General features: G+C 44.1%; 6 protein-coding genes, 2 long non-coding RNA genes and 1 pseudogene across 26 annotated transcripts; 4 read left to right on the top strand and 5 right to left on the bottom strand.

Annotated features, from left to right (window-relative positions):
• The first annotated feature begins 1,703 nt into the window (after positions 1-1,703).
• Positions 1,704-50,795, top strand: Lmo1 (LIM domain only 1). Of its 10 annotated transcripts, none has more exons than XM_074041040.1 (6): positions 11,774-11,948; positions 15,681-15,898; positions 16,296-16,555; positions 45,904-46,117; positions 48,817-48,942; positions 50,393-50,795. In XM_074041040.1, exons 3-6 carry the CDS (start codon positions 16,531-16,533, stop codon positions 50,496-50,498), a joined length of 471 nt encoding a protein of 156 aa, XP_073897141.1. In that variant the 5' UTR covers positions 11,774-11,948; positions 15,681-15,898; positions 16,296-16,530; the 3' UTR covers positions 50,499-50,795. The 10 variants fall into 10 exon arrangements, with proteins under 10 accessions (XP_073897146.1, XP_073897144.1, XP_020007128.1 ...); XM_074041041.1 differs by lacking the exon at positions 11,774-11,948 and adding an exon at positions 12,132-13,810; XM_074041043.1 differs by lacking the exons at positions 11,774-11,948; positions 15,681-15,898 and adding an exon at positions 1,708-1,824.
• A 36,498-nt stretch (positions 50,796-87,293) lies between these two features.
• On the bottom strand, positions 87,294-91,711 carry LOC141410536 (uncharacterized). 3 transcript variants are annotated; one of them, XR_012435394.1, is made up of 3 exons: positions 91,631-91,711; positions 89,904-90,029; positions 87,294-89,266 (listed from the first exon to the last, which is right to left on the bottom strand). It is a non-coding gene; the product is annotated as an uncharacterized lncRNA (long non-coding RNA). The 3 variants fall into 3 exon arrangements; XR_012435390.1 differs by having other exon boundaries at positions 89,904-89,986; XR_012435398.1 differs by having other exon boundaries at positions 91,573-91,679.
• A 46-nt stretch (positions 91,712-91,757) lies between these two features.
• Positions 91,758-135,430, top strand: Ric3 (RIC3 acetylcholine receptor chaperone). 3 transcript variants are annotated; one of them, XM_020184748.2, is made up of 6 exons: positions 91,758-91,897; positions 117,694-117,920; positions 118,910-118,982; positions 120,981-121,074; positions 130,016-130,161; positions 133,338-135,430. In XM_020184748.2, the coding sequence occupies exons 1-6, from the start codon at positions 91,774-91,776 to the stop codon at positions 133,775-133,777; spliced, it is 1,104 nt and encodes a 367-aa protein (XP_020040337.1). In that variant the 5' UTR covers positions 91,758-91,773; the 3' UTR covers positions 133,778-135,430. The 3 variants fall into 3 exon arrangements, with proteins under 3 accessions (XP_020040337.1, XP_073897137.1, XP_073897138.1); XM_074041036.1 differs by lacking the exon at positions 91,758-91,897 and adding an exon at positions 116,219-116,309; XM_074041037.1 differs by lacking the exon at positions 91,758-91,897 and having other exon boundaries at positions 117,802-117,920; positions 118,848-118,982.
• A 962-nt stretch (positions 135,431-136,392) lies between these two features.
• On the bottom strand, positions 136,393-216,039 carry Tub (TUB bipartite transcription factor). Of its 5 annotated transcripts, none has more exons than XM_074084894.1 (12): positions 215,876-216,039; positions 152,282-152,333; positions 151,670-151,832; positions 148,948-149,091; positions 147,629-147,796; positions 146,545-146,666; positions 145,946-146,143; positions 145,540-145,652; positions 144,612-144,729; positions 143,010-143,108; positions 142,616-142,787; positions 136,393-142,165 (listed from the first exon to the last, which is right to left on the bottom strand). In XM_074084894.1, exons 1-12 carry the CDS (start codon positions 216,037-216,039, stop codon positions 142,032-142,034), a joined length of 1,647 nt encoding a protein of 548 aa, XP_073940995.1. In that variant the 3' UTR covers positions 136,393-142,031. The 5 variants fall into 5 exon arrangements, with proteins under 5 accessions (XP_073940995.1, XP_073940997.1, XP_073940999.1 ...); XM_074084896.1 differs by lacking the exon at positions 215,876-216,039 and adding an exon at positions 160,151-160,320; XM_074084898.1 differs by lacking the exon at positions 147,629-147,796.
• Positions 199,972-207,381, bottom strand: LOC141410557 (uncharacterized). 2 transcript variants are annotated; one of them, XR_012435413.1, is made up of 4 exons: positions 203,829-207,381; positions 202,957-203,008; positions 201,385-201,469; positions 199,972-200,797 (listed from the first exon to the last, which is right to left on the bottom strand). It is a non-coding gene; the product is annotated as an uncharacterized lncRNA (long non-coding RNA). The 2 variants fall into 2 exon arrangements; XR_012435407.1 differs by having other exon boundaries at positions 199,972-203,008.
• A 16,117-nt stretch (positions 216,040-232,156) lies between the features above and the next one.
• On the bottom strand, positions 232,157-241,833 carry Eif3f (eukaryotic translation initiation factor 3 subunit F). Its single transcript, XM_020187326.2, has 8 exons — positions 241,440-241,833; positions 237,651-237,721; positions 237,330-237,409; positions 236,883-237,020; positions 235,577-235,668; positions 235,043-235,179; positions 234,794-234,907; positions 232,157-234,303 (listed from the first exon to the last, which is right to left on the bottom strand). Exons 1-8 carry the CDS (start codon positions 241,813-241,815, stop codon positions 234,226-234,228), a joined length of 1,086 nt encoding a protein of 361 aa, XP_020042915.1. The 5' UTR covers positions 241,816-241,833; the 3' UTR covers positions 232,157-234,225.
• Positions 241,834-248,985: 7,152 nt separating this feature from the next.
• On the top strand, positions 248,986-252,259 carry LOC109701886 (NACHT, LRR and PYD domains-containing protein 10). Its single transcript, XM_074067149.1, is given in 6 exon segments — positions 248,986-249,025; positions 249,028-249,099; positions 250,323-251,009; positions 251,012-251,541; positions 251,543-252,060; positions 252,062-252,259. Coding segments are annotated over 6 exon segments (1,902 nt in total). The 5' UTR covers positions 248,986-249,000; the 3' UTR covers positions 252,132-252,259.
• A 3,666-nt stretch (positions 252,260-255,925) lies between these two features.
• On the bottom strand, positions 255,926-256,431 carry LOC141410905 (centrin-2 pseudogene; annotated as a pseudogene).
• A 23,944-nt stretch (positions 256,432-280,375) lies between these two features.
• On the top strand, positions 280,376-281,320 carry LOC109701880 (olfactory receptor 10A3). The gene has a single exon (XM_020187327.2). The coding sequence runs from the start codon at positions 280,376-280,378 to the stop codon at positions 281,318-281,320; it is 945 nt and encodes a 314-aa protein (XP_020042916.2).
• The last annotated feature ends 7,038 nt before the right edge of the window (positions 281,321-288,358 follow it).

The raw sequence follows: 288,358 nt of genomic DNA, 5'->3' as shown, positions 1-288,358 counted from the left end.
CACCTTCGATTTGGGAGAGTCTGGTCTACAATAGCAAAAAGGGAAGGAAGGGGCCTTGCCAGAGATCCTACAGTTGGAACAGGTAGGCTACAATGGCCAGTGGTAGGGTCAGGATAAATGTCTGACTGTGCTGTCAGGGGAGGTCCTGAAATGGGAGGCAGCCTGTTCCCTTGTTCTTCCCTCAGCTGACAAGAAAGGACCTTTGATGCTTCTGCATGCCAGCCTCTATCTCTTCAAGGGTCAGGCTCTCACGTGAGTATTGGAGAGCTTCTTGAGGTAAGAAAGGAGCAGGGGGTACACAAAGGTTCAGCCTTGGCTCCAGGCCAAGCCAAGTTCTCATTGTGGGAAGCTTTTGAGAAACCTTGACAAAGCAGAATCTAGGACTGGAAGCCTGGAACTTGAAGAAAATATCTAGACTATTTTACTGATAAGGACTTGGAAACTCAGTGTATTAGTTAAGAAAAGTCTAAGCTGCTGTGATAAATAGATTCCAAACTACAGAGGCTTGAATGAAACTGAACTTTATTTTTCTGTGTCTAAACAGATTTAAAAGTCTAAATTGAGAGCCAGGCATGATGGTACATGCCTATAATCCAGCACTCAGGAGGCAGAGGCAGTAGGATTGAGAGTTTGAGGTCAGCCTGGATTAAATAGTGAGACCCTATCCACCCCTCCCCCCCCAAAAAATTCTAAGTTGGCAGGGCTATTCCACAAAGTCACTCAAGAACCCAGCATCCTTCTGTTTTATTTCTCTGCATTCCTTAGGGTGTTGTTCTTATCTGCGCAGAACACCCAGACTCTAGCTGTGGGTAAAATGGGAAGACGGCAAGCTCTGGACAAGCAAGTTCCTTGTAAGCAGAGAGACAAAGTAGCTTCTATCTCTTCTGCCTACCAAAGAGAGCCATTAACTTGTCTACACCTATTGCAAAGGGAATTCAGAATTATGGTTTCCATCTGCAGGGGGAAGGAGAAGACATATGTTGGGGACACAACTAGTAGTCTGCCACACTCAGCTAGGGGCAGGTGCCTGAGATCTGCAAGAAGTAGAATCAGAATCAGGATCTACACCTTCACTGTCGCCACCAAGTCGGAGACCCCAGGGCTACTCCTGCCGGCTCTGAGGTTTGAATTAGCAACCTGTCCCCAGGCTGTAGGTGGCTCAACTTGCTCAATTTAGCCTAGCGCAAGCTGACTGTGACTTCCAATGCTGATAGGATTCAGTTGTTCCAATGACTCACCACAAGAGGTGGCCTGAGCACAGGGGCTCAAAACCTGATGTGGAGGAGCCCGGGCAAGTCCTGGGTAGCCACAGCCATGGAGAAATATGCGCTTCCAGGGGGATGGGTTTTTTTCCCCAAATTTATTCATTTGGGAGCAGTGAGGGGCTCTCAGACAGCTTGGATGTTGGAGGAGGAGGAACCCCTTTGGCCTCCTGGATCATGGAACATGGGTGGGACAGGAAGATCCTATTAGAGACTAGGAGAGGAGAGCCAGGAGGGGGACCAGGAGCACTCCTGCCCTGGCTCCCACATACCGCAGCCCCTGCCTGCAGCATCCAGGGGACTGTTTCTGAGATGTGTGTGCTGTTGGGACATGTGGCTGTAGCTCCAAGGGGACCACCTGCATGTGGGTGTGTTCACTCTGGTGAGCTTGTCGGGAAACAGTCTGTTCCCTGAGAGTGAGTCACAGTGCTCAACCCCACGAACCAGTCGGTAGGAGCCCATGAAGTTTGTGGACCAGCACCAGCCTTGGGAGCACTTGGCAACACCTGGCCTCACAGACCCAGCACAGGATCTTTTGAAGTCTCCAGTCCTCAGTGGACAGGTGATGAGGGGACGGGAGAGGGAATGGGTAATCCCTAATTGTGCAAAATGGGCTCTCAGATAGAGATTCTGAAGCTGCAGTTCATGCTGGGACTTGGTTGCTGTATATTTGTAGCCTCAGAGGTGACCATGGGGGTTCCAGTGACCCTTGGTGAGGGTCTCTAAAGGATAGAAAGTGCAAAATGAAGCCATTTGGAGATTGGGGAGGGTCCCCCACCACCTCACTCTAGCTGGCTAAGGAAACCCACCAGCTTCCCAGCAACTCAATTATCAGAACAAACTAGTTGACTAGATAAATAAAAGAGTTGAGAGAAATATGTGATCCAGGAAAATTCTCCCAGCTGGGACTAGGGTGGCCAATACATGGAGGACAAGGACAAGTTCAGAATGTCTGAGCTGAGTTGCACCGCAGACCTTGTCCGACCCATTTTTCTCCCAAGGCATCTGGCTGGAGGAGAAGATGGAAACACTTCTAGCTTAATAGTTTTTCTTTTATCCTTGTCACACAAATAATTATACAAATAACTGTGTAATTAACTAGATCATTGTGATAAGTGCTATGGAGGAAAAGCACAGAGTGCTGTGCCAGACTGTAACAAGGAGGTCTAGCCTTGTCTTGTGAGGAGAGGCCACCCTGGCATTAAGTCCCAGACCTCAGGGATGAACAAGAGGTGGTCCAAATGAAGGGGGAGGAAGGACATTCCAGGCAGAAGAAATAGCACGTCTGCAAGCCTGGAATTGGGTGGTGCTTCAGACAAGGACAAGGGTAATATGCCGGATGGAGAAAAGAGGGGTGGTTATAGCGACGAGAGCCTGCTCAGGCAGAGCCCATTGGGACTGTAGAACATGGGGAACTTGCTCTGAAGAGCAATGGAAAGCTATTACAAGTTTGAAGTTGGATGATGAAATGTAATTCATACTTTTAAAATATCTTCTGGCTGCATGGACCTAAACTGCTGGGGCTCAGGTCATGTGGGAAGGCTAATAAGCTCTTAGAGCAGTGTCTAAGAGATCACAGTCACTTGGACTAGACAGTAACAGTGACCGGGATTGGAAGGAGTGTTAAAATGACTCCCTGATTTGATTCAAATTTCTTAAAATTTTAAATTCCTTAGTTTTTATAAATAATGAAAAGATCTTGAAAAGCATAAACTTGCTTCTTCTCCTCCACCTTCCATTCCCACCTGCTGAGGTCACCAATCTTGACAGACTGAGCAGAGGCACCTTTCACATATCTCCGTGCTCCTCTCAACAAGGGAAGGCTTCTTTTCAATGGGATAATTCTACTTGCTACTCTGCAAGCTGCTTTTCTCACTACATTACATCACAGATGTGATTGGCAAATTAGTAGCTATTTAATAGTTCTAATATACTATTCTACAGCAGGTCAGTAGAACAATGTATCCAATCATTGATTGACATTGATATTCAAATGCTTTCTTGTTTTCTGCCACCTGTACACACACTGCTGAAATTATAAAGTATTCTTATAGATAGGTGACTTTCTCCTATGAGATAGACTCCCAAAAGGAAGAATTTAGGGTCAAATAGTGTACACATTTTTTAATTTTAATAGACATTGCCAGGTTACCTACCCCCAAGTTTGTAATAATGCAAGTAACTTACTCAGGAACAAATGAGAATATCTATTTTCTCAAATCTTTAGTACACCTGAACATCTTAATCTTTTTTCATTTTTTACAAATATTATGCATTTTAAATGATGAAGCGTTATTTTGCTTTAATTTGCATTTTTCTACCTAATAATAGGATAAGTATTTTATTAGCTTTTTAAAACTCTCCTCATCTGAATGACCTGTTCATACCACTTTTCTTCTTTTGGGTTTTGTCTTTTCTTTAAAATTTGTAGAATCTCTTTGTATATACAGTATATTTTTCTTTTTCCTCTCACAAATTTTGCAAGTATTTTCTCAGTATATTATTTTTATTTTTCCTTTGTTTATATCTTTTTAAAGATACTCATATGTACTATATCTTTCTTTTCCTTTGTTACTCCCACAAATTTATGTTATTAACCAAATCTATTAAATTTTTCTTATTTTTTTCTAGTATTTTCATTGTTCCATTTTTATATTTAAATATTGAATTCACTTGGAGCGTAATTTTTCTACTTAGGGGAGGTAGGGATCCATTTGTGAGGCAGCGTGATATTTAAAGGACTTTATTGAGATATAATCCACATACCATTCCCATTTAAAGTGTACAGTTCATTTCAGTAGAGTTGCATTTCAGTTGACTCACCAGAGTAGATTTTAGGACATTTCTATCATTTTCATTTCAAAACGAAACCCCATGACCTTTAGCTATCACCCACTGCCCCCAGTCCGTGGCACCTCCTCATCCACCTTCCATATCTGTAGACTCTGGAAATTTCATATTAGTGGAATTATACATATGTAGGGGCTTATAAGCTGCTTTCTTGCACTTAGCATAAGGTCTTCATGGTTCATTCATCTTATGACATGTGTCAGTATTTCATTCCTTTTTTTTTTTTTTGTGGTATTCAGGGCCTACACCTTGAGCCACTCCACCTGCCCTTTTTTGTGATAGGTTTTTTTTGTTTTTTTTTTTTTTTTCTGAGATAGGTTCTCCCAAACTATTTGCCCAGGCTGGCTTCAAAACTCTATCCTCCAGATCTCTACCTCCTGAGTAGCTAGGATTATAGGCATGAGCCAATGGCACCCGGCTCATTCCTTTTTTATGACCAAATAATACCCAATTTTGGTTGACGGACATTTGATTTTTCCCTGTATTTTGGCTATTTGAATAATGTTGCCATAAACATTAATGAGCAAATTTTTATGTGGACATGTTTTCGGTCCTTCCGGCTATATACATTGGAGTGAAAACTGCTGTTCATGTAGTGACTCTATGTTGAACACTTTGAGGAACTGTCAGGCTGTTTTCCAAAGAGGCTTCACCATTGGACATTCCCACCAGCACTGTGTGAAGGTCCTGATTTCTTCATATCCTCACCAACATTTGTTACTATCTGAATTTTTAAATCTCGCTTCCTAGCAAATGTGAAGTGGCATATCGTTGTGGTTTTCATGTGCATTTCCGTGATGACCAATGATGTCAAGCTTTTTGTCAGTTGCTTATTGGTTTATTTTGTATATCTTCCTTGGAGAGGGCAATGCCATTTACTAAATATTTTCTCTGATGAGTTGAAAGTTTTCTGTAATTGATTCTATTAACTGGCTCTCTATTATCTCAAGTCAATTTGCTTATACCATACTGCTAAATTACGGTAGCTTTGCAGGAAGTTTTATTATCTGATAATGCAAGTTCTTTTCTTTACATATTTTTAAGTCTCTTTTATTTATTTATTTATTTATTTATTTAGGACAGCACTGGGATTTTGAACTCAGGGCCTCATGCTTGCTAGGCAGGCACTCTACCCCTTGAGCCACTATGCCAGCCTTTTTTTGTGTTGGATATTTTTGAGATAGCGTTTTACCAGCTATTTGCCTGGACTGGCTTAAAACTACAATCCTCCTGGTCTCTGCCTCCTGAGTAGCTAGAATTACAGGTGTTAGCCACCAGCGCCTGGCTTACGTATATTTTCTTAACTATCCTCAGATATTTGCCTTTCATTTTAAGTTCTAAAGTTTTAAAATTTGGGATTCTAATAAAGATGCATTAAATCTATTTGTAAAGATAGACGTTTTTATACAGCCTGTTTCTGAAACATTCTGCCTTTCTATATGTTCAGATATTATTGTATGTCCTTTGATATAATTTTGTAACTTTCTTCAGAGAAGAACTGATTGTTCTGATTGTTACTGTTTTAAATTATTTATGGATGTCTTATAGCTTCACAAATGATCTATTTGTTCATCTCCATTTCTAATATACAGTTGCATTTAGGAAAAAACTACAGCTTTCTATTTGTCTTGTATTTGGCTTCTTTCTCAATTATCCAATTAATTCTAGAAGCCTTTAAACTAATTTCATTGGACTTTCTTGATATATAATAACATTTCTAAGCAAATATATTTTGTCCTTTTATAAAAGAGCTATTTATTCTGGTTAGGCCATTTTCTTATCTTATTGAATTAAGTCTCCAAAAATTGTAAAATAGTAGTGCTGGTAATAGGGCTGGGGATGTAGCTAAGTGGAAATGTGCTTGCCTGGCATGTGTGAGGCCCTGGGTTTGATCCTCAGCTTTGAAAAAAAATGAATGAATTTAAAAAATAGCATGGATAATAGGCAGCCTGTCTTGTTCTCAATTTATGGAACAGGTTCAGAATGTCATTGTTTATGAATTTTCTATTGGGTTTTGGTAATTAGTCCTCACACAGTGAGGTAGTTTTCTTCTGTTTCTGTTTTGCTTAATATTTTATTAGCAATATGTACTGAATTTTATCAAATGATTTTTGACATCTGTTACTCTTATCATACATGTTCCCTTAATTTGTTGACATAGTGATTTATACAGGTAGATTTCCTGGTGCTAAATCATTTTTGTAATGTTAAAGTCACCTTTGTCATAGTCCATTGTCATTTTAATACTTTTCCCATATCCAGTTAGTTAATATCTTATTTCAGATTTTATACTTATATTCAAACTATTCTGTGATTGTTTTCTTTCTTTTAAAATTCAATCTTTATAAGGTTTGAGAATTAAGAAAATGTTAGCTCTAAGATAAATCAGGAAGCTTTCCAACTTTTTCTCTTGTCTGGAATAGTTTAAATAACATTAAATAATGTTTTTAAAAGTTATATAAACTTGTCTTAATATAATATATGCCTTGTGATTTTTAAATTTTAATCGTGATGAAATACATATAACATAAAATTCACCATGCCAATCATTTTCAAGTGTACAGTTCAGTAGTATTAAGTACATTGACAATATTTGCAACCAATCTTTTTCATCTTGAAAAATGGAAATGTCTCATTACACAACTTCACATTTTTCCTTCCTCCCACCCCCTGGCAACTACCACTCTATTTCCTATGACTCCAAAGTGGAATCATATATTATTTGTATTTTCTCAACTGGCTTATTTCACTTAGTATCACATCCTCAAGGTCATTAATGTCATAGACTGTTCCTTCCTTTTTAAAGTTGAATAATATTCCATTATATGGATATACCATATTTTGTTTACCCATTCAGCTATTGGTGGACTTTTGGGTTGCTTCCACATATTGGCTATGGTGAATAATGCTGCTGTGAATATCACTGTATAAAGATCTTTTTAAGAACTTGTTTCCAATTCTTTGGGATATGTATCCAGAAGTGGAATTGCTGAAGCATATGTTGCCTTGTGATATTTTAATGGCAGAGTGTAAACTTCTTTTAAATTTCTTCCACATATCAGCCTAATCAGGATTTCAATTGCTATGCTGAGTTTTGATAATTGTCTTCTTTGCTCAAAGTCATCCATTTCCTCTAGGTTTTCACATTTATTTTCAAAGGCTTATACATAATACTGTTATCTCTTTTATCTTTTCTGTATCTGAGATATTTCTCCTTTTTTGTACCTAATACTATGTGTTTTTGCTTTGTTTATTTTCTTAGCCAGATTTGCCTAGAAGGATTTTTCTATTTTGTGGGTCTTTTCAAAGAACTATATTTTGGTTCTAATTTTTTTCTTTTAATTATTTTTTATATATTTGTTTATTGTCTATTTCCTTCTTTTTTGGCCTTTTTATCCTTTTTTCTAATTTCTTAGATTGCATATATAGTTCGTTTCCTTTCAGTCTTTTTTAAACATTAAAAGCCTTTAAGGCTATATTTTTTTCCTCTGAATACAGCTGTGTCCCATAATTTTTTTATGGTATTGTGTCCTCTTTTTTCATTACTGGATGATTTTAAATTTCAGTTTTGACTTTATTTTTGATTGGGAAGTAATTCAAGAACGCATTTTAGTTTTCAAGCAGTTTGTGCTTTTAGCCTTGAAGTGAGCTTTGTTTGACGTTAATGTTCCTCTCTGCTTGCATTCGCTTGATATATTTTTTGTTCATTGCTTTATTTTCAGTCTTTTTTGTCACCTTGTTTTGGGAGTATTTCTTGTAAACAGCATTTGGCTATATTTTGGCTATATTTTATTTTTTTAATTTACTCAGACAATCTGTTTTGTGATAGGGAAATCCACCTTCTTTGCATTTTTTGGAGCATACTGATATACTGAGTGTCATTGTCACCAGGGAAGCCAGTTGCAGTGAGGCTGCGCCTGTTGCTGTTCTGTTCCAGTCTTGCTCACACGCCTTTCCCATCATGCCTGTCATACAACTAAAGCAGGCTGGAACATAAAGGCTATACAAATGCCAAGCACCAGATATCACACATTTACAATAATTAGCCCCAAATGTGGTGCTCCAGTTTTCTTTTCCAGGATCCTCCTCTCCAAAATGTCATGAGGCCTTTTAGGGATGCTAGCTAACATGGATAACGTGAAGTCTCCTAAGGACAACACCAGATTTTGAGTTCTAGAGAGTCATTTTCTATGACCATTGAAAGGTGGGACCTGATGGATCAGGGAAGATCCTTCACATGTAGTTAGAACAGGTGCATGATGCTCTTGTCATCTTGCTTGAGCTCCTGCCAATGCTACCAAGTTGCGGATCCTACTGACTTTTTTCCTATTTGACCCAGCAAGGTGACACCTTAGCTCCTAGTGACCAGCACTTTCAGAGGTGGCGTCCAGAACACAGCTGTAGGGATTCTAGTGACCCAGCTCCTTTTACACCACTATTCTCTTCTTGAGTGCTGGTCAGCAGTGAGTCAGGCCTAGTCTTGCACTGTCCCTGGAACCAAACTCCAGGCATGGCTGCCAAGTCTGGTCCTCAAGAGAACCTCATTGTCTTTCCTAGCATGTTCCCTTGATGCTACATGCTATGGGAACCTCAGACCGTGTCTCAGTCCCAGTTATGAACTGAGTTCAGTGTCTTCACCAGGAATTGGGACCCAACAGATGGGGCTAGACATCTGTTGCAAGACCTGACCACTCTATGATGGTTGAGCTTTCTGAACTAACAAACTCTCTCTCTCTCTCTCTCTGTTTTCTCTCTCTCCATCTTTCTCAAAACCAGGAGGCTGGTCACCAGGAAGAGCTCACACAGGCCCTTGTCAGAAGTCGGGGGGGGGGCAGGGAGGCTAGGTACTCATGCCTCAGGCTGACTTTTCTGAGCGTGAACTCTGGCCAAGCAGAGATACCCAGTTTCAGAGTCATGCTAGTCCATATGGTGCTTTTGTGCAAATTAGCAAAAGGTGCCCTCCCCAGGTGGATGCAGCCTATGCCAGGCATATATGGCTCAGAGAGTGGAGAGAAGGAAGAATTTCATATTCAACTTGCCCTCTTGACTGGATTCCTTGGTACCAGGACCAGACAGCACCAGTCCAGCAGTGGCCTTGCCTGACTACACAAAGAGCTAAACAGAGCCTCGGACTCCAAATACTGGACCTGCAGAGGAAGCTGGCTGCTGAGTTCTGCTCCCAAGCTGTTCATCTGAAGTCCTGGAGGGAAAGCGGTGCTCAGTGTTATCTCCTTCTGAGCCTCCATTCTTAAAACTACAGCTGAGAAAAGCAGAGCTCCCTCCTCAGCTGCTCCTCAGCTCCCATTTTCTTCACGGAGCCAGAGGAGACTTTTGATATCTCATTTGTCCTCCCCTTCCAGGAGAGAGTCAAAACACTGCTCTCAGGACTAACCTTAACCCCAGGCCTCAATGGAATAATGCAGGCATCACTCAGCACCCTCAGCATTCCTGCAGACCAGACCGCCACTTGGAGGAACACAGAGGAGTTGTTCCTTTAGAGAACTGTGAAAGACAGGAAGGGGCCCTCTATGGAGAGAGATGTGTGAGAAGAATCATTGGGGGCAGGAAGCAGCAGGTGTGTTCAGTACTGTACAGTAGTCCAGGGGGCAGGAGTGCAAGTGGATGGAACTCAGTACATATTAGCTGAGCCAAAGCCAGGGGTAGTGGTAAGTAACTGAGGCATCGCAGATTATGAAGAGCCTGAATTGACAGGATAAGCGCTTCTGATTCTATCTTATGGACAATGGGGAACCACCAAGGATTATTTGAGCAGGAGAGGAGCAAAGTCAGATCTTGGCACCAGGAAGATGACTCAAGCAGCTTGGCAGAATGGTGAGGAGGAGGATTTGCAAACCCAGGAGGGGCGTGACTACGCTCAGTGTTAGTGGACAACTGAGAGCAGCTAATCTGGGAGGTCATTCTGAAGAACCCCCCGAATACCCCCTTTTCTTCACTCAATTGAATATAATTCGTGCAATCATTTCACTAACTTTCCCAGACACTCTGTAGGTCTATGTGCAGGATGGAGGAGGGCGGGAGAATCACCACAAGCAGCCCCCACCCCTGCCTTTTATCCATCCTTCAAACAGAATGTGTTTTTGATAAGTGGGGGCTTGGAGACAGCATAAGGGTGACTAAATTGTGCCTCCCCCACCAATTAAATTTTTTAAAAAGCCACTATGGAAGGAGCGAATATTAGTTTCCTGATTTATAAAGCCAAATGGATTAAGCTCATTCATTGCCCGAGGAAACAAAAAGGAAATCTTCAATACCTCTGTGCACATTGAGAACAGGAACAATACTGGTCTTTAGAAAGCAGAAACCTAATTTGGGGGAATCAATTACCCTCTGTGTCCCTGCCTCTGTGGGCTCTCTCCCTGGCTCTCTCAATAGCGATTTCCTGGGAGGTAAAATGTGGAGAAGTTGGTCAACCATAGGCGCACCCTCTGTACAGTCTCCAGACAGGAGGACAGAAATAGGCTAGGCTTGGGGTGGGTGGAGTCGGGGGGGGGATATGCCTGGGTGTCAAGCTTATGGAAATGTGGTGGGGGCTTTGAGGTAAAAGTGGAGATTGAGAGCAGTACTGGGAGGGGCAGTGAGAGGGAGGGCAAAGGAAGGGGGTGTGGAAACCTGGAGTATAGAACTGGACAGTGGGAAAGGGGGGCTTTGTGGGGGAGCAGAGCTCAGATAGTGTGCCAGCAGGTGACTGGGAGGGGGTGGATACCCATGGCCCAGCCTGGCTCCAGCCTCACCCACCCCATCCCAATCCTCTCTACTTTCTCTTTTATGGTCTGTACTTGTGAGTCTCAGTAAGCAGCAATAATGAAAAAAAGAAAGGTGGTGGAGTGCCTGCCACAGTAGCCAGGGCATCACATTCACAAAGTTACACACTTAGCACTCTCACAACCTCAGACACATTCCTGTGCTGGGTCTTCAACCTTGGTTCTTAGCCCCAGCCTCAGAGCCACACCCAGCCGGTTACACTCACACAGCACCTCACATACAAAATCGCACAGTCCCACGCTCACCACAGATCGGTCACAGGCCGAAAACTGCCCGCTCCCACCCGCGATCGCAAACATGCCATCCTCCCCTCTCATCTTAAGCTCACACAGTGGCCCACCACCCTACGCAGCCCTCACTCTGGCATGCGGACACACACACACAAACACACACACACTAACACACAGAATCCCTCACACGCACACACTGGCTGTGCTTTTGTGTTTTGTCAGAATTAATGAGAAAAGTTCCCGTGCCCTGCGGGTAATTAGTGTCCTTGGAGTTAAATAAGCTAATGGCGGGCACCTCTGGCCCAAGCAATTATGTTTGTGTATTGAATAATTGATTCAAAGGGGGGAAGGGCCGCTAATCAGATCTGAGCATAATGAATTGATTTAATTAACAGGGGAATCTGAGGGGCCCTGGGAAACGCAGGCTGCACTCTGCTGAAGCAAGCGCGGCCGGCTCGGAGAAAGAACCCGCGCGCGGCTGCAGCGGCTGCGGCTGCGGCTCCGGCTCCGGCCCGGCCCGGGCAGCGGCTGCTCGTGCGGCTCCCGCGTCCCAGCCCGGCCGGCTGCGCCTCCCCCTCCCGGCGCCCGCCCCCGCCTCCGAGCCGCGCCGCGCCCTCGCTCTCTCTTCTCGCGCTCCCTGCCCGGGGGGCTGCGAGCCGGGCGCCGATCGGTCTGCCCCGGTCAGCGGCAGCAGCTCGCGGGGCGCGGAGCCCACGCGGGGCCGGCGGGCGGCGGCAAGAGTCTGAGCCGCGCGCCCCTCTCGGTCCTCGGCCCGCGCCCGGCTGGAGCCGCCGTGGAAACATGGTGTTGGAGCAGGAGGACGGTAGGTGCCCGGTGCGCGGTGCCTGTGCGCGGGGGCTTGGGGACGCGGGGCGGAGGCGGCGGTGCGAGCTTCGCTGAGACCACCTCGCTCCCCGCGGCAGCGCCCCCGGCGCCCGTCCCGCCGCTTCCCGGAAGCTCCGTGGCTGGATGTGTGCGCGGGTGTGTGTGTTGGCGGTGCCAGGCTCAGCTCCCGGCGTCCCTCATCGGGATTAGGAAGTCTCACCCGCCTTTTGGAGCCCGCCAGCCCCACACGCTCGGGCCGGGAACTTTCTCACTGGCTCTTGTCGCCTTGCAGGCATCCGGAGCTCCCCATGCGACCCGCGCCGCGGGCTTCCCGGTAGTACCCTCTGCCAGCCATTCTCTGGGCCTCCCCTGCTACTTGCATGTCCCCTTCTTGCACCCTAATGCGGAAAGGGCCCTCAAGGGGATGCCCAGAGAACTTGAGGGCGGGGGGACGAGAATTCAGTCAAACCGCATGGTCCTGGGGTGCCTCAGGTCTAAGCACGCCATAGCCGCAGGACGGGTGATATTGCCTCCGCCCCTGCGGGGCTAGGGAAGATGTTTGTCATTAGTTCACTCAGCCTGTGTTGGGAGGTGTCTCGAAGGCTAGATGGGGCACCAGAAAGCTCAAAATACTAGATTCAACCAGAGACAAATTTCCCTTGAAGCTAACGAAGTTAGGCGTCCTTAAGGTCAATTCGTTGCCAGATCTCTGGTAGTAAATTTGTATTAGTAGTCTCATATTCCTTTTCTCAAAGAGCCTCCACCCCAAACTGCAGTAAGCTGCAGGCCTCACAAAATCTGGATCCACACCTGGGTCCAACTGGGAGGAACTCAGCTCTAGCTGGCAGGTGGACCATCCCAAGGGGCTGGGACAGTCTCTTAGTGCCAGGAGTGTGAAGTGACTGGGCAGGAGGCTGGAAACACGGGGTTATGAGGCAGCTGTGGGTCAATAGGGAAAGGGTCTAGCTGCTAGGCCTTCTTCTCTAACCCCATTAATTCCTGGTCCCTACCCTACCACCTCCCTGTGGTGATCAACTAACCTGGTTTACCCAGGGCTGTCTGGTTTTAGCACTGAAAGCCCTTTAACATAGGAAACTCCTCAGCCCCAGGACAAAGTTGGATAGTGGGTCAGCCTATACTCTGGACTGTCTCAGGGTTCAAGGGCAGGAGCAGGGTAAACTTGCTTTCTGAGGTGCAGATTTGACTTAGGCCTCCACCAGACCTAACAGTTGTGACTGCAGTTTCTGAGAAGCCTGTCTGGTCTCTCTAGAAACCAAAAGAGGGAGTTTGCCGACTGTGCACTTCTCCGCTTTAGCTGGTTGCTAATTCCTGTGCATTCTCTGCTTTTGTGTACTGCTTTTGTGTGCCGAGGGGGCAGGGAAGAACATCTGAACTTGGACAGCAGGTATCCTGATTGCACTGCAGAGACTGTATATTCACTTTCTCTATAAACTGTAGGGGCCACAGGGAGGGAGCCCTTGTCAGCCTGAATACCTCTCCAAGTGTCATCTGCAAGGACAGTCTGTAATCCCATTTTGGAGATCGTTTCACTGTGCTGAGAGTATGGCCCTCAGGCTGAGGCATATCTGACAGCCTCTGCTCAAGAGTTCTGGAGTATCGAGTCAGCCAGGGCCCTCAGGCCTGAAGTCCTATTATCCTCCATCCCCAATGCAGAGAACCCTTTCCAGGACCTTTCTGCCAAATACAAGGACAAACTGCTGGGGATCTGCCCAAAAATTTGTAAGGCAGCTAATAGCACTCCCTTCTCTTTGAAGTAGCCTTGGGGATGATCAACTGGTGTCACTCTGCTGTCTCCAGAGGCATTTCAAGGGCATTTTGGAGCACTCTTAGCATGTTGAGGTGAGAGTACACGCTCATCACCTGTGGAATGTGTTGGGTAAAAAACTGCCTCTTCCAGCCCCAGGGGATGTGAGAATTCCACTCCAGGGTGGTAGGTGTGTTGCTGGGCCTCACCTGGGTGAGCACAGGGTGGGACTCAAGCTATGAGCTGGAAGGAGGTTGCCCAATAAGTGAGGTTCCTGTCAGCAGGCCCCTTCCTAGCCAGGCACTACCCTCTGAGATTTGCTGGGCAGCTCTGTAAGCCAGCTATGGAGACCCCTCTCCAGATAATGTTGGGAGCGCCATGCTCACAGCTGGGATACAGAGAGAGCCACCTGTGGGTACAGTGGCCCTCACACACAGCACCAATCTACTGCTAATGTGTCCTACCTGCTCTGCAACCTATTACTCAACACCTCAGGCTTGGGGCAGAGGGCTCATAACTCCCCAAAGTCATGTGGCTGCTCACTGGGTATCTTGGGGGCTGGGGTGAGTTGGTGTGGGGGGAAAAAGGCCCAGATACAACTGCTGGGCATGAGAGTGGTAAAGTGGCCCTTGCTAATCGAATCCTGATTTGTGGGTCCCAAAAGTGAGGAAAGGTGGTCCTTGGAGGTCAGGAGCCAGGCAGTAGCCCATATGGAGTGAATACTTCAGGTAGCACAGAGGTTTGTGAAGCAAGAAGCTGCCCTTGCCAGGTCCAGTGCTTGCCACACTGACTGGCCCCCAGCCCAGGCCAAGGTAGGAGGGTGGCACCAAATGTGCAGGTGGTAATGGTGTTAAAGCCTCCCTCAGACCTTCAGGGCACAGCTCTGGCTGCAGTGTCAGGGGAGAGATCAAGCTTGCAGTCCTAAGGGATGGGGAGTCTGAGCAAAATGATAGATTTAACATCAAATATACTCAAGGACTATTAGGATTAAGTATTCAAGACGAAGGGGAAAGTGAAACCCTCTGAGCCTTGGATGAGGCCTCTCACTAGAAGCAACCTTACTCCTGATTCCTCAAAGACTGACTTCCTCGCCTAGGAGGGAGGAATATGGGCTCCAGCCCCACCCCCATTCTTAACCCCTGTCAAGAACTGGGGCCTCCCAAGATATGAGGGGCAAGACCTAACCTCCAGGTCTCCTTTACCAGATTACCCCTTCCACACACATGCACATACACATTGTTCAGAGCACCACAGAGCCTTTCTCTCATCTGATCCCCATAGCAACCTTAGAGACAATGGAAAGAGTGGGTCTCCTACTTCACAAATAGGGAAACTGAGGCCCAGAGAGAGAAAGTGACTTGCAGATCCCGCCATTCGTTAATTGGCAGGGAAAAGATAGAGATCCATCTGGTGGCCATCCAGGGACTTCAGCTCCTTCTCTACTTGCCTGGGTCTCCTCCTCAGAAGCAACTACCAGGACCACACTTCCCACATATCTGTTTGAAGCCCTCCTTTGGCTGGAGAAAAACATTTCCTCACCATCCTGGAGCTCTGTACTGTCTGGGGTGGGAGGAAACTCTTGGGACTTAAAGTAGGTGGCCTTCCTGGAGTAGGCACCGTGGGCACCAAGTCCCAGGGCTTTGGAAAGAGGCAGGGTTCAGGAGGAGAGGAAATGGACACTGTCTCCCTTTCTGCCTTATGAATTACAGAGCAGGAAATGTCAGCTCCATAACAGTATCTTTGTTTTGTTCTCTGCTGTATCTCCAGTGCCTTAGAAGAGTGCTTGGCACATAGTACATGCTCAATAAATATTTGTAAGAGAAAAGCCTTCAAAGCCATGCTGTGTTTGCTCAAAGAGAAAACCAGACAGGTTCCCCTCTGTGTCTAATCAGGATGCTCTTAGGGGCCTCTGGGGTCAGGGGTAGTAGTGCAGGACTCACAGTAGGAGGGTTTTTTTCTCTGCAGAGGGCTAACTTTGAGTGAACAATCGGGAATCATCCAGAAACCCCAAGCAGATCTAGTAGAAAGAGGCGGTATCAGAGAAATATCGCTCCTGTGAGGAAGCAGAAATCAAGATCAAGAGCCTGGGAGTAACAGACCGGGGTCTTCCACCAGTCATCAAACACCAAGACCCAAGGACCCAAGCGGAGCTACGCGCGGAGCTGGGGCCGAGAAGACTCCAGGTGGCGCTGCGGAGCCGGGCAGCCGCGCGTCTCCACTCCCCATTAACCCGGGAGGGAGGGGGGCCTCGGGAAATGTGTGCATTTATTCAGTAGCAGGAGTGCAAACCTCATACATTGAGGGAGAAAGACAGCGGGAGACGGCCGCCGAGATTCCCCCATCTCTTTGAATATAATTTTAGATTGAGATTCAGATTAAATCCGAGGGGAAAACACTTTATGAGGCTGAAAGCTGTGTCGTTGCCAGAGCCAGGGTTATGAGCTATCAAATGCAATTACATTAAGACAGATTATACTGGGCAAATTGAGCCATTTAGAAGGTGAGAATCAAAGAAACGGCTCTGATCCTCTCTTCCCCCTTCTCTCTCTCCCTCTCCCTCTCTCTCTCTCTAAATTGCAGTTCGTAGTTCCTTGCAATTCTGAGGCACAAAAGTAGGTGAGACTGCTTTTGTATCTGCGAAGTGCTTCACTCCTGAATGTAATTCTAGCTGAGTGCAATCTAGGTTAAGAGCCGGACAAGCGGGTAATTAGAGCCCGCTCGCTGCCCGAGGACCGGCCGCCCTGCCGAAGCGCGCCCAGAGTCGGCGCCTTTTTCCCGGCTGAGCCGAGCTGCGGCTGGACACGGAGCGCCCGAGATGATGGTGCTGGACAAGGAGGACGGTAGGTGGCGGGCTGGGGTCCCGACGCTCTCCACCCCCTCGCCCCCCGCCGCGGCGCGCGGGAACACACACAGCGCACACACGCAGGGCTGTGCGGGATTGCCTAGCCCGCGGCGTGCAACGGGTTGGGGCCGGGTGTCAGAACAGGGTTGGGATGATCGAACCCGGGTCCGCGCGCCCCGGGGGCCCGGAGCTGGTGAGATGTGAGCGGGCAGTGTGATGCGCCGCGGGGCCGCGTGGAGGCTCCGGCTGCCCTGCGATCTCCGCACCGTGGCGCCTTGCGTTGAGCATTTGGTCTCTGCGGCTGCTCCTCACACCGCAGCCGTCACCTTCGTGCCCGCCGCGTAACCCCAGAGGCGCTGAGCTCCGAGCAAATCAGCGGCTTGGGGGGAATCCTACTCCAGAGCTTGGGGCGAGCCGCAAGCGCGGGGAGGACTGGCGCGAAAGCCAGGATGCCCGGCACGTGAGGGGAAGGCCAGCTGGGTCCTCCGGGGGACTGCTGCCCATCAGCGTGACTGGGTGAGAACAAGAAATGCCTCCTGTGCTGGCCCACTACCTCCCTTACTCCCTGGGCATTGGGGCGGGAATTTGGCCAGAAGAAGAAAGTGGCCTACCACCCAGCCAGTGGCCCTAGAGCAGGAGTGGTCTTTGAGAGTGAGAGTGACTGGACCTTCCGTGCTCAAGAGCCGGGTCCACCCAGAAGACCGCAGGGCTGAGAGGTCAGAACACAGGAGCCCATGGCTGCTGGAACCAGTAGCAGGTGGCCCCATAGACCCCAAAGTCTTCCTGGGTGCTAGTGCTTTGTAGCAAGTGTCTATACCAGCCCCCTCTCCCCCTTGAGGGTAAAATGCACTGTGACCTAAGATAGGCCCCAGGGTTTGAGAGTGATGGTTTCGCAGCAGTCTCAGGCCTTTGGGCCCTGTAGGTGAGCCTTGTGAGATTTGTGGGTGCTGTAGGGAGAGTCGGACCTGATTGCTGGCCTCTGTCGCTGATTCGGATGTGAAAGGTGGGCTCTGTGGGACTCAGCAGTCAACCCCAGGTGTGACTGTGGTAGCCACCCTCTGCTCAAGGGGGGCATTGATGATATTGGTGTGGTCATTGGTGAATATTCAAAGTTAAGTGACTTGCTCAAGGTCACACAAGATGTTCACTTCTGCTTCTGCATGTGGGTGCTCCTGCCTACTTATTCTTTCCTTCTGAGGCAACTGCAGGAAGGGGCAACTTTAAAGGGTCTGGCCTGGGGGTTAGCATGCAGCGGAGACCTGGGACTGGTAGCCTACAAAGGCCAACTCTTGCCACACATGTAGGAAGAGGAAAGAGGGGAAGTAAATCCTTCTGTGCTGGCTGGAATGTGACATCTTTGTTCAGTACACTCTTCTTTATTCAAGGACCCTCCCTTAGAACCCCAAGAAGACCTGGGACTGGGCTTGTGAAGTTTTATATAGAATGAAAAGAACGAGTCTGGCCACACAGGGAGGAAGGAGGACTTGAATTGGTTCCATTCATCACTAACCCCATGTGTTATTTCCGATCAGTCATCACCATAGACTTCTCAGTGCCTCTCAGTAAAAATGGAGAGCAACAGTCACCTGCCTTGGTATCTGGGGTGGGGGAACTCTCACTATGGGGAACATGTAGAAATCAGGGTGCATCTTTTGCTAAGGTTATTTGTCATGCTTGACTCTCCAGGCTTAGACCAGGAATCCAGAAGACCTGAGTTCTGTAAGTAGGAGGCATCAAGCCAGGAATATTGGTCTCTTGCGAGCAAGATGGCACCCCTACCTCCACTGAGGATCTGGAGTTAGATCTCTGTCTAGGTACCCCAGAGTACCTCTTACTCTGTGCTAATGCTAAGAGTTTCACATGAGCCCTAAGTGTAAACAGGTGTCTAGAACCTCCAGACTGCAGTGCACCTCAACCATCCTGGGCATGTGTCCCCACCAGAGCTGCAAAGGAGAGTTCAAGAGACAGGTGTCCTCCACCCATCTAGTCTAAACAATATGATGCCCACCACCATTGACACTACTGGGCTCTGGAGTTCATTACAACATAAGAAGGGCAGTGGCTGGGATCCTAGGCAGTCACCAAATTCTTGTCCTGTCCAGTCTAGAGCTATTCTTCAAAAGCAACCTTTCTGCTCAGAAATCCATGCTCTGCTTCCTGTTAGAGTCAGGCTTCCCGCAGTTCCTGGAAACCTTGAAGGTGGCACCTTCATTGGAAGATGTAGAAAGACTCTGGATTCACTTGATCCTCCACACCCACTGCTGACTTCCTGTATATGTGCCCTCCCAGCAGGTGGCCATCTGAGCTGGGTGGCAGCCTTGAATCCCGAGGTCCTAAGCGGTGTGTCCCTCAGGGTTGCACACAGCACCCTTTGTCTGGTTGCGACAGTGACAGGGCTCCTATTAACCACCCCCAGTGCCCTTTCTCCACCCAACAGGGTCTCCTCAGGAAAGACTGGGGGCTCCTCTGGTTGAAGTCAGGTCTGCCAGCTGCCGAGGACCAAAGCTCTTGCTCTGCTGAGCTGCAGGGCTTTCATGTTGCACTTCTGAAAGATAATAAAATATCAATCGTTTTGCGGTAGCCACAGATTTAAGAGACTTTCTGAAGAATTGAATGGTCCGAATTTTTTTTTTCTTTTTTGCTTTTAAGCACAGTGCATTATTAATAAAGTAATCCATTAGGTTGAGCAGTGAAGGGTCACCACAGAGACAGAAAGATCTGTTTTGCAAACGGTTAAACTTTGGGTTTTAAGATTAATCGCTTTCATTTGGACTCTTGCACTTGGCCTGATCATCTCCACTTTACTGGAACTTAGGGTCTGGGCTTTCTAAACGCTGCTGGGTCTGCCTGTCCATGAAAGGGAGCCGAGAGCTTCAACTTTCCCAGAGAAACAGCCCTTCTACTCCTGGCACCTGCAGCTTGGGCTGGCACCAGGCTGTGGCTTGCTGGTGGACACTTGAAGTCCCAGGGGAGCAAAGGAAGCTATTGCTCTGGACCCTATGAGTTAAATTAGGATTCAGCTGTTGGAGAAGAGGCTTTGAGCAGGGACAGGAAGAACAGTGAGAGTGTGGGGTGTGGGGGCTCTGGGCGGGAGAGGATGGGGTTTGTGGCATGTTCCCAGGTGTACGCTGAAACAGAGCTGATCTGGATATAACTGCCTCTGTAAAGGTCCAGTAGGATGGCTGCATTAACCACAGGAAGAAGCAGACAGAGTATGGAACTAAACACCAGACACAATTCCTAGGGCATTTTTGATAAGTAAAATACGCTTGAGGAAAGTGGAGCTGGGCCGAGGAGGACCAGACAGTGGAGTCTTCAATTGTTAATGACCATTAGGAGCAGAACCTCCGCAGCTGACTGGGTTCATCTGAGAGAGAGAGGCACTTGGCTATGCTCGGGCACTAAACTGGCCCTTGCTAGGTCACCAGCAAGCCCTCTGGGCTATCCCATCATGCTCTAGACTAGAGAGTCAATCCTGGCGCCTCTCCAGCCCTGGAGATGGAGGCAAGGAATGAACCCTGCTGCTGTTCCATGCCAGAGACCCCAGCCTATTGGCAGGAAGGCAGAGCCCAGTGGGCACTGCTGCTAGCTAAGGGCTAGTAAAGGCCTTGTAAGGCTGGCAGGGTGGTGACCAAACCTGGTCCTGCTTGGCACTCACCAAGTGCCTAGAAGAGGGGTTGTCTCCATCTGTACCTGCTATATTCAGCCCCAGCAGCAGCACCTCCTCACTGCTGGGAATGAGGATCACAAATCTTAAGCAGATGTACAGCCACTTCTTCATCCTGCCCAAACTCAGCCAGGCAGAGTCTGTAAAAATGGAGCTCCCCCACCCCTCCCAGAGCTTTGGGTAAAGGGGCAGGTGCTTTTCTCAGTTCCCTGCTCTTCCATTCATTTGCCTACACAGAGCTCTAAGGCAGAGGGTGGGGTGGGGGGGGTGGAACAGGGAAACAACATAAATTGGTCTGTCGTCCAGAATCCATGTCTCGCTAATGTACCCAGATTAACTCAACTGTAAATTGTCTCCTTGGATGGCGGTGTCTTGCTAAAAGTTTCCCATATGATTCATGATTTGGATTGCTTTTAACGGCTATTGGCTAAGCAAGCCGGTGACTGTACAAGGTGATGCAATTGGCATTAGCGAGGGGGAGGCACGGGAGCGTGTAATGCAGTCAATACTGCATTAACTACTGATGCCCAATTACAGGGAGCAGGAGAGAGCCTTTCAGGAGCATTAGGACTGGGGGAAGCTGAGATCACTGGCCGCTGCTCTCGCCTAAAAGCTTCACCCTTTGTGTGCCGGGGCTCAGTGCTAGTGTGGCCATTCACTTGGCCTCTGTGGCTATGGGAGCTGCCTTTTTCTTTTGCTGTCTCACTTTGAATGTGTCCCACAAAGATGCTTTTATCACATGGAAATTTGCCTTTTCCTAAAGCTGGGCCTGCCTCTCATCCCTCCTGAGCATGGATTCCTTACTCTCACCCCTCCCCACCCCATCCCAAAGTCAGGCCAGGTGACAGTTGGTCACTTGGCTTCCACATAAGGAGCCTCTTAGCAGGCCCTATTTGTGAGCAGGACCTGGAGAGATTTTATTTTGGTCTCTTATTCTTGGAACAGATTGCCAGTGAGCATTGGCAGCTGACCCTCTGTGGTCATGGGTGAAGGAGACATGAGGTTCAGCCGCAGCCAATTGGGCTGCAGCTCCAGGCTGCCCGAGTTGGGAGATGGCTGTGGTTGGATGGGCCATCTTTGAATAGAAGATGTAGCTGTGGTGGTACAGCTAGAGGAAGCTGAGCTCCTGAGTGACCTGAGCTATGTTGAGGTCCTGAGTAGATATCGGCCCAGAGAGTTAGGGGGCTCCTTTCCAGAGCTGTGCCCCACATAGGGCAGAGCTGCTTCCATGTAACAGTGAGGCCTAGGCTGTTATTTGTATCCATCTCCAAGAGTCAGATGCCTCCCAGAAAGTCCTGATCAGGAGCGTTACGATTGGAAGGGTCTGGGAGTGTTGACACATACCTAATAATCCCAACCACTCTGGAGGCAGAGACAGGAGGATCACTGTTCCAGGCCAGCCCAGCCAAAAAGTTGGTGAGACACCATCACAAACAAGCAAGACCATGGTAGCACACACCTGCACTCCCTGTTTTGAAAAACTAAAAAAAAAAGATTGGGAGGAGTTATACCATCTCATCTCTACATTGAGAACAGCTACATCTAACTAGAGTGTTGGAGATAAAATGAGATACTGTTCATGTACACACTTGATCAACAGGAAGCCTCGTAGCTGAGTGAAGCAACATTGCCCTCTGCTCAGTTTCTGCATGATCTGAAATAGTCCTGGGCCAGTCCAGTGCCTGGTTCACTGATGAGCACTGGTCCCTCACCCTCCCTCTTCCAGTTCATTCTTCATGGCCTTGATCATTGTTGGCAGGCACACTGGCTTCACTTCTCACCATTTCAGAGGTGAGTTATCATTATGGGAAAGGGCTTCAAGGTCACTCTTTGCAAGTCCCTCTATTTATGGTGAAAGGTTAGGGCTCAGAGAGGACAAGGGTTTTGTGGAGAGTTAGATCTCAGAGCTTCAATATCTTTCTGTGTTTGCTGCTCAGCTGACCCCTGTGTTCTGGCCTCAAGGCACGATGAAGCTGGGCGCTAGAAAACTGGTGAGAGGACACCAGCTGGACTGGGACATGGTGCCTGGGTGTCCCAGTCATGGCCCTAGCCAGCTTACTGACAGCCCAAGGGAGGTGGTTCTGTCCTCAGATGTAGATTCTCCTGGAAGATGCTAATGGGAACTCATCTGTCCTGGGCCTTTTGGACTGGAGGAACCCCATATGTGCACATGGCATGTAGCCTATCCTGCCTGCCATGCAAGAGTCCTGCCACCCTCAGGCTTAGCAACTCATGATGGTGCTAGAGGGAGGCTCCTGGCAGGTCCATACTAAGGATAGGACTGTGCCATGGTGTCAACTTGTACTGCTTGCAAAGCTGCTTTTGTGCATCTCTTCCCAATTCTGAGTTCAGTGACATCACATTGGCAGCCTGGAATCAGCCATGGTGAGAATATTTATACCCAGGAAACTGGCACATGCTACAAATCAGAGCTTTTCCCTGGAACTCTGCTAGTTAAGCATTTTGTAGCTCACCACTGGATTGCTTTCAGCTGGGACTCTGAACTTACCCCTTTCTTTTCTGCAACCACCATCTTTCCATCCCACCTACCATCTGGCTCCTGGTACTCATTACAGACTGAGCCAACTTCTGCCACCCGGCTATTCATTCTGCCTAAGACCCCAACCAGCACACTAAGCTCTGCGGTTCTAATCTACACTGACTGACTGTGTTCCCTGCATTCCCAGTATTTGCCTCTGTATCCTTGCTCCTGTTGTCCCCTTGCCTGGTACACCATTTTTCCTTTCATTGGCCACACTCAGAGACACATCCACCTAGCAACAAGCTATTCCCACATTGGTGGCTTCTGTTTATTTTATATTCTAAGGTGGGAGCCTAGAGTGGGGACAGATTGAAAAGCAGGTAGTGTGAGAGGAGTGACCGGGCTGGACCAGGTTTCAGAGGCAGATGCCTAGCATGAGGGTCTATTAGGTGTTGCCACTAGCTCCTTTCTCCTGATCCTTACCCTGGAGGACCCTGATGTCTTCAGGTGCATTCTGCTGGCATGATTCAAGAGACCTGAGTTCCATTCCCAGTTGAATACTGGCACCTAGGAAGCCTCACGCCTGAGTGAGTTGACATTGCTCCCTGCTCAGTTACAGTGTCATCTCTTTGGCTTCAGCCTCCCTGTTCTTTGTGTGTGTGGGGTGGGGGTTCATAAAAACACAGTAGCTTTCATTTTACTGAACTCTAAATGGAAGGCATTGTGCTATGCATATGTATCAGTTATTGCTGTATCACCAACCACTCCAAAATTCAGAGACTCAAACCAATAAGCATTTATTTAGCTTGCGAGTTGGTGGATGGGTGATTTGAGCTGGGTTTGACCAGGCTGTTTTTCTGACCTCAGCTGGGCTTACACCTTGAGGATGGAGTATGGCTGGGGTGACAGGACTGCATGTCCCTCTTCATCCAGCAGGCCCATCCAGTTTACACACCATCAGCCAAAATAAATCACAAGGCCAACCCAAGTTTAAGGGATTGGGAAACAGATTGCATTCTTGATGGAGGAAGGTAAAAGAACTCTTATCACAAAGGGTGTGAATACCAGGAAGTATGGAGTTTGGGGCCATATAGTGGTTTTACCAAGCCTCTTCTTGTACAATCTCATTTAATACTCAAAACAACCTTAGGAAGAAGCTACTGTGAGACTCTTCATTTTACAGATGAGAAAACTATAGTACAAAGAGCTTGAGGAATTAGTCTCCACCCTCACAGCCCTGTTGTGCCAGAGCTGCCTATAAACCCAGGATGAGTCCTGTGCTCATTCTTTGAGCGTTGCTGGCTCCCTTTTCCAGCTGTCCTACTTGGGCTGAGAGGGACACTGGTGGGTGGGTGAAGCCTTCAAGAAGATGACCTAGGGTGGGAGAGAGTGTGCTGTGTGGGTAAGCTGGGGAAGGGGGTGCTTTTGGAACACTGTCTCATTTTTTAAGGGCAAGCTTAGAAATGCACCATAAAGACCCATGTCCTCTGCTTCTTTCAGCCTTTCCTTTCTGTCCTGCTAAGCCACTGGACAGTCTGAAAGGGGGTGAAGCTCCATGGTCATCAGAGCTGACTTAAAAAGGACATGTATGCAGATGCAGCCAGGAGGGAATCAATTCATTGGTTGGCCTCTTGCCTCAAAACAGGGCAGTAAGTGGGCTGGTGAGAGGCCTATGTACATTCATAAACCAGCTGATTGAAAAGCAATATTTCAGATAAATACAAGCCAGCGATCTATCAGTGGTTGTAATAAAACCCAGGCTTCAGGCTGTGATTTTATTTTGAAATAATAAGAATTGCTTGATTCTTTTTACTTGAGTTACCATGGTAATTCCGGCATGGAGCAGTGTTATATTGATTTAGAAAGTGGACAGTAATATTTCTTTTGTGTTATTCTGTTTCTAGGCCTTGATTTCTAATTTCCACTTGGAGATTACTTTTATAAATTTCTTAAGTCCTTCCACTTTTTTTCCCTCTCACAGTATAATTTTCCTCTCATACGCCGCTATGTTCTGAGCTTATTGGTTTGCTCTTATTTTAAATTAAACTTGCTGGTTTCAAATATTGAAATGACATCTTTGTCTGTGTCTGTACTTTGGTTTAGCAAAATATTACAGTCTGACGCTTTCTGCTTAATAATTTAAGGGAGGCATTCTGTCGGCCCTCACTGGGTGCTGATAACTTATGACTCAACCAATGCAGGCCTTAAACTCCTGACATTTTAATATCGTGTGGTGGGAGCAGCTGCCCCTCTGCTCTGAGTCTCAGTGGAGAGAAATCCACATGGTACCCCAGAAAGGGAGTTTTAATAATTCAACTTTGCTGGTTGGCACAATGACTTACTAGAGAGGGGAGGGAGACCCATACTTTCCAGACAAGTGGGAGCACACTGACCTGGACTCCTGTGACCCTTAGCTGGTGTGCTGCTCCATCCCAACACCCCTGTCTCCTAGATTTTTAAGAGCCCCCATCCCTGGTGACAGATTGTCCAGGACCTGTTGGGTGGTGCTGCCTGTGAGTGCCATAAGAATGTTCAAACTCTTTGACTCTCAGTTTTCCCATTTGCAAAACAAGTAGAGCTAGCATGGGCTTTGAGTCAGATAGACTGGGTTCAAATCCCCCCACTGCTGCTTAGTAATTCCACTCAGCAAATTGTAATGGCAATGATAATTAGTAAAGTGGCTATGATCACAACTAGGTCCGTAGAGACTGTACCAGGAAGAGCTGTGATGGTGCTATGGATGGTTGGCACAATTCCCTAACCTTCCTAGAGTTTTGATGAGGGCCAGGGAGGAAAGTGGAAGTGGATGTTCTTTGGAAGGCTTATTCTGCTTCTGCTGGGGCTCTTTAGAAGGACCCAGGGCTATAGCTCCCTGAGGAGGTAGGTCAGCTCCACCCACTTTCCTGGCCTGCCCAGCAGAGTGCAGGGGCCTGGGTAGGGCAGGCTGAAACAGGGTCTGTCCCCTGGGGTTCTGTTTTCACATCACTCCTCAGCAAGGTCTGTGGAGGATGCTCACAACATTGTTGTGAGGCAGGGATCTGTATGCAGGGCTTCCCTCAGTGGCCTGAAGAAAGGTCCCTTCTGTCCCATGTGGTAGTGTGTTAGTTATTGCTGCCTGACAAATTCCTTCAAAATTTAGCAGCTTAACACAACACTCATCTATTTTCTCATTTCTGTGGGACAGGAAGCCGGCAGCAGCTCAACTGGGTCCTCAGAGTTGCTCAGAGACTATAATCAAGGTGTCGCCAGGGCTGCAGTCTCCTCTCACAATTCATCTGGAGAAAGAGCCGCTTTCCAGCTCCCTCATTTGGCTGCTGTCAGGATTCAGTTCCTCACGGGCTGTTGGACTGGGGGCTCAATTCCTGGCTGGCTTCTGACTGCAGGCTGCCCGCAGTTCTGTGCCACGTGGGTTTCTCCAACATGGCAGCTTGCTTCCTTAAAGCCATCAGGAGAGCGTATCTGCTCACAAGAAGGAGTCACGGTTTTATAACCTAGTCACAGATGTGACATTCCATCACTGTTGCTGTGTTTCCTTCCTTGGGAAGGAAGTCTCTAGGTCCTGCTTACATTCAAGAAAGTGGGGCAGATCTCATAAGGGCACAAGTACCAGGAGATGGGATTGTTGGAGAATATCTTAGCAACTGGCCTGCTGTGAGAGGTCAGTCTCTGCTGTAGCACTTTAGGCTCCAGGAGTCCAGAAAGAGAGGATCAATCTCTAGCTCCATCCCTATTTCCAGAAGAGTCACTGCCACCCGCCAGGGAAGACCACAGATGTTTCAAAGTCTTTTGTTTTATCTTCATGGCACCCTGGGAGGCTGGAAGGAAAGCTACTTGCCCTGCTTTTTAGAGGAGTGAGTTGCACTCAGAGAGGGGAAGACATTTGCCTGGGATACCCCAGCAAGTTGGCAAGTATCAGAGTTCAGAGTGACAAGGCCCTGGCTACCCTAAGCAGGGGGAGATTGTGATAAGGATACGGCTAGGTCCTCCCTGGACTTAGTGGTGAGAGGAGATGGCATGGACTGTGTGTGCTCACACACACACACATCCAGGTGTAGCTGGGGGCTTCTGGATTCTTTTTTTCATAGATGGTAAGTGTACCAAGGCGAGTAGGGGCTTGCAGAGCACTGCCCAGTGGGACCTACTCTTACAGGGCCTTTCCTTTCCCTCAGCAGTGACCAGACCCTAGGAGGAGATGGGTGTGGACCCTTCTTGAACCAGCTTGTTGGTGTGAGCCTCCATTCCCCCTGACTTGCTAAGCATACCAGGTGAGGTGGAGACAGGCCTGGAAGGCAGCCTGGGCAGAAGTGGCTTTGTAGTCCCTCAGGAGGGAGCCTGGCTCCTGTGGGCTCGAGTGTTCCCATAAGCTGTCCAGGAGCACAGGACTGAGGGCCAGCACTCCCGTTTCTGTATCTTGGCTCTGCCACTGCTTTGGAGTGTGTCCTTGGGCAGGTCCTCTCCCCTTGCTGGGTCTTGTTTTCCCTGAGTATATTGCTGGGGTGGCTGGCAGCTTGAGGTCTGGTCTTGCTGCATTAGGAGCCATGAGAGTCAGGCAATAAGGCCAGTGGAAAGGGATCTCATGGATGTGTCTTTCTCTTTCCTTGGTCTCCTGGGGTCAGGAGACATGGAGTTCCCAGGTGAGAGCATTCATGGACCCTAGCCCTCTGCTCTTGACCTTGCCACCTTTGAATCCAGGTGGAAGGCCCCTGTCTCCTGCTGTTCCCAGATAGAGTCTCACCGAGGAGGTAGAGCAGTCTCCTGGAGCAGGCCCAGAGGTTCGAGGCCAGGGTAGAAGCTGCAGCCTCAGGCTAAGAGCACAGTGGTTATGTCCCCCTTCTTAGGGCAGGCAAGCTGAGGCACGCAGAACATGTGAGTATCTCAGATGCTTTCTGAGTAGAGAAGCCTGGGCCCAGCAGAAGTTGTATGCAGCCAGCCTGGGGGCTCAGGGCTGCACCCCATCTCTTTACCTATCAGTTGGAGGCCATCTCTTCCAGGCAGCTGTATTCCCCCAGCCAGAAGCCATTTTCCCATCTGTGAGGCCTCTTCTTGGCAGGGGCCAGAGCTCTGGAGAGCAGTGGGCAGTGGGCAGGGCTCCCTGGGCCACCTGGTTCTAACCTGGCAATCTGCCCAAGTGCAGAGTGCAATGTTTTCACCTGCCTTTTTGCCCCAAGGATGCTTTCACACTACTCTTTGATCCTCAGACTGCTTTATCAGATCAGCGTAAAACTGTGCATTATAGATGAGAGTGATATTTATTTAGTATTATTGAGAATGCAAAAAAAAATCCAGGAAAAAATTGAAATTGGTTGAAATAATTAACACAAAGTAAAACTGGTAACAGCTAAGACTGCACCTGGTAAAATATGTTATTGACTAAAAATTGACAGAAGAATCAAATCTTCTTGACAAATTTAGATCTTCAAGAGTTGGCCCCAAAATACTTAGCATGAAAGAAATTTCAACAGTGGCAAAAGCTGTCATTTGTAAGATTTGGTATGAACCCCAAACCGATCATGAACCAAATTGTCATTTACAAATTTAAAAATAATTGATCCCAATGAAAATAACCCCAACATTAAAAATGGGGGTAGTGGGAGAAATGGTTTCACACTATTGAATAGAAAATTGATCAAGGAATTAAATCAGCTTAATGAAGCTTATTAAGAACTTTCTTGTAATCCCAGCTACTCAGGAGGCAGAAACAGGATTGAGGTTTGAGGCTAGCCCTGGGGGAAAAAGTCAGGGAGACATGTCTCAAAACAGGCTGGAGATTGAAGGTGTGGCTCAAGGGGTAGAGTGCCGGCTTCACAAGTGTAAAGCCCTGAGTTCAAACCCCAGTCCCACCCAAAACAAAACAAAACAAAACAAAAACCCCCCACCAGGCTGGGTATGGTGGTGCATACCCGTCACCCCAGCTATGGGAGAGCTGTAGGTAGGATTGAGGTGCTAGTCCATCCTGGGCAAAAAGTGTAAGACCCTATCTGAAAGATACTAAAGCAAAAAGAGCTGGGGGTGTGGCTCAAGTGGAAGAGGCTTGCCTAGCAAATTCAGGGTTCTGAGTTCAAGCCCCACTACTGAAAGCAAACAACAAAAAAACTTTCTTGATGAAATGAAAGTGTCAGGTACTAGCCCCTAGCAGTACATGCTTAGTGAATATTTGTTGAATGAATAATGAGGTTAACAGAGGTGGGCAAGGAAGAGAATTGAAAGGATTCCTTTGTCCCTGAGAGAGGAACCTGAGTTAGTGGTCAGAGAAGTCGGTGGCTGGAGCTCAGAGCATCATCATTTGTCTACAGCCATGGTCAGCGTTGGCAGGGCCCCGCTGTGCAGAGCTGTGCAGGCCCTGGTTAGGAGTGGAGATTTTGTGCTAAGGTCAATGGGAAGTCTTTGAAGGGCTTTAGTCAGAATCAAGACTCATGGTCAGATTGACATTTTATTAAGATCATTTGGGCTACTGTGGAGAATAAATTGGAAGGACTAAAACTAGAAGCAGAGAGAGTGCATGAAGTGGAAGGGAGGGGTCCTCCCTTTTTTCAGCCTTTAAGGTGACGACTTCCCACCTCCTCCAGTCTAGACTGCCCCAGGCTCCTGCCTGCCTTCCTCTAGTTTCCTTCTGAGCTTGCTATCTGGATCTCTGGGGGAGGGGCTGGAGAGGAGCCTGGGGTGGTCAGAGAGGAGGCTATTGAAGTCTCCTTCAAGGGGAGAGAATCCCCAAGGTCACCAGCCCAGACACATGCAGATTTGAAATCTTTAGAATTCTTGAAAAGAAACAGTAGCTCCATGAGGGTATGACTAATTATTGCAGAGGTGGCTTGCTTTTGGTTTGGGAAGTAATATGCATGGATTTTGTTCTAGTCCTGCTCTGCCATCTTCTGATGGTGATATCTCAGGCAAGCGGTGTTTTTCTACTCATTGCTGTGTGACCCTGGTCACGAACTTCTCAACTTCTCTGAGCCTCAGTTTCTGCATACAAAATTAGTGCCCAGAGCACCCTCCCTGTCTCTTTACAGAACTCAAATAAGTGACAGTGTTTTAACCTGTTGCGTCAGCTGGTTGACACTGCAACAACCATTTCTGCCACCACTTACCCCTAGGTTTCATCTCAGGCCTAGACTTCCTTGAATTTTGGAAGAGACGTTTGGAGAAGTTAGTGGGTAGGGTCCCTGTAGGGCAGTTTTCCTGAGACAGCACCCCATGATGAGTCCATAGAGGCTCTAGAAAATGGGCATGTGCCTCTAAGGTGACCAGAGTCATCCTGTCCCCTCAGTGGGGCTCTTGTCATATGTGAGAGACTTGGAGGCTGGCCTGTCTCTGCTGCTATGAGACATAGAAGCCTAACCACTCTCAGCCTAACCCTGATCACTCCCCAGTTGCTGCTGGGCAGATGGACCCGCCCTGCCACAGTGTTTTCTTGCCCTCCCCTCCAGCCAGGATGCTTCATCAATTTGCGTCATCTTCTCAGATTGACCACAGCATTGTGCTGTCTCCCTCCAAAGACATCCTTGCTGTCTTTCTTCCTGACCTTGTGCCCCAGATTGGAGCTTTCATGCCATGCCTCCGGCTGGGCTCACAGGCCCTAAGAGAGGGTGGCATTTCTCCCAGCCTCTGCTGTGGCCCATTCATTGTGCACATGTCGTTATGCATCTGTGGTGCTCCATATAGGACAGACTCAAGGTCCTTAGAAAGGGACCCTGTCCACACGGGCATGCCCACTTTGCAAATAGGGCATGGTCCTTGAAGGATGCAGAAATTTCAATGAAGAGATCGGGAAGGCAAAACGTGAATGTGGTGATGGAAGTCCGTGGATCTGAGAGCAATGGGTCTATTAGGGAGCAGGGCTGGATGGAGGGTGTGGATACAGGGAAGGGAAGAGAGGGGGTGCTCTGGAGCCCTTTCCTGTCTATGGAACAGCCAGGAGGAGATGAGGTGACTAGAGCCTGGCCTCCCGGTAAGGCTAGACTTAATTTTTTATAAACCATTTTCTCCTGTTCTCAAAGGAATATTTATTGTATCATTGTTTTGTTACCTAACCTCTTTATTGAGGTATAATTTGTATACCACAAAATTAACTTTTTAGAAATGTACAATCTAGTGGCTTTTAGTATATTCATAGAGTTGTACAATCATCACATCTAATTCAACAACATTCTCATCGCTTCAGAAAGAAACCATGTACCATTAGCAGTCTCTCTCCAATCCTCTCTTGCTGGCAACCACTAATCTACTTTCTGTGTCTATGGATTTTCCCATTCTGGACATTTCCTATAAATGGAATCATATAATATTTGTTTTTTGTATCTGGCATCTTTCCTGGAATAATGTTTTCAAGATGTATCCATGTTGTAGCAAATGCCAGAACTTTATTCCTTTTTATGGTCAAATAATATTCCATTGTGTGTACATATTATATTTTAGTTATCCATTTGTCAATAGATGGGCATTTGGATTATTTCTCCTTTTTGCTTTTGTGAATAGTGCTGCCATAAACCTTTGTGTACAAGTTTTTATGTAGATCTATGTTTTCATTTCCCTTGGGCATATATCTAGGAGTAGAATTGCTGGACTGATCATACGAAAACTCCATGTTTAGGAATATTTGTTTTGAAATCCAAATGAATGTTTCAAGAGTATTTAAGAGAGAAACCATTCTGAATGTCCAAACTTCTGGAACGGAGTTACCTGCAGCCTGGTCCCTGCTGGGCTCCTGGAGGTCAGTGGAACCTGGGTAAATCCTTTTTCTTGCTGGCTTCAGTTTTCTGATCTCTGAAATGGAGTTAGTACTAATATCTACTCACTCCAAGGGCTTTTTAAAGCATTTACTATTTCACAGCTTGTCAAAGATGGTGACGTACTCTGCTTGATTTAGCTGCTTTTGTTAACCCTGAAAGTTGGATACTATTGTTCCAGTTTTGCTGGAGGAAGCTCAGAGAGGCTAAAGACCTAACCAAGTTTACCTTGTTGGTCAGTGGCAGAGGATAAACTTGAATATAGACACATCAGACTCCAAGTCCTTAACCAAAATCCTGCTATTGCTTTGACTATGTCTCAGGGCAAGACCAGGCCCTGTCTGAGCAGCACCAAGTTCTCTGCCTGATTCTGAGCACCGGGAAATCAGGGTTCAGATACAGCCAGGTGTGGGCTCTGAGGAGGCATGTGCTAGAGGAGAGGGAACAAGGACATTGTAAAAGTCTACTCGTTGCTGTGAGCCTTTGAGTAAGTTGCTCTACCTCTCTGAGCCTCCACTTCCTCATGTATAAAATTGAAACAGTAATTAAAAACTTACAGTCCTGGAATAAGCAACTGGGTAAGATGTTGACATGAAGCCATGTCACACAGAAGGCAGTACACAGAAGATCGTAGAGCTGGCAAGGAGTGATGAAGAGGCACTGGGCATTGTGTGACCATCACAGAGAAGTAGCAGGCTTCTGTTCTGGTCAGAACAAACCCAAAGTTAGATATCACGTAGACTAGCCAGGAAGGTGGGGAGGACCCTCTGGGTAGTGTCCCTGTTTGTCACCCGGAGCTGCCAGAAACCAGGAAGGATTTGCAGGGATCAGGAGAGATCTCAGTCTTAAGGGGAGTTTGTGCACCGCCCCTGCAAGTTCCCCCTGCACTCACCCCACCCCTCCTGTAGATGCTAAGGCCGGGGCTTGCCTGACTGCCTCAGTTAGCCCGAGCAGTAATAAAACACTTAAAATTTATTGTGACATTTGGATTTAATTAAAAAGTACACACTTAGGGAAGTAAAACATAATGGGGAGAGAGGCAGGGTGGCTTTTCCCCTCCTTTCTTCCCCAAACTAATTAGCGTTGTATTTTAAATTGTTTATGTGCCGCTAATCATGGTAATAAATCATTTATACTGAAAAAGACACACTCGGCTGTGCCCGCCGCGCAGGTTCCGCTCGCCGGGCTCTATCGTGAACAAATTGATCTGGAAGTGAATTTATTAACCACTGGGGAAGAAATCATTAGTGCTTTCTCTAAACATTCCCCAGGTACACTTTATTGCCGCAGTTTATGCTGTAACTAAAAGGAGCGTTACACAGCCCATGTTGTCATTTCCTTGCAAAGCCACAGCCCACTCCCACACTAGAGGCTCCCTGCCTCCCCTCCCCTAGGTGGTCTGGGGCTCAGCCTCCTTTCCCAGTGACCCTGCTTCCAGACCAGACTCCCAGGAGACTGCTGTAGGCTCAAGGCCTTGGTGACAGTCTGCTGCCCCTCACCTGCAGAGTGCTTCCTGGTCACTTGCATTTAAATCTCAAGAGTGCCACTTAAAATTGGGAGGTGGCCTGGGGTTTGGAGAATTGGGGAACTGAGGGGACATTGGGATTAGAGAAGCTTGTTATAGACCAGCTTCTGCACCCAGACGCTTGGGAAGGAGTCAGCTATGGGCCAGCTGTAGGCTAAGAGGCACAAACATGGTTTTTCAGGGGTCTCAGCAGGAGTGAGGGTGAGGGGGGCACAGCTGTGCTGCCCCAAGCACCCTCCATGGGCTCCAGCCTCTGAGCCTTCTTCCTGCAGGCCCTGCAGCCTTCTTCAGGGTTTGGCTGGAGTAGTCTGTTCTCAGGTTCCCAGTGAGATCCATTGCCCTTTGCATCCCTGCGGCCTCACCAGTCAGAGCCCAGACAGTTCTCAGTACCCCAGACATGACCTGACAGATGACAGACAGTGTGATCCTTGGCTCTCTGGCTGCAGACACCACACAGTGGGTAACACAACCTGTGGCCACACCAGCAGCCAGGCTTTCTCCCCGCAGCTTTCCAAGAGGGAAATTCACATTTGAGCAAGGATCTTCTTCCTGGGAGCCCACGGCTGGGCAAGGATACAAATCCCTAGCAGTATGATTCCAAAGCCCATATTCTATGGCTTCATCCATGGGTGCCCCACAAGCCTTCTTACCAGTTCGGGGCCCACATGGGCCTTGCCTTTAGCTCTTCTCATCCAAGTCTACAAAGGAAGGGTCAGCAGCCCCCAGGGCCTCAGCAGGGAGCCCTAGGGACCTTGTTCCCTACTGTCCTGCGGCAGGGTGTAGAGTCCCCCTCCACCTTCCAGCACAGTGGCTAGCAAATGCGCTCTGGCTGCTTCCACAAGGAAGCAGGATCCAGCAGCCAGCTAGGCCAAGCCGGTCTGGAGGGCCCCCTCTTTGCGATTGGAGGACACATTTAAAAGTTTGAATTCAAAATTGATTTTGAAGGGCCCTAATCTCCGATCCCCTGACACTCGCGGTGTGTCTGCAGTGCCTGCCAGACTCTCGTTTTCTGGTTCAGCGCATTGGTGCTCACGTCCCTGATGCTGTGAAATTGAGACTCTGAGAGTCTGTGTCCTCCTCCTCTGTGGAGATTGCAGGCCCTTTGGGGATCCTCTTTCATTAGATGGGTGATGCAGGCTTTGTGGGTGCCCAGGGAGCAGCTGAGTTGCTGCCTGGGGAAGGCAGCTTCCAGACACCTCCTTTGCAGTCTCCACAGCTGTGTGGCTCCAAGCAGCATCCTGCTAACAGCTCCAGGAGCCCATGATGGGATGTGGATGGGATCGTGGCTAGGTGAGCTCCAGACAGAGAAAGGCTTGGGCCTGGGATCTTCTGTAGCAAACTTCAGGGGCCATTTTCTCCCCCTGGCTCCCAGAGGCTCAGCCTGGCTGGGAAGAAGAGTGATTGTATTTATAAGCAAAAAAGACCTTCAGGTAGGAGTGAGGGAGGCTGGGTCTGTGCTGAGGAGGAGCCTTACACAGATGCCTGAGCTCTGCAACTCTGTGGGGATGGAGCAGGGGCCTCCTTCCTTATGGGTCTCCAAGCTAAAGGAGGGGATTTTGCATCCCCTTTATTACATGGATGAAGGGTTTGCATTTGTTTGGGCACTGTCATTGTTTAGCTGGATCCCTGGGCTACATCTCAGTTGTGGCAGCCTGGACCTAGGTACTATGGCAGCTCGATCTGCAGTTTTTGTTAGAGCCACAGATTCCTTGGGGTGTGTGACACAGGGGCAGCCAGGAGTCCGATTAAGGGCCCCATCTCCCGGGAGCCTGCCCATCTTAATCTGCCCGCTCTGGCCAGTAGGCTTGTGCTGGTCACGTCTAGATAGAATCCACTCAGTCTCTTCATTGATTGAACTGATGTTTTAAAAGTGACTTCAGTGGGGCTCAATGCTGGGGACACGATGGTGGACAACACAGAGCCCTGAGAACAGACCTTCCTGGGGCTTCTGTTGTAGGAGAGAAATCAATAATTTTTCCAGTAAACTCACTGAAGAAAATCAAAACAATTACAAATAGTGATTAAAAACTCAGAAAGAAATGACTGGGGTGGGAAGCAGGTCATTTAAGAAAAGAAATGAGGGGGTGAAAAAGATCTTGCTGAGATAACATGTAAACTGAAGTTGAGAATGAAAAGGTGCCAACCACTAAAGAGACAGGGAAGGTATCTGTATGTGCAAAGGCCTTGAGGCAGGAAGGAGATGTGAGGTAAGGCTGGAGCTCAGTGACGGAGGACCAGATCATGTAATAATATCCCAGGTTAGATGAAGAGTAGGAATGTTAGACTCAGCCCACTGGAAGCTATGGGAAGATTCTAAGCTGACAGCAAGCTGCCCTGAGCTATTGGAAAGACTTTTCCCAGTGCAGAGGGAAGAATGGGTTATAGGCTAGTGGGGAATATGCTGGTAGTGTGGTGGAAGGTGGCAGGAGTGGAAAGAAGCAGGTAGAATGAAGAGCAGGAAGTGGCAGGGGGAAGGACAAAGTGACACTGAGTCTCTGTAGGAGCATCTAGGTGGGCAATGGTGTGGGTACCATGAGGGAAAGGTAGGGAGAAGGGCACAGGGGCCAGGTTTGGGGGAGGACATCAGGATTCCTGTTTTGCACATGTTGCTTTTGAGGTATATCTGAGACTATAGGGACACCGAAAGAATTGGAAGAAGATGCCTACTCCCCTCCTGGAGAGGGGAACATGTTGCAGATGACTCCAAGTGATGAACTCCAGCGGGCACAGGTTGCTTTCCCTGTGTCTAGGTCCTAAGTCATCGCAGAAAACCGTGTGAGGCTGCCAGAGTGCATCCATACGGACCTGCCCAAGCCTAGCAAGTCCTCTGGGCTTTCCTGTGTGTTCTTAGTGGATCCCCACTACAGTCTGAATGTTTATGTTCCCTCAGAGTCCTTATGCAGAAGCCTAACCTCCAAGTGAAGCCAGGAGGAGATGGGGCCCTCAGGAGTTGGTTAGGTTTTGAGGGTAGAGCCTCATTAATAGGATTAGTGACCTCATGAGTGGAACCCCTCATAAAAGCTCCCTATCTATGCATCAGGAAGCAGACCTTTACCAGACACTGAATCTGCCGTTGCCTTGATCTTGGCCTTCCCAGCCTCCAGACTGTGAGAAATAAGTTGGCCAGTCTGTAGTATTCTGACATAGTCCTCTAGGCTGTTGCGCCACTTTAGGCTGTGCTGGGCTCAGCTTCCCTTCACAATGGAGGCCTGTATAGGAATGCCTCAACCCTTCTCTGAATACTTTACCCAGGTCACTGCAGTTTCAGGCCTTAGGGGCAAGATCCCTAAGGGCAGGTTTGCCTGTACCAAAACCTTGAGCTTTCTGCTCTTGTGCAGGAAGTGACTCCCCACCTAGGCCAGTGCCTGGGACCCAGCAGTGCACCCTGTCCTGAGGTATCCCCGCAGGGGTGATCTAGAGCCCTCTTCTTTTGGCAGGGTCCAGCTGGGTCCAAGTGAAGCTCACTTTCCTTATTGCCTAGGAAAAAGGGGACGTGATGCTGCCCCTGGCTGTGGATAGACAGGGTGTGGCTGCTTCCTGGCCAGAAGCATAGGTCTGTGACCTGCCCGGCCACTCCCAGGCTTGCTCTTGGGCAAGTTGCATGACCTCAGGGTCATGATGAACGTGAGTTCCCAAGTGTAAAGCTCACACTAGTAGCACTCAGTAAGGAGTAATGTGGTCTATTACCATCCAATAGTGACCACAGTGACCACAGGTACTGGGGACACCACTGGGCAGTCCTTTCCTGCAGCCTCCCCCTGCAAAGGACTGCAGTGACAAGAAGGAACTTCTTGCACCAGGCCCCCTCCGCAACTCTCTTTGCTCCTCATCCCCTCATTGACACACAAGCTTCTGGCTGTTGGTTGAGACCCCCCCACCCCCACCCCACTACTGTGGCCCTGGGTCCAGAGCCCCCAGCTCTCCCTACCTGACAGCTCGGCCTTTTCCCGAGGAAATGGGCTGTCTCAAGGCTACAAAGCCAGCGTCCTGGCTCTACTTGCACACAGCCCTCCTGCCCTTTCCCAATCCCATCTTTGCATTTAGTTTCTGCCCCATGTCCCTTGGAGGCCCTGCCCAGGGCCCTTTTAAGATATTGCAGCAGCCTTGCTTTTGAAGAACCTCCAGGTGGGCAGGCCCAGATTGTGCCACCAGAGCACAGAGTCAGTGCCCTGCATGCAGAGCTGCTCCTTCTCCATCCCCAGCCTGCTCCATACCTACCCCTACCCCCAGCTGCACAGGAGACCCAGACCTGCCCCGTGCCTCACACAGGCAGTGCAAGGAGACCCTGAGGCATGTGTGGTTGAGAATTTTGGAGTCTAAGGGCCAGGATCCTAATCTTTGCCCTGCAGCCTTTGCCCTGTGTGACCTTGGATAAGAGTGTCAGTCTTCCTGGGTCTTTGTTTTCTCATCTGTGAAATGGAGGTGATCATTTAGTGCCTCAGAGTTGATAAGAGGATTCAGAGATAACAGTGTGACAGCTGACACTGACTGCTGAGTCAATGGTGGGTTTTATCTTCATATAGAATTCTGACTCAGGGGGGTTCATTGTCTTAGCTTTTTTTTTTTTGGCAGTACTAGGATTTGAACTCAGGGCCATGTGCTTGCTAGGCAAGTGCTCTACCACTTGAGCCATGGCCCCAGTCATTTTTGGCTCAGTGTGTTTTTAGGGTTTTGTGCTTTTGTCCAACCAGCCTTGGACCAAGATTCTCCTACCTCCACCTCCAGAGTAACGGGGATTACAGCTATGTACCACCACACTAGCTTATTGGTTGAGATGGAGTCTCATCACCTTTTTTGCCTGGCTGGCCTCAAATCTCAATCCTTTTATATCCTCCTCTCAAGTAGATGAGATTATAGGCATGTGCCATGATGCCTAGCTCTTTGTCTTTTTTCTAGCTAAAGTATGTGCAGCAAAATGCACAGATCTCAAATGTTCTATTCAGTGAATTTTTATACATGTTCACAACCACTTAAACATTCAGAACAAGATATCAGACAACCTTAGTACCTCAGCAGGCTTCCTTATGCCTCATCTCAGTGCATCCTCCCTCCAAGGAAGCATCATTCTGACGGGGTATTAGTCTTGCCTGCTTAGGAGCTACATGTAAATGGGATTACATAGAATGTTCCTTTTGCATCTGGCTTCTTTCATTCAAGATTATGCTGTCTGATTCTGTCAGAGACTATGTAACAGTAATCCATTCATTGCTGCATACTCTTCCATCACATGAATATACCATAATTTGTTATCTGTTTTATTGTTAATGGACATTTGTATTATTTTCAGTTTGGAGCTGTGATAAAGAAAACTGTGGACATTCTTGTGCACCTGTTTTGGTGGGCGTAAGCTCTCACTTCTGTGAGCCTAAGTTTTATTAGCTAATTGTTTCAAGCTATTGTTTCAAACATTCTTGTAAGTGCTTTGTGTCTATTATCTAAATTAATCCTCAAAAGTAGGCTGCCTATCCTTACTTAGTAGGTAAATTGAGGCAGAGCTTGGAAGTGGGGTCCACAGTCTTCAAATGTGTTATCACCAACCTCTTCTCTCAGACTCCCTTGAGAGGCAGCATCAGAGTCACAGGTGCTAGTCCCTTCACTGGGCTGATCACCGCCCATGAGCCAAGCCCACTCCCCACTCCCCCCAGCCTTCCTCTGCTTGCCCCAGTAAGGAGCTGAAGGCCATGGGAGCCCTGCTTTCCTTCCTCACCTGGCCCAGTGAGCACCCTCCTACGAATGGGGGGCCTGGAAGGGGGCTAACGAGCGAGCTAGGCGACTGTGGCCACACGGCTCACCACTTGTTCTCGTTGGCTTTTGATTCCAAATGAGTAGGAAATGCTATTAGTTCAGGCCTCGCCTGCCGTGTGGCAAGGCCCTGGGATAGGAGTGCAGTGAGACGAGAAATTGTGGAGATAAAACTGGTGTGAAATGGAGGCCTTCTCACAAGGCTGGATGTGTCCGTGTGAAATGAAGTTACTTCTGAGAAAACGAGATTTAGAGAGATTCCGCAGAATTAGATTACACTTTCAAATTTCCTTATTAGAGGGGATTGATGCCTAGGAGGGGCCGCTGGCACGCTCTATTGGGATCGTGCTGTGCAGGTCCAGAGCTGGGTATGGGCCCAGGTTGGCAAAGGACCTCGCAGGTAGCAGGGACCCAGACCCCTGGAGTCCATTGCTCCTGACCCCCAGAAGCTGAGGCAAGTATGAGAACTGTGGTACTGGATTCTGGTCGGTATCTAATGCTCTTGGTAAAGCCACATGGGTAAACCCTAGGGGTCACGGTCATCCATTTGATGACCACAAGGTCCACACTTGTGGGTTTTTGTTCATATCAGAACCTGATGTTGAACTATGAAGCTCTTTGGATACTGTAGTCTTTTTGCAGCACTGGTGCTTGAATTCAGGGCCTCACACTTGCTAGGCAGGACTCTACCACTTGAGTGACTCCATCAGCCTTTTTTGTGTTGGTTATTTTCAAGGTAGGGTCATGAACTATTTGCTCAGGCTAGTTTTGAACCGCGATCCTCCTGATCTCTGCCTCCAAGTAGCTAGGATTATAGATATGAGCCACTGGTGCCCAGCAATACTGTTGTCTTTTAAAAGACAGCAAACCTGTCTGACAGCCCATGCACCTGTGTGCACCTGGGCCTGGGCACACCAGCCACATGCATGTACACACCCATGCATATGCCTGCTTGGATGCATGGGATGTGTTTTCATGTGACTTACTGAGCACCTAAAGTACTCTAGCTTCGAGCTGGGCACTGGAATAAAATGGTTGTGTGGAAAGCAAAACAGACACAGTCCATCCTTGCCTGACCCTGGTATACCTGTGTGATCACATTTGTGTGCTCTTGCCATGTCCTACAGCTGTGTGGCCAGCAACTGCACACCCTCCAGTGTCTCCTAATTTCTGCAAAGTCCCCTGGGTCTCAGCACCTCAGCATGTAGCCCTGCCATGTAGCAGATAAACCAAGTGCTTGGGCCCCAGAGACAGATTGCCAGGGTCCAAATCCCTGTTCTGTCTCATCCTGTGACAAGTTAAGAACCTTCCTTGTGCCTCAGTGTCCCATTGTTAGAATGGAAATAATACTGGTACCTTCCTCTTAAGACTGTGTGCATAAAATTCTTAGCTGCTGAGCACTGGTAGTACCAGGTCAGCATTATCAACCTACAGATTGCCCACCCAGGCTCCCTGCCTGCTTCAGGGTTGGGGGCAATGCTCAGGGGGAAGAAGAGGACCCCCAACACTGCACTGGGGAACTGTGTTGTGTCTTTTGGGCTCTGGGCAGGGCCTGTAGCTGAGTCTCCTGAGCCCAGGCCAAGAAAGGCCTAGACACAGGTATGGAATCAGGCTGGAGGCACATTAAGGGATTATGAGACCCTATGTTCCCAGGGCTTTCCCCAGAGCACCATGGCTACCTGCTCTTAACTACCACAGCCAGCCCTTCCTACTGGTCTGGCCACTGGAGCAGCCTGTTGGACAGATGGGGCCTTGCGATGCAAGTACCACTAGACTGGCCTCTGGGTTTTGCTGGCTGGGATCAGTGCCTGTGTGACTTTAGCCACAGTGGCATGTTTTGTTTACTGCTCTGCAAAGTAAGTGTCCCTTGCTGTTTTAGGGCCCTGAGCTGGAGCTGTCACTGAGACTGTCCTTTCCTGTGTGCTAAGTAGGGTGACACTGATCAGAACTAACTTTTGACTGCCAGGCTGTTAGTTCTGAAGGCATGACATTATTAACTGTTTTCTAATTCTTGGCAACTTTGTGAGATGAGTATTGTTTTCAAACCCATTTTATGAAAAAGAACACTGAGACACAGGGTTAATTAAGGCCATATAGACAAAAGTGTCTAGCAAACCTAAATTGAGGAATATTTCATGAAATAACTGGCCTGTATATGCTTCAAAAATGCCAGTGTCTTCAAACACAAAGAAAGGCTTAGGGATTCTTCCAGGTTTAAGTAGATGACTGAACGCAGTGTGTGACCCATGATTTTTCATAAAAGATATTGAGAAAATTGGTGAAATCTGAATGAGGGCTGTAGATTAGATAAGAATAATACATCAGTGATCATTTCCTGCTTTTGGTAATTGTATTGTAGCTGTGTAAGAGAACGTCCTTGTTTTTAGCAAAGTGGTCACGCACCACAAGTGTCCATGGGTGTTGAGACTTTGTTTGAAACCAACTCTCAGATAATTCAGGAAAAAAATTATAGCAAGGTGGAAAGAAAGCTAGAAGAAGATAAAGCAAATGTGCTAAGTGGTTCATATTTAGGGAATCTGGACAAAAGTTACAACAGGAATTCCTTCTATTATTCTTGCAAATTTTTTGAAAGTGTGAAATTATGTCAAAATAAAAAAGCTAAACAGAAAACAACTGTCCTAGCAGGGATGGCATCCTGGGGTAAGTGTTCATTGTTCTTCACCCTAGTGCCAGGCTTTGTGCTGTGGCCTCAGGTTTGCAACTCCTCCTGGCCTTTCTGCAGCCTGTGTGGTGAGAGACCATATGCCTCATTTCACAGATGCAAGTCAGAGAGATGAAGGATCTGCTTCAGGCCCTAGCTCCCTCAAGGTCTGGGCTCTTAGTCTCGGGCCCATTGTTGCCTCTGACCTTTGGGAGACAGTGGGCACAGGCAGGGCAAAGGCGTTTCTTCCCAGAGCAGTGATGAGCACAGGCCCTGGGACAGAAACAAATAAGGTCCACTGGTAGGATGGAAAGGATAGTATTCCAGGACTTTGCTGGTAGCAGGGCCAGCAGTGCCAAGCAGGCCACACTGGCATATAGGAGAGCCTCTGGGTGCCTGGTATAGCCATCAGTACTGGCCACAGTGGTCCCTAGTAGGAAAGCCCTGGGGCACAGCCTGGAATGGCCTGGGTGACTCTGTGGTGGACGACTAGGCTTGGAGGAGCTCATAGGGGTGGTTGGAATACTGTACAGCAGCTCAGGCCACTGTCCAAGCTGGATGTACTTCTAGGTCTGGGAACCCACAGGCTCAGTGTTTGGAAAAGTCCATGTGCAAGACTGAAGGGCAGCCTGGCTTGAGCTAGGTGGACAGGAGTTGCCAAGGCTTTGGGGCTGGCCTAGCGGACAGTCTGGAGGTATGTAAGACAGCTTCACTCCAGGCTGAAGGGAGAGGTGGGAGGAGCAGGACGACCTCTGGCAGTCCCTTCCCATCACCGGACTGTCTGGCTTTGCCCCAGATTGTAGAACTGAGGGTGAGTGTTGGGCTGCCGATGAGTCAGACCCAGAGGCCTCCCCCGCAGCTTGGCTGCCTCCCTCCATCAGCCTGGTAGAGAGGGCTTGGAGTTTGGCCTGTCTCCCCTCAAATGTTGCTCCCCACTATACCCTGAGATTTGGGGGTAGCACATGGGTTAAGGGAACTGGCTATGTTGCTGGACCTGGTGTGTTGGGTGCGTGTTCAGGCACAGACGACCTCCATTGTAAAATATGGATGTTTTCATGGGTGAGTAGTAATTACTGGGTAATGCTTTAAAACCTTTCCTGAAGAAGCGCAAAGCTGTTTTTTCTGAAGTCAGGAGTACATTAAAAGGATTACCATGTAGATTTGATTTTTAGATAACACTAAAATGGGTCCCAAATGGACTTCAGCAAAGGGATGCTATCTCCCTAATGGAAAGTGCATGGCCTGAGGCTGGCTCCCAGAGCCAGGCAGGGGGAGGGAGGGAACAGGGTCTACTGGGGGTGGGCTGGGGAGGCAGGGCAGGGAAGTGAGGGCTTGGGCCTTGTGGGAAGCATTTCTTTCCATTTGGGGAGCAGGAGGCTGTAGATGCTCCCCTTAAAGTTCCTCCACCCTTCTAGGAGTGTTGTCAAGTCTCCCGGCCTAGCCCAGCAGGGTCAGCATGGCGTGGTAGGTGTGGCACTGGGTATGGAACTTGGTAAGGTAGAAGGAAGACTTCTTTGTCCTGTCTGACCCCCAGAGTTCTACCGCCCTCCATTGAGAAACAAGGGATGGTGTCTGTTTTCCTTGCTGGGCAGTGAGGGAATGAGACCCAGGCTCTGCTCCCAGCCACCTGGGAATAGGCTGCAGATCTGGAGTCCAAGACCAAGCTGCTGTGGGGCAGCTTCTCCCAGGACCTCAGCTTTTCCAAATGGAGAAATCTCATGGGTCCCTATTTGTGTAGGTATTGCATGACTCAATGGACATGGGACTTTTGGTAGAAGTTGTGCAGCTTCTATAGGAGTTCTGCAGAGCCCAGGAATCAGAATTTGGCACCTTGCATTGAGAAGGGGTGCCCAGTCCTTATGGACAGGCCTAGCCTGGGCACAGGTAGGATGCCCTGGGAGGGGAGTCAGGGGTAGCATGTAACATCACCCCTCATGGCTTTCACAGTGTTCTCAAGGTACTAGTCCCTACCAGTAGTGGGAGGCTGGCTAGCCCTTCAGGCTCCATGGCCAGGCACGCTGGGCCTCAATTTGGAAGGCCAGCAGCCTATCCATATAGAGGAGGTAGTAAGAAAGATGCTTTTAGTGCTGGTGTCTCCACTGTTCCCTTCATTTTAGGGTATAGCTTAATGGGATAGGGGTGTCTCCTGTGTGTGGATACAGCTCCTTACTCCCCTCCCCCATGGTAATCACATAGCCAGAGCCCAGGTTGGGACATGAGGTGGCAGGGAAGGAGCCAGGCCTGCTGCATGCCCAGGTGAACAAGAGAGACATCAGCCTTGCAGGGGCTGTAGCAGGCTTGGCTTGAAATCCAAATTAGTATTTAAATTCATAGCTATCCTGGTTGGGTACTCACTCCACAGGACCCAGGGACAATGTTCCCACTCGGAGCCCCAGGCCACCCCAGATCCAGTTATTTTAACTTCCCCCCTATTTTCCTATACCTTGTTCCTCCCTGCAGGCCAGGTCTTGGAAGGAGCCTTCCAGGCCCCTCACACTTAGGGACTTGCTTCAGGGACTCTTCCAGAGCTCTGTGACTGGTCTAGGCCCTGTCAGAGGAGACAAAAGCAGGATTGAGGACAGAGTCATCTTGAGTCCCATTGCTCTGTCAGACCAATTAACCTTTAGAGCTGCATTAAGGAAATTAGGCAGCAAACTTCCCAGCTAACAGACAGGGGCCCTGTGGGGACTGGAGGAGGGACAGAGGAGAGCGCTGGCTGACCTTACCCCACTGCAGCCTGCAGTGTCTCCTCCCTGACCTCACCTGTCCCCTCTGGTCCTAGGCTTGATGCAGGCCTAGCTCTGGCTGCCTCATAAAGAGGGCTCCCCTGGCTTCCTGGGCCACCTCTTTCTCTACCAAGGAGGCAGCTGGGCTGAGAAAGAGCACAGGAGAGGAGAGTGCTGATTGGTGGCTTGCATTAGTCCATCTGGCTAATTTTCAGATCAGATCTCAATTTTCCCAACTGTAGAGCAAGACTGAGGACCCTTCTGACCCAACATGTATGGATTCTGAGATGGAAGCTCCTTGGTGACTGATTCTCCCCTGAAGCTTGAGGAATGGCCACCACTAGAGGGGGAAAGAAAGGAAGGGACAGGGCCCAGTAGCTCAGCTTCTGGGAGGAGGCAGAGAAGCAGCTGGGGATAGGGAAGAAAACAGGAGGTAGAAGCTGGACTCAAGTCCTGCATAGCAGGGGTCTTTTGAGAGGAGGGGGCTGGTAGATGGACGGACTCCAGGCCTCATTGGAAAACTGTGGAGGTAGGAAATGATGGGCTCCATCTGCCCTTCCACTCAACTGCACCTTGGTCAAGGAAGGAATCTGTTCTCAGCTCACCTCTTGCTTGTACAAGGGGTTGATGCTCAGATATCCCTCCCTGCAAAGTCACACGTCAGGCTTTTGAGACCCTTTGTGCTTCCTTCCCAACCTGGTCAAGCCTCATGGCTCCTTGTGGATATCCAGGCCCCTGGAGAACATTTGTCCCCATCTCCTTCTCAGCTGCCTCTCCTGATGGCCCTAGGGGAAGGAACTAGGCACAGTTCATTCACGGGACCCATGCCTATTGTACTTATGTCTATGGGTATGCATGAGTGCTCACCTGCTGGGGTACTCTGACACAAGGTGACTGCCCATATCGAGAGTCCTGCCCTTTGTACTTGGTGCTTTCCTGTGCTTTGGGAAGCTCATGGGGGTTTTTAGGGGGGCTGGTGCCTCAGAGTTTCCTATCTTGGTAGAATGAACCAGGCTGCAAAGACTCTGAACCAGCCCCTCTCAGAGGCCAGGGCAGTGGAAGTTTGACTCTGGCTGAAGTGTTCCCAAGGGGAACTCCAAACAGGTCAGCCAGCTGTCTCCCTGCAAATGCCAGGAGCTCTCTCATCCAAGTACTAGCCAGGCCCCACCCTGCCTAGCTTCTGCGATCAGATGAGATGGGTACATTTAGGGAGGTATGGCCATAGACAATGGCAGGGACTCTGAGCTGCCCATTCCGTCCTGGGAGTATCCCAAGAACCACTTACTCTTTTCCTGACACTTCTGCAGTTCTGCACAAAAGAGGCTTAGCCTGACCAGGTTGCAATGCTCAAGTGTACATCGACTGTTTCGCTGTGAGGAAGATTTGAGTTGACAAGAAAGGTCTGGAAGTTTTAATGGACTTCATTCTTAGGCCCATTGTTGATGATTCATGGGATGGTGGCTGTGTGAGGAGGGCTTTGGGCCTACCTGGATCAGATTGCGCAAGGGACAGTGGCTATAAAGGGGAGAAACTGCTCAGAGAAGCCAGGCCTGGGGCTGTGTGTGTGCCCTGGAGCAGAGCAGACTCAGGGCTCCCTGTGGAGAGAACAGGCCATGCTGTAATTCCCAAAGAGCAGGCCCTGGGACCAGAGTAAGAAGTTACTGGGAAGAAAATAGAAAATCAGGGTTCCCGAGAACCTCAAACCTAGAAGAGGCAGCAGAAAGAAGTGGTGAACTTCCCATCCCCAGAAAAGGAGTGTGCCCTGAGGCCCAGAGCCATAGGCCAGATCTGTGTCCATCTGTTTGCTATCCATCCACAGGTGTGCCGATGCTCTCCGTCCAGCCCAAAGGGAAGCAGAAGGGCTGTGCGGGCTGTAACCGCAAGATCAAGGACCGCTACCTACTGAAGGCACTGGACAAGTACTGGCACGAAGATTGCCTCAAGTGTGCCTGCTGTGATTGCCGCCTGGGCGAGGTGGGCTCCACCCTCTACACCAAGGCCAACCTCATCTTGTGCCGCCGTGACTACTTGAGGTGAGCCCAGCTGCCAGCCTTGCTGCCCTGGCCTGCAGGCAAAGCTCTCTCTCTCTCTGTCCTTCCAGGCATGTGGGATTCTGCCCTGACTCTAGACTTAGCACACTGTGTGCATGGCCCACACAGGGTGCACTATCTCACCCTGCGCTACAACCCCCAGATGACCGAGGAGACACCTAGGGGTAGACCCATCTCTTCATCTTCTTGGACTTGGGGCCAGGCATACTACAGTCAGGCATTTGTAGCTGTTGGGCACTGGAGATAAGCTTCACGTGGGCACCAGCCTGGCTTCTGCCCTTGCCAGGTGTTTCTGATCTACCTCTTCCTGGAATCTGGGAGGGGACACCTCAGAGGGGCTTGGAGGAGAGAGTGAGGAAGCTCAGACTTGCCTGGGCCTTCCTCGCTAATGCAGTCTCCTGCCCACCTCTCTCCCAGAGCCCAGTTTCCTCCTTGTGCAGGTGGTCCTTGGGATTACACTTCCACTTGCCCTGGAGGCTTGGTAAGGAGGCATTCATTAGGACGCTATGATGCTTTCAAAGACCTGGGTTTGCACCAGCTCTGAGTCTTTGGCTTCCAACCGTCTCTGGATCTCAGTTTACTTCCCTGTGAAGTGGTGAAAAGAATCATGCTTCCTTGCCTTGCATCCTCAGAGCTCCCCCATAACCTGGATCCCATCCCCTGAGGCTGCCTCCCCCAATTAACCCTCCCTTAGGCCATTTATGACATCAGCAAGGCTGGAAGGAGGCCACAAAGCAGGGGCCTTGGCTGAGAACCAGAGCCTGCATTTGGCTCTGTCGCAGGCAGCTGGATGGTGGCTGGGACTTCTGAGCAAGAAAGGCCCATTGCATTAATTAACAGGTCAGGGCAAGGGCTCATGAGGCTCCCTCTGCTCATCAGGGCAAGGTAGAGGGGGCCAGGGTTATCAGTAGACGTGCCCCTATTTCCCCGAAGAGCTTGAGATTTACCTGCTTATACCTTTTCTTTTAACTTCTGCCTTTTGCAGGAGTATTACAATTGATCCATTAAAACAGAATCTGTGGCTCACTTGGTTCTCCCAGAGCTATAAGGGAGAGGCCAAGGTCAGGAAAGAGGTTAGGGATGCCCCTGGGAATTCACCTCTTGAGGACTTGACAAAGGTCTTTAAGTCTGAAGGTTTAGGGCCTCTACGAGGGCAGCTGAACCTACCAGGCTAGGGAGAGGTGGCAGACCATAGACCCTTAGGGATGGTCCACAGGACTTGGAGAAGGAGGGCTACAGTGCAGGACAGGTTGGCTAGTCAGGAGAGCCACAGCACCTATAGCAGTGTAGACCCTGCCAGCTACTAGAGACTAAAGATTTGTTGTTGTTTTATATATAACTTTTTGGGCCTGGTAGGCCAGTGGATCACATTGGAGAAGTGGCTATCCAGAGCACGCCTCTCTGCAGCTACTGCTCATGGCAGACTAGGCCCCTGTTGGCAGGCAGATTCTGTGGCCCAGCCTTTGTCTGCCTTTATCTGAGCCACCAGGCAGCTCAGGCTGATGAATAATGGAGCCAAGTGTCTGCAGGCGCCTGAGCTGGACAGATCAGGGATTAGAGGGGCCTCCCACCCACTTCTCAGCCCCCTTGCCTCACTTGGGGCTAGCTTGGCCAATATGTAGGAAAGAAGCAAGAAAGAGCATGGTTGGCTCAGACCACTGGAGTGCCCAGCCAAGGGCTGGCCTGCATGAGGAGGAAATGAATTCTCTGTCCCTAGAGCTTTGTGGTCAGCAGATGACAGGAGAGGTACCTGCCTCAAAGGAGCTGTTGTGCCAGATGCTCTTGGAACTTCCTTTGGATATCAGTTCTGTGTGAGAAGTATCTTTGGACAGGATCATCAGTATCCCAATTTTTCAGAAGTATAAACTGAGGTTCAGGGGAAGGAAAAGGGGACCTAGGCAAGCCACACAGTGAGTTAATAGCAGAAAAAGGATTTAATAAAGCACTGCAATTTAAAGATGAGGAAGCTGCATTGAGCAGTGATATGGAACACCTCCCCACACCTGCCCTGGATGAGCGAGGCCCATGTACCCTTGGCAAGTTGCTTACCTCTCTGTGACTCATTCTTCTTACCTTGAAAATTGGGGATAATGTAAGTGTCAACCCCACAGGGTTGCATTGGGATCAGATGAAGTGATCTTTGTAAGCCCCTAGAACAGTGCCTGACCTTCAGAGACTCCACCTAGGGGTTTGCCAAATGTGTTGTGAAGGTTTACAGCTGTTTTTACTATAACTGCTATGGTGAATTTTGGTATTTGACAGTTGAGGTAAACAGGGCTCAGTGAGGCAAAGAGTGACTCAGTGACTTATCTAAGGACACATAGCCCATGATGGGCAGACTGTCTCTGAAACTTAGGCTTGTGTGGGTCTGGAGCCCTTGCTCAGGACCCAGGCCAGTGCTCTTCTGGCAGCCAGGTGTTTGAGAGACCCCAGTAGGAGCTGGGAGGGTTTGGGGATGGGCAGTGTTAGCTACCCCTGGCCCCTTACACAGCCTCCCAGGGGTGGGATGACAATTTTCCTAAGGCCTGGTATGTTGGCAGAATCTAGATGATGCAGTTAGGTCTTTTACCCCCTAGCCCAGGCCCACCTACCATGCCCACAGGGCGACCAGGGAATGGGCAGAGCCCTGGGAGGCAATGCCCTGGCAGGCCCCTGAGCCCTCTGTGCCCTTCCCCTGGCAGGCTCTTCGGCACCACAGGAAACTGTGCTGCTTGCAGCAAGCTGATCCCAGCCTTCGAGATGGTGATGAGGGCCCGGGACAATGTGTATCACCTTGACTGCTTTGCCTGCCAGCTCTGCAACCAGAGGTGGGTGCTGGACCCAAGGTGACTGAACACTTTCCCCAGATGACAGCCTGAGGCCTGCTTGTCAGGCCAGGAGTGCTGTGGAGGCATGTGTGCAAGCATGCATTCTGTGTGTTTGGGGATGAGTGTGTGCACGTGGTCATGAGCAAGTATGCATGTGATGTTTTGTGTGTGCATCTCAACCCTGTAATCAAATGTGTGTCCTCCTACAGTGGGTATGCATATTTGTGTGGCACGTTTCTGTGTGGAAGTAATGATGGGGTATGCATGAGTTTTCTGTGTATACACAGTGTAAGTACACATGTGTGTATTTTAAAATGTCTCTGTACAAGTAAGTACATTTACATGGAATCAACATGCACATGTGTTTTTGGTTGTCTGTGTACAAGTAGGTGCATCCTGTGTATACTGATGAGGTGAGTGTGCACGTTCAAGAGGTAATGTGTGTGTGCTCTGTAAACCTGTAGCCATGAACACATGCATGTGATGTGCGTACAGTCTTGTTGAGAGGGGCTTCTCAGGCCTACAGTGTGAGATCCCTTCAGGGAATATCACCCACTCCTGTGAATCTGGTTCTTTTGTAATCTTTTGGGCTCTGTGGTGTCCTAGTTCTGCTGGAAGCCCTGGGGGAGTTCAAATAGGAACTCATACAAATGTTCCATGGTGTGTGTGCCAGGGGGTTGGAGGGGTTGGAGGCCCAGAGGGATCTGCAGGGAATACTGGTCTGGTTGGGGGCTCTGGCAAGACCTGCTGCTGGGAGGGCTTGGTGAAGTTACAGCACCACCTGGTGGTTGAACTTGGATCTGTAGGGATTGAACCAATGACCCTGGGGGTTAGTAAGGGTTTTAGCCACCCTGGGGACTTCTTTGAGGAAATGATTGGAATCCTCCAGTACTGTGGCAGACTTTGGGGCCAGAGCATGGTCTTTATTGGGTAGGAGAAGAAATGGAACAGGGCTACCTTCCAGGAGGATGCTGCAGGTAACCCACAGATTCTGTTTGGAGGAAGCATGCCCTTAATGAGTTGTCCTCTGCAGTTGGGGAGGAGGACAGAGGGATTGGAGAATCAACCGTTTCATCCCTCTCTCTTTCCCCATCTCTCTTCTCCATCTCTGTCCTCATTCTGTCCTTTTCTGTCTCATGGTTCTCTTTGTTGCCTCTGCTCTGGGACTGGGATAGGTTATTCCTGTGCCTGCCTGCTGAATGCTCCCTCACTTCCTTGGGAAATATGATGGTGGGAGGCCTGTGGCCCTGGCTTGACTGTCTGTCCCACCACCCCGGGTTTCAGGCCCTGGCTGAAGGTAACTTCCCAGGCTTTCTGCGGACTTCCTCAACCCTCTCTGGAAAGCTCAAGGGGTAAATTTCCCCTATGACCTCCACCCCTATGCTAGGGTGGGTCCTGCTGCCTACTGGGACCCTCCCCATGGATTCGTTCTCTTGCTTGGATTTTCTAGGTTTTGTGTGGGAGACAAATTCTTCCTGAAGAACAACATGATCTTGTGTCAGATGGACTATGAGGAGGGGCAGCTCAATGGCACCTTCGAATCCCAGGTTCAGTAACACCCGGCACCTGGCCTCCAGGCCCATCTGTCTGTCTCCCTGCCTGCCCACCTGCCTCGCAGGCCAGCCAGCCACTCTGCCAACGTGGGCTGGCCAGCCACTGTCTTCTCCATCCTCAATGAGAGGGCAACCCTTCCTCCACCGCCACTGCCCGTCTGTTTGTGACCCCTCCTGGGGCCAGGCTGGGCCTGTACAGTCTGTCTTCTGTATATAAATGGGAACATTTATTTTATGAGAAATGTAACGCGATTTTATTACTGGCGTGGATTAAACTTATGAATGTTTCCGGGGATGTTACTCTGCGTTGTTCACATGACTGACACAGATCTGGGGCCCTCTCACCTCTGTCCCTCAGGGTTAGGACATGGAACAGAGGGTAGGGCTTCTAGCATGTGCTGTTGCCCAACAGGAGGTGCCAGATTGTCTATGGGGAAAAGAAGGTGGAACAACTCAGAGTTACCCAGCCACAGGTAGAACTAGGGTATCACCCCTTCCCTGGGCAGAGCATACAGCTTGCCCTTGAGCAAGTCTCTAATAAGAGAAGCAAAAGAAAGCCCTGTGTACCCTTATGGTACTACACACAGATGGGGACCCAGCTCTCACCTGTTCCATAGTAGGACTCCACAACCTGAGCCCCCTATCATAGGTATTACCCACCCCCCCAAAAAACTCCCCTTCCCTTTCAAGGTGACAAATGAGCCTGGGACTGACCTGAGGTCTAGCTTCCTGCTCTTGTGGGTAAAGGAAGACAATCCTATTTCTCTTTGACTCAGTCCATGCAGGTTGGAGGCATCCAGTCAGTAACTCAGTCAGTAAGCAAACCTCAGTCTATTACAAGTTTTTACCCCATGCTGCAAACAGGGCTGACCCATAGCAAATAAGACACAGGTTGAATAACAGATGATACATAGTCCCTGCTCTTGAGGAGTTTGTCATGGGCCCAGAAAGCAAAAGTCAGGCAAATAAGTAAAAGCACATTGTGGTGAGGACCTGGGATGGACCAGTTCCCTCCAGCAGACTCAGGCCACTTGCAGTGATTCTGGAAAGTCAGACATAGACACTTGTGCCAGGTGGTAGGAGAGACAGACAGGCAGGCCAGCAGGCACTCAGCCCAGGCCAGAGACAGTCAGACCAGCAGCATTCCAGGGTGTTTTCCACCTACCTGGTTGGGCTGGGTTTATGCAGGTCTACAGGGATGCTACCATGGTGCTGAGCACAGAGCCTGGAGCTGAGAAGGGAGTGGATCACTGGACAGGGAAGATTGTGTGGATAGGCTCCCCACCACTGGCCCAGTTGCTTCTCTTCCCCAAAGGATATTTTCACCATGGCCACAGCCCAAAGCCTAGGGCTGGTGGAATCAGACTATTGCTTTCAACTCTGCCTGCCCCTTGCCAGGGAACCAGCTGGCCTAGGCCCTCACACCATATTCCCAGGCCTGCTCCTTCTCTCATAAGTACAAGGACAGCTGAACTCTTATAGGTGTCTGGAGGAGACTGCCTCTTCAAATCATGGTTTTGTGGTCACTGGCCCAGTCCATGGGAAAGGATGGATAGAGCTAGTGGCTTTGGGGCAGGAGTTTTCAACTTTGGGGCCAACCACCTTCTGTTAAGGAGCTGTACTTATACATAGGAGAGAAGAGACGCATAGGCCCAGTCAGTATGGCCACAGTAGGTGTTTTTGTGTGATATGATCTGTAGCACTGTGGAACTGGCTATATTTGATGACATGAGGTTGGAAATGAGTTTGGGTGCAGAGAGAAAGAGAGAGAGAGGCCTTCAGCCACTCAACTTGAAAAACCAGATTATTTTCCTTGAATATAGCAGAGCTCCCAGTGCTGGACTCTCCCTGTGACCTTAGGATTAGAATGGCTGTGTCTACCCCAAGAACCCCAACTCCTAACTTTGGAGTTTTCTGCAGATAAAGTTGTAACACAAGTTAATTACATGGTTATGGAGAGATAACAGAGCCACTCGAATGCAGTTTCTGGGCAATTACAATTGTTTCCAACAGAGTTACCATATTGCAGCCATGAAATAACATGTCATTTTGCAGTAATTATGTAATTAACTTGTCTCACCACTCTAGGTTGCACAACAATTAATTTATTCACAATGAGATAGACTCAAAATCAGGCAGGGAGGGTTGAAAGCCCCTAGAAGCAGAGGTGGCCTTCTAAGAAGACTCCAGCCCCACTCTGTCCACCCCAGATCTCATCTGGGGGCTTCCCCTGCTCAACAGGGCAAGAGACGTGCCACACCCAGCATCATGGTCCAATTACTGTGCAGGAAATGGGGATGTCTGATTCCCAGATCAGTCCATGAGGCTCAAAGCCACACTGTTAAGTGCTGTGCTGACATGAACTGGGACCCCCAACCTGGGCATCATGAGGGTGGAAACACCTCACTAGAAAGTTCTATATGCTTTGAAGAAGAGGCCAGGCAGGCCTTACCTCAACAGGTGTGAAACCAGTAGCAGAGCAGGGGACGGGCAGCAGAGACTGAGCTCTGTCTGTAGCATGGGCAACCAAGGCAGGGCTGGAGTGTCTTCTGGAGTCTGGAGATTATGCACCCAGAGAGGATTTGCATCTGCCGAAGGCAACCCAGGAAAAGCCTGACACTCCCCCCAGCTGCTACTAGGAGAAACTTGGGTATGCACTGTCCTGGCCTGGTTCTGCTTGGGGCTGCAGCCCCAGATGGTTGGGGGAGGTGGCAGGAGGCCAGAGAGAGCTGAGAAGGAACCATTGGAGACCACAGCAGCTTATGTTTGGGGCACGTGGGTACAGGTGTTGTACTATAGCCAATCTACAACCAGCCCCTGGGATCCTGTCTCACTTCCTTACCTTCCTTGGTGGCCTGGTGTCTGAGATATCATGACAAGGTTCCTGGGCCCTGTGGAATATGGTACCTGCTTCTGTCACCAGTCCCTGGGAAGCCAAAACACAGAGTATGCAAAAAAGTGTGATTCCAGTCTTGATTCTGCTGCAACACTTATTACAAAATCTCTCGTGGGTCCTGTCTCTTCCTGGACCAAGTCCTGAAATCTTGTTTCACATCCCACATCCCACATAGGAGCTACCAGTAGAAATCCGTGTGACATTTCTGCCTGGGAGATCTCATGACTATGAAGAGGTGATTGCTCTCTACCTTAATGCTATCAGAGACCATTCATGGGCAGACTAACTAAATCTGACACAGACTGAGCCCCAGGACCACCCATCTGGGTACCAAAAGAGGGCAGGCTCAGGAAAGATACTTCATAGCTGCAACTGCACATCACCCTTGGAGAAAATGCCACTGAAAGAATGCTGTCAGTCTGTGAGTAAATATTTAGTTATCAGTTACCTCTAAAACTAGAATTTCCTGACAATGAATGAATAAAGATGAGCTAATATGAAGATGGGTTGGTTCAGAAAACTACTTGGTCAAACCTGGTTTATCATGAGAAAATAATTAGATGAAACACAGAAGGGAGGGGGTAGGGAGAAACACCCAGAAAAGAGCTAGTTAATCAGAAGCTCAGGAAGAAACCTCGTCTCTGCACTTGTCCTCTTGGCTCTCTTGATACCAGAGTAGTTTGCTTGTTTGCTTGTTTGTTTAGCAGTACTGGGAGTTGAACTCAGGGCCTCATGCTTGCTAGGCAAGTGCTATACCACTTGAGTCACATCCCAAGTCCTTTTGCCTTTGGTTTCTTTATTCAGATAGGGTCTCATGCTTTTGCCCAGGCTGGCTTCAGACTGAAATCTTCCTATCCCCATCTCCTGAATGGTTGGGATTACAGGCATGTGCCACCATGCCAGGCCAGAGTACATTACTCTTTAGCTTCTTCCTTGGTGTCATTTTTGTCACCCAGCAAGAGCCAGCCCATCCGACCAGTGGGTCTGTTCCCAACTTAGTTGAATCTGTTGGTTGCTTCTACCATGTTTAGCTTCCTTAAGGTCCCCATATCACCAACATAGACAAAACCTCCATTGGGTGAATCCAGTGCTCAACTAATAAGTTTTCTGTCAAGCTTTTTTCCACTCTTTTGCCACCTGTATCCCCTTCTTGGAGTAAGCATGGGACTTTCCTTGATGGAGCTCCTTTTACCTTCATGACCCTCCCTCCAGGGCTTAGGGGCAGACCCAGGAAGAGGGACAGCAGCTGTTGCTCAGAGCAGACATCAGGATGCCTGGGAAGAGGCAAAAGGAAGGGCTGGACCATGGCCCAGGCAGGCAAAGGAAGAAGGGAACCCTGCCGCCCGGGAGGGAGAAATGAGCCTGTTTCTAAAGAAGTGGGATGGGGGACAGACTTGGATTTAAGTGATTTGTACTTCCCTCAGTGGTGTTCATTCTGAGCACCACCCTTATCCTTCATGAGATCTGTGGAAAGCCTCCTTCTGCTGTGTTTCCCCAAAAAGCCAGTTTCTCCCCATCCAGACCCCAGGCTGCTTACCTATCCGTGGGTGCTGCCCAGACCCTGATTCTCTGAGCTCATGTGCTCTGGGCTCAGGACAAACAACTAAGTCCCCAACTATCCCCCTGGCCCTGGACTTTGTAGAGCTTGTGGCCGTTTTAGGGCAAACCGGGGTCCCTCAGGGATTCAGGAGCCCTTTGGTTCCTTGAGGCACTGGGGTTGGGAGTGACATTGCCTCCATCTCCATCTCTTGTCTGGGACACAACTAGATTCCAGAGAGCAACTTGGTCCACAGGGTCCTTTATGGTTGTTAGTTATAGCCTCCTGAGTCTGCTTTGTGAGCTGGGTGGGGGGCCATGTTAAGGGGCCGGGATTTCCTACAGTTTGGTCAAGTTCAGTTTGTCTCCTAGAACCTGAAGATGCTGGGGGAACCGAGGCAGTCCCATGCCATGCCTCTTGTTCTACTGGTTTCCTTGCTGCACTTGGGGAATATTGGGGCTTTCCCCACAGGGAGTAGAGGACTCCTCAGAATCTGAAGTCCCCTCTTCTGTCCTAGCCTTGCTGTCTATCTTCCAGCACCCATACTGGCATCAGGGATTGAAGGCAGAACAGAGATGGAGAGGTTCAGAGGGAGAGCTAAGAAAGAATATGGAGTGGGGGAGAAAGAAACAGGGAAATGGAGAGAGAGAAAGGAGAGAAGAGAGGAAAGGGAGAGAGAGGTAGACACAGAGAAGAGAGAGATGAGAGAATGGGAGAAGGGTTTGGGAAGAGGCTTCTGACTGAAAGGATGGGAAGGTGTGAGGCAGCAACAATGGGAAGGGTAGTGTTGCTTGGTGGTTAAGTGCAGGCCCAGGGGCCAGATTATGTAGGTTTGGATCATAGCTCCCCCACTTGGCAGCTGGGCAGCCTGAACCGTTACTTGGCTCTCATTTTATAGAGGAGTGTCCTCATTTTTAAAGGGGGGTGGTGGGCTTGGAGGCATGGCTGAAGCAGTAGAGGGCCTGCCTAGCAAGCACAAAGCTAAGTTCAAACCCCAGTACAGTTAAATAAATAAATAAATAAATAGAGATGAAGACAGCGCCTGCTTCCCTGGGGCTGCCCCGAGCATTTGCTCAGCACACAGACAGCACACACAGCCATGCTGGCTCACAATGAGCCCCAGCACACACAGCCATGCTGGCTCACGATGAGCCCCAGACATGTGCTTGCTGCAGGGAGCATCCACATTACATAAGCAGCACGAGGTCCATTAGTCTGAGGCCTGGTCCCACTTCCAGGGCAGCTCCTGGGCCCTTCTGCCAGAGGCCTGGCTCACCACAGCAGTCGCTCACCTCACCACGGCAGGGTGTTCCTGGCATCTGAGTGCTATCTGGAGAAGGGACCTATGCCCCAGACCAGTGAGGAAAGTTCAGCCCAGATAGCAAAGTGGAATTTCATAAATACACACATGCCTGATCTATTTAAGCCTTTCTTCAACTCTGTCCTCATTTTATAGTTGAATCAACCCCATTTTACAGTTGAAGAAACTGTAAGAGCTATTCTAGTCATAGAATCTGGATTTGAACTCAGGTCTGGTTTGACCCCACAGTTCATGTAGTAGCTCTCTGTGAAACTGTCCTCTGTGGCAGACTAGGCAGTGGAAGGACCTGGGAGTCCAGAGTAGATTTTGCTCCTGACAAAGCCCCAGATTCTCCACCCCACCCCTATTTTATTTTACAACCCACCCTCAGCTGAGGTTTGGTCCTTCTGTGGGACCACACAGAAAGGAAGGCATTTCTATCCTTCATTGCATGTCACCAAGCCTGGCCTGTGCTGAATCCTAAGTAGGAGAAGCAGGGCAGGCAGCTCGTCTAATCCCTAGGATGGACATTTGTCAGTGAAGTAGGCCCCAATGCAGCATCATTCGTTCAGCTAGGAAGCCAGTCCACCAGTCAGTCAACAAGCAGGAATCAAGTGCTTGCCACCTGCCAGGCATGGAGCTGTGTTCTGAGGAATGGAAACACCAGTAAGCACGGCAGACAGGACCCTTGGTGCTTTATAGTCCAGTGGGAGATACAGACAATAAACACATAAATAGATAATAGAAAGCTAAAGTTGAAACATGGCAGGCAGTAGCTGGAGGAAAGTTTATTTAGATTGAGTGGGTAGGGATGGCTTCTGCTTGTCCACCCTTAAAGACCATATTATCCAATAGGATCACATTGGAGGGAAATTGAGGCCCAGAGAAGCAGTGATGATCAGGACCACACTGGAGCCATCCAGGTTGGGGACCTGGTCTCCTAGCCCAGAGCTCTGCCTCCTACACCTGTGATTTGCATTCCAGCCTGGGATCCTGCTTGTGTGCACAGTGGTTGGGGGAGAGGAAGCCCCACAGAACTGACACCTACTTCTCCTTGCCTGTCTTCCTTTGTTTTCCAGGTTAATAAGAAATCTTATTCCTTAAAATGCCAAAAAATCAGGTTTGGGTTTTTGGCTGTCATCGCCAGTCTTTCTGCCCCACAATGCCACCAACTGGGAACACATTGGCTGGATCTCTGGTTTCTGGGGATTCTAGTGTGGTTGTTCCAAACACTTGGAATTACTGTCTTGCACAAGAGATGCATCCAGAAAGCAGGTTTCTCTGATGATTCTTCATGACTAGTTTTCTAGGGAAAAAGACAATTTGCTATAAAAGCAAGAAATTGCAATGGCCAGAGGGCCACAGGACATTGGAAAATGGCAGGACCAGCCCTCCTTTTCTTTTCTCCAGCCCAAGCCCCTGTCGGCCTGACTGGTTTGCTCTGATGGGGGAGGAGCGCTTAGTTGAGGCACAGACAGAGGTGGGAACTTAGCTATGCCTCACAGGCTGGAGTGTGGTGGGCTCCTGTTTGCTGTCAAATGACAAGGCCCATCTGGTGCCCCCTGGAGGAAGGGTGTGTTGTCTGGTTCCTGTGGACATGCTCCATGTTTCACCTGGGCTTTCATACAGGGCTGTTGATTTCCAAAATCCAGCAAAGGTGACAATAAACCCTCATTCCTAGTCTGGAGACATCAGGCCACACCACTCCTAAGCTGTCTCTGAGTGAAGAAACAAGGCTGACTTTACAGAAAGCGAGGTTGGGGTGATCACTAGTTCATGGAACTGAAGAGAAATTAGACCCCTTTTCAAAGTTCCCATGGGTTGGCTGCCCCTCTCTTGGGGGTCAGTTGGCCAAGTCTGTCCTTCACCCTCTCTACTGCACCTGCCTTCTTATTTAGGGCCTACTTGGAAGCTAATCCCCATTTTCATTAGGTGATCCCCTCCTGCTGCCCCTCTGCTTTCATTAGAGACAAGGGAGTTAATTACCAGCCCATCAGAGGCCACACTACAGGCCATTTAGAGCTAATGCAGACCTTGAAATGATTTAAAAATCTCATTTCCTTTCAATGAAATGGGCCACCCTTCCCTCCTCATTAATGCTAACTACTAACACCATCCAGGAAGGGCGCTACTCTTGCCCTCTACCCAGCCCCAAGTCAGGCAGCAGCTCCCCATAGAACCTTCCCAGACAGCAACAGAGGTTTCTCCCCTTCCAGGCAAAGAGCAGACATCCCAGTGAGGTCAAGAAGGCTGAGTCTGGAGGGGACAGGCAGGATGGGCTCAGAATAGTGGAATCGAATGAAGAGGTGTTGAGTAGGGTGGGAAAGAGCTGAATGGTGGCTTGGCACCCCATTCAGACTTCTGAGGCCTTCATGCTGCCACACCCTGACAACCCATGTAGCCCAAGTACAAGAGCTGAACATGCTGTGTGCCAGGGGAAGCCAGTCACAGCTGCAGGGCTCCTTGGTGCTCTCCATGGTCCTGTTGTTTCCAAGACAGAGCACTTTTGGCTCCTGAGCAAATGCAGAGTAGAAGAGATGGTAGAAAGCACATTCTAGAATGATGATATGCCCTTCCTCTTGAAAAGAGGCAGCTCAGTTCTACAAAGGCAGGCCCCTGCCCATGTGTCTCTACCTCCAGAAAATAATGTTGATACGATCTCTTATTGTGACCCTTGTTTTCTTTCTCTCTGTCCCCTTCCTGGAACCAGAAGAATGGGAAAAAACAAATGTAAAAAGTCAGACTGTACATTCTTAATTTCAATCTGTATGTAATTTTGTTTCATTACATTTTTTTCTTTATCTTAGGGACTTTAATTTAGGCTCTGGACTCCATCTGGTTCTGTTCTCCCTGTATTCCCAGGACTGGGACACATGGTCTTTAATGTCCTCTCCCCCATCTCATTCAGGAAGCCAGTTAGTCCACTTGAATGGAACCAGTGGTGTGAGCTGTCCTTGAATGCCTTCTTCCCAGTCTCCCCAGAAAGAATATGCAAACCGATGTTTACTCATAACTGAGCCCTGCTGAAGAAGGAATATTAGGAAAAGAGAGGCATGCTCTGTCTGTTGGAGACTTCAACTCTCCTCTCCCCCCCCCCCCGCCCCCGAGTATAAGCTCTGGGCTAAGCAGGGATTGGACTCTACCTTCAACCACTAGTTTTGTCTCTGGTGACCTTCAACACCAGCAGCACTTTGAAGAGTAAAGTACTGTATTCTAACTCCTCTCCCTACACTCTGCCAGTCCTGCATACCTCCAAGCTCTGCCTTCTGATATTTCCAAGGAACTGTCTGGGCAAGGATAAAAACTCCATGCACTTATTCCAATGTCCCAAAATAGATGTACATTCTAGGCTCCTGACCCCATCTGGGTAATGTCCAGATCTCCATTACTCTTGTCCCCCACTGTGACTCTACACACATTCCATTTCCAGATGTCCCCTCTTCTGTTTCAACCAGTTAAGATTATAGAACTCTCCCTGACCTAGAAGGGCTCCCCTCATATCTGTAGCTATTTCTTCTGTAAGAAGCAGCTTAGTACCTACCTCTTCTCAGGTATTTTCTGACATAAGGGCTATCCCTCTTTAGAATTCTCACAATACAATTCCCATCCTATCACTCTCACTAGGTACCGCTTATATTAATGGTTACACTAGGGTGCCACAGAGCAGTTCCCCTGTCCTAAGAAGCCAGAGAGCTGACTTCGCTCCTGGGTGCTGCCTACCTACATTATAGTGTATTTTATTTCTCCACTATAAAGTAGAAATGCAGCCCCTAAAGCAGTCTAGTGACTGAGTTATAAAAAAGTGAGGTTGATCTAATTTACCCACCCATCTACCCATCCATCCATCCATCTATTCATTCATCCCTCCTTCCATTCTTCTTTCTAACTAGCCAATGTATGTTGAGTGTCTAATGTAGTATAAGCAAGGGAGATACAAAAGACAAATGAAGCAAAGATCCTGCCCTCCAGAAATATCGCAGAGAAGAGGGCAGTCAGAAGCCATCCCATTAAAAAAAACAAACGTAAGTCAGTGTGTTCTGTGTCAGTTACAGAAAAGAAGGGATAGAAGGGGACTAACAGCCTGGGAGAAGGGAAAGTTTCTGGGGAAAGGATACTCAAACCATCACACACAGGAAGACAAGCACATCAGGGATGACAGAGAGGGAGGCTTGGTTGGAGGGTGGCCCAGGGCTCAGTGTGCTGCCACACAGAACAGAGGCCTTGGAGAGAGCAGCAAGGCTCTTGTGCCAGGCTAGGGAGATGGGCCTTTATCATTGATGAACAGCTTTGTGGGTCAAAGCTGTGAGAATGGAACAGGGATGTGATCAGGTCTGCAATTTTGAGAGATCACTGTGTATATTGGGAGCATAGTGAATCAGAGGGAGCAAATGCCAGGGGTGGGAATAGGTCAGATAGCAGGGGTGAGGACACATGTCACTTCTATTGCCAAGATGAAGAATGAGTTTTGCATGACTTGCTCTTCAAGACCACCTCCCCACTGGACTTTTGTTTTTATATCCATTAAAAAGTATATACTAGAACCCTCTTGGGAGTATGGAGGTCAAATGCTCCCATCCAACCAGAGATTTCTAGGTCTGAGTTTCCATTTTCAGAAAACCTAGCCTCCCAGATCTCTCCCAGGGACTTTTACCCTTTCTCTGCTCTGATGGCACCTTCAATCACAGAGAATAAAATGGCTTAAAGGAAAGGTGTTCACATTGGGCAAGTAATTTCTTAACAGATAAAATGAGCCTTTTCAGCCCTTTACCACCAGGGCATTGGGGACTCATTGAGAAATGAATTGAGAATGATGCCGGTATCCCAAAGTAGCTCAGATGGAGATATTTTTTGTGAATGGAGAGCCCAACTGCAATAAAAATGGATCAGAAATGAAGCTAAATGGGGCATGGAGGTGAACATCTATAATCCCAGTACTTGGGAGGTGGAGGCAGGAGGATCATAAGTTCAAGGCCAGCCTGGGCTACTTAGCAAGACCTGTCAGAAAACAAGGAAGGGAGAGATAGCTGAGGCAAACAGTACAGTAATTCCAGGTGGTAATTATTGGAGACGAATAAAAATCAGGTAACTTGGAGGAATATGAATTCTTCTGTTGATAATTAACTTTGCAACAGTTGTGAATTTCTGTTAGGTAAATCCAGGAGGATCAAGCATCCATGTCTGGTTGAGAGGTTTAACCAGAGCTGAAGCTTGGTCTTCTCACTCACAGAATAGGGGAGCATCTACCAGAGACGCCCTCTGGTGGACATTTGGGTAACTCCAGACCTCTATCCTGTATGTGATCAGTCTGTCCCAAGAATCTACTATTGGTGCAGGGTGAGAAGGTTTCCAAGTTGTCCTGACCAGAGTAAGGACTAATATTCTATGACTAGAGGAGAGATGTTCTGCCTCCTTTTCTATGTATTAATAAGGAAGCAGTAGCTCTGTTTGCCACTGGCAGCCATCTATGACCACAAAGGAATCCAGTCTTAGAATAAAGAAGACAGAATGGAGGATGGAAAAACCTGTCCTTGGTGGCTGCTGATAGCACATACTTAGAACCTTCCCTACCTCCAGATGCCATGATTTATAGATCTATTTGAACCAGAGGTTACCCATTACCTAAAGCATCTTTACCAGTATACCCTACAAAGGACTCCAAAGGTGGAGTCTTATATTTTTAAAGTTGTAGTATAACTTTCTGGATGCATAACATCTCACTCCTTGGTCTTTTCAACTTCTGGATGATTCAGGGTGCTCAGTATAAGAAATGCTTACATCCCCATTCACTAGAGTTGAGCATGCATTAGACCTGGGGAAAATAGATATGTGGCACTCAAAGGAAGGGGCAGGATCTCTTCTTCTTCAGGTGAGGCTCTGGTCTTACCCTTGAACATCACTACCCAGAACAGATATCAGACCATGGACAGCTCCCTAGAATGCAGATTCCCAGGGCCTTATTTCATCTCAAGAGAATAATATTACTAAATTACGCACTCTCATTATCTGAGAGACATAATGGAGGGTCATACACTGTAGGTAAATAGTGGTTGTTCTCTCCTTCTCCAGCACTGTATTCATTTCCTTCCACTCTGACAAGCATTCTCCACCTCCTCCCTGGGCCTTCCCACACACCTCAACCCTATTGCTTCAGGAGTCAGACACATTCAGGATGTAACTGTGCCCAGCTGAGGCCCCAACACAGTGCCAACTGACAGGCAGGTAAAATCCAGAACCACCTTTTTGTAGGGGTGAGGCATCAGCCAGGAAATGCTGTTAAAGCAGGCACTGGAAGTAGCGTGTGCATTTCAGCCTGCCCTAGCTCCAAGGCATGGCATGGCCAGGACTATAGGAACCATCACATCTAGTCTCCCTTCCTTCCCCTTCTTTAGACCCATGGAGAGACTTTGATGTCCCATGCTGGCCTCTTTGATATCCAGGCTTGTCCACTGAAAAGCACTTTCCTTGGCAATGCTCTCAGTTTCTCCCTGAGACTCCTTACCTCTCTCTCCTTCTCCCCACTTTGATCCTCTCTCTCCTCTCTTTATATCTTTTCCTGCTTCCCAGGCTCTTTGGAGCTAAGATTTTTTTTCCTCAGTAAAATTGGAGTCATGTGTAAGATGGTTGGACTCCATGGAGAGCAAGCCACAGGACTTTTTGGCCGAGGCCTGAAATTGTGCATCCCATACTCTCCTTTCTTAGAAAAGACATGCGCTTTCCATGGTCATCCTGCTACAGAAGAAATGAGAACTCCAGAATTGTCCCCAACCCATATGCCCAGAGCCCCAAATTCTACCATTGTTAGTCCAGCCATTGGGAGACCCCATCCCCAAGTGCTGGTTCCTATTTATTTGAGCCTCACAATTTCCTCTGATGGGCCCCAATTAGAAGATGTATAAAGGAGCCTTGGAGGAATATGGTCTGTTGTAGACACAATACTTGTGTGTGTGTGTGTGTGCTGCTGCAGTTTGAACTCGGGGCCTTCACTTGCTAGGCAAATGCTCTACTACTTGAGCCATGGCCCCAGCCTTTTTAGTTTTAGTTTATTTTTCATATAGAGGGCCAGCCTTGGATTGTGATCCTCCTACCTCTGCCTTCTAAATATCTAGGACTGCAAGCAACTTGGAGTGGGGACAAGCATTCATGTTATTACCACTTCACAGTTAAGGAACAAACTTCAGAGAGATGTGGCTTGCCCAAGGCCCCTGAGCCTATGCATGGTGAATCATGGATTTGAGACTCCCACCAAGACCCCTGAAGCTCTTCAGTGGTGGCTCCCAGAGGGGCAGAGATTTGCTTGCTTGAGCCCAGGTTGCCATCTGATGAAAGGATTCCTATTGAGAATATTTGACTTGGGGAGTGCAGGAGAGAAGGGTTGGGTTTAAGTAATGCTGACACTAAGCACTTGGCCAAGAAAATGAAGATGGGACTCCAGGAAGCTTGACTGGGGTGGCCAGTGGGCATCTTTTTCCAGACAACCAGGCTCCCAACTTAGTCCTCTGAGCCAAGTGTGACCATCAGCTTACCAGATCCAATGTCTAAACACTCCCCTGGCCCTTTTCCCTGGGGAGTGGGGCAGCGAGTAGACATGGTCTGCTCCCTTACTGTGGCTTGGTGAGTTCGGGAAGAACTCGTTCCCTTTCTGAGCACCCACTCCTCTGCAAAATAGGAGACTGGAAGCGATGTCCTTAAAAGATCCAAGGTGTGGCTTTTGGCGCCCAAGGAGACCAGCAGGAGGCGCTCTGCCAGATCCCGAGAGCATGGGGTGGGTCACAAAAGCAGAAAAGAAGGCTGTCTTTGCAGGCTCCTAGGCTCTTGGCTGGAGGCCTCTTTCTCTTCCTAATCTCGGAGGAGGGCACTAGTTGTTAGCAATCTGGGATCAGAGAAGAGTTCCCTGGGCAGATTCTGGGGAGGTAAGAAAACCTATACCTTTGGAGCATTAGAGAGGATCAGGATTCTTCTAAAATTGAGATTAGGGAAGTGATCCTTTCAACTTCTTTTCAAAACAGCATGTCTGAACCTTGCAGGGTGCAGGCACAGTACAGGAGAGCAGGATCCCTGAATGAAAACCTGATTGCCAAGCCAGGCCGCACTAACAGAGTATGGAGTCTAAACAGGGTGGTGACAGCCTTGCTCTGTTCTCTTCTGGGGCTTTGGACTTCATTGAGGAGGAAAGCTCATCTAGGACAGCACAGATGTCACACGAGACACATCTAAAGTAGCTGAGCCTGTTTCCCTGCAGGAAACCATGGCCTTTGGGCTGTGGTTTTCCACACCGTAAAGCAGACTGGTCAAAATCAGGGGCTCTGGCTTCTGGCAAAGCTGGTTTAGTGTCCGGTGCTGTTCCCTTCCTCAATGCCTTCACATCAGTTACATCACACATCTGTGCCTCAGAATCCTTCCTACCTCACAGGGACTGAGGGAAGGCTAAATGAGGTGATGCACGAAAGGCACTGTGCAGTGCATGGTAATTGCTAAGTTAACATTAGGTGTTACTGTGATTATTATGATTACTAGCTAATGATATCATGGGGAGAGAGAAGCTGTGGGAGTTAAGGGGAAGGAACATGCGGACTTACAGAAACCACATCCTTATCAAGAAGGATAACCCTTCTCAATATTCAAGCTGCCTTGTGAGAAGTGAGTTTCCATTCATCGATGTGTTCACACAGAGACTGAATGACCCTACTCCCCAACTCTCAGGGCCACTGCCAGTTCTTAGCTAGACTTTTGCAGTCCCTTCTACAACTGTTTTTTTAATTGACAAGTGAAATTATATGTATTTGCTGTGCATAACTGATGTTTTGAAGTACACATACACTGTGGAAGAGTGAGATCTAGCTCATTAACATATGAATTACCTCACCTTGATCTGTCCACATCTTCTGCACCAGGAGGGGATGCCCATGATAGCCTGTTGGTCTGTCTGCTGGACTTTATTCCAGCTCAGAGGAAAGGATTAAATAGGGTGGTCCCAACCAGTGTCTGCAGAGAACTCAAGAACTTCCTGACTCATCTCCCTGCTCAGAAAAGCACTCAGATTTCTTCTTTCTGATCACAAACAGCAGGATGGGGTGGGGGGCAGGAAGAGGTGGCTTAATAAAAAAATCCCAATAAAGCTTTGCAGCCCCTGGTGGCCAGGGGCAGAGTCTGGGTACAAGGTTTTCTTAGACCCGCCCATCAGGGGGCCCTGACTAATATTCCTGGAGCCTCCGCCTGCCCCTGGCTTCATTATCCATGCGGAAGGGGCTGAGAGGTCCAACAGGGCTCCCCAATGTTGCTTGACAATATTGCCAAGCCGCCCACGCCAGCCCCACCCCAGCACACGCACCTTCCTACTCCAGACCCTTTGCAGAGGAATGGACTTGATTCAATCATTTGCCTGTGGAACTGTCTGGGTCAACTTATGGCAGATGCCAGCTCCAGGGAGTCAGGCAACCCTGGTGTGGAATTTGGAGCAAAGACTTATTAAAGAGCAGCTGAGAGGTGCTGAGATGGAGGTTCTGTTTCTCCACAGTAGACAGAACCAAATAGGGTCCAGTAGGAAGGGTGGCGTAGAGCCAGGCACCCAGGCAGAGCTCATGTTCCCCAGCTATCAGCTCTCCTCTGGCAATTCAGGGCTGGCTCTAGTCCTTGAGAGTTCAGGCCCTATTCCTTCTATCTACCTCCTAATAGAAAACACGATGCTTTGAGGAGTTGGCGTTGAGCAAAGCTAAGTCTGGCCAGTTTGAAGACGGCCAGACAAAGGGCTGGTACAGGACCGCCCGGAGTGCTCAGTCCTCAGCTGCCTACAAAAGACAGGAAAAAGGAGTACGGGGACATTGCAGTTGAGCTTAAAAAACAAACCTGTGAAACAGAGACAGCCCTTTGCTTCCCCTCCTCCAGCATTAGCAGGAGGGGCTGAAAACATTTGTTCAGAGGGAGGGTGGGGGGGAGAGAGCCCTAAGTGCTTCTGCTTCCTTTTTTTTGCCAAATCATGCAGAAGATGCTGGCAGCTGCAAAGATTCAATTATGCACAATGCGAAAAATCATTTACAAAAATAATGGCACTTGAAAAAAATGGCCTCTCCAGAAATGGCGTGGAACAATAAATCCGTTAATTAGCTAATTAATATTCAATTGGGGTCAGTGGGCTTAATAGAACCTTTCTTGGAGACCCAAGAAATTCTAAACTGCTGCGAGGCGCCTGCCCACCTCCATTATCTCGGGCGAGCAGGCCCTTATCGGGATGCCAGCTGTCCCTGAACAATACGGGTCCTTATCAGCCGGGGCAGCAGCCCTGGACGCTCACTCAGGCTGCCTCCGCCCACAGGAGCACGCAGCCTCTTGGTAATTGATATATGGCTCAGCTTTGTCTGAGGCTGTTTGCTCTGCTGGTATTTAAGGCAGCGTGGGCCCCCTGATTGATTGCCATTGGCCAAGTTTCTGCCGTCAACGACAACCTGTCAATGAGGGATCAGCCAATGGCAGTGGCTAACACTCTTCATGCCCCAGTCATCTGGGCTAAGCTTAGAAGCTCGACAAGTGGCAACATGGCCCATAGGGTTTGGCCTGACTTTTGTTGCCCTCCTAAAGTGGGCATCTAAGCTCTCATAGATTTGGGCATTTGGGTGGACAGCCAGCATCTCTTGACTTGCTTTGCTCTCAGCTCAGTCTTCCTCTCAGGAAAATGAGGTCAGATCAGACCCTTGCTACTCTAAGTGAAGTCCATGAACTTGCAGCCTCCATTGTCTGGAAGCTTCATAGAAACACTTCAAACCTCTTGAATCTGAGCCTGTGGGGATGGGGCCCAGCGGTCTACATTTTATTGAGCTATCTGGAAGATTTGCATGCTGAAGTCTGAGAAGAAGTTGACATCAGAGGTCCCACCCCTGGCTGTGTCTTAGGATCACGTGGAGGTGGTGGAGATTATATATACACATTCCTGGGTCCTGAGAAGTACAGTCATTTTTCCTCAGCCATGGAGTGTGTAGTCTGAACACTAGTGAGCACAAGGCACCCTGGGAGGATGGCCAGCAAGAGGCAGGGAAGAGGCTGCTATGGTCATGCCCAAGGGAGTCCTGTCTAGTGTGGAATGAGGCTGCACAAGTCCAAGAGTAGAAAGCTCTGGCTATATGGGGCTCCACCTCCAGAAATTCAATGGGAGCCAGAATGCATTTACCATAGAAATTATGTTCCCAAGAGGAACATGTGTCCAGCTACTGTGAGACCCAAGGTATATCTGAGTCTCAGCTCTTCCTTCATGAGAGGGGTCTGGGATCAGGAAAAGACAAGGAAGTAGAAAAAGGTGGAAAAGAAGGTGAAGGGGACTTCCTATTCATTTACCTACAGGCCCAAAGCACAGAGTCAGGCTTCAGCTACTAATGAATGGGCGAAGTTTCTTTAGTGGCTTACATTTCCATTTCTCCCTTCACCCTGCTGGTACATTCTCTGTCACCGTACCCTCCCAGGCCTGCCCTCTCTGTGAGGGCTCAAGTGCCACAGCTCTGCCCTCTCCTTGCCTTCCTCCAACCCTGACCCACACATCCAGAGCTGCAGGTACTAGGAGGCTAGCTTGGTCATGTCTCCTCGTGTGAATGAGAGAGGCAGAGGGCAGTAGGGGAGTCTGGACTTGGAAGTAGCCTAAGATGAGGTAGGAATGGACAGCCCATACTGATCCCACCCTACCTTCTTTCAGCTGCTGTGGAGGCTAGTCAAGCAAGAGGAACAAGAGGGCCTTGATGTATGGGGCAAAAACCAAGCACAACCAATTCACCCTCCGTGCACCCAATCCAATACCATTCAGGATGAACTCTACAGATCATAGAGTTTGATAAGAGAAATTCAAGGCCATGTTCCTCCTAGAGCCAGGGCTAGGTGCAAGGTGGCCTCGGTATCAACAGTGACAAGACCCAGACACAGGGGTAATAGGAGGTTGGTGGGGCAAAGCTGGTCTAAGCAAAGGTCAGCTCTAAGCTTAGAAAGATGGCATCCTGGACATGTGACCTGGTAGAGCCTTGAACCCCAAAACAAAGTTATTGGTCCTTAAGCCCACGAGGTGGGACAATGAGTGAGATCAGAATGAGGGGCTTGGTTGAAGTTCTTTTCCATCTCCAGAGCGCATCCCAAATCTGATCGATCCTTTCATCTCTAATGTCAAGCAGAAGCACAGGCTCAGTGGGCTGTTCTTCCTCAGTCCTCTGTAGGACCAGGGCCTTCATTGCCTCGGCCCAGCATAAGAAGATTAACAGGCACTTCTGGAGCTGCCCTAGGCCTCAGGGGAGGCTCAGCCACATGCTCAGATGGATGTGGGCTATCAGTTACCAGCAATCAGCTTGGGGAGGAGCATACCTGATGCTGGGGCGGGGTGAGGGGATGGAGGGAGGAGGTGGGCAACCAAATGATCCTTTCATGTGTGCCATCCCTGGGGCTATCAGCATATCAGAGGCTGATGAAGAATATCAAAGGCATTGCTCTGCTAGATTCAATAAATTCCATTTGGATATGTTAAATTCTAATGAGAAATATGGCCTGTAAACCAGTAATTTGAACAAAGTAATTAGCTTTGAATCTGCCCAGACACCAAAAACATTCCCTTCTTTTCCCCACATGCATTCACACATGTGACTTTAGTCCATATGGTGTTAATCTCAGTGCTGGGATTATAGGTGGGATTGCACCACCATGCTCAGCTTTCCACCCATTTTATAGATAAGGAACCTGAGGCTCAGTATGCAATGCTGCTAAGTACATACTATACACATTGGGTCAGGAGTTGAGCTACAACAAATCCAGGGACAGCCCCCCACACCCCCTTCAACCTTCTACTGCTCCCCCTCAATCTGTCTATATTGCTGGGGCATCCAGGCCCAACTACCAGGTGATAGAAAGTTTCTGCTAACCTGAAAAGAAGCCATAGGAGCAGGAGGCCCTGAGTGCGCCTGCGGAGTTTGGAGCTCCTTCAACTTCACGACTAATTGCAGAGAGGCGGTGGGCGGGCTCTTGGCAAGCGATTAGCTGTCCCACTGCATGAATAATTTGCATAGAAAATGCTTTATTTTGGCAATCTATTAAAGGGCCCACAGTGTTGTGGCTTATCTCAGTCTCACAGCAAGGAGAAGGCTTGGCTATCTCGTTAAGTTCTGTTGATGCATAACAATTTGAAATGGGCACAAGCTAGTATGACATTTAAAGATGCCTTCACTTAATTATATTACACAAACATGGGGTTGTTTATCCTTGGGAATAAAGTCTTTTTGAAGTCAAAGTTGGCATGTGCATAAAAGAGGGCATTTTAACTGATTTTTCAAGAGGGGGCCTCCTCACTTCAAACTTGGGGGGGTTGCATTTCCTTAGGGCCTCATAACACAGAGGGTTCTATGGCTCAGATGCAGACTTTGAGATTGGTTCTTTAGTTCTTCTTCTTTGGGGGTGGCCTAGAGTTTGGCACTTAATACATTATTGTGGATAGAAAAGCTTATTAGAGCAAGGAAAAGAGACTTGCTGTGTGACCTTGGGTGAGCTCCTCCCCTTCTCTGAGCCTTACTGCCTTATGTGCGACACGTGGGCTGGGGCTTTCTTGTTCTAAGGCAATAACTGGCAAATCACAGTGTACTTTTGCTTTCTTTTTTCACTCTGCACATGGGCTCATAAATAAAAATACAGCCTCTTCGTTAAGAACCAGAGTGATTCAGGGGCCATCACATTCTTTGTAAGGACTGAACCCACACTGGAGGAGGGAGGTGAGGAACAATAGGTAGGGGCTTGTAGCTTCAGCAAGCGTTGGAACATTTTTGCTCTGCTAAGTCAGAAGGCCCTAGAGACTGCAGAGCTAGCAGCCTTGTCTCACTTCCTTTAAAACTAAGAATTAGGTTCTGACTGGAGGAAAAGCAAGCAGAGTCTTAGGGGCATTGAGAAAACCCACGAGGCCCCGAGAAGCCTGCCTTGCTCACAAGGTGCTCATGGAAAAGCTGACCATTGCTAACAAGCTCTTCATTTCTGGCCACTGGAGCAGACACCAGTACTGCCATGGGAGTTCTGGACATGGGGTCCAGGGGGCCAGTTTCCAGCAGGGTAGAGCATTTGATAAAGTTTCCAGTGGAAGTACTCCTGTGTGAACCATTCCACAGAAGGCAGAGCAAGAAGGAAGGCTTTGTCAAGCTTCCAGCTTCAAGGCTCTGAGTTCTCCTGAATTCAAGCTTTCTGGAAAACAGACTCTTATCCTGCCACCCGGTCCCTTCCTGTCCTTCGAGGGCTGAGGATTTCACTCTCCTCAGCTCAAAGGCAACACGCTCCTGCTTCTACCTCTTCATGGAACTTATTAAATGTACGTATGTGTGTGTGTGTGTGTGTGTGTGTGTGTGATTAATACATTGTAAAGAACAGACAATTTCTGGGGCTGGAGGTGTGGCTTAAGCACAGTAAAGCCCTGAGTTCAAACCCCAGTACCACCAAAAAAAAAAAAAAAGAATACAGACAACTTCCATTCCAATTATGATTTCCTATAAATAAAACTCTCTGTTAAAATAATTAAAAGAAGGTATGTGGGTAAGGATCAATGGAAGAGCACCTCAAGAAAAAAGAATATGGGTTAACATTAGTAGTTCACTTTATATTTAAATGATATGAATAAGACCACTTTGTGATAAGGACTAGGCAGGAAGTTAGGAAACCTGGTGGCTGAGAACCATGGTTTGGATGTTGGTAAGCTGTCACATCCTGGACTGCTGCTTTTAACAAAATGGTTTTGACATACAGTAGGGTGTTGCTGTCCTGCAGCCTCTGGAACACACACACACACAAAAAGAACAGCCCCAGTGTGACCATTCAAGGCCCCAAACTCCTCCTGCCCAACATCTGGGAGGAGTCCATGACACATAGCCCAGTCTCTGAGATTTATTGGCACGAAACCCAGTTTCCAGGGCCGGCCACCTCCATCTCTACAGACCCCAGTAAAAGCTTGAGGTCTTGGGAGCTCCAGTGCAGTGCTCCTTCTTGAGTCTGCCCACCCTCCCACTAGATGTACTTTTGTTCTGCTTTCCACAAATAAACCTGCCTGAAACTTCATATCAGCACAGTAGCAGCACTCCCTACGCTCAGCTGCACGCTGCTTCTCTGTGTCCTAATAAACTTCTTGCTTCTCCTACTTGCTTGTCTTGGCAAATTCTTTTACCAATCTGGGGCACCAAAAATCCCCAACACTTTGGCTAAGTCCTAAAGAAATGCCAATTCCTATGCACAATTAGGTAGTGCTTTGGCTAGTCTTCAGCTGTTATCAATCATTCCCATGATTGTTGATTGTTCCTCCTCCCCCCTTCCAATCTTGACAAACAGTAATCCACTGGGTATGTTAACCTTGAGTCAAAACCTTCCTGGTGGTTCTAGAAAGAGTTTCCTATCCAAATGTTAGCACTAGACAGTCAAGTTGAAAGAACTAAAAATTAGGCTTGTGCCATCTAAATAATAATAAGGTACCAACTACTAAGCAGTTTGTTTCATACAAATTCCTATGCTAAGGACTTTGTAAGGTTAAACCATCTGAAATTAATGTTTTTGTGGTTCAAAAAATGACTGAATAGTGGCAATTTCATACGATTAAATCTAATATTATACCATAACATTACCATTATTACTCTCCATATTACAAAAATAGAAAAATGAGATATTTTACACAAATTATAGAGCAAGTGAGGGGATTCAGGTGCCATCTTTTGAAGACCAAGAATTCCAACTCCATGGGTTCGGCCCCCACACTTTACCTTTTACAAAAATATTCCCATAGGCATTTCATCTGTTTCAGTGAACATGGCTAAACTGAATTGATGCATGGTGTGTGCTCAATTAATGTAAAAAAATAAGTAAATGGATGAATACAGGATTTATTACAGGGGTGCCTGGGGCTCCAATATCAGAATGGTGTACAGGAACAGCTTGACTGGACAACTCTAAGCCATAGAACACATGGCCTGTGGCTCCTTACATTCTTCTCTCAATCTGATCCCTTAGACAAGGCTTATCCCCAGAGTCATATATGGGACTAGATATGACTGGGGAGGAGAGAGTCCAGGGGTTACATGGCTGTCAGAGCACAGCACCACGGTGGATGTCAGGTGGAGAAGAGGAAGACCAAGACCGTCAAAGCCATGAGCCACCATAGTTAGGCTGGGAGAGGAAGAGTCTTTCTGGATCTGGATTTCCACCCCACTCCCTTTCTGTTTTAGCTAAAAACAGGCTGTAAATTATCCACTAGTATCAGAGGATTCTCATGACACATCTGTCACTTCCTGAGCCTTGGAATCTTTTTCTCTCTGAGTCTCAATCTACCCTCTTTCGGCCACCTAAACCCACAGACTCTGCTCTTCCCTTCACTTGCCCTGTAACAGTGCCCAGAGAACTGAGGTTGGGCATCCTTGGTGGCCAGCTATGGAGGTGGGGAATTGTCATGGTCCCATTCATAATGTGAATCAATAAGTTGGAGTATAATTTATGCCTTTATCAATTTTTGGTCAAATGTAACTCAGACATTTAAAACTATAAAACACCACATATATTCATAATAATTACAGCTGTCCTACTGAACAAATTCTAATAACAAGAAGTGTATGTAATTAGCATAATTGTTGCTTTCAGTCTTGCATTAAGTAGTGTTTCTAAAAGGAAGTGATTGATTAGCAGATGCTGACACTATGCATCTGCCTCCCTTTGGTGGCCAGCCACACCACACATGGTCCTAATAGTGGTCCACAGTGACAGGAGTACAGAGGAGGTATTCAGTAAATTTGGGAACTTCAGAATCCAGGGTTTTCTTGAGGCTCAGAGGGATGGGTAGATTGAATAAAAGGAAGAGCAGTTGGTCCCTAGGGAATAGCAGGTGAAGAAGAGCTGTGTACCTTCTTTGGGTTTAAAACCTCAGATCCGGGTCACTACTAAGGACCTTCCAAAAGTTAGTTCCTTTCAATGACTTAACATCTATGTACTGCCCATAGTGGACCCTGTGGGGCTATAGAGAAGAACCATCCATGTGCTCTGCCCTTAAAAGTGTTACATAGTTTGCCTACTGAAGGCCTTACCTTATCTTGAATGCCACACCTGTCATTACCATCATAGTTTTACACATGTGTCATGATCTGCAAAGCACTTTCTATTCATTAGCTCAGTTAATCTTGCAATAACCCTATAAGAGCAAAGATAATTATTGCTATAGTTTTTATGTTGAATGTCCTCCAAAGGTCCATGTGTAAAAGCTTGGTTTTCCAAGCAGTATTAGGAGGTATGGTAGACCTTTAGAGAGGTCCTTGGGTCACCAGTGATTGTGGGAATTGTGAAATCCTTGCCCCTTCCTCTTCCTTTCTCCTTTTCTCTTGGATCATGATGTAAGTATTTTTGTCTGCCTTAAGCTCCCCATCATTGCCCATCTGCACCCCTCCCAGAGGCCCCCCAAAATGGAGCCATCTAGTAATGGACTGGAACCTCCAAAACTGAGAGCTAAATAAACCTTTTCTTCTACAAGTCAATAATCTTGGATAATTCATTATAGCAACATAAAGCTGACTAGTACAGTTATCCCTAGAGGAAATTGAAGCTCCAAGGGCAGGTAACATCCCCAAGTTCACACAGTAAGTCAGTATTATGCAGGGACCAGGACACAAGTGTGTAAATCCTAGTCTAGAATTCCTCCCATAAAAGTACACCATCTCCTGGGATGATGTGGAGGGAAAGGAGAATTCTGATGCTGCCATGATTGATCTAATGTGGTAACAAAGAGGTAGAACTCATCTGGCCTTTAGAATCTTCTTAGAGAGCACACACTCCAAAACAGCCTCATCTGGATGGAAGAAAGCAACAAACGGATAAATTATCTTCCAGACAATCCTAGGGTGTCCTGAGTCATTTACCATTCAAATTTATTGACTGAAATCCTACTGAATGCCAAAACTTATTCTTTAGGACATCCTGGATGTGGCAGATCCTTCACAACCTCCAGGGTCTGTCCTTTTTTCTCCCTCCCACCCTCAGTATGCTGTCACAACTCAGAAAGGGAATGTAGAACTTTGGTGCCATGGAAAGCTCACTGCAGGTGTCAAGGAATGGGATGGACCAAGAAGGAAGACCTCACCCACCTCCTCTCTTCTCAAGAGTGCCCTCATTTCCTCTGGGAGAATCCAGAGAAAATCTGAGCTCACCCAATCCATGAAGTTGGTGGTCACCATCTCCTGCATATTTAATTCAATCTGTAGCCATAACCATTTTGCATAGGACACTCAAAAGCCAAGCAATATTTGGATATTCCAAGGCTGCTTAGAGAAATCATCTAGATCTTCCTTGTTCCTTCCTCTTCTTCTTTTACTGTGATACCATCTCCTGTGACTCAACTTTTATCCCACAACCCAAACTCGATCCTTCCTCTATCCTTTTGGACTTCAAGTTTGTTCTGGGTGTTTCTAGTGCATGCACTTTGATTTTTCCCCAAACAGGGTCTAATTACCTTGACTTCATCTTGCCTTGGATAAGAGCCCCTACATGGCACCAAGAGCTCCCTATCAGCCATGTATCTATTTCCTCCTCCTCGCTAACCCTAAACAGACAATTGGTGTGAGCATAACTTTGAAGCAGTTCACCCAGGAGAAGAAGGAAAAGCTGCAGTTTGGGGACCATTTAGAGTTAGAGCCAACAGTCAAGGAGAGATATTATTGATGGATGTTATTGACAGAGAAGGGCATCAAAGGAGTTTCCATATGAAGGTTTCTATTGCTTAGCCTTTAAAAATAGTAATGTGACAGGTGATGCAGCAGGAGGTTAGAGGAGAGGGAATAAATTCTAAAATAGTTTCTGTGAAAAACAGAAGCCAGAGATGCTGGGGACCAACAGAGGTATGTGTGGACAGTATTGAGGGTCTGGCTGAAAGGGCACCATAGTTTTTTGGATTCTGGATTTTGTGTTGGGGCAATTTTCCCTTATAGTACCCAGCTCCCTGTATGCAGGGGCAGAAAAGATGGATGCTTGGATTAATCTAGGATTGGGAGTTTACTAACAGTGGTAAGGGGAAAACAGAGGTCAATGGAGTTGAGGAGTTGACAAGATAGTGGTAAATGCAGTGGATCAGTACAAGGAAGAAAGGAACTAACTTCAGGAGAAGACTGAAAGACTCCTAGAAAAAAGAGAACTTGGGGAGCTGCCAAGTACAACTAGGACAAAAGCAGTAGAATCAGGGGCAAGGATATGTGAGGCTTTGATCATGAGAAACAGTAGAAAGTAAGGCTTCATAGGTAATACAATTTGGGTAAGGACAAGGTCAAGACTGTCTGTAGGCAAGGGCTGCTAGTGGTATGAGGATAAGAAATGGAGTCATGTGCACATGGAGGAAAGAGGTTGAGAATGTGGGAGGTCAGGGTATTGAGTGGGTCCTCCCCATAGATATCAGAGCATCCTGCTCTTCCCCCCATGCTAGTTAAGAGTATGCTCTAAGAAACATAAGTTTCAGGGAGGAATCAGAACTATGAGGATTTATATTATGTAAATTGTGAGAGCAAAAACGGGCATTTCCCCTACTTCTTACTCAGTTGAGCCCACATCTCAGAATATTAAATCTATATACAAAGCTTAGGGGCAACTCCATGTGTTTATGCTTTCAAGAACTCCCTTGAACCATGCTTAAGTCCCTCTCTAGTCACCTCTTCCCTGTCTGCAATGGAATATTGTGGATAAGTTGGTGATATGCGATGGATTATAAACATGGCTGCAAGTTGTTTTTCTTTAATTTTTCCCTTTGTGGTGTGACTTGGAACATATCCCACCGAGTCTTTTTCCTATCCCTTTAATCTGGGTTGGTTTTGCAACTTGTCCAAAAGAATATGGCAGAAAAGACATTGTGCAAATTCTGAGCTGGACCAAAAAGAGGCCTTGCATGCTTCCACTTGCTTTCTTTGGACCTTAAGATGTTAAGTGCACAAGTCCAGGTTAGCTTGCTAATTAATGAGAGACCTGTAGCCCAGATGCCTCTGTACCCTCTGCTGACATCCAGCCAATTTCCAGAAGCAGAACTGTCAGTCATTGAATGATGCTACCCTAGATCATCCTTCCCCCGGCTGTGTCTCCATGAAGAATCTTAGCCTAGACAAACTAAACCAGACTCAAATCAGCAGGATCACCCATTCAATGGGCATATGGAAAATAATAAATGGTTATTATTAAAAGGCACAAATTTAGGGAAGAGTTGGCTTGTCATGCAGCAAAAGCTAGCAGATACAGGATGGGATAGAGAAGAAGCTAAAGATGCATTGTCCTAAGTTATAAAAGGATTATGTGCTGGTCAGTGGCTAACACATCTCAGGGCCATTTCTCTTCTGCAAAAGGCATCCCTCTCTCCCTTCCTCTAAGTTGACCTAGTCCCACAGGAAGGGGCATGACTTGCCAAGGAATTCAAATGGAACACAGGCCCCACTTGTCCCTTTAATCAGACTCCCTGTGCAGGCCCAAATGGCCCAACTGTAAGCAGCCTCCTTGCCTGCCATCAGGGAGCCTGATATTATCCTCTGCAGGCAGCAAGTGTTACACATGCTGTCCCCTGACATAGCTAATTGGATAAGTAAGAATTTGGTATCTGACAAGGACATGGCAAATCATATCCTTGTTTTTGGAAATCTGAATTATAAATTGTGGATAAAATAAGTTATATCAAGAGTTGAAGATTAAAAGATGCATCTGGAAAGGTCTTAAAGTAGAGTATGAGGTCATGAGTGCTGAAGGTCACAGAGGGTGACGACAAGCTGAAATTGAGAAGACATGAGTACAAAGAGCTGGAAACACAGAATAGGTACAGAATGCTGTGAGAACAATAGTAGTGGCTGGTAGAGAAAAAGCAGATGCACTGGGCATGGCCTCATTGGGCTAATGACAGAGCACTGATACAAGGAGTGTGAGCACCTGCCACTGAAGCCCTTCAGTCTATGGGATCTGAAATCAGCCTTCAGCTAGACTCATGGGACTCTGCCTTCCTAGGGTCCTGTACTTAGGTGTCCGAAAGCTCAGATTCCCTGCTTATTCGCTTCTCTTACTTAGGTTGACTCCAGTGATGCTCTGTCCCTTGCATAGTAAAGACCCCTGAGTAAAATAGAAGCTGATCTCCCAAGACCTGAGGCTTCACAGATCCAGAGGCAGACAACCCCCAACCCTGCCTGTCCATTAGCCTTCTTCTGTATGTTCACCACCTCTTCCCAGGTCTTGGTAGGACAGACCTAGGAGAAATAGCTGCCAGGCTCATCAGACTGAAGAGCTTCAGGACAAAGAGAAATGTGCCATCGGGAAGTAGATACAGTGCCAACATTCAGACCCCACAGTCACTCTTGCTCCTGCATGTGCTACCTCTCACACTCCCACCAGCCCTGGAAAAATATGCTTCCAACAAAACAGAAGCTTATCTCCCAAGATCCGAGGCCTTACAGATTCAGAGGCAGACAAACTCCAATCCAACTCTGCCCATCCAGGAACCTTCATCAGTATGTTCACCACCTCTTCCCAGGTTTTGGAAGGATAGATCTAGGAGAAATGGCTGGCAGGGTCATCAGGTTGGTGTATATTCACATTTGTTATAGCCACTACCACCCCTACAGGCTTCTCTCCCACCCCAGGAAGGATTCTCTAGTCTCTCAGCTTTTGCTAATCTCTCCCTTTAGAACCCAGTGATCTTAAAGACCACTGGAAGCGCTGTAGGTCACTCTGTCTCATTTGTAAATGAGAAAACAGAGGCTCAGAAAGGACAGTACTTCAAGTCACAGAGAGTAACCAAAGTAGGAGCAGGAGGTGTGAGAACTGAACCTGTATCTCCTGCCTCCGTCCTATTTGAGAAGGTTTCAATCAGCAGAGAGGGTCTATTAGGAGACTGCAGTCAATGAAATGCAGTATTCATTCACTCATCCATTATTTTTTGATCATTCATCATGTGCCAAGTCCTGTACTTAACAAGCCTTAACTCAACAATAATTCAAATAAAAATACACTCTTCAATATTCTCTCTGGATCAACCAAGCACAGAGCCTGGAGTTCAGAGCTCAATTCAGAGCCAATGACAGAGCAAAGAGCCTAGATACTATAAGATGCCAGTGTCCTCAGAGACAACCAAAGTAGGACACCTGCCACGGCCAGTTTTCTGCTTTCCATGCTAGCAGTGTAGGTGGGAGGCTGTCCTTGTTCCTCAGATGCAGTCCCAGAGTCTTGGCCTCAGCAGTCCTGAGACCTGCTCTGGAATAAGAGGTCTGAGCCCAGCCAAGCCTTGAGTCCAGTCCCCTAGAGTGTATTCTCTTTTCGTCTTCCATCACCAGACAGTCCTTACCATAATGTCCACCAAGAACAGAGTTGCTTCCATCTGACAGATCTCATCAAATGTCCTTGCCATTTTATGAGGTGGGTACTTCTAAAACTGTCATTTTGCAGAAGAGGAAACTGGGGCTCACAGAAGAAACCATTTGCTTCAATCAAATAGACTGTAACTGATGAAACGAGAACTAGAAGCTGTGTCTGACTCCACAACCCCAGCTGTTTCTATAATATTGCTGAAGGAGGAAGCTTCCAGTTTCCATCTGCAGGTTATAAAGGAGCAGTTCCTGATGGCAATGCTGAGGACAAGAAGATGCTAGAATACTTCTCTTCAGTTCAGGCTAGCAGCAGGTCTGGTGTCCTACCTTTTGCTTTTCTCTAGGTTAAACAGTGCCTGTGGTTCAGTCTGAACTGTGCATACTGAATCTCAGAGTTGGAAGACTCCAGTCTGCATCTGTGGGAGATCATGGTTCAGACTGGGGAGCCATTCCAGGGCTCAGGAGGTGAGACGACAAGAGCTGCTGCTCTGGACCCTGTTTTTCAGGGAATTGTGGTGGGCCTAGGGAGTTTTTCCTTGGGAAAGGGACCAGATCAGTAAGACTAAGCTGTAGGGACTGCTGAGAATAAGCTTGGAGCCCACACAACCAACCTTTGCTACAGGGCCAGAGCATGCAGTGAAAGCAGCTTCAACATGAGAATTGGGTACAAGTTGCAGCTACAGAACTGGCTCTGCAGGGGTGGGCTTCCTTGGTATGGGGGAGCTTTGAGAGTGTAGGGCCTATTTTGACTCCCACCTGGACCCACGTGGAATGTAAGCACTGGCCAGAGCAGGGTGGACTAGACCACCTAGAAAGAGAGAAGGGACTTGCCATCATTGGCTCACAAGAGTGGTGGGTGATTCTTTAGCAGAATAAATGACCCCTTAGGTGATTGTAAGCTCTTTGAAAAGAAGAACAGTGGTTCCATCCTGCTCTCTAGCATGCAAAATTCTTGGCTGGTAATCCTATGAACTATAACTTGTGTTCCCATACACACACTGCCATCTGCTGGGAGGAGGGAGGAGTGATGCAGAGGCTACACTGAGTTTGGGCCTAAGCCAGAAGTCATAGCCCTTGGAAAGGTGCTCTCTCCTGCCAATCCCTTTCTGCTTGCCTGAGTACTTCCTCTGGCCTTTCAAATCCTCTCACCTCTCCAGGGTACTACTCTCCCCAACTTTCTGCCTTGGATAGTTACTCCTAAGGGTGGATTCAGTTCCAAGCACAGAAGTGCAGGTACAGAACAGGAGCTCACCACAGAGTTATTGAAGGCTGTAGTAGGGGGAGGGGGTGCTTTGGGGCATGTGAGCCCTTGGGCCAGGAGGTGATGCTTGTACCACCTGTCATGCATGGACCAGTGGAGGTAACCACAGGGCCCAGCCTGTTGGAGGTCTGGAGGAGAGGCTACACGGGTGTGCTGCTTCCAGTCTGTCCAAGAGAGGACTGTACAGAAGCTAGGAGGGGTGGGGAGTGGGGCAGTGTGCACCTGCTTGCAAACTCTGGGAACAAGTCAGGGGAATAAGAGCCACACAGAAGAGAATTAGAGGAGGAAGAGCTCTGTGAGACCACCCATCAGAATTTCCCATTTTATGGATGAGGAAACTGAGGCTTAGAAATATGATTCTTCACAATGACCCTCCTGATAAGAAAGATCATGAAAGCACATTCCTTGAGGATATTGTCTAACCCCTTGATTTATAGATGGGGAAACCAAGGTTTGGAGGCTAACAGGAGTGGGGGAAGCTGACCTGCTGGAGGTTGCAACACCAGTGAGTATCTGTCCTGACCTGCCCCAGTATGAAGAAGTCAGCTCCTAACATAGAATCTCCTGGAGACAGGGAACCCTGGGAGTGGGAAGTGGTGGTGGGCAGGAAGGCTGCCCAGGTTTCTGGTGAGGAAGAACACTGAGGCAGCAGTCACCAGCTGCCCCCTCCTGCTGTGATGCTTCTACCATTTCCCTAGCTGCTCAGAGCAGGACCTAAGTAGGAGGCTTATTTATTTCTGTGCTTTTATTTACTCATCTTTTATTCATTCACATCCTGTCACTGTAGATTGTTTACATTATAAGTCATATGTATTCCCACACTCCCTCTTAAGGAAAAAGCCTAAGAATACAGACTGTTCTGAAGCATGAAAACATTGGTGACAGCAGCAGCACTGTCTCCATCCTCCCTTGGGCCTCCCAACAGGCTGCAGAAAGCCCTCATTGTGTCAATCTGAGTGCTGAAACCTTCTAGATCCCTCAGTACCCATTCAGTGCAGCACATGCATCTGACCTTCAAGAGAGAGGGCATGAGAAGAAAGAGGAATGGGGGGCTCTTCAGGGAAACCTGAGGATGGCATTTCCCCATACCTTTTTCCTGAACTGGCCAAGTAGAGCTGGCCTGAAGCACCAGTTACTTCAAGCTATCTGAGCTGAATCCAAGCTAATTTATAGGATGAGGAACAAGAGAGATGGAATGCAGATGTCAAGACCATAGGAGAAGCAGATTTGTGAAAGAGAGATGGAGCAAAGGATTGGTAACTCAGTGGGGTATGACATTTGAACAAAGACAAGCCAGGAACAAATGAAGCAGGTACTGGAGGGACCATGCAGACACTCACAGTTTGCATTTATAGATTTGCATTTAAGTAGGGTTGGAAGACCTGGAGTTTTGACCAGATTGGGATTTTAAGACCTGGGCTAAGCAGCTGTGTTCTTCAACTGTGAGAATGAACAAAGGGGAACTGGTACATATGTGTCTGAGGAGGGAAACAGCCCCAAACATTATTTTAATTATATATCAAAGCCTTTGGACATATCTAAAGCTATACTCAGAGGAAGAGTCATAGTCTCAAACACAATGTTAGAAAAGATAAGTAACTAATAGTTAGCACCACAGCAGATTCCCAGATCACAGTGGCTTAACACAATAAAGGTTAATTCTTGTTCATGTCCCATGCCTGTAAGGAAGATATAATGATGAAGGATCTTCTTCCTGGTACCTGTCCCATCTGAACACATGGTCTACAGGCTAACAGGATGGAGGGAAGGTGATCTGTCTGAGGTTATACCACCAGTGAGTATGTGTCCTGTGCTTTTCTCTGTACCAGATTGCAACAGTGTGAAGAGGTCAGCTCCTAACATAGAATCTGATGAAAACATGGGGCTCTGTCTTCAGGGTAAGGGAGAGGGGGAAAGGGAAAGGAAGAGGAGGGAGAAAACATACTGACTCTTGACTGTCTCAGTACAGACAAATCATACATCACTTCTGCTCACAGTACATTGACTAGAACAAGTCACATGGCTGAAACCAAACTCTAAGGGATATTGTGATATTAGGAAAGCAGCACATATGTTCCAGTGAGCACTGTCACTGCTGTGCAGTAAACATTAGACAAGAAACAATTAAAATAAGTGACTTGTAAGAAGCTAGAAAAATTTATAATGAAATCACTCTAAGAACATCAATAAGAAGAAAGTAATAGTAAAAACAGAAATTAATTCATTAAGTACAATTTATTAATTGCCCAATCGATGAAAAGACTTAAGTAAAATAAATTACTGGTTAATCTGATTTAAAGAAGAGGAAAATTAAAAACTACCTACATATCTTCCTTTCACATAGCTGCATCAGTTTCAAAAGAGAAACAAACAACAAAAACTAAAACAAGACCACCAAAAGTATAACACATTCTAAATAATTACCATTTCAAAAAATATTGTGGCCAGGCACAATGACTGAAGTCTACAATCTTAGCTACTCAGGAGGCACAGAGTGAGAGGATTGCAGTTCAAGATCATGCAAAAAGTTCACAAGATCCCCACCTCAACCAATGGCTGGGTGCAGTGGCACACGCCAGTTATCATAGCTATGTCAGGAAGCAGAAATAGGAGGCTCAAGGTCCAGGCTGGCCTGAACATAAAGTGAGGCCCTATCTCAAAAAACAACCAGCACGAAAAGGGCTGGTAGAGTGACTCATGTGCTTGCTTAGCAAGCATGAGGCCATAAATTCAATCCCCAGTACTGCAAAAAAAAAAAATTAAAAAAAAATGAAAGCAAGGCTACCAAAGAGAGTTTCTGCTACTTATTAGTTTGGCATCCAACAACTTATCTCTGCTTTTTGGCACATAGTATTTGAAAAACAGTACCCAGAGAAATGCAGTGAAAATGGCAAAGTATTTTAAATTCATCTTGCAAATCTCAAGATAATTTCCAATTAACCTGTTTCAGAAACTTCAAACAGAACAGTAGAAAACTGTTTTGTTTTCCAATAGAACATCATTAAAATTACTTGCTTGCATTTCTTATCACAAATAAAGTGTCACAAATGTGAAACAAACACCAAAATTACAATAACCTTTTATGGACACATTTATAAGAAATCCAAATAAATTCATAGAAATGGAGAATAACCCCAAATCTGTTTTTAAAATGTGAGTGAACCTGACAGCAAGAGTTAACACATCAGGAGTTGCCAATACATTCAAATGTAATACACCCTGCTTTTCACCAGGTATTTTATTCTCAAAATATTTAAAAATATCCTTGAAATAAAATTAAGAACAAACATTGAAGGAATGCTTGCAGTATCTAAGTTTCTATAAAACACCATTTAAAAACCACCTAGCTGCATACAACTTGATAAATACCATCTAAGCCAGACTCAAGACTATGGGTGATCAATCATTCAATGCAAACCTGTTCCCACTTCATTTACCCAATTGTGGTTTTCAGTTGCTATGTAATATACATATAAACTTATTTTCAGTCAGTATGGAGCTTTTTCAAAACACTTTATCTGTAGAATCTAGACACTGTCATCTTTACTCATTTATTTAACAATTTTTTTTGAAGCCTACCATGTACCAGGAACTGTTCTGTGCACAGGGGATGCAGGTGTAAACAAAAGGGACAAAACTCCCTGGCCTCATGCAGCTTATATTCCAGAGAGGACAGACAGGTAGTCAATGAAGTTAATAAGCTTAGGAAGGTGGTGAGCGTGATGGAGGAAGATAAGGCTGAAGAAGAGTGGTGGCTCACGCCTGTAATCCTATCTACTCAGGAGGCAGAGATCAGGAGGATCATGGTTTGAAGCTAGTCCAGGCAAATAGTTCACGAGACCCTATCTCGAAAATACCCAAAAAGGTGGGGCCAGGGGGAGGCTGGTGGAGTGGCTTGAGATATAGGCCCTGAGTTCAAGCCCTAGTATCATAAGAAAAAAAAAAAGGAGAGAGAGAGAGAGAGAGAGAGAGAGAGAGAGAGAGAGAGAGAGAGAGTGTGTGTGTGTGTGTTGTATTTTTAACCTGCTGGTCAGAGAAGGACTCACCAAGACAGGTGATATTTGAAGGAGGTGAAGGATTGAGTTGTGTAGATGTTTGAGGTCAGAGCATTCCAGGCAGAGGGTGTAGATGTGCAGGCTCAGGTGAGGGCTTCCTAAGCATGTTTTGAGTGAAAAAAAGGAGGCCAATGTGGCTGGAGCTGGAAGCAAAGAGACTACAAAAGTTGCTGAGTTGGGAATGGCAAGGCTGTTTATGAACTTCAGCTGCTCAGGGACATCTAACCACATCAAAACTGAATCTAATCCCTCTCCCTGCCTCTTTCCAGTCAAGGACCACTGTCTTCAACTATATTGGGGACAAACAGCCTTTTTGTCAAGCACATTTTTGATGGGGACATTCTTCAGCCTGCCTCTCTGCTTGCATCTGCAGCACCTCAGTCCTCCACTTGCAGTTTCTAGTTACCTAAGATTAGCCATCCTGCTGCCCTAGCCTCCTTCTAAGAAGGGGAGCAGGGAACAGTTCTTTCCTTTAGTTCTCAGACCACTGAGAACTATACTGTGTGGTATGTTCACAGGCTTTTCTAAAGGTGTGAGGAAACCATAAGAGGAAAACTTGCAGCAGGAGAGCCTGGGTCTCCCCTTGCTAAAACCTAGCCCATCAGCCATCTCCCCATACAGGGATCTCTTTCCTAGCTAACTGCTGGGCCCTACTCTGCCAAAAACCACAGATCTTCAAAGTTGTCCTCCCTTCTCCAGTCCTCAGGCTGTCAAATTCCTATCTCTGGGCCACCAGAGAGAAAGTCCCAAATTTTAAAACATAACAACCTCTCACTGAAAGAAAACAAAATTATTCTGAAAGGCCCCTCTGCCCTCATTATCTCAATTCCTACTCAGTCTGGATGTGCCTCTGTGCCTGCTCTATGTAAAGCCAGAATACTCATGGAAGCACTTCCCCTCTGCCAGGATAAGTCTCTCATAATCCCCATACACAGAAGCATCTGTTGGCAACTTAAAAAAAAGTGTAACATTTTACTCCTATGATGCTTGATTCAATTAAAAAGTATGATGTGTTATGGAAAACATGAACCAGGGGTCACTTTACTTCTCTACTGCACACTTGACCTCCTGGAGAGGAGGTCCATGATCATGTGGTAGGTGTTACATTCAGCCAGGCAGGCCTATTTTAATCATCAGGCACAATGATCCCAAAAGCATTCTCATTTCTTTTAAAATCAAAAGGAGAAAAGTGAAGTTTTAGGTTGAAGAATGTATCTTAACATAAAATATTGACATACTTGTCTTTATACTAATGCAGGCATAAATATAATTTAAAGTATTTTTTTATGGATGATGGAGCCCATGAAGGCAAAAATGCCTAAGTGTCAAAGCCAGCAGTGGTACCATGCCTGTGTGAGTCGGCATCTGGCCTTGTAAGAAAGCTTCAAGGAGCTGAGGCAAAGGCCTCAGGACCAGACTGTGCCTGTGTGAGTTGGTATCTAGCCTTGTGAGAAAGCCAGACGTCCAGAAAAACAGTATTCAAGGTTCCCAGATGGCTTCGTGTCCTTCAGATGTAAATAAGAAAGTTATGCTGACTGTGTGGTTCTCCTGCTTCTGTTCCCATTTTAACAGAGACATAACAAAGAGTTAATTTTAACTGTGCTTCCCTGTGCTAATGTTACCTTGACATGTAATACTTGGCATGCTTTTTCTGACCAAATGCTCTTTGTGTAAAAGGAGTTTATAAAAAGCAATGTATACTTCATTAAAGGGGCTATTGAGCAGGACTCAGTAGTCCCCTCATCTTTTTATGGCTTCGGTCACCCAGGTTCCGCTGGTAAACTACCAGGGTAGTCCTAATGGGCCCTGAAGCCTGTCGGAATCTGCCATAACTTAAACTTGATGGGGTTGTTCATGCTGGGTGGTTTGTTTCTCAGCTCTTGGTGATAAAATTATAATAAAACCAATGTGACCCTTATACAAATTAGAATAATATTTGATTGCCTGTTGTTAGTGAAGTTAAGCAACAAGTGATAAGAAGATTGTACAGCTAGAGTTATTGCATACATATCTCTAAGTGGAAGGGTAGGTCGACATCAACCAAATCAAGTTATGAAAAAGATAAAAGGGCAGAGTTAGGTAGAATTAAACTGACTTTTTGTGTGGCTTTTTTCTAGGCTGTAGGTCCTTGATTCCTAATCCCTTCTGGAAACAAGTCAGTTATTAAGAAATAATGACAATATTCACTTAGTAGTAGTTGTTTTTGTTTTAGTAGTATTTAAATGAAGTTAGACTACTCAAAATGCTTTGCATGCAAACTCAATCTTTGCAAGAGTCCTGATACTTTCAGGGGCAAAAGATTAAAAAGCTTAAAACCAAAAATTTCAAAACAAGGAAACCAAAACAGGCTTGGCTGGAAAGGGCTCAGGGCAGCTTAGATAAGCAGAATGAGCAGGAGCAAGGAGAATGTTGGAGGTGGAACCAGCACCACTGTGCTCACTTCATCTACCTCATTTCTGCTGTCCATGCTGGCTTCACTCTCCCCTCTTCAGTGAGGCCTATTCTACCTGGTGGAGAAAACAGTTGCCTGGAAAACCCATCTTTGCATCTGTTTGAATTTGGACTTCTCCCAAAACAGACTACAAGGCAAGAGTTCAGTGCACTACTTTACTTGGAAGGTGACCCTAAGAAGCAGGATGAGGGAGCAGGAGGAAGTGAGCTGACAAATGGGAGGAAGCTCAAAAACGGGTGTGTCAGTGAGTGGGTTGGAGCAACTAAATCTCAATCCTACTGGGATGCCTTGGAAAGAATGTGAGGAGCACCCCTCACGTTTGTCCTCCTGAAGAGCAGGAAGCTGGGGTGTTTATATGCCAACTCCTCTCCTTTGTTGTTTGAGAGTTGGCCTGAGGGTGATAACCTACCTTGCTTCCTAGCCAGAGAATGGCCTTATATTGAGAGACCCAGGTACCCCCAGCTGTGTGTAGGAGCTGTATGCAGGTGACTTCAAGGATGGGCCAATGGAATGTGGTAGAGCACCCTCACACCCACCATGACTACCTTTTCTTCTATGGTTATATACTTCCCAAAACACCATGGTGCTGCTTCTCCAGCCCCAGCCCTAGCAAGCCCAACAAGGGGCCTGCATCTATCAGACTTAGGTCACATGCCTACCGTAGACCAATCACAGGTCCAGAGAAGCAGAAGGCTACTTCATGGGAAGGGGGGGTAGCTTTGTCTGTTAGGATAGAAAAGGTTCCCTTAGTCCTTTCCTCCATCCTTTCCAGTAACAAAAACCTACATTTGCCCCTTAAGTACCAAGTTACAAGAAAGAAAAAGACTGGCCTTGCTTTGCCCAGCAACCAGGGCACTGGCAGACACACACCTGTCTGGTTCTCCAGTTTATACCAACTTGTTCCCCCTGCAGAAAGAAAACAGTCATTATCAAAAAGCCAATTGTCATTATGCCTCTTTAGAAAAATTTCCATTAAAGATAAAGCAAATTTTAATTAGATTAAGTATCCAATTACTGTAATTACATTTTTTAAAAAACCACATCATGAAGATGACCCTTTTTAAAAGGGTTACAGGAATAATTAGTGTATTCATATTAACCAAAATGTATTGGATAATATTTATACCCAGAAGACAAAGTACATTACACACATTTCACCTTTGGGGAAAGCTTGCAAATGTTTTGGCAGTGGCATGAATATTTATAGGCAAGAGTGTGCTTTAGTAAGATTATGTGAGAAAGCATTTAAATGTTCACCAATTTTTACCCAGGGGTAAAGTATACAGAAAATGTAGTGTGGAGATTATGGATATGCAAAGTGTGACCTAAGCGGTGAATTTCTATCAGTTTATTTAATTAATTGGCACCAGAGACTATTTCTTCTTATTCAAGGTAGAAAGGCCCAAGGTATCCAACTGTGACTTTTCTCTGCTCTATACTCTCCAGGGGCAGAAACCAGCTAGGATAGTTGGCAGGAAAGGAGTAAGGTCATTCTCACCTTGTCCACTAAACACTAGGAAGCCCGTCTCCCCACTCCTAACCTTGGCTTACCCTGCCCCATTTGGGAAGAGCTTTAAGGTGAGGAATCTGGGCCTTCTTGAAGCTTCCTCCCAAAGGCTATTCTCTGAAACTGTGTTCTATTTTCTGATTCCTGTTTTCTTCCTTCAGACCTGGAGCTGAAATGATCACTGCTGTTTCTGTCTCACACGCAGCTGCCTCCCCAGCTCCATAGCATGTGCAAACTCAGCGGGAGGGAGGTGGCACAGTTTCCATTTCACAGATGAGAACGCTGGGACTCCAGAGCTTGGACCAAATCCCAGAACCACACCACAAAACTGGCCTCCTAGGAAGTTCCACTGGCATGGATCCCAGACCTGCCTGGCCTCTTCTTTGCCTGTCAGGAAGCTGCAGTGTGGCCACCACCAAGCCAAGGGACAGCCTACCTCTGCTGCTATTAACACTCATCAGAATAGGTAGACTGGCTTGGCTGTTTCCTCTCATAGATAACTTCTGAACCAAAGTCAGGCATGGTTGTGTCTGAGCAGGGAATAGTTATATATCTGCATTCTAGTGGCAGGACTCTGAGGAATGTTTTTGTGTGTGTGGTATTGGGGGTTGCACTTGCTAGGCAGCTGCTCTACCACTTGAGTCATACCTTCAGCCCTGAAATGAGACTCTGGGTAACTCTTCGAGGAAACTCATATAGTTGATTCCTACAGAGATATCCAGCTTCTCAAAGCAGGAACAGAATCAGTGTGCATTTGTGAAGACAGCAGCCTTATGCTTCAACAGATGCCTAAGTGAACCAGTTCTGTGCTCAGCTCAGCCCCTATGCTTCTGGGGCTTCCATTTTGGTGAAAAGGCCCAATGAAGCCAAGAGAAAGAGTGCCCACAGGAATCCAGCAGAAGGAAGTGTCAGCATGAGTTGGGAGTCCAGGAGAGCTTCCTGGAAGAGGTTCATAAGATTGGCTGTGAAAGTGGAGGAGAGAAAGAAATTGGGAAAATGAGCATCTGGGGAGAGGAATAAATGGAGCTCACTCTGGTCCCAAGAGAAAAAGATGATTTGGGCAAAGAGGATGAATTATGTAGGCGCCTGAAAGGGAGGCCAATGAGCTGGTATTAAATATGGCATCCAAGGGAGTCACAGAAGACTGTGGAGCAGAGGAGGGGCCAGAGCTCTGACTCCAGTCTTCTCTAGCAGATGCAGCATACTAGTAGGACCTGGGACCCTGTGACAGGGAGATTATTTGAAGGTTACTGTTTTGTATCTGTTTTCTTCTTTCTTGGACTCTTCCTTCTTTCCTCTTTTTTCTTCTCCTCCTTTTCTTTTCTTCTTTTTATTCCTCAGTTTGAAATTCCTCCTTTTGCCAACATATTGTGTGAGTTGTCCTTTGTCCTCTCACATCTTCTATCTTCACTACCTCATGCACCTGTCTTGAGGAGATCTTGTATTTAGGAAACAAAGAAACATGTCAATTTAATTCAAGAAATGTATTCCATAATTATAAGTAAACACCCTAGAGTTATATTTCCCTAAGCCTCTCCTCATAAGAATTCAACACATGCCCGATGTTAAAGGTTAAAGAAGTTTTAGGTTACAAAGATAAACATTCTGACCATTTCCCTACAGGCATTCAGATAGAAAGGGACACAGGGAAGCAACCGATGAACAGATTTCTTTCTTTTTTTCTTTTGAGACAAGGTCTTATGGTATAGTTCAAGCTGGTCTCAAACTTGCAGTTCTCTTATCTCAGCTTCCCAAGTGCTGGTATTACAGGTGTATACTATCATGCCTGCAGCAATGGATTTCTTAAACTCAGCAAATGAAGGGGCCAGCTGTTACTATCAAAGTCTGTTTCCTCATTATTTTCCAAAGAACTGGCAGACATATGAGAACAATGTGAGATGATGGAGAGTGTTCTGGTCTGAGAGTTGGAAGAACTAGATTTCAATCCTGGTTTAGCCACCAAGGATCAGGGTGATCCATAGCAAATCCCTTCCCCTTTGTAGTCCTCAGCTTTCTCCTTGGTCTAATAACATCAAAACTGAGGTAACTCAGCCTCAAGGACCTGTCAAACTCACCTCTCTTCTACCTATCTTCAGTCTTCTAGAATGTGTCTCTTGGAGGCTGCCAGTCTCAAGGGATGATTTGCGGGTGCCAGGTCCTGCTCAGAATATGCTGGTTAGAAGATTTCTATTGGCCTCCAACTACAGAACAAATATTCCCTGGTTGTTTTCAAGCTCCAAAGAAAGTCCCTTTGCTAAGCTAAGTTCTGAATAACTCTGCTCATTTCCAAACTTTCAGCACACTCAAAAAGTACTTTCCCACCCTGTTCTTTCTCAAATAATGGCCTGATTATACCTTTATCAAGAAGACAGAAGCAATGAGAATGAACTTCCTTGATCTGCTGCCTCTATGCTACGCTCTTAATGTGTGCTTGAACTCACTCCTGTCTCCTTTCTTTTAAGCTGATCCCTACTTCTGGGTTCTCAATGTCTGCTCCAGATCTGGACTTTGCTCCAAACCTGGTCTCTCTTGCTCCTATATTTTTCCATCTCCTTTTCTGATGTTTTTCCTCTAAATGCATAAACATGTTCATCTCTTCCCCTGGAACAGAACAACTCTCTCTCAACCTTCAGATACCCTTGAGTTATCACTGTAGCTTTAATCATTTCTTTTCATGGAAGCTCCATACAGAGTGGATCATACTTGCCATCTTTACTTCTTTGTCATTTGCTCATTCTTTAGCCTCTACTTATCAGAAGTCTGATCTTAGTTGTCCAATATTTTATTTGAGAAACTAAGCCCTCACTTTTCAAGTGGTCTTAAATCACAGTGCACTCCCAACTCCAAGATATCACCAGCCACCAAAGAGAGCAGCCACTCAGGCTCCACCGAAGCAGCCCCATTGGAAGCTATGATTTGAACAAAGCTGCTTACTCTAGAAGTACCAGTTTTATGCTCTGGACTCATGGAAACAGGTGCAGCGTAGGGAGGAGATTGCAGATGGGATGAGGCCATTAAGAGTACAGAGGAATGTGGAATGGCTCCCCCAAAGTTTGGCTTGTGTGAATGAGTAGACATTGATTCTGTGTAACAGATTCTGAGAACAGAAGAATCAGGTTTGACATAGTGAAAAACTAGAAAGAATTTGTTAAATGAATGAATAAAGACATTAAAAGAAGCAAGGTTTTGTAGTGGAGGAAGTGGCTGGCTGACTGAAAGTTTCATAAGGGTAGCTGTCTTACGCTGTTTCTTCAGAGAAGTTTTTGTCAGACGGAAATGATAGAACGAATTTTCCAGGCAGAGGACAAAAGATGAAGAAAGGTCCTCTGGAAACCAGAAATATGTTAAGGCAAATAGCAAATCCTGCAGTTTGGATGGAGCGTTGACAAGACCAGATTATGCAGGACCTTGAGGCGACAGAAAGGAGTTTGATGTTGTTCTGGAGATAATGGGGCGTCATTAAAAAGGTTTTAAGCTGTGAAGAGAGATAATTAGTCTTGGGTTTTAGTAGTATCACTTTTGGCTGCAGATGGAGAATGGATGGGATGGGCTTGAGTGGAAGCTGGAAAACAGCGAGTTCAGTGCGGAAAGGAGGAAATCGATGGTATGGTTTCGGGAGTGGGTGGGAAGCGCATGGAGAGAAGGGCAAAAGTGCCAGAAATTTAGGCGGAAGAACGCACAGTGATTGGGCACTAAGCAGAGGGAGGAGTCTGAAAGTATAAATGGGATCGCCAGGGCACCTACGCCGGGACAGCAGGTCAGCTCCCGCCCGTGGAGGTGGAGGCCTGCGCGCCTCGCTCACCTTGTCCCTCGCGCGACGCCGTCCGCGCAGCCCCTGGGTCGGTGGCGTGCGGCAGCTCGCGCCGCGGTTGCGGTTCCGGTTCCGGTTCCGGTTCCAGGTCCACTTGCGGGTGGAGTCTGCACCTGCAGCCGCAGTGAGCAGCCATGGCGTACTCCACAGTGCAGAGGGTGGCCCTGGCTTCGGGACTCGTCCTGGCTGTGTCTCTGCTGCTGCCCAAGGCGTTCCTGTCACGCGGAAAGCGGCAGGAGCCGCCGCCGGACCCCGAAAGTAAGCGCGCTGGCTGCCGGGAGCCACCGGGGGTCCCCTGGCGGGGCGGCGGGGTGGCGTTTGGGCGGTTCCCGGGCCCTCAGCCGCCGCTGCACCTGCGCCGGGTCCCCCGCGGGAATGGCCAGGGTGGCTAGCGCGCCCGGCCACCTCCGCTGTGCCATGCGCGCATCGTTTGCTCGCTCGCTCAGTTTATCTTGTCACCATCTCTCTGTTCTCCTGCTTTGGTTAGTACGGGTTTCCCTTTTTGGGTCCTGTGTGCTTCCTCCCCGCCCTCATCCCGTCCTGGGCTTTGTATTCTGGGCCTACACCTTGAGCCACTCCACTAGCCATTTTTTTGTGTGGTGGATTTTTTCGAGATAGGGTCTCGCGGACTATTTGCGTGGTCTGGCTTTGAACCGCGATCCTCCTGATCTCTGCCTCCTAAGTAGCTAGGATTTCAGGAGTAAACCACTGGCACCCGGCTACCTGCGTGTTTTTGCATGAAAGTCAGTTGGAATGATTTGTGGCTAACCTTAATGAATTGTGTAGTTCCAGCTTTGTGTTGGGCGCTCACTGCCTCAGGCTCTTGGACCTTTTAAAAGATAACGTGAAGATTTTCATAACTTAAATTTCAGTTCCAGAAGCGGAGATAACAAAATGCTACACTCCCCTTGCTTAAGCATGCATCTATTAGTCATTCGTTGGCATGAATGAGGTATTAAAAAAAAAATCAGTCCTTTTGACTGCAGTCGGGAGCTTTTACAGAATCCGTAAAGGTACGGAATCTGTAATGGCTGGGGAAAGGAACCAGAACAATTCACGGTAGGTCCTGCTCTGTAACTTTCTCCCGTAGATTACCGCTGTGATATCCTTGAGACATGTTTGACATTCTTGTTTAGAGACTGTAACTCTGATGTTCAACCCGTTGGTTGCTGGACAGCTCCTTTTGAGCCGTACTCTCCTTCCCTCTAATTTGTGTATGGCTCTTGTTCCACCTTCTTGCACATCATAGGTTATAAATACTACAAAAGCATAGCCCCAATCCCTAGGCATAGAGGGCGGGTTGAACGCACTCTTCTGCCCACAGAATTTGTTTGATAATCTTTATGTTTGTAAGACCATTCACGTAGAAGAAACTTCTAAAACGTCTTTCCATATTTGGTCTTCTCCTTCCTTTCTGTCTTACTGCAAAATCCGAAAGGCTTTCCTGTCTTTAATAATTTTGGCTGCTTTGAAGAAAAGGGAATTAATGATGATCCTGAGCAGTGAAGATTCTTCTAAAACAATTTTTTAAAGTAAAAGTCAAATTCCTGTTACAGTGAATTATGTTGAACAAGTACTGTTGAATGTGAGTGGGAGATACTCTTCTGAATGTTATTGTAGAGAGCATGAAGTGGAAATTAGAAATGGCTCCTTCCCCTGAGAATGGTAGTGCTGGTCTTCAGTGTTCACATCTTAGGGTCTTTGCTCTTTCTGTTCTCTTTATTTCTGAAGTGCTCTTCTCTCAGCTTCCTTCTCATATTCAAATTTCTGCTCAGATGTAACCTCCTTAGACTTTGCCTGATGAGCGCAGTTAAAATAAATCTTTTTCCCTATTGTCCCCTATTCCATCATGTTTTATTTTCTCCATTACGATTATCATATGTGAGATGAAATTTTATTTGTCTACTTGTTTGCTTTTTGCCTATAACTTCTATAGTGTGAACGCCACAAGGGCAGGGCCTTTGTCTTACTTTTTTGCTGCTAGCACCTAGCAAATAATGGGCAGTCAATAAGTACTTTGAAATGAGTAAATTTAAGATGATGAATCTACTTGTGTTATAAATTCTCTTTTTTGTATTATGAGTTACTGAAGGTTTATAGTCTAGGCAAAAAGCTTCCTCGATTGACATTCCAGTAACTGATATTTGCTGACTAAAATCCCTGCCCTGGTACATTGACATTTTTAAAGCAGTGGATCTTAACCATTTTTGGATTACATAGAATCTAATGAGAAAGCTATGTATTTTCTCTCTAGAAAAATGTGAATACCATTTGTGAATACTCAAAATTTGAGTATCAATTCAGAGAATTCACAAAACCCAGAAATCCGTCCTTTGAAGAAAGAGACAGCCCCAATTAGTTGGAAATTCTTAAAATTTATGTCATTGTACTTCCATTTTTGCCCACGGGGGTGTGTAAAACAAGCCCAGTTCCCTTCCCACATGAAAGCATTTAAGATCGTGTTAAATATTTATGATATATCCTATCACATAGTATACGCACAGTGTACAAACACTGCATCCCAAGGGATCCATGAATCTGAGAGGACTCCATAGTTTAATAGAGGAAAACAGATATGTTAACAGTTAAGTGCAAAAGAGTGTCAGTTGCAGGTACTCAGGTCTGCATGGGAACAGTGGAGACACATATATGCAGTGATCAGTTTTACTGGGGCTAACAAAGGTCTCAGAGAGGAGGAAAGTTTGTGTATATGTAGCAGTTTTTTTTTCTTTTCTTTTTTTTTTTTTTTTTTTGTGATACTGGTGTTTGAATTCAGGGGACTCTACCGTTTGAGCCATGCCTCCAGCCCTTTTTGCTCTGGTTATTTTGGAGATAAGGTCTTAATTTTTGCCTAGGCTGGCCTGGACTGTGGTCTTCTTTTTCTTTAAAATTTTATTTTTATTAGCATATTATTGAGACATGTACAAAAATGCTTACAATATATCTTAGATTCATCCCCTCTATCATTCTTTTTTATCTGTCCCACCTTCTTAGAATAGTTTCAACAGGTCTTGTGATTCTCCTATTTTATGCTTCCCACTGTAGCTGGAATGACACGTGTGCACCAACACAACCAGGTATTGGTTGAGTTGGAGGTCTCACTAACTTTTTTACCTGGGGTAAAAAAGAGATCCAAGCATCTCAGCCTTCCAAGTAGCTAGTATTACAGGCATGAACCATTGGCGCCGGGCTGTGTGTGACAATTTTCTTGACATCTAATTCACACATAATGCAATCTGCCTGTTTAAGGCCTGTGGTTCAGTGGTTTTCTTTTATGTTCACAGTTTTGCAGTCAGTTTTGGAATATTTCATCATCCCCAACCATATTCTATACCTTTTAGTCATCACTCCCCTGCCAGGCCTAGGCAACCACTATCTACTTTCTGTCTTTGTAGATTTGCCTATGATCTTTTGTGACCAGCTCCTTTAACCTAGCATAATCTTTTCAAGGTTCATCCACCTCATAGCATGTATCAGTAACACTTCATTCCTTTGTATGGCTGAGTAATATTCCATTGTGTGGATATAGCACATTTTATTTATTCATCGGTTGATGGACATTTATGTTGTTTATTTTTCAGCCATTATGAGTAATGCTGCTTTTACTGTTTGTATGACTGAAATTAAGAGTGGAATTTCTGGGTCATATAGCTATATTTTACCTTTTGAGGAACTGCCAGACTGTGTTCCAAAGGAGCCTTACCATTTTAAATTCCCACCAGCAATATATGAAAGTTCCAATTTCTCTGAATCTTGTCAATTGAAGGGACCCAGGTTGAACTGACTGTAGCCATCTTGAGTCATAACCACCATGATTGCTCCTGAGTAACCTTGGTCAGTTTTCCCCACATAGTTTTCTGAAGATAACCAAAATCTTTACTGTGGCATGAAGAACCTTATGACCAGAGCTCTGGTGCCCATCAGGTCTTTGCTTGAAATCTTTGATATTAGCTCAAGATAAACCAGGTACATTTAGCTTGGATGAAATCACTTTTATCCCGACCACTATATAACCCCCTCTTCTGACCCAAATCATAGGGATGCACTAGTCTTGCTGCTGCCTTTGGCCACACTTCTGACAGTTAGTCCCAAATAAATGGCACTCTGTGTAGTCCGGGGTCTTTGCCTCTTTGATCTTGTGGCACCCTGCAGCTGGTTTTCATAAACTAAGGCCAGGTTTTTCCAGAACATTTGTTATCTGTGTTTTTGATTATAGCTTTCCTAATAAGTATGAAGTGGTGTCTCATTGTGGTTTTATTTATATGTCTCTAATGACAGATGACTTAAGCATCTTTTTCTGTGTTTATTTGGTTTATGCAAATCCTTGGAGAAACATCTATTCAAGTCCTTTATCTGTTTTTAAATTTGGCTTACCTGTTATTTTGTCGTATGAGTTTATACTTTCTGGGTACTAGTCCATTGTTAGATTTTATTTGTAAATATTTTCTCCCACTTAGTGGGTTGTTTTTACTTTCTTTTTTCTTTTTTGTGGTACTTGCATTTGAACTCAGGACCTCACACTTGCAAGGCAGGTGCTGTACTGCTTGACCCACTCCACCAGCCCTAAATTATTTTTCTTTTTGGTGGTACTGGGGTTTGAACTCAGGGCCTCATGCTTGCTAGACTGGCACTCTACCACTTGGGCTACTCTGCCAGCATCTTTACTTTCTTGATGGTGTCCTTTGAAGAAGAAAGTTTTAAATTTTGATGAACTTTAAGTACTTTTTTGTTACCTTTTCTCTTAGTGTCATATCTAAGACAAATAAATCATTGTCAGACCTGAGTTCATAAAGGATTTATGCCTGTTTTTGAGTTTTATAGTTTTTGCTCTTATGTTTAAGTCTTTGGAACTTTAAAATTAATTTTTTACATACGTGAGGTAGGAGTCCAACTTCATGTGAGTGTATGGTGTTGCAGTGTCATTCTGTTGAAAAATTCTTCATTTCCTATTGAATTGTTTTGGTACCCTTGTTGAAATCAGTTGACTGTGAATGTGAGAGTTTGTATTTGGACTCTCAATTCTGTTCCATTAATCTATAGACCTGTCCTTACATCTGTACTATACTATCTTGATTACTGTTGCTTTGTAATGAGTTTTGAAATCATGATTTCTGAGTCATCCATCTTTGTTCTTTGTGCAGTCCTGTGACCCAGCATTTCAGTGCTAATTTTAAGATCACTTTGTTGATTTATGAAAAGCAAAAAAAAAAAAGCCAACTGGGATTTTGATAGATTGTGTTGAATCAATCTGGGAAGTATTGTCATCTTACCAGTATTTTCAGTCTATGAACACTGGATATTTGTTTATTTAAATCTTTAATTTTTCTTTCAAAGTCGTTTTAGTTTTCAGTGTTTAAGTCTTATTTTAATATATTCCTAAGTATTTTATTCTTTTTGATGCTGCTATAAATTGAATTGTTTTCTTAATTTTGTTTTCAGATTATTCTTTGCTGGTGTATAGAAACATAATTAATTTTTGTATATTGGCATTGTTTTCTTCCATCTTGCTGAACTTATTAGCTGTGTGATGTTGTCTACGATTCGAGATATTCTAATCTAATACCTTTTTGTTTCTTTTTCTTGTTTGACCTCCCTCGTTGGCACCTCCAGTATACTGTTCAATAGGAGTAGTGAGAGCCAACATCCTATCTTGTTTCTGATCTTAAGAGGAAAGCTTTTATACCATTAAGTATGATATATGGGATTATAGCTGTCCTTTATCATGTTGAGGAAGCTTTTTCTATTTATAGTTTGTTGAATGTTTTTAGTCATGTATGAATGTTGAATTTTGCCAAATGCTTTTTCTTTATTGAGATGATCAAATGGTTTTGTCCTTAATTCTATTGATATGATAAATTACATTAATTGGTTTTTAGATATTAAGCCAACCTTGCATTCCTTGACTAAATTGAGTAGGCAACTCAGAAGTTTTTGTTTTTTTGTTTTTTTTAAATCATGTAGATGAAGAAGGGAATTCCAGGCAGAAGAAATAGAACAAAAAACCACAGAGCTTTGACATAGACTTAGAATTGTGAGAGCTGAGACCAGAGAAGTTGACAGGGGCCAAATCATGAAGGTTGTGATAGTCAAGGGGTTTGAATTCTAGTCTGAAGGCAGAAGAGGCCATAATAAATTATAAGGGGAGGGAAACATTAAATCTGATTTTAGAAAGGATAGTCTGGTAGCAGTGTGGAGGCTGCATGGTGAGAGTTCTTCAGAGAGATTGTTGTTGCAGTCCAGGTGCGACATCATGCACATCACTAGGTCAGTGTTGGTGAACATCGATCAGCTTGAGTTGTCTTGAGACAGAAGGGTGATTTGTTATCTTGTGCAAATGAAAAATCAACACTAGAACTGGATTCCAGTGTGGTTTGATCCAGAGATTCATAGTCTCATCAGGGCTCGGCTGTATTTTCTGTGTCATTTTCACTTCTGGGTTCCTTGTCAAGTTGGCTCCTGCCTCTGGCTGCTCTTAGGGCAGTGACAATGGTTGCAACAGTACTAGACCTTCTCTCCTTACATTCCACTGTCCATAGAATGAGAGAGAGGACTTCTTTTTCTTTTAACTCCTCCATTTGCACCCTACTCAACCCCCTAGATTTTTCTAGCAAACATACCCATTTTTTTTTCTTTTTGGTGGGACTGGGGTTTGAACTCAGGATTTCACACTTGGAAAGCAGGTACTCTGCCTCTTGAACCACACTCCAGCCCCATTCGTTCATCTTAATGACTTGAATACAGTCATTTGCAGTGCTGTGGGTGGAAAGGCTATGCTGATTAAATTACTCTGGAATTGAGAGTAGTTTCCAAAGGCAAACATGGGTGGTGGAGCAAGTAGTTTGTAAACACTGTCAACATTGAGTTGAAGGGAAGAAAACAATCTTAAGAGACATTTTAAAACTGAAATGAAAGGTGAGGGTGAGGGAAGAATCGTGAATTATTTTCAGGCTTAGGTAAATGAGTAAATGGTAATATCTTTAAACAAAATAGGAATTGAAGAAAAGTATGTTACAGAGGAATGCCCATGAGTTCAGGAATTTTAATACTAATACTATGTCTCCTTCAGTCTTTTTTCCTGTTAACATCCCTGGTTCCTTTATCCATTCTTCATAAGATGCATTTGCAAGTGACTGAATCCAGCACACTTAGAAGGGGCTTCTAGCAAACATAAGTCAATTAGTTCATGAAATAGCAGTCTGTTGTCTCCCTTCACTCTCCTTTTTTAAAAAAATTCTGTACTAAATGTTTCCAAGGGACTGCTTTAGATTTTTGGCATTTTATTTGCTGACTTTGCTACAGTATATTAGAATTCTAAGCCTTTTATTTTCCTTTTAATAGGAGCTGCTCATCTAGTTTTTGTCCACTTTGTACTGTTCGCTTGATATTTTGGAACAAAATACAGGTCTTTATACTTTTCTCTGTTGCATTGTATCTGTTTAAATTTGGCCCAGAATTCTAGCCTCTAGGAATTTTGTCAGAGTGTTCATTGTTTCATTCAGTGTTTTTGTTTTTCATCTCTTAGCTATATACCATTCTAGTTTTTTAAAAGAACTTTTTGTTAAAGACATTGTGAAACATAAGCAAAAGTAGGGAGAGTAGTAAAATGAATCCATATCACCCTGCTTTACCCTTGATTATGATCACTGTGTCTTCTTTGTTTTGTTTGTTTTGAGACAGGGTCCTGCTGTGTAGCCCAGGCTGACTTCCAATTTGTAATCCTCAGCCTCTTGAGTGCTGGAATTACAGTACAGGTGTGTGTCACCACTCCTGGTAACCCATGTCCTCTTGAGAGATCACTCAGATTATTTTTTAAAAATGTTTCAGTTATTTGAAATTGCTTTTAGGGTCATACCAGTGTATTCATTGAAACCTTTATGTGTAGAGTCATTGAGCCAGATGTCATTGGATTGCTCTGTTCCATCTTACTCTGCCTCTGTGATTTACCTGTTTGCTTCTTTCCCTCTTCAATTTCTTCTCAGTACAGCAATCATAATGATCCTGTTCAAACATAAGTCACATGGTTTTCCCTTCCTGAAAACCTTCCAGCAGCTTCTTGGCTCACTCAGATAAAAGGGCAAAGTCTTATATGACCTAAAAGGCCTTTACTTAATCCTCCATTTTCTTCTATTTTTCCCTCTTTCTCTTTGCTTTGGCCACATTGGCTACTTCCTTGCTGTTTCTTGAACATGCTAGACATGCTTCTTCCTTGGGGCCTTTGCCTTTGCTGTTTCCTCTGCCTGAAATGCTCTTCTTTTGGCTATTCACATGCCTTTTCCTTCATCTTCTTCATATCTACCCTCAAATGGCATCTCCTGACATTTTCTTTGGCTGTTCAAGCTAAAATCTTAATTTCCTCCCAATGCTCTATACTCTATCCCTGCTTGATTTTTTTTCTTTAGTATTACTGTCTCTTGTCTGTTTTCCATCTTAGAAAGAAGTCTCCATGAAGGCAGGGGTTTATGTTTATTTTGTTCATGGATGTGTGTCCAACTTTAGACCAGGCCTGCATATTGTAAACAAAAAACATTTATTGTACATATAAAAGAATGAATTTATGCATGTTGGCTTCTCAGGGATCATATCTTTCACAATTAGCATTTGTAAGCCATTGCCTTATTATTACATTCATTATTGTTACATTAATCATCATGTATCCTTGTGATAGATCGCTATGAATGTTGTAAATTATATTCATGGAGAATTTTTATTTTTGGTAGTACTGAGGTTTGAACTCAGGAGATTGCGCTTGCAAGGCAAGTGCTCTACTGCTTGATGCATACCTCTAAACCTTTTTACTCTGGTTATTTTATAGATAGGGTCTTGCTTATTGCCTAGGCTGTCCTGGACTGAGATCCTTCTATTTTTAAGCTTTCCCTTGTGGCTAGGATGGTAGGTGTGCACCACTGTACCCAGCTCTTCTTCCATTTAGAAGAAGTCTTGCAAACTTTTTTGCCTGGGTTGCCTGGAACTGCAATCCTCCTGATCTTAGCCTCCCAAGTAGCTGGGATTACAAGTGTGAGCCACCAGCACCTACCTTCTTGAAGAGTTTTAAGTGACAGGGGAACATAGTATGATACAAGTGAAAAGTAAAGCTACCTATTCACTAGAAACGTGTCAACATTTTAACAATGGTTATTTCTGGATCATGGAATTATGGGCAGTTGTTATTCATTACATGTTTCTGCACTTTTTAAGATTTTTCATAAGTGTGCTTTTCTTTTATAATCAGAAAAATACACTGTTTCTTCCCTCCTACATCAACTCTCTCTCTTAAATAGAATATTCCTTTTTAGAATCCAGCAAAGAGCTACAATATGCCCATTTCTCTATAGTTTGCAGAGCCCACCATCTACCTCTTATTTTTTGCAAACTGGAATGATAATTAACTCCATTCTTTCAAGACTTATTTTTGTACTAACATAGTTCTTAAAATTCTCTTTAGTTCAGTGACCTTATTTGTAAGTTTTCTTCCTTTTCTTGGCAAAAATTATTTAGTGAATAGGTTTGAACTTATCTTCCTCTGGTATTTAATTTTTTTCCCATAGAATTGTTAATTGTTTTTTTACCTCCAAATTCTACCCTCTGATAACAGAATATACCACCAAAATAAAGGCTAAGAAATTCAGCATTCTCAACGTTACATTTTATCATCAGGCAAATTGACTTTTTGCCCTAGACATCATTAAAAAATACTCCTTTTGTTTTTGCTGGCCTTTTTGTAGAATTTAATTTATTTTGGACCTTGGCCTCCTTGTGTAGCTTTCATGTCTTGTACTGCTTCATGGTGATTGCTTATGTGTTTTTCTGTCATCTTTCCTGTCCCTTTACAAGATCTATCTGTATATCTATCTTTTCCCCTTGAGAATTTTTGAAATACCCAATCAGAAATGCATTTTAAGAGCGTTCCTCTTAAGAGTCTCATGCTACGGAATTGTGTATTTCTGCTTTTAATTCTTCTTCACTCTGTGGAGTCCATACCACACAACTCCCACTTTGTTACTTGGCATGGTGTCATTCTCCTAAAATACTTCCATTTTACCCATCCAGTTTCTTCTTCGGTCAGAGAAGCAGTTCCTCTACTCAACCTTATGTATTTGTGGTGGAAGATAAAAACATTGCACTAGGTCTAGAACTTGTCACTTATTCTACTGTTAACTGAATGAGACTTTGAATAAGTGTCAGGGTAGTTGAGTTCTTCATGGTGAGAGTATGCTACTTTTACAGTGTAGTTGACTTCAAGAGAGTCTTGTCATTCACTGCACTGACTAGGAACCTTTGGTACCCCCTCAATCATGCATCTGGGCATGCTTGCCCGTGTTTTCCAATGAGCACCTCACTATGAATGCCTATAAATGGCGTTCCTAACGACCCCTCCCCAGTGGCCTTGTTTCCCTGGAATAGCTGAGACTCTTCTGTCACCATGTTCTCTTCAAGTGATTCCAATCTTTATCTTTCTGAGCTGTGAAAATGCAGACACACATATGTATATGCATATATACATATATGACACATGCATACATTCTCTTAAATTAGCTCCTTATGTGTTGGTATATAAGCGCCTAAAGATAATTATACTATTTTGGTGCCTTAACATTTCTTTTCTCCTAGTGAAGCATGAGATACCTTCTCTGAAGGAGTGATCAAAGGAGAGAATTAGGAAATTATTTTAATTTCACAGGGTTATTTTCCTATTTATATATTACAGAAATGAACAGAAATTCATTGAGAGATTATAAATGTATGCAAATTAGGCATTTTTCAGGTTTAGAAACTTACAGGTGGGTGGGTGGCTATGGAACACTTTGATCAGTCATCTTTACTTCCATTTTCTGTTCTAGAAACAGCAAAATTGAAAATTGGCAGGATAATGAAATAAAAGCAACTGTTTTTAGCCTTGGAAGTGACTGAGCTGGATCTTGAAATTCCAGTAAAGCCAGCAGACACAGTATTTATTAAGCCAAACCAGTTCAGCAAAGAATATAGCATGCAAGACCAAGAGCATGATCAGTTGGGAGCCCAAACGTAATTAAAATACTAGACCTTTTTTTAAGAGGCTCGCAGTTGTTTTGTCCTCTAGCCAGAGACCATCAGAACACCTGTAGTTGAACATGGTGGAGTTATTACTTGTTACAGTAAGACAGAATGCATACCTCTGGGAATTGGGAGGAATCTCAGTAAGATTGCATTAGAAAAAGCTTTATAGGATTTGGGCTTGTTAGGTGATTTTTAAGGAAGGTTGGGGTTTTTCTCCAAACTGAATACAGTCAAGTAGTGGGCCAAATTTTATAGCCAGGAGTAGAGTTCGTCTGGAGGAGTGCAGGTTGTAGAAAAGCTTAATCTGTAATTGATGAAGATAGCAGTCACTCGTACTATCCAGCACTCCAGGATATTTGGTATTTTGTGGTTTGGACAGTGCTGATGCTTTGTTTAGACATATTATAGAGTAGTGTTATATTTGTCTTGACCCATCTGAGTCATAGGGTAGCCTTGTCTGATGTTGATGTTCTGAAGTTGCTTGTATGTATGTAACAGAACACCAACACCTAGCTGTGAGTGCAAAACTACCTCATAGCAATACCAACATCTATTTGATTGTAGGCCAGCTTTTGGATGTCAGAGGTTGCTTTTCTTAAGATATGATTTACAGGTTTTAGTCAGCACCACATAAAAATGGGTAGAAATGGTACTTAGTGAAAGATTTTACTCATTTCTATTTCCCAGTTTATTCCAGTAGAGGCTATAAGACATATAAATACAAGTCTTGAATAGGCCAAGTGGGGAAGTGCAATTAAACAGGTTCAAGCAGTGCATGTGGGAGTGGCATGGAAAAAGCTTTGGGTGGTGAGGGCAATATTTGTCCCTGAAGAATGGATTGGGTTTATTTATTAATATTTGAAATATAATCTTGCTTTGTAGCCTAAACTGGTCTCACACTCATGGTCTTCCTGTCTCAGTCTCCTGAGTGTTGGGATTACAGGTGTGTACCTCGATGCTTGGCTAGAGTGGGCTGGATTTAGATATGTGGAGTTGGAAAGAAAAGCAAAGACACTGGAATATAGGCACAGGCTTAGAAGGCACAGTCAAGTTCAGAGCATTGATGGGAAGCCTAGTTTAGCTGAGCAGTAGTGTGTAATGAGAGTGTGAAGAGGTACTTTTTTGTTAGATTATGGAATTCACTTGTTTAGGAATTCAGTTTGTAAGGAAGGAAAACTAGAAGTTAATAACTATAATATGTGCTAAGTGCTTTGTATATATATTTAATTTGTATCCTTATAACAACTCTGAAAAATGATATACCAATTTTACAGATAGTGAAAATGGACTGTAGAAAGGTTAATTTAACTTCTACTTAAATAGTTGGAGGCATAGTCAGGATCATAGCCAATAACTGGCTAAAAAGATGGCATACTTCTGTTTCATTCTGCTACCTCCATTCTCTGTAACACAGCCTCTTGAAACCGTTAAAAGCCTTTGATCAGAGAAATGACAAAGCCAGTTAGAATTATGCTTTAGGAAGTTTACTCTGGTAACAAAACAATGATAAGTGGTGTATATTTAGTGCCTGGACCAGGCCCTGTGCTAAAACACTTAGACACATAAATTATCACATAATATAGCTGATGAATTGGTTGCGGGGAGACTGATAAAAGATGAAAAAGACCTGGATAAATTAGTAGGAAACATCAAAGCAGTGGATAGCAGTGAGTTAGATGGAAGGGGAATGTAAGGAGATGGAGTTCTTGGAGGAGACTGGTGAGGGAGAGTCAGTCAGAGCTGCTGACCTGGCTTCTACCTTAAGTAATACTGAATTAAACACCATCTCTACAGCTTTCAGTGTTTAGGGAGAAACTTCTGTATTTTAAGGACCTGGCCCATTAGGACCTTTCTTGAACATCAATAACTGGAAGTATAAACATATCCCTTTCTTTATTGATTTATATGTCCCAAGAATGAAATGATGCAGACTAATGTTACTTTCAGAAAGCTTTTTTCTTAACAATGCTAGAGTGTTTTTTTTTAAGCAATGGTGGGGGGAGGGCAGTGGTTATTAACAAGGGAAAGTAGAGCTTCACTCTGTAAAAATCCATTAAGCTTTTGGTTAAGTGTAAATGATATGCTAAATGAAATTTTAATACTTAAATAAACCTAAATGTGAGGAAAGCTTTCAATAAACATTTAGAATATAGTCAAGTTCCAAGTTCATTTTATAGAATACTTAAGTACCTATAGAGGTAGTGACATAGCTGTTTTCTACATTGGAGAACCTGTAGGTTTTAATGTTCTGGTGTCTTTATTCTGATCTTTTTGTCTGTTTGTTAAAGCAAATTTTAAAATGACACATTTTATTCATAATGTAGCTACTTAGTAAAACATTGTAATAGGGAAATTTGGGGAATAATCTAAATGTTCGTTGTCTAGAGAAAGGGTCAACACACTGTGAAATGCTCCTGCAGCAAGATGCTCTATAGCAGTTTGAATGAACTAAACTAAACATGTCTACATGGCTACCTTTCTGGGCCAAAATATTGATCACTTCCAGAAAAAAGGCAAAAAAAAAAAAAAAAAAAAAAACCAAAGCATGAATTCATGAAAGCATGAATACAGTACGACACCATGATACAAAGTTTATCTTTAAAAAAAATTGTGGTAGAATATATATATATATGTTTACATGTATTTTATATATTATATAAAAACACAAAATTTAATATTTTAACCAATTTAGGTATACAGTTCATTGGCATTAAGTATATTCACATTGTCATATAACTGTCACCACCCTCCATTTATAATGTAAAATTTTAAACTATTCAAGACAAATTGTATATTGTTTATGGATATATATTTACATTGTAAAGTCTAAAAGCAAAAATTCTTTTTTTAATTAGGATATATTCATTACACAGGGGGGGATTAGTAGTGATAGTTCCAATTAGAACTATATTGTGCGTTATTTATGTTGCCCCCATTATCTCTCCCCATAAACCCCCTTCCTACCCCACTTAAAGCAATTGCAAGAGGTTTCTTAGTTCTGTTTCATATAGTTATATGAAGTCCATCAGCCATCTACCATCACCTTAATCTCCTTCCTTCACCCTCCAACCTCCCACTAGTAACCCCCCCGTACCTATTTTACAGTACAGGTTTTTGTTATTAACATTTAAGTTGATGTTCAAAGGGGTTTCTCAGTGTATACCCACTGTGGGGGTGCTTTACACCCCCTTCCATTACTCTCCCTTACCCCATTACCTCCCACCCCCATTTTTCAACAGCTTTCAATGCACATTCTTATATCCTCTACCTTCACATCTTATGTTATGCGATATTTCTGATGCTTTGTCATTCTCCTTTCCTTCTCTTTTTCCCTGAGTTCCATAGAGTAGTTCTACTGTTACAAACATGATCTACATCTGAGTTTGTATATGATCATGTAAAAGCACAAATTCTAATACAGTTGTGTTATGTGCTACATAGGGACATTTCAGTCAGTGACTAACTGTGTATACAAAGGTGTTGCCATAGGACTACATGTTTTGGCAGTACTGGGGTTTGAATTCAGGGCTTCCTGCTTGTTAGGCAAATGCTTTGCCACTTGAGCTATACCCCCAGCCCTTTTTGCTTTAGTTTATTTTTCAGGCAGGGTTCACTCTTTTGCCTGAAAAATAAACTAATTCAATTCTTATACTTCTGTTTTGCACCTACTTGGTATAACAGGTACATGCCACCACACCCAGTTTGTTTGTTGAGACAGGATTCACTAACTTACTTGCCCCAGCTGGCTAACCTCCAACTGTGATCCTCCCATTTCTGTCTCTAAAGTAGCTTGAACTGTAGCCATCCTAATTTGGTCAAGTGTACTCTGATATTTGCACAATGCCAGGATTGCCCATTGAAGCAAGTTTTTCAGCATGTATTCCCATTGTTAAGTGACACAAGACTGTAATGTATGAATCTCCAAGAAGGGAGGGCAAGAACATTCAAGGGTTCAGTTAAATCTGGGTGGTAGGTATTTATTACTTTCATAACTCAAGCTTTTTCCTTTAAATAATCATTTAAGTAGAAATTTCCATATGTTTTATCATGGACTTTTAGAATATTCTAGGCTACTCGGTTCTAAGAAACTTCGTTACACCAATGTCCAAGAGGTGATGTTGCTCCCTATAGAGACTATTTAACTTCACAAAGGGAAAAACCTCATCCGTCTCCAGTGTATTCTTGGTTACAGGTGGTAGAGGTTGTAGGTCTTAAACCTAAAGTCTGAGAGAATAAATCTACAAAGACAAGAAATACAGAAGGAGAGTAGATTTTGAAAAGTGAGAATGAATTTCATTTTTAGGTTTGAGATGATAGATATACAAAAAGACATATATTCTAACTGGAATTAGAGATAAAAGAGCTTAGGGGAAAAGTCAGAACTAGAGTTATACATTTTAGAAATTATAATGGATTCTTTAGGAATGATTTGCAAAAGGGAAAGGATAAAGAACAGAGGTCAGGACACAATCTTAGAGGAGGGGGTTACAGAAGAAACAGTGAAATAGAGTGAGAAGGAGTTAATTGAGTGACTAGTTAGTCACTGGGAAAAGAAGGGCTAAGGAGAGTGATGTCCTATAGAGATCAAGGCAGAAAAATTTGACAAAGATTCATTCAGGGTAATTAATATTTAATGAATGACCAAAATGCGATAGTTGATAGTCACTTTCTCATGTTGTAGAGAAGTCTTAAGAATGAAAACTGAGGGCCAGCAGAGTGGCTCAAGTGATAGAGTGCCGGCCTAGGAAGTATGAGGCCCAGAGTTCAAATCCTAGTACCACCTAAAAAAAAAAAATGAAAAGGAGAATGAGAACATTTGATGAATAAGAAAGAGTCACCATCTTACTGTATTTATATTCCTTATCTGTAAACTCTTTAAAGACTGGGACTATGTTTTGTTTATCATTTTAATTTCAGTGCCTGACACATTGTTAAGTGGTTAGTGTAAATATGGAAACTTACTATGCCAAATATAAAATGCTTGTATTTCTACCAGGATGTCAAGTTTACTTTTTACCATCAGTCTGTGTATTCCATTGTTCTCCAAATCCCTCTCCTACCTTTGAAATAGTATTCTCTACTTTTTCCAAACCTTTTTGATATTTTAAGTTACCTATTCTTAGACAATTCTAATACAGGTTTCTTTACTTCTTGCCTTATCACAGTCATTCAGTGTTGCTTCTTGAAATCCTGTTCTGTACTTCCTTTCTTACTCCCATGAATCTCATCAACTCAATATAAAGAAGTTCCACCAGTCAGAACTGTGCAGAAGGAGCATGAGCTTTCTAGGGGAGCACTGAGTTTCATTTCTGGTACTGCTGAGACTTGGATGTGATTTGTCTGTAAAGGTTCATTTGTTAGAAGTTTGTTCCCCAGTGTGGCTATGTTAATGGGTGGTAGGGCCTAATGGGAGGTCTTTAGGTTATTAGGGGTGCTGCCCTCATGAGAGATTAAGGTAGTTCTTATGGGACCCCTGAGTTATCAAAAGAGGGTTGTTATAAAAGGTCAAGTCTGGATGCTACTGTGTCTTTTTGGCTTCCTGTCTCACTGTGTGATCCCTTCTCTGCACCGGCTCCCATCAAGGTGCCATCTGCCTTGATATGACGCAGCCAGGAAAGGTCCTTGCCAGAACCAACTCCATGCTGTTTGGACTTTTATCCTATAAATCTATGAGCTAAGCAGACTTCTTCATTAGGTACCCAGCTTTAGGTATTTCACTTACAGAAAACAGATTACTATAGATGGTATTCAGCAGAATCAGGACCACAACTTGAGTAATACAAAGGTATTGAAACCCCAGTTTTATTGAGATATAATTAACATACTATGTAAATAACATACTATGTAAATAACATACTTATTTAAAGGGTACGGCCTATGGTTTTTAATATATTTGCAGAGTTGTACAACCATAATCACAGCCAATTTAAAAACATTTTTTCATTTACCCCCGCCTCCAAAAAATTAAACTCACACTCATTGGAAGCTTCCCTTCTCCAATCTCCCCAAACCCCAACTCGAGGCAATCACTAGTCTACTTTTTGTCTGTATAGATTTGCCTGTTCTGGACATAACATACTAGTGGAATCATATGATTCCACTACATATATATGTAGTTTTTCATAACTGACTTTCTTCATTGAGCATAATGTTTTCAGAGTTCATCCATGTTGTATGCATTAGTATTTCATTATTGTTTGGGGATGGGGGTCGACACTGAGGTTTGAACTCAGGGCCTCATATTTGCTAAGTAGGCACTATACCACTTGAGTTACTCCACCAGTCTTCATTCTTTTTTGTGTCCAGATAATATTATATTGTATGTATATACCATATTGTGTTTATCTCTTGATCTGTTGATGGACGTTTAGTTATTATATAAATAATGTTGCTATGAACATTTGTGTACAAGTTTGTGGCATGAGCATATTTGGGGGTAGATGCTTATGGGTGGAATTTATCAGCTATGTGGTTACTCTTATGTTTAACCTTTTTTAGATACTACTAGACTTTTCCAAAGCAGTGGCATCATTTCTCACCAGCAGTGTATGAGTTCCATTTTCTGTACATTCCGCCAACACTTGTTATTATCTGTCTTTTTTTTTTTTTAATGTGGTCATCCTAATGTGTGTGAAGCGTATCTCATTGTAAGTTTAATTTGAATGGTGTTGAGCATTTTTTAATATTCTTAACCATTTTGTATCTAGTCTATAGAAAAACATCTATTTAGATCCTTTGTTCATTTAATTGGGTTACTTGTCGGTTTACTATTAAAAGAATTAATTCCTTTTGTATTTTGGATACTAACCCTTATCAGATATATGCTTTGCAAATATTTTCTTCCATTCAGTGGGCTATGCTCACTTTCTTGATGGTGTCTTTAACAGCATAAAACTTTAAATTTTAATGATATCAAATTTACTTACTTTTTCTTTGTGTTTTTGGTGTTGTGTATACCAAAAACAGGGATACAGGGAGTTGACTTGCATTGCTTTCCTGTACATGTGTGTTACCTTCCAAATTAATTCTTCTCAAACTAACCTTTTCTCTAGTTCCAGGTATCCTTCTCCTATTGGCCTCTGTCACTTTAAAGTATCTGCTTTAGTTTCTCTGCATTGAGGGCAATAAATGCTATCTAGTTTTTTGGGTGTCTTACCTATCCCCATAATTCCCTTGTGTGCTCTCGCTTTATTGTGTGATCAGAGTCCAGTCTCCTTGTTGTGTTTACCCTTGATCTAATGTCCGCATATGAGGGAGAACATAGATTCTTGTCTTTTGAGCCAGGTTAACCTTGCTCAGAATGATGTTCTTCAATTCCATCCATTTACCAGCGAATGATAACATTTCATTCTTCTTCATGGCTGCATAAAATTCCATTGTGTATAAATACCACATTTTCTTTTTTTTTTTCTTTTTTCTTTTATCACTCATATATGCATACAAGGCTTGGGTCATTTCTCCCCCCTGCCCCCACCCCCTCCCTCACCACCCACTCTGCCCCCTACCCCTACCCCCCCACCCCCTCAATGCCCAGCAGAAACTATTTTGCCCTTATCTCTTAATTTTGTTGAAGAGAGAGTATAAGCAATAATAGGAAGGAACAAGTGTTTTTGCTGGTTGAGATAAGGTTAGCTATACAGGAGTTGACTCACATTGATTTCCTGTGCGTGTGTGTTACCTTCTAGGTTAATTCTTTTTGGTCTAACCTTTTCTCTAGTTCCTGGTCCCCTTCTCCTGTTGACCTCACTTGCTTTTAAGGTATCTGCTTTAGTTTCTCTGTGTTAAGGGCAACAAATGCTAGCTAATTTTTTAGGTGTCTTACCTATCCTCACCCCTCCCTTGTGTGCTCTCGCTTTTATCATGTGCTCAAAGTCCAATCCCCTTGTTGTGTTTGCCCTTGATCTAATGTCCACATATGAGGGGGAACATATGATTTTTGGTCTTTTGGGCCAGGCTAATCTCACTCAGAATGATGTTCTCCAATTCCATCCATTTACCAGCAAATGATAAAATTTTTCTTCTTCATGGCTGCATAAAATTCCATTGTGTATAGATACCACATTTTCTTGATCCATTTGTCAGTAGTGGGGCATCTTGGCTGTTTCCATAACTTGGCTATTGTGAATAGTGCTGCAATAAACATGAGTGTGCAGGTGCCTCTGGAGTAACCTGTGTCACATTCTTTTGGGTATATCCCCAAGAGTGGTATTGCTGGATCATATGGTAGATCTATGTTTAGATTTTTAAGTAGCCTCCAGATTTTTTTCCAGAGTGGTTGTACTAGTTTGCATTCCCACCAGCAGTGTAAAAGGGTTCCTTTTCCCCCGCATCCTCGCCAACACCTGTTGTTAGTGGTGTTGCTAGTGATGGCTATTCTAACAGGGGTGAGGTGGAATCTTAATGTGGTTTTAATTTGCATTTCCTCTGTGGCTAGAGATGGTGAGCATTTTTTCATGTGTTTTTTGGCCATCTGACTTTCTTCTTTTGAGAAAGTTCTGTTTAGTTCATTTGCCCATTTTTTTATTGGTTCATTAATTTTGGGAGAATTTAGTTTTTTGAATTCCCTATATATTCTGGTTATCAGTCCTTTGTCTGATGTGTAGCTGGCAAATATTTTCTCCCAGTCTGTGGGTGTTCTCTTCAGTTTAGAGACCATTTCTTTTGCTGAGTAGAAGCTTTTTAGTTTTATGAAGTCCCATTTATCTTGCTATCTCTTAGTTGCTGAGCTGCTGGGGTTCCATTGAGAAAGTCCTTGCCTATACCTCTTAGTTCCAAAGTATTTCCTACTCTTTCCTGTATCAACTTTAGAGTCTGGGGTCTGATATTAAGATCCTTGGTCCATTTTGAGTTAATATTGGTATGGGGTGATAAACATGGATCTAGTTTCAGTTTTTTGCAGACTGCTAACCAGTTTTCCCAGCAGTTTTTGTTGAAGAGGCTGTCTTTTCTCCATCGTATATTTTTAGTGCCTTTGTCAAAGACAAGTTGGTTATAGTTGTGTGGCTTCATATCTGGGTCCTCTATTCTGTTCCACTGGTCTTCATGTCTGTTTTTGTGCCAGTACTATGCTGTTTTTATTGTTATTGCTTTGTAATATAGTTTGAAGTTGAGTATTGTGATACCTCTGACATTGCTCTTTTTACTGAGTATTGCCTTGGCTATTCGTGGCCTCTTGTGTTTCCATATAAATTTAATGGTTGACTTTTCAATCTCTTTGATGAATGTGATTGGAATTTTGACGGGAATTGCATTTAATGTGTAGATTGCTTTTGGGAGTATAGACATTTTTACTATGTTATTCTACCAATCCATGAGCATGGGATATCTCTCCACTTTCTATAGTCTTCCTCAATCTCTTTCTTCAGAAGTTTATAGTTTTCCTTGTAGAGGTCATTCACATCCTTTGTTAAGTTTACACCTAGGTATTTGATTTTTTTTTTTTGAGGCTATTGTAAATGGAATTGTTTTCATACATTCTTTCTCAGCTTGTTCATTATTAGTGTATAGAAATGCTAATGATTTTTCTATGTTGATTTTATATCCTGCTACCTTGTTATAGCTGTTGATGATGTCTAGGAGCTTTTGAGTAGAGTTTTTTGGGTCTTTAAGGTATAGGATCATATTGTCTGCAAATAGGGATATTTTGACAGTTTTTTTACCTGTTTGTATTCCATTTATTCCTTCTTGCCTAATTGCTCTGGCTAGGAATTCCAGTACTATGTTGAATAGGAGTGGAGATAGTGGGCATCCTTGTCTGGTTCCTGATTTTAGAGGGAATGGTTTCAGTTTTTCTCCATTAAGTATAATGCTGGCTGTAGGTTTGTCATATATAGCTTTTATAATGTTGAGGTACTTTCCTTGTATTCCTAGTTTTCTTAGAGCTTTTATCATGAAATGGTGTTGGATCTTATCAAAGGCTTTTTCGGCATCTATTGAGATGATCAAGTGGTTTTTGTCTTTGCTTCTGTTAATGTGGTATATTACATTTATTGATTTTTGTATGTTGAACCACCCCCACATTCCTGGGAGGAAGCCTACTTGGTTGTGGTGAATGATTTTTTGATGTGTTGTTGAATTTGCCACTCCTGGCTTTTAATCAATTTTTCTTCTAGACTCTTCAGAAGAAGAGTCTAACCTTTTATGATATTGGTTTGCTGTTGTTTATCTTCCACCAGCTCATTTTTCTTTTCTTCCTCTTTTTGTACATATTCCTCTAGTGTTTTTTGGTATTGGAAACAATTCATTTAATTTTAATTAGCTTTATCATTTAGGTGGTGTAGAGTTTCTTCTCATGCTTAACTGCATGAATAAAAATTTTCTGTATATTCCACCAGTACCTGGAATATAATGTGTGAAAATGTGTATTCAGTTCTTCCCTAACCATAAGCCCTCCCAGTTTCTTCATTCTTCTCTTAGTACCTTAAATTCATCTTAGAATATTCTTTCTTTTTCCCCATATCTGTAGTGTGTTCAATATTCACTGCTGCTGCTAATTACATGGTAATAGCTCTGGGACCTCCCCTTTGCTTTTTAGAGCTATAGCCACCACCCCAGGTGCTTGGATCTCAGAGCTAACTTACTGTTCGCTAACAGCTTTTTTGTTGGTTTTTTTTTTTTTTCCAAACCCTAGTTCCTCTCTATATTAGATCTTATACTCAACTGCTAGAGTACTTTTCTCATTCTATTTCCTGACCCAATGTTCTCAGTATCAAATCCATAGCCACACAAGTTAGCATTTAAACTCCTCCCCCATCTCTGCTTCCCTTTCCTTACCTCTTGTTACTTCCCTGAGTGGAGCCAAACTAAATTGGTAGTTAACTCTATTTAGTGTCTCTTTTTACCATGTACCCTCTTCTTCCTTCCAGTGTTCTTTTGCTTCTGTGCTGGTCTGAATCTCTCATTCCTTTCTGTGATTGACCCCGTTTTACTCCACTCTTATTTTTTTAATTTTTAATTTTTGTATCCTTTCAATATTTAGACATGCCTGGGAGTCAAGTTAGCTAGATCCCATCTCCACCAATAGCTGGGCATGGTCTATGCTTGTCATTCCAGCAATGCAGGAAGTGTAAATAGTTTTTCTAGTAAGAAAGTTTATGATGATGCCCTGCCCTTGTTTGTCTTTCTTTGGGACATACTGTGTTTTATAAAAGTTGTTCCATGTGGGAACTGTTATTTCTTTTTTGTTCATGGCTCTCTTCCTACCTATGGCAAAATCTTGAACATGGTAGGTAACCCATAAATCTTCATGGCTGAGATATCTATAAGAGTTTTTAGGGAAATGTATAATATTTAGCAGTATCATCATTTTTAATCTTAAAAATGCAAAATGTTGCCTTTTATGTCATTTGGTTTTAGGATTTTTGTTTGTTTGTTTTGTTTTTTATGCCAGGGTTTTCTTTTTCTTTGGCAACACTGGGATTTGAACTCAGGGCCTCACACTTACCAGGCAGGTGCTTTATCACTTAAACCACTCCACCAGCCCAAACAACAATTTTTTTTTGTTGTTTTTGTTCTTTTAAATGCTGGGTATTGAACCCAGGGCCTTCCATGTGCTAGGCAGGTATGTCAGGTTTTAAAGACATTGTTCTCTGGGCAATAAAATGAGGTTCAATAGCATATTGCTACAATATTAGATTTAGTTTATTGAACACTAGCCACTTGATGTATCAGGTCCTCTCAAGAGAAACATGAGCTTCCTGGATGCTGGCTAGACATTTTTTAACAGCCTTAAAGCTAGTACTCACCATTTAATATAGATCCTTGACAATTTAAAAGAGACATAGTCAGCAGCACACAGAATAAGGGGTGGTGACTTGGTTGCTTCTGCCTTTGTCCTAAGCTATGTTTCTGTTGCTGATGCATTCTTAAAAAGAAGCATTTCTCAGCTGGGTGCAGTGGCTCATACCTATAATTTCAGCTATTCGAGATTGAGAGGATCATGGTTTGAGGCTAGCCTGGGCAAGGTTAGTTAAACCCTATCTCCACCAATAGCTTGGAATAGTGGTGCATGACTGTCATCCCAGCTATGTAGGAAGTGTAAATAGGTTGGCCCGGGAATAGATGTGAGACTTTATCCCCAAAATAACTAGAGGAAAAAAGGGCTGAGGGTGTGACTCAGGTGGTAGAGTGTCTGCTTAGCAAGCTCGAGGCTCTGAGTTCAAACCCCAGTACTACAAAAGAAGAAAGAAGAAGAATTTCTTCCCATAATTTCTATGTCATCCAAAATCAGTATTGAGAGGGAAAGGAGGATTACTGGAGTGAAGCTTAGGTGAGAAAGAATGCAAGGCAGAAGGCAGCTTCCAAGCCTAGAAACTAGTCATCTTACCTTCCTGGTTCCCTTCTTTCTTCTCTCAGGAGCGCAGAGATGACTTAAAACCAGCTCTCACTTCATGGCGCTTCATTAACTTTATCAGTGTGAAGTTCTTTTTTCTTTTCTTTTTAGCCCTTTTACCCTCAATCTACATGTCTGTTCCCTTCCTAGCTCATATGTGTATACCCTAATGTGTTTGTGTTATGTCTTAATACCTTCATATTTTCTTGAAATACATGTATGTATGTATATACACACACATATAGTTATGTGTGTTCACCTTGCATGATGGTATTTGCCTTTTTTAAACTAAATCAATATGCTTGGCAATTTTTAAAGATGTGTTCATGTTGCTATAGATATTTCTAGAGTGTGATTTCTAAAAGTACCTAGAATTCTGCATTTGTATCCACTCCATTTTGATATTTCACTCTTCCAGTGGAAATCAAAGTTACTTCAAGCTCCTTGCTACATTATCATCACAGAGAATCTTCTTACACAGGTCTATGGTCTGTAATTCATTTGAGAGTATCCTAGGGATTGATCCACCATAGAGAGGATTTTGGTTCATAGGGCCTATTCATAATGTCATTAAGAAGAGACAGATCACTTAGAAAAATGACTGTATCAGTTTGCACTCTAACCCACAGTGCATGAGAATTCTTGCCTCCCTTATCTTTGCTAGTCTTTGCTGTTAACCACCATTCTAATTTTTGTCCTTCTGGTGGGTATAAAGTACTCTGTTACTATCTTAATTTGCATTTTTCTCATTTTTTGTATATTGAATGTAATCATTTGTTGTATATTGAATTAATAATGGTAGTCATTTAGGCTTCGCTTTCTGTAAGTTCCTTACTCGTGTCTTTTGTCCATTTTTCTATTGGGTTTCCTGTAATGTTCATATTGAATTGTAGATTCTCTTTGAATATTGTAGATACTTAATCCCTTGTCAGTTTCAAATGCTGGAAAATCTTTTCCTTTGTCTTCATTTCTCTTAATTCTATTTATGATGTTCTTTATTGAACACAAATTCCTAGTTTAGTTGAAGTCAAATCCAAATTTTTTTTTAACTTCATGGCTTGTAGTTTTAGAATCTTCTTTATGAAGTCTTTCTCCTCTCTAGTGTTTTCTGTTCAATATTTTATCTACTGTAGTTTCTTCATACACACTTGTTTAAGTGGCCTTCTGAAGTGGTGCCTTTTCTTTCTTTCTCATATTGCTCCCAGGAGGCTTATGTGGTTAACTTTTGACCGCTGTTGATGGAGGAAAAAATGCAAGAAAATGGATGCCCTCCAATTCTCTAAGCCTTGCTCTTTCTCTCACAAGGTTGGTTCCTTTGACCCTGTTCATACTGTATGAATCCTGTCTGCTCAGCTATAGCTGATTAGAATCCAGTGAAGAAATAGGCACATGAATTGAATAGGGAATTTTCAAAATAAAGTAGACTCACAGCAGGGATACATCAAGAAACACCTTTGAATATTGTCTTAGAAATTAAAAAGACAGGACTATAAAATAGGTACGATGTGTGTAGGGGGTATACTTACGGAAGGGGGAGGGTGAATGGAGATTAAGGTAAGAGAATATGGTTGATGGACTTCATATACTTATATGAAATAGAACAATGAGACTTCTTACAGTTGCTTTAAGTGGGATGGACAGGGGTACAGGGGGAGAGAGAGTAGGGGGTGATTAACCATTGTACAATATAAGCCTATTTGGAATTGTCATAATGAATCCCCCCTGTACAGCAAATATATCCTAATAAAAATTTTTAAAAAGAAAGAGATAACTATCTACTGAAGCACTGTACTCAAAGTCTTCTTCCAAAGAATTTGGAATTAGAACCAATCTTAACTAGCCTCTTGAAGGATATGCAAATTTAGAGTGGCTGTCTTCCACTATATGCACAAAGAAGCTATAGAAATTACCTGAAGAAAAAGGAGAATGAAGATGTGCAGAGAAGCAAAGAAAAAAGCCTTATAGTTCCATAGAGAGGGAGAGAGTTTGTGCTAGAATGTGAATGTAGTTGTCCTGGATCCTGATGGCTTCCCAGTTTCTGGTTCTGGACTCTCTTGAGGCCACATTACATTTCCTTACCTGTATTAGATAGGGGTGGCTAACTGCTGTAACAGATAGACTCCAAAGTATGTAATGGCCCTAACAGAATAGAAGTTTATTTCTTACTTACACAAACAGGACCAGATGGCTCTAAGTTAGTGGAGTGGCAGCAGTGGAGAGCCCTGTGTCACATAGTTGTTTAGGAACCCATGTTCATGGAGGCTTTGTCATTTGTAGCATCTGGTTTCCAAGCTCTCCCTGGATGTCAGCATCCATCTTGCAGAAGGGAAATGATCATGGAATTGAATACAAGGGAAGTTTTATAGACCAGGTCTTGAACTAGCACAATCACTTACATTCCTTTGGCCGGAACTCAGTCACATGCCATATTTAACTATATGGGAGGCTGGAGAATGTGGTCTAGCCATGGACCTAGTAGGAAGAGAAAATAGGTTTAGTGAACAGCTAGAGTTTACCACATCATATTTAGTATCTGTGTGATATCTCTATATCCTTCTAATCAAGTTTCTTTTTTTTACTTAAACTCAAGTTGGCTTCTGTTATTTGTACCTTGATGCATGAGGTATTTTCATTAGAGACATATTAAAAATAGTGGAAGAGATAAAGTCCAATTAATTTATTTTCTCAGGAACATTGGGCCGATTTCCACCTATAATGCATCATCACTCCACACCGTCACGTGGTCAGACCCCTGGGGCTCGTTTCCAGAGGTCTCACCTTGCAGAGGCATTTGCAAAGGCCAGAGGATCAGGTGGAGGCACTGGAGGAGGAGGCAGTGGACGAGGCTTGATGGGGCAGATTATTCCAATCTATGGCTTTGGGATATTTTTATATATACTGTACATTTTATTTAAGGTAAGTGGAGTCATCTTATATCAGTGAAAATATAATACTGTAATGAAAATTATTGTCTCTATGAAAACTCTTCAGATTTTTCAACTATGTCATCTCTTTAAACCTTGCCTTCTCTTCATGAGGTTCTTAGGAGAGCTATTATCTCAGTTTTACAGATGAGAAATCTTGGCTCAAAATTTAAGCTGCCCCAGAATTTACAATTCAAAAGGCAGAACCAGGACTTGAACCTAGATCTTCCAGTTCCTAATCCAATGCACAATATAATTCAAAGCCTCTGCCAAAGGAGAAAGATTGAGCATCTTTGGAAGCTAAAAGGGCATAAAAATTTTCTAAGAAGTAGTTTTATTCTTAGGATTGGTGCAGTGGTTTCCAGGTAGCTACTGTGAGGGCATATAGTGTTTGTACCAACACCACATTATTCTTCTTTTCCCCCACAGGAATATGAGATGCTGTTTTAAACATCATCTTCACTAATCCTGAGTCAAAGTTGTCACATTCTGAAACTAAGCCTGACAGTTACTGGTTCTGGGGAGTGATACTGTGGGTCTATTAGAAGCAGACCCCCAGTTGAGTTCTACCTCTAGGCAGGTTTTTGTAGGCCATAGGCCTGTGCACTGTGTGGTAGAGGCAGAAGCTTCCTTTTATGCCTCTAACTAGAGTAAGGTTGGAGTGATTTGAATTCCTTCTTGTCTAGGAGTAGCTTGAGTTAAGTCTCCCAGAATGCCCTTGGGGTTCTTCACATCCTCTTTTAGACAAACACGGGCAAGGCAGATGACCTGCAGAAAGATTTTTTTTTTCCTTGTGCCTTGATCATTTTTCTCTTCTCACATCTTCCAGTGGCTTTTTTTTAGATGTTTCAGTAATGTTGATATTTGATTTCTGACTTAATTTTTGTCTCCCAACCTTTTTTTTCCCATTTAATATGAGGGGTTCCATGACTTTGAGGTTCTGAGCTGCTGTTGATGTGCTGTACCTCCTTCACTTCTCAGCTTTCAAAAGGGAAAACTGCAGAGGATCGGAAATGCCCTACTCCCACACCTGGAAACACACACAGGAAAATTAGTAAGTGCCCCTTCTCAGTATATTCATGAGTGTCAGCTGTAATACAGGTGCAGGGACAATCTGTGGCTATATCTTGAAAGCATTTCTCAAAAGTTGCTCCAAATTAATCTGATGCCATTTTCACCTTAGTGCTGGGAATTCTCTAAAGTTTCCATGTTGATGTTGGGCTTTTAAGGGAAGTATGCTGCAAAAAGTACAAAATCACGTATTCATCTTTCACATTTGAAACGGGTTATGTCTCATTTACAGACTTCAAAGTATTGGTAGCAAATAGCTTTATTTCACAGACAGGAAAACTGAGATAGAGAAATTGTATTGTTGCCCAAATCAGTTATTAGCTCTAGGGAAAGAGTTTAACACTTTAGACTCTTGAAACATGATCATCGAATACATATTGCCCAACTAGAATATTCTGTGCACCCTGGGGAAATAAAATGTATGCAGCATAGCCTTTTCCTCTAAGAACTGATAGACTAGAATAAATTACAAGAAAAATAACCTGTGAAATACTTACTACCTAGAAAGGAGGAACTTGTTAATGCATTATGGGAAATCACGTCTGGGTGACTATGGAGGAGGGCCTGTCAGATGACTTGAGTAAGATACTGATAAGCACAAGGTCTTGAGCTTGTGAAGTTCATGTATGGCAATTGTGGGAAAGAAGTCTTAAAGAGTAGTACATGGATAGACTGATACTTTATCCTATGGATGATGAAGCCTCCTCAGAGATTTTTTAGAAGAAAGGCATCAACAGAGTGAAGTGAGACTGAGCCAAACTGCTGTTTGAATTTACTCCTGAGTTCTCTGGAACCAGATATCCCAGTCACATTCTTCATATTTTTTGGAAATATTAAATTGTCAAGGAGTCCCTAAAGAAAGCTACTGTGTTCTTAAATGAGATAATGCTGGTAAGTGCATCAGTATTTTTTTTTAATTTGGGCTCTTTTCTAAAGGGTAGCAAATTCATTATCTTGTCACATAATGCATTTGAGACAGAAGTAAATCAGATGAATTCCTAAGAGCAGCATTTTGGTAATAATGGACATAGCAGTGATAATCAGATCCTTATACTTTAATTATAAATCATGGAGAAAATAAAAATAACGTAAGCATTATGTACATAGTCCTCAAGACACTTTACAGATGTTAACTGCATGCATGAGAATTTGTTGTATATGCATGAAAAGGTCTTGAAATGTACTACATTTTATAATCTCCCTCTCAATATATTTGGATGGAAGCATATTTGGATATGAGAGAGAAATCTAGATTACCCAATTAATGAGTAGCATTTTATTTTCATTTCATGTTTTGATTGAGTGACTTATTTTCCTGTTCTAGTTTGAGAGTCTTAATGTTAGTTTCAGTAGATATGTGTGCTCCCTACCGACCCTGGTTTAGAAAACTGCATCTGGGTGACAGAATTAACTCCCTAGCATGGCCTGCTCTTTATTCTAGATATCCATTCTAGAAAATTTTGTCCATAGATGTTTCAGCCCTAGTTCAAGACTTCCTCTGTTGGAGAAGTACAACATTTAAACTATTAATTTCCAGATATGTTTTCAGACCTTAGTTGCAAGTAAAATAGTCCTCATTTCAGGGTTTTAACTCCCTTTCTAAAGTACCTTGTAGGTTTGGTACTGTACCCTCAAGCATCATTTGGATCACAAATGGTATGTTTATCTTCTGCATTTCTTTTTGGATGACTGTGTAGGGGTTTTTCACTCTTGGGTATTTTTTTTACTTTGTCCTGTTTATTCCAGTGTGTAAGAGGAAGTGATTTATTCCTCACTCACTAAATGTGTATCCTCTAGCTTGTGGTTCCCAGTCCTCTGCACCCTTTTTATCGTGGTTGGATTAACTGGAGAAATTCTCAGTCTTTTTTTTTGAATCTCAGAACCAGCCTGGATTATCATAGAGTGTTACAGCCAGTCGTGTTTCATGGAAAGGCTTAGGGAGTTGTGTATGATGTTTTTTAGATTGATGCTTATTTTTCAGCCAATTTTGAGCTTGCTCAACTGCAAGAAAAACTGAAAGAGACAGAGGAAGCCATGGAAAAATTAATCAACAGAGTGGGACCTAATGGTGAGAGGTAGGTTTTATTAACAGGATTCAGATGATTTCCCACTCAGAGGTAATTCAAAATTTTGACTTTCTTTGATATGTAGACAACTTGTTTTCATTTTATGTAATTGTCAACTTACTTGCCATTTTCATACTCTTTCTCAATTAACATTTTCACTTTCATACTATCAAGCAACCTTTTAAGAGTATAGTGTAGCTGGATGTTGTGGTCCAGCACTTCAGAGGCACAAGTAGTAGGATTGTGAGTTTGAGGCCAGCCTGGGCTACATGGTGAGACCCTGTGTTTTAAAAAAAAAAAAAAAAAATAGTTTAGTGTGGTACGAATTATTGTGGGAGTGTGTAAATTTGTGAGTAAATTCTGTAGGGTGAAATAACCTAGTTTTAAGGAAGACAGCTTCCTAGCTGTCTAAAAAATTTATAGTTTTAAGTACAACCTGATTATTGAATATTGTGCTTTCTATTTGAGACCAAATAAGAAAGGGGAGCAAGTGCGACCATATTACACATTTATGTTTTGTGTCAGTTGACCTGCTGCCAGCACAGGATTAGTTATGAGAGTAGGTTTCAAGAGCTAAACTAGCCCTTGAGGATGCCCCACAGGAAGGACATGCTTCCCTGTGCTACCATGCTGCCATGCTAGTCAAAGATCTGAAAATATGGGTGCAGGAGGTTGAAGGAAGAGGCAGTAACTAAGAAAACATGGATGTAGGAAAACCAGGGAGTTAAAACCAGAATGTGGTATTGAGTACAAGAGGGATTCAGTTTTAGCTAGGCCTTCTGGCAAGGATGGTGAAAGAACTACTACAGGGTGAGTGGCAAAGTATCAAGCAGGAAGATGTATTGAAAGGTCCCTCCTGTAGCTTCAAGGGCACACTATGAGTCTCTGTCAAAGGAAACTGCTGCTCTACCTTGGCCTCTTTTATTTTCCATCTTTGATGGTCCTAGTGCCCCATGCTTCTTCCCATATTCACTGGCCCAACTCACTTGCCTTTGGCTGGAGAGAAGAAGAGCAGACATCTTCAGATTGTAGCCTCCTGGCCTGATATTTCCTTGTAGTATCTACAGGGCTGCTGAAATGACATTTATGAGAATTAACCTCGCCTATCTAGGCCCAGGAACTTTGACCATCTTGTAGTCTCCAGAGCAAAGTTACTATCTAGAAAGTTCCCTACTATATATATATACATTAATACTTCTTTTTGAGTATACAATGATAGTTGGTGTTTATTGTGCACTTACTAAGGATCATGCTCTGAGTTAATTGCTTTATATATATTATCGAATATATGATTATTTAGACAAATGACTAAACTAATTACACTTTAGTCATACTTCTCTGGACTTTTCTGCTCTTTTCCTGTAGCTGTCACTCACAATCTGGGTGAGAACTACCCAGACTTTTATGGACTCTTATGCCTCAAAAAAAAATTTTTTTTACCCTGGCCTGGGTTCCAGGCCTTATCTAAAGGTCATAAAATCCATAGATAAAATATCTATGGACAGGGCCCCTCACTGGGGAGACTGAGCCCCTGGGACTTAGAGACAATGAAGATATTCCCTCATTATCCCACTGTTTCTCAGACTCTTGGATCAAATCGAATGATCCACCACTCAACTTGTGCTCATTACCTGTTGATAACCTAAGCCATGAATACAATGTTGTAAATCCTGACCATTTTCTTTCCTTGTTGTGCAAGGATTATGTCTACTTGTTTTATGTGCAGAGCCCTACACTGCAGCTGAGTTGTGTCATCTCACTATTTCTGGGACCTCAGGGCCTAGCCCAGAGTGTTTTGCTCCTTGTAAGATGCTGAGGTGTGGACTCCTTAAAAACATGTTGATTACAGCATGCAACATAGCAAAGATTATGTAAGACATTTTCTAAAGTACTTTTCAGACACTGGGGAGGAGCTCTTCTTCCACAAAACAGAACATGGCTCCTGGCTCTCCAAATCTCTCATTTTCCAGTCTATAAGATGTGACTTACTCTTTGACATGCCTTGATCCAATACCTTTTATCCTTATAAATAGGCCCTATGGGACTTCCCACTTTCAAAACTGTGAGAGTAGGCAACCAGTGTTTCTACAGTGTCTTCCTTTTTATACTTACAGTTTATATTCTTTAACTTTGGTTTCTGTGGTATTTGTTCTTTTATAGGTGTGTACTTCTAAGATTATTAGACATGCCCAAAATACTCCAGTATTTTTTCTATAAAACACAATTTTACTGCATCTTCAGACATCTGTGGGTCAATGAGAGGATTAAGACAAAGAAGTCATGTCATGTTCATTTCCAGCCTCCTAAGTCCTTTTACATACATATTTTAAATAGCAGTCCATAACCACAAGATGTTGGCTTGAAATCACAGAAATATGCAGTTTCTGAAACTTTATCTTACATATATTTATGTAAGAATAAGATGTGGGAAATATTTTTAATATTGTGTAATACACTTTTTCAGACATGTTTCATGAAACCTGGAAGGTCAGTATTGTACCATGTTGTGTCTGATATTAAGCACAATATCCAGCTCAGGATAAAAACCAGAAGTGAGTTGTCCTCATTTCTGTCCTTATGATCAGAAAAGTTTCCTTTTTAGCATGCCCACTTGTAATGATTTACCTACTAGAAGCATGGCATGGCCCAAGGGAAACAGTGAGAGTTCAACCTCTGGTAGCAAAGACCCCCAGGAGGTGTGTTCAGTAGGTGTGTGGGACTTGCTAGAATATCGCTGGCATGGATAGCTATAATATAACATTTTCAAGGGTAGATTTAGTTTTTCATTTTCAGTGTGTTCATAAAGTAGGTACTAAGTACATACTTGTTGAATAAGGATACTTACTTTTGATGTAAACTATGTACTTTATTTTCATGCTAGAAGAGGAAATCATGGCCATTTCCTATTGAGACCCTTTTCTTTAGTTCCTGACCTGTGTATTCAGAGCCTTATTGGATACATCTCACAGCTGCCTACCCTTAGCTTCTTCAAACAATAAATGTTTCTTGACATGAATGTCCCAAGTAGAATGTATTGTTCACTCCAAGTTGATTATTCTGCCTTAATATACCCATTTCAAAAGGTGGCTGCACCATCCAATTAGTTAACCAAAGCAAAAATTAGACATCATCTTTGATCTATCTTTTCCTTCATTCCCATGTTTCATTAATCACCATGTCTTACCATTTCCACCTAGTTCTTAAGTCAGTCTCCTTGCAAAAGACAGTAAACTCTATAAGGACAAGGATTATCCTTCTAAATTCCCGAGCCTAGCACAGACCCATATATAAGCTCTAAGAATATATTAATTGAAATAGAAGAAAGAATGAATGGGTGGTTGGCTTTGTTTTTGACATAAGTCAGAACTTTCTCATGTGGTTTCTTTTTTGCTTTCCTTCAATTCAGTTTTTGCTTTCCAATCAGGTGGTTATCTTTTGTTTTAACCCTTTTGATCTTGAAAAGGGCAGAATTTTTAACATGGCCTACATGGTTCTAAGTGACCTGGCCTTCCATACCTCTATTGCTTTATCTTTCTCTCTCTCTCTCTCTCTCTCTCTCTGGTCCAACTATATTGACCACTTGTGTTCTCTAAAATACTTTTACACTTTTGCTTCTAGAACTCTGCATACACTAGATCCCTGGTATATGTGGGTGTATGGTTCTAAGGAGATCACCATTGAGGAAAAATCATGAATGCTCAGGATGCAGAATTTAGTACTTTAAAATTACTCAAATTTGCCTATACTGTACATACAGCAGGTCTGAGCATATGTAACTTGAAACCATGTGGAGTAGTCTATAATATTGTCACAAAATTTACTGTTGTACACGTTAATACTGCTCGCCAAAAAATAGATCTTTTTTTATTAGAGCATAATTATACAATAGGGATTTTGTTGTGATATTTCTATACCTGCATACAATGTACCTTGATCAAATTCACCCCTTCTGTTACTCTTTCTTATCTCCCCTGCCCCCTTTTTAAAATAATTTTTTTGGTAGTGCTGGGGTTTGAACTCAGGGCTTTGAACTTGCTAGGCAAGTGCTCTACCAATTGAGCCACACCTTCAGCCCTTTTTGCTTTGGTTATTTTGGAGCCACGGTCTTCCTTTCTGCCCAGGCTGGCCTGGATTGCGATTCTCCTGTTTTGCTTCCTGCTGTCCTTGGGATGACACTCACCTGCCATCACACCCAGCTTTTTTCTAGAAAATTGAGATGGAATCTCACAAACTTTCTTTGCCCTGGCTGGTCTGGAACCACAATCCTCTCTATCTCAGCCTCCCAAGTAGCTGGGATGACAGAGGTTTGCCACTGCACCCAGCTGTTGGTCGAGATAGGGTCCAGACTCAAACTGTGATCTTCCCAATCTCAACCTCCTAAGTAGCATGAGCACCGGTATGTGGCCTTTAGAACTATTTTTCAACAGGTTTCATTATTCTGTTTTCATACATGTGTATGAAGTACTTTGATCATATTCACCCCTCCTTTACCCTCTTCTTTAAATTTCCTCCCTTGCACAGAGTCCACCTCCTGTAGTCATCTGCCCCCCTTGTTCTAGCTTATTTCACTTAACATGATAATTTCCAGTTTCATTCATTTTTCCTGCAAATGACAATTTCATTCTTTATGGATGAACAGTACTCCATTGTGCATACACACACACACACACACACATGCACACACACACGCGCACACACACACACATATCACATTTTCTTTATCCATTCATTAGTTAATGGATACCTATGCAGATTCCATAGTTTGACTCTTGTGACTAGTTCTGCTATTAACATGGGTGTGCAGGTGTCTCTATTATATACTTATATTCCTTTGGATATGTGCCCAGGAGTGGTATAGCAGGATCATACAGTAGTTCTTTTAGTTTTTTGAGGAACTTCCACACTGATTTTCATAGTGGCTAGATAATTTGCATTCCCACCAACAGTTAATAAGGGTTCCTTTTTCCCCCACATTCTTTCCAGCATTTGTTGTTGTCTTCTCGATGATAGCCATTCCGAATGGGGTGAGATGGAATCTTAGGATAGTTTTATTTTGCATTTCCTTCATGGCTAAGAATGTTCAACATTTCTTCATGTATTTATTGGTCAGTTGTACTACTTTGAAGGATTGTCTGTTCAATTCATTTGCCCATTTATTAATTGCATTGTTAATTCTTTTGTTGTTTAAGTTTTGGAGCTCTTTATATAGTCTGAATACTCTTTATCCGATAAATAGTTGGCAAAGATTTTTCTCTCATCCTTTAGGTTGTCTCTTCATTCTGGTAATTGTTTCCTTTGATGTGCAGACTTTTAAAATTTTATATGATCATTTTGTCAGTTCTTGTTCTGATTTCCTGAGCAGTTGGAGTCCTATTCAGAAAGGCATTCCCTATGCCTATATCTTCAGTGGTCTTCCCTAAGTTTTTCTCTAGTAGTTTCAAAGTTTCAGGACTTACATTTAGTTCTGTGATCCATTTTGAATTAATTTTTGTACAAGGTGAGAGATAGGTGTCTAAGTTCAGTCCTCCACCTGTGTATATCCAGTTTTCCCAGCACTATTTGTTGAAAAGCCTATGTTTTCTTCAACTTATGAAAAAGTAGATCTTATTTCATGCTCTTTATCTTGAACACTGCAGATGCTTAATTCATTTTTCCCATAACACCACCCAACTTCCACTAAAGCCATGCTACCTTTCAACAAATTGAGTATTTTCACTTCATCACTGAAATTAAGTTCATTGCATTGTGGTTTTTTTTGGCTTGGAAGGATTTCCATAACTTTTATCTTGCTTTTTGGGAGGTATATTTTCACAAAATAAAGGACAGGGAAAGATTTAGCAGATTACACGATGATTTAAACATCATAATATGGGAGTGACTGAGAGCTTCTCCATATCAACTGAACTGCAAAATGTGTGTGCTGAAATTGTTTTGTTTTGTTTTTGTTTTTCAGATTTCTTTTGATTTTTATTTATTTAATTTTGACTGTGCTTGGTCAAAACTGCATTGATAATAAATCTGCAAATAAGGCAGGCTTACTGTGTATTTTTTCCTTTTCCTGAGTTGTCATACTCCATCTACCCCCACCACACACTTAATTTTGATTCTTGGCTTGTCTTACAGGCATAAACATAGACATCATTTTCTCTGAATATCCTTCCTTAAACTCATACAACTTGGCTAGATGCTTCTCCTGTATACTCTTTTCAAGCCCCCTTTAGCTTCTAGAAACTGCCCACATTTCTTGGCTCATGGCCCCCTTTCTCCATAATCCAGTAGCAACAATGGGTTGAAACTTGATATTGCATCAGTCCTGACCCTTTCTGCCTCCCTCTTCTACCTCTTAGGACTTGTAATTGTGCTGTGCTCCCTTAGGTAACCCATGGTAATCTTTGTATTATAATGTAAACTGAGGTGCATCCTTAATCCATCTACAACCTTAGTTCCTCTTATGTGTTAGTTAGCTTTTCTCATTCTGTGACAAAATATCTGACATAAACAACTTAAGAAAGAAAGGATTTATTTATGCTCATGGCTTCAGATTTATTTATGGTCCTTGGCTGCATTGATTCTGAGCTCATGGTGAAGTGGAGCATCATGACATAGGGAGCAAGTTCTCCTCACCTTATGGAGAACAGGACCAGAGAGAAAATGACTGTGCTAGCATTCAGGCCCCAGCCTATGGGATGGTGCCACCCACATTCAGAGCAAATCTTCCCTCACTTAGTTAATCTTCTCTAAAAAGTACCTCACAGACATACCCAGAAATACACTTTACCAGTCTCTTAAGATTGAGCCTTCAGAAAAACCATGTTTTAGGAGGTAGGAAAAGGAAAGTGAGCCAGCATCAGGGTGAAAAACGAATAGTTAAAGGAGGAATACAAATGTCTCAATGGCTGAAGAAGGAGGAAGCCTCAAGGAGAAGGATGGTTTACAGTACAGAAAAGTTAAGAAGAATGAACTAGAAGAAAAAGACCTTTGGACATAGGAGTAAAGTAGCTATTGACAGCTTTTGTGAGTTTCGATAAAATGATAGGATGGAAACCAGATTTGAGGGAGGTGAAAGACACAGATGGTGAGGAAATGGCAATCAGTCAAACTCACACCTAATTGTTGAGAACTGTTTCCATACTGTCATGAACTATTATTATTGCCCTCCAAGAGTTTCAAACCAAGTTGAGACAATAAGAAATCCATGAGCATATTCGTTGCAGTAAATTCAGAAGATGTCATAGGATGCCCATGGTTAATTGCCTAATGCATTTAAGGCACAACATGAGTATACTTTTTCAGAGTTAAAAGAGGATGCTGTAGTTTGGAATTTTTGTCTGTTCCTGCTTCTCCAAATCTAGCTATCCTTTTTTAGTTAAGGGATTTTGGTTTTGCATGAGGTAGGAAACAGAAAATCAACACTGTTTTATTCAGTAAACATCAGAATGCCCTGTGTACAGTCCAGAGAAGCAGCCTGTGAAGTCTGCAGGCCAGAGCTTTGTGATCAGCAGGCACATTCTTCTGATCTGCCCCTGAATTCTCCCACTAAGTGGGTTATTTTAATAAGAATTAGAGCTTATGTGGGAAATAGGCACAGGACTTCCTAATGGGAAGAATAGAGCTGTAACAGGCCCTATAAGTATAGGATTTTAGCTGAAGATAGAATGGACATGGCTTTGAAGCCATTTAGTGTCACAGAAGTGGAGCTGGTGTGTTTTTATTTTCTTCTCACTGAAGTCAATGAGAATGTCATGCCTTCATTTTCCTGTTATCATACTCATTTTGAAAAGAGAAACATTATTTTTTCTTTTCTCTATTAGTCATTAATGCTAATATTTGTTGGGTTGACCAGGAAAAGAAATGCAGGACCAGAACTGGCTTGCAAGAATAGAGGACAGCTCCATAAGTTTAGTACAGAGTGTATCATTTTTCCTTCACAAGTGGTATGTTAACTTAGAGTACTTTGGATTTTCAGGAGAGAATCAGTGGATTCTGTTAAATCCTGCCAATAGATACAAAAACTGGTCTCAATGATGAGATACTTTCTCTCACAGAAACAAATTATTATTGTTGAACCTCATGTTATTTTCACAGATGTTTGCCCAGAACCACACAGCTAGTTGAGACTCAAACTAGGTTCTCTAAACTGTGGAAATTGAGTATTGCTGGAGTATGGCTCATTGGTAGAGTGTTTCCCTAGTGTGCATGAGTTCTGGGTTTAATCCCCAGCAACACACACACACACACACACACACACACACACAGAATTGTACAGAATGTTACCAGAAATCAGGAGACTAGTTTGGGTTACACACACACATACACACACACACACACACACAGAAATCAGGAGACTAGTTTGGGTTATAGTAGCATGATGAGTGTAATTTCTCTTCTATGGACCTGTTTCACCAATTTCCCTATGACCTAGATGATTGAGCTTTCAGAATTATCAAGCTCTGAATATTTAGATACATCCTTATTCTTGCACAAGTAGTAAGTCTGGTGATTCCAGTAGTATATTTTTCCCTGGTTGAGGCTAATGGCCCAAAACATTTTTCTTTGATGGCCTTGCTTCAGAGGAAAGTAGTTTGTAGGCAGTGGAGTAAATGTGAGAGTAGCACATTGCCAGGAGATTAGGGAATCCTGATAGTGAGGTGTACTGGGATGCTGAACTAAAAGGTGACACATCTGCAGTCTTGTCCCAGGATTGATATTAACTCAGTGTGGGACTTTGAGCTATTATGGGCATTAGTTTTCCCATTTATAAAATCAAAACCTTGAGCTAACATCTCTAGTTACCAGTTATGTAGTTATAAGATCAATTCCTAGGGTAACTATCTGCTGCTATTAGATGTCCTGTTCTAGGATCCAGACAGATCACCATAGTGATGGCTTGCTTTGTCCATTGCCTGGCAGTATTTTCCACTAAATGGCTGACTGTCTGATTTCCAAACAGAGCACAGACTGTGCCTTCTGACCAAGAGAAACGATTACTGCATCAACTCCGAGAAATAACCAGGGTCATGAAAGAGGGAAAGTTCACTGACAGATCCACTCCAGAGAAAGAAGCTGAAGAAGCCCCTTACATGGAGGACTGGGAAGGTAAATGGTATCTTCTCATTTCTTTATTAGTTGTCAGTTCAAAAAAAGAGATCTTGCTCACTTTTCACAAATCAGTTTTATACTGAGGCATAACATATATAATTTTTTTACCAATTTTAAGTGTACAGTTGGATGAGATTTGACAGCTATATATTGCTGACTAATTATACCACAATCTTGGCATAACACATTTCCATTGCCCTAGAAAGTCCCTCCTGCCTCTAGCAACATCTAAACTGCTTTCCTTCTGTATAGTTTTGCTTTGTGTATAAAAATGGATCATACTGCATATGCTCTCTGGTTTAGTATAATGATTTTGAGATACATGTGTGCTGTTGAGTTTTTTTAATTGCTGAGTAGTATTATATGGGTATACCATAACTTGCTTCCCCATTCACTACTTGAGGAACACGTGTTGTTCTCAAGCTTTGAACTATCATGAAGCAAGTTGCTGTAACATTTATATACAAGGCTTTATTTGGACATATATTGGTGTTTCTTTTGGGTCTATACTTAGGAGTGAAACTTCTAAGGTTTATGGTAAATGTATGTTTAACTTTATTAGACAGTCAACTTGGTTTCCAAAGTGACTTTACCATTTTGCCTTCCTACCAGTAATATATGAGAATTTCAGTTATTCCATATCCTTGCTAAGACATGGTGTTGTCAGTCTTTCTAATTTTAGCCCTTCTGTTGAGTAATATCTCAGTTGTGACTTTAATTTTATTGATGGCAAAGGGATTTGAACTTAGAGCCTTGTGCTTGCTAGCAGATGCTGTATCACTAGAGCCATGATGCTGGAGTGAGTCAGAGACCTAGGGCCATGGGGACCACCCTGGTACTCAGGATTGGTGGAATTCAGAGGTTGTTGGACTGGGCCTGAAGCCTTTAGTCTATGTGCCTGTCCTCTTAAATCAAAGCAGAAAGTCATGGAAATCCATAGGTTAGCTTTGTTCTTGGTGTAAGATGAAGGCAAGGACATGCTAACAAATGGACTTGTCTTAAGGATTCAGTGACTGAGACCTAACTAGCAAACAGGTATCTGTAGTTTCTACCCTTGACTAAGAAGGTTGTGTTAGTCCATTTTCTGTTTCTATCAACTGAATACCACAGGCTGGGTAACCTGTAAAGGAAAGGAGCTTATTTAACTCATTTTTCTGGAAATCTAAGAGCACAGTTGTCAGGGCATCTGATCATAACATTGTGGAGGGCATCACATGGCAAGTCAGAGGCTTGGGTTTCTCTCCCTCTTCTTATAAAGCCACTAATGCCAGCATGGGGGTCCCACCTTCATGACCTCCTTAATCCTAATTACCTCCCAAAGACCTCACCTCCAAATACGACTTTGGGGATTGAGTTTCAATATGAGATTGGGAGGGAATAAACACCCAGACCATAGCAATGATTAAGTTCTGTTTTACCTAGCACTCTGTCCATAGTAAGTTAATCTTGACAAAAAAGATTGCATTGGAAAAAAAAAGAAAAAGAATTTTGGCCTGGCAGAGTGGCTCAAGTATTAGAGACCCTACCTAGTAAGCATGAAGTTCTGAGTTCAAACCCCAGTACCTCCAAAAACAAAACAAAGAAAGACTGCATCGGCAAGATTCTTTTACTATAAGTACTGGTGAGAGTGTGATAAAATGGACAGTTTTTACATCACTGGTAGCTTGAAATTTTATACCATTCTGGAAAGTAATTTGGTAGAGTATTAAAAAGGTTTTTAAGATGTCCATTCTCTTTGCTCTAGTTTTCATGTTTATAGAAGTCTATCTTAAAGAATTAGAGAGAGGACCTGGATTTATATTCGGTGCTCTTAACTGCTGTGTTACTTACAATAGGGAAAAGTTGGAAAGAATCTGCCTGAGTGTCTTACAGAAGAAGAATGGTAAATCATGTCAATTATACAGCTGTATGATGGGATATTTTGAGCCAGTTTTCAGATGCGTAACGACATGGAGAAATGCTCATAATAAAATGTTAAATGAAAAAAAGCACAGTAAATACTTCATATACAATATGATCCTTTTTTGTTAAAAAAGGGAAAAAGAAAAATATGTTTACATGTGGTTAAAAAAAAAAAGGTCAGAGATAAATAAATCAAATTGTTATCAGTAATGGGATTTTGGATGATTTCTGTTTCCTGTTTTAAACTTGTCTGCATTTTTCAAATTTTCTGCAATAAGTCTGTATGACTTTTATAATCAGAAAAAAACAGTAAATGTTGGAAAATGTTTCTGCATACCCTACAGTGTACCAAAAAAGGCCATTATTTCTTACAATTGGTAAGTAAAAAGTGGCGTATGTTAGAGTTGAATTTGCTGATGATCATAATGTCCAAATGGATTTTGAATTCTCCAGTTTTCCACATTGTGTAGTGAGCACTGCCGCTGCTGCCAGCGCTGGCATATGAGCTCCAGCACGGTCCATCTGCTGCTCAAGCTCAGCTTGGCTGACACAGATTTATTTCATTCCTTTCCTTAATTTGGCATCATTTCCTCTTTTCTCATTATCACAACTGGGATTCAGTACCAGTGTTACTCATTTTGTTTACCAGTTTGTTGTTTTCTTTTGTTCCATTTTGTGAAGATGGAGAAGCCAACAATGGAATTGTGTCTTTTGAAAATGCAATGTTTGTCCTTTGGGATCTTGGGCATGTCTTGCTAAAGCGCCTCTGTTTTTGACATTTGCAAGCTATTTCAGTTGTTTTGATGAGTAGAAAGCTTTATGGTGTTTTTTTCAAAGGACTTAGCATTTCTTCTCCACCCCTCCAACTACTCCCCCCAGAAGATTTGGAAATGGTTCCAATAGAAATTATAAACATTAGCCTTAAGCTCTCTTCATTTGCTATCTATTGCATTTTAAAAACTGCTCGTTATTTGTTTAATCTTTATTAGCATTGCAGAAGCACAAGGGGTGAGACTTAACTCTGCCCTAAGCACCCTACACTTAAAAAGGGATTTTCCTTTGCATTGGTTTATATTTCAAAGAGCTCTGGGATAGTCAGCCAGATTGCTAGGAATTTGTTCAAGTGAAACCTTAAAACTATTAGAATTGTCTTAGAGGTTTCTTGAATGGATGTTAGGAAAGGATGGCTTTTGCCAAAGAATCCTCTTTGAGCCTAACACTTTATTTTTGAAGAGACGTTCTTTGTAAGACTGTGCTACTTTTCTCTCTAGGTTACCCTGAAGAGACTTATCCAATTTATGACCTTTCAGATTGTATCAAGCATAGGCAAGATACAATCCTGGTGGATTATCCTAATCCAAAAGAGCCCTCTGCTGAAGAAATAGCTGAAAGAATGGGAGTGATGGAAGAGGAGGAATCAGACCGTTTGGGCTGGGAACATCTGCCCACTGACCTCAGAGCCCAGGAAGATAATTCTGTTACCTCGTGTGACTCAAAGTCAGAAATATGTTCCTGCTGTTTTCATGAAGAAGAGGATCCTGCTGTCTTGGCAGAGAATGCTGGATTCAGTGCAGATAGCTGTAGTGAGCAAGAGGAAACCACCAAAGAAGACTGGCCCCGAGACTTTAGAGATGAAGGGTTGGATATCAGCACTGATAAAGCATATATAGGTGGCATGTTGAGGAAGCGTAACCTACAGGGTTTAGAGTGAAAACAGCCAGTTTGGTGAAGTATCCGTTGCTCTAGTCTCAAGGTGACCTTTCTCTCTGATTTCATCCTTGGCCCTGTGCCCTGTATATCCTTCTCTGTGTTCAGATATCATAGCTACCAGCCCACTACCCTGGATATTATGTATCCTTCCTGGATATTATGTATCCTTCCTGGTGCTCACACACCTGTCACCTTGTAAAATATAGACATTAGTGTTAACATAAGACAGCTTCACTTTCTTCCTGCCTTTCCCCATCAGAAAACTTGATCCATTGAGAAATTATACTTGGTATATCATACTTACAGATGGTATCACTTGGGCAAAGGTCTGACTCTTCCTGCTAGGAGTAACAGATGGTTTTCCTGTGAATGAACATCAGCTTTCGAAGATCAGGATGTAAGGTTCAAGAGTGAAAATTTTAGACTCCAAAATGCCTTATTATTCTTTGGGCCTTAAGCAGGTTAGTGGTCCCTTTGGGAGAAGAGTTTGTTTTTGTTTGTTGAGATATGCCTAGACCAGTTTAAGTCTGCCCACAAAGCTGAAGCCTCTTCCTTTTAGAGAGGGTCTTTCTAGGAGCACCAGTGTGCTCTCCCAAGTAACAGAACACTCTCATTAACCTGAGAATGAGCCCATAGGCCTATTTGGGGACTGTTTTACTCTTGGTATTCCTTGGATCTCTAGCTTACAACTGCCAAACCCAGAAGCATCACTGAAGACCAGAGGAAGTATAGAGACTGCACGTAGTTCCTGCCCTGCAGAGCCAAGGTTTAAGGCTGTTGAGGCTACAGGAAGGCCTACCTACGTGTAGTAGTTCGCACAAGTAGCTCAGAAGGCCAGGGAGTAAGCAGTAGGGGAGAGTACCTGTGCACTTACAGATAGTCCTCGTCTACAAATAGTTTCTGAATGTTGTCCCCTTTGGAAAATTTGTTCTTAGAACCACATGAATTCAAACAAAAATGAGGACTGAGCTTGTTAGAGTGTGCCAGCACAATAGGAAAGCTACAGTGTGTTGCAGAGAACCAACGAGGCAATGCCTCAGGGCAGAGACTGTATTTGAATATTTGGGACTTTTGAGAGAGTTGAGAAAAGTAGGAAGTAAATTAGGACTGGAAGGATTTTGACCAAACTAAAGGCCTCTTGTAAGCTGTTATCTGTCACATTTTGTGAGACAAGACAGCAGGTGTGAATTCTGTGTAACACAAAGGGCGAATGATTTCAGTTACATGTAAGACCTGAAAGTTTAAAGGGGAATGTTCCCAAGGACATTCCCAGACACAAAATGGGAAGATTTAAAACTTAAGAACTGATACAAAGGTAGATAGAGCTTTTTAGAGTCATTGTGCCTGGCCATGAATATGATGCCAAGCATATAAAGTGCTGTTAGAGGTATGAGATCATATTAAGATAATCTGCCAGCTTCTTCAACTTGTTAGTTAATTTGAACTATAGAGAAAAATCATTGAAGATTGGTTCTTAGAAAGTATATTGCATTACATCTATCTCTGTGTAGAAAATTTGATTAACATTGTAAAGAATGCAGCTTAAAATGTACGGAAGATAAACTGATGTAATATAACACTAAAAGTAGGCACTCTTTACTGTTTCAATAAATTGGTTTCCCTTCATTCACTATGAGGGGTTGATTTGAGGAGAGCCCTGGGTTACTGGTTCAAGTGTCTTTTTTACCTTAGGATATAATTCCCTTATAGGTAAGTACTTCTGTTTCCTTCTTGCCTATTCATTGAGTCATTAATTTAGCAGACAGCCACACAGTGCTAGGTAGTAGGAACAGAAGGCTCGATTCCTGCTTTTTAAAACTTCAGTTTAACCTGACAGTGGGAACCTGACAGAGAAAACGAACTATGAACTATAAGAAGTCTCAAGACTGTGAATTCTGCAGTCAGAGAGAATTGACTGGTCATGATTTTCCCCTGCATGCTCTGTACCTGTAGAATCTTGGGTCAGCTCCTTAGGCAGCCTGAGACTTGGCTTCCTCATGTATAAGGTATGAGTAGTAAAAGCTGAGGTCTCACAGGTTTGTAAGCATTAAATAAAATTATCAGTGCATGTAAAATGGCATTGCTTTTAGCTCATGCATGATAACCATGCTTTGGGTGGTAGTTGTTTTATTAACCCAGTAGTTTATGCTGTAATTGAAATATAAACCCAAAACTATAGGAGCCCTGGAGATAATAATTTTTGCCAAAATACTTCCAAGACACCTCATAGAGGTGGACCTTATGGCATGCCAAGAAGTCCTCCAAGTGGGCAAGGAAGAAAAAGGACCTTTTTGGCAAGGAATGGTATTATTGGCAAAAACAGTGGGTTGTGATGGCTGTTAGGTATTTTGATGAGGCTGGTGTGTAAAGTATTGCATAACCAACCCTTTGAGTGTGTTTGGGAAAAATTAGCTTGTGGAAATAGTTCCTGCCAGAAGTGCCAAGCCCTCATGATGGCTCTTGCTGCTCCAGATCTTGGTTTGTATATATATCAGATATACATTAATGCATTTAATATCAGAAATTTTAATGTACCTTTCATTTCAATCCTTTAGGATCTAAGCAGTGCTTTTTCTATTTTCCAGATTTATTTTATGGCTTGGGTGATAAAATAACTTACAGTTCAAACTGGAATACTTTGAAAAAGGGAAGCTTTGATAATAATTATGCCAAGGTATAAACCAGGACTATCCTGGATGTATAGTCTTTGGCAATTTAAGATTTTTCTTCAACCTGGTGACTAAAACAAAAACCTGTTTCCTTTTTTAGAATATCCTGCATATTGTCTTCCCCACAGGAAACAGGCCATGGTTCAGGTAGGAAATGCTTTTGGTCATATCAAAACTCTGTCTAGGGGAATAAAAAACTCCACTTATTACCACACTCTTAAATCTCCCTTTTATCCAGACTGCTTGTTTTCTAAAGAAAAATTTAGTGAGTTGGCTATTCAGCAGTATTGAGAAAAAGCACAAATCATCTATCTGTAACTGCCTTGACCATTAACCTTTCTAGAATCTACTGACCTTTCACTATTTTCTTATACAAAGAAAATAAGTCAAATGGCTCATTTTTTCTTAAGCTTTTTCTTCTCAATGCCAATTTTCTCATGTATGAATTGGGCATATTTACCATACAGAGCTGTTTGGATTAAATTTGGTACTTTTTATGGTGTGTCTGTCTCAGAGTGAAGCATGCGGTAGGCTCAGCATCAACAGCATCATCACTCTGTCTTCCGGTCCTGTGCTGCTGAGTTGTCACACTTGAGACCCTCTAAGGCTACCCTAACTGCCAAGAATGGCTCAGGGTCATTTGGTAGTCTCTGGGTGGCTTTAATTGTGACCTCTTCCTTTAGGATCAAACTACTAGCTTTTAAGTATGCTTCCAGCCACAACTGCAGCCTCTTGTCCTCTTGTCTTTAAATCTGTCACAGGTTGTGAAAAAGATTCGTATGCATGTGCAAGTCCTGTTTAAACAGATAGTTCTATCTGTCATTTGGGCCTTTCCAGCCCTGTTCTGTTGCTGAGGGAATATAGCCAATTCTTTCAGGTGGCACAGATGGCTCTGAAGAGGACTACTCTAACCTAAGTATCTTCTAACCTCATCATTTTCCTACCCTTCCCAGCCTCCTTAAACTTACAAAGCACAGTCAGAGGGAGGTCAGTAGTTCTAAACAGGTTGTGGTCCCTTTGTTATTACCATCCATGTAACTACTTGAGGCTCGTATGAATGAATAGTGTAGGAAGAAATTTTAGGTGAGCAGCTCTGCAAGTTTGAGGCCAACCTAGCAGTTTTTCTCTGTGTTTAAAAAAAAAAAAGACACAGTAGTGTTGAAACAATTCAAGTTTAATTTGTTGGTATATGTCTTTACTTAGACAAACACTAAATTCAACAACATATATAATGTCAGTATGGGAAAATACCAAGTTTTTGATTGCACATACCAATAAATAAATACATTTGCTTCAGAATACCAAAAAAGTTTATTCAAAAAGTCACTTAATAAAAGCACAGTCTTGCAAGTTTGTCTAAAACTCCAGATAATTTTGAACAAAAATAAAATGTCTGACCACTCTAAAATAGGAAAAGACAATCTTGTGCAAATAGACATACACATTCTAGGCATTGTGAAAACTGGCTAAATATATGTTCCCAGCAAGAGAAATGTTACCCATCCTGACCTGGTCTCATCTGTCACCAAATGCAGGATTGAGAAGGCCAGAGTTGGGCTTTCTCCTTCTAAACCATTCTAAGTTGCCCTCTAGAAAACTCCAGACCCCAGCTTCATCTCTAGCTCTGCCTAGACCTTGACAAGGGGAGGGAAGGACAGAAGAACAGAAAAGTGTGTGTGATGTCTTTCTTAGGAAAGAAAGAAGGCACAGTGATGAGCTAGAAAAGGTAGTGATAAAAGCAAGGATTAACACTTATTCCCCCCCCAAATCCTATAGCTTTGACAGTCTATTATGTTTATTTTGTAGTTAAAAAACAGACCTAGATAGATTACATGCTCAATGTCACATGGCTGCTAAGTGCAGCAGTACTCTCTGTAAGACCAGCTTGTCACTCGACTTGGTTAGAGAATTTAAAAACCAAACTGTCCCAATACTTCTCTTCTCCCCTGCATATCTTGAGATGACAGGAAACTGCAAACTAGAGGTACAGAAGGACAGGTGGCCATAAACTCAAGTAAGAATTCATTCTCTTGCCTATTCTTGGGGACTACAACAGATCTACAGGCCAGGGTCCTGGACAGTGTAAGGTCCTGACTCTGGAGAGCAGTCAGGCCCCAGTGCCTGACTTAGATACCATAAGAAAGTACACTCATTCTGCTCGCTAGAAAAGTGTGCACTGATGGCCACCTGGTACCGAAATCCCTCAGGAATGTCACAGATGGGGAAGACTAGGGTTAGTGCAATAAAGGAAAACCAAGACATCCATCTAGGAGATAAAATTTGTGCTTGCATAGCAGAGCCAGACATGGCTTATCCCAGCATCTCCCCTCATTGCAGACCCCATCTGAGCAAAGCATGGATCTTTTCCTTTGAAGACACCCCTGCTTCTTATTAAATTTCGAATTACTTCTGAATAAACAGTAAGCTATTTAGAGGTGAATGTCCTATTTCCAGAATGAAGAAATACTTCTGCCTCTACAATCATGTTAACCCTATTTGTCACTGAAGGAGGTAGGCTCTAACAGTTTTCTTCTAGCCTGTCATTTATCACACTCCCTAGGCTCCCAACACCAGTCCTTGAGTCTGGACTTTCCCTGAACGAGTGTCATGGTTTTTAAGGCACCGTCACTAGAGTATATTCAGATTCATCTAGAAGTATGCATGTAACACACTAGTTTCTTCAGGTGATGCTGAGTGGGAAATGAAGACTTAACTTTCCCAGATGGTCTCCTCCTGCTCAGAATCTTGGGAGAAAGAGCTGGTAATTTCCCAGGTATACTTCCTGTTCAAAGAGCATGAAATGAAGGGACAAAATCCACAGGTGATTGTAACTGCCTCGTTTCTTTCCTACTTATCCTCACAAATATGACCATAAGAAACCTCAGTTGATTGTTTGCAGATTGCCCTTTTCCCCACATATACACAGACACGCAGACAGACACACACAGACGGACACAGAGCACCTTGGAACTAGAAGGAAAGAAAAGCTAGACTTGGAAAAGAGTTGGGGAAGTGAACGTCACCGTTCTGCAGAGGCTATAGAGTTTTGGGGTGTAGAGCAGGTGTAGTTACAGAGGAGCTGCCTAAGGTCCCAACTGCCCACAGCCTTAGGGACTGCTTAGCCCATCAGCAATTCACTGCCCAGCTAAAGACCATCTGAGCAGAGATGTGAAAGGCAAGAACTTTTACTGTGGGAACAGGTGAACCTAGGTGGTCCCCAGGGCCCTGGCAGCTTTGTAAGTCCATGGGCCTGTAGCTACAGGGCCAGTGGTCAAGGAAAGGCAGCATCACCAGGATGGAGTCACCAGCAGATACTCAACTGCACTTGCTTGTCATTCAGTGCCCAGTAGAGGATTTTGTATTGAGGCTATCCTTCTCCACACCTGCTAGAAAGCTCAGCCTGTTTCAAGACCCTACCAAAATAGCCAGCCAAATCCCTCCTTCTGTGTGCTAAAGCAGAGAGCAGAGGCTGAGAGTTTTCCATTGTGCTTCTGATTTTTCCACTATTACAGGATCCCCGTCACTAGAATCCAGGACCAGCCTGTTCTACCTTATAGTCAGAGACCCAGAGAAACAGCTTGGCCAGACTTTAGAGATCTAGTTTCCACCATCTCTGGTGTCAGCATGTCTCTTCTTAAAGTCAGAAAGGAAGGGCCAAAATAGAACTGTGGGAAGAAGATGGCACAATCTTTCATCAAGAAATAGACCAGCCCCAGCACAGAAACTTTTAGAAACTGTACCAGGCTAGCTAACTGGAGGGGTCTCTCACAGAGATATATGGTTCAGATGTGGTCAGATTCAGCTAAAGTAGGTGTGCCTTGCTTAAAGCATTCAATGTAGAAAAATCTAGATTACAAACAAATGAGAGTAAATTACTTTCACTGACATCAAAACAATTTCTTCACCTATAAAGCCTCACTAACGTGTTCAAGAGTATGAGTGACTTCTTTAAAAAAAGTTCTACTTAGCCTTTCCAAGTGTATCTACTCTAAAGCAAAGACCAATGCTGTTTGCAACCCATTGATTTCTGATCTTCATCTGGGCAAGAAGCCACTGCCACGGCAAATAACACACAGGCAAGATCTTATCGTTCCCAAGCCTACAGGGTAGATAGCGCCATCCAAGGAGAAGTAGCAGTGGCAGTGGAGGGAGCAGTCAGGTTCAGCCCTGGAACACTGAGGCTGCCTGTCGCATCTAGGCAGAGAAATGTGCTCACAGCCCTAAAGCCCTCATAGAGGGTCCTTGCACAGGCCAGTCCTGACCAGACTGACATGCAAAAAGCCAGACAGCTGCTAACATGGAACTGCCTGATTCCCACTAAAATGGTTTCACCTTAGTCATGAACTCTGCATTTCTAAGTACCTGGAATCAGAGAAGGGAAACAACATGCAGAACGGGCCCCAGGTGGCCAGAGAGCTAGAGATGCTAGTTTCTTAGGAAACGGTAGGAACAAAGAATTGAAAAGAACTTGAGGTTCTGAACTTTACCGTTAACCAGCTAGGTAACCCAGAAAAAGTCCCAGTTCCTCTGCAATTTACCAAAAGTGGTCAGCTGATTCCTAAGGATCTTACCACCTCTGATTTCTTTTGGTTCTAAAATAGTCTCTGCTGTCCTCCCCCTGCCCTATTCTCTCCCAAGAGGAACCACACACAGTAGTTGTCCTTACCAGCTACAACTTGCCTGACAGCAGTGAGAGCCAGAACACGGTCAAGAACACCAAAGCTGGGTCTCCCCAAAGAGAGGAGAGTCTTCTTGCAACATGCCACTGCTTGGGAATGGTGCTGTGCCAGCCAGGGCTGATGACCTGGACCCCTCTATGTTTCTCAGGGGTTGTGCTGGGTTGCTCAGTGGAGAGCACCTGGGCCAGTCAGCAGGGCTCCCAGGACAAGTGCTGTATTTGGGCACCTCCTGTAGACCCATCCACTAAGATATTTGGCCTTGAGAGCTGTGTTCCCATTACATCTGCAAGCACAGAGCAAACCTGGCAAAACAAATGAGCTAGAACTCTAAGCCACCAACTGATTCCCACAGCTACAGATAGCTAGGCCTCTACAGTCCTGGTAAGTCCTCCTCTCACCCCCTAGTTTCCCTCAGGCCTGGATGGGCCTTTGAAATTTTGGGATGGGGGCAGGTTCAGCAACCAAGCACTTTGCTAAGTAAAGTTGATATGCCCTGACCTGCTGGGACATCCATTGTCATCTGACTCCTGGGCTGAGGGGATGGCTAGGCCACAGCAGTCCAGCCTGTGCTTCCTCTCCCTCTGCACCTCTTCTGGCCTTCCTGCTGAAGAGCTTGCCCAGCATGGCAAACATGACTACGGCAGGGTACTAACCCAAGAGCAGAGGTGTGTATTGGTCTTGGGCATATAAAGAATTTCTTTCGTTCCTTCACACCCACTTGCTGCTCCCTTGCCCCAGCAACAGAGGCAGAGGAGTCACTTCCTAGTTTAGGCCAGGGAGCCCACCAAGGGCCCATTCTTCATCTGACAAGAGGGCCTATGAATAGAGGGTAGGCAGGGCTGTCTCCACAGGCAGGCAGGCAAGCTCCACTCCAGGCTGGGCACCCCCAAAGGGTCCGAGGAGGCCTCTACTCACAGGCCAGCTTGCTGTCAAAGCTGGACAGAGCAATGGCAAAGGCCTGCAGTGCACACAGCGGGTAGTTGTAATCCATGGTGAACACATCCTCTGCTACCCGGCCAAACTGCATGACGATGTAGTCCGCTGGGTTCAGGATAGACACAGAGACAAAGCAGGGATGGCAGAGACAGGAAGGACAGACGGACAAACATGCAAGCCACAAGAGGGAAGAATAGGTGTAAAGCAGAGATGCCAAAGAAATCCCAAAGGAGGCAAAGCCATTGGGAGAAAAGGCAGAAAAGAGGCAGCAGATGGCAAAGGAGAGTGAAAGATGCATACAAACAGCAGACAGGAAAGAGAAAAAAGCAATTTAAAGGGTGTTGCTATGCCCAAGACTCCGCTGAGTGCACAGAATCTAGGACCAGGACTCTAAGGAGGTTCTTCCAGAACCCTTCCAGTCATTGTGATTAGAAAGTTCTTTAAGCCATATAGCCCACATCCTTAACCTCTGGCTGATATGGACCCGGTTAGGTGAACTAATTATAAGGGCCCCAGGTATCATGGACAGTTACATGGAGGGGCAGAAACACTCACGGTCATTGCCATGGATGATCTGGAAGTTCTTCACAGAGGCTTGTGTGACACGCCCATGGAAGTTGAGTACATAGGACTGTGTGTCATCATTCCAGACTGGTGTCTTGTTTTGCAGCTCGATGATACTCTCTGTGTTCTTATTCTGCCAGCGTGCTAGCAGCGTCTCATGCTCCTGAAGGGCAGCCTCACTTGAGTCAGGCACAAGCCTTGGCGACATGACCACCCCAAAGAGAGCTCTTTCCTGGGAAGGGGCTTTTTAGATTACTCTAGACCTCCAGGGCTTCTCAAATTGTATCCCCTATGCATATGACAGCTAAGAATTATGGCCTTAGAAGCTCATGCAGAAGCTGGATGATGGGGAAGGGGAATGGGATGGGGGCAGGTAGAGACTCACGTTGCGGGGGCGGATAGACACTCTTTCATGAACCATGTTCATGCCTGGGACAATCACACTCATCTTCCGAGGGCCCTTGAAGCCTAAGACATTTGTCTCCTGGGAAAGAGAGAGAAATCAGTGGCCACCTGCAGAGGTACATACTTTCTGGAAAGCCACAGGGGAAAGGAAAAAAGATGAAAACCTGGTCTGTACCATCTGCACTTGAAAGTCTAACAGGCATTCTAAACATTGCCAAAACAATTTCCTCTTACAGTCTAAATTCAGTGAGTGGCAACTCACTTCTTTTCACTCAGTCAGGCAAACTAGAGTCATACTTGACTCCACTTTCTCTCACGTCCCACTTGTAACCCATTAGCGTTTCTGTCAGCTCTATCTTCAGATTACATCCAGAATTTCCCATTGTTCACCAGCACCATCTCTCACTGCTACCACTGTAGCAGCTGTTAACAGAACTTCTTGTTTCTGTCTTTGCCCCCCTAGCTGTCACTCCTTCCCATTGTCCTCAACACAGTCATAAGGGGTTGGTCCTGTTAAATGAGATTATTTTCCCACTCTGCTCAAAACCTTCCAGTGGCTTCCAGATGAAGCTCTTACTCTACCTGCAAGGCCTTTGCACAATTCCTTACTCTCCTTGCTGTTGATTTCATCTGTGCTATGCCCTCCTTGCCATTCCTCCTTCATGCCAGGCGTTCATGACTTTTGCCTGGGCTATGTCCTGCAGATGTGTACACTGGTTGGCTCTCATTTCCTTCTGGTTTTTATTCGAGTTATCTAGGTGAGGCCCTCCATGCCATCCTTCTTAAAAAGTGCACACACATCTTGACTTTTCACACCCCAACTTTTCTACTTTATGTTTTTCTTCTTAGAATTGATAACCATCATATTTATTTCACTTCCATGTCTGCTTTATGGCTTGTCTTTCCTATTACGGGTTTAAGTCACTGCTTCAAACACTACTTGGAATTCAGATGGGGTGCCTTTTGAAATATGACCAGAAGGTGGCACCACAGGATCATATAAAATAGCTGTAGATTCCAACGGCATCCAAGAAGTGCTCCTTGCCCATGTTACTGAGACACCCATCCCTCATTTTTAAAAATGAAGAAACAAGCTTCAGAAAGAGAGAAACCCCGTGTTTATATTCCAGTTTGGTTAGTGTGATACTAGCAAGTAACCCAGTCTCTTAGCTTCAGTTTCCTGTCTGTAAAGAAAACAAATCTACCTGTTAGATTGAGCATTCAGTAAAATGATTATGTGGAGGATCCTGTGATCCATGCAGGACCTGACATTATGGAGGGGTGATAGGAAGGAAGAACAGATAAGAACCCAGGCTGCCTAACTCCTTCTATCCAGGAGCCTCCCAGGCTGGGCTGCATAGAGCCAGGAATAGTTCCAAAGCTCCCTGCTATGGTCTGAGGCCTGGAGACAGGAGAGGGCCAGGGCCCCTGTCCCAGGCAGGGTTTACTCTGCAGAGGACAGTCCCTTCCCACATAGTCTCAGCTACCCACTGAGATAGATGGGATGACCTGCAAGTCAGGCCGCACATCCTGGATCTCATGTCCACCTTGGAGACCAGAGACCCAGGAAACCAGGACTTACATAGCACACAGCTGCCAGCTCTTGGCGCAGGGTTCCACTTTCCAAAGTAGAGGACGATGCCTTCTGAGGGTTGACACCATTGTCATAAACGGTGAACTTGGTGCCCATCAGGTTGGACCTGAAGAAAAAGCATAATCAATATAGGATCATTGTACCCTTTGTCCCAGGGCAGGGAATAGCTCACATTCTATCTTACAAGGAGTCTACAAAGCATTGTGGGTTGGGCTGGGGGCAGACCTAGGGGTACACACTGCTCTTTGGATCCACACCTTTGAAGGTATTTCATAAAAAGAAAGCCTGGGCTCTAAGTTGACTCAGAGAACATCTCATTTCAATGAAGGGAGTGTAGGGAGTAAATCAGGATTCTACAAGTTTCTATGGGGTAACAGAGATGCTGCCCTTCTGGGAGGTGAGCAAGGAGAATGGTATCTGACTACAGAGGGCTCAGCATAGATGAGAATGGATGATATGATTGTCCCTGTCTCACCCATCGCCATCCCCAGATTTAGCTGTTTACTTCTCATCTTCACTTATGCTCTCCAAATGTGGTGCTCTACCTCAACAAACCCACCTTCCCCATGAGGCCTAGTAGAGGGCCTCCTGCCCCTCCACCTCCCCAAGGCATACTCTCAGCCCTGACCCATGGCTCTGACCATGGGGCAAAGGTAGCTCTTCCACGGTGGCCTGCATCATCGACATCCTAGGTTTGATACACCACTCATGCTGGACCTGTACCCACCTGCCTGGGAGCAGGAGACTTAATCCAAGTCTGGCCCTAGGTTGGGCACTGAGCCCATGATGGATCTGATGGATAGAGAGGATCCAACCCTAGCCTAAATCTCTCTCAGGGATAGGAGATGCCCTTTACAGACAGCCTGCCCTGCCCCTCCCCCTCTTCTGCCTTCTTCCTGGGTGAGTGCTGTGGTACCGCAGCTTCCCGATGTAGCTGTCCCCTCCTCGAGACAAGTCTGTTGGGTCCACAGAGATGAGGTAATTGGAAGTTTTACTCTTCTTTCTCTTCCTTCCCGCCAGGAGGAACACCTTGGGGAGTGGAGCAAGGTCATATTCCACACCCAGACTCTGGTCCACACACAATCAAGGGCACCACTCACACACCATGTTCACCTAAGTGACCTAGCTTCAGCTCCCCGCTATATCTATGTGCACACACAGAGAAGCACTACCAAATACACGGATCTGCACAGAGCTGGCACAAAGGCTTTACTTTCTCTGGGAAGCTGAGAGGCCAGTGTTGGACCTGAGGCTCCAGTCACATTGTAGCCCCCAGACCCTCAGCTTGCCTAGATGAAAATGCATGTCCAGAGCAACCTCACCTTCTTCCCATCCTCACGGTCTAGGTGCAGGAAATAGGTGGGGTACATGCCACGGTCCATTCCCTTTTTGTCCCGAGTGATGCGACATTTGATGGTGATACCCTGGGGCGCTGGCCTCAGTGCAAACTCTTCAAGGTCCTGCACCTCCACATCCACTGGAGGCTCTGGAGCTGTTGGGCTAGGGGCTGAGGCTGCCTCCTGGGAGTGGGAGGGAGAGTAGGATCTGAGCCCCAGGAGCCCTAAGCAGCCCAAACTAGTAGTTCGGGATCCAAATCTGACTTCAGATGTGGTGATGAGACAGGATCCCTGGGATGTGGGCCTGGCCGTCCTGCCCTGAAGTCAGGAGCTACCTTCCCAACCCTTCCTTGGGGGTCTGTGGAGATAAAGGTATGGGTAGGTCCTCAGGGGTCATCCTACCTACCTCTAGATCCCCCTGTACCCCAGCCCTCTAGCTTTGCTGAAAAGATTAGGCAGTAGGGTGGAAGGGAAGAAGAGCTTAGCTAGAGAAGCTCCTGTTAGGTACCTGGGTCCTTCTCCCCTAGATAGGCAGCCCTGAACACTGTAGTCAGCCTCCTGCATGGTGGTAGCCCCTCACTCACCCTGATGGACTTCCTGCTAGTGGCAGAACTGGGGCGGGTGTTGCTGTTTAGCTGGGAGGAGCTAGAGCTGTTCTCCTCCTCATCCTCTTCTTCCTCATCAAAGCTCATGCTGCTGGAAATGCCTGGAGTATGCAGAGAACAGGAAGGGATGCGTGAGGAGGATCTACCTCCTGAAATATGTAAGCGGTCACATGTAGACACATGTTCAGACACTGACTCACCTACACCCAAGTACTTACACACATGCTCACACACCCACATGTACTCACACATTCAGACATATGCGAGGACACATGGTCTCTCAGGTGTACTCACAAGTTGGGCTATCACCATTCTCAGATGCATCCCCACCACCCAGTTTGAGCTCAGTCCCTTCATCAGCCCTTCTCCTCTCCAGCAGTCACATCACCCATATCTTGTGGATCAGGCCTACACTAAGCTGAACCTGTACAGGAAGCCTCCAATTCTGATCCTGGGGCCTTGACTGGCATTGGCCGTGGACTCTGCACTCAGTTGGTGTGCAGGGCCTACTGACTTCTGTTTCCCCAACCTGCCTGGAGTCTCTGTCTCAGCTGTCTTCCTCCATCTGGAATGCTACCTTTTCCTGAGTTGTCTCAACAGTGCTTCTTCCAGGAAGCTGTCCCTGAGTGGGTTCCTCATGATGTGTGTGGCACTGCCTGACTTTTTCCCTCTGCCACCTTGCACCAGGGACTCTCAAGAGAGCGCACGCTGAGGAAATTGGGCAGAATTCTAGGGAGAATCTGCTCTGCTAGCTCAGCAGACACATGGGCAACTTCTTTCAAAAAGAGCTTTTTCTAAGAAGCAAAGGAAAAATGAAATATGCCCCAAACCTGGGCCTCCTGAGAGCAGGAAACAGTGCTGTGAATTGGTTACCCCAGATTGTATTTCTTTCCCTTAACTTGGCCTTATCAGGAGTTCCTGCCAGAAGCTTCTCATCTAAGTGTGTCCCTTTACCACCAGGGAGGGATTAGACCAGACACAGGAAGGCCATGCTCCTGGAGAAGGGGGTGTCTGAGAACCTGGGACTGAGCTTTGGTCCCAGCTGGGCCCCCATGGGGCTCACCCTTCCTCTGCATCGTGGCACGGAGGTCCTGCCCGCTGGGCTGTGTGCCCCCATCGGCTGCTGTCTCCCCCGCGTCCTGGGCGTGGTCTGACCGGCCCACAGTCAGGATCTGCACTGGACCTTGAACCTCAGACTTGTCTTCTGCCAGTGCTGCTGGCCCGCTGGTGCCTGCAGGCCAGACACTCCTGAGTCATCCAGAGGCAGAGGAGGGCCTGGATTCTCAGATCTCCATGAAGGGGGCAAGGGATGAGTAAGAGACCCTCTGCAAAACTTTATTCATAAAACTCATTTTTATAAAACTAATGTCAGCCTGTTAATGATTGGTAAAGAGTGAAAGGATGTGGACTTCATTTCTTCTGCTCTTCCCCCAGAATAACTGCCAAGGGTTGATTTGGAATACCCCACATCCTTAGGATAACAGCAGCCATCTACAGAAGCAACTACATAGCAAAGAAAACAAGATGGATAACAAGAACCAATTCAGACTACAGTTGAAGTCAATAATCATCCATGGACAGGGCCAGCTACAAATTATCAGTGCTGGTGTCACACATGCACAGACGCACAATACTCACGCACATTAAAAACACAGAGGCCCCTTGAAAAAAGGCCATGGGTGGCATGCATGCCTTTCAGGCAGAGGATCTCCCAGCCCATGTCAACCTTCCTGCCCAAGTTGCCATATTTAGTAACAGAAGCAAGGCCTGGCCCATACAGGTGGCAGCCACACTGCCTGGCTAAGCTGTGTTCAAGAGTGCTGAAACCAGCTCCAAAAGCCCATGCACCCTAACACACCACTGTGCAACTCTAAGAGTGGCCTGAAATCATTTTCCACGAACAGGGTTTGAAGAAACAGGGTATCCAGCCAGCACTCAAGGCAGGGGTCACCATCACTGTCCTCAATCACTAGGAATCCTTGTTGGAGTTGTGGCCCAGAAGGTAGAGTTGGGACTAGAGTAGGGGCGTCAGAGGGAGCCCACTTTTCAAAAAAGCAAGTGCTGCACAAGCATGGGGCAGGCTGTTGGGAGACAGTGAGCCTCCACTAAGGGAGTATCCTGAGCCAGGAATCAGGATGGGAAGGCAGGGAGATTCTGGATCACAGCTGAGCTAGACTTCACTTCCTGGCAGTATAGCTGGCCTTTCCTCATCCATAGGAACCCATGAATTTTGGCCTGTGGGTCATCTGAGTGGTGCCCTGAACACCAGTCTACACACTCACTGAGCCTGCTCACCCCATTCTTTGCCTCCAAATCAGGAGGATAAACCTCACTCTAATCTCACAGTGGGGGACAGGCCTGCTGTGGAGAAGGCAAGCTAACCTTTGTATTTTCCCTTCTTCTCCTTCCTAGAGGCCCCACCCTGACCCCCAGATGCAGCTGCTGCCTTGGTTCTCTTGGCTGAGGCTGATGCTGGTGGACGAGCAGCTCCCAGCTGCACACTGGCATGTGAGTCGGCCTCTTGAACTGCTCAGGAAAGAACACAAGAGAGAGAGAGAGAGAGAGAGAAAAAAGGGCACTTGGGAGAGCTTATACTTGAAGACAGTTCCCAGAACAGCTCTTCCCACCACCACCCAGACCACCACATCACTCCTGAGCCTACAGAGTCAGGACCACTCATCTCCAGGCAAAGGTCCAGGGCAGGCCCTGCTGGAAAAGGCAGCACCCCCCCAGCCTAGTGTGATGAAGTCAACAGCCAGGCTAAAAGTGATCAGTCACGAAGCAGGGCCAGCAAACTGTTTTGAGCCCAAGCAGGGGTAGGGAGATGTTTGTGAGAATGTGGGTCATAGAGGATGGAGGAGAAAGATGAAAAGCCTACATCTTCCAGAAGGTACCATAATCAGGGCAAGCACTCCAGGAAGCCTGCCCAGGCCCCAGATGTTGAACCTGTGAACACGGTGTGTGGGGAGCATGTAGAGGAAGAGCAACTGGGATGCAAAGAACTATACACACCAACATGAAGGTCTCAGATGTCACAGCTGGTGGACTCTACATTCTCCACACAACAGGACCCCAATCTATTCAAAATTCATGAACAATTTCTGATTGTTCCTAAGATGGGGATCAACATGCCGTGGCCTAACCACAAACTCCACTACCTAAGCACCACGAGTCCCAACCACACCAGGCTCACTCTATGCTTTGCACAAATCATGCTCCCTTCTGCCACAGTGTTCTTGCTCTGGCTTTTCCTACTGCTTGCATTACCCTTCCTGCCTGGTTAATTCCCACCTGCAAATTCCAGCTCAGGGACACTGTCCCCAACTTACCTAATCAGAGAAGGTGCCTAGTTATTCCCTCACAGAGCCTGGCTTCTTTGCACAAAGCACAGCTATGATCATCTGCCTAACACTCTCTCCCCATCTAGCCCATAAGGTCCACAAAAGTAGAGACCATACCCTTCTGTGCTTACCCAGACTTTAATCCAGAGCCTGACACAGAGAAGGTCCTCCAATATTTAGAAAGTGAATGAACGAGTACCATTAAGTGAGAACAGCCAATAGGTCAAAAACTTTCCCTGGAATGGACATCAAACTCCCTCATTCATCTTCCTCTTGGAATGATCCTCCTGCGTTTAACACCAACAGCCAGCAGAGGGCAGGGCAGGAAGCAGCCAAAGCCACGGAACGGGTTGGGAGTGGTCTCCAAACACCAATTCCCAGGTCACAGGCCCAGGTGTGCAGCAAGCTCCCCAGGGCTTTGTCCAGCATTCAGAGTAGGACAAAGTCTGGGCCTCAGAGAAACAGCATACATCTCCCAGATGTCCACTGTCCCCTCCAGAGAAGGCCCCTCCTGGTCTCAAGTCTCCACAGGGAAAAGCAAAGAGATAAGTTTAGATCCTAGAACATACAGTGGCTCCTTCAAGTTTTGAAGCCTTAGGGCAAATTTTTCCTCATTTGGAGAGATCAGGTGACTTGCTCACAGTCATGAGTGAGCAGGTAACCAGAAGTGTGAAGACCAGAAACTGTCTTCTAGCTGCAGCTGCACACACCTCCAGAGGTGTTGCCTCTCTTAGCACAGCCCTTCAGCAGATCTGGTACCGCTGGTCTATAGTCAGTGCTCAATATATACCTGCATGCTAGTGACTCTTCAAGATGTGGGCCTCTGGCACAAAAGTGTCAGGGCCCCATGTCCTGGGTGCATGCTCCCACCCCATATGCAGCTTGATGGCTCAATGCCAGACCTTGCAGAGCTGGAGTGGTGATACACACCTGGCAGCAGGCCAGGATCCAAGGGATCCAGGATAGTGACTGCCTTCCCTGCAAGATGCCATGGTATCCTTGGAATGGCACCCACAGAGGAAGTGAAGGAAAAGGCTGTCTGGGATGAGCGGAACAGGGTCAGTTCTGTGAGGAGCAGCTGAGGCTGCCTGGGCAGCTGGGCTGAAGACCCTGTCCCCTTCCTGAAGGGCTTCACAAATGGGGCCTAGTTATGGCCCAGAGTAATGATCTGAGGTAGGCAAAGAGGAATTATCACGAAGGGGCTTCTCACCAGGGAGACAGCATAGCGCAGTGGAAAGACCAAATGGAGTCTGACCGGCCTGGGGCCAAAGTCTAGCCCTGCTGTTCACTAGTAATGTAGTGCAGTCAAGTTGCAGAATGCCTACCAGCTTGCCAGCCATGGGGTCCGAGGGGGCGGCATGCCAAGACATGAATTCCTCTCGGGAGAGAATGTGGTGGGGAGCAGGCTTTGTTCTACACTTAGGAGCTGCCTCCTGCTCTCAGTGAAGAGTTTCCCATCAGAAAGTGACCTCTAAACTCCCGGATCCATAAAAATTTTAGTCTTCTGGCACCAGCACCTGACTCAGGAAGTGATAGCCTGTGCATTCTCAGGAGCTCAAGGCTAAGGGTCCTGGCATCTCTTTGCCTGCCTCACTCAGTTGTCCACCTGGACTGGGCACCATACTCAGCCTGAGCCAACCCCGAGAGGACGATCCCTTAACCTGCATGGGTCAGCAGGAAATCCCTGAGGGGTTCCCCAAAGTGATGCTCAGGTGTGGGACCCCAGAGCAGGCGGCTGTCCCTGGGTCAGGGGTAGGGTGTACCTTGGTAGCTGGTGCTGCCACTGTTGCTGAGGTAGGACTCCACCAGAGGGGCTTGCTCTTCTGACTGCCGGGCCCGCCGGCTTCGGGGCCGCCCATCTGCATTGGCCTGCACCATCAGGGGCTCCTGGCGCTTCTTCTTTTGCTTCTGTTCCAGCAGCGCCCGCTACAGAGGCACAGGGCAGGAACTGGCAAACTACCTCCACCATGTGGGAGGTGCTCCCAGAGTGGAACCAGAGGGGGCATCTTGCTCCATGGGCCAGGTTCCAGGGGTCATACTAGGGTCAACAGCTCTCTGGGTCAAGGTCTCATGTCCTTGGTACTCAGAGAATTGGTGTCCAGGAAAAGGTGGCAAAAGTCAGCCCAGGAGGATGCCTTGGCCAGATCACAGCACAGATGTCCATCCTCGTAAGTGCAAAGGCCCTGGCTGTCTGCCTAGCAGAAGCCTCATGTATTGGGGTTAATGCCAAACAAGTAAAGGAGAGAGAGAGAAGTCACTTCTCTTCCTCCCCCATCAGACAAGACCACCTGGAGAGAAGAGGGACAGCTCTAGTGCTCTCCCCTGAAAGACCCCAGCCCAGATTCTGCCCTTCCACCCACTCCAGCCTCACTCACCTGCCGGTCAAGCTTCTGCTGCCTCAGGTTGCTGCCCTCATCATCTAAGACACTGCAGAAGGAGAGAGTGGGTTCAGGACTGCCCCATGAGGTGCCAGGGTTGGGCCCAGAGCCTGCCCCAGCACATCTATGACTTTTAAACCCCTCCCATCAGGGCTCCAGGAACTCCATGAGCCCACACTGTGGAGGGAGGAAGGAAGGAGGTTACCATCCAGGAACCAGTTCAAGACAAAAAGGCTGAGCCAAATTTCTGTCATTTGGGGAGCTAACTCTTGCTGGAACCCACTGTCCCAAGGACTTCCCAGCAAGCCTGCCCCCAGTAAATACAGGATGAGACCCTTCCCTCAGATTCCTAAACAGGGCCAGATGGAATGGGATCCAGGAGAAGTCATGTAGAGTCAAGTCAGGTTCAAGGCCACCTTCAAATGCAGGGGCCTGCAACCTCCAGCTCCCTCTAAGGATCTCACTAGTTTCCCCTCCTCCTTTTTGTCCTCTCTACAGGAGGCTGGGTCCTTTGAGGTAGACCATTTCCCCATCCCAAACTCCTGTCTTCCAAATAGGCAAAGCAGAGGTACTGACACCATCCTCTCCTCCTCTCCTTAATGAGGGCAGAGCATCCTCCTCATTTGGAAGAGGGAAACTAAGAATCCAACCAGTTTCCAAGGCAGGGGTAGGGTTGGATGGGAATGACTTCAGGGTGGACATAACAGGTCAATGCACAGACCAGCAACCAAATGCCAGCCCTTCCCTGGCCACAGACATGGCACAGTCAGTACTGGGGGCATCAAACCTTTGTGCTTCCATCAGTCTTAGGACAGGCAGCCTCATCTCACTCAGACTGGCCTTGCCACCCAGGAAGGCAGAGCATGAGTAGGGAGCTGGCAACTCAAACCATTTAGCTTTCTTGCTATTCCAAAACACCTACACCCAAGCCAAAGTTAGGAGGGTTCCATGGAGTAGAGGTGGAGCCCGAGGTTCTGAGCTCTGGAAGCCCCAGGCTGCCTAGCACAGTTATGCTGGAGTCTGCCCTGAACCAGATCTGTGTGGAGGAATCTGCTCAGGCAGGCCCAAGTACATTAGGGTTTGTGGTGGTATGAAGTGTGTAAGAGGATCTCAGGTGTGTGCACATATGTATACAGACACCTGTGTAAGAAGTGGGTGTGCTTGTGTGAAGGTAAGTACAGTGTGCATGGAAAAAAAAAAAAGATAAGATCGAATCACTCCAAAGACAAAGTGAAGTCGTTTCTACCTTCTCCTGACAACTACCGTTTCTAACTGGAATAATCATTGACCTGCCTATCTCTTAAACTACTCTAACCTGGAAGGGAGCGAGCCAGCCAGAGGGTGGATGGGAGTCCACATATCACAGACCAACCATCACCCACCTATGACTTTACCCACCCACTTTCCTGGTCACAGCCTATAAGCACTATGCATCTTCTTAACTGGCAGCTGCCCCACCTACTTGACATCTGAGAAGGTCTTTCCTGGTACCCTTGGGCCACCCTGAAGATCAGAGGAGCCCTAGCTGTGATATAGGGTTGAACACAAAACAGTCTCATTCCCCAAACTCCCAGGTGCCAGAGCACAGGAGAAAATACTGCTCAACCACACACCTTTAGGCCTCGTCTTCTACAAGAGCTGTGTCATCCTAGGACACAGTTACACCTGGGGCTCCCTGAGGGCACTGCCAGGCACAGAGGACAGAACTAGCTCCCTAAATATTTGAACCTGGCTGAAACAGCAAGCATCATGGAAGGCACACCTACAGGTTGGAGGGCTGCAGTAGGACTTCTAAACAAATGTTCAGTTTCCAGGGTGAGCAAGATGCCCAAGGGCCCTGCCACGTCTGAGAGTCTATGGCTCTCTACCGTCTCTGCACCACCTCAAGTCAATTGCTCCAGTGAGTGACAGGAGGGCAGGGCATCTGTTCACAGACTGACTTCCAAACCTCACTGTCCACTATGGTCAGGAGCACAAGCAGTACATACTCATTCACTACTTCTAGAATATATAAATGCAAACAGGCATCTGTACAGTGGCACCCAGCTGACAGGAGCAATGGGGCCTAAAATCCATGTGTGCTCTGAGCCTGAGGGAGCCTCTAATCCTCACAATCTGTGGCAGTGGCCTGGCCACAGAAGTCTCTGTGTGACCTCCACAAGACAGTGCCGGCTTCCTTTGCACCAGCAGGAGAGGCCATTTCACAATTTACTGGGATGTCACAAACCACACATACTTTCAGAAGACTGTGCTTGGGATGGGGACAGCCATCGGGTTATCCCTGGCACTGGTCTTGACCGAGAAGGACAAACATTTCTAGAGCCACTTAGAAAAGAAGACAGCTGAAAGATAAGGTGCACATCAGCAAAGCCACCTCCAGAAATGCTGGGTCACAGCAGCAGCTCAGCTGCCAAACAGTGTTTCCAGAAATGAGGCCTCACTGCCCTGTACCCCCTAATGTCCTTATCCATGCAGAGGGGATGTTTTCCTACCATGGGCACTGTCACACTACTGGGAACTTTCCATAGGCGGGCCTGGAGCACAAGGAGGCTGCTTTCCAAAGGCACTTTGCCTCCTCACTTTGCCTCCTCTCCCTGTGTTCCAATCTCAATTCCCTGACGGGGAAGAAGGATAAAGAGTCACAGGCTTTAGTAACACTGATTATCAGGTAACATTTTAGAGAAAGAGTAACATAAGGATGAAACTTCTGAAAGAGATTCCAGAAACCTCGGCTATTTTGAGAGACACCTACCACCTTGCTCACCACCAGGGAAGTTCAAGTGCACAAAGGGAAGAGAGGGCACCCATGCCAGGGGCAGCAACAGTGGGGAAGCAAAATGTACTCAAGCCCAGCAAGAGCCATCCAGGAGTTCCTAAAACAAACCCACCAATACCAGGAGGCTGTGAGAGAACACAAGTTCCTGGGAGGAGGTAGGTTTCTGGGAGAGCTGTAAGGCCGTCAGGCGATCATAGTCACCTGGCAGTGCCAGGCTTGTACTGGGAGGGTGCTCCTGGCTGAGGACAATGCATCCAAGCACACAACAGCTCTCCCTGGGGAATCACAGAATCCCCGGCACATAGCAGCATGTGGTGGTGAACAATGCCCACAGAGATGGCTGTCTCCAGGGAGAACAGAACCAAAGCTCCTCTCTCTTCCTCAGCAGGCCCAGCTCCCCTCTCCGCCCCCACCCAGCTGGCCCTGCCTTCTCATCTCCACTGCAGCACCATTCCCTGCTGTCTGTCTCTCTCACCAACAATTCCCTGGCCTGCCTCTTTCTGATGGACACGGTTCTAGGTTGCACTAAACGATAACCATGCAAGGAGACATTAATGGCTTTTTAATGACTCTAGCTCCCATTATGGAATCACTGCCAAGCCCAGGCTGCCAGCTGCAGCCCTGCCACGAGATTGAGAAGGAGACAGGGCACTGATGGATGGGTCTTCCAGCTGACCCTGGTGACTCCCCTTCATTACAGTTTCCTTCTGTTGGGGGCCAGACCAAGGAGGCTCAGGAACGCAACAGCTACTGGCTCTAGTCTGTAGTGTCCCCAACCCATCTGCTCTACCCAACAAAGTGGCAACTTCACCTTCCAAGGATCCAGGTCCTCTACCTCCACTTGAACAGAGAGCCAGCAATGAATGACAAGAAGGAGGCAAGAGCCCAGAGGTACTTCAGCTATAGACTGGAAAAGCCAGACATGGCCAGGGTATTTAGGAAGGCTACTTCCATCCTTCTCTTCCTACACTCCACCCCTAACAAGCACTAATCCACCAGCACTAACTGAGGCCAAGGGTCAGAACCACGTAGGGGCAGACCCAACTACCTGGATACATTCTTCATGCCCATTCTGCCCTTCCCTCTTCCTGGCCTCATTCTTTCCACTTAGTCACAGTGGATGCTGCCCTTGCTAGACTCAAGAATTACATCAGTGGATTGTTAGGGGAGGACACCCAAAGTGTCTGGCTGCAACCCTATGCCCAATGCCAGACCCAGGCAAGTCCATATCCATGGCTTCCGCTGCCTAGAAGCTTCTTGGAGTATGGTGAGAATGGGGACAGCTCAAAGGAGTTCTAGTATTTCATGACTGGGTTGTCTCCATTCTAGCTGGTGGTTCCCATATGTACCAGGCACATTAATGCTGCTGGGGCACTAACCTCTCCTTGGTAATTCACAACTACTAGGGAGCATGCCCTAGAAACAACACCACCTTGTTTTTTTTTGTTGTTTTTTTTTAAGTGTGTGCTATGGATGATTCTAGTGCTCAGCCATGCAAATGGAGACCATAAGCCACAGCTAGTGAGCTTTAAAGAACAAACAGGAAATCAGGAAGTCGCTTGAAGGAGTTTCCAGAGGTAAAGTGATAGACTGAAGCATCTAGGGCACCTCTGAGGCTAAACCTAGCAGCAGAACTGAAATAGCTGGGAGTTTTGCTCACTCACTAATCATACTGCTCCTCAGAAAGCAAAGTGAGCAAGTGCTGGGTGGAGCCTAACAAGAGAAAGAGGAGGGGAACCCAGAGCCACGCTTAGGTTCAGTGCCAAGTAAGACTTGTCCACAGTCACAGCCAGTGGTAGAAAGCATTCGGCAGGGATGCTACAGGGAGCACTCACACAGGAACTAGATGGTCTGTAGGGGCCCTTCAGGCTTGAGATTCTCTTTCTATGTCTATAGCCATACCATGCAAGCAGGGATATGGGAGGCCCCACCACATTCCTAAAGTATGCTGAGAACCCAGGTATGGAGCCAGGAAAGCTGAGGAAGCCTGAAATGTGGCTGCCACCTTGATTCAGAGAAATGGGCATCTGATCTATTCTGGGTGATGCTGGGGACAGAGCCAGGAAACACACATGGTCCCTGCTCTCAAGGAGTTTATGACCTGGTAAGGGGAACACCAGGAGGACCATGCAAACAAGAGCACTGAAGACAGGGCCAGCCTCAATTGCACTCAACATAGTCCTCAGTATGCCTGCAACCAAGAGACGTTTGGAGGCTCAGAGTTCCACCCACCTACAATTATAAAAGGTTGTAAAGACATACATTTAATATTCCTCAAAAATACATGAAAAGTGAAATTGGCAGTGGTGGAAACTATTAGTAGTAATAGAAAAAATTAAAGGCAAAAAATTATTTTAGATGTTCAACTTTATAAATGACTCCCTTTTAAGGCAGAATGTGAACTTAATCCATGACCATTATAACTGTGCTGAAATTATCCATAAGAAGATTATCACCAACTATCATTGCATTGAAGAAAATGAGCTGAGCCAAGGGAATGCAAGATGCAACCATCACAGAGGGAGTCAAACACCATCAGCAGAGCTAAGAAGTCAGCCAGCCCCTCTCCCCCAGTCCAAATGCCACATTCCAATTCTGACATGCTGTGTGTGACATTAGGGAAATCTTGTGCCAGTCAAAGCATGTGCCCACATGTTGCCCCCACTCCCAGCTGCAAGTAAAATGCCTCATGTCTCTTCTGTCCTAGTTTTCTCCATGATCAGACAGGCCCATGGTTTTGCGTGCAATCAGCAACTCAGATAATCCAAAGGGCAATTTGAATCTCCTTTTCTCAGTCCAGGTCTCCTCACTCTAGAAGTCTACACCCCAAGGTCCAGGGCATGCCTAGAAAGACTCAGCAGAGCAGGGGAAATCCAGCAACTTCTGACTACAGCCTATTCACAGCTGGACACTTATCTTCCCTACTACAGAACAAGAAGGCAAGAGGACAAAGGAATGAGGGACTTAAGTGGGGGCAGGAGAAGGCCACAAAGGTGCCAAGATGTTCCCCAGGGCTGGCCTTCCATGGTGGCAGGATTCTATGCTTCAGGCCACGTGTGGGAGGAAGAATGGGGAGTAGTTGTGTTGGGCTAAGTGCCAATCACTCCCTGCAAGATACTAATGCTGGGCTCTTGCTGGAGTACAGAATCATTTCCCAGAGACAATCCTACTTTCTAGGGGTCCCCTTTCCCAGGGGCAAACTGAGATTTCCTCAGTCTGAGGCAGATGTTTTCTAGGATACAGGCCCTTGCTTTCAAGTTCTTTTAGCCCTTGGCTCTCTGGGAGAAGCTTCCTTAAACCATGACCTAGTCTGCCCCAGCCTCCAGTCTGCCAGATCCTAACATGCCATCATCACACAGCCATAAGTGCTGCCCCTTCCTACCCTCCTCAGTCTGTGGCCACCACCCTGCATTTGGACCCCCCTCATGAGTACTTCCACAGAACAGGAGTCCACTCAGCCCACAAGCACAGCCCTCCAGCTCTGCTGGATCTAGAGAAGTCAGTGACACTCTGTGGGGGCTGCGCTACCTTCTAGAAGTTCCTTAGTTTACACGTGTCTAGACTAACACCAGCATGCTCCAGAGACTACCAGATGCTGTTTTGAGTTATCACAACCTCAGTTCCCAGTTCCAAATGGGAGTATCTCTCTGGTTCATGTGAGACTGGGGTGTGACGTAAATGTGCATATGTACGTGTGTGTGCTGGTGGGGAGATGAAAAATAACCTGGGAGGCCCTGAAGCCCACACAGAAGCTGAGACGAGAGGTAACAATTCTCAAGAGAAACCCTAAATCCCCAGGCCAATGATAGATGCCTGTTTGCAGAAAGATCTGCTTTTAACAAGCCTCGGGTGATTTCAGCTGCTTTCTATTTGGGATCTGTCTGGACAGTCAATGGAAGAGCTGCCAGAATCACTTTCTGTCAGTGAATGGGATCAGGATCCTTCCTTGCACAAACTATGTTCACAGGTGACTCCTGAGGGGCTGATCCTGCCACCCACAGATAAGTGCACCTGGGTTAGCAATAAAAAATGGGTCTTAGCAGTCCAGCACCCTTTTTACGCACAGCCTTTCCAGGAGGCCTAGAGACAGCCCCGCTGTAGCCCATGGCAACCACAGAACCAATAGGTGGCCAGGGATCTGGTGCTGCTATGGCGATGAGATCCTTTCCTTGGTTAACAGAATGGAGTAGAATAGATGGGGAAAGGCCTGCACCTGTGTGAGGCTGGGAGCCATTCTTCTACCCCCATTCCACGTGAGAGGAAAAACTGGGCCCTCTTGGAGTCAAACCAGTTTCTGGGAACAGAAGGAGGTGGGCATCTCTGAGTATGCCTGAACTCCTGAGTGCTTTTGTACATGTCAGGGCAGTTCTGTATTTCGGGAGCTGGTCCTTGTTAGCAAACAGATTACTTGGTTTCTGAAAGACAATGAGTAGTAATTGTGAGTGGGTAGTGTCAAGAATTCTCCTGATACAGGTTGTGCATGTGCTAAATAAATAGATTAGTATCTGTGTGAACCCAAGAATCATTGTCTATGGAGATTTATGCATGTGTATGAGCAGCATGTGGTCTGGGTTCAGAATAATTAGCTCCATGAATCCATGCTTTGAGGATGTCAACTGACCAGCAGGGGCATCTTCGGCCCCTGCGAGGACGTGCTGTGGGTGCAAGTGTGCAGATGTATGGGTGTGTGCGCACACGCTCTACAAGCGTGTGACCCGGGTGCTGGGCCTAGGAGGGGGCTCACAGTACTTTGTGCTCAGTTTCCCCAGGTGGCGACAAGGTGCTGCCAGCCCAGACAAGGCCAGAGGCCGCTTCCAGCAACTGGGGCAGATAAAGGGATGGAGCGGGGCAGGTGGGTTCGGGTCCCCAAAGTTGGAGTAGGAAAGACCAGCGCCTCCAACCCGGGTTGGAAAAGATGGGGAGGGTATAGGTGCTTTGCGGCTCGATCAGGTACGCCCCCAACGCCCTCTAGTCCCGAGTTCAGGATGGCCCGGGGCTCTCGACCCACCCCATGCCCTTGGCGTAGAAGGGTAGTGGGCCTGCCTGCACCCCCAAACTGAAGAGAAGATAGAGGGCCAGCGCCTGCGTACCTGTAGGGAATCCAGTCGGAATGCGGCTTGGAAGTCATTTCTCTCGGGGGCGGGGTGGCAGCAGCGGCTCCGGAGGCCGGGGCCCGGAGAGGCAGGCGCGGGGACCCTACTCAGCTCCTGGGCCGCCCCGGACCGCATCCTCCCGGGCCGGGGCGCTGGGCCCCGCGGAAGCCCGCGCTGCACGCCAGGGCCGCGGGCTTGGTAAACCGCTGCCTGCGCGGCGCGGCGCTGCTGGCGAAGCAGCGGGAGTGCGCGCGTGGAGGCTGGAGAGGCTCCCCCTCTCCCGCCCAGGGCCCACTGCGTGGCGGGGCGGCAGCCCCGCCTCCCAGGCCCCGCCCCAGCGGAGACCCCACCTCCACTCCCCGTGCCCCGCCTCCCAGGCCCCGCCCCAGCGGAGACCCTACCTCCACCCCCCAAGTGCTCCGCCCCCTTCCCTTAACGCAGGACCACCCCGCGCCCACCTTTGGCTAATAAAGGCGCAGCCAGCGGGCGGGTCCCCAGGCCGTCCAGCCTCAGTTTCTTCCTCTGTGAAGAGGTGATAAGTCAAACAAAGTCCTCTATCTCCGCTAAGGGATGGGCGCCTGCTGTTCAGATTTACTGGCGGAAGCGGGACTGTAATTGTGCAGGAAGAGGCTGGGGAACCTCCAGGCTAAGCGGGGAGGCTGCCTCCCCTCATCAAGGCCCTGGTTTCTCATGCCCACCTGGGAAGCCTTCTGCCTTTACTGAAGGTGTTTCCTGGGCGGGGGTGGGAGGAGTTGAGGGTGGGGGTCCTTCCCATCAGCAGTCAAGGGTAGAGTCATATTGACTGTTGCATTCCCAGCTCTTACAAAGTTATAGTATTTAATCATCACGATAGCCTTGAGAGGCAAATATTTTTACCCCTATTTCCCAGAAAATAAAGTCTCAGGAAAAGCTAAGATGCCTAAAGACATGAAAATAGGAAGTGATGAAGTTGAAATTGAACCAGGAGCTCTGTGTCCTCTAAAGCCCGTTTCTAGGTGCCACAGTTCACAGGAACCAAAAACTTCTCAACAAAGATCATCTTAAGCCTCTAAGTGCTGATGAGGGCCTTGCTGTGACTAGAACCCACCTTAACCCCAGGCAGAGTATGTTGAGGGAAGGGTGGACACCCACAGCTAGGTTGTAGGGAGAAGAGAGGCCAGGCACCCAGCAACATGAGCCAGGGGCCTGTGGGCAGGAATCAGGGAGGAGCCTGCTGAGGAACACAGTCTCCACACAGCACTTGGACCTCATGTGCACCCTACGTTCAGCATCCCCAACCAAGCCAGAAGCGTGTCTGTGGGGACTCTCTAGTGCTAAATAGGTGGCCGTGGTAACATGAGTGGGAGAGTGTGCGAATGGCCAGCAGGGCTGAGGGAGGAACCCATCCTGCTGCCCTGGGGCCAAGCCAGGACCTCTACTCCAAGTCTCTTAGCCTTTCACCCTTGCCTTGTCTATCCCACAAGATGCAAAATGCAATAGCCAAGAAATTTGTGCTACTGGTGGAGCCTCAGGAGCTGGGGCTGTGTGGCTGTGTTAGGTGCTACCTGTATATTGTAACTTGTTTAATCCTCCAACCACCCTAAGAGGTAAGTGCCATTATCATACCCATTTTATATCAGAGGAAACAGACAGAAAGGGCAAAGATCTTGTGCAAAGTCACATAGGCAGTCAATGGTGAAGCTAGCCATTTGGGTTCAGAGCCCTTACCCTAACACAGTTGCAGTACACACACACACACACACACACACACACACACACAGCCTCCTCTCTAGGTAGGTTTCTGGAGCATGTGACAGGTCAGACCCATCTCTCTCTTTGGGGCACAGATTGATTCTCTGAATGCTGTTACCTCTGATTATTTATCAGCCTCTAAAGCTATCACTGCCATTGTGGATAAAGAACAGACAAAATAAATTGCATGGGTGTGGGGTTCAGTCCAGAAAACAGGCTGTTGCCTTGAAGGCTGGGATGCTGGTCTGACCTGTTTTCAACCATCAGCCTCTCAGGAAGGACAGCAAAGAGCAGAGTGGTTGACCCCTGCCTTGGAGACCACAGCAACTCAGCAAAGCAGCTCCTGGGAGGCCTCTGTCCTTCAGGACAGAACCCTGATGAGAAGCCAGAGGTCAGAGGCTTTGAGCCCTGCAGACCCTGTTTCCAGGCCACCCCTGCCAAAGCTATAATTAGCAGCTACCTCTTCTGGATGATTAGCACCTTAGAAGACATTCCCTTCAAGAATTTGAGACTGTTTCCCCCTTTTATTCCCAAATTATCTGACACCTTAATGCAATCAGAATTAAGTTGGAAGGTCTCAGGAGCCTGGAGTAATTGAATCTATTAAATAGACATGTTAGGCTCTGTCCTAAGGGAGCAAAATCTGTAGGCAGAGTGAGGTGCAGAAATAAGATTGTCTCCATGTCTCTTCCCACAGGGGGGCTCTGTGCCAGTGCATGCATTGTGTGTGTGTGTGTGTGTGTGTGCACCCTTGAGTGTGTACACATGGGATGTGGGGGACCCATGGGAACTATGTGCCAGTGCCCATGTATGTGTGTGGGGTGGGGAGAGACAGCTCTGCAGCTGATACAGGTTTGCATAAGAAAGGGGAGGATATGAGTGTTCACACTCAACTTATAACCTGTGGCAGGGTTTCCCATTCAAATGGCTTCCCTGGTTGACATTTTTTAGTTTATGGCCTTGGTGTCATCAAAAAGCCACTCTAGAAAGCCAGATGAAAACTTTTGTACTATACTATGGTTAAGCTTGTGGGTTTTGTTCTGTTTTGTTTTTTATAACTGTGCTATACAGTGACCTTGAGGAAGGACGGAAGCATTTCAAAGGTAGCATGAGGAATTACATCTTCTCTACGAAAACACTACCACACAGAATCCCAACATGCCTTCCTCATCGCCTGTCCAATACTGAAAGAACGAGAAAGTCACTCTGAATTTAACTTCTCCTCACTCATTTTAGACATTTTCAAACATGGTGATGGTTTGTGAGAGGTAATGAAGAAGACCCTCATATCTGCCACCTGAATTTGAGGATCCTGTACAGCCCCCTCGGCAAGATCAGTTCACCAAGAGAAGAGGGTTGGTATTTTGGTAACTTGTTGCCTCCATGTGGATTCTTACATCTTCGACAGCTAATGTAACAGTTGTATTGAGTGAAAGCCACCTCTTGTCAATTTTGGAAGCAAAGGGATATGAACAATAAATGAGTATTTATTCAGATTGGGCCCTGCCTGGTGGTATTGTGACCTTGCAGCCTGAGGAAGGCAATTCAAACCAATCAAACATCAGCTAGCCCCTACGGGCTCAGAGGCTGATTTGATGGAAGGCTGTAGAGGTTTGGGGCAGGGGTCAAGTGCAAGGCTGCCCATGGAGTCATGACACTGGTTCATGACTGTACCAGTGCTAGGGTAGGATGCAGAGGAATGTCAGTCAATGGTACCGGAAAGAGGAAAGCCACATTAGGGCAGGCCTTTCCTACAAATAGAAAAGGGAACAGTTGAGATGGCTTTAAAGGATAAGTAGTATTTTGATAGGTGATAAGAAAGGAAGAGGGAAACTTAATGGTAACCAAGATTTTATGACTGGCCAGGTACTGTACTCATTCCAGAGAGGGTGACATGAACAAAGTCAAGGAGATACAAGAGAGTGCACAACCAATGCACTTGAAAACTGAGGTGTGAATCAGTGTGGTGGCGTGTGGGTGAGTAGTTCATTGTGGCAGCAGATGGACTCATAAAATTAAGATAGAGCCAGATCTGTCATATTACATGCCAGGCTAGGGAGTTTGGATCTTATCCTGTAACCAATGGGGAATCACTAAAGGGTATTAAGCCAAGAATAAGTTGCCCAGATGTAACCTTTAGAAAGATATAATTGGAAGCAAAATGTCTCCAGTCGATGATTAAAGTGAAATAAATAGGTGTATGGATGTCTTTGAAAAAATGTAGGATAACTACTAGTAGAACAGCATGTCTATTTTCCAAGTCACTGCTGAGTACAATAGCAAGTAATCTACACACACATCAAAACACAATACTCAGGAAGCCTAATGCTCATAACTCAGGCACCGGGAATAAAAGCAAATACAATGGGTAAGACACGAACACAGACAGCCACTGAGCTTGCATCATACATCACTATCATTTGTGGAGTGTGTGCCCTATGCCAGGCACTCCCTTATGTATTTCATAAAAGTAAATTTGTGTGATGGAATAGAACTCTTCCAGTCTAGGTTCCATTTGAAGCTCTGAATTAATAGTGCATTCCAAAATGAAGTAGTACACACTAAACAGTACTTGCAAAAGCCTGGGCTTGTGACATTACCCAACACCCATCTCTACTTACTACATGCACAACATGAGCAAGGCTGAAAAGAAGAGTTGGTGGAATTCTAGAAAGAGCACTTTGGGTTCAGCAACCCCTAATAATTGGGAGGAGTGAAGGAACCTATTGCCTTCACCTCAAATCCAGAGAGTGAGGCTTTACAGAGAGCAAAGAGGACTTGATAAATGGCTGCATTTGTATTGGGCCACAGTGGACCAGTATGTGTTTCACACCAGGCACATTCAAAGAGAAGGTGGCAACTGGCTTCCCCTGTGGCAGAGGGTGCTGCACCTTCAGGATCAGCCTGTGCTTCCAGGTTTGCAGGGTGAAGGATACATGATTGGTACAGTGGTTGGTGGGGGTCCCAGCATGAGAACCTGACGTGGTGGGCTTAGATCCAGGCAAAAAGGTCTCCCTTGTGGGAAGAAGTGACACCAGGGAAGGGGGAAAATACAGGTTTTCTAGGGCTTGAGAAAGGAACTACAGCATCACCCACATCCAGGAAACTGCAGGAAGAGCCCCTCAGTGATGGCATGGTCTCTAAGAGCCTACCAAAGTATCCCAACGAGAGAAAGACTGGAGAATGTACAGTAGCTCATCAGATCCAAGTACAGTCATGGAAGAACTTGCTTTGTCCTCCCCTGAAGTCTCATGTCTTCCTCCAACTTGGACCCTGGAAAGGGTCAGATAAGTGATTTGCAAGCTGGACCCTCCCCCTCAGGAAGCTGCCCTATAGCAGGCTGTCCTAGGCAAGAGGAGTCAGTATAACCCTGAAGTTTAAGCAAAATTTTTATTACAATAAATAGGAAAGATTAATTACTGATAAGAAAACTTTTGATTGTCTAAAAATGGCCAAAAAGTTTTAGGGCTCTAAGGCCTAGGACTAAATTTCATCAAATTTTAGAGGGAAAACAGCCCCACAGAATAAATGTAGTAAGACTGTGGGAGGCAAAATAAAGTTTGCTTTATGATGACATCTCATGAGTCACACCTATTCAACTTAACTACAGATGGCTCCTCTCATTTAATCCTCACTGTAACACTATGAGGTAGGTGTGATTATTATCCCCATTTTACAAATGAAGAAACAAAAGAATATGCATAAACTGCCCAAGGTCACACAGATAATAAGTGATAATGTTCAAACTCAGGCATCATTGAGTTCTAGGGCTCTCAATTATTACCCTCTAGAGAAAACCAAATGACCAGAGCCTTAGCTCGACTCATTAATTCCTGTTCCAGAAATCCAGCCAAAGGAAATATATGATGAAGTTAAAAGGTGATGCACAAATATATTCATTGATGTTTTATTTCTCATAGGGAAAATTAGTGGAGGGGGAAGACAAATGTCTATCAGCTTGGACTCAGGTAAGTAAATAATTCTGGGCTCACAGATAGTTCAGTAAGCATCCTTTATGGGGAATTTTTAACAACAGTGGAACAGGTTTAGGGGATGGCATACACTAGTATAGGAAAGCATAATGTCCTATAAAAAAAAAAGCTCCACAAACTGCAATATGTGAATTGTCTCATTAAAAAATTGCCCAGGGCTAAAAAAGCACCATCTAGTGCCATCAGCTATGCCAACCTAGGGACCACATGCTCCATTACTTGTAGTCCTTCCTCCCGGGTACACAGAGCTTCTCTTAACTCTACTCTAGGCTTCTGAGACCTCCTCCTAAGCCCTGTGTGATATATACAACATCCCTGCCCTCATGGTTGGGGAGATAGAAATGAACGCACGTTGTTTTATTGTGCAATGGATATGGTAAATAAATAAAAATTTAAAGTCATGCAGGTTGAAACACTGCTAAGTCTTACCAGTGTGATATGATATGATACAGCATTAAGATGACACCATCTACAGTGGTCATAGTCTAATGTAAGCAGGTGCAAGAAGTACCTGCAGTTCTTAGCCCGACTGTTTATTTTGGTGGACAGCAGGAAGGTGTGGGAAGGATACAGTGCCTGCCCTTCACCCAGTTCACTCTGCTCCATCTTGAGGCATTTGCTGAGCATCTCCTAGGCAGAGAGAGTCAGGATAGAGGCACAGTGTCCCTGACCTGGGGCAACTTCTGTTCCTAACTAAGTCCTTCTGCCAGCTTACTCCCAGCAGCCAGGCCCGGCTCTCATAGGATTGGAGGCTGGGGTTTTAAATAGAAAATAAGAGGGCTTCTGAGGCTGAGGCCCAGGCCCCTGTGCTTAGCCTCCAGGAGGGTTTGTTTTACCAGCATTATTGGATTTGCAGATAAGCAAAGAGGAATTAAGCTGATCAGGAAGTGAGGAAGAGAGCTCTCATTTGTTCATAAGGCAAGATTTATCAAGAAGAGCCCTCTCCTTTGTCAAACAGAGAGCTATTTCCTTTATATCCTCTAGCAAAGGACATTTTATTTTGTAACCTTTCAGTAAAGCACTTGAATTTGTGGCTTTGACCTGTTTTTCCTTCATCTAAGAAAACCAAGGTTATTTAAAAAGTGAAATGCATTTTAAATAATCCTCTGAATTCACAAACTAATCTCTCTGGCTAGAGGAATCACTCCCTGAAATGCAATGTAAACTGTTTGCTAAGTTTATTACCCCTAACATAACCTTTTTCCCCTCCATGGCTCTTCTTTATGGCTGCCACTGACTCAAAAACATGAGATCTAAAGCCTGAATCACTGAAGACACAGAGTCCCAAAGGGTAGTGCTATGGGGTTGGAATCAAACTGTCTTACCTCTCTGGCTCAGTTTTCTCATCTCTGGAATGGAGCTAAAAATTCAAAGACCTATAAGAAGGTATAAAGGAAAAAACACCAGTCCCAAGTTCCAGTCCTATCAACAATGTGCTGTATGACCTTGAGTAAGTCCCTTTTCTGTGCCTCATCAGGACAATTTCTAAGGCTCCTTCCAGAACTAGCTTTCTCAAGTATTTGGATTCTGTAACAGCAGGGCTATTACGACATGAAAAGATGATTATAGTTTGCTCAACTTTGCAATAAGGATAGAAGTCTTATATTTTATAGAAGAAACACACAGTAGTGAACACAGGCAAAATTTAGTTATGAGAGCTGGATTCTTGTTCTCTTTGTGCTGCTAATTCACTGAGACCACTCTCTGGGTTCACATCAGTTTGCTCATTCTTTAAATGGAAACAATGCACGCCCTGCCTACTACAAAGGGTGTGTGAGGCTGAACCTAGGGTAGGAACACAAGCATATGAAAACTGCTGAAGTCCGAAGCACCACAGAGAAGCGACAACATTTAGTCATTAGCGTGCCCACTCACTGAGCCCTCATGGGGCAGAGCCATGCTAAGTGCTTGCTGGAATGACCTTATTGATTGCTCACAGCAAGCTGAGGAGCTATTACACAGAAGGAAGCATGAGCACTGTGGGTAGTCTCAGGGCGAGGATTTACTGAGCCTCTGCCAAGGCCTGTTCCATGGGGCCACTGTCCATTGAGATGAGGATGATAACAGATGGTCCCAGCTGCTGCCTCGCCTGGGCTCTAGGATGGAGTGGGAGAGGGAAGCTTTCCTTTTAGCATCTCCATGCTCTCATACCGGGAAGAAGCAAGGTGCTGCTTGCTTCTAGACTTCCTCAGGGGCAGTCACGCTGAAGCTGGTAGGGTCAGTTGTCCAGCTGCTTCAGATCTCTCCCTGGCTCCTAGTCCTCACCAAAGTCGACCTTCTGTCTGTGTTTCTAGGTCTACTCTGTAGTCATCTTCCTCCTGCTACTGCAGAGACAGCCCCTTCCTGATCCTACCACCCTGAGGCCAGCGCAGGGCAGGGAATGTGTACCCTGGGGACAGGGGCTCAGCTCAGCAGGACAAGGTCCCAGATTCTGACCTGAACATCTCATGCCAGTTGTTCTATCCCAACTCTCTCACACTGGTTGGACTTCTGAGGTGTGCTTGGAGAAAGATAAGCTGGGCTGGGTCTCAAAATGGACCTTAGAGGTCTCCCTTGGCCTATGGGCAGGGCTCTTGAAGGTACAATGTGTTCCTCTAGCTCAGGTTACTCCCTGCTCTGGCCTACCCCCCTGACCACTGCTCTGACCACTCCCCAGGTTTCTGTATTGTGTCCCAGCTCCCTGTACTTGTGTCTCAGTCTCTCTGCTTCCCATGAACTACTGGAACTCATTTTTATGGTTTAATCCAACCTAATCTTAGCTGTGCCCCATCCCACCCTTGTGGCTGTAACAAACTTTGGGATCCTCTCTTGGCCCCTCAAAGGTGACTACACATTTGCTGATCAATGTCCTCATGATATCTGAAGATGCCACTAAGTGAGTGTCTTACATGTCAGGAAACTTAAATTCTTGGTCTAAATCCTTGCCCTCCTTTGGGACCATAGACAAGTCCCTTCCCAGTTTTCTTGGCCTCAGTGTATCAATCTGTAAGATGAGAGGGTTGGGATTAGATCATGTCTGAGACCTCCACTGTCACAAGGGCTCTATTATAAAGGATCCTATCGACAGTTTACATGAAAAGGACATGTATTTCTTGACCCAACCTCCAACTGTCCTGGGAGAGCAGAGCAGGAGTTCTAAGACCCCCAAAAAGGTGCCAGGAGCAGAGACCTACCCCTCACCACACACCCAGAAGACAGATAGGAAGTGGAGGAGGTACCCTGGCAATGGGCCTGAATTGAATTCCCTCTTTTCCTTCCTCTCCAAGGAAAAGAGTAGAGGTGATAGCAACACAGTAGAAAAGTAAACACACAGGTCCTAAAAAAAATTAGCCAATAAATATGTGGAAAAACTGCTTGTCTCTACCTCCTCCCGCTCCTTTAATCTGTCACCAGGTTCCTGTTAGTGTTCAGTCCAGCTCACCATGTCCAATGTCACTACCCTTGTCCACAATAATCTGTGGTATGCCAGGATGGGCTCTAGAGACAGCAGTTTTGAACCAGGCTCTACCATGAACCACCTTGGTATATCCTGGAAACTAAACAGTTAATATGTGGAAGCCACTTGAAACAGGCTGTGTGAGTTAGCTGTGGTAATGTAGGGATCTGCCCCCCCCTTTCTCTCTGGTCCCCCTGCAGTCTGTTCTCACATGGCAAAAACAGTGATCTTTTCAGAATACAAATCTAGCCTTGCACCTGCTGCTTAAAATCCTTCCCTGCTCAGACACCAAAATTTTAAAAAGTGCCTTACAAAGCTGATCAAGTTTCTGTTCTCCAGCCATATAGGTTTGCTTTCAAACAAGCCAAGCTCTCAGCAGTTCACCTTTGTTAGTACAACTTCTGAGTCTGGAATCCACCTCCCATCCTCACAAGCCTTAGAACTGAGGCCAAGATTGCAGTTCAATGGAGGTGGCCCTCTACCTACAGGACTACAAACTATGTGTATTTCTTAAAAGTTCCTGAGGGGAGCACTGATGAGCAGTCATTAGCCTATTATATTAGAAAGGACTCGTGATTTACAATTATAGCAAATGATATGAAAATCTGAAATAATCAAGAAAGAACACCACAGAATCAGAAAATTCAGTGAAGTGCCAGATAAAAGTCAGTAATGTTTTACGTAAAATAATTTACAAAAATGAAAATGAAAAAGATATTTACATGGAGGGATTAATTTGATTAAAGCATGATATACACAGGCCTGAATTACCAAGGCAAAATCCCCTTGGACTATCAATATATACTTTAAAAATGAAGGACAGGAGGGTAAAACAGGTCTTTTCTAGGGATGGACATCAGCAAAAGGACATAGGCATAAGAAAAGGGTGAATGAGAGTGAATATGATAGATGTATTTTGTATTAATATATAAAACACAAGAATGAAAACTACTAAAGTTGTTCTAAGAAGGAGGGAGGAGATAGGAAGAATTATGGAGGTGGTAAATCTAACTAAGTATATGGTAAGCATGTACGTAAATATTACAATGTATTTCCCTATACAACTATTATATGCTAAAAACATTTTAAAATAAAGATATTTACAATGGCAAGACTACAAAGGAAAAATTTTAAATAATATCAGTAAGACTAATTTGTAATCCATGTGAAAATTATAAAATGTAATAGAGATTTACAAAGAGCTTGAATAAATGGAGATTCCTAATATATTCCTATATGATAAGAAAACTGTTTTAAAGACAGCAATTCTTCCTAAATAAGATTTTGTTTCATTCAAAGAATGCAAGGGTATTCTGAAAGGTGATGACGCACAGAAATTTCTTAAGTGTTCCTTTGGTGATAAGTTAAGAAAAGGAGGGCAAGCTCACAGACAGTTGATGAAGATAGATTCTACGATATGAAAGCCAAGTTGGTTAGTTGACTTGTTGGCTGGCATGGATCAAGGGTACCATGCTGCAGGAGCAGACCTATACTGTTTGGGCATTCTGCCCTATGATGGCCCAGAATGGCAGGTTCCTAAATTTTGTCACACAAAGATCAGAGATATAATGAGGTGTCCACTCAGTACCTCAAGTGAGTGTTTTAGGAATAAATAAGCTAATAAGAGGTAAATTGCTGCTTATGAGTTAACAACTTTGGGAGAATGGGCAGTAAGAGTCAGATCTCTGAAGCAAAAAAAGAGCAAAGGACGGGAGCTGGACTCTTCTGGAAGCTAAGGCCCTTTGCCCGGAGATGGCAATGATACAGAGCAAGGCAGTGTTTACTTGTTCAGAGGACACAGGAACCCATCCCACCTGCCAGATTTCCCAGCCTAAGCAGGAAGCAGCTAAGAGGCTCCCATTTTTTTTTTTGAGTGACCACCAATACCAGCTACATACATCCTATGGAACACACCTACACTGATCAGGCATCCTATCCTATATCTCAGGAGGGACAATTAGGAGGCAGCCAGGAGAGAGGAGGCAGTCAGGGAGTTGGCACCTTACTTCCTTTCTCCCCTATTTCACCCAATCAAGAGATCTCTGTCATGTTCATAGCCATGAGTTAAGAATGCCAAGTTCAAGTGACCTGTGTGGATACTCAGGGTTACAGAAGCCTGGGGTAGACTATTTCCCTGACCCTAATTCCTCTAGAACCTAAGTAAAGATTATCTGGAAGGAAAAAACCAAACCAAAACAAAAGGGACACAAGTGAGAAAAGCAAATTCTAATAAAGATGACTAATGAGAGAAGGATAAGTCTGACTAGGTATTAATTTATAAAACTACAAGAACTAAAATAATTTGGTCATAGACATGAATCTCACATGGAATGTCACTGGAAGAAAATAAGCAACCCAGAAATATACTCTCATTAAGAACATAATTTCTCTATAGGAATTTATGTCAATCACCAAAAAGTACTAAGAATACTAAAAGAAAAGGAGAGTGAAATATCAATAGTGTAAAATAATTTGTCATGTGGTTACCTAGAGGAGGCAAAGAATGGTTCAGAGCTAGGAGATTGGGGGCTGATTTTCAGTTCAAATAACTGTTGTCATTGTAGTAGGTGGTTTATGTACAAAAAAAGCAAAGACAAGACAGAATGGTTCAGCAAAGCAGAAAGCACCCTGAGCTAGAAGCCTGGGCTAGAATTCCATCCACAACTTCTCCCTGTTGAGCAATCTTGGGTTAGGTCTTCCACCTTTCTGGGCCTCAATCCAATATTTCAAGGATAAGGGATTAATGCAGATGACCTCTAGTGGCCCTTCCAGCTAAGCCCTCTTTGGGAAATCACTCTCCATTTCTGGTTTCTACAGCAGGACTAGATGGTGGTACAGAAAGACACTTGGAAATTTCCTGCTGCAAATTGCCAAGTGACCTTGTAGGCCAGTTTGGTTCACTTCAGAATTGAGGTGCACACTTGGCCCTGTTATCACTGAGATTCAGAGATGGATGAGATATAGCACCAGTCTGTGAAGATCAAGGTTGGCGAAGGACACCAATGGATGCAGACACAGCAAATAATAATCTCAGATACAGTGAAGCCATTCCAGCCAGAACTGAAGGTACTGTGAGGAAGCAGGGGAAAGAGGAAAGAAGTGTGGTAGGGACCAGATAGGGCTCTGCTGCAGAGGTAGTATTTGAGGCTAGGGATTCAAGGATGCATCTGCCAATAAAAGGTGGCCCAAGTCACAGGAGGTGAAAAGGCTTTAGGGTTAGGTTCTGTGGCTGGCCTTGTGGAGCAGGGAATGAATAAGGGGAAGAAGGGACTTGGAGAAGTTATTTGGGGCCAGGGCCAGGTTGAGTATTTGGTCTTGAATCTCTTCATAATGGGATATAGTGAGGTCTGATGGCACTTGGGAGATAACATGGTTTGGCCTCGGGAGAGAGAAGATCACAGGTGGCTCTTGGAGCAAGATTATAGGGAAAGCAGAGACACCTGTGAGCAGATAGTTGGTGGGCTGGATATGACAGAAGAGGGCCAGGGGTAAATTGCACAGTTGAGGAGCTCATAGGACTCCAATAATGTGGGGAACAGGGTCAGGAAGAGCACGGTCTTTGGAGACAGCTTCTGAGGACAGACTGTCTGGGTTCCTAATCCTGGCTCTGCCACTAGCTAGCTCTGTCACCCTGGGCTGCTTCTCATCTGCAAACAATTGGAACTACTTCTTAGGGATGTCAAGGGATCACAGGATTTACTAAATGCAAATCTGGGCTGTGTTCTGTGTGTGGTGATAAGGATGATGGAAGAGCTCCTGCATGTGTGAGAGAGGGGAGAAATGGGTGGGCAATAGGAGGAGAGGGTTGGAGAAAGGAGTTGGACATTGTGAATTCTGGTTGGGATGTGTCAGGTGCAAGGGGATGAACATTTGTGCCCCAACTGCAAATCCATATGCTGAAATCCTAACTTCCAATATGATGGTTTTTAGGAAGCAGAGCCTTTGGGAGATGATCAGGTCATGAGGATGGAGCCTCATGAATGGGATTAGTGTCCTCTTAAAAGGGACCCAAGGTAGTTCTCTTGCTCTTTTTGCCATGTGAAGATTCAATGAGAAGTGTGCTGTCTGTATCTCAGAAGAGGGCCCTCACCAGAACTCAACTGTGCCAGCACCTTGATCTCAGGTTTCCAGGCTCCAGAACTGTGAGAAATAAATGTCTGTTGTTTAGTAAACCATGTAGTCCACTGACCTTGTTATTGTGGCCTAAACAGACTAAAACACTAGATATGTATTTATAGGACACCACAGCCTAGATAAGTAGAAATATGTGGCTGGAACTAAGAGAGAAGATGGGTGGGGGGGAGGGAAATTCAGGGAGTTCTGAGCCTGGAGAGGCTGAGGGAGAGAGAGTCAGGAGGCTGCCTCTGAGCAAGATGCAGCAGGAAAGGAAGGGAGACGTGGGCTGACAGCAAGGACTTGTATGGTTGTGGAGACCAGGAGAAGGCAAGCCCCTCCAGAGTAGGTATCTCACTGCTGGGTCCCTGATGTACCCCCAATGCCTAGGACAGTGCCTAGAGCAAAGTAGAAGCTCAATAAATATTTTCTCAGTGAATAAATGGAGCTAATACTTCCTGTCCACTATACTTTCTTACACACAAACTAACAACAGTAGCTAACATTCATTAAACGTTTACTCCATGCCAGGCACTATTGCTAAAAGCTGCACATAGAGGGTTTTCTTGCTCTTTATGTTAACCTTCTAAGACAAGGTTATGTTATTCTTCCCATTTACAAGTCAGGAATGACTTGCTGAGTTTGCAGGCTAGTAAGGAGGAGCTAGAGTCAAACCCAGGGTTCTAGGCCTCCCTGCAAATGCTCTCCTGATATTGATGGCACGAGAAAGGGAACTGGGTGACAGCTGGGTGAAAATTTCCTTATTAATATAGAGTGACTGTTATTACATCTTGATGGAGAAAGGAGGCCAAAGTATGAGCTGGAGAAGCAGGACCTAGATGGAGTGTCACTTTATGGGGTGAGGCCAGGTGCCAGAAGAATGCCAGCAGATCAGGAAGGGACAGCAGAGTTAGTGGGAACAAGAGGTACAGAGTGAAGCTTGGAAGCAGAGCAAGGGGGTGGAGTCCCATCTTCACTCATTGTGCCTGTGTGTGTGTACACGTGGGTTTGGAGTTGGTAGTGGGTTACACAGGTTGCCTATGGATCCAGACGTTTCCAGGCAGATCCAGGGTTATCCTACTGTGACAAGCACTGAAGGCATTCAAAGTGCGGGGGCTGTGCACCTGGAAGGGGCTGAGTTGGGGCAGGTGGCCTCACACCCCTTCAAGGTACTTTTGTAGATCCTGCTGAAATTTTCAGATACTTGCAGTTACTGCTCCTTTCTCAAGTGCAAGTTCTGTGGCCCACGGACTACATCTGATTCTGTCCTCTGGGGTGCCCCCAGCACCAGCACAGTGCCTGTCACAAAACGGCATTTTGCAGAAGGGAACACGAGGAGTCACACATATCGGGCTGTCCCAGGTCTCTCACTCATGGGTGGCTGTGTGTCACCTTGCAGGTAATAGATTGGGATTCAGAACTCTGGGCTCCTCTAGCTCCAGAGTGGTGGTGCCCCAAGCAGGGAGGCTGCTGGTAGAAGCCTGAAGCAACTTCAGCCTGCCTCTCCCCAGGCTGTGGGGGCGTTCTTCATGGCGTCTTTCAGAACAAGGTCCGTCATCTGGTTCCCCTGCACACTAACTGACTAGGATTGGGTCTTGGGCCAGCTCCCTGTGCACTGCAGGATTTTCTTGTGCCCCATCCTCACCCACTCCCAGCCTGTGCTAGGCCCTCCTGATTCCTCCCATCTCTGTATTGCCACCTCTGGTCCTGGTAACTGCAGGAGAAGAGCTGCCCTGCCATGTGTCAAGCAGCACCTCATGCCCAGTGCTTGGGCAGACCTATTGGCACTTAAGCTCACAGAACTCCCTTGGTTAGAGAGCTGCTGAGTGCCCATTCTGCCCTGGGAATATTCCCAAGACCCTTAGAGCAGCCTCCTGCTGGCCCCCTCCTCCTCAGCCAACTCTAGGATGATGTGACTAGCCCCGGAGTGGCCAGGCCAAGCATGACCACCATGCACTTGCCTTTTCTATATTTGTCAGATCCTGAGCTGGACCCTGGGGCACAGAGACAAACCCTTCACAGTGAGTGATTCTTAGAGTATTCAAGGTGTCCACAGCCACAGACAACACAGTCACATATGTGTAGGACCTCATACTATGAGTATGAGTGGTGCCAAGTGCTTTCTGTGCATTATCTGTAGTCCACATACAACGCTGGAAATGAAGTATTCATGTATCCACTTTTCAGAGAAGGAAAGCCAGCATCAGACTTGCCAGGCTTTAACCTATCCACCTGGCTAAATTCACCAATACCCCAGGTCCCAGTAACCCAGAAGTTCAGGTCTATTCTAGCTCTGCTCCTGGGCCTACTTGAGAATGCCCAAATCCTGGAAGACCTGGGTGAGCCCAAGACACTTGTCACCCCAGAAACATGTATACTTTGCCCTGAGGCTAATGTCCATGATTCTGACCTGCCCACTGCAGACAAATGCCTTGCCCATGTCCAGGTGGTGGATACAATGTGGTCCTCTGGCTAACTTCTACCAACTCTACTGCAAGAGGCTGGGCCCGGCTGTCTGAATATACACTGACCTTGTGTCCTCCCCTCTCCCCAGGGACTGCTTCAACTAGAGAGGCCCCTAGTGCTGAGCCTTGGTTGCATAAATCACCATCCTGCTCCATCCTGTGCCAAATATCTCTGAATATCCATATCCTCTTGCCCCACCAGTCATGTCTTTCCTCCTCATCTGGCCTGTTCTGAGATCCCAGGAGGTCCCACTGTCCTGCCTGTAACAGCATGGCACCCAGTTCTCATCCCTGGGTTCTATGGCATTGAATCTCACGCTCTGTATTGACACTGATATCACTGACAAGTCTTCCCTGTCATTATCAACAGGAGTCTTAGGTCAGCATTCCCCAATATCCTCTTTGTCTACAATTCCTCATGCCTAGGCCTCATCTGAGACACGAGCTGCTCAGACCTCAGCCAACATTACTGGCCTTACCCAGGACGGCTCTGGCTACCATCAGAGTATTGGTTTGACAATCACAGGATAAACTCTTGGTACCACTTCCTGATGGTCATTAGGCAAGAGTACTACAAGCTCCAATTCAGATTCATCTTCCTGGCCACAGCCAGAAGCATAAACTGATAACCTGTGCACCCCAAAAGCCACAGCTAGGTAAGTGGCTGTGCAGGCCCCTGTGAGGCTCGGGCATGGGCAGTAATGCTGGGGACATATCTGGGGTCATGGGTTTTCCCTCTCCCCTTCATCTCAGTCTTCTACTTGGGATCAGTGATACTGTTTTAAAACCACATTCATCACTTGGCCTCAGGCCATTTGGAACTGTGGTCCTGGTGTGCATGCTGGCCTATAAAGAGGAAAGAGTAAGCCTAGCACTGGCTCTTTTTTTTTTGGATACAGGGTCTTTGTTTTGTTTCCCAGGCTGGTCTCAAATTCATGGACACAAGTGACCCTCCAGCCTTAGTACCCCCAAGTAGTACCTTCAAGACTACAGGATGCAGCACCAGGCCCAGGTGGTCCTGGTCCAGTTCTCTGACACAGGACCAATCCCACCATATTCCCTGTAGGACAAGTAATGCTCATCAGCTTCTCAAGTTCCTTCAGAGAACATCCAGCTTCATCCATCATTACAGCAATCCACATTGAAAACAACTCTATAGCACCATTCCTAGCCAATAAGGCAAAATGGAAGAAAATAAATAACTACCAACAAACAAAAAGGATGAACCTTGATATTGGAGGGATGTGGGGACAGCCACACATAATTGGTGTCATAGTAAGTGGGTTCAATATTTCTAGAGAACTATCTAGTAATATCTGACAAGAACTATAAAATTGTTCATGTCCCTTGACCTAGTGATTTCACTTGGGAAATGCTTCCCAGTAAAATACTAAGAAAGTAATTTGTACAGAGATATTCATAGCTGTGATATTTATAACAGCAAGGAGTTGGAAACAGCCCAAAGGCCCAGTACTTGGGGATTGACTAAGCAAACTGGGTCAAGTGAACACCTTGGAAGCCTCCAGCCAGGAGGTATGGACCTGTGTAGTCTCAGGTGAAATGAACGTGTGACCCTGGGCCTGTGAGATGGGAAATAAACCAACCCAGACCACCTCTGACTCCAGCTTCCACCATGAAATGTACAGCCAGTGACTCCATGTTGCCTTCATGCTAATTTGGTCAGTTGGTAGCCTTCATGTCAATTATGAGGGCTTTAAATGTCATTTGTTTTATCTTTTTCTAAAGGTCATTTTGAACTAACTGGGTTCTTTTTTTTAAAGAAGATATTTAAAATGCTGAAAAGGAACTCCACAGAGGAGATTTCCTAACAATCCTCAGACAGGCTTATCTTCAGGAGTCCTCTCAGACACACAATGTCCTTCCTTGTATTCCTGCAAGAACAGCCAGGCTCACCTGTGTGGCTGGATAGGGGCAGTGTAGGAGCTGGTGCCTTGGAAGAGCTCAGGGGGCTGAGGTCTGAGTGGTCTAGACACTGTGCCTGGACACAGTCCTTTGCACCTGATGCTCCTACCCTCCCCTTCTGAGTCTTCCTCCCTCAAAAGCCCACCCTTGTGTGCCAATCTGACTCTCCTGGGCCTCAGGAAGAAGTTATTGAAGAACAAGGTGGGTCTTTTCCCTACATGGCAGTCCAGATGGCCAGAACATCTTCCAGAGGCAAAGTATGAGGGCCTGATGGTAGCACTTCAGCCTAGGCTTCCGCATCCCTTCATCAATACTGGCCCAGGGCAGAGGGCCTCCTAGAGCAACCTGAGGAGCTTGAAAAAAAAAAAAAAAGATTTCTGGGCTCCACCCTGGAGTCCCTGGGAGTAGGGCTGGGAATGTGGGTTTTTTAAATACTCCCTATGGTTCTCAGGTGCAAATCACTATTTAAAGAGCCTTTTTAGCCTGTTCTGTAGAGCTGCTAGGTTCTGAGGGCTCTTATTTTGAGCATAAAGCCAATTTGTAGCCAGCAGTCACAGTAAAGGCAATGCCCTTGTGTAACACACATGTACCATTGAAGGGATGGCCTCAGCTGGTTCCTAGAACATTCAAGAGGGCTCCCTAGCTTCTTAGAGGCCAAGAGCCAGCCTCCACTCTGCCTCAGCCCATGCCTTGGGATTCCCCACTGACTGCAGTGGAGGGATGTCTCCTGCTGTAGTAGCCTTTTGGTCCATGCCCTCTGTCCCAGGTAGGAAGCAGGGGGCCTGTGGCCCCACCCACCCAGGCCATACTTACGGAGTCATTTTATAAAGCTGCGTCCTCCTCTCAAACAGCGACCCTCCCCAGGCCCAGGGCCACACCCCGGCCACGGGTGTGGCCTGGGCAGACTCCGTCTCACCGCCCCCTGTCTCCAGGACTCTCTTCAGCTTCACATTGGTGCTTGCGTCCCCCAGCCTGTTGTCAGGAAACACCGAGACTCGTCACCCTGTCCCCATCCAACCTCCCTGCCAGGAGAAAACCGATGGAAGCCTCCAAGGTCCTGGAAACACAGAGGGCAGAACAGGGAGGGACTGCAAGGAGCTGTGTCTTCCCAGGGGTCTGAGATGTTGAGGAGGTGACAGGGATGTGACCACTTCTGCTGAGACCTCCCTCCAAACTGTTCCTGAGACAGTAAAGGAAATGGGGGGCTCTGAAACTCCCCCAAAGTGCCATCTTAGAGCCTAGGACCATGGGGCCTAATGTGCCTGGAGTAGGGCAGAACCATCTTCTAGGAAATGGGGGAGTCTGGTCTATGTGGGGACATGAGCTAGGGCTGAAAGGCACCTTTGTGCCAACCTCCCTCATCATACTCTGTCACCATAGGATCCCAAAGCAAGGGTGGGGGTCAGCTGCCCCTTCTCAACCCAGAGGCTATGCCTAAGGGAGGGAAGCCAGGCATTGGTCTCTCTGGATGGCATTTTTGCTTTACAACACACCTCACACACTGGTCTAGGCCCAGCTTGGCCTTGGGTTACTGACAGTGCCTGGGAGGTTTGAAGGAAGCTCTGTGGGGCTGGAGGGGGGCCAGAATATTGTCTGCTGAGTCTTCCTATGGATAGGTGGCATAATCACCAGATGCCAGGCCTGAGAGAACTAAGCAATTATGTGACTATTGCTCTACCTTTGTACAGTCAAGGGAATGAAAGCATCAAGGGACAGGGAGACCAGTGTGCTGCTTCCCAGCCAATCTCTCTCTGCATTTGTCCTGGGTGCAGTGGAGAGGGACCAATGTCACATGGGACCACCCTAGGCACACTGATGGCTGAGATGGTGACCCACCAGCCAGGGGAGGAGACAAAATGAGTTGCATCAACTTCTGAAACCACCCACCATCAAGTAGAGCCAAGAGCTACAAAACTGGGGCCATAGCTGTGACTGTGCCATGTTGGAAATGGGCCCGGATGTTCACATGGTATCTGTAACAAGGAAATCTAGTTTTCTTATTGTGTTTTTTTTTTGTCTCCATCAGCATCATGCTGATGAAGATTCACAAATCCCAAACATGTACTGCAGTGTCAGGGATCCTCTGGCCCAGAAGTTTAGGTGGAGCACATCCTTTCATGAGGAGGCCAAGAGAAAACATAAAAGTCAGCAGCTCTGGATGAAATGGGATGGGCCAGTAACTGGAATTCTACCTACATCTCCAAATGCTTCCCTAGAGATACTTCTGGGTGACTCTGGGGCTCCAAATGTCTTTTGAAATTCTCTATAGTCTGATCCAACCTTATTTTCAGATGAAGAAGCTGAGGCTCAGAGTGGGTAGTGATTGGACAAAGGTCACACGGCAAGTTGGTAGCAGAGCCAGGACTGGCCCTATGATTCCTAATCACTGTGGCCTCCAGATCCTCACCAAAGGCAGCTAGCAACTCCTCCAACCTTCTTCCAACCATACATAGGTTCTCCTATATGCAGGAACCTGGCATCTGGGCTAAACCTTCCAGAAATGAGCCAAAGAGGGGTATCTGAGCTCTTATAAAGCTTGCTTTGAGACTTCTCATTCTGTGTTCTTTCTACTCCATGGCTCACCCATCTGTTAAACTGGCTCCCAAGTCTACTTCTTGGTGACTCCCCTGTACTCCAACTCCCCAGCTCCCAAACTGAACTTACCTCAGTCCATCCCTGCTTTTCCTCCTGTTTTCTGGCAACTTGAGTGTCTTCACCCTCCACTCCCCAGAAACTAGATGCCACTCCCAACCTCCTTCCTTACTAGCTCTGTGCTTTGACCTGAAAAGTTCTTCTGTCAGTCCTCTCCCCTCTGTCCCCAATGCTGCTGCCTAGGTTTAGGCCTCCTTCTAATCTTCCCTGCCTCAGCTGTGCCTGCTCCAGAACTTCAGCTTTGCTAAGTCAGTCTGAGCACACCACTTGTCAGCTCCTTACACAGTCCTTTGTCCCAAAGGATATAATCAACCTCTCCCCCGATCCGACTGGGTTGGCCAGACTGTAGGATCTGCCCATCTCCTGCTTTCCTCTGCCCTCTCCCTTCCAGGCTGCCCTGCCTCAGCTGTACTCCAGCTACCCCAAACTCTCCTTGGAGATCTTTCCACTCAACTCCATCTTTCCCATCTCTTTACCCTGCACGCACTCTCATCTCCACAGATTTGTGTTTCTCCATGTGTGCCTGAGGACCCTCCCAGCATACTATAGACTGTTGGGCACCGCCCTGCCTGAACCACAAAACGGGGGTCTCTGCACTATTAATGTAGATCAGCTAAGTGCTGTGTCTAAATGTTGAGAGGCACCACTCCTCAAGCCAGTGCCTGCTATCCTGGGCTCCCTCCTGCCTCAGCTGGGGCTTCTCCTGTCCCCATATTTATCAGGGCAAGACTGGCTGGGACTTGTGTTTCCTCTGTTAGGCTGTGAGCTCCATACAGGCAGTGACCATGTCTTCCCCCACCTGTAACTCCCTGGAGCCTGGTGCAGAGAAGGCATTTAGTTATGAGCGCCAAATGAATGTGATCCCCAGGTGAGCTGCTCTACTCGTGACAAGTCACGGCTGATCTAGTGATAAGCCAGAGATTGTGGAAAACTGAGAAGCTGCTCCCAGAGCCTCTACAGGTGGCACCTGTCCCTTTTCACCCTCTTTCACCCCATCCCATGTACAATAAAGGGAGTATGTTGGGGTTGTAGGTAATGTAGGGCCCTACTTGTTGCTACAGGCCAGCTTAAATAGTGATATTTACAATAAGCTTTCCAATAATGTTTGCATGCATACATATGTAAGTTTATTATAAATTTTAGTGACATAAAGTGTGTATAGCAGGCCATTTACAAATACCAATAAAATATGCAATATTCTTTAGTTTGTATTCTATATACACAATAGTTGGTTATTTCAGAAATCAATGTGTTTGTTGATTTCCATCTATTTCTGTGGCCAACCATGGTTGCAATGACAAATGAGTACAGTTGTGACTTAAATGTTGGCTGATATTTCTGTTTAATAAGTGAGAGGTAGAAGTAAACAAAGAAGATGAAAGAACTTTACCCATTCATTGGTACTTTGAGCACTTCTTTGCCGAACTGGTTATGGAAGAATATTTATTTAATGTTTTGTGCTATCCACAATGTAGCAGCTACAAACATTGCACATTTTGAATTCAATCTGCATTAATGTTTCTTTCCATCACTTTATGAAAGTATAGACAATCAACAAATACAGTCTTAATCTGTAGCACTTGCTGACTTCCCTGGTCTACATGCTCTCTCCATGGCTGATCCGTGACATGACCCGGCATAGAGTCGGGAAGAGACCCACAGCAGCACATTACACAGACACAGTGGACATAACCTCGTGAAATAATCAGGAAGTGGTAAGTTTTGAGCATTTATTACTTATTTTATTACAACTTATTTAAAGTTTAGTTTAATTTTTAGTAATGGCTATGTTTAAGTGACTGGCTTACAAGTATTTCCTTTATTGTGCAATTGATTCTTGTGAGTTCCTGGGAGCCAGCTCCAGGGCAGTGAGAAGAACTGAGCATGACCCACTGTTACCCAGTGGCCAGGAGGGCTAATCCCCTCCTCCAACCCTCTAGAGTCTAAGCTGTGAACTGCCAGAGACAATCTTGAGAAAAACAGACTGTGCTGTGTGACCTAGGTGACTTGTTTCTGCTATGTGAGCCTCAGTTTCGTCAAATTTGAGGGAAATTCTTGCACAACTCCTGAGGTGCAGGTAGAATGCCACCCAGTTGTCCCCCACCACTACATACTCATATTCACAATCTTTTCCATCATTGCTCTGCCCCCCAACACCCATGCCTATTACCTCAGACACTACGATGCATATATTTGGGGTACATGAGCAAACTGCACTTGGGGTACATACTTTACCTTCTAGAGCAAACTACACAGGCATCAGCTCTTAAATTCCCCACAGAAGCAAACTGGACTACAGACAGCAGCCTTCCACACATCACCTCAGATACTCCAACTCTGCCTTATACACAATGATTCTCCACAAACCCAAACCACCACACCACAAACACACACTTGTATGGACCTGAATGTCCTTCACATTCAGACATACTTAGTACATACTTAATACACATACACTGCCACCAATTATCTCCCACCTAGGCATTTCACTCACCTTGCCCACCACTTCCCTAACACTACAGACACATGGGACACCCCCCCCCAGCATGTACAACACATACATATGTACATCATCTACCTACACTGCTCCCACACTCACACATCCTGGGCACTCACACAGGCCATCCTTATGCAGAGGGCACAATCCAGACCTTCTTAAGTTACTCTCAGTTTCGAGGTCAGGAGACTCCCCTGCCAGCTGTCCTGTATTGAGGAGAAGTGAAGAAGATCCTTGTAGCATGAAGTAGGAAAGGCAGGGTACACTTCCCTGTGGTGACAGCTTCCCTGGAGGTCTGAGGCACAGGGGGACAAGGACTGGAAGGTCTGGGACAAGGATTACTTGCTAATCAATCACCTTTGTGTGCTTCAGACCCAGTCTCAAGCACTACAAGTGGCCCCAGCAACCCCTTCCTTCCTACTCTCCCTAGGACCCTCACCCAAAGATGCCTGCTTCCTTCCTGAAGCTCCTCCCACACTGGCAGTTACAGAGAACAGGCCTTTTGTGGAGCCCAAGGCTATAGGGAATGCTGTGCTCAGGTTCCTGGGGCTCATGGATGGCAAAGGATCCTATAGCAGAGGTGCTGATGTGAAGGTAAGCTGGGGTGTAGGGGCTGCATGGGGTGTCCCTGTCTATGTCTTGCCAAAAAGAGGCCCACCTTGTCCTTGACTGTCTGAACCCTCAGCCCCACTTAAGGTCAGCCCTGTCTGCTTCTCATGACCATTCTCCTGTACTCTTGCACTGTCCCTTTCTGTCCCCAGCCCCCAGCCCATTCTCAGCAAAGATGAGGCGGAGGGTGAGGAGTCTGTCTCTACTCCCACTACCTCTCTGTGTGGCCCACAGAGAGGTCTTCCTCTTAGGCCACTGTATCATCTGAGGAACAAAGAGCCAGTGTGCAGTAGATTCTGGGTTCTGGGGTACATGATGACGCCAGCATGTCTGTCAAGATGGTCCCAGCCTTCTCTAACAGCACCCTCAGACTAGGTCTTGATAGACATAGGGAAAACCTCTAAACGGCTGATCACCACTTCTTACAGTACCACACAGCAATAATCCAGAATAATGCCCTTAGAGAGCAATGTTGAGGTGTGTACCCCTCTCTTCAAATCTCTTTTTCTTCATTCTCTGCCCCCCTCCACACACATGGGCCCAAAGACAGGCCACCCCATACTGGCCCACCCTAGCACAGCCTGTGTTCTCTCGGGACTCCATATCCTACTTCTCTCAGAAGTTGCTGCCTTTAGGTTTCCATGGCAATGGCAGTCAGCATCCCTGGCTGATGAGCTATGACAAGCCCCTTTCCTCTCTGTTTAGCCCTAGAGGCTTTACAGTGGACAGAAGAAATGCACCTAGTCCTAGGCTCCATGGCTTGGCCATGACTCACCTTGGAGCTCAGGAAAGGTCCCAACCCTTTGGACAGAGTGTCCCCATGTGCTCAGTGAGGGCGAGGCTACTCCCTGAGTCTGAAGCTCAGACATATGGACTCTGTCAAACCAGCTTCACTTCACAGGATTTCCAAAATGGACACATGATCAGCAAGAAGATCCCCCTTCCCTCCCCATATTCCACCTTGTCCAGCTGTTTCCTCTTCACTTTTTGAGAGTTTATTTTAAATAACAGAGAATAGACTGCATAAGCACAAAAGATCTGAACAACTCTGCTGTCCCCTTAGCCAGACACATGTAAGGTGTGCTTCCTAGTGACATTTACACAGGCACATACACTACGCACATGCATGAACATGGGTTCAGAACACACAGGAACATGTACACAAAGTTCACACAAAGAGGAAATCTACATAGCTGCAGAGACCAGCATGCACACTGACAGATATAGAGGGACACACATACATATGCCAGGATAGACATATGTGCACATCAGTATGCCAGAACAGACATACATGCTAGGACCTATGCATGCAGATAAGGACATGTCTACAGGCTCACAGATATGCATCTCAATTTGTGGGTTGGAGGTGGGGAGGTCAGTCCCCATAACCACTCCCTAACCCTCAGCATGTGTGCAGGTACACACACACACACACACACACACACACACACTATTCTGCCTCTGCTCATGCCCAAGTAGGGGCATGTGGAATGTCATAAAAGAGTCAAATACCTGAGCAGGGGCTATAATCACAAATGCAGAAATGACTGTACAAATCTGAATATTAGTATAATTTCTAGACTTATACATTTTAAAAATCTCAACAAAATAGACTTCCTATGAAAATATAAATTTCTAAAAATTAAAAAGCATAACAGTTGATTAGATCAATAACAATGGGAGAAACTGAAAATGTTCATAAACACCACCAGTCAAGAAAGGTGCCAGACTGAGATGAATTTTGGGGTAAGTTCTTCCAAATGCTCAAAAACAGGTATTTGGCTGGGTATGGTAGTTCAAACCTATAATATCAGCTATATGGAAGGTGGCGATAAGGAGGCTTGAGCAAAAAGTTATCAAGACCCCATTGCAACAAACAAGCTGGATTTGGTGGTATACGTCTGTAATCCTAGCTACACAGAAGGCAGGTAGGAAGAGGATTAAAGTCCAAGACTGGCCTTGGGCAAAAAGTATGAGACCCTACCCAAAAAATAAAGCAAAAAAGGGCTGGGGGCATGCTCAAGTGGTGGAGCACCTGCATAGCAAGTACAAGGCTCTGAGTTCAAACCTCATTATCACACACACACACACAACCCTGGTAGTTACTGGGTTAGGAATCACTCAACAATACACAGAAAAGATACAATCAGCTAATTTTTTTAAAGTTAATCAAACTCTGATATAAAAATCTAACTCTTCTAAAACCTAAAACTACACTATAAAATAGCATCACTTATTAAAGTATATTTAAAATTCTAACTAAAAATTAACAAATCATTTTTAGAAGTAAACAAAAAGAAAAATATAACGTTTCACATAGGGCTTACTCCATAAATATTTACATATGTAGTTACGTAATATATCACATTAATAAAACTAAAAGTGAATACTATATGTTCTTAACAGATAACAAAAAGGTTTTGGGAAAATTTGGAACAGAGGTAGGTATGCTTATTCAACAGGATAAAGGATATCTAAGGTATAACTAAACATTATTTTGTAAGTTGTGACCAATACAATAATTTTTTCATGCAATTATTAGAAAGGAGAAATAAACTGATCACTATTTGCATATCATGACAATCTACCTCATAAATCTAAGAAAATGGACTGAAAAACTATTAGAAGTAGTAAATATATCAGTGAAGTTGATTTATACAGAGTAGCTATCATAAAGAGATGGTTTTCCTACATTTCAAAACCATCCACAAAATGGTACATGGTTTTCTATTCACAAAAGCAATAGAAAAAATAACATATCTGGAAAATTTCATAAAGAATGTCTTAGACGTAATGTCCATCGATCTTCACCTTCACAAACACCTCTATCAAAAGGAAACACGTCTTCTGCTCCTGTATGGTGTTATAAATGGTGTTTATAATTTTGTCAAATAAATATCAATTCAATGTTATTCTTATCACAACTGAAGTAAGACTTTTTTTCCAATTGGGCAAATTTATTCTAAAATATATCTGGAAAAATAAGCCAGGTTTCTAAGCTAGCCAAGAAAATTTTGCAAAAGATATAGAAGAGTTACTTGAAATGCCAACTGTCAAACTGTGCTATGAATCTGAGATAACCTTCATCTGTACTAGGAATATGTACCCCACACAGCAGTACTGACCTGAGAATGGTCCAGTGTATCAATGCAACACAGAAACAGGCCCACATATAGAAAGAAAATTGGCTCATGATAAAGATAGCCATTCAAAACATACCAGGCATGATGGCTCAAGCCTGTAATCCTGGCTACTTGGGAGGCAGAGATCAGGAGGATTATGGTTCAAGGCCAGCCTGGCCTAAAAGTTTAGAAGACCCCATCTCAACCAATGACTGGTGGTGTGCACCTGTTATCCCAGCTATGAGGATCGTGATACAGGCCTGCCCTGGCATAAAGCAAGGCCCTATCTCAAAAATAACCAAAACAAAAAGGGCTGGCAGTATAGCTCAAGTGATAGAGTTCCTGCCTAGCAAGCACAAGGCCCAGAGTTCAAACGCCAGTATCACAGAAGAAAAAAAAATTGAAGAAATGTTGAATTATTTAACAAATGCTTTAAAGATCAACTTGCTTGCTATTGGAGAAAAAAGTTACACCCCTGTTTCATATTATTACACAAATACAAATAAGAGATGGATTAATGATTGATAGTGCCAAGGAAAACATCAAGTAGAAAATGTTAGAGAATGTTCTAATTATTTGCAAAGAATGGGACAGCTTATCTAATCCTGTTCTTAAAATCAGAAGCCATATTTTATAAGGCAAAAATCTCACAGATTTTTATTACTTAAAAAAACCTCTTTCTCTTAGGCAATTGAGTAAATGTGAAATTGGTTAATATGCAGTGAGGAAGGTATTTCATACGTTGCTGGAGAGAGTCAACTGATAGCAGTTCTAGAAGGAAATATGATAGTAAGAACATTATCAAAGACCTTTGAAGACATTCATTCTCTCCAAGCCATTAATTTCACTTCTCTGAAGCTATTCTAAGAAAGTAATCACAAGGGTGTGGGGATTTATGTACTAAGAATTTAGAAGTTATGGAAATAAAATAAGATGATTATGATTTCAGTAAACCATAAACCTGTTATATAGCCATTAAAAACACTATTTGTCTAGTAATATTACAGGAAAATATGTTACATGAAACATTTAGATGACAAAACAGTTTACCAACTTCATTAGGACATAAGTACACATGAAAATATATAATTGCCTCTTGAGAACAAACTCATACTGCATATTTTTGTGGATAACATCCAAGATTTTAAATAGCACCCAAGAAAATTTTTAACTCATAGTTTTCTCAATTAACAAGAACAAAATAAAATCTATTCTGCCATACTCACAACTCATACCTAATCCCTGGCCTCACAGGGTCCAATAGGAACGCAATGACACCAGCCCTGGGCACTGGCTACGAAGGCTTCCTTCCTCACCCTTTGACATATGGCCTTTCCTGGGATAGTATCTGTGCCATGTCTCATAAAACTGCATCCCAACAAAGGTACAAATGCTGCTGGTGGAACAAGTACTAATTAAGTGATTGGTAAAAGCACAGAAAGAAAGAGCCACAGGAGAAAACAGCAGCAGATACACATCTTCTTACGGTCATCTTAGACACAACTTATTTTTAAGAGGACAGATTTCACTGAAGGAAAAATTAAAATAGTGTTTTTAACTAGAATGTTTTGGCTTTATGGTAACAGCTTTTTGGCTTTATTCACTTTCTATTCTTTTTAGTGAATTAGCACACAAGTAAAAGATTAAAAAGAAATGTGTGAATGGAAAGAAACTCTACTTCATTATTCTCCAGGGAAAAGCACTACACCAAAATTGCTAAAATAAAAAGGCAAAGTTTTGATGGGGACATATAGCAACCAGATTTCACATACTGCTGTGAATGTGTACTGACAGAACCATTCTGAAAAATTATTGTATCCACTAGAGCTGAACAGCAGTCTCAGCAATTCCACTCTTAGGATATGCCCCTCAAAAATACATGCGCATCAAACTATTACAAGACTGCTCATAGCAGCACTATTTGTAATAATCAAACACTTCAAACTTCCCAAATGCCCATCATTTGGGTACATAAATTGCATCGGTCACATAACTAAATACTATACAATAATAATCAACGAACCACTGTATAACTACACACCTCACATGAATTTCATGAACATAACATGGAGCAAAACAAGCCAGATTCAAAGAGTACAAACGAAATTATTCCATTTATATGGATGTCAAGCATAGGCAAAATTAATCTGTGAGGTTAGGAGTCAGGATAACACCTGTGGGAGGGTGCAATTTCCAGAAAAGGGCTCAGAGACAGCTCCTAGGATGCTGGCAATGTTCTCATTCTGGTGTTAACATGTCTGGGTTAATCTGCAAACATACATTATAAGCTGTGTACTTCTCACTTGTGCATTTTAATGTATAGTTAGTATATATGTATGTCTATCTATCTATTCATATATATCAACAAAAACTTTTAAAATGGAAATTGGCATGTCTACAGGAGCTACCACTAGGTGTTTGGATCATAAGTTAGTCTTATTTTTTCTTTCTTATATTGTTGTATGTATTCCAATTTTTTATAATGAACAGTTAAAAAACACTAATGTACTTATATGTTCTAAAAGGTGTTGTGAAGTTGCTCTGGGCAACACGCCGACACTTCTCCTGAGAAGTATCCATTACCTCTTTCCTGGGCTTGGGGAAGTGGTTCCCAAATCTGCCTGGACATCAAAATCACCTGGAGGAGCTATTTAAAAATTCTGTGTTTTTGGGTCTCACTACCAGTGATTGATTTAGTTGGTCTAGGATTGGCTTCTGGATGGCAAGGTCTAAGATACACACCACAGTGTCTGAACTGTTGAAGTTTCAGCTCTCTCTACCAGACAGCAGCTGGGCAAACCTGCCTGGGGCACTGAAAGACCCCCTTGGGTAGGGCTGTGAACTGAGGACTAAGCCCCGAGGGCTGGGAGCATCCTAGGAGACCAAGAGATTAGGAAGCCCCAGGTCGTCCATGCTTCAGCTGGACCACTGGAAAGGATGGAGGGCAAAGAACTGAAGAGCACAGATAATGGAGTTAAGTAGACTTTGAAATCCTGCTCTGTCATAAGCTCTAAGATCTTGAGGTTAATGCTTCTGAGCCTTAGCTACACTACAGGAATTCACAGGGAGTCTAACACCTATTTCACCAAATTATAAATATTAAATAAGGTAATGTATCTAAAACACTTGATTTGATTATAACCTGGAATACAATGATATATATTATACATAAGTATCATTATATTTAATTGCATATTATATTCAATATGGCATATAATTATACAACATTATATATATTATAGAGCTATATTAATTGATATTGAGTATGAACACTTGAAATTATGGAACATCTGATGTTCTGATGATTGTTTTAGGAAATACACCCTTAACTATTATGGTCCCTTTTTGTTGACACTATAAATTAAAACATTAATTCATTCATTCATTAAGTAGACATTAAGGTTCAAGTCTTTGAAAGCTTGCTTCATCACTTATTAACAATGTGACCTTGGTTAACTTAACCACTCTGTGTCTCACTTTCTTCTTCTGCAAAACGAGAATGATAACAGTTCCCACCTCATAGGATTATTGTGGCTACTAAATGAGTTAATATGTGCTTAGGATTCCACATGGTATACTTAAGATCTCCATAAATGTTAGCTGTTTTTACTCATTCAACAATTAATTACTGAGTGCTTACTGTGTACATGCACTGCAGGCTGGGGACGTATCAATGAAAAAAAGACATAGCTATACTTTCATAGAGTTTATAATCAAGTAACAGTATATGAATAATTTTTAAAATGAATGAGCAAACAGGACCTTTCCTAGCAGAATTATGTATCATGGTGGCACATCCTATTATGAAAGCCCTTTTTCAGATCCTATGGTACATCTCTTTTCAATAAGAATATCCTGTGACACATCGGGCTCTTTGTGGCTGTGTCTGACCCCCACACAGAGAAGTCTCTGCAGAGAAGCCCCAAGCCCAGCTACCCCAAGGACCCTCCTCAGAGGTCAGGTTATAAGCAGGCCTGGCTGATTCCACAGGGCAACCTCTAAGCAGAAAGTATAAATATTCCAACAGAAATGCTTACATCGGTCCACCACCTCGGGCAGAACTGCAGAGAGGCAACATAAACCGTTGTATCCATTACTGCTCAACTCTGTGAGGAAGGTCCTGCTGCACTGAGCCTTTCTGCCCTGGGTCTGAGAGCCTTAAGGACACCTAGACCACTGAAAGGCAATGACCTTGAGTCTCCTTGTGTCCACCAGTCATGCCTCCATACTTTTATTCATTCAGTGTACTTATGCTGAGTACCTGCTCTGTGCATGGTCCTCCACTAAGGGTTCAGAGCCAAGCAAGACATGATCTTAGCTTCAGAGAGGTCACAGCCCAGTAGATGATTCAGATATAATCCATGATTACAGTAAATATACTAAGACCTATGACAGAGTTCAGCACTGCATGTAAATGAGAACATCCAAGTCATCTTCCCAGAGAAGGTGATGCCAAGTACTTAAGGATGATGAGCAGTTTACCAGGTAGACAGGAAAGGGTACTACATGTGGAAGGAGCCCCAGGTGAAGGCCAGAAGTGGAAAACAGCACATGAATTTGGGCAACTGGTGCAGGTGGTAGTGGGAAGAGGCAGAACACAAGGGGATGCTGGAGAACCACCAGCAGCCAGATACTAAAGAAATGCTGTCTCCATGAAGAATGCTGCAGGCTGGGGAATATATCAACAAAAAAGATGGACACAGCAATATTTTCATAGAGCTTTATAATCAAGTAACAGTATATGAGTAATTTTTAAAATGAATGAGCAAACAGGACCTTTCCTAGCAGAATTATATATCATGGTAGCATATTCTAATATGAAAGCCCTTCTTCAGATCCTACAGTACATCTCTTTTCAATAAGGCTTAAAAGAAGCCACTGAAAATGTTAAGTGGGAGATGAACCTATCTGTGCTTTGGAAAATAACTCTGACTTCAGTGTGGCCAGTGGGTTGGAGTTAGACAGAATTGGAGGCAAAGAAACAGCTATATAGTAACCTAGACCAAAGATGGGCAGGGGATAGCTATCATGATCTGGTGGCCAGAGGAGGAAGGCAGGAAGGAAGGCAGGGAAACACAGATTTGAGAATCACCAGAAATATGAAAATGAAGGAATTTAATTTAGATACTGAGGTAGATGAAAAACAGGTCACAGAGGAGTTTAAGATTTGGGGTTGGTGTTGTCTCCATATGATAAGAAATATAAGATTAGGGACAGGATGGGAGTGGAGAAGATGTTGGTTTGGGCTTATTGAGTTTGAGGGGCCCTGATGATATCCAGTTGGGGATATAGGCTAGGCAGTTACTTTTGTGACCCTAAAACTTAGGACACGTCTGCTTTCAGCCACAATGGAGGATCAGGAATTAGATTTACCTTTCTGCCTTAAAATTTAAAAACCAGGGCTGGGCATAGTGGCTCATGCCTGTAATCTCAGTTACTTGGGAGATGGAGATAAGGAGGATCATGGTTCAAAGCCAGCCTGGATAGAAAGTTATACCCTATCTCAACCAATAAGCTGTGTGTGGTAGTACATACCTGTTATTCCAGCTAACCAGCTACATGGAAGGCATAAATAGGAGGATCATAGTCCAGGCCAGCCCTTGCAAAGACTCAAAACCCTATTCAAAAAAATAAATAACTAAAGCAAAAAGGGCTGGAGGAATAGCTTATGTAATAGAGTGCCTGTCTACCATCAGGAGGTTCTGAGTTCAAAACCCTAGTATTGCCAAATAATTCCAACAAAAAACTAAAAACAGGTGAGATAGCAATTTTCAAACACTGGACAAAAGACAGTGCACAATAATGATCTCCAAGGGAAGGAAGCAAACAAAGTATGTCACACACATGACCCAAATCTGTCTAGAAAGTTTCCAGGCCATAGCTTTTGGTGTGAAAAACTGAACAGAGCCTGGGGGTCTGAGTTGAGGAGATAGAGATCAGAGCTGAGGGAGATCAAGACAGCTAGAATTTGATAGTCAAAATACCAGAGAAGAGGGAGCTACAATAGGGGGAAGGAGAAAGAGTTAGAGAGAGAGAGCAAGAACTAGATCAAGAGGGAGCAACAGAGCACACAAATGTGTGAAAGAGACACACAGAGGGCTTCCCTCAAGTCTGTCTGAGTACTAATCTGCATGTGCACGTGAGAAAACTATTCAAGGGTGAGGAATGAACTACCAGAGAGGAGTAGACCAAGCAATCCCAGAAAACTCCCCAGGAAGGTGGAAGAGTTTGTGTTCCCACCAGAGTTATCCATGACATCCGGTAAAGTGCTCGGAGAGTGCTGCTGCAGTAATGGGGCCAAGTTAGTCCTAGGCTAAAGGCTGCTTAACAACCTTAAATGAAAATCTCAGAAAGATCCAACTAATTCCAAAGGGCTTCATTTTGGGCCAGAACAAAATCCAATACTACTTAAAGGAACAGAAAAAAGCCCAGCACCCCAAAATACAGAATTCACAATATCCATCATCTAATGAAAAATTATTAGGCATGCAAAAAAATAAGTAAAATAGGATATATAACCAGAAGAAAAATCAGTCACTAAGGTGATACAGTAAGAAATACATATTTTGATTTTGTTCCCAGTTCCTGACAGAGCTTCTTAAATCCTTAGAATTTCTTAGGTGAGAAGAATACCTTTTTTATTCATAAGAAGTTCCTTTCAACCATACCTGGGTTTGTGCTAATGCAGGGATGTTTGGTGGGCCTTTAGTTGGCTACATCATGGGGGACGGTGCCAAAGGAACCAACTATGTGATTAGAGGGTTGGCACTCACAGTCCCACTCCTAGAGCACTGGGAAGATTAAAAGCCTGGAGATGGAGTTCCATTGTCAATGGTCAAAGATCCAATCAATCATGACCATATAACAGAGCCTCCCTAAAACCACTAATCAACAGGGTTTAGAGAGCTTCTGGATTGATGAACATATCTAGGAAGTTCTAGAGAAGGCATGGAAGTTATGCCCACCTCCATACCTTGCTGTATGCTTTCCTGTGTTCCAGAGTTGCATCCTTTATAATAAACCAGTATAGTAAAGTGGCTTTCCTGGGCTTCCTGATCCATTGCAGAAAATTATCAGAAATTTATGGCCTGTTGGTTAGGAGTACAGGAGGCAACCTGGGACTTGTTTTAGAATCTGGAATGGGGACAATTTTGTGGGACTGAGCCCTTCACCTGTGAGGTTTGCACTAACTTAAGGTAGTGTCAGAATTGAGTTCAATTGGAAGATACCCAACTGGTATCCAGACAGCTGCCAAATTGGTTGTTGGTAGAGGGGGAAAAAAACCTTACACATTTTATATTAGAAGTGTTGTAGCTAAAAACAGTACAAGTAGGAACATACTTAAAAATGACACATGATAGAACTAGCACACAAAACATTGAAAGAGTTATCATAAATTTACTCCATGTAAAGAAAATATGAATATGAGGAAGAGGGAAATGGCAGTTATAATTAAAGGCCTAAGTCAAATTTATAGAGATGAAAAGCATAATACCTGTAACCAAGACATACTGCATGGAATTAGCACTAGAAAGAAAAGATTAGTGAATTCAAAGCCATAGGCAGAAATGTTCCAGAACAGTCTCCCAGCACTTGGGAGATTGAGACAAGAGGATCTCAAGTTCAAGACCAGCATGGGCTACATAGGGGCATCCTGCTTGTCCCCCTTCCACTCTATCTATCTATCTGTATAAACATGCATATATATATATATATAGAGAGAGAGAGAGAGAGAGAATATATATACACAGAATGTACATGTGCATCCTATGTGTATATATATACATTTTAAAATAAAACAGAAAATATTTTTAAAAAAAGGAAAATCCAGAGTATCAATGAATTATTTGACAATATCAAGCCATCTGCATACATGATTAGAGTTCCAGAAGAAAGGAATAGAGGCAGAAAAAAATGTTTGAAGAAATAATATTTAAAGTCTTTTTAAATTTGGTGAAACTCAAAAGGCCACAAGCAAAAAAATATGAATAAAACTACACCAAGATGCCCCATAATCAAATTGTTGAAAACTAGTAACAAAGAGAAAACCTTAAAAGCGATCAGAAAAGCAGGGATAGGGCAGACACTGCAACAGAAGAACAAAGAAAAGAATGGTAGTGCATGTCTCATTCAAAGCACTGCAAATTAGAAGAAAAAATTTTAAAGCCTGTCAATTTTAATTCTATTTATGGTCAAAGTATCTTTCAAAAATGAAAGCAAAATAAAGACTGTTTCATTACTAACTAAAAAACTGAGCTAGCATTATAAGAAGTATTGAAGTAAGTCTCTCAGGGAAAAGGAAAATGATACCGCATGGTAATTTGAATACACATAAGAAGAACACTGAATATGTAAGTAAGTACCTGCAGAGTATTTTTCCTCATAAAAAAATCCCTAACAAACTGCATTCAGCAATGTCAAGTTTATACTAAATGGGAGTTGTTCCAGGAATGTAAAATTGATTTATCATCCAAAAATCAATTAATAGAAAATACAATATGAACAAAGAGAAAAACTCACGTAATTATCTCAATAGATGCAATAAAGGCATTTGACAAAATTCAACACCTTTTCATTATAAAAGCACTCAAAAAATTAGGACCAGAAAAGGATTTCCTCTAACTGATAAGGAGACTTTATGAAAAACCCACAACTAACACATATTAAAGACCAAATGAATTTTCCCCTAAAATCAAGACAAATGTATTTTCCATTATACTAGAGGTTCTAACCAAGATGATTAGGCAAGAAAATGAAATAAAAGGCATTTAGATTAGAAAGGAAGAAGTAAAACTCTCTATTCATTGATGACTTGATACGGTTCTAAGAAAAATTGAAGGTATCCACTAAAAAACTATAGAGCTAATGAATTTCAGCAGATTTGTAGGACAGAAAAATCAAGATACAAAATTAGTTACATTCCTATGCACTTTCAACAAACAATCCAAAAACGAAAAAAGGAATGACTCAACTTACAAGAGCATTACAAAGAATACTGAGGAATAAAATTTTTAAGAGAAGCATGAGATGGTGCATTGAAAACTATAAATTTCTTTGAAAAAATGTAAGTCCTAAAAGACATCCTGTATTATGGATTGGTTGACTAATATTGTTAACATGGCAATACTGTCTAAATTTATCTGCAGATTCAGTGCAATTCTCTTCAGAATACCAGCTGGTTTCTTTGAGGAAATTGATAAGATGATCCTAAATTCATTAGGAAGAATCAAGGGGCCAAGAATAGCCAAAACATTCTTTAAAAGGAACAAAGTTGGAGAACCTACACTTCCTGATTTTAAAACTTACTACAAAGCTATAGGAATCAAGACAAGAAGGTGTGGTAGAAATGTAATTGAGAACCTAGAAACAAACTCACGTTTATACCCAATTGTTTTTCAATAGGATATCACAACAATTCAGTTGGGAGAAGGAGTAGTCTTTTCAACAAATGGTGCTGGGACAATGAAGTATCCACATGCAAAAGAATGAATTAAGCAGTATTTATATGCTGTTATAATTTGGATATTGCATATTCCCCAGAGGTCCATGTATTAAAGGCTTGGTCCCCATGTGACACTATTGGGAGGTTCTGACCTATAGGTGGAAGGCCTTGCCAGAGGTCCTGAGGTCATAGGGGACATTCCTTTGACAGGGATGTGGGATTTCTGTATCTTCCTCTTCCTCCCTGACTATTGAAGTGAGCAATTTGCTCTTCCACAAACTACCACTGCCTTCTGGCATACCTATCAGAGTCCCAAAGCAACGAGTCAACCTGATTTTAGACCGGAACCTCCAAAACTATGAGCTCAAATAAATATTTTCTCTTTATAAGTTAATTATCTCAGGTATTTCACTTTAGTGATGTAGAGCTAACTGACACAGACCCCTTCCTCACACCAACACAAAAATTAACTCAAAATAAATCAAAGACCTAAATTAAATGTAAGAGCTAAAATTATAAAAGTTTTAGAAGAAAACATTTTGTGAGCTTGGATCAGGCAGTGGTTTCTTTTATATGACACCAATACCACAAACAACAAAAGGAAAAAATATATAAATTAGACTTCACAAAAATTTAAAACTTCTATATTACAAGGAACCATCAAGAAAGTGAAGTCACTGGGCTAGGGATAAAGCTCAGTGGTTAAGTATTTGCCTAGCATGCATGAGGACCTGGGTTCGAACCCCAGTACCACAAGAAAAAATAAATAAAAAAGAAGGTGAAGACAACTCCCAAAATGGGATGGAATATTTATAAGTGGTATATAATAAAAGTGTATCTAGAATAAAAATACTTACAACTCAATAATTAAAAGACAGGAGCCCAATTAAAAATGGACAAAGGATTCGAATAGAAATTATTCCACAGAAGATATATAAATGACCTACAATCACATCACTAGTTATTATTAGCCATTAGGGAAATATAAGTTAAAACCACAATGAAATACCACTTGACACTCACTAGGATGCCTGTAATTAACACTACAAATAACAACGTGTATTGGCAAGGCTATAGAAAAATCACAATCTCCACACACTGATGTTAGAATATAAGATGGTGCAGCCACTTCCCTGAAGAGTTTGCCAGTTCCTCTGAAGGAGCGCATAGATCCTAGGCATATGCTCAAGAGAAATAAAAACATACTTCCACATAAACACTTAAATACAAATATTCACAGCAGCAATATTTATAATAGCTAAAAAGTAGAAATACCCAAATGTCCAAAACTGATGTAAGGATAAACAAAGTATGGTATATCCATGAAATACAATTTTTCTCTGCAATATACAGAAATGAAGTATTGATACATACAATAGGGATGGACCTTAAAACATCATACTAAGGACAGAAAATATGCAGGGCATGTAGATGCAAGCCTGTGAACCCAGCACATGGGTGGCTGAGGCAGGAGGACAGCAAGTTTGAGGCCAGCGAGGCTACACAGCGAGATCCTATCTCAAAAAAAAAAAAAAAAAGAATCAAAAACACCACACACTATATGTGATTCCATTTATACAAAATGTCCAGAATAGGCAAAGCCATAAAGATAGAAAGTAGCAGTTTCCTGGGGCTGAGGGTTGGCAGGTGAAACACATGCTACTTTTGCATGGGTTTAGGAGAAGGTAGGTAGTGAAAAATGTTCAAAAGGACTGCTAGAGTGACTCGAGTGGTAGAGCACCTGCCTAGGAAACATGAGGCCCTGAATTCAAATTCCTAATACTGCCAAAAAAAAAAAAAAGGAAACGTTCAAAAATTGATTGGAGTCATAGTGGCACAACTTGAAACCACTGAAAGGCATACCATAAATAAGTGAATTATATAGTAGAACCATGATAACCATGATTAACAGAAAAACAGATAATTGACTAAAGCAAAAAGAAGAACACTGTATTGTTGGGTTCCTGGCAGAAGCAAAATACATAACAATTACAGCTCAAAGGGTGAATGGAATTATACTATTGTAAATTTCTTATAATATTCATGATAATAGTTGAAAGTAGACTAAATTGAAGATAACACATTGTAAACTTTAGAGCAACTACCAAAACCAGAAATGTAATAAAAAGTTACAGCTATAAGAATGAAAGATAAAATAGAATCATAAAAAAACTAACCCCAAAAAAGCAAGAAAAGAGGGGAAAAAACAAAGAATAGATGGCACAAACAGAACACTAATATCAAGATGACAAGGTAAACTCAAACTCAACCATATTAATAGTAACAGTAAATGTAAATGATCGAAATGCCCCATTTAATAGTCAAACTTATCAGGTTGGATAAAATGACAGTTACTTACTGTCTAAAAGGAAACCACTTCATATATAAAGACGCTGGGGTTAAAAGTAAAAGTATGGAAAAGATATGCCATGGAAGCTACTCAGCAGGAAGCCAGGGTGCTTACATTAATATTAGACCAAGTAGATTTCAAAACGAGAAACATTACCAGGGATAAAGAAGGATATTTTGTACTGATGAAGAGGTGAATGCCTCGAGAGTGCACAATAATCCTAAATGTTTATGCATCTAAGAAGGGAACATCAATACATAGGAAGCAAGAACTGATGGAACTGAAAAGTGAAAACTAAGAAGGGTGCAGTGAGCAGCTCTAGTCCTCAGCTTAGAGATGAAAGTGGAAGCCATGCTTATCAATGAGATTGCCAGAAACCATGGGAGGGGAGAAAGAGAGTAAAACCAAAATAGTTCTCATTAAGAAGAATGAGATTCACTGGATTAACTGCATGGGTGGTGAAGAGGGGGCAGAAGCCAGGCTGAAGTGGATTGAGGACTCAGCAGGAGGTGATGAAGTAGAGATGGCAGACAGGAGTGAGAGGAGGTTGTGAAGTCCAGGTATTTTGGTTTGTTTGATTAGATTCAAGAGGAAGGTGCCAGGGGAATGGGGGCATTGAAGATACATAGGAAAGAAGGGGTAAGCAACATAGCAGGGCATTTGGGCAGCTAGGGGAAGTGGGAAGGTCTATCAGCTTGCTGGTGGAGAGGGTAACTAGAAGATGAATACCTACATCTCCTTATGGTGGGGACCAGGGGCATAGATGGGCATGGATATCGTAAGTCTGGAGCCCAGGGCAGAGGTTAAAGAAATTTCCTCTTGACTACTTTTCTCTGTGAGGTCAGAGTCTAGGTTACTGCTGAGAATAGGTGGGGAGCTATGGTGTTCAGCAGAGGTTTATGTGAGAGCTTTAGGGGACACTGAAGTAGTCCTAGGCAGCAGGACTGCTGGGTACATTTGAGGCCTTGGACCATGAATTTTGACTACTGTTGGTTCATGAATGGATCCCCCACCCCCAAAACCAGGATGGGGGAAGACAGTTACATGTTCTACAGTTGTGGTGGGAGCCTCTGGGGCCAGGTAGCAAATGGCAAGATACTGTAGTAATAAGCTACAGGGCCCAGATAGGATGGGAACAAGAGCTGACTCAGAGTGAGAAAAAAAACTTGGGAGTCAGGAGCCTGAAGATCTCTAGGAACTGACACAGTGTCAGAGAGCGGGGTAGAATACATAGGAGGCACAAAGAAATTCAGATTTCAGATATGGAAGTTTCGAATGGTGGCAAGATGACAGCAATGGATGGATGGCATGGAGGTAACAGTAAGTTGAAGATAATAAGGAACTCAGGGCTGGGGTAGGGAGGCACTGTCCTCACGGATATAGAAACTCCTAGAATGGTGACAAAACCTAGGAACCTAGCAAGACACTATCCCTAGCTGGGTGGACCACCTAACTTTGTTCCCGACTTGTGGAGGATATGCTGTCCTAAACAGCCCTCAACCCTGAGGCTGCCTCTCTCCTCACCTCCTCTGTCCATCTATTTATAGCCCGTGTCCCTGTCATTATTGGTGAAATGTCGTGCTTGTTGGCACAACATTGAATTACACAGTTTTGCCTGACATTAAGGGATACTGGAAGAACCTTTCAACATAGAAGAGAAAGAATGGTGCTGGACCCTGGGTAAAATATAGACATAGCAAATTCTAGAAATGAGACAGCCCAGAAACTCAGATGTACAGGAATCTCTGCCAGCCCAGCCATCAAGTGTAGATGTATAGTCCACATTGTGCTCAGGGCCTCCATTTACCTAAGGAAGATCATAGCCAAAGGACCACTCACTCCCCATATGCCCCTTGTCTCCCATATAGCGAGACTGGCTTCCTCATCTTCTGTGCATAGAAAGAGCCCTGAACAGGTGGCCTGGATTCTAGTTCCGATTCTACAATGAACTTGCAGTGTGACCTTGCCCTGAAGCCCCATTTTTGCCTGATAAACAAGGGATTGGATGTAGGATCTCAAAGACACTTGCAGCCTTGACAGTCTATAGGGTGGTGGATGCAGGAAAAAGACATTCATCAGCTCCCATTATTCAAAATAAACCAGCTGCAGAAGACACACCCTTCTCTAAACCTCATGTCACACAACTCCAACACATAAGGGGTCCATGGCCACCAAGCCACCCATACCCTCCACACACCTCCCCACATAGTCTCCTGTGGATGGTCTTCCCCAGGCCAGCGCTCCCTGCTCCCCAGCCAGCTCACCCAGCGATCTCCCTTCCTTCCTTCCAGTACTTCCTCCTGGATGTTGTCCTGAGAAGGAAAAGAAGGGGTGACTCTCTGCACTCTTGCTGTCTCACCTCACCATCCCCACCTGTTGCTTGGCAAGACCCTGGTCACTCAGGGCCTCCTTCAGTGCCCCTGTCTCAGTGGCCTCAGGAGGTAAGTCAGGTGATGGGTGGGGTGGAGGGACTTCCATAGGATGCTTACAGTATGGGCCCAGAACCATAGGCAGGCAGGCCGGAATGAGGGCAGCAATGACTCGGGCCATGGCAATGAAGCATGGAGGTGGGTAAGGAGGAGTCCATCAGAAGATGCAGAGGGCAGGAGGGTAGAACAGCCAGAGGACTTGAGGCAAGGAAAGGTCCTTGCTCTGGTGGTGGAGGATACCCTGAGATCCTGGGCAGATTCTGGGGATAATGAGGCTTCCTGATCACCTGTCTACAGCCAGAGAGGCTTGGGGGAAAGGCTAGGGCACTGACTCCGTGTGGTGAGGGAGGGGCAACCCTGAAGAAAGAGGAGGCCTTGGAACTGCAAAGGAAGAGGTCAGTGAGGGGGGTAGATAAAGTCAAAACAGGGGTGGAATCTCTGGGTTAAAGGCAGGTTTGTTCAGTGCTTACCGATTTCTTCGGTGGCCCCGTTTCAGGGGCCCAGGTTTCCTGTGCTGCTTTGAATGCCGAGATCCCATGGGCCAGGGAGTGCCTCCTGGGAACAAAATCCCTGTCTCGGCAAAAGAGTGCAAACCCAGAAAGAAGACAAAGGTGTCCTGGCCCCCATGGTGGCCAGAACACAGAGTGAGTCTGGGATTTCCAGCTTCAGGTAGCATCTGATGACCTGGAGTCTGCTGAAATCCCTGTATGAAGCTGAAGACTGTAGCTGTAACAAACCCATTTGGGTATTTCTCTTCGTCACTGTGGCAACAGCCAGACTAACTGAAAACTACCATTATGGATTAAATATGGACACGAAAACCCTTCTGCTGGTCTCACCTCCCAAATACTTCAGGACCAGACCAAATCCTCAAGACCCTAGTGGCCATGCCACATGGAGACAGCAAATTGCTGGTTTCCATAGCAACACAGAGACCATGTATCCCTGCTTGTGTAGGTTACTATAGCAATCCCAGCACAGCCAAGTGAACCTAGGACAAAGGCCCCATCTGGAGGAATCTCAGCCAGAGGACACATTCACTGCCACTCTCTCTGAGGGCAGCTCTGTGCCAGGGGTCACACTGTATACTGGGGATGCACATACTGAGCCTCTTATGGGGGATCAGGATTTACTTTTCTGCATCCTCAGCCTCTTGTCTCCTCACTTTACCTAACATGTACCTGGGTCATCTCATCTCCTCACAATTTCACCTCTGCCAACCCTTACACATGGTGGTCCCAGCCTCCTCCTTAACTAAACTTTCTCTGTACCTGCTCTCTGGACACAGTGCTCTGGATGTCACATAACACCTTCCCTTAAGGAGCGCAGTTAAGGACCTCCTATTTGCCTTATCATTATTCTATACTTTCTGTGAGTGACACCAGCCAGACCCCTGAAGCACCATCACAGATAGCTTTCTGTTGCTGCCTTCCCCTGCCAATCCAGATAACTGGAGTATTTCTGATGTTCTCTACTGAACATTTCTGAACTCTACCCAGCCCTTTCCCCAAAACCACTCTGAGTTAGGGCCTCCATGCCTGTTGTCTGGATATTGGCATCAGGATGGCATCTGCCACTAATGTGCTCTTCTCAAATTCATCCTCCAATGACACCAGAGTGAGTTTTCTAGATGCAAATCTGATTGTGCCCCCCTCTCATGCCCTGCTTAACCCCTTCAGAAGCTCCCTGCTGCCTCAGGACAGACTCTAAGCTGCTTAACTCTGCAGAGGTTTCTGCCAACCTCTCCAGTCTCATCCCTGAGAATAACACTTCCTGTCTCTCCCTTTCCCTATCTCTAGCCTTGCTTTCTCTCCCCTTGTCCATCCTCACCTACACTCTTGTAAATATCCATATAGAATTTTAATGAGAGGTGGGAACAATAATTAAGAATCTTCACAATCCAATTTCAAATTTTGGAGGGAAAGGTGATATCCACATACAAGACTAGACATTGCTGACCAGGGAAAGGAGACCAGAAAAAAAAAGGACGACTTTATCAATTGTAGGTGAAGCCAGCTTTTTCCAGGGAGGCCCATCCTCACCTTGAGGCTGGTCCATGGATCCAAGTGCTACTGAAGGCTCTGTTCATGACACCTTGGGGGGAGGATTGGGAAAGGATGGTCAAAAAGAATCATGGAAACACAGGGCTGGGTAAACTGCATCCCTCCAGGGTCACACTTTCCGAGAGCTCTTCTGAAGCTAAGTGATGGACAGGTGGCTCTGAAACCTTGTCCTGCATGCATCCAACATCAGGGTGCTCATTCTTCCCAGAGAGGCCCCTCCAACCTCTGCAGATTGCAAATTCTTCTTCACTTCAAGCCCAGAAATACTCCCTTTGGTTCCTGTTGTGTGGACTAGGGTCCCACAGAATGGGGCTCTTCAGGATGTCACAGTGCTTTACATTTGATCTTTTAGTGAGCAGCACAGCCCTCTAAGGAGGGTACTAGTACTGATATGCCACAGAAGCAGCAGCCAAGGCTCAGAGAGGGAAAGAGGCTTGACCAGCATGTGTGAAGATAGAAAGGAGAAATAGAAATGGTATATTCTTATCTACTGCGGGAGTGCAGGGGGGGTGAAGGGGGAAGGGTGGGGTGGACTGATGGGCTTTGGTGCAGTAGAAGCTCAGAAGGGAGACCATGGAGTAAAAGAAGCAAGACAGAGGTACTTCTGATTCATGTCCCTTGAGACCCCTGCTCCTCCCCACTGAGTGGTCCAGTGAAAATGTCTGGAAACAATCTGGTGTTCTTGTCACCCTTTCAGCATTGATCTTTCTGAAATGTTTGTTTAATCCTTAGACAAGCTTAGCTTAGCCTGGGAGATGCCAGGGAGAGGTCATTCTCTGGTGACAGACAGTGATGTGTCACTGACAGACCCTGCTCGGCACAACAGGAGCCCTTTAATGCGTAAGACCTACCCTCTGCAGAAGGCTGGTTAGCAAGCATCCATGTCTACTTCAGTGCTTCACCTCCCTGTCACAAACAGGCCATCACAGTCTTCCTTCAGTCACATGCTGTCCTATCCCTGGGAGGAATTCAGGCACATGTAATTTTCTCCACTTCTGTAATACGCTGCAATGCTTTAGCTTCCTTTTAGATAAGTGTGTCAGGGATGCTATTAGGCATGCCTGCACTGCCCTGGTTGGATGTGATTACAAGAGTGCAGCAAGACCAGCATGTTCTGTCCTACCCCAGCAGTTTCCATGGCAACCTGCAAGTCCTCTTTGAGATATCTGAAGGCTGATGCAGGGTCCACAGGGATGGGGTGGGGGCTGGGCACTCAAGGACAGCTATAGAGGGGGTTCCCTGGGTCTCCTGGTCCCCACTTAAGAGGAAAAGCTGAGACACTGACAGAGGCAGCAGACATGACAGGCAAAGGGAGCAGGGGTGAGGGCTCAGCAGCGCCAGGGCTGGGTGGGCCAAATGAGGCACTCCCCTTGGGTGCAGAATTTAAGGAAGTGACAAAACGCTCCAGAGCAAGAGATACAATATTTAAATCAAAATAAATGCAAAAATGCCACCATAAAACATAAAAAAAAAAAGTTTTAGCAAAAGTGGGATTCCTCATGGTCAAAATTAGGATGAGGCAAGTGAAATCCTGAAAGGCCAGGGCTGCATTCTGTCTTTATTAAAATTTGACATCGCTACGGATATTTGTGCATTTATTTTGAGTTTTTAAAAAAGATTGAGTTAAAATATCATTTATCTTGATTCCTGAGCTTGGGGAGGTCCCTTAATACTTCTCTTGCCTCACTCTTGTCTAGGTCCTAGAGAGGAGGGACAGTCTGAGTTAAGGGCTGGGGACTCTGATGAAGTTGAAAAGGAATCTTATGACAAGGAGCCAGGAGATGCGTTCGTATCTGTCAACTTCAGGGATTTCTCTCAGTTCTTGGAGAATCAGAAGCAGATTTCACATGACTCTGCAACATGAAGACTGCTGCTAGGAAGCACTGGTGCCTAGCACTCACATGGGTTCCCTACACATGGGGATGACAGTGACTCATAGGTGGCTCCCATCTCCTGCCCTTCTTCTGGCTGGCTGCTAAAAGGAGGGAAGGGGGGCAGGGGAACGAAGAGGTGTGCAGGGAACAGGCTGGCAGTCTTGCACAACTGAGAGCAGGAATGGCAGATTAGCTGTAATTGCCTGAAGCTGAAAGGCTGTTGATAAATGTTACTAATAATCAACCTTCAGATCTGACATCTGGCTCAGGCTGGGATTACTGTTTTGAATGGAAATTGAACCCAAACCAGTAATTACCCCCATGAGTGATGCCAATCTTACTCTGGAGCCCGCTCTAGGCAGAGAAATGGCACCTGCGTGTCAGTACCAGCTCACTGGGAAGAAGTTTCAGCCAAGGGCTCCATCCTGGGGTCACACTCAAGAACACAAACTGGACTGGACTCTGAAGTTAATAGGAATACCCGCCCTTCTTCCTAGGAACTGCTGTGATGAGGGACAGCAACCAACAGTCACAGTCTCTGAGTGCACTCTAACATCAACAACCTTGCCCCTCTCTGGGCAGGTGGTAACTTGTTGACACTGTCCCTAAATATCAAAAGCAGCTGCTTTGGTGTGTTTGGGGTGGCCACACCGCAACACAGGTACAGCCCTGAAAGCCTATGTCTGAGACCCATTGTTCGCTGTTATACTGGCAGGCTAATGGAATCGCCTGAGCTGGGGCCAGGTAAGAGAGATAAAGCCATAATAGGCTCTAGACCCATTATAGCTCTGGTTGCTCCTCATTCCACACAAGGGCCAGGAAGCTGTACGTGGAAACAAGCAGAATTTTCCGGCCTTCCTGTGTCTCCTCAGGGTTTCTCATCTTATGGAGGGACCCCAAGAATGCTTGAATCACCCAGAAAGCCCAGAGTGGGAAAGGCTACTCCTATCTCTCAACTACCCTCTCCCCCAAGTACTTGGGTCTCTCTCCCAGGCTTCCAACAAGCTACAAAGGTAGCTTATACTAAGAAAACATGAACTAGACAACTATAATAGTGTCAGCCATGTGAACTGTGTGGCAATGCTCTCTTCACAAAACATCTCTTTCCTCTCCATTATGCCAGGCCCTAGGCCAGGCAAGGGGCCCAGAGGAGAACAGCTAGACCTCGCCCTCAGGAGCATCTGTTGGGAGTATAAGCAAACAAATCATAATTGCAGGTGGTCCCTGAGGTTCTTTCAACTGGGTAAAAATGCCCTGAGCCACAGTGTGGAGGTGTCTGTGCGCTTCCTCAGGGTGGGCACAGCCAGCTGGTCAGGACTGTGGGATTCAGTGTGTAACCACAGCTTTTCAGGATGCAATTAGACTGGTGAGTGGTAGCAACTGTTAGAAACTCCCAGCAGAAGGAGCTGATGCCTCACATGCGCCACCTAGTGACAGAATAGCCAGAATGCAGTGGACTCTTCAGACAGTAGTTTTCCTTCTGCTCCTGTTGTGTCCCTAAAGTGAACCCCTGAACTCAGATGTGCAAGTGAGCCAAGGGAATGGGGTTCTGCTTTGGAGGAAAGGGCACAATTGCCCTCAGGGTCTGGAAGTTGCAGGGAAGGGGCAGACCCCTGGCTCCCCTCCAGGGCATACTGGAGACTCTATCTACTTACTCTTCACTGTCTCCCCACTATTCCATTGAGGCCTCAGCTGTCATCAGCTCATGGTCTGGCCATGGGGGAGAGTGACTGGAGTCCAGGTCCACAACTGGCATGCTTAGCTGCACAGGTACCAACGTGGATTTGGAGGTCCCAGAGAAGTTAAGCTAACCATCAATCTCACCTGGCTTCTGTGGCCTATGAAGGGGTTCACTTACAACTTGGGGTCAGGCAAGGGTCTTCCTTCAGTTCTCAGCTACCCTATTGGGCTCTGGAATGCTCTCTCTCTTTCCAGAGAGAGAGGTGAGGTCATTGGTCCCTAAAGTAAGGTTCCTAGGCATGGAGAGCACTCAGCCTGAGATGCACTATACTGTGTGGGGGGGAGATGCACAAGGAGGAGGCAGGCAACATGCCCTGGTGTGGGGGGAGAGGAAGAGAATGGACACGTGCAGGGTAAACCAGGGCAGCACTGGGGAACAGCTCACAGGGCCATAAGCGTTTCCTTAAAGGGCCAGAGAGTAAATATTTTATTTAGACTTGCCAGCCAGGCTCTGGACCAAGGTTGTAAAATGAAAGCAGCCATAGGCAATATTTAAACAAATTTAGTGCCCAGAGCAGCTTGGCTAGTCTGGGCCTGACCTCAGTCCTGCCCTCCTCACCCTCTCCCACAGGCACTCGGTTGAGGACACAGGACTCACCTGCAGTGGGAGACTCCTCGCAGTGGCTGCTTACTCAACTTCCTTCCCCTACGGGGTCTCCCGTGTCAAGTCGCTGCCCCTCCAGCCCTTCTGGAGTGGGAAACCCCCAGAGCCAGATGGGGGGAGGGGGATGGGACTAAACTGCCTCAAGGACAAGTCTACAGACAGATGACACCCAAAGAAGGTGAAGTGGCCAAGGGAGGGGGGGAGGGAGGAGGTGTAACCCAGCACCAGGAGCCAAGAGCTGAGGAAAGGCCAGGATGGAACCAACCTCCGCCAGGCCCGGTGACACTGGGCCCTGTCAGCCCCCTCCCCAACCCAGAACACACCACGGGGCCTGCACCAGCCTCCCCACCCCAGTTCCTATCTCCCCACAGATGGCGCCCAGCAAGAGATCGCAAGTACCCACATCGGGCTGGTTCCTGGGCTCTCCAGTTACACTAAAAGTGAGCCGAAGAAGATGGTATCGAGGACACATGGACGCAGCGCGGGCTCATCCAACATTGATGCGGCCCGGATTGCCCCAGAGCCCCTCATAGCAGATGCGGGTCCCCTCCCAGCTTCTTTGGGACGGCACCGTCAGTCAGGGAAGGGTCACCATCCCCCATCCCACCTCCACCCTCCCACCCCTCCCCTCCCAACTTCCCCACCCCCGCTGCAGTTCACTGCCCATGGTCACACGGGGACTGTTCAGACCAGTGAACTAAGTGGACCCTTCTGAGCTACTTTGCTTTTAGAGATCACCATCTGAAGAAATGCCATGAAAAGCTGGCTGTTCAAGCAGGCTTCCAGGCCCTCATCACACCTAGTCTTGGGCTCAGGGGAAGGGCAGTATATCTGTCCCCCCCATTCCTATCCAATGCAGGGGCAAAAGAGGGAAGGGTCTGGCTAGTCTCTCCCCACTCATCAATTCTCCCTGCAGCTTCCACCCAGAACTATACCTGTGTGGCCCTCTAAGGAGAACATACCCCTCCCCCAAAGTGAAAAACCCTCTGTTACATGCTCTGCCGCCATGCCATGATGATTTACTCACTACTGGCCCAGAATCTAGCCAAGGACTACAGATTGAAACCTCTGAACCATGAGACAAAATAAATAATTTCTTTAAGTTGTTCTCTCAGGTGTTTTGGTCATAGCTTCAGAAAGCTATGGGCAATTGATTTTGACAAGGGTGCCAAGTCCATTCAGTGAGAGAAAGAATAGTCTCTTTAACAAATGATATTTAAACAACTGGTTTTCCATATCAAAAGAAGGAAATTGGACATCCAACTCATACCATATGCAAAGATTAACCAAAAATGGATCAGTACCCAAAAGATTAGCTCTAAAATCACAAAACAGGAGAAAAAAATCTTCATGATCTTAGATTTGGCAAGGGATCCTCATATATGATACCAAAAGCACAGGCAACAAAACAAAAAAGTAAACTGGACTCCACCAAAATTAAAAACTGTTCTGCTTTAAATGCCCTTATCAAGAAAGTAAGAAGGCAACCTCCAGAAAGGAGGAAAATACTTACAAATTATGCCTCTCATAAGAGTTTAATATCCAGAATAAAGAACTACAACTCAACAATAAAAAGACAAACAACCTGCTTTTAAAGTGCCCAGAGGACTTGAACAGATATTTCTCAAGATATACAAATGGTCAATAAACACATGAAAAGATGCTTAAGATAATTTGTCATTAGGGAAGCACAAATAAAAAACACAGTATGATACCTCTGTGTACATATCAGGATGTCCCTAGTAATAATGTAGAAATTAACAGGTATCTGTGAGAATGTGGAGAAATGGGAATCCTTGTACATTATTGGTGGGAATATAAAATGGTGCAGCCTCAGTAGGAAATAGTTTGATATGATCCATCAATAACCCCTCCTAGGTATATACCTAAAAGAACTGAAAACAGAGATTCAGAAAGTTACATGACAATACTCAGTACAGTATTTTCACTATAGCCAAAAGGTGGAAACAACTCAAGTGTTTATCAGCAAATAAATGAATAAGCAATACAAACAATGGAATATTATTCAGTCTAAAAAGAAATCAACAGGCTGGCAGAGTGGCTCAAGCAGCTAAGACTGCCTGCCTAGCAACAATGAGGCCTGAGTTCAAACCCCAGCACTGCAAAATATAAATAAAAATAAATGAAGTTCTCAAAATTGCTACAACATAGATAAAACTTGAAAATGTTATGATTAGTGAAAGAATCCAGACACAAGAAGAAAACACTACTACACTTACATTATCTAGAACAGAAAATTCATACAAATAGAAAGTAAAACAGAGGTACCAGCAGCTAAGAAGAAAGGTGGATGAGGAGTTACTCCTTAATGAGTACAGAATTTCTGTTTGGGATGACAAAAGGTTTTGGAAAGAGACAGTAATGACGGTTATACAATTATGAATGTGATTGGTGTCACTGAATTGCACACTTAGAAACCATTGTAATTGCTCATTTTATGTAATATACATTTTACCACAATTAAAATACCCCAGCTGTATTCCTATGCAATACTAATGAACAACTGAAAATTTGGATTTAAAAAAATAGCATTTATACTATATCAAGAACTATGCAGTACTTATGGATAAATCTTACAAAAGAAATAAAACACCTATGTACTGAAAACTATAAAATATTTCTGAAATTATAATAATCGAAATAAACAGGTATACCATGCTCATGGGTTAGAAAGCCTAATATTAACATGTTGGTTCTTTCCGGATTGATCTATAGATTCAACAAGATCTCAATAAAAATTCAATCAGGATTCTTTTAATCGAAATTGAAGAATTCTTTGTCAAATTAATGTGAAACTGAAAAGAACCTATCATAGCCAAAACAGGCCGGCAGGTAAAAAAACAGAAAAAGCCAAAACAACTTTGAAAAAGAATAACAAAGTTGAAGATCCTAAACTACTTGATTTTAAGACTTATTACAAAGCCACAGTAACCAAGACTGTGTTACTGATATCAATAAAGACAATGATCAGTGGAACAGACTGGAGAATATAGACATAAGCTTTAAATAAGGACAATTGATTTTCTTTGTCTTTAGAGAAGATATCATCTGTGTTTCCCAGGCTGACTTTGGACTTCTGGCTCAAGAGATCCTCCTGCCTCAGCCTCCTGAGTGGCTGGTGGCACAGACTACCACACCCAGTCTTGATTTTCAATAAAGTTTCAAAGTGGAGAAAGGAAAGTCTTTCAACAAGTGTTGGAACAATTTAAAATTAAACTACCATATTTTAAAAAGTTAACTCAAAATGTAGCATAGACCTTAATTTAAAACAGAATTCAAAAATTCCTAGAAAACCTTTGTCACTTTGAATTAGGTAATGATTTCTTACATGTGACATCAAAAACACAATTCACAAAAGAATAAACTGAGAAAGCACTTTCTTTGTTTCAAAAAAAAAAAGAATAAACTGATAAACTGGATTTCATCAAAGGTAAAAACTTCTCTCTTGAAAATGCATGAGGTTGAAAAGAACGCAACAAGATGGGAGGAAACATGAATTTTAACAGACACTTGCCCCCAAAAGACATGTGGATGGGCTAAGGATGTAGCTCAGTGGTAAAGTGCTTGCCTAACACATGTGCAAGGCCCTGGGTTCAATCCCAAGCACCCCCAAAAAGACAAGTGGATGGCAAATAAGCACAGGAAAAAATACTCAATATCATTTAGTTATTGGGGAAATCCAAAATAAAACCTATACCTATTAATAGTTAAAAAAAAAACTGTACCCAAGGATGTGGAACAATTGGAACTTACATAAACTGCTCATGAGAATGTAAAGTGGTACAGCCACTTTGGAAAAGTTGAGCAGTTTTGTAAAAAGTAAAATGTACACCTAACTTATGATCCAGCCATTTCACTGCTAAGTATTTGCCCAAGAAAAAAAAAGCATATATTTATACATAGATGTGTACTTGAATAGTCACAAAAGCTTTATTTGTAATAGCCAAAAACTAGAAACAAGTTAAGTGTTTACCAAACTGTTGTATATCTACATAATGAAATACTGCTCAGAAATAAAAAGAAATGGTCTACTGATTTATGCAACAAGGAAGAATGTCAAAATAATTACACTGTGTGAAAGAAGCCAGATGAAAGAAGGGTATAGACTGAATGATACCATTAATGGAAAATCTAGGAGTTGCAGACAAGTGAGACTGGTGGTTCTCTGAGGATGGGGTATAGGATACATGTGTAGGGGAAGTGTGGGAAGACAGAATTATCAAGAGGCACAAGAACACACTGGTCTGGCTGTTCTCACACACAGTAGACACATTCTCACCTCAGGACCTTTTCATTTGCTCTCCCTTCCATAGGTCATTATTCCCCATCAGTCACACAATTCATTCCTTTTCTCACAAATCTGCTGAAATATTACCTTATCAGAAAGCTTCCCTAGCTACAGTATAACGGCAGAGCATTACACTATCTCATCCCCATGCAGTTAAGACCATCTTCCTTACTCTGCTTTTTCTTCTCTGCACTTACTATAGAAGTCACTTAGCCATTAGTGTTGCCATATTAAACACACACACACACACACACACACACACATACACACACACACACATACACACACACTATGCATACTAGACAGTAAGAACTGAGACTTTGTTTTGTTTGCTGCTCTGTCTCTGGTGTCTGCAATATTGCCTGGCATTTAGGAAGTGTTCAAAAATTACATACTGAATGAATGGACCACCTTAAGAGACAGACACTATGGGATTCTAAGCCAGATCACTTTGACTACAAAATCAAAGTTCTGGGCATTATGCTACTTTGTCCCAGGGTTTGGTGAACAAACACTATTATAAAGCAGGCAACAGGTGATGGCCTATGGGAATAGAAATCAATTCATTCCTCTGGAGGACAATCTGGAAAGAGCCAAAATTTGAAACTCTCTTCAAATAGTTTGTGCTAATCAAATAAGAAGACATGAGGAGAAAACGTTTATCAAGATGTTTATCATATAATTGTTTATTACAGCAAAGAATTGGGAACCACGGAAATGTCCCTGCAAGGGAGTGACTGAAGTGGAGTGGAAGCAACATGAAATCAGAAGGCAACAGAAAAGCATGTCCAGTGTGGTCAGTTCTCTAAGGAGAAAGAGGCAAGGTCATTTGCTTAGTTTGCAGGTGTGAATAAGGGTCACTTAAAAAGAGGTCTTGACAGCAATGAAAGTTTGGAAGAGCTGTTGTGGGTAACAGGAGTGAAGCTAATATGGAGAAGATTGAAAGATGGTGTAGGCAGCCCAGTAGAAGATGAAGACTATGAAAGTGGTGACAATTGGCATAGCTGTATCATTTCTGTGTAACATTTTGATGCCATGATAAGAACATTGATCCATGCAGGGCATGTGGTACAAGCTGGGAAGGGAAGAAGAGAGGCCAGGAAAAGGCCAGTGGATCAAGACAAAAATACAGGTAAAAAAATGCCAATAATAATAATTTTTTAAAAACCGGGGTGTGGTGGTGCATGCCTGTCATCCCAGCAATGTGGGAAATGCAAACAGGAGGATTTCAGTCCAGGCCCACCCAAGCATAAAAATAAAAATAACAAAAGGGCTGAGGGTGTGCTCAAGTGTGCCTGCCCAGTAAGCAAGGTCCTGAGTTTGAACTCCAGTACCACCCCCCAAAAAAGTTTGGGGTTGAAGATATGGATTTCTTTGTTAAAATCACAGAGGTGATAACTGAGGCCAGGGTATAGCCTGAGAATAGAATGAAATGGAACAGAATTGGAGCGAGAAGAACTCTGATAAATGTTCGTATCTGGATATTGGGGACCAAATATGCAGGGAGCATATTATAGTAGACTGTAAGGTGGTCCTCCAGGATTTGAAGCCCCTCCCTTCCAGGAGTGAGGCTTATTTCCCCTCCCCTTGAATGTGGGCTGGCATTGTGACTTACTTTGACCAATACAATGTTCCACAGTGACGCGCTAGTTCCAAACCTAGGTTTCAAAGGCTTGAACTTTCTGCCCTCTCATTGCTACCATGTAAACAAATCTGAGCAAGCCTGCTAGAAGGTGAGAGGGCATGTGAAGAGAGACTCAAGTGTTCTAGCCTCCCTGCCTGAGGCACCAGATACATGGACAAGCCCAGCCCAGCCCAGACCATGAGAACTGTCTATTGAGCCCAGCCCAAATTTTGGATCCACAGACTCTTGAGCTAACTAAACCAGTTGTTACTTTCAGCCACTAAATTTAGTAGGAGTGTTGTGTTATGTGGCAATAGATTACTGATACACACATGTCCCCAGAAGCAAAGGGTGGAAAACAAGCTCAAACAAACACACTGCAGAGGTCAAACTGGATGGGGACTTGAAAAAGACTGATTTCTCAAGTTCAAAGTTGTGTTGGAGACAGAAGCCAAAGAACAAGGTTGGAAAGAGAGTTTTAACTATCTACAGTGGTTACTATGTACAGTGCTTACCTGTAGAGGTGGGGGTGAAAATGGGACAACAGAGTCACAGAATTTCACTTTTAATACCTATATACCATATGCATGTGTTGCTTGTGTAATATTTTAACTTAATAGAGGATTATGTAATTTTTTGAGTAATTCAATATTTATGTTTTAAAAACCAAGTACTAATTAGAAAATGGAGGTGAGTTGTAAAGACCAGTGGTTAAAAAAGCAGCCAAACCAGCTGTATTACTCCTGGGAAGTCTTACACAAATACTGAATTCAGAGTCCTAGCCTTCAATGTTCTGATTCAGTATTTGGACAAAACCAGGAAGCTGTTTTCTTCACATGGTTCCCCAGGTTTTGAGATTGTTAGGACGAGAAGAAAAGGGTTCTGGAGATACAACCCCTGGAAATGTTTTTATTTCAGGGCCTAAAAAAGAGAACAATGATTTGCAAACTGAGCTTCTGAAAACTAACATTCCCAGAGACATCTGCAATATTTTTAAGTAAAACAGCATGCCTACTATGTCCCAGGCAGTCTGTTAAGCCTTTTATATTTATTACTGCATTTAATACTCGTAACACTTCCCCATTTTACAGGTGAAGAAACTGAGGCTCGAACAGTGGAAGTTCTTTGTTGACAAACAGGTAAGTGGAGTCAAGATTTGAATACACATTGGCTAATCCCAGTGTCTTCCTGTTTTTGTTTTATAGAAAAAAATCTAGTTACTATTGTGAATTAGCTTAATTTTATGCTAATTCCCTCATACATGTATTAGGTGGTTGGCATATGTTACCAATAATTAGTATCTATACACCGTCAGTTCATGGGGGGTGAGGAGGGATTATGTACATAGTTTGTACTTAATACATATTGGTTGAATAAGTCTGTGTGCGATTTGTGATCTACACATAAGTCGTAGGCTTTTTTAAGTTTAATACTCCAATAATTTTAGAGGTCTTCTCTATACAGAACATTGCTCTTCCAAAGGGCAAGTTCACTGGAAATGCAAGGTGGTGGACAGGAGATTGCTAGGGCTGTGCACTCATTAAGAGTTGATGAGGAAAGGGACGAAGCCAACTCATACGTGTTTTTCCCAAAGGAGGCAATGAACACAAAGAGGTGGACCAGGTGCGCCTGGGGCAGGCAGCGAGGACAAACAGCACAGGTGTACAGTCTGAGAAGGAAATAAAGGAGTAATGGAGGAGACAGATGGGATCAATGGGAGGTGACACTTAGGGAAGGTGAGGAAGGGTCCTGTGGGAATTAGTCTTGGGAAGGAGGGACACCTGAATCTGGGAAAGCAAGAATTGTGAAAAAGGCAGCAGGGTTTTTCACGGAGTGAAGGGAAGAGCAGCTGGAGGAGGTGAGGAACAGTACAGTTAATGTTTTTCTCCTAGCCTTTACTACTTAGGGTCATGGGTCAGAAAATTTGACTCCAGAATTCTAGAGATAGTTTTTTTTTTTTTTTAAAGAAAGTTCTCAATTCCATGACTATCAGCATGGGTTCGTTTTAAATAGAAAGGTGGCATTTAACACACCAAAAAAAGGTAGAACGGATATCATCTGGGAATAAATCTTCGCTTTATCACCGTCTCATCTGCTGTCCTTTTTTCTCGTTTCGCCTGAGGGGATGATTTCTTCCTCCAGGACAAGTGCGTGGGGGAGAGCAGGGCCAAACCGCCCACGCAGGCAGCAGCTTTGCATTGCAGTGGGATGGGCGGGGACCTTGGCAACCCCGCCGGCGTGCGGCGCCCGACAGCCGGGCCTCGGGCTGCCCTGGAGGAGCCGCGAGCCCCGCACTCCGCCCGGAGCCAACCTTAGTCCCCTCCCAGAGCCCGGGGGCCGCAAACCGCGGCAGTGCGGGGCGGAGCGCGGCCTGGCTCTAGGAGCGCCCTCCTCGCGCAGTTCGCCTTATCCTGCCCCGCGGCCCCACCTCGCATCTTCGCGCGGTTCCAGCGCCCACTGACGCCCGCAGGGCAGCCAGGGTGGGAGTACCCGCGCGCCCTCCTCCGACAGCTCTGCTCCGCAGGTGTGAGGACACCCTCGCTCAAGCTCCGGATAGCTAAGGCCCGGGGTACCTGACGTCCCGGATGCCTGAAGGTCCAGGTGCCCCCATCCTGGGGGGCGGTCTGGGCGCTGACGCTTGCTGTGATCCCCCCCCCCCCAAGGCCCGCTACTCCCGCAGGAGCGCGAACGCCAGCGGCGCCCACGCGGGGCACGGCGGAGCGCATCCCATCCAGCGCGAGTCCTACCTGTCGTAGCTCCAGCGGCTGTAGGACAGGGTCCGATGGCTGCTGACCCCCTCCATCGCCGCCTCCGGACTCAGCTCCGGGCTCGGCTGCGGCTGCTGCGCGGGGCTCCGAGCTTGCAGACTGGCATCCGGCAGGACTAGGGCGCGGGCGGAGGACTGTACCATTCGCCCCCCGGGGGGTGACCCCCCCTCCGGCTCTGCCAATGGCGAGGGCGCGCGGGCTGCGGGGACCCGGGCCCGTGGGGCCCTCCTCCCCTATGCGTGGGTCCCGCGGGGGCGCGGCTGCGGCAACCTGACTGCTTATTTATTTATTTCCGAGGTGTGCTCCACGTCGCCATGGCAACCGCTCCATCTTTTCCGGCGTCACTAGGGCTCCGCTGCTTTCAAAGCTTCCCGGGACAGGGACTGCTAAGAGGCCGTTCCTGTTGCTCACATGGGAGTCCTGGAGACACTCTTTCTAGTCAGGTCCCTTCTGCAGAATCGCCCCTTAATTTACCGCGTGGGAGTCCTCAGCGTTCTTCACGCCCATCTTCCACCCACAAGTTTCTCCCTTCACGGACGGAAATACTCCTTCCCTAATTTCCTTGATTCCCGCGGTGTCCCCACCCCCTGCTTCCCCAGCGTGGAAATCGCTCTTTAACCACTATCTCCTTTCTTACAGGAAATGGAAATCCACTCACTCCTTTCTTCTCCCAGTGGATTCTCTGGCCCCAATATCTAGCATATTGTAGCTCTCTTGGGTTCCAAAACTCAAGCTCTGTAAACACTCTCATTTCTAGGCCATCTCGTTCTGTTTATGTCCCTTTGTGCTTTCCCTTCGTTACTACTAAAAATCCTTTGGGAAATAGCCAACTTTCTTGGTTCAGCCAGGGGAGTGTTTTTTTTTGTTGTTGTTTTGTTTTTTTGATATACCTGGCTGACAAGACCCAGGGAATACTAAGGAGAGGAGCTGCCTGGGTAGAGCCTTCTTGGCTACCAGCCCCCTTCTGTTCCCTTCCCCCACCCTGGGCTCCTGACTGTGGGGATTTACAGGTATAATCTTGTAGAGGTCACAGAAGACTAAGAAGGGCCTTTCAGTGCAGCTGTCGTGGGAAGGCTGTCCTGCTTGTCCGATCAGATCAGGGTGGAGGTGGAGTGCAGGGAGGTTTGAGCTCTGCTAATGCGATGATCCTGCCAGCTCCTGGTAAACCAGCCTTCATCCCGTGGGTTACCAGCCTTCATCAACCCTGACAGACACCTGTCGCACCTAGCCTTCCAAGGTGTTTGTCCTCCATGTGGTTTTTTTTTTTCTCATTAAATCAATTTAACACTTAAAAATTGGGGGAGTTAACAGATGATCCAGCTTTCCATCCTCTCAATACTAATCTGCCAATTCTGGGCCTGCCTTCAGTGTGACAGGCATATAACAAAGAAGTGACCTTTCTCTGCCCAGGGAGTAGGGAACAGACTGTTCTTCTACAGGCTTTGGCCCCATTTGGTCAGCTTTTCTTACATATAGTTTACCTGGTCCATATTGCTTTTGAGCTGGCCATCTCTGTGCAATAGTCATCTCTGTAATCACTGACGTTTCCCAACTGTTGTCAGTCCTTCCCAAACCAATATTTATCAATAGCCAGGAACTTAGCAAAATGCTGCATATACCACACTGTTACTGCCCCCCAGCCCATGAAGCTCACAGTCTGACATGCAACTGTCTGACTCCTGCACTGTTCCTGAACCATGTCTTGATGGTGACAGTCTTGACAGTCATGACCTCAGGAGTAGTGGACTGAGACTCTAGACTCTAGTAGACTGGGGAGAGATGAACTTCTCTACCTGGGAGTCTGTGAGGTCTCTACAGAAAGTGCAGGGTGCAAGCCACTGCTCCTGACCCACATGTCCTAAGACAAGCCCTAAGGAAGTCCTTACTCTGACAGACTGATGAAAAGGTAAGAAGACCTGAGAAGGGATCTCCTAGGAGAGGTACTGCTCCATCCACCAGTATCACCCCACTCTGACCCATGCTGGTCAGAACCAGTAGGCACACAGACCTGAGGCTGACATGGGCAGGAACGACCAGGTGTTTTCAGCCTTCTTGTGAGCCACTAGAGAAGGGGGTAAATTCTGCCTCCCCAGGAAGTCAGTTAGTTGGCACAATATAAGAAGTCTGTGGCTGTAAGAACCATAGAACTGAGCTCCCAGATCCCTACCTCCAATCCTGACACCCTTAAAAGTGGAAACAATCTCAAGGCCAGGGGTCCTAAGTCAGAGATGAAGTACCTCATAAAGCACCAAAGATAGGGTCTTTGACTTTTATCAGTGCCAGTAGCTATGTGTCAGCATTCTGTGGGAGGGGGATATCTAGCATTTTTTTTTTTTGTGGTACTAGGGTTTGAACTCAGGGCCTACCCTTTGAGCCACTCCACCAGCCCCCATTTTTTTGTGATGGGTTTTTTTTTTTCAAGATAGGGTCTTACAAACTATTTACCTGGGCTGACTTCAAACTGTGATCTTCCTCATCTCTGCCTCCTGAGTAGCTAGGATTACAGACATGAACCACTGGTGCCTGACTGGCAATTTTAAAGCATGCTTACAAAACCTTGGAAATTTTCTTTGTTGAGATTTATGTTAACTCTCCTTAAACCTGGATACTATGTCACTTCTAAGGTCAAATAATAGCAGGCCCCTCAGTGCTCCCTTATTCACTGGAACCCTGATCTGCCATATATTACTATGCCAGTAGTATAATATGCTGTGATGAAGTCTAAGCTACAAGCTCAGGAGATACATAGGTGCTTCAAGTGACAGTCCCAGATGAGCCCAGACTTTGAGTCACCACAGCCAGGCAGCCTATGTATGAGTGAAGAAGCCTTCAGATGATTACAACCCCTAGTCCTTCAAGTCATCCGAACTGCTGAGCCTCCCCAACTGAGTGCCAGATGTCATAGAGGAAGGCAAAGTCATTCTTGCTCCGAGGCTGTCCTGCCCTGACCCAGAGAATCTGTGAGCATTATGAAACAGTGGACGTTTTATGTCATAGATAACCAGGCAAACAGAATTCATCTGAACTTTCCTTGAAAGCTGTTTAATGAGACTTTTGGTTAATGCAGGAAGGGCCTTGCATAGAAAATTTAGTCTGCATAGAAAAGATGTAACAAGGAGACTGGATTGCTCTGCATAGTAAAGCAATAAAAATTTAGGAGTTGTCCTCTGGTAACTAAATGATGAGTGATAGGAACTGGGATAAGAGGAGAAAGGCTTGGGTAGGAAGAGAAGGTGAAATGGCAGAAGACTAGAATCCAAGATACACAGTGGCTGGCAAGGAATTCCTGGGGCAGGCATGGCCAACAAACTTGAAGAAGGAAGTTGTTTAACATTCTATTTTAAGTTGGTTCCTGTTTCTTGGTGCTGGTCTATTGGCCTCCTAACAATCTGGTACACACACACACACCATCACTTTCTGTGAATGTTTTGGGCAATGCAGAAAGTGGGGCACTGTTCACATGTTGTACAAAGTGAAGTAGAAGAAGGATGGCAGCCCTAGCAGCTGGTTGGAGATTAAGTTAGAGGGAGGAATACAAAAGCAAAGACACCAGGAGAGCACATCTCACCTGGAAATCCTTGGGCATATTGTGAGGGTATTAGAACTTCTTCAAATTAAAGGAGACAGGGTAGAGAGACTCTATTAGAATTTCAGAGGAAAGGCCTGAGATCATAGGGCTGTCTATGAAGGTATGTGACCAAGTGGTCCTAGAACCAGGGGCCTGGCTATCCTGCAATAAGGTGGAAACTTTCAGCCCTTCCAGGGCCAAACTGTCCGTCATGTCTTGAGGAGAGCAAACAGGCAATGGAGAAACCCCAAACCACATCTAAAGACCAAGGGTTCACTGTAGCAAAATGAGGAATAGGGACCTGAGCATCTATGTGTCAGAGAATAAAAGCTGGAAGGAAAACTCCTCTTGTGTCGGAGATGGTGATCTATAAAGGAAAACAATTTCCTATACTAAAATAAGGTCCATATGCTGCAGAGTAAAACTTTGGAAAAAAGTACCTCTGCCTAGAACAAGTGCAGTCTAACAGTACCCTAAGGTTCTTGTTCATCCTCCCACCACCATGTTTTGTTACAAGAGGTAAAGCTTTCCTTTTACCACTCTATCCCGGGTTCCCCTGGTGCAGTTAGACCTGGATGGATCTTAAAGACTTCAATAATTCTAGAAGAACGACAAACTGAGCCATCAAGTGAAATGCATAAATGCAGGATCCAGCACCATGTACTGTTCCTCGCACTGTATTCCAAAAGGTAGACTTTCCTAAAGGATTTCTTCTCTAGACATCTTGACACCTGCATACCAAGATCAAGAGGTGAAGATGTCCATATCTGCTCTGAGAGATGAGCTTTCTCTCCAGGTAGCAATTTGACCATTTGAATGTGGTCACCTCACTGTCACAGGTCCATCAGCACAACCACATCGCAGTATCACCCTAAAACCCCTAGTATGGGCTGAATATTTGTGTTCCCTCAAAAATTCATATGTTGTGATAAAAGCGAGAGCACACAAGGGAGGGGTGAGGATAGGTAAGACACCTAAAAAACTAGCTAGCATTTGTTGCCCTTAATGCAGAGAAACTAAAGCAGATACCTTAAAGCAACTGAGGCCAATAGGAAAAGGAGACCAGGAACTAGAGAAAAGGTTAGATTAAAAAGAATTAACCTAGAAGGTAACACCCACGCACAGGAAATCAATGTGAGTCAATGCCCTGTATAGCTATCCTTATCTCAACCAGCAAAACCCCTTGTTCCTTCCTATTATTGCTTATACTCTCTCTACAACAAAATTAGAGATAAGGGCAAAATAGTTACTGCTGGGTATTGAGGGGGGGAGCGGGAGGGGGTGGAGTGGGTGGTAAGGGAGGGGGTGGGGGCAGGGGGGAGAAATAAACCAAGCCTTGTATGCACATATGAATAATAAAAGAAAAATGAAAAAAAAAATTCATATGTTGAAACCTAATTACCAAGGTGATGGCATTTGCAATCAGGGCTTTTGGAACTGATTATGTCATGAGGGTAGAAACCTCATGATTGGGATTAGAGTTCTTATTAAAGAGACCTGAGAAAGTTCCCTAGCCTCTTTTTCTGTATGAGTACACAGGGAGAAGATGGATATCTATGAACCAGGAAGCAGGTCTTCACAAGTCCCTGAATGTGCCAGTGTACTGATCTTGAACATCACAGCCTCCAAACTGAGAAATAAATTTCTGGTGTTTATAAGTCATTCAGTTAGTGATAGACTAAGAAAATAGACTAAAAAAAACCCCATTCTCATACTTTCCACCCCAAACATACATAGTGGCAGAAGGTTCGTAATGACGAACCTTCTCAATTCTTTTGCAAGTGCACAGAGGGGGTGGAGATAGGGATCTGAGTGTCCACAAAGATTTACAAGTACTCTTTCTTTGTATCTCTAATTGCTATCGGTGACAGGAAAGGACTTCATAGTCCCCAGGTTCTTTTGAGAGCTCCAGCTCTCAGGGAGTGGGGCAGAAACCTGCTGTGGGCTGTTTGGAAGCCTGAGCAAGAAGTCAGGCAGGACTGGCAGCTTAATGGACAAAGATAAGAGCCAATGTTAAGGTTAAGTCATTAGTTCTCAAGGGAACAGGGAAACTTAAAATTCATGATAAAGACAGTAATTTTGAAAGCCATGGATTCTAAGAGCAATTGCAGGAGTAGGGCTGTTTATGCAGTGAAAATGTTTGAGTATCAGGAATTATGGGTCTGCATTTTTTTTAAAATTGAGGGGAAAATACTTGCCTATGTGGTTTTATTTGTTTTTTTTTTTTTTTTTTATCTACCCACAAACTAGTCTGAACTTCCAGCTTTGTTGAAAGTTCAGGTTGCTAAGCACCATTTCTGACCTGAATTTGTGGGTGATCAATGATCCCATGATCCCATGGGTTACTATCATCTCTAACCTGTGTCCCATGGCCACAGTGTGAACAGACATAGTTTTTGGACTTACTAAAATCTGAAAATTTACATACAAAAATAAGCAAACATTCTAGGTAGAACTTGGAGGGAAATTCACTTTATGTGCCTTATCGATTGAAATTCCACCATGTATATTTATAATTGCATGACTACATGCTGCAATATTTATGATGATTGAGAGCTTTTTCATGGTACTGGGGTTTGAACTCAGGGTCTTGCACTTACTATGCAAGCACTCTGTGACTTGAATCACACCCTCATTTTTTTTAAACCCGCATGCTTATTTATTTATTGAGTTTAATTGGGTTTAAACTCAGAGCTTTGCTCTATCACTTGAGCCCGGCCTCCAGCCCTAGATAACTTTAGAAAGGACATTACACTCTTTTTGAGTCACAGATATTGATATTGTAAATAATAAAAGAATAATAGGAAGAGCAGGGGCTCAGTGAAGTTCATAAAAATCTGTGGGTGCTGTGCTTCCAGCATGGTGCTAGAGATAGAAGCATCAATAAAGGCTAATGGTTCTGAAGCAAGACCTTCACAGAGTTTCATTTTCTTAGCTTGTGTCAGAAAATATCATAGAAAGTTCTGGGCTCCCCCTAAAGGAGATAAAAGAGTTAGGAGGACTGGTACACCCAAATAGGGGCTTTGATGTTTAGCTGAAAATGATGCAGAGTACATGAGCCGGGTGACCAGAGAGGTTATGGTGGGATGGAGGTGATAGGACATGCTAACAAGGGACAAATGAAATGAGTAAGATTATGGATTAGATACTTTCCCTAGGTTACAGGATGATACAAAAATTTCTTTCTTGGAGGTTTAGGAAAAGAAGGGTATGGGGAGTATTAGGAGTCTCCCAACTCTACCCCCACACACATTTGATGATTCACTAGCACAACTTATAGGACTCAGAATATAGATGTACTCATGACCATGATTCATTATGTTGAAAGGATTGTAGGTGCTCCCACAACCAGTCTTGGGATCCATGACTCACTAGAAGGACTCACAGGACTCAGAAAAAGTTGTTATTGTTATGGTTTATTACACTGAAGAGATACAGATTACAGTCAGCAAAGGGAAAAGGCTTGAGGAAGCCAGGAGAAACCCTTCCAAATGGAGTGGAATGAGGACTCATAGAAACATGTAACAATCCATGTGAAGTGTGCCCTATCAGGGAACAGTCTTTAATGAGGAGTCAGTCATGTGGACATGCAATGCCAGTATGACCAACCTCAGCCACCACAATAATCGCCCTTCTCCAGAGCAAAAACAAGAGTTCACCATATTTTTTTAGGATAATATATCTGGTCAAAGTGGTGTAGCATGTCCCAGGGACTTCAGTGTACAAAAATATTCTAATGAGGCAGAATATTCCAAGAGCCCAGAAAATCCAGCAAGTGCACTTCTTTTTTAGAGGACTGCTAGAGACACTTTGCTCCCCTATAGGAAGATCCACAGATACCTAGGAATTTCCACCCTGGGATGGTCCTTGCCTAATACCTTATAGGTGCAGGAAAAACAAGAATGTGCCGACAACACTGAGGTGTAACATCTGATCATGTATGATCAGATTGATTTTAATGTCTATGGAATTTTGCTTCATGTTACTCCCTTGATTTCCTACTATTTCTTGTCCCCCTGTACCCATTCCTTTATCAGTATTTCAGTGGTATTCTGGAGCTGGCTAGTACCAAAAATTGAGTGTTAGGAATTCTTCCCAGCTCCATGTTCAGAGACATCATGTTGATAGCTTAAAACTGGCCACGGTGAGATTATTTACTATGGAGTATTCGTGGAGCAGAGATGAAAGAACTCTCACCAAGGGCTGATTTACCTACTTACTGCTGTATGCTCAACCTGCAGGAGCAGTCTGGATTTTCATGGTGTCATTCCTTGAGTAATGGGCACTTTGTGGTTAATTACACCATATATTCCTTTCATATTGGAGAGGTCAGCAGTTTGTCCTTACAGGAACTGACACCTTTTCTAAACATGGGCTTATCTTCCACCTTCTGTCTGTAGTGCTCCACCAATGGTTTGTAGGCCTGTATAATGAAATCTTAGTTTAAGGGTCTATTTTATGGTTAAAGGACTTTGACGACAATGGTCTTTTAAAACAATGAGTTTTCCTATATGCTGCATTACTGGGAAACAAAAGTGGAAATGGCTTATTTAAGCTCAGCTAAGAAGCCGGCTTTGAGATGGCACCCTGTGGATTACTGGCTCACTGTTTCTCCAGGATGTAGTATTATGCTTTAAACTATCATGATGTAGAATACAGTCCCCAGTAATAAGAATACATAGGGCCAAAGTAGCAAGGGGTGGAAGTAAGATTGTTCCCTTTCACGATCACCGCAAGAAGCTCCTTGCAGAACTTTTGTCTATTTCTGCATATAGCTTTGCTGTTTCTGGCTCCATTGGATTAGAAGTCCTGTCTCTCAGAGATAAGTTTTCCACTGAATCTCTTGCTGGGTCACTCTGGGCTTCCAATGTCAGTGGACCATCAGGTGAAAAGTTACCCTATCAATCTCAACTGTCCAGAGGAGCTAAGATTGCCGCTGCATAATGGGGTAGGGGGACTATCTGAAACTTTGATGTTAGAGCAAATCTTAGCACTTTCAGGTCTGGTGAGAACAGTGAACAGGCAGTCATGACCAATAAAGCTTGGCAATGGTGAGACAATCAAGAACTCAGACCTTCAGGATGAACCCCCCAGAACTGCTTTTTATTAACAGGAGTGAGAGCAGTCTAGAATGGATGGCCGAGATGAGTATTGTGGATGAGGATGAGCTGCTGCAGAAGACTATAATTTATTCCACTAATGTTCCTGTTAGAATTTTTGTTTCTTAAGAGCTTGCAGCTGACTACCACTTTAGAGTGACAGAGTAGTCATTGTGGGGCTTGAGCAAATCTGAACAATGTGTGGGTATACCTCCCAGACACTTGCAGTACTCTCCTGACTTCAGCAGTGGGCAACCACTTTGAGCTCTCCTAATTAGCTAGGAAAGGATCCAGCCCACCAGCAGAGCAGCCCAAGTCTGAGGAAGTTAACTTCCTAGAACCCTTCAATTAGTGAGGAAACTGGGTCCTTCCATGAGACAGTTCTAAGGAGTATTTCACATGGCCCCATAGATGTTCCTTATTTGGACTGAGTCTTTTTTGTTGCAGAAATAACCACCATAATACTTTAGATTGTTACTAGGCTCCTCCTGTCCTTGTCTTCATTTATTTTTGCTTCTTGGATACTATGGATTGTTTCCTAAAAAAAAATGTGAAGTCCTAATCCCCGGTACCTGTGAATGTGACTATTTGGACTAGGTCTTTGCAGATGTAATCATGTTAAGACAGGCTCATTAGGGTGAGCCTTGAGTCCATATAACTGATGATCTTATAAGAAGGACATCTGGACACAGACAAATTAGACTACCATGTAATAGTACAGGCTGTAGCTACAACCTGAGGCTACCAGAAGCTGAATGAGACAAGGAAGGATCTTCTTCCAGACAAATTGGAGGGAGTAGGACTCTGAGAATACCTTGATTTCAGATATCCAGTTTCCAGAACTGTGAGAAAGTAAATTTCTATAGTTTTAAGCCAGCAAGTCTGTGGTACTAGTTATGGCAACCTCAAGAATTAAATACAGATCATCTTGCAAACACACTACTTTACCCCCAAGTCTTTGTCAAACACTTCAGGGAATCTAAAGTGTGTCCCCCATGCAGCTACATTTTTATATTAAATCTGAGGCTTCTATTCTCAGCTAACCTTTACTCCCAATCACTAAGCAATTTCACTACAACTGTTAGGGTATACTTTGTGCCTCTCACTTACCTGTCCCAAACTCTAGTGCCATGTAGAAGGGCTAATTTCTTTAAATAAGATTCACAGGACCATATATGAGCTCTGTACTGCCCTTTTCCTGGATGGAAAGCTCCAGAAACCTAGTTTTGGTAGTTAGGGTCAGACCAAGATTGTTCCTGGGCAGTCAGACTCAGGATTTCTATACTGAGAGGCTTATAGATTAGAATATGAATGGAAGGGGAGAGGACCTAGGAGACTGCTTTGAAACTGTGCTTCCAAATCAAGTTTGGAAATGTGTTTATTTAGAGTGATTTTGGGGTTGGGATAGAGGAAGATGCTTTGCTGTCATCACTTAGAGACTCAAAGGTGGCATTTCCATAAGCTTTGGACTTTCCTGATATCTCCAAAGTCTGAAGGTGCCTTTTCCTGGACAGGTCCTAAGAAAACTGCTTAGGCATGACAGGATGACACCTGGCAACCCAAGGCTTTCAAGGGATGTAAGGGTGCCCTCTAGTGGTTATTACTGAGAAGGCCTCAGCCATGTAACTGCTCTTTATGGGGATTGGTAGCCCATTACCGTGGACAGGACCAGTACTACGGAACAGAAACCATCATCAAAGGTTGCACATATATACACAGAGCTAGCACATCTTAATGAGATGGAAAATACTATCTCAAGATTGACAGACCAAGATGGATCATACTAGCCATTATGGGAAAAAAGTAATTCACAGCTTTGATCAATCACACCACAGGCAAGTACTTTCCCTCCTGAGAGACATTGCTGGGGAAAAGGAATTTTGTTAGCCTTATAAGAACCTGCATTACTAAGCATGCATGGATTCTCTGACATTGCAATGAGAAGCAAGTGTGTCCTGGCAATTGAATTCCTATCTTGAACTTGGGCTCTGTTTGAACACTCCGGGAAAGGCTGATGGTATGTGAGACAATGCAAATTTCTTCATCAGAAAGGCTCAGAACCTGATGTCATAGTTACATGCTGTGCTAAATAAACCTTCAGGAAGAACCGAATCATTGACATTCCAAGGACTGAATGAGGCTCGTTCAGACTGAGTCTAGCTGTTGTTGGCAGTTCTGTAGGTGTTGGAAGGAGAAAAGGTCTCTCCATCTAGGATGGGCAGGGCAGAACTAGTCAAGATACCAGTTTTCTCATGCTCTCCTGCCTCAGGAATAAGGCAGACTCACTTTACCTGTTCAACACTCCTTAGCCACAAAAATCCATTAAGACTCCACCCATACACCCTATCAAGAGTCCACAGACCTATGTGGGCCATGCTCTCCACAAGATTTACAGGTTTTTGCTTCTTGCTAGACTCCTCTTTACAAGCTTCATCTGAATCTTCTGGCCCACAAGAAACCAAGCCTTAAGAATCTCTACTTCAGCAGAGCCTTGCTCCCACCCTAGCAGCTCACAGGCTTAGGAGAGCAGATAAAGAGTGATTAGGACAAGGGAATTGTACTCAAGATTTCTACGTTCCTAGAACCTCTCTAACTCTCCAGGAGTTAATTTGGTCAGGTTAATTTTTATAAGAGCTCTGGCTTATGCTGATGGAGAAAGGGGGAGAGGTTTATGGTATGGGCCCACAGAGGGCAAAGGTGGGATAAAGTGTCTGGTCCTCTTTCAGGTTCCCATTCCCTTTTTCTATAGTGCATCAATCCTAAGGAAAGAAAGCAAGCAGAAGCCGAAGATGCACTTTCATAATGGTTTCTTTCACAGGCAGAGATTGAGCACTGCTGTGTGGGTTTCCCAGGTGACAAAATGTGACTGAGGTATCAGAGATTATCTTAAAGAAATAGGAACTACACATTCATGACTGCATATGGGTGCTCCCTCAATGGAATTACATGTATCATCACAAAATCAGAAACTAATGCCCAGCATTAAAAAAATCATTCATATGATAGTTCGTCTATGTAAAAGAAATGTGAAATTAAAAGGTTTTTGAAGACTTACTGACATGGACAATGATTTTTCTATCAAGTCTAGTTAAAAAAAGGACATTATTTTGTTTAAAAAAAGTATGTGCTGAGGCTGGGGCTTGGTGGTAGAGCTCATGCTTCACATGCATGTAGTCCTGGGTTTAATTCCTAGCACCCTAAAACCAAAAAATAATAAAAACCAAGGTTATTTGTAGAGAAAATGGATTGGCAGGAGTTAACAATTAATTGCTGAAAGGCCAATATAAATTATTTCTACTTTTTAATGAAGAAAAGCTTAAAAAAAAGCATGCTACTCTTTTAACAATAAAAACAATCCATTATTGAAAAAGGGAGAGAAAGAGTTTGCAAGACCTCATCTGAACAGAAAAAAGCTGGGCGTGGTAGCACCTGTCACCCAGCTACAGCAGCAAGAGTAAATATAAAAAGATTGCAGTCCAGGATGGCCTGGGCACAAAGTGAGACCCTATCTCCAGAGCAAAAGTGGCTGGAGATGTGGCTCAAGTGGTTTGGTGTCTGTCTAGCAAGTGCAAAGCCCTGAATTCAAACCTTGATGGGGGGTGGAGGGAAGAGAGAGTGAGAGAGAGACAGCCCCTCTCCCTCTCCAGCCCTATAAAAGAGAGCACATCAAGATCATTGTAAGGTCACATATGTCCCTTCTCCAATGCAGAACTAGCAAGAATGGGACAATTTTCTTTACTCATCCAGTGCTAACATAGTATTTGGCAAATAATAGGGACTCAATGAATGCTTAATGAATAAACCTATAGAGCAAATGGCATTAGTATAGAGTTACCATCCATGGGGTTGGAGTGCCAATAGATGCTTTTAGGGACTCACTGGCACCCAAGTTCAATCTGCTCATTTGATCAGGTAACTCATAAGAGTCAGAGTTCTTATAAGGCCAGTTTGTTGGGGGAATGGGGATATGTTTCTTAGGGGTTGAAATGTTCCCTTCTGAGGCAATGCAATCAAGATATCCATAGAATCATGGTGTCAGTCCATCCGTTGGATAAGGAATTCCATATCCATGTCCATCATCTAGTGTAAATCAGAGCCCATGGGGAAGGGACAGGAGTATATCATTTATGCCTATGAAGTTAATGTTCTCTGTCAAAGCAACTGAAGTTCACAGATATTGGGTTGAGGCTGAACAGTTTCTGTGGGGAAGAAGAGTGAGAAAGAGGGAGTGGGTGGTGTGACTATGGCTTAGTAGGGCAAGCTGATTGTGGGACTGGTTGAAAGAATCAATTTAGGGGGTTTAGGTCAGGGGAATGATATGATTTGGGAAATAAAGTAGCTTAGTAATTTGAGGATTCTGGTTGGAACTAAGGAGCTCTTGGGAAGCTGAGGGGACTGGTCAGGGAGAAGAGACCTAACAGGGAAATTAGTACAATAGTGTAGACAGGCAGGGTGGAAGCAGCACCTTGGTTACAAGTATTGTTGCTTTGCCCCATTCCTCGTGGGAATTCCCTCTCAGCTGTTCAGTTCCAAAGTGTTGCTAGTACTCACTGTTCCCACTTTACAGTCAGCCTGGAGTGGGAATGCATATAGCACCCATCAGGCAGAGCAGGTGGCAGGAGTCTGTCTCACCTGTACTGTTTCCCATGAGTGTTTTTGTCTGTTTCAGGGGCCTCTTGCTGCCCAGTTTCAGGACACCCTTATTACTCATTAGATCACTCCAATCCATCTTTCAGATGGCCAGTGATGACCCTCTCTTCAGAATCCCCGTACTGATGCACCTTGACAAGACCATTCCATTGTCTGACATTTACACAGCCACTCCACCTTCAGTCTCTTCACTTTGTCCCTGCTCAGCCTACTCCCACTTCCAAACATACCTGCTGGTTACCCTTGCTGTATTTCAGAGGCCTCATTCTCCCTTCCCCATGACTCTTCTGGGTTCCTGGAGCAGTTTACAGTGTCAATTCCACAAGTTCAGCATTTGAGAGATGGTAAGTGTCCCATCTGTTCTGTCCTATACTTCTTAGAAGAGGCTCAAAGCCTACCAGGCTCTGAGTGGCTTATAAGGAAAGAGGGGATGGTTGCATTTGCACTCTGGCCCTGAAATACTATTCTGGAGGTGGATGAGGCAGGATAGAGAGAGATGTGAAAGAAGGACCCAGCAAGTCAGCCCTATGACACAGCATGGAGCCTCTGGAAATAGATATGTGGCAGGTGACTCTTAATTCATTTCCGTGCCATTTCATATACAAATGGAAAGCTATATTGTGGCTTAATTTTTTGGGTATAAGATAAAGTAGTATTTAAATCTTCCAAGATAAAGGTCAGTCCTCTAATTTAAAAATATTTATGCTTACAGAAAATTATGGAAATATAAAAAGCATCTATGTACCTAACATATAGCTTTGTAAAGACAATGTTGTCATATTTATCTTCTGAAAAAGACATTACAGATACAACTGAAACCACGTGTGTATCCCTTGCCAATACCATCCCCTCTTCCTCCTTCCCTTCCCTGAAGTAGACAATTCCATGAATTTGATTTGATCATTCTTTTGTATGTTTCCTAGTTTTTTGTATTTTTGTTAAGTACTGCACAAATATGGCATAAATCTCTCCACATTTTGTGCCCTTTCCAATATTTCCCAAAAAGACAACCAGTTTGGGGTGGGGGCATAGCTCAAGTGGTAGAGTGCCTGTCTAGAAAACATGAGGCCCGATAATTTCAAGGAAATAAAAGCAAAAAAACAAAAAAAGCCAATCTCAGTAGCTACTTTAGATATACTTTCACAAATATTCTACGTTTTTACCATCATTTACTTTCTTGCACACAATGACAGTAATGCCTTTTTTCACTTACTCTTATCTTGAAGACCATCCATGTTAATATAGAGAACTGTCTCATTCTTAACTGCATAGTATTGTGCTTTACAGACATGTAACACTGTTTTCTGGTAACAGTCATTTGAGTTGGCCAAAATCTTTATGCTCTTATAACCAAATATTGCCACAATTACTTATATACTACATTATGTCACCATCAAGCCAGTTTTTCTGTATAATATAACTAGGAGTGGAATTCTTTGGTTAAGAGTTATACACATCTGTAATTCTGATAAATACAAATATAAAATGCCCCCAGAGGATCCACAATTATCAGTAATGTATGCCTGGGTAGTCATGGTTTCCCTTTCTTTGGCCATCACAGTGCTATCATTTTCTTTTTTTTTTTTTTTGGGGGGGGGGGTGCTTTGTGCCCTAACGCCTGAGCTATACCTCTAGCTCAGTTATCAACTCTTTAAATTTGCAAGTCTGATAAATAAAAATGCATCTTATTATAGTTTTTATATTTGTATCAGTGAGATTAAACATGGAGTGTTTACCTCTTATGTTTCTCATTAGCATTTTAAAGTTTTATCATGTTAATTAGCAAAACTAATTTTTAAAAAATCCTTCTCCTTTTCATTTATTTTCAGTATCTATCTTTGTCTTGTCTAAATACAGTGGCTATTAAGTCAAGAACAGGGCTAAGTAATACTGATGACATTTTCATTACTAGTTCGTGTCTGGCTCTTTATTTATACCTATGAACCCAGTGCCCAACCTCAAACCAAGACCACTGCCATCAATAGCTTACAGATACATATTTTACTTGCCTGCCTCCTTCTACCTCCAAGGTGGACATTACTGTGAATTTTAAAATCATCATTCTTTTTGCTTTCAGTTTTAGGACACATATATCAAATTTATGTTGCATATGCATACACAAGTCAATTCCAATTTGCTTCTTGCTAAAATTTATTTTTAACTCTAATCAATGCTTTTACATTCATTTGTAAATATGCACAGAATAGCAAAAATCTGAATTGCCTCCCACATATGCTCCCAGGTAAAGTGGAACAGTCTTGTTTCACTAAGTATCTTTTTAAGTTTATTTAATGCCACATTTTGTATTTTCCTGCTTAAAATGGCAAGCATATTGTCTAGTATTCTTAGTGCAAGAATGCTGTGATGTGCCTTCTGGAGAAAATATACGTATGACATAAGCTTCATTCCCACATGATTTACAGTGTTGTTGACAAAGTTAACTGTTAAATGAATCTACCATATATATTAAATAAGGTGCCTTTTCTTTTCTTTTTAACGTTATAAATTATTTATTTCAGCTATGGTTTTGTAGGTACAAGGTTTGAGGATCAAATCTGGTGATGATCTTCTTGTTAGCAATGTCCTAAGGCAGCACAGAGCATCACTTAGCAAGAGGCAGAGAAAGTGTGTGTGTGTATAGTTCAAAATAAGGTAAAATAAACATGTGAAACCAAGTTATACTGACAGGTTGTGACCTGGCAGCTGTAGGAACTTAACCCTAAACGCCCCCTATGAATAGTGATTCAGTATTCAATAATCCATCGTTCATGGTAGCCTTATATAACTGCTGCAGATGAGGACTGTGACTGCACAGGCATATGTACATCCCAGAACAATTTAGTTTCACTTGTTTTCCTACTTTTATGTATTATAATGCAGACTAGCTTCTTTCACTCAGTAGATTCATACAGATTGTTACTCATAGTGGCAGACAATGTCTCCTTATAAATTTATCTATAAACAGCATGTGACTGGGTTTTCTTTTTTTTTTTGCTTTAATATACAATTTTCCATCTCTGGATAGTTTAATCCTTTGATATTATTGTGATTATTGATGTATTTAGACTGTTTTGACATTTTATTTTGTTTCGCTCACTTTTTTTGTGCTCATTTCTTAGATTTTTAGAAAGCTTTGTTTTATTCTCCCCTTTTTCTCATTATCTCTCATCACTTCTCATTTGGAGATTGTATTTCCAGCAATTAACACTGGAATTTTATCATGCATACTTGAAAGACAAAAGTTGGTGTTAAATGTTCACCTCCAAAATGTAAGAATTTAACTGTCATTAACCCTTTTCCTACTAGGCATTCCATTTAATCTCACAATTTGGCATAATTATCTTTTGCAGATAATATGTTTACACTTTCCTACATGTAAAAACGTATCAAAGTCAGGAGCTGGTGGCTCACACCTATAATCCTAGCTACTTGGGAGGCTGAGATCAGGAGGATTGCAGTTTGAGGTCAGCACAGGCAAAAAGTATTTAAATTTACATAACTCAGAACCAGAATTGATTGCTTATTTTCAAACTGTATTTCGTTCTAGATATTACTGTTTACCAACTACTTATACCTACTACACACTAGGCACTACTCTCTATAGTAAGTTGTTAACCTGACATTAATCAATTAAATCCTTACAACACTCTAATGGGCTGAACATTATTGATACATACAATTTCTTTCCTAAGGTTATGTACCTCAAAACCAGAATTAGGATCTAGGTAGGCCTTTTTGTTTTAAGACAAGGTGTTGCTCATGCAGCCTAGGCTGGCTTTGGACTCTCAATCCTCCTGCCTCAGCCTCCCAAGTGCTAGGATTATAAGCATGTGCCATTCCTGGCTTACAATCAAGACCTTTTTGATTTTAAGTTGCATTCATTCACCTTTTCACTGCAATGTGTAATGTATCTCTCACTTCTTGAATAACTTCTTTCTTAATCCAAGATATCACACAGTGCCCAGGATATCAGATGAAAGGGGTGTTTGAGTTTTGCTGAGGTAAAATGTAATCCTGCAAAGTCTCTAGGGAATGTCATCTTGTATTTGCTTAGTCTCAGCCATTGACAGACTGCAACATAGTCCAAGGCTGCTCTCAAGCTACAAATAGCAATCAACAACTTTATGAGTTTTGGGGAAATCAGTTCCTAATTCTGCTTCCCCAAACCAAAGTGGCAAACAGCTTCACCCCATTATGCAACTATTTTAAGACAATGATCATATACTGGACTTTTTAGTTGCGATTAAGTGTCCAGTTCTCTAAGTTGTTTTTCTCCATGGATTCTCATTTTCATTTCCTGTGGAAACCACATGACCATCAGGTAATGGTTCACAGTACCATTAGTGGACACTTTACAGACTGAAAACAGAAAGAACAATTTGGTAAAGCAGTTATTCCTCACCATGGAGAATGCTTACTATCAGCATGAACTAGGGTCCCAGGACTGAGGTTTGTGTCCAATCTCTTCTTTTTCCTCTCCTCCCACTCACTAAGCACATCTCCAGGTCCTTTGAAACTGTGCATAAAGCAACCCTCTGTATTGCCATCCATGTAAGATGCTATGGAGAAAAAGTGATTAAAAAAAAAAAAATCAGAAAAACTTATGGAGGTCTAATTTTACTCTGATCATAGGCAAAAGAGCAGGGAGGAAGTACCACTGTGAAACAAGTGTGCTGAAAAGGCTGTCTGGTATGTAGTTGGGTGATGCTAAAGTGGTTTGGGCTGTGGGTGCAAATGCTGATGACAGGACATGCAAGATGTATAGCCAACTTTTACTTATAGTACCTACTTGCTGGTTTCTGTGTGAGCTCTAGAACAGTTTTCTCCTTTCCATCCAGCAATCAAATCACATCAGATGGAACTAATTTACAAAAAGCTGTTTACATTTATTTAGTCATAAGCAGCAGACTGCTCAATTTGACTCAAGACCACAAAGAAACCATTTCTCCTTCTCTTCATTCTGAGTCTTAGAGTTGAGACCCAGACTGGCAGGAATGCTATCTGGGTCCCATTCACAGGTTTACAAGTTTCTCATTGAGGGCGATCTGGGACTGTGTGAGATTGGCCAGGTAGGTCACCATCAGCAGGTCCTAGAAGACAAAGGATAAACAAGTAAGGGTTGGATGCAAAGAGAGCAGAGAGGCTGGGTGTAAGGATAGTCCTGGATAAATGACAGATGGGAGAAACTGAGAAGTCAAAGGTGGTGGAAGACAGAAATTTTCCCATTTCTACTGATGCATTTACAGAATAGGGGTGCTTTAGGTGAGATTCATGGGTGGAGAATGGGGGGGGGGATGTTTCCCCTTCATGGCACACAGAAGGGGAAAATTAGAAATTCTACTTTCACTATTTCTAAATTTGAGCATTCTTATCATGAATCTAGGTAACAGGTCACAATAATGTCAGCAGTACCTAAGACAATGTAATCAAGTGAAAGAGAAGAAAGAGATTCCCTGAACATTATACTACCTTTTCCATCCTCCCAATCAGTCTCCTCTACACTAACTCCAGGCCAACCCATCCAACTCCATGCTGAGGTGCAAGAAGCCAGGCTCCCAGGGACCCAGCAATGGCACTCACATTGATGTTGCTGTTGAGCATGGTCTCAAAGTCTTCAGGAACTATTTTGGGTACTTGGTTAACCAGACTCATCAAGAAGCGGCCCACAGTATTGTCAGCTGACACCTTCCCAGACTGAGCATCAAAACAAAGATCTAATGAGGCAAGTTCATTCTCAGCACTGAGCACTTATCATTTCATCAGTATATTGCTCAGAGATCTTTGGGTAGAAATCCGCCCCCTCCCTTGTTTTTCCTTCCTTCCTCTCACCAGCACATCCTCTGCATACTGCAACACTGTGCTTAGGGCATCCTGGATGCGAGCTGATGCCCCTCCTACTTGTTGCAAGTCACTCGAGAGTCCAATCACCCGGTTGGGACTAAAACAGGTCTTCATGATCAGGTCAACTGTGTGAAAGGGTTGGGAGGCGGGGTAGGGAATTGAGACAGAGGAAATTTAGTCACACCACTGGGAGAGAGATAGTCTGTAACCATCCTGCTAACTCTGGACTCACTTGGCTCCCCTATACTCTTGGCTCTGCCCTTACTGGCTTTTCTTCTTTCTGACAGTGCTCAGCTCTTCCATCTGGTATGCCATCACTAGTTTTGGACTCAGGCTACTGATACAGACAATTTCCTACCTCTAACAATTTTCAAATAATGGCCTTAAATCTTAGCCATCACAGACTATAGGTCAATGGTTTCTTTTTAAGCCACCTAAGGCTTCCATCCTTATTATAAAACAACACGCCCCTCATTTGAAAAAGCCTAAGACCTTTAAAGAATATATGGGAAGTTTACTCACCTCCAATGCGTTCCGTGTCATAATACGCATATTTCACTGTTAGAGGTGTGAACATCACTCCCATAGTCCTTCCAGGGACACCCATTAAAGTGCTGGGGAGAGGAGAAAAGGTAAATAGATGGCCTTGGGAGTTGGGTTTCCTTGTCTAGCCTGGGCTAGGAAAGCAGTCATAACAGGAATGGCTTTGGCTTCCAGGGTTCTTGAGATAAAAACTAGGACCCCTTGAACCCCAGAGGTCTCATGTGAGCAAAACTTATTTTCTCCCCTTAGTTCATTCCATACACCCAACCCTTGGCCTGTGAGAGGGTCTGGCTCTGGCCTAATCCTTTTAGAGGATGACTTCACATACTACAATGTCAGTGACAAGAGGATAGGACTCTGTTCCTGTGTAGCTGGCTGCCATAGAAAACAGTAAGAGATAGGTCTTTTTTGGAACTGAGCCTTCCACCAACATTGAAAGCACTGTCTTTCAATGAAAGTGACCTCTACACTTTCAAATGGATTTTGATGAACCTAAATTATATGTAAAGCTAAGAAGTTGGGCCATGGTTGATGGCCCATGAACTGGCACGTAAGGACTTGGCACCCATCTTACTGCATAATATTTGGCTACATTAGCATCAGACACACAAATAGCAAATGGCAACGTTAAACAGTGTAAGAGAGGTACTAATAACTGCCTTCACTCTAACCAGAAAACAAAATCCCTCCAACTCCTACAGAAGGCTCTTCTTCAGTTCACTAGAGTTCATCCCAACAACTCCCACCAACTAGCATTGTGTAACTGCCTGCAAGTTCAACATGTCAACACTGTAATGTTACTGTCACCAAAACTATACCTCAATCCTGGATTAAAAGATGTGTTTGAAATAAGGACAGTCATTCTTAAATTCAGAGAACTAAGCTAAGTTCTCTGAATCATGACAAACTAAAGGTTAACTTAGAAAGGTAATAAACATGGTGAAGAATCATGACAAGAACACCAGGTGAGGGTTGCCTATTCTAGAAAAGATGACATGAAAGAAACATGATGGCTTATTCAAATACCTAATGGGCTGTCATTTGAAACCGGTCAAGAGTATTAAGTACTTGGAGTAAAAGTAGGATCAGTGAGTGTAAACTATGGGGACAGATTCTGCTTCAGAGTAAAACCTTTCTAATGATAGCTGTTGAAAGACAGGAATGAACTTCTTGAAGAGGCAATGGAGTACACACTGAAGGAAGAGAACCTGTGGGGGTGGGGTATCATCTAGGCATGGTGTTTTGCTTCTTAAGCCATAAAGTTGCCCCAGGACTCAGGAGTCACCTGACATAGGCCTTGATGCTCATGCGGCCATTCTGGAGACCCGTGTCCACGGTGAGGTGAATGGGGTTGGGGGCTTCCCGGCTGTAGTACTCATGGATCAGCACTGAGTGCTCTGTGATGTCATGGCCTGTGGCATACCTGAGAAATGGAACATAGCTGTAGATTCATGACATGTAACACCAATACAAAATATAAAGGTGGCATGGTATCTCTAGACACCTCTATGGTAGCAACACCTAACCAAAAAAAAAAAAAAAAGATTCACATAATAAAAGCTACAATTCAAAATAAACATTCTTGACCTCATAGGATCAGAACTGTCAGTGAAATACAATTAATATTCCTCAAGTTTACATATTTCAGTATCTTATTTCCAAAAGGGGAAGACAAGCTCTAGTCTCATGGCAAAAGAGCTTGGCAATTACTCCTGCCCCCTCCCCAACTTACCAGCCTAGGATGAGCTCATTTGGGGAGACTTTTTTGTGCAATTCATACATATTCTTAGCAAATTCCATGTCAACGGCCACCTAAGAAGGAAGGCAGGAAAGGAGGCTAAGAAGCTAGAAGTCTAATGAACAACGGAATAAAATGGACAGAGGCTACCCCCACCAAACAGAAGGCCTTGGGAAGTACATATGATGGGATGAAGCTTATTGGCTGTAGGAGCTCTAGTTGTGAGCACAACGTATTGTGCAGGAGGGCCCTTGAGGGGAGCCTGGCAAATGAACAGTTATAAACTGCATAGGGGCAGGTCAAGTCTCCACTCACTTCATCTTCTGACTCATTGTGCGGGACTGAAAAGCAATTGGTGACTTCCACTGAGTGCTTGTCAACAGTTCCTGTGGAAGAGAGAATTGGCCATGTGTTATATAATCCTAGGGATTCCAACAGCCCTCTGACTACTTTTGAAATGCTTTTGGCAGTCTCCTCAAAGTCAGTGAATACTAAACCGATGCATTATTAGCTCAAGCTCAGCACTAATGGGATCGAGATTCTCCACAGGACTAAAACTCTGGAATGATCTCCAATTCTTCCATGCCTCAACAAACAGGGTTTATTCTTTCTTTATAACATCTCCCCTTTTACCTATCTGTTACTTTCTACTAACAACTTTTTCTAGACCTTTTACTCTACACATTCCTTTTTTAGCCTCTAGATGTTCTCCCTATAATTTAACCTGCAGAACTGCCTGGAAGACTTTAATGTCTATATGTAACACTAATATAATACCTTAATCTCACACTCTGAGCACAATTTTAGAGAGTGTTTCTGTATAGCCTTAACTGTGATCATGCAGAAATCCTCTACCTGTGAACCTTAAACAATGTCAGTCTTTACCAAAAACTTTTGTTCTTCTAGTTCTGATTTCTTTACTCCTACTACTTTAGTTCCTTTACTCATTAAAACACTAGTCCCCTGAGTTCTTTACTACTCTCTTCCAACCTACTCCTCCCACCCCAGGCTTCAATTACTTTCCTCTACTGTAGAGTACAACGTTGTCTATACTCACTACTACTTGCTAATTCCAGTTTACCACAGCTTCTGCTCCCTTAGCTAAAAGTACACCCCTAAACACAATGAATATATATTCTTTATCTCATTTGACCTGATTAGCATTCAATAGACTTGACTGAATATCTTCCACCTTAAAGCTTTTTCCTTGGACTTCCATAACTCCAGTCTCCTAGTTTTCTTTCTTCTTTTTTTATTTTTGTTGGCTTCTCCTCTGCCATCTCAGGTTTTCTGCAGTCTTAGTTCTTCTATTTTTCTCTCTTTTCTCCTTTTCTAGGTCAAGCCCTGACCTAGAAATGTTTTTGTTAATAAAAGTTTACATGCCCAATTATTTATGCATTATTTATAGCTGCTTTCTTGCTAGAAAGGCAACACTGAGTAGTTGGCAACAAAATGTACACAAAGCTTAAAATACTGTCTGGCCCTTTACACAACGTTGCTGATCCCTGTATTTGGTGATCTCATCTACTTTTATGATTTCAATTATTTTTTATCCTTCAATAGCATAATTCCTAAGTTGATAAACTTGTCCACATCTCTTATATTTTTCACCTTTTTTTTTTTTGTGGTGCTGGGGATTATTCAATTTTCCAGTTGACTTCATTGACACACTCAGCAGGCATCTCAGCAGGAACGCATAAGCTGAAGTCAATCTCTACCTTCCCTTTATTCTTCCATTCCTAAACAAAGATCTAGAAGTCATCTTTGATTTTTTTTCCTAATCCTTCTGATCACACCAAGTCCTATCAACTCTATTTCCTACCATTCAACTCATCAATCCTTCACGTAAGTGCTTTTCTATTACTAGAAAAACCTCTATCTGGTGTCCAAGAACAGCTTGTGTCTTTCTCTTAACCATGCTCTATAAAGCAGCCAGAGTAAACTTTTAATTTCTGCTAAAATGCCTATTGCTCAAGATCTTCCCTAAACAGCCCTGAACTAGGTTAGACTGAAATTTTGTCTTCTTATTGCTCCCTGTAATCCTCCTTTACAGCACTTTACCTACTTGGAATTATTTAATACCTTGATGGCTCCTCGCTTTGTTAGCTTTATTTCTGGCAATATCTCTCTTTCCTACATGCCTACAATGCTGATCTCTTCACAGTGGATTTACTGGTCTCTTTTATATTTCTGTAATTGCTTCAATGACCAGTTCAAACGTCTTGTCTGTGAAGCTTTTGCCAACCTTCTGAAATAGTTAAGTCTGCATTTTCACGTTACTATGCTATTTCTATTAGAGCATTTACCATGTTATATTCAAATAATTAGCAAGGAAGAATACATTTCCATCTTGAGTTTTCACAATAGAGCTCATCTGATCAAACTTTGAATTCTAAGTACCTAAGTTTTATGGCACATAAAAGGCACCAAGGACTTCATTTGATCAAATGAAATGTTTTACAAATTAATGCTGAAATGAGAAAATTTTAAGTTTTTAACAAGCAGAATTTGTGCTTCATTGTGTTGTAAACATTGCTTTGTAATCCTCACAAGTACTGTACCATGATTTAGTTTGGAAGAGGCTCTGAGGACACTATAAAAACTAGGGCATGAAGCATAAACCTTTGGTAGAGAATTGTTTTAAACAGCTCCAGTGAGTTTGGAAAATCTGAAAGCACAGTAACTGTAAAGTGCCAAGTCAGTCATGCAAAAAAATCCTGTTATAGAAGCTTACAGTAGGGCAGTCACAGAAAGCTAGCCCACTGTAGGAGATTAAGAACAGAGTGAACAGTAGGGGTACAGGATGGAAAACTGATACTTAATAACTCTCCTGGGAACCTGGAGGTGAAAAGTTAAACAAATAAGGGAGAAAAGAGAAAGCACTTATAGCAAAGAGTATACAAAGGCTTGGTTTGAGAAAAGATATAACAACAGTTAAAAAATAATGAACCATTTTAAATTTCGGAAAAGCTACATTGTTAATGATAGAGAGTATGTGTCTGTGTGTGTACCTGCGCCTGTGCTAGGTCTGATGGTGTGGACAGCAACCAATAGTTTTATCTGTGCCAGCAGTCAGTTGCTTTCTGTACTAATCTCATTCTGACAAAGACTAATTATTAAAGAAGTCCCTGAATGAACTAGACTTTAGGTAATTTATCCTAAGGCACATGGCTAATATTTGCTGGTGTCTGTCTATATATCTTGTCCTCGGTTTCCTGTAGTGTAAGGATCGCTGCAAATTCAAGAGTGAGAAAGAGAAGTAATGCAAACAACTAGGGTGGACTTAGTATTTAAAACTTGCCACTAAGAGTGAAAATAAATATGATGGAATCAGCAGTTCCCAGGGAAAGGAATTAATTCAGCAATCCTTCTTTAGTGCTTTCTAGTTTTACAAGCTACTTTATCATAAGATGTATCTCCTAAAGTCTGGAATACAGGAGAGAAAAGGATTATTCTTCAATCTGAAGCTTAAGGGTAGATCTGCAGACAATACAATTATTTGTATTCAAATAGAAAAACAGAGACAGCGCTGGGGGAAACAGGTTTTACTACCTTAGGAACTAGTGTTAAGGGAGTCTGAGCGACAGAGAACCAAGCTCAAAATTTCAGGAAAGCAAAACACGAAATCCTAAATATGTTTCAGCCAAACTTGCTTTACTTGTGGGAAAGGGTAGAATTCTACAGACTCCCCCACGCCCGGTCCCCCGAAATTCGTTGTGAACTGGACGAAGACATGTGGTCAATGGGGAAAATGTGGTCACTGGGCTAAGAAGTGAAGGTTTAACTTCTTAATGGCATTTGAGCTCAGTTTTGGAAGAAAGGGGCTAGTCATATGTGGCATAAGATGCTGCTGGGACTATTAAAAATAAAATGTAGATCATTCGGCGCACACTAGGGTATTTAGCCAGTAACTACTCTTTGAATATTTTACATCGCTCAAAGTTAACAGCAAACCGGCAGAGGTTCAAGTCTCCTGGGACGATAAATCGCAGCAGAAAGGTGAAATGGAGAAACAGCTAAGAGACCAATGGGGAGGGAGTAAGAGGGGAGCAAGGTAAATGAGAAGTGGGAAGGAGAAAAATATAACTTTCTTTGATCACTCACCCAGCAGTGTTCCGATCACTCGGGCAGCGCCCTCGTTGCGACGCTCGTAACTGTCCACGATGGAGGCCAAAATGACCGGGTGCAGCCTGACCACGCGGCCTCCGGGGAAGGGCCCGGGGAGAGCAGGGCCAGGCAGCGAGGGCGCCTGGGTCTGCGCCTGGGTTTGTGCAGAGGCCGCGGTCTGGCCCGGAGCCGCGGGCGTACCTGCCGCTGCCGTCGAGTCTGAGGGTGCGGCGGAAGCTGGAGCGGTAGCGGGAGCCGCAGCCGGCGCTGGAGTTGAGGCTGAGGCTGGAGCTGGGGCGACGGCCGGGGCTGGGGCTGGTGTCGGGGAGGGAGTGGAGGGAGGAACACTTGCCGGGACTGACGGAGCGGCCATCTTGTCGAGAAAGGGAACTTAGAGAGGAAGGAAGTGAGTTGAAAAATATTAGGAACGCGATAGGCTGAATGTGTACCACGTGAACTAGATCTTGATGCCTATTGGTTTGATGGGACTTCTCGGGGCACTAAAATTTCCTGCTTGTTGTAATTCTTTCCGGAGTTTGTGCTCTTTACTTTCGGTCCGATATGCACTCATTGAGGACTGAACAAAATAGTTCCGAATAAACTTCAGACTGCATTAGACACAACTAAACTCGGTTTACAGGCTGCCCCCAGATGGCACCAGAGAGCAACGCAAAAGCTCACAAGTCGTGTTTTAGATTTGGGATTATGAATGTCAAATCACCTTTTTAAAAGGTCTTTATTCTTAACCGCGTCAAAAAGTGTCAACAGGGCGGTTTTTTCATTCATCAAGTTGCATGCCTAATATATATCAGACGCTCTTTTAGGCTCTTGGATTATGTCAATGAACAAAATAGGCAAAAGTTTACATTTTAGCAGGGAAAGGTGCTTTGATAAACAGTAATTAGTATATTGTGCTATGAAAAATGAACAATTAACGGAGGGTAATTTGGACTCCGGGGTTGTGTGGGATCAGGGTAGATTACAATGAAAATGTAGATTACAATGAAATGTGCAGACTTGAAGGGTCCAGGCAGGTGGCCATTATTTGGGGCTTTTTTGGAGAGAAGAACTTTTCAGGTAAACAGCTAGTGTAGAGGCCTTAAGTCAGAAGTAGGCCTAGTGTGATCAAGGAGGCTATTTGGTGGCTGGATGTTAAGATCAAAGGAGAGAGGAGCAGTATGGACCCCTAAGTCCTGGGTCAGGAGCAGATCATTAAGAACTTCCTATGTTATAGGGAATTGACTTCTGTGTTTATAGAGGGTGAGAAGTCCCAAGATCTGTAGAACCGAGGGCATTAGATCCAGTCTGAAAGTCAGGGGGCAGAGATCCAAGAAATAATGTTTCTTTGGAGTCTGAAGGCCAGAGAAGACAGATGTCCTCCCTCAAAGCACCTGGGCAGGAAGAGGTCCCTCTTACTAGCAGGAAGTCCAGCTGTTTTGTTCTGTTCAGTGCTTCAACATATTAGATGAGAGTCACCATATTAGGGAGGTTAGTCTGCTTTTTCAGGCTACTGGTTCAAATGTTAGTGTTATTCCAAACAAAGATTCTCCCAGAATTATGTTTGACCAGAAGTTGGGACACCCCATGGCCCAGTTAAGTTGACACATGAAATTAGCCATTACACATAAGTTTCTTTTGTCCTGGGGGACATACTTTAGAAGTCTTTTTTTTTTTTTTCATTTTTCTTTTATTATTCATATGTGCATACAAGGCTTGGTTCATTTCTCCCCCCTGCCCCCACCCCCTCCCTTACCACCCACTCCGTCCCCTCCCTCTCTCCCCCTCAATACCCAGCAGAAACTATTTTGCCCTTATCTCTAATTTTGTTGTAGAGAGAGTATAAGCAATAATAGGAAGGAACAAGGGGTTTTGCTGGTTGAGATAAGGATAGCTATACAGGGCATTGACTCACATTGATTTCCTGTGCGTGGGTGTTACCTTCTAGGTTAATTCTTTTTGATCTAACCTTTTCTCTAGTTCCTGGTCCCCTTTTCCTATTGGCCTCAGTTGCTTTAAGGTATCTGCTTTAGTTTCTCTGCATTAAGGGCAACAAATGCTAGCTAGTTTTTTAGGTGTCTTACCTATCCTCACCCCTCCCTTGTGTGCTCTCGCTTTTATCATGTGCTCATAGTCCAATCCCCTTGTTGTGTTTGCCCTTGATCTAATGTCCACATATGAGGGAGAACATACGATTTTTGGTCTTTTGAGCCAGGCTAACCTCACTCAGAATGATGTTCTCCAATTCCATCCATTTACCAGCGAATGATAACATTTCGTTCTTCTTCATGGCTGCATAAAATTCCATTGTGTATAGATACCACATTTTCTTAATCCATTCGTCAGTGCTGGGACATCTTGGCTGTTTCCATAACTTGGCTATTGTGAATAGTGCCGCAATAAACATGGATGTGCAGGTGCCTCTGGAGTAACAGTCTTTTGGGTATATCCCCAAGAGTGGTATTGCTGGATCAAATGGTAGATCGATGTCCATCTTTTTAAGTAGCCTCCAAATTTTTTTCCAGAGTGGTTGTACTAGTCTACATTCCCACCAAGAGTGTAAAAGGGTTCCTTTTTCCCCGCATCCTCGCCAACACCTATTGTTGGTGGTGTTGCTGATGATGGCTATTCTAACAGGGGTGAGGTGGAATCTTAGTGTGGTTTTAATTTGCATTTCCTTTATTGCTAGAGATGGTGAGCATTTTTTCATGTGTTTTCTGGCCATTTGAATTTCTTCTTTTGAGAAAGTTCTGTTTAGTTCACATGCCCATTTCTTTATTGGTTCATTAGTTTTGGGAGAATTTAGTTTTTTAAGTTCCCTGTATATTCTGGGAATATACAGGGAATATTCCCTGTATATTCTGGGAATATTCTGTATATTCTGTATATTCTGTATATTCTGTATATTCTGGGAATATACAGGGAATATTCCCTGTATATTCTGGGAATATACAGTTCTGTTCAGTGCTTCAACATATTAGATGAGAGTCACCATATTAGGGAGGTTAGTCTGCTTTTTCAGGCTACTGGTTCAAATGTTAGTGTTATTCCAAACAAAGATTCTCCCAGAATTATGTTTGACCAGAAGTTGGGACACCCCATGGCCCAGTTAAGTTGACACATGAAATTAGCCATTACACATAAGTTTCTTTTGTCCTGGGGGACATACTTTAGAAGTCTTGCCTGAAAAGACATGGGTCACATCTATCAAGGGGTCATATAAAGGTGGGGCCTGTAGGTAGATGTTCCTACTCCACCTCCTCAATGACTAAAAGAGAGAGCCTGCTCACCCCCTTTCTTCTCCCTCTCCCTCTCTGAATTTGCTTTGCCCGTTCAGTTTCTGTTTTATGTTTCTCTGTATTTCTTCTCTATTTTTGTCTCTTCTCTGCCCTTGGTCTCTATTTTTGTTTCTACCCTTTCCCTTTGGGAGACTCAGTTGCTCTGGGTGTTAGTTCTGTCCCTAGCCAGGCCAGGGTTAACAGGGAGGGAGGTCTCATCCCATTTCTTGCTTCACCCTTCAATTAAAATTGCTTTTTACACATCTCAGTTCTACTTCCTTAGATGTGACTCAGAATCTCTGGCCCAGTGATTTCACGGTACAGCAGATCTGGAGCCTTTGCAGTAAGTGGTCTCTCTACTCTGAATCACCCTGTCTACATGATTATGTCTCATTCTTTTATTTTCCCATCTTGGTTTCTTAGTCTTGATTCTTGGCTTTCTCGTTTCTGTCTCTAGTCTGAGCTTGGTTCAGGCACTGAAAACAAAAACAAAAACAAAACCAGTTCCCATTTCTGACTGTTCCCTGGACTTTGAAGATAGTTGCTGAGCATTGGGCATGACAGGCCTTGGAGAAGTTAGGAAGGCTGGCAACAGTCAGCTCATGGCATCTCTCACTCAGCTAGCACCTGCCCTCAAACATCTGGGAGACGCTCATACTCATACATTATACAGAATATAAACTGCCAGGCGTGACCACGCTTGCCTTCTGACCACAAAACCACATGCTTGCCTTTCTCTGTCAAACAGCTCTCTCACTCAAAGGTCAATCTTTTACTTTTGCTTTGAATCCTATTCTAGTCCCCATTCTCAGCTGCCTTCTTTGTTTTTTTTCCTTTTCCTTCACTTGTATTTCGAATCTGACCCCTCTGTTGGATGCTTTTGGTCAGCATTTAAATATGTTCTCACCCTGTGGTGTGAAAAAACCCCAAATATTCTTGATCCCATTTCCTCTATAACCTTTCTTTTTCTTTCTTTCTTTCTTTTCTCTCTCTCTCCTTCTCTTTCTTTCTTTCTCTTTCTCCTTCCTTCCTTTCTTCCAGAAAGATTTACCTGTTTCTTTGCCTCCTATCCTTTCTTGGATGAATTAATTCTTATTTTATCAAAGTAATACATATTCATGGATTAAAAAGTCAACTGTCATTAAAAGCCTATGTCTCCATCCCTCCCACTATCCTCATCCCTCTTCTCTGAGGCAACTACTTTAGATTTTTAACTATTTCTTCTTACGTCTCTGAACTTCTAAATAGTGTGAGTATACTATTATGTTTTCATTCACAGTTTTAGGCATTATCTATTGGCTTCCTATTCTTGTGCATTCCACCACCATCCTTTCAATGTGGTTATATTATAAAGCTGAGATCAGTATTCAGCGGTTATGATATTATTTGTATGTAAACAATATTTGTATTGAGTGTTGTACTGTATTAAATTTCCTGTCTTTTTTGTTTCTCTTAAAATATCTCCTTATCTTACTTTCATTTGTCTGGTTTTCTAGGAAAACTTACTGCAAGTGTTCCTACCCTCTGGTAGTTTCTCCACAGGCTGTTTCAGAAGATCAGCAGCATCAGTTAGCCTACCAATCCTGTGTTCTTTTGGTCTTGGGGACATTCTTTCTGGAGAAATCTGTTGTCTTTCCATTAATTCTCAGCTCTCTGGGTCATCTGACCAGCTACCTTTAGGAATCTGTTTGGATTCCTGTTTCATGGAGCACTTGTCTTCTTTTTTATTTCAGTGGAGCAAATCCTCCAGCAGTTTCAGCAACTTACAAACATGGTATAATGACTGAGGATGTGGTAGTGATGGTCCTCTGGTTCCTGTGTCTTCAGGCAAGCTGCCCAGCCTTGTCTGGGATCAAGTTGTAAAGAGGCCTAACGGATTTCGGGGAGGGACATGGAGCATCTGTTGGGCTCTTTTCCTTTTGATGACCAAATATTTCATGACTTGTGTCCCTCCCTTTCTCAACCTTAATGTTTGGAGGAATTAGGTCAAATTTCCCCTTGGTGAGCCATCATCATTCCACTGACACATCTAATGTGCAGGTGTTTCTGCTACACAAAGGTTAATGTAATCCTACGTGTGCTAGGCCTATTAGGCATCAAAAGGAGGTATTCACACCTGAATTTTTGTTTCTTTTGTTTTTTGGTTTGTTGAGACAGGGTCTTGCTATATAGTCCAGTCTGGCCTCCAACTTGCAATTCTCCTGCCTCTGTATCCCAAGAGCTAAGATTATAGGTGTGTGCCACCACGCCTGGCCTCATACCTACATTTTTGATACCAACCCTATCAGACAGAAGTGAGCTAAGCTAGTGGTTTTGGGTTAAGAGGACCCAGGCTTAGTCTGTAGAGCTGTCTGACCAGAAGAGGAATCTGTTTAATCTCTCCCCATAACCTTGCTTGTTGGCCCCCCTTCCCCAAGGAACTGAGTCATCTCTGCCTATTTCCAGCTCCCTGAGTCTGAGCTGGTATGACCTACTTTGGAATATTCTTGGAATCTTTGTATTGTCTTCTCTTCTTTCCTGAATTATTACCTTTGTGAACATAGAGGAATCTTCTAATGCAGCCTGAGTTTGGGGTTCAAGTGGTTCAGCAGGCCTGCTTCTTCAAACTGGCTAATGTCCTGCAGCTAAAGTTTCTGGCATCCTAAAGTGTTCCTAACATTTTCTATCTCCTGCTGGCACGTAGTCAGCTCATTCTGAATTCTCTTTAGAGCATTCTCAGACACTGTACTACTGAGGTGGAGTGAGTCCTCACTGGCCTTAGACAGCAGGTATCATTCTGCATTCTGAAAGTCTTCTATTAATTGTTCCCTCTCTTCTTCCCCTCAGTAAATGCCATGCTTAGTAAATTACTTGGCACAAATTAAACACTCGAAAGTGCCTACTCTTCTTCTTCCAGCTATTTGAACTTGTCTCCTTGCCTGAATTGGAAGACCTCCCGCTTTGGCCACCAGGAATGACTTACTCCATGAGGCCAATGTGTGAAGGCAGTGGGCTGATGAGTTTATTACCTTCTTGGTATACCTAGTAGTCTCAGAAAATATGTGTTAGTTCTGTAAACATTCACACAGTTAGGGACAAGCTTGCTTTTAAAAAACTTAAAAATATATTTTTCTTAATACATTGGTTTAAGGTCTAATAAAGAATGCATGTGAGAGTGAGGGAAAAAAAAGACAGTCAGAAAGAGTCAGAGAGAGAGAGAGAGAGAGAGAGAGAGAGAGAGAGAGAGATCCTTCCTTCTATTTGCCCATACAATCACATGTCACATGACAGAGAGGCAGAGGGGAATGACTAGCAGACTTCCCTGTTGTCTCACCTGCTGACCTTTCTTGGAACTTTGCAGATATCTCATCCTGGCCTCTACCCATAGCTTGCCGAGTACCCAGAAATCAGGGCGGTGAGGTGCCTCAGGCTGCTCCTCACTCAGTACTTTTTGCCACCTTTTCCAGGTCACTGGTGTGAACTTGACATTCGCCTCTGATCACCATGGCCTCAGCCTTGGCTCAAAATCACACAGTGGAATTTTATGCAGCCATGAAGAAAAACAAAATGTTATCATTCGCTGGTAAATGGATGGAATTGGAGAACATCATTCTGAGTGAGGTTAGCCTGGCCCAAAAGACCAAAAATCGTATGTTCTCCCTCATATGCAGACATTAGATCAAGGACAAACACAACAAGAGGATTGGACTTTGATCACATGATAAAGCGAGAGCACACAAGGGAGGTATGAGGATGGGTAAGACACCAAAAAAAACTAGATAGCATTTGTTGCCCTCAATGCAGAAAAACTAATGCAGATACTTTAAAGCAACTGAGACCAATAGGAGAAGGGGACCAGGAACTAGAGAAAAGGTTAGTTCAAGAAGAATTAACTTAGAAGGTAACACAAACGCACAGGAAATTAATGTGAGTCAACTCCCTGTATAACTATCCTTATCTCAACTAGCAAAAACCCTTGTTCCTTCCTATTATTGCTTATACTCTCTCTTCAACAAAATTAGAGATAAGGGCAGAATAGTTTCTGCTGGGTAGCGAGGGGTAAGGGGGGTAAGGGGGGGTCAGGGAGGGGGCGTGGGGGAAGGGGGGAAAATGATCCAAACATTGTATGCACATATGAATAATAAAAAAAAACCCTTGGCAGGCATTGCGCTGGGTCTTGAATGATCTTGAGGAGAACAATTTCAAGACACTAAGATATGATCCTGGCTGTGGGCCAACACTGTCTGTCTCAGGGAGAGCTGGAGGGCCTGAGTCAGGTGGACCTGGCATTGCAACTGATTTTAATGTGTGGAGCACAGGAGGCTGTGAGGGGGTGCTGAGGACCTTGAAGGTCATGAACTTGTTTGAACTCATGGACCAGCTCAGTCACATTTGTCTAAATGGTGAGTGCAGATGGGGACGGGGAGGTCAGAATGGCACCAGAAACTCTGCCCCAAATATTTCCCTAGACTTCCTTAGTCTGTAACTTAGGCCTTATTTCACCCTGTAATTTATATTTTCTCTCTTTGCCTGGGATTCCCCAGTGCCACAGAATCCTAACTGGTGTTCAGCTGAGGGCTTCAACAGATGCTGGGTGCAGGTCTTGAACTGAGGACAGGGGTTTGTTTACAGAAAAACTACAGGATCTATGACCATAATAGCCCACCTTCTATCTTCAATCACTGTACCAGAGAAGGGAGGGGGTTTGCAGATAGGTGGTGGGGGTGGTGAAGGGATTTGTACCACCAGAAGAAGTAGCACCAGGGTGTGGGGCCCGACCTGTCCCTCACTGTGGCTGGGCTGCTTCTCACAGAGGGCAGTCTTCTGTGCTTCAGCTTTCAAGGAGCCAGTGGACCCACATCATACTGGACGGTGAGGGTGACTTGGAGCCCTTGTTCTTTCTTGTAGGGTGTCAGGGGAAGGGATCTGTTGGTGCCTGTGATCTGTCCCATAAGCTCCTTTGGCTCCTGAGAGCTCCTCTGTTGTATAGAAATGGGAGAGTGTGTGGACACAAAGTGATGGTTCCTGGGTTATCTTTAGCTCAGGTCCAACCTTAACAAAGAATACCATCTGTTTCTTTAACATCCTTCAGCTTCCCTTCTCTCCTCTCTGTCTTCACCTCTCTCCAAGGGGACACTTCACAGGAACACTCAGACACTTACACATGGTCACACACATTTTCACATGTACGTATTGGAGATATGTTCTTGCTGACTGACGTAACTTTCTTGTACAGTACTCTAGCTTCCAACAGCACATTTCCATGAGCATGCATGGATACAAACATGCAATCACACCCTGCAAATACCATCCCTTAAAACAGACCCTCACATACGGAGACTGATACACACACACACACACACACACTTACACACACACACACACACACACACACTTACACACACACACACACACACACACACACACACTCTCTTTCTCTCTCTCATATACACATACAGTAGTGTTTCCCCAAGAAACCATTGCTATTATCTTCAGAAAGATGTGAGTTAGAGAGGATAGAAGAAGATGAAGCTACATAGCAGAGCCAGAGTTTGAAGCATCCATTTTGCCTTTTTTGTTGTTGTTTTCCCATTCTACTGCCTAAAACCTCATTTGTCTGGCTCAGATTACAGAGAAAGATATTGAGAGCACGTGCACTGTCTAGAGGAGATGCAAGATATGGGAGTCAATGGCAGCTACAACCAGCTGCTCCTGGTGGCCATGTCCAGATCAGGGAGCCCAGGGCAGTCACATGACTGCCTTGACCTGGAGCAGGAGGTGGGTACTGACAGGGTGGAGACTTTATTTGGTACAGAGGAAGAACTCTACCCATCCCCATCCTTAGTGGTACTGCAAGGGTCTGCTGGCACTGGGAAGACAACTCTGGTTAGAAAAATGGAGCTGGACTGGGCCACTGGTACCCTGTACCCAGGCTGCTTTGATTATGTTTTTTATGTGAGCTGCAGGGAAACGGTTCTGCTGCCAAAGTGTGACCTGCACCATCTCATCTTCTGGTGTTGTGGGGACAATCAAGCCCCTGTCACAGAGATTCTGAAGCAGCCTGAGCTGCTCCTGTTCATCCTGGATGGCTTTGACGAGCTACAGAGGCCGTTTGAAGGACAGTTACAGAAGTGGAGGTTGAGTCCCATGGAGGATGTGCCGAGTCTTTTAATCAGGAGAAAGTTATTTCACACATGCTCCCTTCCCATCACCACTCAGCCCCTAGCTCTGCGGAATCTGGAGCCCTTGCTGGGTCAGCAGCGCCACTTCCATATCTTAGGCTTCTCTGAGGAAGAGAAGAGGAAGTATTTCAGCTTCTATTTACAGATGAGGAGGAAGCCAGAAATGCCTTTGACCATGTATATACAAATACTGTTCTCTACAAAGCGTGTCAGGTTCTATGCATTTTCTGGGTTGTCTGTTCCTGGCTGAAAGAACGGATGGAAAGAGGCCAGGCGGTCTCTGAGACACCCAGTAGCACCACAGACATCTTAGTTGCCTGTGTCTCCACCTTTCTGCCCACTGATGACAACTCTGACTGCTCTGAGTTTACCAAACACAGGGTCCTGAGGATTTTGTGCTCCTTGGCAGCTGAGGGGATGCGGCACCAGAGGTTCCTATTTGAAGAAGCTGACCTCAGAAGGCACAATCTAGATGGCCGCAGCCTTATTGCTTTCCTGAATATCAGTAATTACCAAGAGGGTCTTGATGTCAAAAAGCTCTACAGCTTCCGTCACATTAGTTTCCAAGAATTTTTTTATGCCATGTCCTTTCTAGTGAAAGAGGACCAGAGCCAGCTAGGGGAGGAGACCCACAGAGAAGTGCAGAGACTGGTAGGGGGTAAAGGAGCAAGAAAAGAATGAAGAGATAACTCTCACTATACAGTTTTTATTGGACATATTGAAATCAGAGGGCTCCTTGAACATGGGGATTAAGTTCTGCTTCAAAATTGCTCCCTCGGTAATGCAGGATCAGAAATGTTTTGAAGAATAAACAGAACCTATAAAGCACAACAGGTCCTGGAATTTGGAATTCTCCCTGTATGATAAAACTAGAATAAAGAATTTTGCAAAACGTATTCAGATGAGTGACATCATGTTCAAGATAGAACATTTAAATGAAGGGAAATCCATTAAGAATAAGTCAGTTTCTGTCAAAGCCAAATTGAGTGAAGGACAGAAAGAGGAGCAAAAATGTCCCCTTTTGAGCAAAGGTAATGGAGCTAGGACACAAAAGGATGCCTAATGGAAACGGCAGAGGGACAGAGAACTAGACCAGGCATCTAGGGGCAGTAGTTTGGGAAGCAGAGAAAAGGGGTCAATAGAAATGAAGGGTCAGAAGGATGGTGGGGTGGAGGGACAGAAGATGGGAAGGATAGAGAATAAAACAGAATGGAGAGATGAGAGATTAGATTCATGGGAACCAGAAAGAGTAAAAGACAGAGAAACAAATAGAAAAGAGAATTAGGCAAACAAGGCCTAAAAGACTTGGCATAGTACTTGGGGAGAGGCCATGAGAATGAGTCCTGAGGGCCTCCTTCCATTTTAGTTAGCACCTCCTCCTCTAGGGGCTGTTGATGGCTTGTAGTGTAAAGTCTAGTTGCAGGAGGTCTTCCTTCTATATGTTAGTGTCAATAATCAAGCCTTTGATTTTGACATGACTCTTCTCTATAAAATAAACTATTTAAAATAATAAAGTGTGGATTGTGCACAGTCTGTAAGATACAAGTAAATATGGAGAAACTCAGTGTCAACATTTAGGGGAAATGTTATATTATGGCATAATGGAATATCCCTTTGACTCTGTATTTGTGGTCAATTGCTGTTAAAAAGTAGCTTCCCATTCTTTCTAGAAATGTCTAGAATTTCTATTTGTTGGAAATGAGCCACGTGTTGTCACATACCTGATGATTGGTCTTCGGAGTTCTACTATGACTTGACTTAATTCTACCGTAATTACATGTCACTGTTATCCACAGCTGCACCATTAACTGACTTTTCTTCTTGAAAAGATTAGTTCTAAGAACTGACTCGTAATCTCATTTTCTGCTTGGGGTCTATGAAAAAAAAAGAAAAAGAAAAGGATTCTAACTGTAGGTATGGTGAGTTTCTCATACTCATTTCATAGATGAGGAAACTGAGGTTTAGTCAGGAGCTCCATCCATTTTTGGGATTCTCAGAGAGAAGTCTTAGTCTCCATACCTCAGCTAGCAATGTGGAGGCCTACAGAGGCTGTGCAGGCACTCAATTCTACTCAATGCTAGGGGCTGTTGATGGCTCCAATGCATGAGTGTGTGTTCCGTGGGGCCTCACAGAAAGGCTGTTAGTACTCCTCACAAGTTGATTCTACATGTATCAACTCCAGCAATCTGTTAGACATGCCCATACATCTGAATTCAAGGAAACTCAGCCTTGAGTGGTCAACTTGGAATCCCATGACACTAACTGTTGTTAATTATTCTCCACACAGGAAGTTTGGTGGCTTGACATTTGATAATTATATACATGGCATATGGAACATATGTATTGTGTGTATATACAGAATATATCTAAGCGGCAGTCTGTGTGTGTACTTTTTTATAGAGCAATTTGTGTGGGATTACTGAATTGCCTGTTTGTCATCTTTTGAGCTAGACTGTGCTGTTTCCTAAAGAACTGTATGTTCCCGGCAGACTAACTGCTGATTATCACAAAGAATTTGGGAATAATGAAACAGGTGCTCAGACTTGTTCCTGAATTTTCTTGGGACTAAGGATGTATGTTTAAGAAACATACAATTGAAGTTTAGACATGATGCAGTGTTTTACTTAGGACTTAGATTCAATTCAACCTAGTTTAAACAAAAATTGAATGATCCAATACTTTCACTAAAAATAGAAAAGCAAATGTCCATCTGCTTTCTAGTTTTGTCTGTTGCTGTCTCTTTCTAACAATGTCATCAGGGCTTTAACTCTTTCCCCTTTGTTGCCGTTTTTATAGTCGCCTTTTTCTGTTATTTCAGAGAGCCACTCTCCATTGTTATCTCAGAGGAGATAGCAATAAGGGATTTCAGTTTAAACCATCCTTATAGATAACAATCCCAAAGGAAGAGAATGGTCATTACTAATAGATCTAGAAAGAGAGCTGGGAGAAGAATTTGACCTGTCCTGGTATGTTCTAAGCCTCAAACACCATAGCCTAGAAGGTGAACATTCTGACTGGATCATGTGGTCCAGGTCATAAGACCATAATCTTTAGATCAAATGACCACCACACCCACAGCTGGGTAAAAATGGTGGTTTCCCAAAGGAAGGGATTCTGGATAGACAAAATTACATGCCACATAGATAAAAGTATATCTAATGGATTAGGGTTCTGGGAGAGGGAGTAGGTGGGTAAGAGGGGTAAGAGGGACAGGTAAGGATTTCTGTGTGTAGAAATCTGTAGAAATCTGAGAACTGTGTCAAACCAGGCTACAGATCTTGGTGGCTAGAGGGAGCAGTGTTTCCAGGTGCAGAGAGGCTGGGCCATTCATTCCTTACTTAACCCTCCTCTGGGCAGTAGGGCATGTACACCATGGGAGAGAGAAGGTTGTGGTCCAAAGGAAGGAACTCTATCCCTGGGGAAGTGCCATGGGAATCCCTAATGAAAGACCAAGGTTGCCAGACAAAATACAAATGCCTGGTTCGATTTTAAATTTCAGAAAAACAGTGATTTTCCCCCCATGATACATACTTATAATAAAGCCATTTGCTGTTTATTCAAAATGCAAATGTAACTGGGCATCCTGTATTTTAATTTGCTAATTCTGATGACTCTAAGTGGAAGAGGTTGGTTGGGGAGCCATGAACTCCAGGGGATAAGACATTTGCTGTTGTGGCTCCTGAAATCTTTCCCCATCTTCCTGCCCTGGGACTTTCAGAAGGAGAGTGACCTGTTGTAGAACGGACAAACTGGTGGGGCCCCTGCAGCAATCAGTTTAAACATATAGACACTTCTGAGTATGCTTGGAAAGATGTAGGGAGGGTTGCCAGAAAAAACTGAACTTAGGTGGCAACTTTGAGGTTGGGCTTGTGTGTTACACGTAGCATAGTTGCATTCATGGTCTAGGGACAAGGCAGTTGAGAAGGGAGTGAGTGGCAGGGAGGAAATCAAGTAGGTTATGTGCAAGACGGCTTGACATTTACAGAGAAAACTCAATCAACGTGGCTGTGTTGCTACCTAGAGATCCTGAAATTTTAGTAAAAAGAGTCTTGCTATTAGCTTCTTTCACTGTCTGTCCTCATAACATCAGTATATGGATAAAAATGGAATCAAGCTCAGAAGACCCAAGGTACAAAACAGAAAATCAGTTATATATATTTTTAACCTTCCCTAAGAATATATATAGGCACTGCCACACCTAAGCTCTTCATTGTTAAATACAGCATGAGGAGAACTTCTTTCCCCCTCTTCTCATTGTTCCAACCCAGATACTAATATTTTCACATGAAATTGGGTTTGCCTCATCTTTGCTTTCATAAGGAGCCATTTTAGGATTAATTTTCAATGCTGAGAATGTCATTCTTAGTACTTCTGGCTCTCATGCCCCACTCATCCTTGAAAATGAACCTCTTATATATTTCTCTGTTGAAAGCAACTGGAACTGTCCCTTCATTGCTAAAATTTCTTACACAATCACAGCAAAAGTTCTAAGAGAAATTGGGCTCTTCTTTTTATATAAATGCAGGCTCAGGATTCCTGGAGGTTTCAGAGACTGTAACCTTGATGATTTCTTCCTTCCTTCTTCCAAACTAAGAAAGCTTTTATTTTTAAGACAAAACAAATAGACAAAACACACATTCAAATGCTGAGCAAGAATTCACTAGGTTTTATAAAAGAGAAAACTGTACTCAGGTGTCAGCTAAGAATCAGAGCCATTGAGGAATGACCAATGTTTGTGGTAACAAAGGTAAGTGTGCACATCTAAGAAGTTGCTCTGTGTTTACGTCTATGTAGAATACATGAAAAGAGTGAAGCAATGAAATGATGAAATTTCAGTCCGTCAGACTTTCAGACCATTCCACTGAAATGTACTCTCCCTCTGCTTTGAAGAATTAAAGTAATCATCAGGTCATTCTACAAGGAACTTTAATATCAATGAACAATTCCAAAAGTGTAAAATAGATACAAGATCATGGGGCGGGGGTGGTTTGTGTTCTCATTGTATTTCACACCATGGCAGGCACTGAATCGAGTCAGTGTGCTTGCACTAGAAAAGAATGCACTGATCTTGAGAGAGGCTGGTCTTTTTCATGACACCTAGGGAAAGGCCTGCTCATTGACCTCTCTATCTCTATCTTGATAATCATTTCCTACAGCTCCTTATCAGTCAGGTGCTGGCCAACTCCTTGGCCACCCATTTCAGATGTTTGAATGCTATCTTCCTAGTTTCATTATCATTGAAGAGCTTGACAGCTTTCAGGATTTCTTCTTTGCAATCTTTCTCAGACATTTTCTGAGTCATCATACTCAAAAGAGTCAACTAAGGTTCATTGTTTCCTGTCTCTTCCTTATCAATATCAATGATCAATTTCTTGATTTTTTTTCTTATATTCAAAGCCCAGGACCCTCATTGCAACTTTTAGTTCCTTAATATTTACGGTTCCAGTTCAGCATCAAAGATATCTTCTGCTCTCCAGTAAGCTTTGGCTTATGACTTACCCTTCTTTGCTGGGCTTTTGATGTCATGTTTGCCTTCTTAAAATTGGAATCCATTGCTAATGGACTGACTCCACTGCCTCTTCGATTCCCTCCTCCTCCTCCTTTTCTTCCTGCCTCAGTGTCCCAAGTTCTGAAATTATAGGTGTGTGCCAATGTGCCTGGCCAATTCCCTCCTTCTTGATTTTCTTCCTGTTATTTCTGGGATGCTGTTCTTTCTTCCCACTCTTTTTTCTTTGGTGGTAGTGGGATTTGTACTCAGGGCTTCACGCTTTCTAGGCTGGTGCTCTACTACTTAAGCCACTCCATCAGCCCCATTTCCCCTCTTTTTATTAGCATATGTTAATTGTACAAAGGGATTTCATTGTGATATTTCCAACCTGCATATAATGTACTTTGATCAAATTTACCCCATTTATGTTATTTTTTCTTAACCCCTTTCCTACATCCCCCCCTTCTTTTTAACAGCTTTTGGTGGGTTTCATTATGCTATTTTCATATACACATATAATGTACTTCTATAATATTCCCACCCCCACCCTCTCCTTTCCCCCTGCCTGCCATACACTGGTTCTTCTCCAATAGTACCCCTTTTACAATCCTGTTATATTGTTAAAAAAATTAAGTGTAGATACCACTTTGAGAAAATGAGTGATTTTTGTTTTTCTGAGCTTGGCTTATTTGCTTAACATGATGAACTCCAATTTGATGGGATACTATTCTTATCTAGTTCTCCACCTTTTGGGTCTTCTGAGACTTAAGTGTTTGTGTTTCCTGTAATTCTGCTTTTCCTCTTCTCTTACATCCTAACTTGAGGGGATGCCCCTTGTTGCTAATGATGTTACTGAATCTATATGCCAATGAATCCTCAAATCTGGGGCTTAAATTTCTTTTGTGATCTGCAGATCCATTCCAGTTAGCTATTCCCTTTGGGGAGGAACAATAATCAGAATAATTCCATAACGTATGCTAGGAAACCAGCTGAAGGGGTAGGTTAAAAAACATGTAACAACATTTTAGTCTTTCATTGTTCTCCTGTTCAAAAGACTTTATGATGGAAAACAATTTCTATCCTCTGTATTTTTCTGCTTGTTTTAGAGAAACAGTTCCAGGAATTGTTATAGACTAAAGCTGTATAGATATGATAGCAAGACCAGGTATGTTGAATCCACCATTCTATCTAGAGCCTTGCAAAATCCTAGCAAAGAATAAAAGCAGGATATAGATGCAGAAAGTCAAATGATGTTCTTCCACCCTTTGTACTGTGCAAAATAAAGGTTTATCCCTGAAAACAATTTAGAACTCTTTGGACCTGGAGACAGCAGGATCTCCCTTAATAAGCTTCACTAACTAGGCATTGTGTGCCAGGTTTGTGCATTCTATTTGCCACCCATACAGACTCAAAGTGCTCTGAATAGTCTTGTCATTGCTTTAGAAATTTACATTTCTTTGTTAAAGATGGTATATAAGCTGGAATTTGAAGCTGCCTCATTCTTCATTCCTATATTTCCATGTATATAGGAAATAACACATTAACAAGCTCCTGTTTGTTTTTCTTTTGTTAATCTGTTTTTTGCTATTGGGGTTCAGTCTACTAAAAGCCTATGAAGATTGAAGAAAAAAATTATGTTTCTGTACATGTATGTTTCTCTACATATGAAAAATTATGTTTCTCTAGCAGTTTGTAACTTTGAGTTACTATTCTCTGAAAAATAACAGTGGAGAAATGTAAAATTTTGTGAGTGACAAAAACTCTTTCCTTAACCAAATTTTATTCCAGGTAGTCTAAGTCCTTTTCTCAACCTGCCTCATCCTTCCTGGACAAGCTGGGATGTTTCAGTGAGAATCCTGTTAAGTCAGTTTACAGAGAATCCTGCCCTTTATATCCGATCTTCCATATCCGATCAGGTTCCTCATTCCCTATTGTTAGGAAAAACGCCACTCACAAAGAAGGCTCACAAGAAAAGTCTCATGTCCATACAGCAAAGTTTAATGGCAGGCCCCAAACTGCCAGGCTGGCTGGGGAAAAGATGGTGCATCCCAGAGTCTGGGCGAGGAGTGGCTTTTATAGAAGGAGGGGTGGGAGTTAAGGAAATTAGCGCATGCACTGTAGTCTCTGGTAGGGTGGGGCTGTCTTACAGCACGGGAATTTCTGTTAAGGGGCGGGGCTGCCATTTTGGCTGATTCACAAAATAGCAGCATTATTACTCTATCATTCCCCCATTTTATCTTTAATAATGATGAAGGTAGGGGTTGAGGATCAGGAATTGGGGCAAAGCATCAGTCTCTCTAGCTGCTTCCTGCTGGCAGGGGGCATTGTATGGGGCAGGATCCTCAGGCTCCTGCGTCCTGGTGGGGCCCCTCAGACCAGTCCTCTGGATGGTTTTGAAGAGGTTGGTATCACTGGAGGTACAACTGGTTAAACTTTTGATTAGCAAGAGCAGACATGCAGTATGACACAAGGGAGGAAGCTTAAGAATAGGAGAGCAAGAACACAGGCATTAGGATGGGCATTGGGCAGGAGAACCACTGTGAAATGTTATTCCCTAGACAATTTCAAGAGTCCTTCAATTCCCTTCTCCATTTTTCTAGTTGTTCCTTGAGAGGTGCCGCCATTGGGGGACCCATTGAGCTTGACAGCAGTGGGTGTCATGAGAATGACCAGATGAGGGCTGGTCCATCAAAGACCCAATGGAGAGGGTAGAAGATCCTTTTAGGAGAACAAGATACCCTGGTTTAACAGAAATTGTTATAGGGTGGGGCAGGATCTGGTCTGCATGCTTTCTGAGAAGTTCCCTGAGAAGGTTAAGATAAGGTAAGTAGTCAGCCAGAGGAGGAGAGTCTGTTGGAGGCAAGTTTTCTAAGAGAAATGGGTCATCATTTAAGACCCAAATAGGAATATTAGGAGGAGCATAAAAAGGTGTCTGCTAAGGGACTGCATACCTAGGGATCTAAATTCTGTAAAATCTTGTAACTCCCAGGAAAGCTCTAAGCTGCTTATGGTATGGGGGAGTGGGAAATGGAGGATTGGGTTGATTTACTCATGACTCAGAGAGTGAGTCTCTCCCTTTAAGAACACACCTAGATAGGTGACCTGAAGGAGGCATAACTGAGCCTTCTCCTTAGATACTTTGTATTCCCAGAGGCCAGAAAGTTTTAAAAAGGACTCAGTTGCACTGCAGGTAAGGGGCTCTGTGGCTCTGCATTGAAGAAGGGTGGCCTCTGGGTAGTGCCAATCTAATGAGTCTCTGGTTAGGGCCTGTCCACAAAGATGAGGGCTGTCTTTAAATTCTTATGGCAAAATTGTCCAGGTTAGTTGCTGTGAAGCGTTTGTGGGACCATTAAAGGCAAATAGAGGCTGACTGTCAGGATGCAGGTTAAATGGAACACTTTTGGATAAAAGAGAGATTTAGCTCATCATTTTACATAAACTGACACTTTTAACTCTGTAAATGTTTGTAACATATTTAGATAAAGTCTAGACACTGAACACAGTTATAAGGTGGTCATTTAAGAGACTGTTGCATGAGCAAATACATAAATGAATTCTGATTTAGTAGTACTTAAAGTTTGACAAGATCAACAGAAAACACAAATAAGTTCTTTGATAAAATATTTTTCTGTAACAGTTTTTTTTAGATGTTACTCAGAGCAGAACAATATTAAGATAACCTTGTTATTTTATAGACATAGAAAATTTGATTTTAGTTTGACATGACCCTAAATATCTTTTAGGCAACTCTTAGATTATATTCAACTTTAACTTTATCACACGTCAAAGCTTTTTATTATGCACTTTTAAAACTTACTCAGACCTTTATATAACATACTAAACCCTCTGATGGCTTGTCTTTATCCCTCCTATTTGAAACAGTCTTTAGGATAAACCCTTTTTTATAAAATCCTTTCTCATCTAAAAACATTTCTTTTTCCTTTAACTTCTCAAAAAATACATTCACTACCTATCTATATCCTTTCCAGTTGTTTACTTTGTAACTTGCATTTTAAAATTAACTTTTATAAAAACTTTAAATTTATTATATGGATTGGAGTAACTAATTAGTAGCCCTTGTTGGTCTAAGGAATTTATGATAGGCATAAGGCCTCATTGTCCCTCAGGCTTGAGGGGATATTGTTTTGTGTGTGGAAACTGTGAGGGATTTTTGAGTTTTATTTGAATAGGGAGGGCCCTCCAGGCTCACCCTACAGTCATCCCATCAGTCCACACTGTGGGATCTATTTGTTCCTGAAGGAGGGGGCAGTAGAAATAGCTGCCTGGAGGGGAGGAGAATTTGAGCTTCTAGTTGAGATAGTAAATCCTGTCCCAGCAGGGACATTGGAGTTTTAGGTACTATGAAGAAAGAGTGACAGAAGAGGAGGTCTCCTAAAGAGCAGGCCAGCTCTAGGGGCTTGCCAGATTTGCCCCAAATGATAACTTTTGTCATTGGACCAGGGACCAGAGAGAAAGGTAAAACAGAGAAATGAGTGCCACTGTCTAGCCGGAAAATGATCTTTTGTTTTTTTGTCATGATGGCTACCATGAGGCTCCTCAACATTGATGCCAGGAAGTGGAGTGTGGACAGGGGGCTGGGACCCATCAATCCATAGGAGGTGGCATCTCGCCTTCCATCTGGCAGGGTGGAAGGGCAGGGTCCTGGTTGGGGGTAGGGCTGTCTCCCGGGCTGTTCCCCCTTAGGGATTCTCTGCAGAAATGTTCCTCCTGTCCACCATAGTAGCAAACTCGAGATGTAGGCCCCAGTTGGGTGGGGGCAGCAATGAGGTCATGGTATCTCTTATCTTTCTCTCTGTTAGTAATGTCCCAGATATAATATACAGACATGGCTAGTTGTATTAGTTGATCCAATTACTTTTCTCCTTCAGCCATAGACTGAGTTTTCTACAAATATCTGGGGCTTTTAGAAATTTATCTTTGAGGAGAACCTCTCTCACCTGTGACTCTGGGTTCATCATGGTATGTTTTCTGATAGCCTCCTTAAGATGTTGTAGAAAGGTAAGGGGATTTTTTTTTTAGGGCATTGCTGTAAAGCAAAGTTGTTATTTTACATTGACACCTGACACTCTGGAGAGCAGGTCTCTGAACTGTTTTGGGCCTCAGTTTCCTCACTTGAAGAATGAGGGATCTGGTCTAGGTTAAACTACTTCCTTCCACTATGAGATGGCAGAAGTGACATTAATGCCAGTTATCTTTCTTACTATTTTTTTTTATTTAGCAGTGTTTGGGAATTGAACCCAGGGCTTTGCACATGCTGGGCGACATTTTTTCAGTGAGCTACTTTCTCAGCCCCAAATATCTTTTTTGTCTTTGGTTGTACTGGATTTGAACTTAGGGCTTTATGTCTGTAAAGTGGCATATCACCAGCTCCTTTTAGTGTGGATCTGTCAAGGACTGCCTGTGCCCCTGTAGGTAGGCACATTTATTTCCTCATTTCCAGGTGCCATTAGTGTTGGGGCTCATTGTAAATGGTAATCATTTTTAACCTGAGTGGCCTGGGCTAGAACCCATAGCTTTTCTAATGAGACAAGAGTCTGGTCTAGTAGAAGCATAGTATCCTTTTATGTCAACTTAAAGGTTTGGATCACAGAGATAAAGGCTTGGATGTATTGGTATGGGCATTAGTACAGCTATTTAGATATGTTTTTAAATTTCCCTTAGATTTGATAGTTGGAAGGGGACATAGACTTGTCCTCTTCCTACCATTACCTGTTGAAGGGGGAAGCCCCCATTAGGAGGTTCTGGATATTAGGGTGGCTTAGAAGGTAGAAATTTTTATAGAAGACCTCAGCTTACCTTTTTTTTTACTTTTATAGAAAAGGTCTAATTGGAGTATGGTATTGTAATTTAAGGAACCCTGTGAAGGCCACTTCTCTTGGTCACCCAAGGCATATTGAGGCCAGTACATACAGGCCTCAGCACAAAGCTTTTAACATCTACAAGCCAGAAGACTGCAAGGTGCAGATCCCATCTAGAAAGAACAAAACGTTAGGATCCTGTCTTTTAGTTAATAGCAGGCAGCCTCTTTAATAAAGTCTACCTTTTCAATAAAGGACTAAATCATGTGTAAATTTAGAGAAGGGCATCTAGAGGGCATTTTGGGCCAATAATAGTACCATATGGGACAACTAGTGTTAATATTTGGAGGGAAAAATTTATGTTGAGGCCAAAGGTATAGAAAATTTTAAAGGAGAAGTTTAGAGACCACAATAATGTTTATTTTGTTATTTCTGGAACTATAACCTTGAGCTAACAATTGGCTTACAAGGGCTTGATGACCTGAGGTGTGAGGTGGGGCTAGGAGCAGGGCTTGTGCAAGGCACCACTCCCTCTGCACACACCTGGGACAAATGACCCTGACTGCCTAGGCCTGATCCTGCTGCCTGTTGCCCTTCCCCCTTCCTGTGTACTCTGTGCGCGTTTATTCTACGGGAAGTGGTGGTGGGTCACAGCCATTGCCACATGTGGCTGGTGGCCCAGGATGTGCTGGGTCCTCTCTATGGATTTTCTTAGCTATGGCAGGCATTTTTGCTGTGTCCAGGAGCTGGCATCCTGTGTACTAGCGTGCCTGTTTGCTTTCCCTTCTCCCCCGTGGGGGCAGAGTTAGGGCATGAGTGTGGCAGCCACAGTTTTTTGTAAGTGCTTTTGTAAAGCAGCTGATTTTTAAAGTTACTTTAGACTGAGAGGCCTGGCAAACTAGTTGGAATAACTTATGTCATAAGGTACCATGCTACAAGTTTTTCATGAGAGGCAGGGTCCCAGTAAGTCCAGGGAGGGGAAGGCAGACAGAGACAAAAGACCATGGAGGAAGCAGAAAAGGTGTCCTGACATCTTAGGTAAGGGAGGGGAAGGCAGAGCCTGGAGGCATGACAAACACCTGAGGGATTAGCCATCACCCATGTCTCTAGGTTGCTCCCATTGACTGGTACTAGAACACTTTCAGCAACACAAAACCTCCGTTCTCTGGTCGCTGTCTCAGGAAAAAGGGACATTAGACAGGAGTGGGGGAAAGAGAAGCAGTCATCAGATAATCAAACAGGACTCCCACAATGTAGCATGAGGCATATCTGCATAAACCCTGGGCTTGGTCTCAGCCCACAGGGAGGGAGCATGAGCTCTCCAGAGCCGGAATCACCATGAGGCCAGAGTTGGCAAGGAGTGGCTTGTTTAACTCCATGATGGGAAAATTCCTCAGGAAGATAGGAAGAGACAAGTAGTGTGAGCAGCGCAAGAAGTCTGCTTACATGGGGAAGGAGGAGGTTCGGGAGAAGATTTGGCTCATTTAGAAGCTGGTTTAGAGGGAACAGAACCTGCACAGGGGAACAGGGAATACAGAGGGAGGGTTTGGTGCAGAGATAGGGAAAAGATTGGATGTAGGGAAGTTCCTTCCATTTACAAGCATGCTCACAGAGATTTTATAAATCCCTTAAAATATTGGGATTGAAAGTGCCATTAAGTGGCCATTTGGAGGCATTGTCTAATGGGTATTGGAGTCAGGTCTGATTACAGAGAAAAATGAGCTTTTGTGGCTTAAGATCAGGTGTTAGGCAGAGGGGCCAAGGTTGGCCAGGAGACATCCCAATGGGCAGTCTAAAGGAATTTGGGATGATCCAATTTCCATGGTGAGGCCTGACCTGAAGAGAGACATGGTGGGCATCCCTGAAATATCAGGTCCTCAGGAGAGAGGGAGAAATGTGGAACACCCAGAGGGAACGTCTTCACCATGGGGGATCCACAGTTCCTAGTGGGGAACCTAGTTCCCAGGGACGAGACCGAGCTGTGACCTAGTGCTAGGGTTTTGAGGAAATGAGAGAAAGCACAGCTCTGTGTGCAAGGAGGACTCACTGACAGAGAGAGGACCTTGAGGGAAGATTGGCTGGTGGTGGATGGCAGTTGGAGGTGCACTGGGGCAGAGGAACTTCCCTTTGAGCTAGTGAGAGAGTGGCATTTTTTAGGATCGGGGGTCCCGGTAAAGCAGCTCAGATCCCGGAGGAAGGTAATGGGAGTTGAGAGAGAGAGAGAGAGAAAGAGAGAGCGGGATGGGGTGGGGTAGGCTGGGAGAGCAAGGTCAGTGCCGGGAGCTCACCTGATCCGAGTCATGGCACCAAATATTAGGAAAAACACCGCTCACAAAGAAAGCTCACGAAAAAAGTCTCCCGTCCACAGAGCAAAGTTTAATGGCAGGCCCAAACTGCCAGGCTGGCTGGGGAAAAGATGGCACAGCACAGAGTCTGGGCGAGGAGTGGCTTTTATAGAAGGGGGAGGGTAAGGAAGTTAGCGCATGCATGGTAGTCTCTGGTAGGGTGGGACTGTCTTACAGCACGGGAATTTCTGTTAAGGGGCGGGGCTGCCATTTTGGCTGATTCATTTGGCAATTCATTTGTGAATCAGCCAAAATGCAGCATTATTACTCTATCATCTATGGTTTCCCAGGTGCTGTCCAATCACCCTGACCTGCCTTCAGCAAGAATTCGGTTAAGTTGATTTAACTAGAATCCCCACCATTCCTGATGTTTCCTCTTTGTCATTTTCCATCCAATGATGCCACCCTTCTCCATGGCTAAACCCCCACACTGATCTGGGATATATTGGGAGTTGAGCTGCTTTTATATTGAGGTATCTTTTCCCTATGGCAATAGTTCCTGAATAAAATCTGTTTTTACCATTTGCTATGGTCTGAAGTTTGTGTATCCCCAAAACATTGTATGTTGAAGTCTTCATCCCCAGTGTGATGATTTCAGGACATGGAGCCTTTGGGAGGTGATTAGCTTGTGAATGGGATTAGTGCCTTTGTAAAAGAGACACCAGAGAGCCCCTTTACTTTTTTTTTGAAGAACAGCAAAAAAAAAAAAAAAAAAAAGACTTCCCACAAACTAAGAAGTGAGCTGAGAGAGTCTTAGGTGGGGAGATAGTGCTTGGCCAAGCTGCCCATAGGGAACAGCAAGAGCTTTTGGTTCCTCACTCTAATCCTAAATGTTACCCACATCCTGGTTTAACACCCTAGTGACACATTCTGTCAGTCGGTTAGTTCTGTGAATACCCTACTCTATGGCTCTTTGTTCCTTCCATTTCTGCAGAAAGTTTGAACAAAAGTTGGCTAGAGACTTCATTAACCTGATATTTAAAGTGTGGTTTTCTCCTTCCTAGCCAACCCCTTCCAGGAACAGCCTTCCAATTTCTTCAAAAATTCCACAATTATGTACATAAATTAGCATGTTTAATCTTCTACATCCCATAATAGTGTCTAGGACCTGAGAACTTAGTGCACTTGGCTGTTTGGTTGGATTGTCCATCCTCAATTTCCTTGCTTTTGCTTTAAATAAACCCCACTCAGTTAAAACTCCTCTGCAAATCTTCCCCTGTATTTTTGTTTTGGCCTACCCATTTCCTTAACAAAAGAGGGTCCTTTCTGTTTTGCTTTCTCATTCTGGCCCACTGTCCTTCCAATCCTGCATAGTGATAGAAGTTGATAAATTCAGGATCTTGACTACCAGGACCTTCATCCCAAAGGGTAGAACTTACCTTGCTTGGGTTCTCAGATTGGCAAAAGACAAACAGATAAATGTCTATACTGACTCTAAATATGCCTTCCAAGTACTGCATGTCCATAGGCTGTCTGGAGGGAGCAAGGGTTTTTAACTTGTAAAAGCTCTCCCATCAGATATGGCTCTGAATTTCTGGTCTTATTTCAGGCACTCCAAGATCCTAAGGAGGTAGCAGTTGTCCTCTGTCAGAGACATCAGAGAAGAAACTCAGAAATAATATGGGGAAATTCCACAGCCTCCAAGACCTACTAGGCAGCAGCTCTTTTGCACATGCCTGGAAACAGGGAACTAGCCCTTTTCCCTTCCATTCTAAGCTTGCCTGCAAATCCTGTATGTACTGCTCAGGAGCATGACCAGGATTTATTTTATTTATTTTCAAATTTTTCCACAAATACTCTGCTAGTTTTTATTCTGTATTTTGACTGTCACAATTGAACATTTTATTTTAGTTGTGTGTCATAATTTACTTATTTATTTTTTTGTTTATTCATATGTGCATACAATGTTTGGGCCATTACTCCCTCCTACCCCCGCCCCCTCCCTTCCCACCTCCCCCCTCCATTCCCCCACCTCTTGCCCCCTCTTTTCCCCCCTGCCCCCTCCCTCTCCCCTCCACCCCCTTGCTTCCAGACAGAAACTGTTCTGCCATTATCTTTAATTTTGTTGAAGAGAGAGTATAAACAATAATAAGAAAGCCAAAGAATTTTTGCTAGTTGAGATAAGGATAGCTATACAGGGAGATTCCTAGCATTGCTTCCATGTACAAATGTGTTACATTCTAAGTTGATTCTTCTCGAACTGACCTTTCCTCCAAAAATGCATGGGCTCACTCTATTACTTCCATTAGGTCTCAGTTCAAATATCCTACCAGAAATGCCTCCAGGGACCATCCTATTTATAAATACCACCTTCTTGCATCTTTAACCTCTTTATCCTGTTTCAGAGAATAGTTTTTTTTAAACAAAGTAATTAACCTTGATCATATAGTCTCTTTTTAATCTAAAGTTTTACTTATATGCTAGAAGCTAAAGTTTTCCTAAGTGGGACTTTAAGCATAATGTGGGATAAAGAAAAGATATCTCATTTGCAAACATGTGTCATATAGTTTGTTAGAGTGACTAAATTATAAGCAAGTCAAAGTTAATGTCTTAATCTAAAAGCAAACTTAATGACTTATCTAATTAGTTGCATGTAGTATCTTCAAATAAATCTCAACTTGTTCAAATTCTCATTCACAAATTGTCAGTAATATTTCTATGCACATCTAGGAATTTTGTGAATAGAGATAATAAAAAATGCCAAAAAACAAGCCAACAAACATAAACAAATAGTCCTGGGGGAGAGAAGCTTTATTTAATACTTGACATGTAATCTGAGATAAAGATAAAGCAGTGTCCTTGTTATCTGCTGGGGATAACTTCCAAGTCCCCAAGTAGATGCTGAGACTACAGATGGTACCCAATCCTATATATGTAATTTTACTATACACACATACCTATGGTAAAGCTTAATTTATAAATTGGATAGAGCAAGAGATTACCAACTAATAATAAAAAGAAAAGTTAATGTGCTGTGGATAAGAGTTATGTGATTGTGGGATCTCTGTCTCAAAATATCTTATTATTCTGTAGTCACTCTTCTTGTGATGATATGAGATAATGCCACACCTATGTGAGGAGATGAAGTGATGTAGTGTTAGGCTACTGTGTAAGGGTTACTTAAATATGAGCTCTGCGAACACTGTGGCAACTGATCTGATAACTGAGTTGACCATTAGGTGACTAACAGGCGAGGTACCATGGATCAGCATAGGAAAGTGTGAGATTTCATCACGCTACTCGTAGCAGCATGTGTTTTAAACTTATGAATTATTGATTTCTGGGATTTTCTATTGGATGCTTTTGGACTTAGTTGAATCAGGTAGCTGAAACTGCAGAAACCAAAATCATACTTTTTTAGGATAATAGTATAAGTTTGTGTAGCTAATATTTTGATACAATGATACTGGAAATTTGGAAAAGGAAGATTTAAGTTTAAAGTTACATAACAAGTCTCCACTAGATGGAAATAATGCCTGGTAGTGGATTTCACCTGAACCAAAAGGAACTTCTATTGATGTTATAAGTTTGTCAAAATCATGCCAGAGATAACAGAATTTTTTAATTGGCTAAAAATGATAAATACACATTACTTATATGCATTGCTGCTAGTGAATATTCATCATTTGATGTGAGGATTAGTCTGATTTACTGAAAAGGGGACACTCAACGAAAGTTGAATAAACCTGGTCCCACGTTCCATATCTGCTACTTTCTGGCCAAGTAACCTATCCTTTCCAAGCATTACTCCTAAAAAGTCATAAAATGAAAGTAGCAATATTTATGATTTAGGGATTATAAGTCTTACAACTATTACTGCTGCTACTATCATTAGAGCAGCAGGAAAAAAGGCAATGAGAAGAGCTAACACATTTTCAAGCTCTTATTTCATGTCAGGCATTTACGTACATTTGTGGTTCAGTTTTGTCTACTTTAAAAAGTTACATAAATGTTTTGTTCGTTTGGGCTTTTTTCCCTCAACTTCCATTTTTTTTTTTCATTTTTCTTTTATTATTCATATGTGCATACAAGGCTTGGTTTCTTTCTCCCCCCTGCCCCCACCCCCTCCCTTACCACCCACTCCACCCCCTCCCGCTCCCCCCTTCAATACCCAGCAGAAACTATTTTGCCCTTATCTCTAATTTTGTTGTAGAGAGAGTATAAGCAATAATAGGAAGGAACAAGGGGTTTTGCTGGTTGAGATAAGGATAGCTATACAGGGCATTGACTCACATTGATTTCCTGTGCGTGGGTGTTACCTTCTAGGTTAATTCTTTTTGATCTAACCTTTTCTCTAGTTCCTGGTCCCCTTTTCCTATTGGCCTCAGTTGCTTTAAGGTATCTGCTTTAGTTTCTCTGCATTAAGGGCAACAAATGCTAGCTAGTTTTTTAGGTGTCTTACCTATCCTCACCCCTCCCTTGTGTGCTCTCGCTTTTATCATGTGCTCATAGTCCAATCCCCTTGTTGTGTTTGCCCTTGATCTAATGTCCACATATGAGGGAGAACATACGATTTTTGGTCTTTTGAGCCAGGCTAACCTCACTCAGAATGATGTTCTCCAATTCCATCCATTTACCAGTGAATGATAACATTTCGTTCTTCTTCATGGCTGCATAAAATTCCATTGTGTATAGATACCACATTTTCTTAATCCATTCGTCAGTGGTGGGGCATCTTGGCTGTTTCCATAACTTGGCTATTGTGAATAGTGCCGCAATAAACATGGATGTGCAGGTGCCTCTGGAGTAACAGTCTTTTGGGTATATCCCCAAGAGTGGTATTGCTGGATCAAATGGTAGATCGATGTCCAGCTTTTTAAGTAGCCTCCAAATTTTTTTCCAGAGTGGTTGTACTAGTCTACATTCCCACCAACAGTGTAAGAGGGTTCCTTTTTCCCCGCATCCTCGCCAACACCTGTTGTTGGTGGTGTTGCTGATGATGGCTATTCTAACAGGGGTGAGGTGGAATCTTAGTGTGGTTTTAATTTGCATTTCCTTTATTGCTAGAGATGGTGAGCATTTTTTCATGTGTTTTCTGGCCATTTGAATTTCTTCTTTTGAGAAAGTTCTGTTTAGTTCACATGCCCATTTCTTTATTGGTTCATTAGTTTTGGGAGAATATAGTTTTTTAAGTTCCCTGTATATTCTGGTTATCAGTCCTTTGTCTGATGTATAATTGGCAAATATTTTCTCCCACTCTGTGGGTGTTCTCTTCAGTTTAGAGACCATTTCTTTTGATGAACAGAAGCTTTTTAGTTTTATGAGGTCCCATTTATCTATGCTATCTCTTAGTTGCTGTGCTGCTGGGGTTTCATTGAGAAAGTTCTTACCTATACCTACTAACTCCAGAGTATTTCCTACTCTTTCTTGTATCAACTTAAGAGTTTGGGGTCTGATATTAAGATCCTTGATCCATTTTGAGTTAATCTTGGTATAGGGTGATATACATGGATCTAGTTTCAGTTTTTTGCAGACTGCTAACCAGTTTTCCCAGCAGTTTTTGTTGAAGAGGCTGCTATTTCTCCATCGTATATTTTTAGCTCCTTTGTCAAAGATAAGTTGCTTATAGTTGTGTGGCTTCATATCTGGATCCTCTATTCTGTTCCACTGGTCTTCATGTCTGTTTTTGTGCCAGTACCATGCTGTTTTTATTATTATTGCTTTGTAATATAGTTTGAAGTCAGGTATTGTGATACCTCCTGCATTGTTCTTTTGACTGAGTATTGCCTTGGCTATTCGTGGCCTCTTGTGTTTCCATATAAATTTCACAGTAGATTTTTCAATCTCTTTAATGAATGTCATTGGAATTTTGATGGGAATTGCATTAAACATGTAGATTACTTTTGGGAGTATAGACATTTTTACTATGTTGATTCTACCAATCCATGAGCATGGGAGATCTCTCCACTTTCTATAGTCTTCCTCAATCTCTTTCTTCAGAAGTGTATAGTTTTCCTTGTAGAGGTCTTTCACATCTTTTGTTAGGTTTACACCTAGGTATTTGATTTTTTTTGAGGCTATTGTAAATGGAATTGTTTTCATACATTCTTTTTCCGTTTGCTCATTGTTAGTGTATAGAAATGCTAATGGTTTTTCTATGTTGATTTTATATCCTGCTACCTTGCTATAGCTATTGATGATGTCTAGAAGCTTCTGAGTAGAGTTTTTTGGGTCTTTAAGGTATAGGATCATGTCGTCTGCAAATAGGGATATTTTGACAGTTTCTTTACCTATTTGTATTCCTTTTATTCCTTCTTCTTGCCTAATTGCTCTGGCTAGGAATTCCAGTACTATGTTGAATAGGAGTGGAGATAGTGGGCATCCTTGTCTGGTTCCTGATTTTAGAGGGAATGGTTTTAATTTTTCTCCGTTAAGTATAATGCTGGCTGTAGGTTTGTCATATATAGCTTTTATAATGTTGAGGAACTTTCCTTCTATTCCTAGTTTTCTTAGAGCTTTTATCATGAAATGATGTTGGATCTTATCAAAGGCTTTTTCTGCATCTATTGAGATGATCAAGTGGTTTTTGTCTTTGCTTCTGTTAATGTGGTTTATTACGTTTATTGATTTTCGTATGTTGAACCACCCCTGCATCCCTGGGATGAAGCCTACCTGGTCGTGGTGAATAATCTTTTTGATGTGTTGCTGAATTCGATTTGCCATTATTTTGTTGAGGATTTTTGCATCAATGTTCATTAAGGAGATTGGCCTATAGTTCTCCTTTTTGGAGGTGTCTTTGCCTGGTTTTGGGATAAGTGTAATAGTGGCTTCATAAAATGTGTTTGGCAGTTTTCCTTCCCTTTCTATTTCGTGGAACAGTTTAAGGAGGGTTGGTATCAGTTCTTCTTTAAAGGTCTGATAGAATTCAGCAGAGAATCCATCAGGTCCTGGACTTTTCTTTTTGGGGAGACTCTTGATTGCTGCTTCAATTTCATTTTGTGTTATAGGTCTATTCAGGTGATTAATTTCCTCTTGGTTCAGTTTTGGATGATCATATGTATCTAGAAATCTGTCCATTTCTTTTAGATTTTCAAATTTATTTGAATATAGGTTCTCAAAGTAGTCTCTGATGATTTTTTATATATTATAGATAACATTGCCACGATCATTTTGAATGTCCTTTCCTGTACATATGTACTCATTTGTGTTGGTTGAAGCTAGAACTGGGATTTCTGGGTCACATAGTATGTGTACCTTCAGCTTTGGAAGATAATGGTGTACAGTTTTTCAAAATGGTTGAATCAGTCTACCTGTATCAACAGTATATGAGTTCCTATTATTCCAAATCCTTACCAATAATTCTTGGCATTATCAGTTTTTTGTTTACTTTAGCTAGTCTGGTGGGTGCAGAGTGGCATCTATGTGCATATTTTTTAGATAGGCTGTTGCTCTATTTCTCAGGCTGGCCATGAATTCTTGGGCTCAAATGATCTTCCTAAGTATGGACGACAGGCGAGAGCCTCTGTACTTAGTGTTCCAATTGTGGTTTTAATTTGGATTTTTCCCATGAGAAGTTATGTTGAATGACTATGTATGTTTTTATTGGCCAATTACCTACCATTTATTGTGAATTGACTGTTCATTTTTACGTACCTAAAATATCATTGACAATAGTCTTCATGGACATACAAGCAAGAAATACTCAAAAAAAGAATTTTTGAAGCAAATTGAATATGACATTGTGTAAAAGAAGTAGACACCATGAGCAAATGAGATTTATTTCAGGTACACAGACTGGCTCAATATTCAGAAATCAATTAATGAAACCAGGTGTGGTAGTACATGCCTACAATCCCAGCTACTTGAGAGACTAAGGCAGAAGGATTGTAAATTTTAGGCCAGTTTGGGCAAAATAAGTACAACTCTGTCTCAAAAGCAAAAATAAAAACAAAAGGACTGTGGTGTGGCTCAAGTAGTAGAGCACTTGCCTAGCTTGGGCAAGGCTCTGTGTTCACAAAAAAATACTACCACAAAAATCAACTAGTGTAATCCATTACATCAATAGACTAAAGAAGAACACTTATGTGATCATATGAATAGATGCAGAAAAAGCATTTGACAAAATTCAACATCCATCACAATCAAAACTCTCAGCAGCTAAGGCTGTAACTCTGGTAAAATGCTTGCCTAGATTGCATGAGCCCCTGGGTTTGATCCCCTGCACCACAGAAAAACAAACAAGCAAGTAAACAAACAAACCAAACAAGAAACCCAGCAAGTGAAGAATAGAGGGAAATTTCCTCAGTTTGATAAAGAATATTTACAAAAGCCCTAAGAATAAAAGCATACTTAATGAAAAACTGGATGCTTTCCTCATAGGATCAGGAACAAGGCAAGAGTGTTCTCTCTAACCACTCCTATTCAGTACAGAGTTGGACATTCTAGCAATGTAGTAAGAGAAGAAGAGGAAATAAAAAGTATTCCAATTGTGAGGGAAGAAATAAAACTATTCTTGTTCTCAGATGACATGATTATCTATGTAGAAAATTCCAAAGGATTGGTTAAAAAACCTCTCTGGAGGATACAAAATTAATATACAAAAGTTTATTGCTAATAGTTTCTGCTGGGTATTGAGGGGGGGAGAGGGAGTGGGCAAAGTGGGTGGTAAGGGAAGGGGTGGGGGCAGGGGGGAGAAGTGATCCAAGCCTTGTATGCACATATGAATAATAAAAGAAAAATGAAAAAAAAAGTTTATTGCTTTCCTATACACTAGCAACAATCATTGTGGTTTGAAATAAAAAACCCAATAATAAGCTGGACACAGCAGTGAGTGCCTATAATTCCAGCTACATGAGAGGCTAAGGTGAGAGGATCACTTGAGCCCAAGAGTCCAGGCAACACACTGAGACTCTGTCCTAAAAAGCAAAGAAACAAAAAAGCCCCCCACGCAACAACTTTTACTTTTGTTGCCTGAGGTTTTGGTGTCATATCTAAAAAACCATTGCAAACACCAATGTCAGGGAGCTTTCCCCATGTTTTCTTCTAGGAGTTTTATGCTTTTGACTTTAGGTCTTACATTTGGGTCCTTAATTCACTTATAGTTGACTTTTGTATATGGTGTAAGATAAGGGTCCAATTTCATTCTTTTATATCAATATTCAGTTTTCCACCATTTATCAAAGAGATGATCTTTGTGCCCTCGGTTGCCACTTTTGAAATCCTACTAGAATTATATCACATAGGTCTTCATGATGGGGGAAATCATTTCATGGAATACAGGAGAGAAAGGTATCCAATATTGTTTTAATTGCACAGTCTAGTTCTTTGTTTTTTTGGTCAGTTCATTCCTTCTCCCTTCTGGTACTTTTTGTTTGGCAGGGGGGCAGCTACCCCATGGCGATCAGAGACTTTCCACTTCACCCTCCTCCTTTCTCTCCCCATGGCAACTCCTGCCGATGGGCAATGGGTCCCCACCTATACTATAGATACATATTACCCTGAGCTCCTCCCCACCAGACCTTGACCTATGCCAACGCCAAGATGCCTTAAGCTCTTGACTTCACCCAGGTTATAAAAACTGGGCTGCCATTTCTCTGGCATGACTTCTCTTGCCCTGTTCTTTGGGGATGGTGAACCTCGCCCGAGAGCGTACTCTCAATAAAGCCTGCTTTAAGCCTGCTTGCTTTGTTATTTGGCTCCGATTCGCCCTCCCCATCCGCAACGACCTAACACTTTTCACCTTAGTTACTGACACTGGCTATTTAAATGCCTGTCAGGGCATGAGGAAGTCAAGTCTTTAGTAAATAAATTTACTTGTTGCCCCTACTTCTTGACCCTTGTGAGGGGGGTCATCATAAACAGTGACGATTCTTGTTTCATCATGGGCGATGCACTTCTAGACCCCACTGGCATTGCAGCAGGAGTTTTCTAGATCCGTTTTTTGATACAGGCAATTGTTATTACTGAAAATATTCTTAGACAAATTAGAATTTCCTCTTTCTTTTTTTAGATCATTGGCAGAAATTCAATACTCACACACACACACACACACACACAAATTGTTGCTGATCTCACTGCCTACTGATGGGACTTAACGCTATTGCTTTCTTTCTTAGTTTATAGCTATAAGAAAGATGATTAATTTCTGTATGTCACACTTTTCCATTCCCCAGTTCAAGGGTTGCAGTGAGTTTTTTTTTTTTGTCATGACAGAAGGAGCATCTGCATAGAGCTCATAGCAACGTCTTTTACAATTAGACTCTCAGCCTGTTCAGTGTAGGGATGGTGAATTCAAAGAAGACTCATTCATTGGTAGGTGTATGACTGTTCACCCTTTGACTTTTAAAAAGACCCCTTTCCACTCACTCCTTGACTTATGAACCAGCCCAAAAGGTGTACAAATCCTTTGAAGTGATTTATTTATGCTTTTTTTCTGCCCTTGTTTTTTGTTGTGCCCCATTTTCTCTCTTACTAACATTTGCCATTCTCCCTTACTTTCCACATTCATATCCTCTGTAATTTTTATTGTTCTGCCACATTCATTGGAATTCATAGTTTCTTTGTCTATTTTAAAATCAAGTTATTTTATTTCATTCCATTTTGCTTTTTTTGCTATTGAATTGTGAGTTTCTTATATATTTTGAATATTAACTCCTTACTATATATATATATAGTTTGCAAATATTTTCTCCCAGTCCGTAGACTGCCTTTTCATTTTGATCAGTCTGTCTTGCAAAAACAACTAATGAAAGTTTGTTGGTTCTCACCATTCACCTTATCTTCTTATAGTCTTACAATAATTTAGACAGTACACTTCTACATATGCATAGGGCATTAGCATGCTGAATCACTATCATTCATTGACTTCATTCCTCTAGGGACAACACTTTCATTTCCATTAGGGAGTTTTTTCATTAAACATTTTCAAGTATGTATAGTTGGGGTTGATGCCATACCCAGTTATGGGGCAGATGCTATGAAAATTACATATTAGGTAGCATGCATCTCACTGACAGTCACAATGTCTGATTCATGGATGGTATATAATCCCACCACACTGAAGGATAACAGTGAAGGATGTAGGAGAAGTTCTTGGATTAGTTTTTGTGAATGAAAACCCTTTTTCCTCAGGATAACTGGTACATTTCCCACAAGACTCAGATTAGAGAAGATGTATCCCTAAGTGTTATTGGCAGCCTATTGTTGCTGGAAGGAGCAATCTTCATTGAGAATGGAACCTACTCCAGGAAAGCAGAGATGAGAAGACAAAGAATTCAAGTCCTAGCCACCTTATTTGACCTTTGAGTAAAGCCAAGCCTGCAGACGCATTCATCCCTAAAGAATGAGCTCTGCTGGGACTTACCCAATGGTTGCATTGATTGGCTGAGTCTGTTTAGACTGAAACCCGAGTCCCCTGACTTTTATTCAGACCCCATGAGATGAATAACACTTTCTTTATTTTACCAAAAAATAATAGAGCCAAAGAAGCTACATGATTTGTTCATAATCATTCAATTAACGCAGATGTTTTGACTTCAAGTTAAAAAGCTCCAACTAAGCTAGGCATGGTGGCTCACTTCTATATTTTAGCTACTTGGGAAGCAGGGATTGGGAGGATTGTGGCTCAAAATCTGCCTGGTCAAAAAAGTTAGCAAGCGCCCATCTTAATCAATAAAAGCTGGGTATGGTGGTGTGTGCCTGTGATCCCAGATACATGGGAAATCACAGGATCGTGGTCCAGGTATGTTGTACATAAACACAAGACCTCATTTCAAAAATAATCAAAGCAAAAAGGTCCTGGCTTATGTGGTAGAATGCCTGGGATGAGGTCCTGAGTTCAAACTCAGTACTGCCAAAAAACTCTAACTATAAAGAAAGAAAATACTCTAATTGTAAAAATTATATGGTTGACATTTTTCTCCAAAAAATTTCCTCCAAATTTTAGTGTGCCTGTATCCCTACTAGAAAATATGAAAAGTTTTGGTGATGATATCTAAGTTTTCCACAAAACAACTGTAGCCTACTTGCCTTAACACATTTCCTATCATTGTAGAAGCTATCTGCCATCCAGTCAAGTCCTTATCTAGATCACTGTGTCCTGGCTCAAGCCTGCATCCCTTCCCCCCTTCTCCTCTGTGCCTGTTTACTAAATTCATTCAGCTCTGCTTTCATTTTCTTAATGGGGGAGTTCATGGTGGAATTGAGTCTCTAGTGTGATGACACGCTTATTATTCCTTGTAGAAAAGTGGAGGACCGATGCTCTGAATTTCTGTGTTTGAGCTTTCTTATCTCCATAGAGGAAAGTTTATATGAGTATAATATATGCTCTCTAGAGAAAGCTTCTCCCAGGAAATAAAATGTTATAAAATCAATGTACCAAATCACTGAGTTGTATTCACAGGAGTGTTTTTTTTTTTTAAACTAAGGAGGCAAAACATCTCATTAAATGGGGTAAAAATTAAGGATGGTAAATTGGTAAGGCACTAAAGATTTTGCTTGAGTACCTGTTAGTGGGTTTCTCCCATTTCTCATTGTCATCTGGAAATACTTATTAAGTGACAACCCAGATCAGGTAAGAAAGTTGATTGCTCTCCCTCTCATATTCACATAACATTTGGATAATGATTAGAAGGTAGTTTGCTTGCATAAATCATCAATTCATGGAGGTATGTAGCTGAAGGCATTTGGGTGAAAGTGGTCAGAAGCAAGGCCATTCCTGTAGAAAGATGAAACCCAGAAAGAGTTATTTGCTCAAGGTCATAAGGTTAATGTCAAAACAGCAGAATATGTGAGTGAGTTAGGCAAATTAGCATTAGGTTGCTTTATGTTCAGGGGAAAAATGGCACATTTAAATTCAGTTTTTTGTTTTTAATCACTCATGAAGGCAGTGATTTACATTTTTTTCTGTAACTTTGCTTTATCCGTCCCCTAAAGTGTGTTTATTTTTAAGAAGATCCTATAAATTTTCTTATTTTACAAGCTTGGTGTTTTTACATTTGAAACGGAATATATCATTTTGTCTATTTGAATTGGGCTCCTACAGAGTACGTTTCACTTGTTTTAGGACATGGTTTGGCCTCCAAAGAATATTTTAAAATAATTAATATATAGATGTTTTGTTTTAGTGTCATCATGGTCAGACTGACAAGTCAACCAGACTTTTACTCTCTGCTAATGTCCTAGTGCTCTGTATGCAAGACTGCATGCCTTCAGCTTGCTCAGTTTTTCTGTCCTCTGGCTTCCTTATGTCCTAACTGCAATTCTGCTGGTTTTCAAAATCTTACACAAAGACCTCTATTCTATACTAAGCTGGAGTGGCCAGCCTTCCTTACCCTTTTCTTCTTCACTTGATGGCCCTTCCATTCTTGACATCCTGTAATGATGGCTACTCAATGTCCCCCTCCATTCAAAAGTAATTTTTCTCTCATTTAAATTTCTAAAACAGTTGTTACACTTTGGTTCCCCTTACATGCCAGCCCAAGAAGGGAGCATTTTAGTCTATGGAGCAGGGGAGACCTGAAGGCTCTGGGAGGAAGGATGTGGCTATTTGATGAAAGGATAAAGTACAGTTTGGAGAAGAAGTTACAAAACATGGAAAGCCAGTGAGTCAGATATAATGAAGGGAGGAGGAAAAGGGGTTGAAAGGAAGCAGCAAGCTGGACAGGGTCAGTGGGAATGAATGTGCCGAGGCCAAAGGGATTTCATGTTCTAAAGATTTATGGGGCTGACGGAGAGAGGTAAATGCTGGAAACAGGAAGCATTGGTCTGGATGATGCAGAGAGAAAGGAGAACTTTGCCTAGAAAAGGGGCTCTGGAAGGCAATTAGATTGGAGGAAAATAGTCAGCTCTGTGTGGGAATGGCTGGTCTAGAGACTCATGTGGGATGTGTGCCTGCTAAGCCTCCTCCCATTATTCTACGCTCCTTCATCCTGGTCCCCATCTGAACGGAATGGAGGCCCTGCAGCCTGTAGTCCTTCCTTCCTTTGTTCCTTTCTTCTTTTTCTTTTTCTTTTTTTTTCCTTTCACTGGTACTGTTGTTTAAACTCAGGGCTTTGATCTTGCTGGGAAGGAGCTCTACCATTTGAGCCATATCCCCAGCCCTTTTTGCTTTATTTTTTGAATAGTTTTTGGCATTTATGCCAGGCAGGCCTGGATCACGATCATGCATAGCTGGGATGACAGGGATGATGTACTACCATGCCCAGCTATTATTGGTTGATGAGGTCTCATAAACTTTTTGCCTAGACTGGCCTTGACCTGCAATCCTATTGATTTCGGTCTCTTGAGTAACTGGGACCATGCCCAGCAAGTCAGCAGTTTCCTATTTCCAACCTCCCAAAAGGGCCTCAAAGCCAAGTATTAAATGTAGGACGTCTCTGTTCCTTTGTCTTTGATTTATTTTTCCACGAGACACAATATTTCTTCAGAGTCTGTGTTCTCTTCATTTTAATAATTGCTCCTCTATCCATTCATTAAATATTTGTTTAGCATTTATTATATCCTTTATTACCTGTTCTAAGACCCAAGAATTCAGTAAAGAATAGAACAAAGTTCTTGTCTTCTTGCAGTTTACATTTTAGAATGGGGGAATTCAATCCTAAAATACTAGTAAGATCTAAGCATAAAGCCCAAATAGATTCGTGTTATTTTAGTTGATAACTAGTGCTATGACAAAATAGTAAACCGAGGAAGTGGGAGTTGGAGATTGCTGCATAATAGGTAGAGGCTGCTGCTGTGTACAGTGTGGTCAGGGATGACCTCTCTGTTCAGTTTATTTGGTCATGTTTACTTGTAAGGGGTGTCAGAGGCTTTCCTGTGGTAGAGGCTTAACCCCTGTTTGTTGACTGGGTAATGATTCAATGAACTTTGTAATTCATGTATGAGTGTTGAGGGTAGGTAGAGATATCTTAAGCCACAGAAATATCTAAGTGATATTTCCTAATGCCCTAAAAGGCACATTATAATCTTAAGGGCAGGCAATGAGGAATTGATCTCTAAAATTTCTCATTGTTAAAAAAATAAAAAGAAAAAAAGTTTCTCATTGAGGCAAATTTCAATATAATTAGGGAGAGTCTGAGCAGAAATATGTTTGAATCCATGTTACTTTTAAGATAAGCTTATCTATGGTTTAAGCCTTTTAGACATTGCTGTATCTCTTTAGTTATATTATTTTTATTTTTCTTGTTTAACAAAGTATTATAATTGCACTTTGAATTTTGGCATTTATAATAGATATTTACCAAAAACATGTTTAAAACTTGAACTATCATTAGTTTTAATTTTTTTCATTTTTTGTGACTTCCCTAATTTGAACTTCTTTAATTTAAAATCATATATGAATATACAAATAAAAAGAACAGAGATGCACATGATTGCATGAATGTAATCAACAATGCACTCTAAATAATGCAATCCTGTGCATGTTTTAAGAATACATTTGGGGGGGACAAAGGTGGGGGTGGGGTGCAGGGAGGAGAAATGACCCCAAAAATGTATGTACATGTGAATAAATGAATAAAAAATACAATTTTATTTTTGTGGTAGTGGGGTTTGAAGTCAAGGCCTAGGGCTAAAGTGCTCTTCCACTAGAGCCATGCCACCAGCTTGGTATAGTTAATTTTTTTACTACATAGCATAAAAGTTGCAAGATAATATCTTCTGTTACATTGTGATCATAAAATAAAATTTCTGAGCTAAGTCTTTTCAATTCTTGATTTGTATTTTAAAGATTCACTACTACACATTCTTGGCCATTCTTCAAAAGTACCAGTGCGAAGTCCTTTCAAGATGAGCCTGTTGTTCCATTTTCTATTAAAAGGTTCACACTTGAAATCTCAGCTACTGCACTGTGACTTCAATCTTTACGTAGGAAGTCTCTCAAAACAATATAAGACCCCATTACTGAGATGAGGAGGCAAAATGAAAGCTCTGTGGTTGAATTCATCTTGTTGGGTTTTTCTAACATTCCTGAACTCCAAGAGCAGACGTTTGGGGCTTTCTTGGTGATTTATCTGGTGATCCTTATGGGAAATGCCATCATTATAGCTGTCATCTTCCTGGACCAGCGTCTCCATGTCCCCATGTACCTCTTCCTGCAGAACTTATCCGTGGTGGAAGTGAGTTTCAGTACAACCATCATGCCTGAAATGCTGGTGGTCCTGTCCACTGACAAGGCAACCATCTCTTTTGCTGGCTGTTTTGCACAAATGTATTTCATTCTTCTTTTTGGTGGGACTGAATGTTTTCTCCTGGGAGCAATGGCTTATGACAGATATGCTGCAATCTGCCATCCTCTGACCTACCCGGTGATTATGGACAGAAGGGTTTTTGTGAAATTAGTGATGTTCTCGTGGGTCTCGGGGATCATGGTGGCTACTGTGCAGACAACATGGGTATTTAGTTTTCCCTTTTGTGGATCCAATGAAATCAATCATCTCTCCTGTGAGACTCCCCCAGTACTGGAGCTTGTATGTGCAGACATCTTCCTGTTTGAAATCTATGCCTTCACAGGTACTATTTTGATTGTCATGGTTCCCTTCCTGTTGATCCTTTTGTCTTACATTCGAATTCTATTTGCTGTCCTGAAGATGCCATCAAACACTGGGAGGCAAAAGGCCTTTTCCACCTGTGCCTCACATCTCACGTCAGTAACCCTCTTCTATGGCACAGCCAGTATGACGTATTTACAACCCAAATCCAGGTATTCACCAGACACCAAGAAACTGATGTCATTGGCCTACACATTGCTCACGCCTCTACTGAATCCACTTATTTATAGTCTGCGCAACAATGAGATGAAAAGGGCTTTGGTGAAATTATGGAGCAAAAAAGTGGTTTTATACTCAGTCTGAATTGTTGAGAGACCATGTGATAGTTCAACATTGCCCAACTGAACTCTATATGAATTGACTAAATGGTAAAAACTTATTGCTTGGTATGAGAATGCTTAATTTCTTGATTCCTCCAGGTTGGGAAACATATACAGGATCCCTCTCTGTTAAATACTGCAGTCATTTTTAAAAGAGGTATACAAGTTATAATAGCTCATGATGTAATAATGTGTTCATCCATTTCTCCAGGTCATTACTAGAATATCACTATTAAGATAAGGCTTCAATAAATAATCTAGTTCTGCACTTTTTTATGTTTGATGATTTTATTTCTGTGTGATTGATTCCTCAAAGGGGGACTGACTAGATGAAGAGTTTTGAGCTTATATATTCTAATAATTATTGCAAATCACTTTAAAAAATGTTTCTATGTATGTCAGACCGACATGAAGGCACACTGAGCCTCCATGACAGCCAGAACTTCAAGACACCAGGGGAGTGATTCTTATTATTGGAGAGAAAAGCTATTCCATTAAGATTTTAAATATATGTTTTCTTTTTGGAGGGGATAATCTCACTTCATGAATTCACACCGGTAATAATCCCAAACTATATTTCTCTTAGTATTTTTACAAATATTTATGCAAATAAATCTGTTGGTCCCCAGAGAACTGTATGGGAAGTTCCCTGAACTCTCACTTGCAAAATTACTATCATATTAACCCATAGACAACTATTTTAGAGACTTTTATTCCATGTCCATTTGTGGGCAAAATGCTTCCAGACATTTTGTTTATGAATGATGAATGATTCATTTCTATTGTTGTTTATTGCAGAACAATGCAGTTAACTAGTTGTGACTATTTGCTGAGTTCTTTGGGTTACATAAGTAATTATGTGACCTTTCAAACAAATAGTTTCACAGTTGTCATATTTGAACAATTTCATGATTGTGTCCTATTTTCATGTTGCACTTATAGAATAAGTAGGGACTTTTATATAGAATCTGCATCATGTGAGTTCTATTGTATTTAATTTATCTCCATGGCTGGGAATAAAGTGGTAAATCATAGTATTTGAAGTTCAAGCACCGTGACTCTTTTTGTTTTTGTTTTTCAGCATTGGAGTTTGAACTAAAGGCTAAAGCACTCTAACACTTGTGTCCCACCCACAGCTCTTGTTGTCTCAATTATTTTTCTGTGCTTTTGCCCTGTTGTTCTTGGACATGATCCTCCTACTGTCTGTTGTGGGAATGTCAAGCTGAGTTATGGGACACTGAGGCAGTTTAGCAGGAAGCAACGTTTATTGTACCAGCACAGACCCAGCGGACTCATGTCCAAAGGCTGAGCCCCAAGAACAAGGGGTCTCACCTTATATACACTTGCAAGCACTTTACAGAAGCAGAAAGCAAGGTCTAATCCACATATGGTTATATATAATTCTATAGGCTACTTTACCCTAGTGCTACATGACTTTTCCCCATCCCCAATGCTCCGTGACTCTCTCCATGTTTAGATTCCTCAGATTTTATTTCTCTGCTATGCCATCCTTACCTCCCTGCTACTTTATCAGAACACTGGTCTAGTCTGTTTTTCTTCTGATCCTCCACCCTGCTATATTATTATCCCCTTTGATGCTAAGACCCACCTAGGGTCAAAGAGATCATCTTGATCTAGGGGTTTGTATTTCCATAGCATCTTTACATGTGCAGCCATTTTTCTTTCTATAACAGCTTCCATAATAGTCCTGATAGACTGCGATACCAGGGCAGTACGAAGCATGCTCGCAGGACTAGGCCCATAGCCCCTATTGGGGTTTTGAATCTGCCCAAGTCAGAGAACTGTCCTCCAGACAAGTCATTGGGATCCCATCCTCTCCAAGTCTGGACAGGGACATGGGCAAGCTTTCTCAGTTTGTCTGTGATTTCTTCTGTGACCTTTCCTTCATCACCAATCTGTAAGTAGCAGTTGCTCAGGTTAAATTTTCAACAAACTCCTCTGTCAGAAGCCAGCAAATAGTAGTCTAAAGCCAAGCAGTTTTGATAGATGGCATTGTGCATCTTAGTGCTTTGTTTTGCTAGCAAATTGAGAGCTCTTGCGGTTTCATTAGTTATAATTTCAACAAATTATAACTGCCTGCAGTCTGATGATGTGGATGAGCACACACACACACACACACACACACACACACACACACACATATATGTATATGGGCAAGGTAGCCCCAGGATTCGTCTTCTGCCCAAGTGGCAGGACCATAGTATTGAATAATTCACACAGGAGGATATTCATTATCTTTCCAATTGCCAACTTGTAAGGCACCCCTTTTTGTCTACTTACTCTTTCTTCATATATGGCGACTCCCAGTTTTTCATCCTGTCTGAGGGGAAGCAAGAAGAAGGATGGTCTGATGAGCCTAGCATGCAAGACCCAAACCAGCTGCTAGGTAGCACTGTATAAGCTTGCTTCCCACAGATCCAATATAGCCTCCTGGGCACCCGCCAATCTATGTTTGGGGTAAGATTGTTCCAAGATTTCAGCAATTAGAGAGGTTGGCCAGTGGGTGGGACTGGGGTTCTGTGTGATTTGGAGCTCCCCACATTGGGTCTCTGGGGTAGGGTCATTGTATAACTTCTGTCCTAAACAAGTTAAATTCCATACAGAGGTGGAGAACTGGCTTTCTGGGTGGGAAATACAATAATTTCCAATGATGGAAGTTTTTAGGGGCCAAGCACCTTTCTTATGTTTTAGGAAAGCAGTCTCATTAAAGGGCTCCTGTGGGTCACCTTCCTTATTTCCTGTGGCCAATGGTCTCCCATATTGATTCCTCCCTAAACATAACATGAAGTGACATTTAGTGTCTGGGCTATGGACTTGGCCAGCGAGAGGAGCAAATTTTTAGTCTTGACAGAAACAGGGAACTCACTTTTCATTTCCTCATAAAAGGAATGAAAGACTTGGTAAGTGGAACTCTCATGGGTAATTGTAATGAGCCTGAAGTGTAGTAGAGTACTGGGGTCCTCACCCTTTCCATCAATTAAAATGCCAATCGACTGTCTCATCTCCCAGTTGGGTTCACTGAGATTGAAAATGGTAAAATTTACAGGGTTACAAGTGCCAAGAGTGCAGTCAGATGCTGTTTCCCCTCTCTGGAGAAGGGTGATGGGTCCTTTCCTTTGCCAACACTGCATAGTCCAATAAAGGTCCTTCATGGGACCCCAATAACTGACATGTGGGTTATTTTTTGGACACATGTAATTATCATTCAGCCTATATTCAGCCTTTCGCAGGCTAAGCCCCCACAGTAACCCCAAATAGAGTGTTTTTAGCTATTGCTGCACACATATCAAAGTATATGGACACAGGTTTGTTAAGATCACTAATCCTGGTATAGTTAATGAGGCTCCCAGCATTGTGAAAGCTTTGGACTTCTAGCCATTGCTCCTGAGGGCAGTAGGTGGGGTTGAAGTAAATATTCTGGTTAACATAGGAACACACAAAATAGGTGGTATGGTTGTGAGTGCATGACCCAATGACAGTGCCTGCACAGGAGTAGTAACTATGGAAAAGCAAAGTCCTAGTGACAACAATTCCTATCTGGGTAGTATGCATGCTTAAGTCACAGGATGAAGGATCTGGGACTATGAAGGGAAACCAATATCATAACAAAAAATAGTAATTATGCATTATGCCCAAAAGAGGTAGAAGAGCTAATAAAAACCTTTCACCATGAGTCCAGTCTGCAGGGGCGATTTCTGCAAACCTATGGTGAAGAGTAAGATAAGAACTACAGCAACAGATACAGACAAGGGCTGATAGTGCATTACAGTGAAATAATTTACCAGTTTATCCCATTGGAGAGTTGACTCCTCAAGCTTCTGCTGTGCATAGACTTGTCAGCAATTGGGGGTGACCAGAGCAAGGCTGTCATCCCATCATTCATGGCCCTTGGTTATTTCTTGGGAAGCAGAATCAGCTGAGAGAGGGCACTTAGGTTCCAGAGGGCTGTTTTACACAGTGAAGCCAGATCAGGGATGCACTACCACCTGAGAGAAGCTGGCTTGACTGGACGGTGGTGGATCCAAGGAGCAATCTCTGCTACTTTAACTGTAGTGGGAGTACACAAGATAACAAAAAGGGCCTCTCCAATGAGGCTTTAGCAGTTAGACATTCCATTCCTTTACCCATAGGAATCCTCTAGCCTGTATGGGTGTGTAGGAGTTGTTAGGCTGACAGGAAGTCTCTCCTGGATCCAGTCATTGATCTTTGAGAGAGTCAACCCGAGGACCAGCATCCTTAAGGTCAACCTGTGTGCCATTGATTAAGGGGGATGGGCATCGATAAAGGACTTCAAAGTGTGAGAGCCCTGTCCATTTTGTGGGGCTAGACTAAATCCTCAGTAATGCTATGGACAGTAATTTATCCCACTGCAGATGGGTCTCCTGACACAGTTCTCTTAACTGTGATTTTAGGGTTCTGTTCATGCACTCTACTTTTTCTGAACTCTGGGGGCTGTAGGCTGAACCCAACTTCCAGGTGATTCCTAAGTCTTTAGCCATTACCTGTACCACCACTGCCACAAAGGCTGGCCCATTATCTGACCCAATTGACAGAAGTATTCCAAACCAAGGGATGATTTCCTTTAACAGACATCTGGCCACCTCCTTGGCCTTTTTAGTTCGTGAGAGGAAGGCTACCGCCCATCCTGAGAAGGAACAAACAAATACCAACAGATATTTGCATCCCAAAACTCATGGCATTTCAGTGAAGTCCACAATAAAGTTTTCAGGAGTAATCCCACCAACACTCTGTGCCAGAGGGGCGCCCTCAGCTCCTCTGGGGTTATTTTTAGCACATACGGTGCATCTTTCACATACTGCCTTACTTATGCTGGAGAGCTTGGGGACATAAAAAATGTTGAGCCAGAGTAGTTTCAAGGGCTGTTTGCCCTGAATAAGTTCCTTTGTGGAACTGATTGATAAATGTAGAGGTCAGTGACTCAGGTATGGTAATGTGGCCATCAACAAACTTCCACCATCTGTTTGGTAGAAAATTTCCCTCCTCAGTCTTAAACCAAGCCTGTTCTTGTGGTGTGTACTGTGGGTCCCATTCAGCTAAGGGGCACGGGAACAAGGCAGCTGTCAGAACAGCTGGGGCTGGTCCCTTTGTGAGAGCCACATGTTTGGCCTCTTTGTCAGCTTTCTGGTTTCCTGGGGCAATTGTTGCATCTCCCTTTTGGTGCCCTTGGCAGTGTATAAATGCCACCTATTTTAGAGCCCACACAGAGTCTAGCAGTTCAAGGATTTCCTGCCCATACTTGATATTTTTTCCTCCCAAGTTAATGAGTCCCTTCTCCTTATATAAGGTGCAATGGACATGAATGGTTGTGAAGGCATATTTAGTCAGTATAAATGTTTACTTGTACTCCTGCCATGAGCTGGAGTGCCTGTGTGAAGGTGACAAGTTCAGCCTTTTGCACTAAGTGCCTAGTGGCAGTGAATGAGCCTCAGTAACTGAATCCAAAGTTACCACTGCATAACTGGCAAAGCATGTGCCAACCCAGACAAAGCTGCTGCCATCTGTGAAATATTCAGCATCTGGATTGCCCATTGGTTGGTTGGTTAGTTCTGGCCAGCTTGAGAAACCTCATCCATAAACTCTAAGCAGTCATGCTTCTGGGGGTCTGAGTCAATCGGGAATAGAGTGGCTGGGTTTAGGGTCTTAACAACCTCCAGGTGGATGTTCAGGTTTTCACATAGCATACTCTGGTATTTGACCATACAAGAATTAGTCAGCCAATAATTTCCCTTATACTGCATGAGTTTTAGGACAGAGTGGGGAACCTAGAAAGTGAGTTCTTGCTTTAGGGTGAGCATGTTTGCTTCTGTCACCAGGGCAGCAGTGGCTGCCATAGCATGCAGACAAGGTGGTGAGCCTCAGGAAATGGCATCAAGTTGTTTTGACAAGTAAGCCACAAGCCGTTGCCAGGAGCCCAGTAACTGAATCAGGACCCTAGTAGCTGTTTCCTTTCACTCATGGACATACAGGAAAAGGACATACATCCAGCAGGCCTAGAGCAGGGGCATTTGAGTGCCCCTTGATTTCTTTTAAGGCTTTCTCTTGCTCCCTTCCCCACACTACAGGCTCCTGTTTTCCCTGCTTTGTGGCTTCATAGAGGGGTTTGGCCAAGAGGGAGTAGTTAGATATCCAGATTCAACAGAAACCCTCAGCTCCCCAAAATTTACTAATTTGCTGGGAGGTCTTAGGGACTGGGATTGAATACACAGCCTGTTTCCTCTCAGGATGGAGCCTGCATTGCCCCTGGGACAGATGAAAGGTGAGATATTTGACAGTGTTTGGCAAATCTGGGCCTTTTTCCTAGAGACTTTGTATCCTGCCTCCCATAAAAGAGAAAGGAGAAGATGTGTCCCTTCCATACAGTCCTCCTGTGTTAGTCCAGACAGCAGGAGGTCATCTATGTACTGGAGGAGTGTGAAACCATGCTGGCCAGGTAAGAAAGCTTTTAGGTCAGAAGCCAGGGCAGTTCCAAAAATAGTGGGTGAACTTTTGAAATCTTGTGGAAATTGAGTCTAGGTTAGTTGCCCCCTTTTTCCCAGTGTTGAGATTTTCCCACTGGAAGGTAAAAATAGGCTGGCTCTGTGGGGCCTTGTGGATGCAGAAGAATGTATTTTTAAGATCTAGGCAGGTAAAAATTTTTGCCTCAGCTGGTGAAGCCCTAAAAGCATGTATGGATCTGGGGCTACTGGGTGAAAAGTGACAGTTGCTGAATTTACTGTCTAGAGGTCCTAAAGTGGCCTGAAATCTTCACTTCCCAGTTTCTGGACTGGTAGTAAGGATGTGTTCCAGGATGACTGATAAGATCAGAGGGTCCCATATTTTAAGAGTCTGTCAAAGTGTTTTTGAATTCCGAACTTGGCCTTGCAAGGAATGAAGTACTGTTTCTGCCTGATGGGGGTGACTCCTGGCTTTAGTTCCTCTACCACTGGGGGCACATTTCGGGCCAGGCCTGGGGGTTATCTTCATCTCATACACCTGGAAT

The sequence above is a fragment of the Castor canadensis genome, chromosome 1, assembly GCF_047511655.1.
Source record: "Castor canadensis chromosome 1, mCasCan1.hap1v2, whole genome shotgun sequence".
Taxonomy (NCBI): Eukaryota; Metazoa; Chordata; class Mammalia; order Rodentia; family Castoridae; genus Castor; species Castor canadensis.
The sequence above is the reverse complement of the archived record's forward strand: the minus strand, read 5'-3'. Positions and strand labels throughout refer to the sequence as shown.

Excerpts from the sequence above, each read along its gene's own strand:
- Lmo1 (XM_074041038.1), top strand. The coding sequence starts at position 31,356 with ATGTCCAAACTTCTGGAACGGAGTTACCTGCAGCCTGGTCCCTGCTGG. Across the intron at positions 31,414-45,903 it reads TCCCTGCTGGGCTCCTGGAG|GTGTGCCGATGCTCTCCGTC; the intron begins GTCAGTGGAACC and ends ATCCATCCACAG. Across the intron at positions 48,943-50,392 it reads TGCCAGCTCTGCAACCAGAG|GTTTTGTGTGGGAGACAAAT; the intron begins GTGGGTGCTGGA and ends TGGATTTTCTAG.
- Ric3 (XM_020184748.2), top strand. The coding sequence starts at position 91,774 with ATGGCGTACTCCACAGTGCAGAGGGTGGCCCTGGCTTCGGGACTCGTC. Across the intron at positions 91,898-117,693 it reads GCCGCCGCCGGACCCCGAAA|GAACATTGGGCCGATTTCCA; the intron begins GTAAGCGCGCTG and ends TTATTTTCTCAG. Across the intron at positions 117,921-118,909 it reads TACTGTACATTTTATTTAAG|CTTTCAAAAGGGAAAACTGC; the intron begins GTAAGTGGAGTC and ends TTCACTTCTCAG.
- Tub (XM_074084894.1), bottom strand. The coding sequence starts at position 216,039 with ATGGTACAGTCCTCCGCCCGCGCCCTAGTCCTGCCGGATGCCAGTCTG. Across the intron at positions 149,092-151,669 it reads TGGCAGCACCAGCTACCAAG|TTCAAGAGGCCGACTCACAT; the intron begins GTACACCCTACC and ends TTTCCTGAGCAG. Across the intron at positions 142,788-143,009 it reads TGTCTATCCGCCCCCGCAAC|GAGCATGAGACGCTGCTAGC; the intron begins GTGAGTCTCTAC and ends GCTGCCCTTCAG.
- Eif3f (XM_020187326.2), bottom strand. The coding sequence starts at position 241,815 with ATGGCCGCTCCGTCAGTCCCGGCAAGTGTTCCTCCCTCCACTCCCTCC. Across the intron at positions 237,410-237,650 it reads ACAATGAGTCAGAAGATGAA|GTGGCCGTTGACATGGAATT; the intron begins GTGAGTGGAGAC and ends CTTCCTTCTTAG. Across the intron at positions 234,908-235,042 it reads AGTATGCAGAGGATGTGCTG|TCTGGGAAGGTGTCAGCTGA; the intron begins GTGAGAGGAAGG and ends TTTGATGCTCAG.
- LOC109701880 (XM_020187327.2), top strand. The coding sequence starts at position 280,376 with ATGAGGAGGCAAAATGAAAGCTCTGTGGTTGAATTCATCTTGTTGGGT.